The 243,793-nt window shown below is 37.6% G+C and overlaps 2 protein-coding genes and 1 pseudogene across 10 annotated transcripts; all 3 read left to right on the top strand.

Moving 5' to 3' along the window:
* Positions 1-7,267: 7,267 nt before the first annotated feature.
* DUSP12 (dual specificity phosphatase 12) lies at positions 7,268-15,190 on the top strand. 7 transcript variants are annotated; one of them, XM_079942550.1, is made up of 7 exons: positions 7,935-8,063; positions 8,198-8,308; positions 9,030-9,135; positions 9,226-9,344; positions 9,736-9,832; positions 10,144-10,330; positions 13,301-15,190. In XM_079942550.1, the coding sequence occupies exons 2-7, from the start codon at positions 8,239-8,241 to the stop codon at positions 13,460-13,462; spliced, it is 741 nt and encodes a 246-aa protein (XP_079798676.1). In that variant the 5' UTR covers positions 7,935-8,063; positions 8,198-8,238; the 3' UTR covers positions 13,463-15,190. The 7 variants fall into 7 exon arrangements, with proteins under 7 accessions (XP_079798675.1, XP_079798681.1, XP_079798676.1 ...); XM_079942552.1 differs by having other exon boundaries at positions 8,048-8,063; positions 8,198-8,325; positions 9,009-9,135; XM_079942551.1 differs by having other exon boundaries at positions 8,048-8,063; positions 8,198-8,325; positions 9,022-9,135.
* A 5,964-nt stretch (positions 15,191-21,154) lies between these two features.
* ATF6 (activating transcription factor 6) lies at positions 21,155-241,203 on the top strand. 2 transcript variants are annotated; one of them, XM_079929376.1, is made up of 16 exons: positions 21,155-21,272; positions 32,226-32,290; positions 34,947-35,034; positions 36,994-37,100; positions 43,071-43,200; positions 43,793-43,996; positions 49,458-49,678; positions 65,762-65,947; positions 66,876-66,967; positions 92,335-92,466; positions 105,402-105,515; positions 106,594-106,693; positions 112,347-112,414; positions 119,653-119,767; positions 189,193-189,277; positions 236,905-241,203. In XM_079929376.1, exons 1-16 carry the CDS (start codon positions 21,221-21,223, stop codon positions 237,111-237,113), a joined length of 1,968 nt encoding a protein of 655 aa, XP_079785502.1. In that variant the 5' UTR covers positions 21,155-21,220; the 3' UTR covers positions 237,114-241,203. The 2 variants fall into 2 exon arrangements, with proteins under 2 accessions (XP_079785502.1, XP_079785503.1); XM_079929377.1 differs by having other exon boundaries at positions 119,656-119,767.
* LOC307190291 (glycine cleavage system H protein, mitochondrial-like) lies at positions 87,698-88,201 on the top strand (annotated as a pseudogene). Its single transcript has one exon. The product of its transcript is annotated as a glycine cleavage system H protein, mitochondrial-like (transcript).
* Positions 241,204-243,793: the final 2,590 nt, after the last annotated feature.

The following is a 243,793-nucleotide window of genomic DNA, read 5'->3' on the forward strand; positions in this document are numbered from 1 at the left end:
TTAGCTTTCCAGGCTCTGCAGTTCGGGAAGACACTTGAGAAGGTAATGAAGTGGATGTTCACCCCACCTCCTCAGACAATAAAGGGCTGAGTCCTACCTAGGCTTTTACTGCTGTAAAAGACCTAGAGATTTAGTCCAACTTGTTAATTTTAGAGATCAGGTGATGGAGACGCAGAGACTAAATAACTTGTTAGTGGTGGGGGTAGAAATAGAGCTCAGGTCTTTTGACAAGGAGTTCAGTGTAACCTAAAGGATAGCCTCTCTCCCAGGAGGAAAGTGATATTGTCCAGCCTCATTAAGCTTATTGCTTGCAAACCCACCCAAGATGCTGTTTTCATCTAAGGCATACCTCTTCAACCCCCAATTTGTATTTATGTAGTTCATTTGGGGGACCAAAATACAGAATCTTACATTTATCTTTTTTTGAATTTTGTCTTTGTTAGCTTAATAAGACAATTTTGGATCCCAATGTAGTCCCTCTCAGCTGTAACACATGCAGATTAGTAAGCATGTCTTCTGCACCGTAATCCAAATCACTATAAAAAAAAAAGTTGAATCAAACAGATTAAAGAAATTTAGATGATGGCGCTGTCTCACTAGAAATTTCTCTCATGATTGCCATAGATCCATTTTTTTCTCTTTGGGTACAATTGTTTAACCAATTACCAACCTATTCAATTGCTCTAATATTCAGTCTATATATCTCACCCTTATCTACAAGGAGATCTGTCTAAAAGACTGGAGAAGTACGGATTCAGTGGGTGAGCATTTCCCCTAATCTGCCTGTCTAGTCATTGTCAGAAAAAGAACAGGCTGTCAGGGCAAGACTGTTCTTGGTAAGCTCATGCTGGCCCCTAGTGGGTGCTTCTTCTCTTCTCTTCCACCTCCTCACACCTCCTCCTTCACCCCCGCTCCTTCTTCCTCTTCTTCTTCCCTTTCCCCTCTCCTTCCTCTCCTTCTTCAGTTGTGGTAAGATAATTGACATATAACATTACACTAGTTTCAGGTCTGTAAGTAATGATTCAGTATTTGTATATGTTGCAAAATGATCATCACAATAAGTCTAGTTAAAATCCTTCGCCATACATAGTTACACAATTTATTTTTGGTGATGAGAACTTTTAAGATTTCTCTTAGCAACTTTCAAACAGTTTTATTAACTAAGTCACCATACTTTCTATAGTTGATAATATTAGAGCTAATATAGCTGCTTCTTTTTATAAGTACTTACAAGACATTCCTGCATTAACCTGCATCATTTTGGATTAGAGGCAACCAGTAATGCTTTGATAGCCTAAAGGTATAAGGTATAGAAGCAGATGGGGCTCATCCAATATCCATTTTCCATTTAGTGACCCCACTAAAGGATTCTGAGACCCTTTGTGAAAGGGGCTGTGGAAAGATGAGGCCTATGCTGGACATGTAGTAGCCCCTTCCCTCCAAAAGGGCTGCAACTCTGCATGGCCGCTATTAGGACTGGATGTGGCCAGTGGGACTGAACACATGTCCCAGGATCGCTTGTGAAGTCTCAAAACAAATCGTTCATTTTCAGACATATTGGGCATATACTTAATGAAACATTCTCAAGTGTCTTAGCCCTCATATCCCTGCGCCTTCCCCCTCAGTGCTCTCTGTCTTTCCAGCACCTTTCCATTCCTTTCTCCCTCATCTCTCTCTCCTTCACCTGTGGGAAAGACCCAACTCAAATGCCACCTTCCCAGAGAATTTTTCCCAGTTTCCTCCAGCCAAAATAAGTTACTATTTTTTTTTTTCTGTCTGAGCTCCCTAAGCGTTTTGTTTGTACTGTCAGTTTAACACATGATTTGGGTATTCACACCCCTGTCTGCATAGTGGAAACGTGAGTCTAAGGGCTTCATCTTATTCCCACTTTGGGATCATATAAAAATGCTTCTATTGAACATCCAAATCTAGTTTTTTTCCCTTTATTTGGGCAGTTTCCTCCTGCCAGCTTGAACATTTATAAATGGCCTCTCTGTTTTCAGTACTCATGGCTGGTGATGAGTAATTATTGGAAGGTGTGGGCAAAGAAATACATCTTGAAAGATATGAGTCAGTGCATATGAAACACACACTTAGAAGCAGCAGCAGAGTATATTTGGTAGTAAGGGGGGGCAAGGAACAACATTTTAAAGGATTTAGAAATATTCTGTGGACTGACCAAAAGTTTATAGGATTTCCGATTTTTATAGTTTAAAATCATTTAGGGAATGTTAGAGCAGGCATTATTAGCCTTGCCTTTTTGGGGTGGGGCCATTGAAACTCAGAGGGCTTAACTGGCTTGGCCACGTTATATAATTAATACATGATGGAACCAAAACTTAAGTCTAGGACTTGTGCATACAAGTCCAGAGCTCTTTCCATTACAACACACTTGACTACATTTAGACTGCAAGAGAGCTCCAAAGGTTGTGACGTTGGGAAGGGGCAACTGTGGCCATTCTCTGTATTTTGTTTGGGGAAGAATGAAGGGAGAGGAGTTCTGCAAAATGTAACCCAACAAACCTCTGACACGCAACAGGGAACATCTGTGATCTCCTTTGCTCTACTCATCTGACTCTTTGTTTACCACTTTCTCCTTGAGTCAAAAAAGGAACTGAGAGCACGACCCAGATATCATCAGCCAGTTCCTGCCCTAGTATTCCTCAAATGGATAGTCCTACAATGTGATGAGTTTGTAAATACTGGGGGTGAGTGGGGGACGCAGTTGGGAATAAGGCAGGAGGAGTTGTTGGATCAGCTGACCAAGTTGTCCTTACATAACGAGGGGGCTTCAACTTTATTCAGTCATCTCTGGTCCCAGGGTTTGTGGAGCTGAAATTATTCCCTCAGAATCTTGACAATAGATGCCCTTCTAGGGAAGGAGGACACATCTTTACCAAGACACAGACTCTACATTAATAAGTGGACTTCAGGGGGCTTCCCTGGTGGCACAGTGGTTGAGAGTCCGCCTGCCGATGCAGGGGACACAGGTTCGTGCCCCGGTCCGGGGAGATCACACATGCTGCGGAGCGGTTGGGCCCGTGAGCCATGGCCGCTGAGCCTGCGCGTCCAGAGCCTGTGCTCCGCAGCGGGAGAGGCCACAACAGTGAGAGGCCCGCGTACCGCAAAAAAAAAAAAAAAAATAAGTGGACTTCAGGGTGTGGTTGTAGCTGGATGGGTAGTTAGGATCCACTTTCTGTTAAATCTCATGACCATTGAATTCCTGGACTGATCACGCTCAGCAATTTATCTCTGCTCAACAGCTTCCTCAAGACAAGCCATCTGCAGCCATATCTCCCTCACCACAGCTCAGCCTCTCCTGCATGGAATCCTCTCCGAGCTGCTTCTGATGCAATGGTTCAGCTTGGGATTTCTTTCTCCCACTAATAATACATGTTGATAAGTTAATTCGTGTTAGAACTCTGTAATATGGCTATAATTACTCCTATTTTGCAGGTGAAGAAACTGAGGCTTAGAGAAATCATATAATTTTCTACAGGCATACAATTACATATTAATAGGTAATAGGGTCAGAAGCAGTTTGGGATTCAGACTCGGGTTTTCTCTGTCTTCAGACTGTGCCCCTCAAAGACAGTACCAAATCTGAACTCACCATTTTGTAAGTATACACCTTCTACTCATGAACACAGAAAAAGTAATAGAATTATGTTATTATCACCCATTTATATTTTTCGTCACCATTTTGATTTGGGGATCTTAAAGTACATTTCATGTGTATCTTCATAACTGTCCTAGATCTTAAGCCCCATTAAGAACATAACTGGCAAACATTTACTGATAATTCATTGGGTGTAGGAGGGCCTAGGCAACATGTTGGAGATAGAAAGAGGAACTTGTCTTTGGACCATGATGGGGAGGCAATGGGGCAGAAGAGGGGAAGTTTCCCTGCTCATTGCTCAGCACAGATATGCACTTACAGCAAATATTTTTAAAGATGAAAGTGATGAATCATACTTGTGACTGTGCTCTAGAAGAAAACCAAAGAACAGGAAGGCTGGGTGATGTGTATTCTCGTGTGATTAGGCCATGTTACATAGAATGCGTGGGTGTCTTCTTAAAATGCAAACCACAGCATACTAGACTATCTCTTAGAATTTTTGCCTAATTCATGCTTATCAATGATGTAGGCTTGCTCGTAATAAAATGAACAGATACATCGTGCATGTGTGTGTGCGCACACACGTGCACCTACCAGTGCTAGGACATAGAGCCTCTTCTCTTCTCCTTGACAGGAAGCAACCCAGCTGCCCCTCTAAAGACGAATTTCCTTCCCTGGGCCTAACACCCTGCTTTTTTGCATGTCGCCATATTCATTTTCCCCTGTTTCAAGGGAGGTACAGAAAATGTATCTTGCCAAAGGGCACATGGTGCCAACTAGTGGCTAGGAGGAAAAATACAGAAGCTGGTAAATACACTTCAGCCTCAGGAATTGAGGCGTTATTATTACCCCAGATACAGATATTCACTGAGCCGGGCTTTGTGGGTATTCAACAACAATTCAGAAGTGTCTCTTACTTCCATCCTTGAAGGAAACTATATTCATTTTAGGGCGTTGAGGAAGAAAAGCTCATTCCCAACAGAAAACTAATAAAGCTGAGGGAATGATTAGGATATCTTAATAAAATGTCCAGGAAATTAACCCTTAATTCTTTTTCCCCCCATTTTTCCAGAATGTCAATACCTATGATTGTTAACAGTGAATAATTTTAATAATACCTGTTGAAAAAAGATTAAAACTATATAGAAAGAAGTGTATAAAGCCTATCATGTAAGTCTCCTCATGCCAGCTCCCAGAAATAACCACTGTTAACAGTTCATATGTATATATTCCTATACATACATACACATATATATATATATATACACATATATATGCTCAGACATGCTTTCTATTTGTAAACCATCTTTAAAAATTTTATAATATAGCTAGCATCAAGCACTTCCTTTGTTATCTTTTTAAATAGTTGCCTAGTATTTTATTGAATGGATAAAACAACTTCTTTAACCACTCCATTACTTGCATTTATTTAGATGTTTGTAGTTTTCACTATACTAGACAATGGATGCTGTGTCAGGGGTCACCAGGCTCCTTCAGGCTTGCTGAGTCACTGGAAGGATTTGCAGAACTCAGAAGAGCAATTATACAAAGTTATGGCTTATTCCAGTGAAAGAATACAGATTCAGATCAGCAAAGAGAAAAGGTGCATTGGTGAAGTCCAAGAGAAGCCAGGTGAAAGCTTCCAGATACCCCCTCCTAGTGGAGTCACAGAGGCACTTGCTTCTTTCTCCCAGTGATGACGTGTAACAACACACTTGAAGTATGGCCAAACAGGAAGCTTACCCAAACTTGGTATCCGGGGTTTTTATTGGGGGCCATTCACATAGGCATGCAGCTCCTGCATGACTGAGCATAACTACTACATCTCCAGCCTCCCAGAGGTCAAACTGATACAGCATGGCCCAGGGCTTCAGGCATTCAAAAACAATTTTATCAGGCAGGCTATTCTGAGGGCTCAGAGATTGTCTCCCAGGAGCTGGTCAAGGGCAGTCCTCCTGAAGACAGACTTCTCTTTGGAATGTGCTGGGAGAATTAAGCAAGTGCCTCACCTCCCTCCTTTTTGCCCGACAAATTCCCATTTATCCTACAAGACCTAGATCAAGCATCATTTCCTCTGGGAAGCTATCCTTGATTACTCCCCTTCCATTAGGGTTAGATGCCCAGCTCCCACATGCTTCCTTAGTAATTTGCCCTTACTTCTATCAGAACAATAATTGGGCTATTTACTTATCTTTTATTCCAGCTTTTTCTCTAAGTTCCTCGAGGGCAAAGACTCTTATTCATTTTGTAGCCTCAGCATCTACTGTAGTGCCCGACACATAGTAGATGTTTCCAGGATTGTAAAGTGAGAAAGGTTGAGTTGATTCAACTGGGGGCTCAGAAGACCGCTAACATGACTGTCCAGGCAAAAACGCTAAGTGAGCCCTTGAGGTAAACCCTTTGGGATGGGGAAGGAAATGGCATTGAGAGGGAAGGAGTGTCTCTTCTGGTACTCCTTTCCCTTCCATTTCTAACATTCAAAAGATGGAGTAACCAGCACCATTAGCCTAAATTCTGTGGGGGATACAAAGATGCAAAAGCAAAGTCCTTACCCTGAAGAGGTTCACAGCCTGTGGTGGGAGTAAGGGAAGATAGCACTCTTCCTCTATCCCTGCAGGCTGCCCACTTAAGTGTTCCCAAGCAGAAGCATTTGCTGCTTCCTCCATCTGACTTGGATGGGGCTCAAGTATCCCTGCCCCGAATCTCAATCTCTCTGAAAATTATAAAGTTATATATGAGAAAGACAAAAGCAAGCCCTGGCATCCAGGAACTGGCCTGGAACTACGAGGTAGATCTTCCTTAGTGTTGCTACAGCTGGCTGGGCACTCACAGGTGTTTTTCCCCTCCTGCTGAATATAAACAATTTCACGGGACATCAACCCCAGACAAGGCAACACTGACCTCATGATGAAGAAAGACAAAAACAAGACCACCATGAAATTCCCTGCTCATGTGGGAATCCTCACTCTGGGCCCATACTCTAACAGCAATAAAAACCCCAAGCCAGTTTTCTGTCTCTGCTTTCTCAATTCATTTTTGGACCTACTTGTGAGTCACCCTGCTATCTCCAGAAAGCCTCATTATGTGAGTAATAAATCTTTTTATGCCCTTAAAACAAAAACAAGACCACCGTAATCATGTTTGAACACAGATAAAACAGGAACATTGTCCAACTTCAAAATGCCAAACATGTTTTGGTCTTTATGCCAGGACCATGACTGACTGCTACTTCTTGACCAATTACAGCTTTAGTGTTTCTCTAGCCTTTCCTCCCTTAGGTAAGATTTATTAAGATACCCAGTGATAGAATCACCCCCACTTCCTGACAGCATCCAATCCAGAGCAAAGTCCTGCTTCTTTAGATGCTTAGTCCCTTAGACCCTTAGCCCAAACTCATCTAATACAAGCTCAAATCCTGTAATAGGATCTTCCTAACACTCTCTTACCTAGATTTCCCGAAATTCTCCAGTTCATGGTTGAGTAATAAACCCAATTTACTTAACTACAGGTGGATTCTTGGTGGTCTTTGGCTGGAGGGCACTGACACGCAAAACCATAGGATTAATATCTTCAAATATATAGAACAGTATACATCAACAAGAAAAGAATTCACATACCAATAAAAAACGGGACAAAAAGGGGAAAAAAAAGGAAAAATAGTCCCAAGAGAAGAACTACAAACAAATGGCTTCATAAGCATTGAAAAATATTTTATTTCAAATGCATAAAATTATGCTGCTGATTCAGTTGGTGGGACCATCATTTCAGTTTGTGTCCATTTTCTGCTCCTGCAGAAAATCCAGAAAATCTCAACACTAAGAGCCTGAGAAGCCCTGTATTAGCGTTAGTTTATCCTATCCCACCAAGTTGGAGGAGCCGGGTAGAGACAAGGCTCCAGAAGCGGTTTTGAACGGGGTTTAGCTCCGCCCCAGCCGCAGTAACGTCACCTTCCCCCAGTAAATCCACATTCCCGCGGTAGACGTGGTCCCACGAGGGAGCGGCGGCGCAACTCAGGCCGGCTGGTCCTAGATGAAGGACGTTCTAGCCGACCCCCTTACTCGATGGTAGGGCCCTCCTCAGTCCGGCCTCCGGGCGCCGCCATGTTGGAGCCTCAGAACGGGAGCCATGGATGTGAGCGCACGGCCGGCAGCCGGAACCGGGCAAGCTCCGCTGAGCACATGCTGGAGGTGCGGCCGGGGCTGTTCCTGGGTGGAGCTGCGGCAGTCGCGGAGCCGGACCACCTGAGGGAGGCGGGCATCACGGCCGTGCTGACGGTCGACTCGGAGGAGACCGACTTCAACACGGGGGCTGGGGTCGAGGGTCTACGGAGTCTTTTCGTGCCAGCGCTGGACAAACCCGAGACCGACCTGCTTAGCCATCTGGACCGGTGCGTGGCCTTCATCGGCCAGGCCCGCGCCGAGGGCCGCGCGGTGCTGGTGCATTGGTGAGTGGCCGGGTCCGTGGGGAGAGCAAGCCCGCCACGCTTCCAGCCTGCCCCCCTCACCCTTCTCCCAGGCCCCAGAAGAGGACGAAGGGGCTGTCGGCCACTAGAACCTTCTCCTCCTCCCTCTCGCACAGGCTTGTGTCTGAGAGAGGATCGGGCAGGAGGCGGGCCCCTGATGGCGTGCAGGCTTTCGTTCATTCAGTTTGTGTTGGTTCATCCTGCAGCCGCTGAGTTTTGTTTCGGAGGTAGGAGGAATCTTCAGGTAAATGACAAAGTCCCTGCACCTACAGAGTTTAAATCTGTTCACGAGAGGCCGCACACATACCCAGATTATTGTAATGCAGACTAGGATGCGAGGTGTGTAGTAAGAGATTAACAAAGGTTAAGGTTATTCAAACTTCAGAGGAAATTATTTTCATTGCTTTTGTTTGAGGCGGGGTGGCTGATGTAGGGGAAATTTGGGGAGAGAAAAATTGGTTAGGATGTAAAGGATCCCTAAGCCATTCCTAGGGGAAAGATGGAGTAGGTGATAGCAATGGCAAAACGAGTGTAATAACGATAGTTTACATTTATTGAGCCAGCACTTTTACTGCCAGCATTTGCTCTAAATATTACATAAAGGACATAAGGTAGTGATAAAAGGGAAAGAAGTCTGGGATCAGATCTCCAGGGCTCTTAAAGCCAGCAAAGGAGTTTAGATTTTTTCTGAAGCCATTATAAAATGTTAAAAAAAATTAGTGTAATTATTTTTGAATAGGTAATACCTTCATATGGTTCAGAATTCAAAATGAATAAGGAAATAAGGGAATAATTCTTTTGTACAGCAGTAGTAATTCAGAGGCAAAGGGTTTATTTGCGTAGAAGAAGCAGACAAGAAGTGGACCTGAACTTTACCATTAGTGGGGGGCTGGGTTTTTTTAATTGTTGCTATTTGATATTTTAAAGGTTTCTTTTTCAGTCACGCAGGGGTCAGTCGAAGTGTGGCTGTAATGGCTGCTTTTATGATGAAGACTGACCAACTTACCTTTGAAAAAGCCTATGAAAACCTTAAGACTATCAAACCAGAGGCTAAGTGAGTTCTTTGTCGTAGTAATAATTCTGCTTTTGTGATGTGATTTTATTTATTTAAAGAAAAATTAACTATGTTTGTTTGTCCTTGCAGGATGAATGAGGGGTTTGAGTGGCAACTGAAATTATACCAGGCAATGGGATGTGAAGTAGATACCTCTAGTGCAATTTATAAACAGTATCGTTTACAAAAGGTTACAGAGAAGTATCCAGGTGAGTAATAATTGGTAGTATGTGTTTGGTCCTTTCTAGATGCTGTTTACTCTGACACCAAATGTTTCAGGTGCATTATCCCTTTTTCCAGCGACCCCTTGAGATAGGTATTTATTTCCTTTTGAAACCATGGTTTAGCAAGAAACAGCTTGTTCAGGGTCACAAGGTTTGTAAGTGGCTGGCTTGAATTTGAGCTCAGGCAGTCTGTACCTGAAACCCAAGGGCTTGATCACTGTGCCCTCCTACCTCATCCTGATTTCTCAACAATGGAGAATATATATATTTTTTAATTTCTGAAGTTAGCACTACTTGCCTCAATTTGACATTAGCTGAATTTTGTCTGAAAATGCAGAGTTGATTTTGACAAATGGATACATTTTGTGTCATGTAGAATTGCAGAACTTACCTCAAGAACTCTTTGCTGTTGACCCATCCGCCATTACACAAGGATTGAAAGATGGGGTTCTCTACAAATGTAGAAAGTGCAGGTAAAATATTTTGTATCTTCTGGAGATTTTATTTTGTCTCAGTAGCTGAAAAGTACTGAAAGTTTCAGTTTCTTAAAATCTAGTAGGAGGAATTTGTTTAATTGAATAATACAGAAATTTCATATTCAAATCTGGTTTCAAGAAGAATATGAATTCTTAAAAGTAATGCAGTTACTTGTAGAAGTTATTGAAAATTAAAGTAGCATAATCAATGTTATATTAATTTGCCCCCTAAGAAATAACTGCACATTTAATCTATTTTTTCATCCTTTTGCAAGTCATTAATGTTTTTGTTTGTTTGGGGGTTGCAGGCGATCTTTATTTCGAAGTTCTAGCATTTTGGATCATAATGAAGGAAGTGGTCCTATAGCCTTTGCCCATAAGAGAATGACACCATCCTTCATGCTTACTACAGGGAGTCAGGCTCAGTGTACATCTTATTTCATTGAACCTGTGCAGTGGATGGAATCCAGTTTGTTGGGAGTGATGGATGGACAGGTGAGAACACGTTTTACTTTCTATGGTTTTATTATGTCATCTATATTTTGTTCCTTTCATTTTAAACCATATTTTAACTAGCATTTTACTCCATCTTAACTGCTTTCTTTCTAAAGTTTAATATCTTTCTAATATAGATAAGACTTTATCAAAGATAAATTAGTCAAATAAAAACGAGCTGATGTAAAATAGTGAACCACTTTTGGTGGAAAGCTGTTGGTCTAAGTTAATTAATTCCTTTTAAGGGTATTGTTTGTATTTTTTCAAATTAAGACTAACAGCTAATTAGAATATATTTAACAAAACTTGAACTTTGTAAGAAGTAGGGCAAATCAAGGATTTTAAAATTAGATTTTAAATTTCTTCTTAATCTTCCTTTTTTTCTCTTTTGGCTTTGTGTATTTGTTTTCTTGGTTTTTCAGTTTTGTATGTTTGTTGTGAGATTTTTTTTCATTTCCTGTTAATTCTAAAGAATGCAGCTCATATGAGCATCCTGTGACAGCCACAATTCTCCTTTAGGTTTACATGATATTAATCTAAAGATATTCTAAATCTAAGATATAATGATGTTTAAAGTTTGTATAAGTTTGTATGGTGAGTATTTTATGAAACCTTTTCACTGTATTATTTCATTTGAAGAATACAATAACTTTATAAAATCGAGCACATATCTATTCACATTTTATATGTGAGGAAACTTAGTTTGCATTAGTTAGTGTCTTGCCTAGAAAGAGGTACCCTATATTCAAACCCATGGTTTCAGATAATGCTGCTTTATTGAGGTATAATTCACTTACCATATAATGTACCCATTGAAAGTGTACAGTTCAGTGGTTTTTAGTATATTCACGGAGGTTTTTGCAGCTATCACCATTTTTATCGCTACCAAATAAACCTTGTACAGCAGTCACTTCCCATTCTTGATGATATTATTTGTTGAAGTCCACTTTATCTGTTTTTTTCTTTTGTGGCTTGTGCTTTTGCCTTGCTGCTTTTGTTTATTGTTTTTTGGGGCGTGCCTTGCAGCTTGTGGGATCCTAGTTGCCCAACCAGGGATTGAACCTGGGCCCTCAGCAGTGGCAGTGTGGAATCTTAACCACTGGACTGCCAGGGAATTCCCTTGCTGCTTTTATTTAACCCGGAAAACACAAGATAAAGGCGTTTTTGTGAAATATTCTAGATCACATTTGTGCATACTTCTTTGTACACTTATTTGAATTTTCTTATAGAATATATACCTAAAAGTGGAAATCCTGGCTTGAGGAGTGTGTACATTTTAAATATTCCTGATAGTCTGGGCTGACATTAACAATGCCCATACAAATTTGCCTTTCACTAATGTTGAATGCATATACTCATTTCCCCATACCCTTGACATAATGGATATTGTAAAATTGGTAAGGTTTTGTCAATCTGTCAGTCTGTGAGATGAAAAATGTTAATCCTAAAATGTTTTAATTTGAATCTCCATGACTACTACTGAGACCAACATCTTTATATACTTATGAGCCATTTATATTTTCTTTTACAGTAAATTTCCTTCAGGTCCTTGGCCCATTTTTCTGTGGGTTTTGTCTTTTTCTAATGGATTTGTAGGAGTTCTTTATATAGTCTAGAGTTAATGTTTCGTGTAATATGTTGCAGATATTTTCTCCAGTCTGTTGCTTTTATCTCAGCTTTGTGATACATTTTTTTCTTCAGCTTTTTGAGATATAATTGACATACAGCAGTGTATAAGTTGAAGGTATACAGCATAAATGACATACATATATTGTGAATGTGGGTTTTTTAAATTGTGGTAAAATATTCATAACATAAATTTACCATTTTAACAGTAGCCTTGAGAACATTCACATTGTTGTGCAACCGTCACCACCATCTTCCCCAACTGAAATGCCATACCCGTTAAACACTAATTCCCCATACCACCCCCACCAGGCCCTGGCAACCACCATTCTACTTTCTGTCTTTATGAATTTGAGTACTCCAGGTGCCTCATAAAGTGGAATTACACATATGTTTGTCCTTTTGTGACTGGCTTATTGCACTTGGCATAATGTCCTCAAGGTTCATCCATGTTATAGCATGTATCAGAGTTTCCTTCCTTTTTAATGCTGAATAATATTCCATTTTATGTATAGGCTACCACATTTTTTTTTTTTTTTTGCGGTACGCGGACCTCTCACTGTTGTGGCCTCTCCCGTTGCGGAGCACAGGCTCCGGACGCACAGGCTCAGCGGCCATGGCTCACGGGCCTAGCTGCTCCGCGGCATGTGGGATCTTCCCGGACCGGGGCACGAACCCGTGTCCCCTGCATCGGCAGGCGGACTGTCAACCACTGCACCACCAGGGAAGCCCCACATTTTGTTTATCCGTTCATCTATCCATGGACATTTGGGTTGCTTCCTCCCTTTGAGTATTGTGAATAATGCTGCTATGAACATGGGTATACAAATATCTGTTTGAGTTCCTGCTTTTATCTCTTTGGGGTATATACCTAGAAGTGGAATTACTGGATCATATAGTAACTCTATGTTTAATTGTTTTGAGGAATGTGGTATATTTTGTCAAACTAAAATTTAAGATATTTATGTAATCAATTCTAATTTCTGAGTTTTATGCCCAGACTTTCTATATAGCTTGTCGATGATTTAAAAGTCAACACATGTGCCACAGTCACAAAACAGTCACAAAACCTTCTGTTTCACATCTCAACCTTCACCTTTCTCCCTTAATGCTGGAATTAATCTATTCCTCCTTTAAACTCCCAGAGTACAACATACTTCTTACACAATTATTGTAGTCTACTATCTATTACAGTAAATTGCCATTACATCTCACTGATTAGACCATCAACTCCTTGAAGGTATGAGCCATGTCTTACCTGTTTTTATATCATATATTACCAAAGATAATTATTTGTTTTGTATAAAAGTGAATGAATGAAGTAACACATTTATTTTATTTCAGCTTCTTTGCCCCAAATGCAATGCCAAGTTGGGTTCTTTCAACTGGTATGGTGAACAGTGCTCATGTGGTAGATGGATAACACCTGCTTTTCAAATACATAAGAACAGAGTGGATGAAATGAAAATGCTGCCAGTTTGGGGATCACAAACAAGAAAAATATGAACTTGTGACATTTGATAACTTGCTGATGATATGTGCTACCCTTGCTTATTGTCATTCATGGCAGATTGTTTAGTTTTAGGCCATTAACATTTCATTTGAAATATGAGAAGATAAAAATCATTTGACTTAGAAACTATACTTTGTCAGCTTCTTACACTAAGTAGAATGGAAATCAAAACCTTTTAATCATGTAAATTATACTTTATTTGATATTAAAATCTTTTATAACCCAGATACTTTCTTTATTTCATATATATTTAAAAGTTGTGATTTTTGGAATGTTAGTTATGTAATCTTCAGGTCTAGATGGACAAAATTATGTATAAAAATTAGAAACTGTCATGTTTAAGTGACATTCTTTTATTTCTAGAAATGTAAAGCAGATTTGTTTGGACATATTTTGACATTTCTCTTTCTCTCTTTTAAGGGACATTAGTAAAGCTACATTAGTCTGGGTTTTTCTTGGAAATGTAGAAGAAAAGGACATCAGTAAAACACTGACTAAAGTGTGGTTTTCCTATGATACTTTTTGAAGTAATCTACTTAAAGAAATGTATTAATGTTAGGTATATTTCTAATGATGAAGAAAATTAAACGTGGAGTAACTACATATCAATCACCTTTTTTAGCCTGATGTGTTAGTGTATTGGAAAAGGTAATATGTCCGGATTAGTTTTTTTTTTTTTTGCGGTACGCAGGCCTCTTGGGGCATGAACCCGTGTCCCCTGCATCAGCAGGCAGACTCTCAACCACTGCGCCACCAGGGAAGCCCCCAGATTAGGTTTTTAATGTGATCTCTGGAGACTGGAATTTATTTTACTCATTGATAATAGTTAGAATTATACCTAATTAGATACTTGAACATTTACATTAAATCAGAATTAGCTAATAAAGAGAAATATAGTCCATGTTCTTAGTATGTTTTTCATATTTACACATGTGAGTGTATATGTACATAAACACCAAAACGGGAGTTATTTTAAATGCAAAAAAATGTGAATCAGGATCCTCTTTAAAAGTGTGGGAGTGTTATAGGTGATTCTTGAGAATATCTCAGCATAGGACCTGAAGCCTTTGGCAGCTTTCGTATAATAAATTTTTCTTAGGAGAAAAAATTTTTCCACTTCTGTCTTAGCTTTCACAATACCTGTTTACTTCTTTACTTTGTAATGTTATACTCCAGAAAGCTTTTTAAAAACAATTAGGTTGAACCATATGAAATTGCCTCTTTGTAGGTGAAAAGTAATTGAGTAGCAGCAGTTTTGTATATGGTTCAAGCTAATACCTATGTATAACACTGTGGCATCCATCACAGAGAAAGTGACATAGATTTTATTTGAATTTATAATTGTTAATTCAGTAAATATTTACTAAGCACCTTTTATGTACGCGATTCTAGGTGATATATTGAACAAACGAGATAAAATCTCTGCCTTGTAATTTATATGCTAGCCAGGAGACATTGACAAAATAGTCTCTTTTTTTGAAAGATAATCGGTATTTGCCAATGAGGAATGATTTTGGGATACCTGACTTTTCTTTATGTAAATTTTGAACTTTTGTGAAACATCCACTAAGCAAGATTTTCAGATTTGAAGTCTTTTAATGTTTTATTTTGGGGGTGGGGTAAATCCGTTATGCCTTTGTTCTCAAAATAAAAAAGGAATCCTTTCTTTTTAATATTTAGGAATATCAATGTAAAACATTTGAATTTACACATTTGTTGAAAATAGCAATATTAACCTTACTTCAGAGGCAGTGTGGTACAGTGAAAACAGTACTGAAGTAGAGGTCAGAGAGCGGCTCTAATAATTCTGGCTCTACTGATCACCATCTTCCTGGAAGTGAGCAGGTCTTTTGAAAATTGGGAGTCATTTCTCATCTTCACAAAATGGGATTAATATATGTTCTGCTGTCCTGACAGGGTTGTTTGAAAGATCATTTGCATTAGCTTTAATTTCTTTTTACATAAAATGGAGATAACAGTAGTATCTGGGTTATTACAAGGATTTTTGTGATACACTGCAGATAAAGAACTTAGTATAGTGCCTAGCTAGTAGCAGTCAACATTTTCCCTTAAAGGGACTTCCCTGGTGGTCCAGTGGTTAAGAATCCACCTTCCAATGCAGGGGGTGTGGGTTCAGTCTCTGATTGGGGAACTAAGATCCCACGTGCTGCGGAGCAACAAAGCCCGCAGGCCCTGGAGCCCACATGCCACAACTACTGAGCTCATGCACTCTAGAGCCCGTGCGCCACAACTAGAGAGGATCCTGCGTGCTGCACCTAAGACCCAACGCAGCCAAATAAATAAATATTTTTTAAAAATTAGCATTCTTAAGAAAAAACCTTTCCCTTAAAATAGCTGCAGTTTATTGAGCACTTACCTGCCAGTCACAATCCTAAACACTTAATGTGTATTTGATTTAATCCTCAAAACAGCCATGAGATAGATCCTATTATTCCCATTTTACAGGTGAAATTGAGGCTCAGAAAGATTAAGTCACTTCCTCAAAGTTACATAGCAAATGAACCTAGATTAGAAGCAAGATTTGGCTTACTCCAAAATTTGAGCTTTTAACCTCTATATTCTAATATTTGGGCTCACTGTTCAGGGTGGTATTTGTCTTAAAGATGTCATACTAAAAATGTCAATCAGATTGTAAAATCTAATAGTACTGATGAAATGCAGTTTTTAACTAAGCTATAAATTCACTAGTCAGGCATCCCACCGACATTTGCAGGGTACAAATTGAGGCCTACATTCTATTTCTCTTCAAAGTTATAAATAAAGCTACCAAACTATTAAAATGTTTTGTTCTCTTGACAAATATATCTTCATAATGACCTGGAAGACAAGGTTTGAATTTAGAATTCTCTGACTTCATGGAGTTTCATGACAAAATATGGCAATGCACTGAGAGTTGGCCCCTGACCTACAGACTGCCCCCCTTTTCCCACCCCTGGATTTGTTCATGCGGACCCTGGTGTATATGTATATGTGGACTCCCCACCTCACATTTCTAAGCTCTGTCTACACTCCTGGCATACAGTATTGGCACAGTTCTGTCAGAGGCCTGAGCAAGGCTTGGAGCTATTTGGGCTAGTTGGTTGTCAGAAGTGTGTCTAGAAAGGGACCACGTGTCCTGGCTGAGCACATCACTTTGGCATCGTGTATTCTTAACCTGTGGGAAGAGACATTACCAGATGCCAGAGTAAAGTCCTAGGTATGGATCTAGACATAAAATTCTTTCAAATTTTATTTCTCTGCCAAGGGTTTAAGTTGAAAGCAAATGAATAAATGAAAGCAAAAGTATTTGATAACATTCAACATTTATGACAAAAAAAAAGGTAACTAGAATGGAAGGAAGCTTCCTTAATGTGCATATAAAAAAAGAAAACTACAAAGAGCACATTTCTTAATGATAATCGAAAATGTTTCCTTGTATTTAAAAAAAATCTCCAGAAAAAAATTTTGCAAAAACAAATGAGGAAACAAAAAAACAAAACCAATCAAGCCCCTAGATATTACAATCAGCAGAATCACAAAGTGAGAAATTATACAGGACAAATGAAAAATTCTTTTTTTTTGGCCGCACCGCACAGCAGGATCTTAGTTGCCTAACCAGGGATTGAACTCGGACATCAGCAGTGAGGCAGTGAAAGTGCTCAGCCCTGAAAGGGCAGAGTCCTAACCACTGGACCACCAGGGAATTCCTGCAAGTGACAGATTCTTATCTCTTGTTTGTTTGAAATTTTCCATATTAAAGGTTAAGTTTTAAAACGTTGATGTTAAATAAAATAGATTTTTAAATGCTAGTGTTTGTGTACAGTAAGTCTACACAGAAAATTCTAGAGGATTTACAGACAAAATATTAGAATGATGTAATTCAATACGGTTTTTGAATACAAAATTGCTCTATAAAAGTCAATAGTGTTACTATACCCCAGCAATAACTGAATTAAAAAAAATTTTTTTTTAAAGAAAAGGATGTGTAAAATGAAACTAAAACTATGAAAAGAAAACTTCCCTCAGTAGGGGGAAGGATTTCTTATGCAATATACAAATAACAGAGATCATTAACAAAATTTGATACACTTGACTATGTTAAAATTAAAACCTAGAGGACAAAAACCCCATAAACAAAGACAAGTGTCAACCTAAGAGAAGGTATTTGCTATATACATACGGGTTAAATGAATAGACTATTTAAAGGTGTACACATCATTGAGAGAAAGAAAATCCAATAGGAAATTTTATAAAAGGTAAGAATGGGCAATTCACAGAAGAGGAAATAAGGTTTAATGAACATGAAAAGATGCACCACCTCTTTAATTTACATTTAATTTAAATGTAAATTATAGTCACACCCTTCACAGGCAAAAAATAAAAGTCTGACTACATCTAGTGTTGGTGAGAATTCATCACTGCTAACGAGAGTGTAAATTGGTATAATTTGGCAAATAGTAGTACTCCTACTGCATGATCCAGCATATATCTTAAAGACATTCTTGCATATATGCACAAGGATACCCATAGAAGGATATATTTTATGTAACAGTAAAAAGTTGAAACAATCCAAATGTTCACCAGTAGGGAAATGAAAAAAAGTCTATATTGTATATTAATAATGTATATATTCAAGGAAATACTATAGAACAGTTAAAACAGATCATCAAAAAGTAATGTTGAATGAGAAAAGTGACTTGGAGAACATTAGTGCTATAAGTTTATGTAAATTAAAATACCCCCAAACAGCACTAAATGTATGTATCTATACACATATTTAAACATGATCAAAATAAAAAATGGCTTTGAATGATTACCATAAAATTTATAATGGAAGTTGTCTATGTGGAGGGAGGGAAATGAAGCAGAGGAAAACGCAGACCTCAACTTTATCTACGATGTTTAATTTCTTATGAAAAATCTGAAACGAAAATGGAAAAGTTAATATTTGTTAATTCTTGGCAATAAGTACACAAGTGCTTGTTTTGTAATTATCTGCACTTGAATAAAAAATTAAAATTTTGAAAATTAAAAAATCGAAAATTTATTGGAGTTCAGTCATGGTGATTTTCTTAAAAAAAAGGCTAAATTATCTGGTGGATACAGAAGACTTGCTGGTTTTATTTTAGGTTTTATGCCAATTTTTGAATTTGCAGTTGGGTAAGAATAAAAATCTTATAAATTGCACCTGAAATGAAAACTGATTAGTTAGCTGATGACAGAAGGAATCACCTTTAACGTAAGGGAATTTCGTGATTTTTTTTCGGGGTTTGGGTCCCAGGGCTATTTTGTACATTGGGGATTGTGTAATCTGTAGTAATCATCCAGCCACGAGGAGTTTGGAGGATTCTGGGAAGCATTTGTTTTGTTTAGTAACCGAGGGAAAGATTCCACTTAGTCCTAGAGGGATACGTGTTCTTTTTTTAACATCTTTATTGGAGTATAATTGCTTTACAATGTTGTGCTAGTTGCTGCCGTATAACAAAGTGAATCAGCTACATGTATACATATATCAACCATATCTCTTCCCTCTTGCGTCTCCCTCCCACCCTCCCTATCCCACCCCTCTAGCTGGACACAAAGCACTGAGCTGATCTCCCTGTGCTATGCGGCTGCTTCCCACTAGCTATCTATTTTACATTTGGTAGTGTATATATGTCCATGTCTCTCTCTCACTTCGTCCCAGATTACCCTTCCCCCTCCCTGTGTCCTCACATCCATTCTCTACCTCAGTGTCTTTATTCCTGTCCTGCCCTTAGGTTCTTCAGAACCATTTTTTTTTTTTTTTAGATTCCATATATATGCGTTAGCATACGGTATTTGTTTTTCTCTTTCTGACTTACTTCACTCTGTATGACAGACTCTAGGTCCATCCACCTCTCTACAAATAACTCAGTTTCGTTTCTTTTTATGGCTGAGTAATATTCCATTGTATATAAGTGCCACATCTTTATCTGTTCATCTGTCGATGGACACTTAGGCTGCTTCCATGTCCTGGCTATTGTAAACAGAGCTGCAATGAATATTGTGGTACATGACTCTTTGAATTATGGTTTTCTCAAGGTATATGCCCAGTAGTGGGATTGCTGTGTCATATGGTAGTTCTATTTTAGTTTGTTAAGGAACCTCCATACTGTTCTCCATAGTGGCTGTATCAATTTACATTCCCACCAACAGTGCAAGAGGGTACCCTTTTCTCCACACTCTCTCCAGCATTTATTGTTTGTAGATTTTTGATGATGGCTATTCTGAGCAGTGTGAGGTGATACCTCACTGTAGTTTTGATTTGCATTTCTCTAATGATTAGCGATGTTGGGCATCCTTTCATGTGTTTGTGGCAAATCAGTATATCCTCTTTGGAGAAATGTCTATTTAGGTCTTCTGCCCATTTTTGTATTGGGTTGTTTTTTTGATATTGAGCTGCATGAGCTGCTTGTATATTTTGGAGATTGATCCTTTGTTAAAATTTGCTTCGTTTGCAAGTATTTTCTTCCATTCTGAGGGTTGTCTTTTCATCTTGTCTATGGTTTCCTTTGCTGTGCAAAAGCTTTTAAGTTTCATTATGTTCCATTTGTTTATTTTTGTTTTTATTTCCATTTCTCTAGGAGGTGGGTCAAAAAGGATCTTGCTGTGATTTATGTCATAGAGTGTTCTGCCTATGTTTTCCTCTAAGAGTTTGATAGTGTCTGGCCTTACATTTAGGTCTTTAATCCATTTTGAGTTTATTTTTGTGTATGGTGTAAGGGAGTTTTCTAATTTCATTCTTTTACATGTAGCTGTCCAGTTTTCCCAGCACCACTTATTGAAGAGACTGTCTTTTCTCCATTGGGGATATGTGTTCTTAAGGTAGAGTATTTAAATATTCAACTGCTGAAATGCTTTAAAAAGAAATTCCATTAAGTAGCATTCTTGAAACTGCTTCGTCAAACTTAGTTAAAATTTTCAGTTAGAGTTTGTGACGTAGATGGATTTTTCTAAACAAGACCGTTTCTTAAGTTTTAGTAATAAAAAGACTGGGAATTTACCTTATTGTAGGTCTTAGGGTAGGGTCGCTTGGACTTTCACTACTAGGTACTATGCTTTAGAAATGTATGTTTAAGGAGGTGAGTTTGATTTGGGGGAGTTTATCTTTTATATTTACGTTTTAAAATTTGTTTAAATAAACATAGTCTTTCTAGAAGTACGATTCATATTATTTTTGCTTATCTCAGGTACTGTGCCAGTGGAGAGGCAGCTCAAACGAATTTGGAAAAAATAGTTGTGTGTTTTCCTTCCACACACTTGTGTATACGGAGAACTTTTACATTGATAGTGAGTTTTTCGTAAAAATTAAACCAACTTTACTTTCTTAATCTCTAGTTTTGTTCTGATATATCTACACTGTGGTATTGAGAATGATACTCAGGGGACGAGCCAGTATGTTCAGAAAGGATTTTCTTCCCCATTTTTTATGTTATCAATATATCTTATTTAACCGAAGTAGTGATTACGTCTCTTTCTTTTTTCCCTAAAACAGCGGGACAGAAAATGCCGAAACCTCCAAAAGGGAAATATTTACTCAGAGATTTACTTAAAATTAGCTTAGTCTCTGACGTCACTCGCGCAGAAGTAATTTGTCTTCATTCGGCCACCGTCGCGTCAGCGTTACGGGGTATTTTGTCCATCTGCCGCCACCGTCCCAGATATTAGTTGCCGAGTTCCAGGGCAGGCGAACGTGTGTTTCGGGGGAGCCGGCTGGCGTTGCCGGCACCATGGAGTCCCCTTTTAGTCCGGGACTCCCTCACCGGCCGGATGAAGAGTGGGGTGAGTGGGATATGAGACTGTACCAGGGGTGGCTCCAGGTTTCTTCCCCCTTACTTTTGCGCATTTGTGGTGACAGGTGTGGACGAACCCTGCCGAGGGAGCGAGGGCCACTCGTTGCTTCCGTCCGTGGTCCTAGTAGAGTCTAGCAGAACCTGTCGGTTTCTGCCCTGGGGACAGCGAGCGTAAAATGTTGCCTGATTGGAATTACTACCGTGTTTCACCGCTTCCTCTGGGAAAGTACCAGGTGATGATTTTGTGGGGCGAAAACGACGTCATTAGGAAGCTTAGGGCAGGACGGCTGTGACCATCAAAAAGGCTGCAAGCTATTTTCTCAGAGTGTGGGATGTGGGAGATGCTTGCCATGGAGTGTACGTGTACGTGTTTGGTTTGTGTGAGAGAATGTGAATCCTCATCTCGAAGCTTCCACTATTGATCGAGGCTGATGCCCATCTTGGCAGAGAAGCAAAGCACCCCAGCACCTGACCCCATGTCCCTGATTACGTAGACCTAACGCTTATAAACGGATATAATCCTGATTGCTCTCCGAATACAACTCTGAATTTTCTTGTTATGGATATTTTGTTTGGTTTTGTGGTCAGGAAGAGTGGAATGGAATGTAGTGGAAATGAGAGTGGAGAAGCTTTATCATCTAAGTGTTTAGAAGAAACTTATATTCCTCCCTTGTTTGCCAGACATAGTACTAATACTGTTCTTGGGCTTCAGTATGAATTTGGGGTTGTATACGTCCCTGAATGTGTCCTGCGGTGAACCTACACCCTTCACTAGCTTTAAAATTTGGGGGGAACCCAGACTGACCTTCATTTTTTCCCCCTTGGACCATCGTTCTCAGTAGCAAGAGTGTAATCTCAATTCTCTTTGTTGAACTGAAGTCCTCATTTGATTTTCCAAGGGCAGAACTTCTCTTAAATTATATAGTGTTAGAGATTTATTTCAGTCCTTGGATAGGTTTTCTATGAGTTGTTGGAAAAACGTTAGACTATCTCTTCCAAATGTATTTTCCCAAGCCAAATGTAGTCGTAGTAATAGGAACAGTTGCCGTTAAGCACTTTATTTGTGTCAGGTGCCCTGCTTAGCTCTTACATCCCAAGCCAAGTGTAGTCGTAGTAATAGGAACAATTGCCGGTAAGCACTTTATTTGTGTCAGGTGCCCTGCTTAGCTCTTACATCCCAAGCCAAGTGTAGTCGTAGTAATAGGAACAATTGCCGGTAAGCACTTTATTTGTGTCAGGTGCCCTGCTTAGCTCTTACATGCATTATCTTATTTAATCCTCCCAACAGTCCAGTGAGGTATTGTTATTTTACAGATGAGGAAGCTGAGGCTGAGAGAGAACGAACGCTCAGAGTCTTATAGCTAGTGAGTGTCAGAAACAGGATCAGTACCAGGTTTGTCTACCTCCAAAGCCTGTGCACTTAGTCACTATTCTATATTGCTTTTCTAAGTTATTTCTACAGATTTGATTTTTACCAAGATCCCCCCAGTTATTAACAAATCTACTTCAGTATACTCGGTTGTTATGATCTGTTTTCTCAGCTAGTCAACTATTATATTTTCATGATGTTTCTTAAACTATAACTGTGAGGCACTTCCTGATAGCATTATTATGTCTTCTGATACCCAGGCTGCATTTTCCTGACTAATCTGACCAGTTGACTCCTAGTCTTAATGTTCTTTAACAGAGCATTCAGTTCTTTGTAGTAGGTTCACTGACTCAGCTCAGGTACCTTGCCCTGCCCCTCCCTGAACATGCCCATTTCCCATGGTTTTCCAAGCTTCTCTTTTCAAACTGTTAACAATCTTTTCTTAGTGGAACACTTTAATTCTGCTTCCTCAAGTGTTCAGTAAGCAGGATAGATTTTGCAGGCACTGGAGTGAAAGGTTACTGTTTGCTAACATTTCTCAGTAGAATATGGACTCTTTTTCTGGGAGTTGCCATTTTGGGTGTTCAAGTACTTCACTGATTTATTTGACTTTTTTTTTTTCTATATTAGAAGCTAGCTAGTTAAAATTTTTAAAATCAGATTATGTAATTAGTACTTGTGACTCTTAACAACTTTGTATAATTAAAAATGACTTACTCAGAACAGCCTATGATGGGATGTGCATCCCATGTGCATTTTCCCTTTATGTGGGGTGATGAAATTTTGAACGGGCCTATAAACATTTTCTGTAAAGGTCTAGATAGTAAATATTTTAGGCTTTTGTGGTCATGTGGTCTCTGTTCTGACTCCTCAGCTCTGCCAGTTGTAGTACAAAATCAGCCATGGACAATGTAAACTGAGCATGACTATGTTCCAAAACAACTTTATTTATGGATGCTGAAATTCTATTTCATGTAATTGTTTTTAATACTTAATAGAGTTTACTTTTAGTACAGTTTTAGATTTACAGAATAATTGAGGGGATAGTACAGAGTTCCCCTGCCCCCCAAGTTTCCCCTATTGGTAACATCTTGCATTACAGGAGTACATTTGTTACAATTGATGGGCCAGTATTGATACATTAGCATTAACTAAAGTCCATAGTTTATATTAAGATTCACTCTTGTTCATTCTGTGGGTTTTGACAAATGCATAATGTCATGTGTCTACCATTACAGTATCATATGGGATAGTTACACTGCCCTAAAAAATCCGCTGTGCCCCACCTGTTTGTCTCTGCCTCCCTCCTCCAAAGCCCCAACAACCACTGTTCTTTTCACTGTCACCTAGTTTTGCCTTTTTCAAAATGTCATATTGTTGGAATGATAGAGTACGTAGCATTTTTAATTTGGCTTCTTTCATTTAGCAAAATGCATTTAAGATCCCTCTATTTTTAATGGCCTGATAGCTCATTTCTTTTCAGCACTGAATAATATTCCATGGTATGGATGTACCACAGTGTCTTTTGGGCTCCCATAACAAAATACCTGGGAAGCTTAATGAACAGAAATTTATTTTCTGACAGTTCTGGAGGCTGGAAGTCCAAGCACAGGTGCCAGCATGGTCAGGTTCTGGTGAGACTTCTCTTCCTAGCTTATAGATGGCCACTTTTTATTGCTGTGTCCTCATGAGGCAGAGGGGTGGAAAGGGAAGGAGGGAGGGAAGGAGGAAGAGGTGGGGGAGACAGAGAGGTAGGTAGGTAGGTAGACCTCTCTCTTAGTCTTATAAGGCCACAGTTCTAGTAGATTAGGGCCCCACCCTTGTAACCTCATTTAACCTTGATTACCTCGTAAAGACCACCCTACCTCTGGATGCAGTCATCTTGGGGGCTTCAATATATAAATTTTGGGGGGGATACAATTTGGTCCATAGCACACAGTTTGTTTATCCATTTACCTGTTGAAAAACGCCTTGGTTGCTTCTAGGGTCTCAAAACCAGTTAAAGACAGACTGAGGCCAGGAAAGAGGGCCAGGCATGGGGGACAAGAGTGACAGGTTCCGGCTTATAAAGGGCTTACATGCAGTGAAGGGACAGCCACAAACTGTTCTCCAGTGATGGACACTGCACAGAGAATTAAAATTGGTTGCTTTCAAATGTTGGCAGTTATATATAAAGCTGCTATAAATATTCATGTGCAGTTTTTTTTTGGCTGCACTGTGAGGCTTGCAGGATCTCAGTTCCCCGACCAGGGATTGAACCCGGGCCATGGCAGTGAAAGCGCCAAATCCTAACCACTAGACCACCAGGGAACTCCATTGCAGCTTTTTATGTGGACGTAAGTTTTCATATAAATTGGGTAAATATCAAGGAGCATTAATGCTGGATCATACAGTAAGAGTATGTCCAGTTTTGTAAGAAACTTTCAACCTGTCTTCCAGAGTAGCTGTGCCATTTTGCATTCCCACCAGCAGTGAATGAACATTCCTGTTGCTCCAGTCCTGCGAACATTTGGTGTTGCCAGTGTTTCAGATTATAGCCATCCTGATAGGTGTGTAGTGGTATCTCATTATTTTAGTTTGTAGTTCCCTGATAACATGTGATGTGGAGCATCTTTTCATATGCTTTATCTATTTGTTTTTAAAGGAAAGGTCTTTTAAAAAATATTTGTTTATTTATTTTATGTTTTGGCTGTGTTGGGTCTTAGTTGCGGCATGCGGGATATTCGTTGTGGCGTGCAGGCTTCTCTCTCTAGTTGTGGTGCTCAGGCTCTAGAGCATGTGGGCTCTCTAGTTGCGGCATGTGGGCTCTCTAGTTGTGGATCTCATGCTCAGTGGTTGCGGCACACAGGTTTAGTTGCCCTGCAGCATGTAAGATCTTAGTTCCCTGACCAGGGATCGAACCCATGTACCCTGCATTGGAAGGCGGATTCTTAACCACTGGACCACCAGGGAAGTCCCCATATGCTTTATTTGTCATTTGTATATCTTTCCTTTCCTCTTTCCTTCCTACCTTCCTCACTCCCTTTCTTTTTCTTACAATTTGCAAAAGCCACTTTTTTTTTTGCCGCACATAAGATATATGTACCAAGATCAGAAGCTTCCATCTGCCACTGTGGTTTCTTTGATAAATTCAGTGTCTTCTGTGAAAGTTCTCTGTACCCTCCTGCGTTGACCAAAACCTGACTCCCCTGATGACACGGTTTTCCCTAAAGTCCTAGTGAATGGTAGCTCTTTTCATTCTCAAAACCTTTTCTCCATTAGGGCCTCTGAAAGTGGGTTAGTTATCTTCCTTGTTCTTCATTGCTACTTTTAGATCATTCTCCTTTCATCCTCCCTAAAAACATCCAGGCTTAAATTTCACATTGTCTCACATGCTGTCCTCTCCCTCTCCCTCTTATAGTCATCTGGTGATTTCTGGTTCACTCTCCCTCACTTTTTGAAAAAATTTAGTTCCTAGCTTATTGTCACTTTCTTTAACACTCCTTCCATCATGATTCTTGGCTGATTTCAGTATTCTCAGAGAAGATCCTTCAAATACCCTGATCTCTCGTTTCCTGGGTCTCGTCTCCACCTTCCACCCTGTCTCAGGCATTTTCTTCCCCAATCATAAACCTAAACCTTGTCAGTACTAGTAACATAATCTCAGTTTCCAACATCCCACTCTGACCATCACCTTCTGTCTTACCAGCTCACTCTCTTTAGTACTCCAATTCCAGTGGTACCTTCAACACTGCTGAGATTCTGCCATCTTTTCACTGTCCCTCGTCCCCTTTATGTTATCACTTTCCCCTTATCCAGTTTAAATTCCATGGACAATCTCTGTAATCATTCCCTCACACCCTCAATATCCTTGTCTCTCTCTTGTTTTGTAGTTCTCTCTTTGATCAACTGCAACCTTGGCTAAATCCTCTGTCTACTCCATGAATGCACTCAAGTAGCTGAAAGTGGCTAAAAAAGAAAATTCAACCGTGCTGATTGGTCTCACTTTAAATTTATGATACTAACCTGAAATAGACCATTAAGTATTACCTGGCTGATCATATTTCCTTGGTCCTCTCTCTCTGATGATCGTTTTTATAAAGGTTCTTCTCTCCTCAAACCTCCAGCACCTCCTCCTGCATTCTTTGAATCAGAAGAGAACTGCCGCAATCTCCTACTACCTCATCTACGCGTGTACCAGTATATTTGCCTTCTCTTTGTTGGTGGGAATGCTAGAACCGATCACTTCTATATGTGCTTTAGACCCCTCCTTCTTTGTTTTATTTTTTTCAAATTTATTTATTTATTTTTGGCTATGTTGGGTCTTCGTTGCTACTCACGGGCTTTCTGTAGTTGCAGTGAGTGGGGGCTACTCTTCGTTGCGGTGCGTGGGCTCCAGGTGCGTGGGCTTCAGTAGTTGTGGCTCATGGGCTCTAGAGCACAGGCTCAGTAGTTGTGGCACACGGGCTTAGTTGCTCCATGGCATGTGGGATCTTCCCAGGTCAGGGCTCGAACCCATGTCCTCTGCATTGGCAGGTGGATTCTTAACCACTGCACCACCAGGGAAGTCCCTAGACACCCCGCCCCCACCCCTTTATTCAAGAATATTGCTCAAGCTCTTCTTCCTTCTGTTTCCTGAGTCTTCATTTCCATCCCTACATGTAGTTGCTTCTCCTGTCTAGAGTGAAAAAGAAAGAAAAACCCCCAAACCCTCTTTAGATGTTACTTCCCTTATAGCTTCAACTACATTTCTCTTTTTTATTTTACAGCAGAATTCTTTTTTGAAAAACGTCCATGTTCACTGACTCCACTTTCTCTTTTCTCACTGTCTCTTGAACACAATGCAGTCAGGCTCCACCACTCCACCAAAGCTGCTCTTTCTAAGGTCACCACTGTTTTCCAGTGGCCATTTCTCATCTTACAAGAAGTAAAAGAATAAATAAATGGTCAAAGCAGCAGTCAGGTGGGAAAGCTTGCTGAGCAAACAAAAACTAATATCTACCATAGTTTACTACTGTTAGGAGAAATCTATATAGTAGGTAGTGTGGGGTTGGTGAAAAAGATATAGAAGTAGGTAGTAAATTTTAGAGATACTTCATAGGTAACCACTGCCACCAATGTCACCACTTTCTCATGGATCTTTCTAAGATATTCTGTAGTATACAAATGTATTTATCAACCCACTCTCAGTTTTTTTAAGTATTCACAAACCACAGAAAAGTTAAAAAAGATCAGTACAGTGATAACCTGTTAACTTACCGTTAACATCCTGCCATACTCACTCTTTCTGTCAGTATTACCCACACTTCTCTCTTCTCTCATTATCTGAAAGCAGGCTGCAAATAATATGAAACTCCTAAACACTTCACTGTGTATCTCCTAAGAACAAGGAAATATGTATTTTTAAAAAGCATGAATTCATGCTAATACCCACAGTTCAAAGCCAGTACCACAGAGTTCTTTCTCACCTTCTTGCATTATATACTTTTATTTCTCTTTTCCTACTGTGTAAATCCTGATTCCCAATAACATCCTATGTTTTTATGGGCTCACTTTAGCTGCTCTATTGAAAATATACTGAAAGAGTGTCAAGGGCAGAAGCAGAGAGACCATTTGGAGGCTACTGCATCAATCCAAGTGATTTATGATGAGAGCAGTGGAGATAATGGAAGTGGTTGACTGTGGATATATACACATACACATATGCATATGTATATACCCATGTGTATATATATATTTCTTTAAATAAATTTATTAATTTTATTAATTTTATTTTTGGCAGTGTTCGGTCTCTTCTGCGCACGGGCTTTTCTCTAGTTGTGGTGAGCGTGGGCTTCTTATTGCGGTGGCTTCTCTTGTTGCGAAGCACAGGCTCTAGGCGCACGGGCTTCAGTAGTTGTGGCACATGGGCTCAGTAGTCGTGGCTTGTGGGCTCTAGAGCGCAGGCTCAGTAGTTGTGGCGCACGGGCTTAGTTGCTTCGCGGCATGTGAGATCTTCCCGGACCAGGGCTCGAACCCGTGTCCTCTGCATTGGCAGGCAGATTCTTAACCACTGCACCACCAGGGAAGCTCCCCATGTATATTTTTTATTCAAAATTTAAGTTTTGGAATAGTTTCAAACCTACAGAAAAGTTATAAGAACTGTGCAAAGAACTGTTGCATGCCTGTCAGACAGATTCCCTGATTGTTAAATTTTACTGTATTTGCCCCATTTCTCCTTCTTTAGAGAGAGAAAAAGAGAGTGAAATGTGTTGTTAACTCATTACCCTTAAATACTGCAATGTGTATCCCCTCCTCCCCCAAACAAGGTTACTGTCCTATATCACTGTCATACACTCCTTCCAGTCAGGAAATGAACATTGATACAGCGTTACTATCCAATTCACAGATACGGTTCATATTTTGCTATATGTCTTAATAATGGCTCTTTTTCCTTTCTAGTCTGGGACCCTACCTGCAAACACACATTACTTTTACTTTTCATGTCTCCTTAGAGTTTTTCAACCTGGGATGGTTGCTTAGTCTTTTCCTGTTTCTTGTATTCTTGACAGTCTTAAAGAGTACAGGTCTTTTGTTCTGTAAGATGACTCTAAACCTAAGTCTATATACTGTTTCCTCATGACCAGAATCAGGCCATGAGTCCGTGACAGGAATGCTAGAGAAATGATAGAGGCACACTATGTTGACCTGTTCCAAGGTGATGTTCACCTTGATCAGATTGTCAAGTTAGTATCTGCTGGATTTCTCCACTGTAAAGTCACTATTTCCCCTTTTACATTTGATTCGTATTGGGCTGGCCAAAAAGTTCCTTCGGGTGTTTTTGGTAACATCTTACGGAAAAACCTGAACAAACTTTTTGGCTAACCCAGTATTTTGGGGGAGATAATCTGAATGCCACCAATGTCCTATTCCTTACTAAACCTTCACTCACCAGCCCTGGCCTCCATTGATAACTCCAGCTTATATCAAGTACCACTCTAATGCCAAATGGTGATTCTCTCTTAACATTCTGTGTACATTTATTAATTGACATCATACTGTAAGAAAAAGCTTTCTCTGTTTCTTTGTTTATTTCATTATGAGCTCACTAATTCCTGTTTGATTCAATGGGTTGTAATCTGGCTTTATTTTGATGCTCAGATTTTCTGAGAATTGACCAGTAAGAGTCCATTCATATCAGCTCCTTTGTTCTTTTGACATGTTTCCATCATTCTCTGAGGATTTCCTTATTTTCTGGCACAACAAGATTTTCCCAAGCCTATTTTGCACTTTCTCTGCCTAAGCCCTGGAATCAGCTCTTTCTCTAAGGAGCCCTTTAGTGGACTTCCGTGTAGTAGAGGATGGTATTCAGTATCCAAGGTCTGGAAACATACGATTTTTCAGTGCTGGTGGGATGTCTTCGTTTCTAGGACCTGTTAGCAGACAGAACTAGGACATACATGTATGTATATGTGTACACACATATACAAACATCTATAATTCTTTCTGTGTATGAATATTTTAAGAAAATGTGTTCGTATTAATACTTCTAATTCCAGTGCAACATTTTAGCGTTCTTTTATTCTCTTCCCTTTTCACGTTTCTAAATCCTTTCTCAGAAAGTGAGAAACCTAGCTCTAATATACTTTATCATTTGCTCCATCAATTAACACATCTGTTTGGTACTATCACTCTCCTAACCACTCAGGCTGCTTCTTACATCTGCCACTCCGTTCCTCCTCCCACTGCTCCATTTTTTTGGCATCTGAGGCATGCTGCCACCTCCACAAGGCACCTCCCCTCCTATATCATCCTATTTCCTTGGGTACCAGGCACATTGCCACAGAGGATGACACACACAACCCCACCACCCTCCTTGCTCTGCTGACATCTCTGTTGGGAAGAGTAGGGAAGGGAAGGAAGAATGGAAAGGAAAGGTAAGATGCCACATTACCAATACATACTTTGAAGACAGAGCTGACAGGATTTACTGGTAGATTGAATACAGAGAGTGAGGAAGTAAGCAATGACTCCTAAGGTTTTTGACCTGAGCTCCTGGGATAATTGAATTGTCATTAACTGAGATGAGGACGAACCAGTAGGAGGTTTGGTGAGGGATGATTTGAAGCTCAGTTTTGGATGTGTTAAGATTGAGATGCCTTTTAGATATCCAAGAGGAGAGGTAGAGTACTCACTGTGTACATGCGTCTTGAGGTATGGACTGGAGATGTATATTTAGGAATCCTTGGCGTATAGATGCTATTTAAAGCCATGAGCTCAGCTGAGATCACAAAGGGAGTAGAATAGATAGAAAAGTTTGCACTAAACCCAGGGACAATTTCATGTTAAGAAGATGAAGAATAACCGGTAAGGTAGGGCCAACCAGTAGGGTGGGAGGAAAACCAGGTGAGTATGGTAATTTGGAAGCCGAGTGAAGAAAATGCTTCAATTAATATGAAAAGATCAACTGTTTCAAATGCTATTGAGAGTAAGATGAGGACCATGAATTTACCATTGAATTTAGCAGAGGAGAAATCATTGGTGACATAATACCTGATGTGTATGCGTGTGTATGTGTTGGGGGGGAAGCTTGATTTGAATAGGTTCAAGAAGGAAAGGGAGGAGAGAAATGAGAGGCAGCAGATAAAGAACTCTTTCAAGTTTTCGCCTGTGTATAAGGTACATAGCCACAGTCGTCTACTTATATGGGTTTTTTGTTTTGTTTTGCTCTGCAGCTGAGTTTAAGGTAGTCCTTTTCTGAGAGTTATATGAATAACCTTTCATTATCACTACACACAAAAAATGTGCTATGTACTATTTTGTTTTAGGCTGGTGAAATGTTTCTACCGTTGGCCAAGTCGGTGAGAGACTTGCAGTGTAGTTCTTATATATGTGAAGTAGGGAAATCACCGGAGCAAATTTCAGTGGCATGTTAGTAGGGAGTACAAAGGCAGACTTAGATTGGGAAACTCTTCAAAGTGCTTGAAGTTCTGAAATGTTAAAGAAAATAGACACATTACAGATTATACAGTAATCAGTCTTCTTTGGCCTTATCAGCACCTTGACCTGTGTTCATATATTTCTCAGTTTATAAGGAAATCTTATTAGGAAATTGGAACATAGTTAGATTTGTTGAAATAAATGAAATGGTTTAGATGAGTGAATTCCTTATTGTTTGGATAGAAAATTGGTTGTACCTCTAACTTAAGGCAAGGATGGCAAATACCTGGTACCTGTGTTGCCATATTCCTCTCCTGTCATCACCGCTGATCAACCATGTCACTTTTTTTTGTGCTGAACCCAGATGAAGCCTCAGAATTTGTGTTAGTAATGTTCCTGAAAGTCACTATCAATTAGTCCAACATGACAGGACATAAAACCTGTTTTTTAATCCCTGGTATAATGATTTAGTTCACAAGATAAAAATTATGTGGAAAACAATACATATGTTAGAAACCAGCTTTGAATTGGTTGTCATTCACACTCCTAGAGTTTATCAGTAACAGTAATGGCTAATGAGAAACCCTAATAGAGCTGGCATAAGGATACAGCACTTAATTCTTTCGTCAAAACATTGAATTAACAGTAAATATCTATTCTTTTTTTTGTCCAAAGATTCTGCCCTCTTTGCTGAACTTGGCTATGATGACCTGCAATTGGATGCGGCAAATGAAACTTATGTAAGTATTTATTAGAGGAGAAATGTTGAATAATGTGATATTTAATCTTTAATTATTGCAAGAAGATTTCAGGATAACACGTTTAGGCTAGTTATTTAAGTTTAAATAACTTTTAAGATTAAGTATGAAAGTTAGTAGCCATTTTGTAGTCAGTGAGTGTAGGATTGTAGAAATTGCATTGGTCTTGGTATGAGAAGACTTGTATTCTAAGTCTACCTTTGGCCCCAGGGTTTTTTTTTGGTTTTTACAGATATTTTGCTGCATAAGGGAAACAGTGTGATGTTAAGGAGTATGTGTGTCATGGATCTAGTTAAGAGAACTTACCAACTTCCTTTTTTAAAGTTATGTATACTTAGTGTTGAAAGCTCTGAAACTTAGAAATGTCCTTATTTTTTGCCTTTGGGTGGTTAGAAGTATGCGTAAAAGCTATTATTACAGCACTTTAAGTTCTCAAAAATATTTTAGATTTTTTTTTCTTTTCTGGATTAGTATATGTGAAGCTGTTTGGCCTGAACTCTTACTTTGTCTTATTCTTTAATGGATGAGGTGCTTTTTGACTTGGGAAGTAGTTCAAGTGAACAGAGTGATTTTATATGCATATCAATCAGGTTGAATATTTATCACTTATTTTTTAAGCCCTTATTAAAAATAAAGCTTGCTTAGTGAGTTTAAGACAAAGAAAAAGTTTAAAAAATATCATGTGTTTCACTCCCTTCTATTGATTCATGGTAAAACAACTGCTAAATTATTCTTGTTTTACCATGAATCAATAGAAGGGAGTGAAACACATGATATTTTTTAAAATCAATGCATGAGGTTTTAGTGGTTTCATTTACTCTGTGAGATGCTTTACAGTGTTGTCTGTTGATTAAATTGGCTTTTAATATTGGCTGGTTGCTTAAGCAACTGGTATTTTTTCATAACCTCCAGAGCCTAACATCGTCACGAAACAATATAGTAAATTTGAAAGATTCAGGGAAATATGATCCTGATTTTATAACTAACATTCTGTCACTCAATCTTTCAGTTCCTTAGTTTTTCTGATATAAAATAAGAGATTGGATTAAATGGTTTCAGACAGCCCATTCTAGCTTTAAAACTGTCATTCTTCTTTCACATGGCTGTGCAAGTTTCCCTTGAGAAGTCATTGAAGAACTAGAGTATATAAGTACCAGTATGTTTTGCTTTACATAAAATGGGTCTGTGAAATTTCCAACCAGATAAAATTCTTATGCTGTAAAATGTATTTGACTTTTTTGTCTGAAGATTGAGTATGAATCATCCTCGAAGTAGGTCATGCCACTGTTGAACATGTTAAAAAGTATTGCGAGCACTCAGGCAAATATCCTTCCTCAGTTTACTTAGATTAAGAAAGTTTGAAGATTTTTCGTTGCTGAAAGTGTGGGGCTGCTTAATTTTTTGATAGCTAGATTCCAATATGAGAAAAAAGCAAAGGAGATTGATTTAAAAGGTGGTTCTTTCATAATTTAAGTAGTTTTTTCTTTTTTTTTATGTGAACTTTCACACATTCTCTTTATATAATTTGCAATAATATTTACTCAGTTTAGGGCAGTATAAGAAAAGTTTCCCTTCTGTCCTTCTGTTACATTCTCAATAAAAATAAACCACAGAATAGACATTTGAAATGATAATATTCTAGAAATTATTACCAAATTGTTGTTATTGATAACTAGATTAACCTTTACTTTTTTCCTGAGGCTTGCTTTCTTGCTGTTTTATTATCTGTCACATTAAGTTAATATTGACTACTTTTTAACTTTGTTGTACTGTTTATATATTAAGTTTACTTCTGTTCTTATCTCTGTAACCTTAAACATTTAAAATAGTTGTGGTACTGTCTTAATCTCATATGAGGGCTCTGAAATCATGTGGCAGTTCTTCATTAATATATATGGTATAAGATGGTCATCCAGATGACCCAGAATATGATTATATTTAAATTTAAAAATTGTCATCTGAATGAAAAGAAACTAAGAGCCCCTCTAAGAAGTTTACTGACCCCTGTTTGAGAAACTTAGTTTTATCTTCTAGGATTAAAAAAAAAATTAGAAATTTTATTTTAGAAATTTGAAAAGTACAGAACAGTAAAAAAAATATAAAATTACCCATCCTCCTATGGATCTCTTCCTTCTCCCATAAGCATTTTAATAATTGGTATATTTGAAGTTTCAGTTACAGTCTCTTTATGATTCCTGCATGTCTTTTGGATACATCTATATTCTTTCCCTTGTATATAGAGATGATATTGTAAATAGGCATTTGCTGTGACTTCTTTTCCTTAATGGCAATGGGAAAACTTATTTTGCTGGATCTCCTTTATGACAAAACACATATTTTGTGACTGTTGTAAAGGTCCATTTCCACTGAAAAGAATGAGACCAACTGAATCTTTCAGATAGATGTTGACTTCAATACCTCCTTCCTAGCTGTTACTACTGTGCTTAAAATAAATAAATTGGTTTATCTCTAAGCTATCCAAGATGTATTTTCAAGATGAACTGATTAACTTAGAAAGTTATTTTTACTAAGTTGGGTAATCACAATTATATTATTTATGGCAAATTGCATCTGTTAGTTTGATTTCTGGATGTATATATTTTAATCTTATAATCTTTTGCTGATTTGAAACCTACAGGAAAATAATTTTGATAATCTTGATTTTGATTTTGATTTGATGCCTTGGGAGACAGGCATTTGGGACATCAACAATCAATTCTGTACAGGTAATGCTGTATTTCATTGATAAAAAATTTAAATGGGTCCATATTATTTTGTAGTTGGGTAATAGTCAAAATTAGGTGGGGTTACTGGGCCACTTTTGTAGGCCAAAAATTTCCAGGGACTACATTCTATTTTGGTGTAGCAAGGCATACGTAAATTTCTTGCCAAAATAGATATAAAGAATTTCATAGTTATGTGTTAGTCACATAATGAATAAAAATTTTATTATTCAGAAATATTGATTTTGAATTATATGTAATATTCTCTAAGAGATTAACCTATCTGAGAATTAGACAGAATTTAGGGAATCAAAAGGAAGAAGCTTGGGATTATTAGAACCTAGGAACTTAGTGTAGGGGTCCCGTGTATACACATCTGAGGAGGAGGCCCTACCTGGCTAATGCTAGTATCTTTAAGGGGCCCAATGAGGTGGGTTTTAGGTGTGCTGAAAAAAGCTGGAACCTGGAGCAAACTGTCCCTTCTGGGATGAAGCTGATGGGAGGATGAAGAAATCCCTTCTTCCCTTCTACCTTTTAGTATCCTTCTAGTATCCCCTATGGACAGGACCTAAAAGGAAGCCAGCTGAGACATGTATTAATAATTTGCATCACAGACTATAGAAGATAGACTTAGAGCTGAGAGACAATGTGTAAATAACCAGCACATTTCCCCATCTAAATTGCAGTCCTCCCCACTGCTGCATTTCCTTTTCCCTTTCATTTTATGTATTTGTATATCTTGCTCAATTCCTGTCTTCCCTCACAGAATAAGAGCTACACGAGGCCAGTGTTCTGGTTCCTACCATTGTGTAACAAACTATTCTAAAACTTAGTGGCTTAAAACAATAACCATTTTATTAGGCTCCCAGAATCTGTGGGTTAGGCATTTGGACAGGATGCACCAGGAATTGCTTGTCTCTGCTCCATGGTGTCCAGACCTCATCTGGGAAGATTTGAAGGCTGAGGTAGCTTGACACTGGGGGCTAGAGTTACCTTAAGTTTTCTTCACTCACATGTCTGATGCCTGGCCTGGAATGACTTGAAGACTAGGACTGCCAACTTGAGTGCTTACATGTCACCTTTCTATATGGCCTGGCTTCCTCACAGCCTGGTGGTCTCATGGTAGTCAGACTTCAAAGGCTCAAATGTGAGTGTTTCAACACACAAAATAGAAGCTGCATTGCCTAATGTAACACAGCCTTGGGATTCACCTAGCATTACTTCCATACTCTGTCAATTGAAGAAGTCATAAGCCCACCTAGATTCAAACAGAGGAGGAAATAGTGGCTACTTCTTGATGGGGAAGTGGCAAAATCACATTATAGATCATGAGATATGGTAGATATTTTGCACCTAACTTTGGAGAACACAGTCTGCCACAGAGATTCTTCTCTTCCCCATTCCTACCGTGTTATAAATTTGACACCTAGGAACACCTAGGCTATAGTTACTCAGCACATTTTTAAAAATACATAGTTCAAAAGATAGGAACATTTTTGTGTTTTAATTGTATTGTCAAAAATGCTTTCCACAATAATTCTTTCCTGTTTCTTATGTTTTAAAATTATTTTGGAGGGAGGCTATAATTTTGCATATCTCGTAATATTCAAAAGGTACAAAAAGTCTGTAGAGTAGAAAAGTGTCTCTTTTGGCTCTTGTCCCTCAGCCACCAAGTTCTGCTTCCCAGAGACAACCACTGTTATCCATTTCTTATGTTCATCCTTCAAGAGAGTTAATGCAGATGCTAGTAGTACAGTAGTATACACATGTATAATTTATTACACAAATGGAAGCATACTAGATTTACTGTTTTCTGCTCTTGAATTTTCACTTGATGATATATTTTGGTGACCTTAGCTTCTATATCATTGAATTTTAAAAGCAGATTTTACCTTCTTTCTTATTCATTTCATTCTGAGTTTATATTGTTCAGTGGGAAAATTTTTGCCCCTTGTTTTTCAGTTAAAGATATTAAGGCAGAACCTCAGCCACTTTCTCCAGCCTCCTCAAGTTGTTCAGTCTCATCTCCTCAGTCAGTGGACTCTTATTCTTCGACTCAGCATGTTCCTGTAAGTAACCAGTCTTTTACAGTGATTTTGGTTACAGTGGAATCTGGAAAATATGTATGTGTGGGAGGCAGTTAACATTTATTAAGTGCTAATATAAGTCCTATTATCTCATTTAATCCTGAGGAAGCTGAATCTTGAGGAATGGCCTTGAGGGAGCTAGAAAGCTGTTAGTCTCTTTGGTTTTGCCCTCCTTCCCTTATGTTCTTGTCTTCATAATTTCATTGTTTCATTGCACCTTACCAGTACCCAATATTTTTTTTGTTTATTGACTTATTGTCTTTTCTCCCTGCTACCCTCTTTACTCCCCGTTAGAATATACATTCTTTGAGGACATGGAAGACTGTAAGATGGTCTGTTTCTGTAACTCCTTAGCCATGTAACCTAGAATGGTCTCCTTAGTTCAGGAAAGCCTAGTACTACCTTTTGAATGCGCTAATAAGGTTTTTTACAAAAGCACCTTAAAAATGCTTCTGCTCTTCATCTAGACAAAAGCTCTGAGGCCAGGAAAACGAAGTACCAAAGGGCTTAGGTATTTTTTGGAATGGGGAAAGGAAAAAATAGAAGAAGAAAAATTCAAATTACTGTTTCAGTGAATTATATCTGCTGGAAATTGAGGTATCTTCATAATTTCCGTATAGTCAGTTACTAAATCCTGATGATTCTATCCACTTAGTATCTCGAAGATTCATCTTCTCCACACACACCAGGCCATCGTCACCTCATCTGGATTAAGGCAATAGAATTTTGACTGGTCTCTCTGCCTCCTAACTCCCCAAACCTTTCTTAGCAGAGGAATCTTCAAAGAGAAATTTTTCAAAATCACAAATTTGATTGTGCCAGTTTTTTGCTTAAAACCTTCCCAACTCTTACAAGGACAAAATTTAAATTGCCAGTGTACTAGGCCCTCCATGTTCTGGCTCCTGTTTACCTTTCCAGTCTTGTTTCTCACTATCCTTCCTGTTCCTACCTTCACACTCCCCTTGGGTTTAACCCTGAGAGCTCCTGTGTGCTCCAGTCATTCAACAACTGTGCCAGGAACTGTGCCAAACACCGTCTGTGGACAAGAGCAGCGAGATCTCTGCTCTTACCATTTTAGGTTTTTGTACATGCTCTTCCTTCTGCCTGAAATAGCCTCATTTTCTTTCTTCTTTGAAAACTCCTATTCATCCTTAAGTCCCAGTTCAAAAATTACTTTCTCTATGAAGCTTTTCTCTGATTGCCTGTCTTGGCAGTTCTCTGTGGTCCCACAGTTTCTCCAATGATTTAATTTTAAAAACTTAATTTACTTTTGAAGTCAAAAGTATTAATATATAACAAGGTATATTCACAGAAGCCTGGTTTTTGTCCTATTCTTTCCTTTCCATCCTTTCTTACACAAAAGGTAGCATACTACATACCCTGCTCTGCACCTTGCTTATTTAACTTAGAGGTAACTCCAATTTCAGGATATAGAATCTTTCTCATTCCCTTTTATGGCTGCATAGTGTTCCACTGTGTGACTATATTATACTTTATTCAGTGATTTCCTTATTGATGAACATTTGTGTTGTTTTTGGTCTTTTCTGGACTCAAACAATGCTGTAATAAATAACTATGTACATAAGTCACTTCATATTTTTGCCAGGATATCTTGGCAAAGATATCTGGTTATACCCCTAAAGAGAGATTGCTGAGATCGGGGTGAATACTTTTTTAATGTTACTGTTTATTGCCAGATTTCCCTCCACAGGTTGTACGGTTGTATATTCTGACCAGCAGTATGTAAGAGGGCCAATTTTCCCTTCATCATTACACAGCATGTTTTGTTTTCTATTTCTTTTATTATAAGTGTGATTAAACATCTTTTTGTATATTTCATATGTCTAAGGCCTATTTGCATTTCTTTTTATGAACAGTTCAAATTTTTGTCCACTTTTCTATTGGATTGTATTGGTCTTTTTCTCTTCAATTTTTAAAGTGTTTTATTACATATTAGGATTATTAGTGTTTAGTGTGTGAAATAAGTTACAAGTGTTTTTCTCCAATTTGTCATTTGTCTTTAAGCTTTATTTTTGGTGTTTATTTTCTCCATAGCTGAATTATCAATCTTTTATTGCTTTTTGTTGTTGTTGCTCAAAGGAGGGTTTTCACCACTCATAGGTTATAATATTTTTATTCTTGTTTTCTTGCTTATATTAACTTTTTGTTTTGAAAAACCTTAAACTTATAGAAATATTACAAGTACATTACAAAGAACTTTTTTTTTCCTCAACCATTTGAGAGTAAGTTGCCAACTTGATGCCTTGTCACCCCCAAATACTTCAGTGTCTACTTCCTACAAGCAAGGATATGTCTTCTAGCCACAATAAAACCATTAAAATCAGGAAATAGATGTTTATACCATACTATCATCTAATCTTCAATTCCCATTTAGATTTTACCAGTTGTCCCAAAGATGTCCTTTAGTGAGCAGAAGGATCTAGTTTAGAATCACACATTGCATTTGATTGTCTTGTCTCTTTAACCTCCTTCAGTTGAAACAGTTCATTCTTCCTTGACATTCATGACCTTGTCACTTTTGGAGATTAAAGACTAATTATTTTGTAGAATGTCCCTCAGTTGGGTTTGCCTGATGTTTCTTCAGGATGAGATTCAGGTTTTGTATTTGTGGCAGGAATATCACAGAAGTGATGCTGTGTCTGTCTCATTTACTTTTGATGTGATGGCACACAATTTTCATTTGTCCTGTTACTGATAAGGTTCACTGTTCATTTGATTAAGGTGGTGTCTGCCAGGCTATTCCACTGTGAAATTGCTCTTTCTTCCTTTGCCCAAAATAAGTGTTTTATGAGGAGGTACTTTAAAACTATGTAAAAATAACCTGTTTCTCATCAGACTTTAAATTTATTCGTTTATATCAGTATGGACTCATGGTTTCCTAGTTTATTCAACAGATTATAACCCATTCCTATAATTATTTATTCTGATTCTTATGTTATCCTGGATTTGGCCAGTGCAGGTCCCTTCACACTGACTCCTGTGTTCTGGGCATTGACACCTGCATCAAGCTGACCCAATATGAGCAGGGTAATCTGCTCTGACTCCCTGTGCTGGGCTGCCTGCCCCTACCTCCTCTCCTTAGGCTCCAATACTCCACCAGCCTGCCTCTCTGCATGGATGCTGGTCTTGCACTGCTCCATCTAGTGGCCTTAGGATCAAATTATTCAGGAAGTAATAGTTTCTAAGTGACTGTTAATACATATTTTTCATAAGGTTTTATTTTAAATATTTAGATCTCTGATCCATTTGGAGTTATCTTCGTTTATGATGTGAAATACGAATCCAAGTTTTTTGTTTTCCCAAATGACTATCAGAAGGATTGTTCCAGTACCATTTATTAAATCAATTCGTTTTTTAAAAAATGAATTTTATTTATTTATTTATCTTTGGCTGTGTTGAGTCTTAGGTGCTGCGCACAGACTTTCTCTAGTTGTGGCGAGCAGGGGCTACTCTTTGTTACGGTGCGCAGGCTTCTCATTGTGGTGGCTTCTCTTGTTGCGGAGCATGGGCTCTAGGCGCACAGTCTTCAGCAGTTGTGGCATGCAAGCTCAGTTGTGGCTTATGGACTCTAGAGCGCAGGCTCAGTAGCTGTGGCGTATGGGCTTAGTTGCTCCATGGCATGTGGGATCTTCCCGGATCAGGGCTTGAACCCGTGTCCCCGGCATTGGCAGGTGGATTCTTTTTTTTGTTTTTGTTTTTTTTTTTGCGGTACGCGGGTCTCTCAGTGTTGTGGCCTCTCCCGTTGCGGAGCACAGGCTCCAGACGTGCAGGCTCAGCGGCCATGGCTCACGGGCCCAGCCGCTCTGTGGCATGTGGGATCTTCCTGGACCGGGGCACAAACCCGTGTCCCCTGCATCGGCAGGCGGACTCTCAACCACTGCGCCACCATGGAAGCCTTCTAAGTGATTATTAATACAATATTTTCATAGTGAAAATTTTGTTAGCTGGTTCTTAAATGTGTTCCAAGTAGACAGCATATCACCTTGCAAACAAAGGCGCTTCTGTTTCTTCTATTTTAGTATTTATTCCTTTTATTTCATTTTATAGTATAATTATGTCTCCTAGAATTACAGAAAAAGCAATTATTTCTTTCTTGTCCTGACTTTAATGGCAAAGCATTTAGTATTTTACCATTAAGTATGACTTTGGCTATACAATTATGCATAGCTTTTTTTTTAATGTTAAGAAAATGTCCCTCCAGTCCTTATTTTTTAGGACTTTTATGAGGAGTCTTTGCTGAATTTTATCAGATGCCTTGTAAGCATCTAAGGCTATGAAGATAATCATTTCCTCCTGTGTTATCTCATAGTCTTTGTTTTTTTCCAAATATATTATTGTTATAATATACTCTGTAAGGTTCATACAGCCCCACTTATGGCTACATGCTGAATAGGTGTTGAGGATGAATGAATGAAACAATTCTCATTCTCACCAGCATTAGTGAGAATGACCATTTCTCCCATATGGTCTTTCAGGTCATTTTAACTTTTTCTTATCTGATGATTTTTTTAAAAAAAAATTTTCTTTTAAATTTGCCTTTGGATACTATTTGCATTTCCTTTTCAGTGAAATGGTGGTTTCTTTCCTTTATCCATTTTTGGCAAATATTTTCTCCCCATATGTATCTTTTAACTTTGTTTATGTTCTGTTTTTTCTTATAAAATATTTTAATTATTATTTGTTCAAATCTATTTCTTCTTCCTTTATGGCTTCTGGCTTTTTGAGGTAAGGGAGCCTACATCATGCTGAGAGTAAACAAGTATTCTCTTAATTCTTCTTTCAGTAATCTTATAGATTCTTTTGAAGATGGTATGATGTATGTATTTACGTACTTGTGCCCATTCCATTATTATACATAACATCTTTTTCTCTTGGAATTGAAATGCTACTTTTATCCTATGTTAAGCTTCTTTATTCTAACAAAATGAGACAGATCCACTGAATATTAAAAGACTTTTAGAAAATATTAATATATCTGTTTTTTAAAAAACATTTATTTATTATTATTTTTTTAAATATTATTTTTGTATATTGCATCAGGTCTTAGTTGTGGCACACAGGGTCTTCATTGAGGCATGCGGGATCTTTCATTGTGGCGCGAGGGCTCTTTGTTGCTGCGCGCGGGCTTCTTTCTAGTTGTGGCGCGCAGGGTCCAGGGTGTGTGGGCTCTGTAGTTGTGGCACCCAGGTTCCAGAGCGTGTGGGCTCTGTAGTTTGCGGCACACAGGCTCACTAGTTGAGGCGTGTGAGCTCAGTAGTTGTGGCGCGTGGGCTTAGTTGCCCTGCAGCGTGTGGGATCTTAGTTTCCCGACCAGGGATCGAACCCATGCCCCCTGCTTTGTAAGGCGGATTCTTTACCACCGGACCACCAGGAAAGTCCCTCTGTATTATTAGTTTACCCATTAAATAAAATAAAATAGCCCTGCTCCTTTCAGTGTTTTTCTTTCAAAACATTCGGGACAAAGGCAATGTTAAGAAATAGAAAAGGATACAAATAGTGAGAATTATTTGCTTTTGAGATTCCTGTAAGACAGAAGAAGAGATGGTGGGGGAAAGATATTAGCATTTTAACTGTAACTCTATAATGATACTAAATGTTTGTATGACTAGGAACAAGTAAAATATAAAGTTTGTGGGAGAAAATATAGAAGCAGATCAGATCAGTGATTCATATCTTTCATATAAGAGGATGAAATAGACATACTTCATTTTTAGTTATTTTTCCTTTAGTGTAGATGGATAATGTTGATTTATCCATCATCTCTTAGTACTTCATATATAGATATAGTTCTAATATATCACACCTTTGCCTTGAAATTGTCTTGAAGTGTTTCTCTGTTTATATATAGATCTTGCCTCTCTTTCTAAGCAATTTTCTGCTCAAGGATAGTATTCTTCTGCATGAATTTGTTTGTGTTTTATTTTGCTACAGGAGGAGTTGGATTTGTCTTCTACTTCCCAGATGTCTCCCTTTTCCTTATATGGTGAAAGCTTTAATAGTCCCTCCTCAGCAGAGCCACTGAAGGAAGACAAGCCCATCATTAGTCCTAAGAGCAAAACTGGTATTACTCCATCTCCTAACTTCTGTTATCTCTATTTTAGACTGAGCTTAGGCTCCATTTCTTAAAAGAAAATGTTGGATTAAGTGTATGTTTATTAAGCTGGCTTGCTGTTTTTAAATTAGTGCACCTGTTTTGTTTGTTGTGGATGATTAATGTGGAGAGGAAAGGGAAGAAATAATCTTCTTTGGTTGTTTTTGTCTTTATAGGTGAATGATACTTTAAATAGATTTAGGGCCCCACCATCTTCAGGAGAAATTTCAAAGTTTCAGTTAAAGATATTGAATGTGAGGGCCATTTGGCTGTGACATTTGTTAACCTTATTCACCTCGATGCTTTATTCAGGGGTTTTAGCTATTCTTCTTTACTGGTTCACGTGTCCCTTCGGCAAAGCTGCAGCTTGGTCAAAAGGGAAGACCTCAGATTGAGGACTTTTCTTCAGTCCATTAAGATATAGAGTGGCTATGCTTAAACTTCAGTAAGGGTAGTCAGAGGTCAAGAAAATGTTTAGGGAAAGGTGTATAATAGCATCTCCTTTCTAGGATTTGCTTAATTGCCCTGAAACTGATTTGTGGTTTGTTTGGTTTTTCTCCAGAAAATGCACTGACTCCAAAGAAAAAAATTCAGATGAGTTCAAAACCTTCAATTCAGCCCAAGCCTTTATTACTTCCAGCAGCACCCAAGACTCAAACAAACCCCAGCGTTCCAGCAAAAACCATCATTATTCAAACACTGCCAACACTTATGCCATTGGCGAAGCAGCAGCCAATTATCAGTATACATCCTGCACCCACTAAAGGTACCTGAATGGAATTTGAGGCTGTGTGTGTTTAATTGGAGGGCACTGAGGCTTGTGTCATATGACTTGTTTTAATTCAGGGTATAATTTCTGAGCACATGCTGTGTGTCAAGAATTGTCCTTGGTTCTGAGGATGTTGTAGAGATGTGGTTCCTATCGTAACAAGGGAGATAGCTATCAAGATTATTTACATCTGATAGTTCTTTTTTCTCACAGTTTTAATTATGAAAGCGCCTGTCTCTAAGGCTTGTGGTTTTATATAACCACTTGTAACGAAGAAGAAAATCTGGGAAACTTTTTCGGTGCCATTTTATTCTGAGATTTTTGTGTCCATGAACTTTTTTGTTTTTAAGGAGAAGTCAGTATTTAAAATAATATGGTCCATTTCAGGTCTAATAGGTGTGTTTTGGCAATAGAGTCAGATAATCTCTGAGGAGGCAGCGCTGTTTAGTAACATGATCTTGTATGAGGCATTAAGAAGAAACCTGAAACTGTCTTCAAGTAGCTAAGAATGTGTGTTTCTATATTTTGTCCACTAGATGGCCTCCCATAGTTGATTCTGCAAGAAGCTGAGGTCTATAGTGAAAGTTCAAGTTTGAGGATTTGGTACTATTCAGATATAGGAATCATTTGCACATAGAGATCTCTTGGGAAGATTATTCATCATTGTACTTATACTGATATGTGTACACATGACTAAATGGAAACTTGCACAGCGTTCTTTCCCTGGATTTAGCTTGTTGGCGCCAAGTAGGACTGGGGTCAATGGGGAATGGGTTGTAAATAAATACCCAGTGTTACACTTATGGCTGTATTTCCAGCTATGGATTGTTAGCTCATTTCTTTGGAGCATGGTTTTAATGAGGGCAACGTCATAAATTTGATTTCCAGGTACTCTGTTATCTTTGTTCTGTTCCATGGTCATAGACAATACGACATTGATAAAAAGAACTAGGTGAGAGACTGGATGGATCCGTGAAAATCCACCAATCCCTACCAAAAAAACTCCAACCAAACAAACCTGAAATACCTGCCCTCTTAGGACAGGGTGAAAACTACTGCCTTTTTCCTGTGAAAAATAGCAGTCCTGTAGAATGGGTATTCTTGTGGCCTGTGAATGGATGTTAAGTGTTCATAAACCCCTTGAAATAAAATGCGAGATTTAGTGTATGTTATTTGTGGATTTTTCTAGGGATAGTCTCCAAAACTTTCATCAGTATCTCAAAAGGGTCTGTGTTTTCCCAAAGGCTGAGAATCTAAACTTGTGAAGAACTTCATTATAGTTCCCATAAGCTGTTAAAACACATGTATAAAAAGTAAAAGTTTGACATTAATATGACCAGTATGTAAAGCAAGGGGTATTCGTGAGAATTTGCTCTTAGCAGACCATTGGCTATGTTTGAATGATAGAAGTTCCTACCTATAGCAAGAAGAGAAACTTCTCTGAGCAGTTTATCAGTTTTAGAAACCTGAATCATACATTATTCAGAACTTCAGTGCTTTCCCGTTATCTGAAGACAGTTTTATTTTGGGGGAGCATATGCTAATATAGGGCACTTGTCTGTTTTTATAGTACAATCTGGAGAGGTATATTGTAATAACATATAGATTTAAGTGTATATCTTCCATTTATTTGAAAATGGGGAGGGAAGAAGAGAAATATAGGAAAGGCATTTTACAGTTAATCGATATAAGTATCAGCAGTAAATATTTTGCCATTAAAAAAGAAGTAATTCTTACAGGATTAAGTTCAAATTCTCTGGCTTGGAATGTAAAACCCTTCATGGTTTGGCTCCAGTTTAGTTTTCTAACTTTACCTTATAATAACTCTCCTTTCTATAAATCTTTTAGTTCAACTTATCTGGCCATTGTCCCTTAAATTTTCTTTTTTTTCCTCATTTCTTGACATGCCATTCTATCTGCCTGAAACAGCTTCTGCCTACGTCTACATCTAAGTCCTATACATCCATTAAGACTTGCACGAGTAGTGCAGGTGAGAGATGATGAAAGCCTGGAATATCAATGAAAATGAAGAGCCAGGATAGACAGTAGAGATGTTAAAAAGTGTAGAATCACAGGGCTTGGTCATTAGGTCATGTGAAAGGGGGATGGAGGATAGAGAGTAAGGTATCCTGTCTTGGACTTTTTGGGTAGATAGTGGTAACAAATCATTGAAATGGAGGATAGAGGTAAAATAACTTGTTCTAGGTCATTCTACTAGTGAGCAGTAGAGTCAGAACTTGAGCCCAGGTGGTCTGGCTCAGTCTGTGTAATTAATCACTATAGTATATTGCCTCTAAAAGAATGCAGAGATGTGGTATTTGGTCTCAAGAATTCTAACTGGGGAGTTAACAAATTTATATCAACAGTTAAATAACAGTAACTGTGAGAACTAATGAATTGATAATACATGCAATACCCTTATAGAAGCTATTATTATACATAAAAGGAGGTTAATAGTAATTAATAATAATAAAAATAATTAATACTAGCTAACATTTAAGCTCTTATTACGTGCCAGACACTGTTCTAAGTGCTTAAGTGCGTTATCTTATTGAATCCTTACATCAACTCTGTGAGGATAGGTACTATTATTATCATCTCCATTTTATAGATGAGAAAATTAATACACAGAAAAATTTACTGTCACACAGCCATACTATTTTAGACAAAGCAGGCATTCAATAACTGTTTGATATAAAGTTTGAAGTCTTTGAAGGTAACTGAAAAGGAAGAAACTGACTATCACTATCAGTGAGCCATACATAGTCAAAAGTATCCAGCATTGAAACCAGCCGTGGTCCATTAAGGGGGATTTGTGTGTAATGCCAAAGAGGGTTTTGAGCATGCTGAAAGGGATAAACAGCCTTTTGGTATGTCCTTTTTAACTGCTTCCACACTAGGAACAGTAGTAACTATGTTCAGCTGCTAACTATTTAAGACCCGAAACAGTCCTTTGCACTGCATTTTGTGAGCTGGTGGGCATCTAGCATGTCAGGTTTAGCAAGTCACCTTGAACACATTGTCATGGAAATTTAGTTGTTTCTCCACATTTTGTCTTGAACCCAAACATGCCTAGTATTTTTATAGGATCTTTGATTTAGGTGCTCAATAATTTGAGGTTAGTTAGGCACTCTGGGATGAAAGGGCCTGATGTGCATTTTGGAAAAAAAAGGAGGCATCGGTGGCCTGGTAGGACTTGGAGCCACATTTGGTACGCAGACCTTGACTTGATATTGCTCCATCTCCCTCGCTCCGTGTTGCAGTTCTTTCAGCAACGAGATGGTGATAACCAGACACTGGATACTACAGACTTGGATTATTTTTCTCAATTAGTTTTAAGAAATATTACAAAGCTATCTTTATGTGTTAACTGCTAATACTTTAAATGGGTAACTGGAGCTAGAAGTAGGATCCTTTCTTTGAAATGACTTAATTCTTTATGTTTACCACCTTCTCTGTTCTTTGGAATAATCCCACAATTCATTGAACATTTTTTAGTTTTTCAGGGTCTTTTTATCATAATTTTTAAACTCAAGATACGGAACACTACTTCTGATAATGCTCTTCTCAAAGTATTGGTTTAAGTCAGTGGTTCTCAACCTGTAGACAGTGGGCCCTGAGATACGTGTGGTTGGAGTAGTAGTAACATTTGGCTTTTGCAGGGCATCTGCAAATCCATATTTTCTGTAGACTGAATAAATAATTTGTTTCATATATCTTTGTACTGATGTACAAAGAAGTTATACTTCTGATTACTCAACTCCAAATTCATTTAAAATCATTACTAAATTCGTAATAGCCTTTTCTCATCACATATTTTCTCAATCCACAGAAACTGAAAGGACAGCCATGATCATCTTGGGTGACCATGATATTTTTGCTATTAAAGAAGGGTCTTTATATTCAGGGTGGGAACCCTTGGTTTAAGTTTTACATTCTGATGAGTATGTCTTTTCATAGTACCAGATTGACTGTAATATCTCAATAAGTGTAATTTAAAAACTTAACATTTACTATTTAAATAAATATGCTATTTATTTTACTTATAAATTTTCTTTTTTGGCCGCGCTACATGGCTTACGGGATCTTAGTTCCCTGACCAGGGATTGAACCCGGGCCCTCAGCACTGAAAGCGCAGAGTCCTAACTACTGGACTGCCAGGGAATTCCCTGTTAATTATTTTTATTTGAATATTTGGCATAAGCAAATATATATCTGCTTATGAGCCATTTCCGTATTTTATGTTTTCATTTCATAAAATAAATTATGCCGGGGAAAATTAGAAGATAAAAATATTTAGTGATCATTTACGCTCAAGTAAATTGTATATATTACAAATCTGTGAGATTATTTTTAGGTCTTTCTTACTAATTTACCTGGGATAAAATGCTATGAATTAAATTCTAGTTTTCGTATGCTTTCTGAGGCCTTCTGAAACATAAAGACTTTGATTTTATACAAGTGATTTTTTTTTTTTAAGCTAAGACAGATGTTCTTAACAAACAGGTGTTCTGAAGCGTCATTTTGATTTTTAGATTCCTTGATCCTTTGAAATACTGAGCTGAGTTTTACATGGATCATGTTACACTGTCTGAAAGTATAGTATGTTTTTTTTCCCTTAAAGAAGAGTATAAATATACTATATGAAATTTTAGTTGCCAGTTACTTTAGTACCTTTATTTTGCTAAATGGGCTCAAGCAGCTGTGGATGTTAGGTGAGGCTTTCAACACCTTATAAAACTGGCCAGATCTGAAAGCAGATACTCAGCAGGCAAGTAAAAATTTTCATAGACCAGTGTTATGAGTTGTATGAGCCTTCTTTAGGTTAATGATACTAATTTTCCTCAGATTAGTGTAATTTTAAAATAAGGTTAAATGTAAAGATTGAGAAAAGATTTGTAGACCATTTTGGTGGGTAGGGGAGTCAATATTATCTGCAGACTATTTTAAATTACAGGTTTACATTTCCCGTGTTAGCTAAGTGGTTTTAACATTTTTGATATTTGTAGCCTCAGGTTCTTCCAGGTATTGAGTAACTGAATCTCTGTCATATATTTTTGGTGTTATATGTATTTCTAAAATATATGATTCTATGTTCAGAATAGAAGGTTTGATATTAGTAATATGATAAATACTTTTAGCACTAATAAATTTCAGAGGTTAATACTTAGAGAAACCTATGTATAACTTAGCAAATTTGATGTGTGTTAGCTGAAAAAAAGTGTGGAAATACGTTAATGATAACTTCAAAGAGAATGAATTTAGTCGGTTTCATTAAAAACACAACAAAAGTCAGTATGAATGTGTGCTGCTATTGATTGTGTTTTAATTGGTGGTTTCACATCCCTCCGTTTGGTCTTACCTATTATATCTGCAGAAGAGACCTAAATGTTGAATAGCTTCTCCTGCCACAGTAGTTATGCACCCTCTGATTCCTTTTCTTTTTTCTCTACTGCAGGTCAGACGGTGGTGCTCTCTCAGCCTACCATGGTACAACTCCAGGCACCTGGAGTTCTGTCCCCTCCTCAACCAGTCCTTGCTGTCGCTGGGGCAACCACACAGCTACCTAATCACGTGGTGAACGTGGTACCAGCCCCAGTGGCAAATAACCCAGTGAATGGAAAACTTTCTGTGACTAAACCTGTCCTACAAAGTACCATGAGAAGTGTGGGTTCAGATGTAAGTTTTGAAGCTTAGTGCTTTTTTAATGCCTGATTTAAAAAATGAAAACAAAAAAAAGAACGAAACACTTTTTTGTTTTTTAAAGTTTGTTATATTGTGTCAAATGTGCTGAAATTGCAGATCCAGTCTTTGGTGGAAAATTAGGGTAAGGCTTATTATGTTAGAATCTAAGTGAAAAGGTTTAAAAAAAGTCTGAAGTGGTTTGACGAAAAGAGAAGTAGGCATACCTCCCTCTTCTTTAATTCCTTCTTTTGAACCTTTTCATCCCATTCCTCCAGACTGTCACCCCCAACTCAATCATACACTAGTATTTTACAGGATTCTTTCATGTTTCCTGATTGAAATGTTTTTGGCAACTCCCCAGATAAGAGTCTGTAGACTGCTTTTTAGTCAGGGTTTATATTTATCTTCTCTCTTGACTTATTGAAGGGTTTTCACCACTGCTTAATGACAACTTGCTATTAGGAATTCTGTTTCTTAATGATTATTTAGTTTTTCCCCATCTTTGCAAAACTTCAAAATTTCTGTTGTAGGGACTTCTTGTAATTTATGAATCACAGAAAGTTTCCTAAGATCTGTCACAATCTAGAACTGGTTATAGTACTTGCCAGCTAACTCTTGCTTTCTTTAAAAGTGATACAAAATACCTCATGTTATGTATTAAATAGTAGTTGAACGTTATGGTCCTAAAGTTCAATGAAAGTTAAATAATCAGTCTAAAAGTGGGTTCTCTAAAATTGTGGTTGTTAATATTGCTACTCCACCTTTTCTTTAGGTATTGCAAAGTACTTTTAAAATCCTGTGAGTTATGTAAGGTTGTTTATCATACTACTGACTCATCTGTCTACCAGAATTATTAACTAGCATGTCAGTAGCCCATTTAGTTGTGAAACTGCTCTACTGTTGCATAAACACAACCAAGTAATCTCCATCAGAAATATTGTAAGGACCCATAACAAAAGAATATTATCTACTGGAAGTAGAACCTCGAAGTTCTATAGTAATTCCCACAGTTTACATAGGTATTGAAAACCGTGTGCCAAAACATGAAGGAGGAACATTAGTGTCACGTGAGAACAGACATGGATAGTACAGGATTAAGCTTGACTATTATGTTGGTTTATTTTGTGGACTAAGAAAGGTAAGCACAGTGCTTATGGCGTAATAGGCACTAATGCATAGTGTGTGTTTCAGTTGAAGGTGAAATGATATGAAGCTGGGATTTGCTTTAAAATACTCTATGGGGAGATGATGAGCGCAGGATAGAGGAAACATGATTGGCAAAATGTTGGTAATTATTTAAGTTGGGTATGTAATCTTTCTTTCCTTTTGGTGTTTGGTAAATTTTCTACAATAAGTATATGAACAACAATAACAAAGATCTAAAAATATTTCATGATATTTTCAATTAAAAAGTTGTACAACCAATAAAAAAAAGAGTATGTTTTTCACAGGAGACTGAGGAAGTTAAGAATGATGAAAGAGGATTTTTTTTTTAAAAATTCATTTATTTTATTTATTTATTTTTGGCTGAGTTGGGTTTTTGTTGCTGCGCGTGGGCTTTCTCTAGTTGCGGTGAGCGGGGGCTACTCTTCATTGCGGTCGTGCAGGCTTCTCATTGCAGTGGCTTCTCTTGTTGTGGAGCACGGGCTCTAGGCACGCGGGCTTCAGTAGTTGAGCCACGTGGGCTCTAGAGCGCAGGTTCAGTAGTTGTGGCGTATGGGCTTAGCTACTCTGCGGTATGTGGGATCTTCCTGGACCAGGGCTCGAACCCGTGTCCATTGCATTGGCAGGTGGATTCTTAACTACTGCACCACCAGGGAAGCCCTTTCATTTCTTATTTTGTTTATTTGGGTCCTCTCTCTTTTCTTCTAGGTGAGCCTGGCTAGAGGTTTGTCCGTTTAATCTTTTCAAAAAACCAGCTCTTCTTTTTATTGATGTTTTCTGTTATTTTTTGATCTCTATTTTATTTATTTCCTCTCTGATCTTTATTACTTCCTTCCTTCTGCTGGCTTTGGGTTTTGTTTGTTCTTTTTTTCCAAATCCTTTAGGTGGCAGGTTAGGTTGTTTATTTGAGATTTTTATTGTTTCTTGAGGAAGGCCTGTATCACTATGAACTTCCCTTTTAGAACTGTATTTGCTACATCCCACAGATTTTGGAAAGCTATGTTTTCATTTTCATTTGTCTTGAGGTATTTTCTGATTTCTTCTTTGATTCATTGTTGACCCATTGTTTTTTTAGTAGCATGTTGTTTAGTCTCCATGTGTTTGTTCTTTTCCCATTTTTCTTTCTGTGGTTGATTTCTAGTTTCATACCTTTGTGGTCAAATAAGATGCTTGAAATAATTTCTGTCCTGAAGGATTTTTAAAATGATCCCTTAAAATTTTCTTTTAATACTCTTTAAATTGAGAATTTGAATGTTTCTTCTATAATATTCCCAAATAGAACTTGCAATAGAAAATATTCAAAGTTGTCTTTTTTTTTAAATTAATTTATTTACGGCTGTGTTGGGTCTTCGTTTCTGTGCGAGGGCTTTCTCTAGTTGTGGCAAGCGGGGGCCACTCTTCATCGCAGTGCGTGGGCCTCTCACTATCGCAGCCTCTCTTGTTGCGGAGCACAGGCTCCAGACGCGCAGGCTCAATAATTGTGGCTCATGGGCCCAGTTGCTCCGCGGCATGTGGGATCCTCCCAGACCAGGGCGCGAACCCGCGTCCCCTGTATTGGCCTGCAGACTCCCAACCACTGCGCCACCAGGGAAGCCCCAAAGTTGTCTTTATGTAATTTGTTTAGACATTTAAAATATGTATGATGAAATACTTTAGACATGAAAAACATAATGACTAATTAGATATTTAAAAAATATAAACAGTATATCACAGTTGTTAAAAATATTAATATAGTTTTAGTCTACATTCATAGAATTATGACATTCAATCACTGGACAGTCCAGAGGAACATAGCTAGGATGGGGAGGAGGTCTAGAAACCATGTCATGGGGAGAGGAAGGGTTTAAGGGTTGGTATGATTCAGTAAGGTGAAGGAGAGAAGACTGAAAATAGAGCTATCTTCTAGGAAATGAAGGTTGTCATGTGGAAAATAGGATAATTGTTCTGGGTTATTTCAGAGGACTCATCTAGAACAGGTTCAGGTAAGTTATAGAAAAGTTTCTTCTAATTCTAAAATTCTTTGATATAGTAATTGTATTTAAAATCCAGAAGAGGTCTTTTTTTTTCTAGGCTTAATATCTGAATAGTGAGCATCTTAATGCTGGCAATCATTGTATGTCACTGACCCATTTTGTAATCTCTAAACATTTCTATTAATTATTTGTTGGTCTTTTAGCCAGACATCCTTTAGAAGTTCTTTGGTGAGAAAGACTATGTCTGTTCCGCTTTTGCACTCTTAAGAGTGCTCTGTAAATTTGGTGAATAATTTACTGATATAACTTTGGTGAATAATTCAGTCAACATTGAAGAACTGGGGGCTGTGTGAGATGAGAAAGTATAGAACCAACAAGTATTAGCTTTTTTTTAAAGCATTATTTATTGACTAGCATTCTTATTACTTTTCAAAATTTAGAGTTGACAGTAATACACAAGAAAGATTTAAGTACTGTGTGTCTGGTGCAAGAGACCAAAAGACGATTAGAATAAAGTTTCTGGTCAACCTGCATGGAGGTTTTTTTGCTTATTTTTCCTTGGCTAGCACGTCAGGAAGTGAGCCAAGCCTTTTCAGTATGAGTTTTCTGGTAGAGGTTTTGACTTAATGTTTATTTCAAGTAAAGAAACATCAGTCTGTCCTATCTGCTGGCCAAGCCATTCAGGAACCCAGAGTAAATCTGTTCCAGAAGGAGCTGCAGAAAACTTTGATCTGCTCATGTATATAGTCTTCTGTGAACTCAATAGTGCATGTGTTTGTTAGATTCAAGTCCTGTTAAATTAGGATAAATTTGAGTTAGTATAAATTTCTGTTTTAAAATGGCCAAAATGAAAAATTTTTTCAAGTGTTTTTTTTTGTTTTTAAACCAAAGGTCTGGTGAAAAAGTTGTAATTCAGCACCAAAAAAAAAAAAAAAATAGTGCATCAGTCTTTTGTGGCTTTGTATTGCTGACATGGCTTCTTTTTTTCTACCTTTTTTGTTCTTTTGTTTGGCTAGTTTCACTCTCTAGAGGCCTGCTACTGCCATAAAGTAGCGTTTTTAGCATACCATATTCTGCAGACTACATTAAGTGCCACATTTTCTGTTATGAAACAGTTTGCCTGGTTCAAATTATAATCTCAGTCTTTCTGCCTTTTGCTGGTAAATCTGTTCTGTTTAACTCTTGGAAACCTCATCTAAGTTTTCAAGAAATATGGTTGGTTTTTGGCTGTGATCCTGATGGAAAAAATGAACATGGTCTCTTATTTCAGTGTAGACATTCTCTTAAGCAGTTTCTTAGTAAATGGTAATCTTGGAACTACAAAGATGCCTTCATGGGAAAGCATGCTTATCTTTCTTTAAAGTGCTATTGAATGTAACCAAACATCAAACCAAGGGCTTGGAAACAGCAGTCTGTTTAAATCTGCATTTAGTACTTCCGCCTACCCGTTATAATTCCATAAAGTTCATGAGACATTACGGTCCTGGTTTTAAGGCTGTGGAGCTACATTGTTCTGGTGATTGGGACAACAGAGCAGGAAAAAAAAAGTGGTGAAATTCTATTCTACATGTCCCATAGTGGGTCAACGTGGAGCAAAAACCCTTAATAGAAATCAGTTGGTGGGAACAATGGAAAGAAAATGATCAGGAACTAGGTCAGAACTAGAAATAACATCAGATAGGAGGCTGATGAAGGGGTACAGGCTATACTGACAGGAGGCCCAGGTCTTCCTCTCAGCCCATTCACTCTGTTGAGCATCTTCCAAACCCTTTATTACTTTGGACCCTCTGTCTAATTCTTTACTTAGTGACCTGACCTCTTCCATCCCAGTCCCTATCCTTTGGAAGTCCCTGCCCTGGGTCACTAGAACCATCATGAGAAGGTAGTTGCTGGGGGGATCCCTTTCCACTGTCCTTCAAATATTTGAATGGTGTGAAGGGGATTCCCCTAGCATACATACCAAATTAAAACTTTGTATTTGTTTCCCATGGAGACAGTGTTACACAGTTAAGTTCAAGATTTCAGGTATTGTTAGTATTGTCACCACTGAGGTAATGTGACACTGGCCCAGATGGGTGCTGTGCACACAGTGTTCCTTTACAGCAGTGGAGGAATGCTGAACTTGGGAATTGACTACCCTTTTTTTTTTTTTAAATGTTGAGCCTTCTTTTAATTTGTTTATTTTTATTTTTGACTGTGTTGGGTCTTCGTTTCTGTGCGAGGGCTTTCTCTAGTTGTGGCAAGCGGGGGTCACTCTTCATCGCGCTGCGCGGGCCTCTCACTGTCGCGGCCTCTCTTGTTGCGGAGCACAGACTCCAGACGCACAGGCTCAGTAGTTGTGGCTCCTGGGCCTAGTCGCTCCACGGCATGTGGGATCTTCCCAGACCAGGGCTCAAACCCGTGTCCCCTGCATTAGCAGGCAGATTCTCAACCACTGTGCCACCAGGGAAGCCCAAGGGAATTGACTACCTTTACAGCAAGGAGTAAGCAAGCCTCATAATTGTCCGGAGGAAGATGTTACCTTATCTCTCAAGGTTTCAACCCTGAGAAATGGCCTAGGTAAAGAGTGGTCAGGGCCTTGTATTCTTGTTGTACCCAGGAGGACATGTAGTAGCATGACTCACAGGGGAGCCCCTAAAGGAGTATCTTCCAAGAAAAATATGAATCTAAAATAATCTGTTTACAATGCAAAGCAGTGCAGAGAAACTCTTAGAAAAATGGAGAGTGCCTATGTTCTATTTCAGAAAAAAAAAAGTGTAACTTTTACTGACACTTAAAGCTTATTTTATCTGTAACACCCAAGAAGAGATACTCTGTTGGGTCAAGGTGTGAGCTAAATATCCTTAAATTGTGTGGGTACCTCAGATCTAAGAAGGTGAATAATGAGTAGATAGTTTTTAGTAACTAAAGTCTTTAACAGAAACTTTGAGATCATGATATTTCTTCAGGCTATAAAGTAGAGGAATCCATCAGAACAAATTCAACAGGAAGATTTGGAGATCTGAAAAGCTATCCACATTCTAGTAAAAAAAAAATCACTTCTGTGTTGACTACTTTTTGGCTTTGCTGCTACCAGGGACTCTGCAAATAAAAGAAAAACATGCTTTGTTAAAATATTTGCAGTTCCTTTTTAGATGGAGATTTGGGGCTTCTAAAAATTTATCTTGAATAAAGACATTGGCAAGTAATCTCATTTGTGTTTACAGTATCTTTGGAATGGGAAGTGAACAGAAGGTTTCTTCTTTTTTTCCCTGATGTGTTGCATTAGGTTAGATTTATGTCGTGGCGACTTTAACATTCTTTATTCTGTATTTTTCAGTGTAGCATCTTGATAAGGTTAATAAATAATTATTTTTAGAGGGGTGCTGATTTATATCAATAAATAATTAAATACTTCTTTCCTTTCTCTGATTTCCCTTCTTGTAACCTGTCCCTGGAGACTCATTCTTAAGGAGACAGTCCTCCCATGCCCTAGATGCTTTCTAGCCATTTTGTTCCCCTGCTCAGAAGCAGTCACTGTTACTAGTATTTTATGCATTCTTCCTGAGACAGTTCTTTAATATATAAGTATTTGTCTTTTTCCCTATTTACCTATTTTATGGAAATGGTAACATACTATAAATATAAACACTGTCCTGTACCTTGCTTTTCTCACTTAATACATCTTAGAGATTTTTTCCACATCAGTACATAAAAAGTTTTCCTATTTTTTTAATAGATGCATGGTAGTCTTACTTCACAGGGTGCCATACTCATTTAAGAGTTTTGCAGGTTTTTTCTTTGTAAACATTCCTCCACTGAATAACTTGTTACTTATTTCATTTTGTTCATGTGCAAGTATACCTGTAGGAGAAATTCCTGTAATTGGAATTGGAGAGTCAGAAGGTCGGTAGTTTTTCACCTTAGGGGTAAACTGTTCTTCTACACAGTTGTAATTTGTTCTTCCACTTTCAGCGTATGAGAGCGACAGTTACAGGGTTTCTTAATGGAGCCCATAGATAGGTTTCAGTGTTTACATAAACATGTTCCCTTTTCTTGGCCTCACTCATTCCTTGCATAATTATTTGTAACACTTTGTGTGCCTGTACACTTGTCTGGAAAGAGAGTCCATAGCTTCCTAATGGCCTTTTGAGGTGAATGAAAGTCCTTGGTTGTTTGGTTTTCTAATAGCTTAATTGAGCTAACTTTCATACACCATAGAGTTTGCCCTTTTAAAATGTACTATTTAATGGTTGCTTAGTATATTCCCAGAGTTGTGCTACTATCACTGCTGTCTAATTCCGGAATATTTCATCACCCTAGAAAGAAACTCCATTCCCATTAGCAGTCATTCCTCATCCCCCAACCTCCACAGCCCCTGGCAACTACTTACTGATCTGCTCTCTGTGTGGAGTTGTCTATTCTGGACATTTCATGTCAATGGAATTATACATGATGTAGCTGTTGTGTATGACATCTTTCAGTTACCATAATATTTTTCAAGGGACATTCATGTTGTGACATGTATCTTACTCCTTTTTATGGCCAAATAATATTCCGTTGTTATGATATACCACATTTGGATTATCCATTCATCAGTTGATGGACATTTGGATGGTCTCCACTTTTTGGCTGTTATGAATAATGCTGCTTTGAGCATTCATGTACAAGTTTTCATAGTCTTTTAAAAACAATTTTTGGTATATAAAGCGTTTACAAAAAAGAAAAATGCAAGTTAATCCAGCAATCAAATGGACAAAATAAGTGAATAGATAATTTACAAAGGAGAATGGCAAATTATTTCAATGAAAGGATCAATAGCTGTATAGTCTTAGAAGGTGTATGTTCTCCAGAACATTACTGCTTTACAAATATGTGAAAGAATATTAATTGTTAACAGAAGAGGACTTTTGACTGGTTAAAGGTGGTTAACAAATGGTACTCAAAGATTAAACCTGTTATGGTTAAAATTTTCTGTGGCTCTTACCCCCCCGCCCCTTGATTATGAGTTCTAAAGGAAAGTTTCTTTTTTCGTTTCCTGTAACTCCTTAGTGTTATGTGTGCACTGCAGCCGTTTGTATGTGTGTGTGTGTGTGTGTACATGTGTATTAGACTTTGTATATGGTAATAACTTCAAATTTTAAAATGTTGCAAAAACAAAAGTAGTGCAGAGAACACCCATGTGCCTTTACCTGGGTTCACCTATTGTTAACATTTTACCACATTTGCTTTATTAGTTCATGTTATCTATCTGCCTGTCTATCCATCTGTCAATACATACATACTCAGAGTTTTTCCTGAACTATTTTAGAGGAACTTACATACCTCATAGTCCTTTACCCCTAGGTATTTCAGTGTGTATTTCCTCAGGATAGGGATATTCTCTTACATACCTGCAGTACAGACCCATAAATTTATGTTTGTAAAATACTTTATTCAAATGTCAATGTTACAGTTTTATCAGTTCAGTTTTTTTCTCTCCAATACAGGATCCAGTTTAGGGTCAGATATTGCATATAGATGTCATGTCTCTTTAGCTTCTTTTAATCTGGAACATTTCCACAGCCTTTGTCTTTTTATTTTATTTTATTTTATTTTGCGTTACGCGGGCCTCTCACTGTTGTGGCCTCTCCCGTTGCGGAGCACAGGGTCCAGATGTGCAGACCCAGGGGCCATGGCTCACGGGCCCAGCCGCTCCGCGGCATGTGGGATCTTCCCAGACCGGGGCATGACCCGTGTCCCCTGCATCGGCAGGTGGACTCTCAACCACTGCGCCACCAGGGAAGCCCCAGCCTTTGTCTTTTTGACACCTTTGAGAAATTCATCTCTTTTCTAATATAGTTTTTTTTTTAAATTAATTAATTAATAAGTTAATTTGGCTGCATGGGGTCTTTGTTGCTGTGTGCGGGCTTTCTCTAGTTGCGACGAACGGGGGCTACTCTTTATTGTGGTGCGCGGGCTTTTCGTTGCAGTGGCTTCTCTTGTTGTGGAGCAAGGGCTCTAGAGCACAGGCTCAGTAGTTGTGGCGCACGGGCTTAGTTGTTCTGCGGCATGTGGGATTTTCCCGGACCAGGGCTCGAACCCGTGTCTCCTGCATTGGCAGGCGGATTCTTAACCACTGCAGCACCAGGGAAGCCCCTCTAATATAGTTTTGATAAGTACTTCACATTTATTTTTGCATAGTCCTATTTGATTCTCACAGAATCCTTGTAAAGTAGGCTTTATTCCCATTTTACCATTGAATGAATCAATTGGTTAAATATTTCAGCCAAGGCCATATTACTTAGATGGCTAATATTGATAAAGTGGTATGTGTCAGACACTTTCTAAGTGCAGAAAACCTCCTGTTGGCCTTTTGAGGTGAATGAGAGTCCTGATAAATACAGAATAAGGAGCAGTCTGAGCGATCTTGGGAGGAGATTAGATTTTTATTCTTAGGCTCTGTTTTTCTGCTCTTGTAGGAATTAAGTGAGATTTCCATATTTTGTCTGTTTTTGTTTTAGTCTGATATTTAAAATTTGAAATGTGTAAAAACAGGAGATGGAATGAGGACAGATATTTTCAATATTACTTTGGTTGCGCAGTTTATCGGAGCAGCTATGAGGCACATTGTCGTTGGAATTAAGAATTTTTGCCTCCTCACCCAGTTTATTCATAGCTGCAGGATGTTTCTTTTTACTGACACTTATGTGTATGGTACATTACAGTTTGCAGAGAACCTTCATGTCCATTACTCATTTGATCCTCACCTCAAACATATGACCTGTGATAATGGAGTTAGGATTTAAGCCTAGGCCTTCTCTGAGTCCAGTGCTGTTGTCATTACTCTGTGCTGCATTAATGGGGCTTTACTTTCAAGGCAGCCCTGATGCAGTGCAAACTTCAAATTACCTACATCTTGAAACTTACTGCTCCCTCTTCTCTCCCTCTGCAAATGTATTCTCTTAATTAAAAAAAAACATTCAAGCAGATGGTTTTACCTCTTGAGAGACAAAGCATAAAGATTGACCTTATTTGAACAATCTGGTATCAAATAAAACAGCAAAGTTAATATCATCCATATTTTATGATACAGTAGTCATTATTGTGCTACATGGTAATTAAGCACACATGTTTAACATCAGTGCTAGAACCATTTTGTTTTTAGATTGGATGAGACCTTTAGAGGATTAAAGCGGTGGCTTTAAAGTTTTTGTCCACAATCCACAGTAAGAAACGTATTTTACATTTCTCTTGACATACACAGTCTAATGAAACAAGAGATAAGCTCTTACTAACTCCCTCTTTTTATTAATGTTTAAATAGACTCTGGGAGAAGAAATGATTTTTCTAAGATCTTCCAATTAATTTATTGCAGTGCTGGGACAAGAATTAAGAACTTCTGACTTCTGGGATTTCCCTGGTGGTCCAGCAGTTAAGAATCTGTGCTCCCAATGCAGGGGGCCCAGGTTCAATCCCTGGTGAGGAAACTAGATTCCACATGCCGCAAGTAAAGATTCCGTATGCCACAACTAAGACCCGGTGCAGCCAAATAAATAAATAAATAAATAAATATTTTTCAAAAAAAGGTCCACATCCGAAGTGAGAGAGGAGCATTGACATATATACACTACCAAATGTAAAATAGATAGCTAGTGGGAAGCAGCCACATAGCACAGGGAGATCAGCTCCGTGCTTTGTGACCACCTAGAGGAGTGGGATAGGGAGGATGGGAGGGAGGTGCAAGAGGGAGGGGATATGGGGATATATGTATATATATAGCTGATTCAATTTGTTATACAGCAGAAAGTAACACAACATTTTAAAGCAATTATACTCCAATAAAGATGTTTTTTTTTAAAAAAAGGTCCTCATCAAAAAAAAAAAGTCATAAAAAAACCCTCCTGACTTCCAGTGTTGTCATTTTTTAAAAAAATTTATTTATTTTGTTTTATTTATTTTTGGCTGTGTTGGGTCTTCGTTGCTGTACATGGGCTTTCTCTAGTTGTGGTGAGCGGGGGCTACTCTTCATTGCAGTGCACAGGCGTCTCATTGCAGTGGCTTCTCTTGTTGTGGAGCATGGGCTATAGGCAAGCAGGCTTCAGTAGTAGTGGCTCGTGGGCTCAGTAGTTGTGGCTCACAGGCTCTAGAGCGCAGGCTCAGTAGTTGTGGCACACGGGCTTAGTTGCTCCGAGGCATGTGGGATCTTCCCGGATCAGGGCTTGCATTGGCAGGCGGATTCTCAACCACTGGACCTCCAGGGAAGCACCCAGTGTTGTCATTTAATGACTAAATTACTATTACTCTTATATAGCTACACCAAGTACTTCTAGGGACATATGAAGCAGAGGAATCATTAACTGAAGGCACAGGAAACTGCTCTGAGGATCTTTGAAGATCCTGTGCACAGGACTAAGATTCCTGCATTCTCCAGGAGGCTCTGCCCATAGTGTGGCTTTCCTGAGGGCATCTGGTGGATACTCTTGTCTTTGCCTCTCTACCAGTTCTTTCTTTTCACTCAGAAGATGGGATTGGATAGGGCAACTTGGACCTACAATCTGGTAGGGATTTTGTCTGTTATCCTTTCTCACTCTGGAAATCTGGGTGAAAATTATCTACTTGACTCTGCCAATTTAATGGCTCCTGTTACCAGTAATGAAGAGTCTTTATTTAACTTTTAATGAGTAGGAACTAGTTACACCACACACACACACACACACACACACACACAACTTAATAGAGAGTAAAATAAAATTTTGGCTTTCTGTTATAAGATTTGAGAAGAGTAGATGTAGTATAAGTAAAAATTTTGGTTTTCTGTTTAAAATAATTTTATGAGAAAAAAAGGAGTGTACTTAAGATTCTTAAAAGAAATCAAATTAAAATGTTTAATTTATTTGAATATTTAAAATAAGGTTGCCATAAATTAAATTTGCCATTGATTTTTGCTGTACATCTTTTATAGGATGTATTTATAATAAGTATATTTACTATGATATACAATAATATAATAATTATGTAAATTAAAGGAAGTATTTAAGAAAATTTACTCCTTTGCCTTTTAAATCAATTTCAAATAAAGTTAATTTTTTTTTTTTTTTTTTTTGCGGTATGCAGGCCTCTCACTGCTGTGGCCTCGCCCGTTGCGGAGCACAGGCTCCGGACGCGCAGGCTCAGCGGCCATGGCTCACGGGCCCAGCCACTCCGTGGCATGTGGGATCTTCCCGGACTGGGGCACGACCCCGTGTCCCCTGCATTGGCAGGTGGACTCTCAACCACTGTGCCACCAGGGAAGCCCCTTTTTTTTTTATTTAATTGAAAAAATTTTTGTTTGACATGATGAAGAGGTTAATCAGTGACAGTTTCTGCTTCATACGTCAGTTGAGAGGGAAAGATTCAGCAAAATGAGAATTAGAACTGACAGATGTGCAGTAAGCCAGTGATTGATTCAGCTGTATGTTATCAGCACTTGATCTCTCTTGAGCTTGTGTGTGATGTTAGAATGTATTTCTTAGCAGTAAATATTTTATTTTAATATCTTTAATTTATAGCCATTCAGGACTTTGAAGCTCATTTCTTAGCAGCATCACAGAATCAAGGGTCTAAATAGCCTTATTTTATTTGTAAGAAGAACATAATATCTTATAGTGTTTATTAGTCAGTAACTTAAAATTTAAAAACATAATGGAAAGAGACTTAGAGTTTTGACTCTTAAGTTGATCCAGCCTTCAAAAAGTACTTGTCCATTTGTGAAAGTTCTCCTTTTATGAGTTTCTTTCTTACAGTCAAATAAATGTTTGTTTGATAGTGAAACACCATATTTTATAGTGCAGTGTCACTAAAGGGAGAATATTTTGCTGCCGTGGAGTTTTTTCTTTTTTCTTTTTCCAAGGCACAATGCTTGGTGGAAGAGTTGTCTGAAGGCAGGATGACCAGAAGCAGTGACTGGCTAGCTGTTCACTCATTTTAGTCATGTTGAATCTTCTCATACGCCCATAAGGGAGATGTGTCAATTGATTAATGGGCCAGAGTATTGATTTTATGTTTGCAGACTGCTAATAGAGGAGAATAAGCTTCTATTCAAGCAGTTCCGTAAGCCTTCAATTTCAAACAGGCACATAATTAAAGTAATCATACAGCTCACTGAGTTTAGAGTTCCATACTGTGACGCAAGACTTCCTGTTTGGTGTTTAAAAGCAGTGTGGAGCTGTTGTATCAGAAGCACTGGGCTTGGAATCAACTGTCCTAAGTTCTAGCCTTGGCTCTTCTACTCTCTAACAGTATCAAATGATAAGGCTTATTTTAAAGAATCTTGAAAACTGTAAAAATTTCAACAAGAGGAGATTAATTAAATGTATTATGGAACATCAAGATAATTGAAATACTATGCTGCCATTCTCATGGCATTTCAGAGATGATCATTATACACTGTATGTTAAAAAATTAGTTTACAAGACAGTTATTATAGTGTAATCCTTTTTTTCTTATAAAATGTCATTCCCCATCAAAAAACCAAACAGTATGTGTGTGTTTAATCTGAAAATTATGGGTTTTTTTGCCTAGAATATACAGAATAATTTAAATATTATTTATTTAGATAGCTGAAGATAGCTTGCTGAAATGTAAAGTTGGAACTCTGGTGATTCCTGTGGATCTTACATATTTTTACTGTATTTATCCTTTGTATTTATTGGTAATATTGAGTATTTACCACATTTTCAGAGCTATTGTATCTTTTTCTGTGGGAAGAAATGAATATTTGGCCACAGGTGGTTTTCATTTTTTTAGTATGAGGCATGTGCACTGACAGCCTTTGAAACTTTATGCTGTATAAAATGCAGGTGCTTTTATTGTTTACAGAAATCCCTAATCCTTGTTTGAAATTTATTAAATAGTGTGCCATCTGTAAGCCTTCCCAAATTCCATACATTAATTAGCCTTTAAAGTAAGGTTACCTTTTATCTAACTTTTAGTATAAACTCTTCCATCTGGGAACCTTCTCTTTTATGTGTTTGTTCAGCGTTCTGTGTACTTAAGCACTCTAGTATTAAGTATTAATTATGGATACTGGCATTCCAAGTAACAATGAAGATCACTGAGAGTAACAGTAGTTTGAACAAAGTGGCATTGTCCAGAGAATAGTTTGAAATTGATGAATAATCAGTCCATCGTGGCTTTGCCACCTCTGTTTGTGTGTGTGTGTGCGTGCACGTGTGTGTGTGTGTGTGTGTGTGTGTGTGTGTGTGTGTGTGTATTTAGCATTATTGAAGAGTGGGATAGTTATTCCACAGGGAAACTTTATAAGTTTGGTAGATGGTTATATAAGTCAGTATTCTTGAGAAGTTTCAGTTAAAAAAGAAAAAAAAAAGGAAAAAATACTCCTCTTGACATCTCATATAATGTTTCTTTTCCTTGTGGATTCTGATTGCTTGGCTGGCTTTGGTATACCTCTGTTTCTAGCAAATGTAGTATGGGGTGGGAATTGTGTTGTTATTTCAAAAGAAATCAGTATTATTTAATTGTATTTACCAATCTGAGTAAGCATTATTAAACACCCACAGTAAAATGTTTATTTTTTTAAAGTCCTTTACAAAACAGAGAACTCAGTAATTCAGTCATCTGTATTCTTACAATAATAAATTTAATATTATTTGGTGCTTTTTATGGACTTTTGCTACCTCACCATCTCTCCCAAATAAATTAGACTAAAATTAAAACAAATAGGTTCCACACCTTAGTTCAGAAAATATGACAAAAATAATTTTGCTCAGTAAGTTTTGATTATGGTAGCTATTGTGGGTCATATTACATAGTTTTGGTTTCCAGGGTATAAAATCTAGGTGGCGAGAGAGAGAGTCAACATTTTTGAGACAGTTGAGACCATGGGAGTGTTCAGGTGTATCTTCCAAATTATATGGGCATAAGAAATTCAGATAATATAAAAACTCCGAGTGGTTTATCATAGTTAGAGTTTGGACGGTCCTTAATATTAGCTTAGTAGAGGAGACAGCATTCCAAATTGGAACAAACAGTATGAATAAAGGAACGAGTTAGGTGTGTATGAAGATCATGGAGTAGCCTTAAATGTTAAGATTGGAGGGTGTGGTGTGAATAGTTGTGGGGATAGAGAAGTAGGGGGTGGTCACATTATGGAAGATCTTGAAAGCAAAGGTGGGTAGCTAGAATGCATGACTAGCTTGCTTTTGCAATGGAATAGCAAGATTAAAATGTTTTTAGGGGAAGGAAGTTACCTTAGAAATGGTAGACAGAAGGAGCCTGAAGCCAATTAAAGTAGTTAGGAGGCCATTGTAGTAGTCTAGAGATGAGTTAATGAGTGCCTGCATTAGGAGAATGGCAGTGGAAATAGAAAGGAATGACAGAGACACTTTCACTGGAAGAAACTTGGTCATTAGTATATCCTCAATACATATTTAGTGAGTAAGTGGGAGGTTGAGAGAGGGAGTAAATTTAGACAATGAAAGAAAAATAGGTTACTGGTCACATCTTCCATTATATCCTGAGAGATACCATTGATATAAAATGAATAGATTTTTTAAAAAATAGAGGGAGATAATGAGTTCAGTTTGCACATAGTGAATTTCAAGTGATGGTAACTCTACAAGTAGAAGTGGCCTTATAGGTAATTGGATATATGGTTCTGAAAAATAGTCAATTAATTCAGGGCCTGCGATATTGATTAAAGGTGTCTGTATATATACATACATATATACATAGTGTTTCTAAAGGGAAAATTGGAAGATCAATAAATACGCCTTAGAAAACACCAGAAGAAAACGTTTAACAGGTTTTAGAAGGCCTTATTTAATCATTTGATTTCAATTTACTTTGAGTAATATTTTTTGAAACAACCAGTAACCTGTGTTTTGAACAATTTGTTAAAAGATAATTGTAAAAATCAGTATATTCTTAACTGATCTGATCCTAAAATCCAAATATTTTGATTCACCGTAACTTTTCCTAGATTGCTGTGCTAAGGAGACAGCAACGTATGATAAAAAATCGAGAGTCAGCTTGTCAGTCCCGCAAGAAGAAGAAAGAATACATGCTAGGGTTAGAGGCAAGGTTAAAGGCTGCCCTTCTGGAGAATGAGAAGCTGAAGAAAGAGAACGGATCCCTGAAGCGGCAGCTGGATGAAGTTGTATCAGAGGTGAGTGATGGTTGTGATACAGCCAGGATAATGGGTTAAAGTGTTCTTTTTTTCTGATAAATCAATTGGAAATTTTACATTTTAAGTTAAATTGTGTAAAATAATAGTACTAGGAAAAGGCAGGCACGATAAACCCCAAAACATTTGTAGTAAGGATAAAGTATTGGAAAGAGGAGGTTTTGAATTGTACCTCACAAGCTGTATACAAAAGTTGTCTTCTTTTCCTGGGTTTCTCCTCACTTATTACCATAGCACTCTCTTGTTTTTTTTTTGACTAAATGAATCATATTGAGGCTCCTAAATAGTCCCACTAGGTCTTCCCTTTTAAAAAAGAAAACAATACAAAATAAAAACTTGTTAATGTTTTCTTGGTCTACATGACCACTATTATGTTTTCTATTTTGTTGCCATGCTGGTCCCAGCAAGGTTAATCTTCTCCTCAGTTCTGTTGATGAAATCTGCTGCTTCCAGGATTTCCTACTGCAGTGCTGTCCTGAACCAAATTGATGCCTCTGCCTACTGAGTGGGGCTTCTTATATTGCTCTTTCTATCTTTCCTTGAGCATATGGGAATATTCCATTATGTTACTGAAAACAATGATTTAATAGGGAGACAAACCACAGAAGTATCTTAGGATTCTCTGAAGATCCATAAAATTATAAAAATTGTTGAATTCTTTCCTTTTGGGTGAGGATGCCTCTGCCACAGGGTGGCTGCTATGTTTCTTCTCTCCTGCTACTCTCCTTTTCTCTCTCTCTGGAAAGTTCTGCTCTAGTCTTTTGGAAAGTACTATTTCCTCACATTTGCGTTTTGGTTTTTTGTTTAAGTGTTCACATAACTGGTGAAGAGGAGAGTTGTTGTCTCAGATGTTGCTTTTTGTGAGATTGATGTGTAGTTCAATTGTATTTCATATGGTCCTTTTCTTTAGAACCAGAGGCTTAAAGTTCCCAGTCCGAAGCGAAGAGCTATCTGTGTGATGATAGTTTTGGCATTTGTAATACTGAACTATGGACCCATGAGGTAAGTGTATAGATATTTATTTTGGATACTAATGCTAAAAATTTAAATTCTTGTTATTTATTATTCTAGCTCTAGTCATAAGCTAGGGAAAAATGGATTTGTTTTGTTCTTCACCTAGGTCTGGCAGAAAGTTCATGTTTTTTAATGAAGAAAGCCTTAAGTTATTCAACAGATCACTGATGAAGCAGAATAATGAACTGATTAGGATCATGGGCATTGAAATTAGACTGCCTGAGTTCAAATCCTATCTCCTCCACTTAGTAACTTTGTTGTCTTAGGCAAGTTACTTAATCTCTCTATGCCTCAGTTACTTACTTTTAAAATGTGTTTATAAGAATAATATTACCTACCTCAGTACTATGATACTTGAGTATCAGAGATTATAAGGCACTTGGGTGGCTTCCTCCTTAGCTATAAAATAAGTAGGTAGAGCAATAATTCTCAGTTTCTTCTTTAGTAGATTTGGAATGTGAATCAGTATAAATATTTTAAGGATCTAGCTGAACTTGGTTCAGGTTTTCAGCTAAATCACAGCTAGGAAATGCTGCTTTTGTGTTGGAGTCATAGAGTACTAGAATTCAAAGGGATCTTAGAAATCATCTTTTTCAGACTCCCACTAACCATGGCACACTCAACACATGAACAAAATCAGCATCCTAGGTGTTGGGGAGTCAAGAGTAGTTAGACAGGGGCCGTGCCTTTAAAGATGTCGTGATCCAGCTGGAGGAGAGACATGTAAAAGGATGACTACAGGATAATGTGATGAATGTCATAACATCAGTATGAACAAAGTACTAAAAGAATATAAATGAGAATATGGATTCCTTGAGGAGAAGGTTCATGTCATATTGATAGATGCTCAAAACATTTTTTTGTTGAATGACAGAATGGTAAGGGACATCCCATAGAGGAAGCTGAATCTTAAAGTGTGATGACAGTCTGCCAGGTGGAAAGTATGGGAAAGGCATGCCAAGCAGAGGGAGCAGCATGATAAAAGGCACAATTATGAAATGGCCTGACATTTTCAGAAAAAAAAATGAAAAATTCAGTGCATTTTTATATATGTGGGAGTGTGTATGAGGAAATATGGCTAGCAGTATAAGTGGGGGCCAGATAATGAAGGGCCTTGTATGCTGCTATATACAGTGCTACTATAAACCAGGCATTCCTGAGTTTTTAGGCAGAGGGTAACATAATCAGTTTTGTATCTTAGGAAGATGACTCTGAGGGTGGTATTGAGAATGGATTAGATGGAGGAGAAACTATTGGCAGAGACAGCATTAGGAGGCTGTTGGTGTATTTAAGGTAATAGATGAGAGCCTGAACTTAGACTAGGGTGATGGAAAGGATGGACTATCTCAGGGTGCATCTCTGAGATAGACTCTGTGGGATTTGATGACGAATACAGTGTGGAACATGAGGAAGAAAAGAGAGAAATTAAACATAATTCCAAAATTTCTGTCTTGAAGGACTGAATGGTGATGCTGTAATAGGAGGTAGCCAACATAGAAAGATGAATAGTTTTATGATGGAAGACAATGGTTTTTATTAGTAGTATGGGAAATTTGAGATAGTGACTAGATATTGGGAATTACCATGATAGATGGGTAGATAGACAAACAGAGATGTTAGTGGAATAGCTGAGATTATCCAGGGAGAAAAATAGAGGAAGAAGAGTAATAAGAATCTGAGGGAATCAGCATGAGCAGTAGATTGACTCAGGAAAAGAAACTTAGAGTGAATAGGGTTAGGGACAGAATGAGAAGAGAATGGTTTTCTGAAGCTAAGGATGAAAAGAGTTTTAAGAGGGGCTTGAGCAGTGACATCACATGCTGAGGGCTTGAGAGAGGCAGAAAGCTGAGACAGGAACATTGAATTTGGTAATTAGCAGGTCAGTAGTAATCTTGGAAAGCAGATTTATTAGGGAGAGGAGCGAAATCTATATTAAAATTAGTTGAGAACTGAAATAAGTTGAATTAATCTCTTTTATTAATAAAACTTTATTATAAAGATTTTCAGACAGAGAAATTAGAGGAAAATAGTATAATGAACCCCCTTTTTCACATGTTTGATGGGCAAACTAGGTCACTCCCATTTTATTCCTATGTAGTTGGTTTCTAAAAAATAAAATATAGATCTCGTATTGGACTTTTGTTATTGTTTGGTGTTAGCACAATTCCCCAGAGCATTTGATACCTCATCATGGAGCCCCAGAGACCTATCTACTTTTTAATTAGTTCACTAAGGCAACTCAGTGAAAAGAAGGCATAATTCTGAGTTGACTTATTTTTGAAAGTCCACACTATATTAGACAAGTTACATAGAATATGCTGAAGAGATACCTGGAGTAAGCCTTTGAATTATTAAAAAATTATTTTACTACTTTATTCATTATTTACTCTTGACATTTTACCCATATTTTTCATATTAAAATTATTTTGTCATTTTAATTTTTGTATTTGAGGACTGGGACTTCTTTATTCATGAAGATCTATCTCTTGATTAATAAAGGAGAAAAGAGACATACTAATCAAAACTTTGTCATCCTGACTTAGGAACTTGAAAATAATTAAATTCCTTGAATAAAGTGAATCAGATTACTGTGGAGTGAATACAGAGTCACTAACAGCTCTCAAAATGAAGCGTTTTATACTGGGACCCTCAGTACCAGAGGGGGCTTCATGGGTGTAGGCCATTTGTTAGAACTTCTCCAGCTACACTCATTTCTTCCTTCCAAAGTCTCTTTTATATAATGACTTTTCCCACTGACTTTCCTCTGTGACTTTTGCCACAGCCATTGAGGATAACAGAGCCATAGGTTTCAATTATTATCTTATATTTAAATACCAGTTTTTAAAGGTGACCATTAGTAGTTATACCCTGAAGATTCTTTTATCATTACAGAGGCTGCTACTTTTCCTTCTCCTTTTGAATGCTCTTTGGACTACCTGGAACCCCAGGGCTCTACACTTTGAGAACTGCTGCCATAATTAATTTAACCATTTTCCTATTAATGGGCATTTAAATTATTTCCATACACACACACACACACACACACGGTATTGTTTACATACATGGAGTCTGTATTGTGTGTGTGTGTGGAGAGAGAGAGAGTAGTAGACTGGAGTTAGAAGGCATGAATATCTGAAATTGTAATAGATTCTGCCAAATTGCCTTCCAAAAAGACTGTCCCAGTTTACACTCCCACCAGCAAGTGAAAGGAAGATCCATTTCTCTACACCTTTCCTAACATGGATATTGTAAGTGTTTTTTAATATTTACCTATCTTCTGGATCAAAAATGTTATCTTAACATTTTTGCAGCCACAGTGGCCTCCTTGCTCTTCCTCAAACACACTAATGATGTTCCTGCTTCAGTTTCTTCACATTTATTATCCCTACTGCCTGGAATGCTCTTCCTCCAGTGGCCTTCCTTCAAGTGTTAGCTCAAATGCCACCTCAATGAGACTGTCCTGGACTGCCTTCTCTAAATTGCCACCCCTGCTCCTGCCACCACACTTCCTATTCTCTTTTTTCTTTTCTCCATAGTACCTCTTGTCTTCTAGTATACTGTATAACTTATTTATTTATTTTCTTTATTTCCTTGCAGAGATTTTCATCTGTTTTTTGTTTTACAGTGCTTAGAACAGAGCCTGGCACATAGTGGTCTCTCAATAAATATTTTTGGTATGAATGAATATGTTCCCCCTACCCTCACCCCCCATTAGGAGTAAGTTATTTTTTGATAAGTCTTTAGCTAGTTGTATTTCTCTTTTAAAAGGATTACTTGTAATCTTGACCAAAAAATCTTTTCTTTTGGTATGAGTTGCTGTAAACCTACTTGCATGTATTAAATATGTATCTAGTGTTTGTTGACAAGTAAGCTGCTTGCCATACTCTGCATATATTTACTAATTCCTATTTTTGTACGTTTATGTACACCATTCCTAAACTGAAAGAACTTCCTTCTGTCTTTCAACTTATGTTTTAGTCTCTCCCCACTGACATTCTTGATATTGTTTTATTCAACTGCTTCTCACCAGTTATCAATTTGTTACATTTTCTTCCACTTGTTGAAGTTGTGTTTTGTGCTGTTACTGTTTCTTATGCATATTTTGTCACAGGTATAAAGTCTTAGATCATGTTGTCTAGTTCTTTAATTTTGTCCTGTAGAGACAAGACAGTGTTCATCCCAGAGGAGATACACAGTTATGTGTGTTCATTTGCTATTTCTCAAAAGCTGTGTGCTTTTAGTTCCTCGTTTCTTATCTAGGCTATATGAGGTACTCATTATTTATTCAGTCAGACATACAGCAAATATTTTTAGAGGACTATTGTTTGCCAGGTACTGAGCAAGGAGCCAGGAATGCAAACATGAATAAAAGTCTAGTAAGAGAAGCACATATGTAAACAACTGTGGTATGAAAAAGAATTATGTAGATGTTGTATAAAGATAGGGGCATATTCTTTTTTTTTAATATATATATTAAAATATTTATTTATTTATTTGGTTGCACTGGGTCTTAGTTGCAGCAGGCGGGCTCCGTAGTTGCGGCTCGCGGGCTCCTTCGTTGTGGCATGCCAACTCTTAGTTGCGGTATGCATGTGGGATCTAGTTCCCTGGCCAGGGATCGAACCCAGACCCACTGCATTGGCAACGCAGAGTCTTACCCACTGCACCACCAGGGAATTCCCAATAGGGGCATATTGTTGAAGGAACATCAGTGACTCTGATGATGGTAGTCACAGAGGCTTTATGGAGTAGCATTTGATGAACGAATAAAGAGAATGTAATTATGCTTCAGGAAATGAGGGTGGTATTGGGGACGTCTTGCTGTGAAAGCCCTCAGAAGTCAACAGAGATTTGAAAAATAAGACAGCAACAAAAAATTTTTAATGAATTAATGATCTTCACTGATGGCTGAGGTGATGGGTGTATCATGGGTTGGGTCTTATTTCCATGAGCAAGTAGATTGATCCATTATGGATGGAGGAGATAATAGTCTCAATTTATTAATAAAGGTTTGTGTTTAAAAAAATTAGATGGACAGTACAAAAAGGAGAATTAAGAATGGGAGAAAGTTTAAATACTTGAAAATACTGAGCAACAACCTAAGGAAATCTGTGTCTGTCTCTGTGTGAAGGCTTTAGGAACAGAAAGCCAAGAAGTAGTGGGAATATTAGGAACTGTTCAGACTTTGAAAACATGTTAAAAGGCTTAGATTGAAGAAAAGCAACAAAGAGAAGAGCTAGAAGGAATGAAGAAATATCAAAATGTCTTAACAAGTTGGAATATCTCCAGATACCAAGAAGGAAATAGGAAAGAAACTGGCTATGAAACTCATAAAAAGCAGGAACTATTTCTTCTGGAGAAAATTTGACACAGTGAAATATCAAAGCTCAGAGAGCAACAATGTTTGAAAGACTGAAATCTACCCCTGAACCAAATGTTGGGAATGGAGATGTTGCATCATGTATGTTATTCAGAAGCATTTCTTAATTGACCTCATTGTTTGCAGTCTTTTCACTGCAAAACCAATGATCTTCTCGGACCTGGGAATCTGCCAGAGGAGCGGGAAATCCCCAGTTGAACCTTATTAGTACCACCTGGAAGATATTTAGTGAACAACTTCCACATCCGTGGCCTTGCATATCTATAAAGCAAGCATTATGTTTTCATTGGTGCAGAAACTGCATAGGCTTCTAAATAATAGATTGTGAGTTCTAACTCAGCTCTTCTCAGGTACTACAAAACTAAGTCTGGCCAGACAAATAGACATTTTAATCAGAGATTTTGAAAGCATTTTAAATTTAGGAGCCTAAAGTCTTTCAGAAGAGATCACATTACCATAGTAGTGTTGTTAATGTTGTTTCAGATGTTCAATGTAGAATTGAACTTTTGTGCCTTACTGGTATGGGTCCAAGTGAGAAAACATATAACACACATTTGCCAAATATAGGTATGCCTTAAGAAACATTTCCTGAAGGCACTTGGTGATGAAATGTAAATACATCTTACATCTAAAGTAAGAGAGTTTTGTCAAAGTAATGTGTAGCAAAACTGACTAGTTTGGAGAGTTTGGGGTTACTGAATAATCATCACACAGAAAAAGAAAATAAACTAAGTAGACTTAAAAGGGTTAATTTTTCTGACCTTATTGATATTGTGTGGATGGTAAAGAAGGCATCTAGCTATTTTTGGCACAGGATTCAAAGAACTGGCCTACTCTGGGTGGTCTATAAAAATAGTAACTCTAGGCAGCAGGGAATGGCTAAACAGGACAAATGTGAATTGGTAGGAAACCCTCTTCTTACTTACTACTCATTGGGATTGATTCTATGATTATTAGTCATATTTTATAGTTGTAGAACCTGAAATTTAACCCAGATCTCTTTTTAAGAAATGACCATTGAAAACTCTGCCTTTTATAAAGAATTTTTTTTTTCCTACCATTCTTCAAGAAACCTTAAGGACTTCTGTTTTGGGCAGTATGGTGGGCTAGAGGTACAGAGAAACTTCGCATTTTAGTACACCGGAAAATGCTGGATTAAAAAACAAATCAAAACTCTTTGATTTCATGGCTGAACTGAGGAAAAGGAAGCACTTCTCAGAGGCCAGAATATTAAGGTAACATAAATCCATAATGGTAAGCTAACATTGGAAGTGGTGCTTGTCCTAGAGTTATTTCCTCATCCTTTTGTCCTAGCATCTGGGAAGAGGAAAGAAAGCTCTGGATCCAAACAAGGTGAGAAGTCACAACTGAAGCCCTCCTACCCCCACCCAAGTAAAGCTGGAACTTCCAAAGAATGACATTCTTGGTTGCTAAAAGAGAAAAAAGTAGATTGCCATACCACATAGGGAGAGTGTTGGTAAGTACCTATCTTGGTATTGGCTTTGAGTAGAGTAGAAATAAAGAAAGATTTTCTCTTTACCACAAGCCCTAACTCATGCAGTTTGAGCCTGAATTTACACTACTTGTGTGGCCCCAAAAAAAACCAAGACAAAAATTTAGTTTAAGTGGTCCTGTGTTGGTGGTACTGCTAGTCTCCTGGCAGAATCAAATGTAAATCCTTCTCAGAGAAAGGCACTTTAAACAGACATCTAAAAAATTGCCAAAGGTAGGGTTCCAACTGAACATGAATCCACGTCCTCTCACCTCCCCCCAATTATTAAACACACCAGGAAACAGGCCACCATGAATAAGAGTTAGAGGAAATAAACTACAGAATAAAACTCTGAGACTACAGATATTTGAATTAACAGATACTAGAGGTAAAATAAATATGTTAAATAAAAGAGGGAATTGAAGTATGATGAAAGAACAAAAGACTATAAGAATTAATCAGGACATTTTGAAAAAGAACCTGGAAATGTGATAATTAAAAAGTTGACATTAGAAAAACAATGCACAGGTTAAAACAAAAAATTAGGCACATTTGAAGAAAGAAATAGTAAATGGGAAGATGGATCTGAAGAAATTATACAGAATGTAACACAGAGAGACATAGAGATGGAAAACTTGAGAGATATTAAGAGACACTAACCATAACTATGGGGTTACACTACAGTAACTTAGTAATCAAAGTAACATCACCAGTCATGAGACATACTGACATCTTGTACCTCCTGATGTGATGCACTGAAAAGGGCACAACATCACTTCTGTGACATTCTTGCCAAAATGGCATAACCTGGGTTTTACCATGAAGAAACATCAGATAAAGCCAGATTGAGGGGGACATTAAAATATTTTTGTAATCTTCAAAAGTGTCAAGGTATTAAGGAAGAAGGAAAATAACCTCAAAGAAGATTTGAGATAACAGAAATGAAGAGCCAACAACAACAAAAATAATAAATGTGAATGAAACTTTTAAAAAAGTTGATGGTATAAAACATTAACAATGTCTAGTTTGTAAGGTTAAAACAAATCAAGATGGAAGTATAGTATTCCCCCCTTACGCTTGGGGGATATATTCCAAGACCGCATGGATGGTATCAAACCCTATATATACTATGTTTTTTCTATACGTACATACCCATGATAAAGTTTAATTTATAGATTAGTCACAGTAAGAGGTTAACAACAGTAACTAGTAATAAAAAAACAATTATAACAATATACTGTAATAAAAGTTATGTGAATGTGACCTCTTTCTCTCTCAAAATAGACAAATTTAATGTCAAAATAGTACAAATTTAATGTCTTTTCCGTCTTAACTAAGCACTTATACACTGTGGCCATAACTTCTGCAGCTAGAGATGTGATGATAAAACTAGTACGAATTTCTTTTTCCTTCTTCACAATTTCATGGATAGAAGATTTGTTCTTACCATAGATCTTAGCAACCTCAGCATATGATTTTTTTCCTTTCCATATTAAGTAGAGGACTTTACCTTTTCACTTAAAGGAAGAACTTTGCGGCTTCTCTTTGGCATATACAGATTGCCAGCATCTCTACTCTTGCACTTTGGGGCCATTATTAAGTAAAATAAGGGTTACTTGAACACAAACACTGCAATACTGATACTGTGACAGTCAACCTAGTAACTGAGATGGCTGCTAAGTGACTAAACCAGTGGGATACACTAAACAAAGGGATGATTGACATCTTTAAAGGGTGGGACTGAGCAGCACAGTGCGAGACTTCATCATGCTACTCAGAATAGTGCACAATTTAAAATTTAAGAATTGTTTATTTCTGGAATTTTTCATTTAATATTTTTAGTATGTGGTTGATCACAGGTAAATGAAACCGTGGAAAGTGATACCACAGGTAAAGGGGGACTGCTATAACTTCTGGACAATAACATCGGATAAATTGTGAGGGGTGTGACTGAGCTTAAAGCACTCAAAGTTTCTATTGTTTGGGAAGTAAGTAAAGATAATGACTATGTTTAGACTTGTTAAATTAATTGGCATTTTAAAGTTTTGAGGGGTAACATCTAACAAAATATAATTAGAATATATCATTTCAAAACCTATTAGAAGTAGTATTGTGGAATGAGGTGGACAGATTCAGTCAAAAAGATGGCATGAAGAGAGAAATAAAGAAACAGCCAGATTATGAAAGCACAGAATATTGTAGTAGAAATGAATCTAGAATATTATCTGTAATCACAATAAATGGAAATGTACTGACCCGTGCATTTAGAAGGCAAAGATTGTCAGACTGGATGCGGGAGAAAAGCAAAATTCAACTTCATGCTGTTTATAAGAGAAACACCTAAAAGCATAAAGCTACAGAAAAGTAGAAGATCAAAGGATGGAGAAGCAAACAGTAGCTAAAAGAAAGCTGGAGTTACTCTATTAATATCAGATACATATACTTTAAGGAGAAAAGTATTATTAGACCTAGTCACTCCATGCTGATTTAAAAGTATAGTTTATCAGGAAGGTATAATAATTCTAAATTAGTATGCTCCTAATAATATAGTTTGGAAACGATAACTGATGGACCTACAGGTGAAAATTGACATTCTGCTGCCATAATGGGAAATTTTAGCATACCTCTCTCAGTAATTGATAGACCACATAGACAAGAAAATCTGCAAGGATACAGAAGATTTGATTATTGTCATTAAATTTGATCTAGTGGCTGTATGTATATATACGGCATCTATCAACACATAGTTTTCCAACCATATATGAAAGTGTTAAAAATTACTCTGTACTAGGTCATAAAGGAAATATCAGCAAGTTTCAAAAACTACATATGGACTACATTCACTGTTAGTGCAATTAAGCTAGAAATCAATAACAAAAAGATGAAACTAAGAACTCCTATACTACTAAAAATTAAAAGGCACAGTTCTAAATAACCCATAGATCAAAGAAGTCATAATGAAATTTGGTTTTAAATTATGGTATTAAAATGCTATTTATCAGACCTTGTAGAAAGTACCATACTGTGCGGGAAAAGCAAATTGCAGAAAAATATGTACAGTATGATTACATTTATAGAAAGTTCAGATCAGAAAAACTGTACATTATGAATGCATGTGCATAAATGGTATAGCTATAAAGAAAAGCAGGGGAATTGTTATTACAGATTTCAAAAGTGGCGTTGAGCAAGTTCAGCTCACCCCTAGGCTGGGCTAAGTATTTCTTGGTGTTCCCAAATTATCCTGTATACATATAATAGAATGTATCATATTTTACTAATTATTTGTTGGTGTATCTGTCTTCATCACTATAGACTCCTTTTTCCTTTTTTTTTTTTTTTTAATTCTTAGTGGTGCTTACTTTATTGAGATTCCACAGTTTCCCATGGACCATTCTTTTTTTTTTGGCCTCACTGAGCAGCTTGTGGGATCTTAGTTCCCCAATGAGGGATCGAACCTGGGCCCTGGCAGTGAAAGTGCTGAGTCCTAACCACTGGACCGCCACGGAATTCCCTCCTTTTTTTTTTTTTTTTTTTTGAGAATAGAAGTTCTGCCTTATTCCTTTTTTTATATATTCTCAGCATCTAGCATAGTGTATGTAGTACATGGTAGACACATGTTGCACTGAATTGCAAAGAAGGTTTTTATCATGGTGACAGAGAGGGAAGGGCATTCCAGGCAGAGGCAATATTCTGAACAAATGCTTAGAGAGGTGAAAGAAGATAGCTTTTACCCACAGTAAGAAGCAGTCACAGATGGCTAGAGCTTACCTTGCTTTTAGATTGAGCTTGACGTGTTGTAGCTACTTGATAAATATTTGTTGGATGATGGTTGAGTGACTAAATGAATGAATGATTGAATGTTAATGAGCATAGAATGTATGGTGGGAAATGGTAAACAATTGGGCTGAAAGGGTAGGCTGTGTTCAGGTCACATAGACCATCATGTTCACTCTAAAGGAGAACAGCATGAAACAGTGACTAGTGCAAGGAAATGTCATAGTGAGCACCAAGTAATGTGGTGTATGTTGTGAGTGTTGTACTGAGAAGAGGGAGATAAATGGAGAGAGTTATTATAAGGAAAGACTTCACAGAGGAGAGTAGAATTAAAGATTTATAAGGAGAGAAGGAGAGAAGGACATTCCAAGGGAAGTTTATGGCACATGACAGTAACCAAGGTATAATACAGAAATGGAAAAAAAGTTGTCCCCCCTCTTAAAAGAATAAAAATGGCAAAAAAAATTTTTTTTCGAGGCCTGGGTCTCTTATGACTGGTTCCATTTTCTTTATGTTTTTCTGATTGTACATTTTCTAAGATACCTTAATTTTCATAGCTGTTCTCTTTATCTCGTTACTACTACTTTCTGCACTATAAATGTAGTTTCTTCTAGTCATTTTTCAGACACTAAACCTTCTAACAGACGTTGAAATTGGATAGGGTACAGTATAAATGGTTGTTACATTTAAATTTTATGAGGTTGAGAAAGATATTTTCTTTGTTAGGGAGAGGACTTAATCTTTAGAATTTCCTCCTCTGGGTTCGTACTTAACTCAGTGGTCAAAGTTCATACCTGATGTTCATACCAAAGGCATAGTTTTTCATTACTTCTCTATGCTGTGCTTCTGTTTGATTTTTAAGTTTTGTTGTTGTTTTAAGTTTGCACTTCATCACTGTTTTGACATTAGGTAAGTTTAACTTGCTCCCAGGCCCCAAGGATTGATGTAAATCTCAGACTTGTACAGATATCAAGGAAATACAGTGAGGTAGGGGAAATGAGCAGTGTTCATTTTAGACACTGGTGAAAATATTTCTTCGTGGAGGGAAGCTGAATTTATTTAAGAAATGAGGGGGAAATAAGGGAAGAAAAAGGGAAAATAGATTAATTTCGATAGAAATAAAAGAATTTCTGAAAGATTCTGTTATGAACGTAAAGTTTAACCAGCAACAAACTGTGTTAAAAATAATTCCTTCTTTATAAAACAAGGTGATTAAGAGCTAGTTGGGAAAACATCAGTCTAAATGCTACTTGCAATTTGTTGTTTATTATCAGCTTTGTTACGTTCTGAGTTTTGTTGATTGTTGAGTATAGTAGGGCTACAGTTTTTATCATAGAAGTTTGTCTGATGTTTTGCTAATTTTCCTTTTCTCCTTAACAGTTTGGATGACTTTTTGGTAAATTCTCTCATAGTGGTTTTCAACCTTTCCTGTACATAATCACTACGAAATCTTAAAAAGAGAGCTAACTGAGCGCTACCCCAAACCTATGGAATCTAGTGAGATGGGTCTAAATCATTTATTTTTATTTTTAAAATTTATTTATTCATTTATTTTATTTTTGGCTGCACTGGGTCTTCGTTGCTGTGTGTGGGCTTTCTCTAGTTGCGGCGAGTGGGGGCTACTCTTCATTGTGGTGTGCGGGCTTCTCATTGCGGTGGCTTTTCTTGTGGAGCATGGGCTCTAGGTGCACGGGCTTCAGTAGTTGTGGCACGTGGGCTTAGTAGTTGCAGCACACGGGCTCAGTAGTTGCGGCACACGGGCTTAGTAGTTGCAGCGCATGGGCTTAGTTGCTCCATGGCATGTGGGATCTTCCTGGACCAGGGATCGAACCCATGTCCCCTGCATTGGCAGGCAGATTCTTAACCACTGTGCCACCAGAAAAGTCCTTAAATCATTTATTTTTAAACAAAGTATTTTTCTTTAGGTGATCCTGAGGTATGTCCAGGGTTGAAAACTACTGTGTATAGTTTTATATTTCTTTCTATACATTGACCCCTATGGTAATTGTAAGAGCACTTATCCATTAAATTAGAAGATAATATATATAAGAGAAATTTTATTAAATCTCTAGACAGATGCTTGTATAGTCATAGGTTTGTATTATATAATTGAGGAAATTTATGGACCTGTGTTTTGGACAGAACAGGAATCATAACAGAACCCTGTGAAAGGAACTTCTTCCTGACACATAGGACTTCAGTATATAGATTCCTTTGTTACATTTTTCCCTTTCTACTATTTAAAAAGTCACTATAACCATTCTCCTTTTCTGCAAATAATAAGGCAACATCCAGAGGTGGTTTTAAATATATTAGGTGTTAAAAAAAATTAACAAGTGTTTGAAATTGATAATACTTTTCCCTTGTTTGTTCTGGTTGGGTGCTGTCCCCTCACAAGAACCAGAATCTTTACAGTTTGAGACATCAGACTTGGATGAGGAAGGGCAAATTGTACTACTTAAGGACCAGCTACTCTGTGGTTTTCTTATGAGACTATGTTATAGGGGAAAGGTAACCACAGAGAATATGGTTTTGAATTTGAGTGGCCTGGAACTGGTTAGAAATAAAATGTCTCTAATTCCAATATTCTCCAAGTTTGTCAGCTTTTCATTATTTTTATGGGAAGAATTCTAGCTTTTTATCCTGAGATGAGCCTGTCCCCAAATCTGGCTTCAATTTTTTTTCCTTATTCAATTGCTGAGCACACTTTGCTGTATGATATCACTATTGGCTGTAAGTTAAAAGTTACTGTATAACTTAAATGTCAGACTTCAAACCACCAAGTATACATGGTTTTGTTCAGCCAGGTTTTTAAATGAAATCTAATTCAAGTTTTTGGCTAAAAGTGCTTTCCACAGTTATCAAAGTGACACATAAACTGAAGAAATACATCTAAGTACCAGGTGTTATTGAATCTGGGGTTGCAGAGAGGTAGCAGAGCTAAGGGCAGTTCTTTTCCCAAATAGTCTAATTTACTCATGTTCTTCAAAAAAGTATCTGTGCAAAGTAATTGGTTCTCTTTTCTTCTATCCCCTGTGGATTTCATCCTTTAAAAAAATGGCTTAGAGTCTATCAGTAGTGAAGAGCTGAGTTTTGAGGGCATGGAAAATTCTGTTGATGATTTTCTTTAGTTTTGGCTTTCCTGAGTTATATATAGGGAGGCTTATGAGGAGTATCACAGTGGCTTTATCATGTATCACTTGGCTACTTCCCCCTCAGACTTGATTTGTTACAGTGAAGGGAAAAGCAGTTGAAATCAGAAACGTACATCCTTTGTTAACTTCCTTCTTTACCTTGAATAAGTCACTATGTCACTTTCAAAGATAAAAGGAGATAATGTGGTAACTTCTGCTGCTTCTGTCTTGTGAGAGGACATCAGTGAGAGACTAGGGCAGATGAGAAAACTGTCAGTTTAAGTTGGTTACTTTGATATTTTCTTTAGACTACAGATCTTTAACGTAAAACAAGGACTAGTGGATGGTTTGTCTGAAATAGCTTTCTGAAACACTATTTTCAGTACTGAGCTGTGCAAAACATAAATAATAGAGGAATACACAGCTTTACTTTTGTAATAAGTGAAGGTCTAGCCTAATATTAAGGTAGTATAATAACTGAAACTTTTGATTTTTCAAAATATATGTGTAATTATTTATTGCTTCTAGGCAGTTTGCCTTTAATGTCTTATTTTCTCCAGATTTGACCTGTTCTGTCATTTCAGTAAGCATTTGAAACATATTTTAAGGGTTATTCTACAGATTTTTTTTTTTTTTTTTTTTTTTTTTTTTGCGGTATGCGGGCCTCTCACTGTTGTGGCCTCTCCCGTTGCGGAGCACAGGCTCCGGACGCACAGGCTCAGTGGCCATGGCTCACGGGCCCAGCCGCCCCGCGGCATGTGGGATCTTCCCGGACCAGGGCACGAACCCGCGTCCGCTGCATCGGCAGGCGGACTCCCAACCACCGCGCCACCAGGGAAGCCCTACAGATTGTTTCTAACAGAGCTATGGCTAGTATAGCATGAACTGTGTGTGCTGTGCATCTAGACTTCATGGTGTCTGTGTTGTGAACATAAGCAAGCATTGATGTCTTATGTTCCCAGGCAGTTTGTCACAATCCATGAGCTCTGAGGAGCTAATATTGGGGAATCACAGATACTCTGTATGCCTTATATGGCTTTCTATCTCAACTCTTTTACTGGAATTCTCAATAAAACCGCATTACTTGCTTTCATTTTTCCTTCTCCCCCCCTTTTTTTTTGTGTGATGTGAATTTGAAAATGAGAGATAAATGGAAATAAGACCATTGGAAAAAAGATGATGAATAAAAAAGTGAAGACAGTTTTAGAATAATCTGAGTTTGGCTGTATGTTGATACCACCTGTGCTTGGTTGGTAAAGGTAGCAGTTTTTGTGTGTTTTGTTGTGTTAAGCTTTTATTTATCAAACATTTGCTCTGCACCAAGTACTAGTCTAAGCACTTTATATAAATTAATTCCTCCTGGAACTCTAAGGTAAGTGGTATTATCTCCATTACAGATGAGGAAACTGAAGTCACATCTAACATTTGGCAGAGCTAGGGTTCACAGTCTGCCTTTGGAGCCCTTGTGTTAATCATTAATAGAACAACAGCAATCCATGTAGAGAAAAAGTTGGTATTTACAGATAGAGGAGTTAGGACTCTATCCAATAACTTTACCCATTTTCCTAAAGCTTAAGATTGGATGTGAAAGGAGAAAATATATATTTTATGGGTTGATGGGATTGGTGGGAATATAACAGAAGAGATTGCACTCAAATTTACAGGCATCTTTTTGACATTGAGAATGAGTAGAGTGTGCCTTTCTCAAGTGAGAGGATACCAAAGAGTTGTTTGCACACAAACTTTTTGTATTAAACATTGACTCATTGACTTCAGCAATTTAATAACTATAGTGTATTGGTTATTTACTGCTGTGTAGCAAACCATCCCAAAACTTAAAGGCTTAAAACAATAACAGTCAGTTACTTTGCTGAAACATGTGCAGTTTGGGAAATTCAACGTCTCAGTAGAAACAGTGCTGCTTTGCTCCATGGAGTGTCAATGGGGTTGGCTCAGGATGGTGGACCTACTTTCGAGCTGGCTCACTCATCAGGCCAGCAGGTTGGTGCTGGCCTGAGCTGGGACCTGAGCCAGGGCCATTGGCTAGAGGGTCTCGGTTTTTTTTCATTTGGGCCTCTCCACAAGTTGCTTGGCCTTCCTCAGAGTATAGTGGCTGGGTTCCAAGACTGATCATCGCCTGTTAGAAGAGTGCTTGCTTTATAATTTTTCACTGAATGGATGAAAGAATCTCAGGTTGTTTTCTTGCTCTTGTTGGCTCACTTGGCAAACTGCCACTGTAAAAAGTACGTGTTTCTTCTCAGGGTCTGGTAATCCCTGGTTCTGAGAACTGCTATTTAGAGGATTAAAAAAAAAAAAAAAACATTTCAACTATTGATCTATTTCTTCCTTCAGTCAAATTTCTGTTTCTAGTAAATTATGCCGATTTACTACAAAGTCTGCAAAAATCATCTGTGAACCATTCAATAAACAGAGAAAAATAGCTTTTTTAAGATTTGGAGAACTCCCTGTCTTTAGCCTCAGTTGCAATGAAAATTAACATAATTTCCTGTTCCTGGATCTGGTATAATAATGAGTTTACCACCTGCTGTTCTTGAGTTGTGGGTTAGTTTCCCTAAAATAAAGATCTGGATTTTTTCTCCTGGCATGAGGCAGAATGTTAAATAAAATTCATTTATTTGTTATTTAAAAAAAAAAAGAATGCCTTCTATGGGTTAAGCATTGTCCTCGAACAAAACAGGTCTCTGTACCTACAGGGACATACAGACAATAAACATAATAAGTGAAATAATAGAACAAAGGGATAAAATATAGTAGGGTAAATGGTTTTACAAGCGTGAGAGTGGTTGTTGGAATTGTAGTTTTAAATAGTGATCACTATAAAGTAGACATTTGAACCAAGGTTTAAAGGTGATAAATAGCCATATGGATATACGGAGGAAGAGCATTCCAGACAGAGGGAACAACCAGTACAAAGGCGCCAGGGTGGAAGTGTGCTTTGCATGTTCAAGGAAAAGCAAGTGGGTCAGTGTGGTTGGACTAAAGTGAGCAAGGGGGAGAGTAGTAGGAGATGATGCCGGAGAGATACGGTGGAGGGGTTAAATTTAGTGAGGCCTTGGTCATTGTAAGGATTTGGGCTTTTACCATGATAGAAATGAAGAGCCATCTGAAGGTTTTGAGCAGAGGAGTGACACAGTAATCTGACCTAGATGTTAAAGCAATCCTTCCAGTTGCTATGTTGAGAATAGCCTGAACCTGGCAGGAAGACAAGCTGTGCCACTAACTGCTGTGTCATCTGTGGGACACATAGCACTTTCCGATTTATAAAGCATGTTCACATCCATCGTTTCATTTGAATCTTTGAAAAACCCTGTGAAATATTTATTTTTCCTATTTTACATGTGAGGAATTGGAGGTTCAGTGAAGTTAACCGACTTTCCCAGAGTGACTCAATTGGAGAGTCTCATAGCCACACGTTGAATCCATATCTCTTGACTCCAAATTTTGTGTTCTTTCCTGTATTCCACCTTAAAACCTGAGGATTTTCATGCTCTTTCCAGCTTAAAGTGATTTCACTTTTTCATGTGCAGTTCTCAGGAAGAGGAATAGCAGCATATGGATATCTTTTGGGGATGGGAACCAGTAAGATTCTTAACTGCTGAGATGGCTTGAACTTAAAATTGACCAACTTGTACCATAAGGAAACAGGTTTGCAAAGGGAAGAATAGATTTGGAGATTTGCCATTTTTTGTTCAGCTACTTGGTATGAAAATTGGGTATCTGAAATCATATCTTAAGGATTAAGTTGGCTTCATAAATAATCTAAAACAGTTGTTGGCTTTTAGAATTTCATAAATGAAAAAGTAAAGTAACAATTCTTATAATACTTTTTCCAGACTTTTGGGGAAGTTGAAATTACTTGTGTTTTATTAATCTGTGCTTTTCAGGCCCATTGACCCACAGCATGAGCAAGGTTTATTGGTGTAATGATTATTCGAAGGCTTAAAACTGTTGTGATTCTTGCAGGGTAGCATGTTTCTGGTCATAGAGACTTCTATTTTAAAAAATATTTATTAGTTTATTTAAAAATACTGAATAGAATCTGATTTAAGCTAATCATGAAAAGTGATTAGATTGCCATATTAATATGATCTATAAACAGTTAATCATTATACTAATTCTTATTGTGACTCTGAGTCATCTCCTTGTGTTCTTGGAAATTTATTTTTCCCAAAATTAACAAAAAGGGACATTGAATGATATAAAACACTCATGCCAAGAATCTAAAAGTTCATATCAACAGTAATTTTCTCATACTCTTTTGTACATTTGGCCATTATAAGGACTGTCAAATTCCTTTCTTAATATTTGTGTTGTCCAAATTGTACTAAGACAGTCTTGAATTCTGGCAGTAAAATAAAACTCCTTTATGTCTTTCAGATATTAATAAAAACAAGGGAAATGTAAATTTGCAGTTATTTAGATGGTTAAAATTAGTTTCTATAGGTCATTTCATAGGTTCAAGCATATATAGTTGTTTTGAGCTGAATTGGACAGTCAGCTTCTCTGTAATTTAGCTTGAGAAATTTCATTACACTTTATTTTTTTAGAAATTTCATTTTAAGACTTTAAAAAAAATTTGCAAGGAATTGGGACCAAATGGGAACAACAACTAAAAACAAAAAAGTGAAAAACTTTAAAAGATTCTTTCTAAAATTAATATATTGCCTTTTCAAAATACTTCCTGGCCCAATGGGTAGATAATAAAATTGAGACTTATAGACTGTTTGGATCCTTATTTTTGCCTCTTCTCTGACCCACTTCCTTGTTTAAAATGCTTTGTTGACTCTGTATAATAAAAGTGTTGTGAAGATCCTTTTTGTGGAGTCCATTGAATGAGATCTGAGTGAGTCCTCAGGCTAAAAAAAGGTAAAAGTTACTAAAGTAGCGGTAAACATATATTGTCATTACACTGTAATAATCATTACTCACGTGGGCAGTGGGAAAAAATAGCGATCACTTATGAGCCAAACCAATCAACATTAAAACTGATTCCTAGGAAGTGTAGCTACTAAGTGATTATAGCACAGTCCAGTTACAGATGGAATAACCTAAACTGATAGTTAAACTCAAGGCATTTGCTTGCAACAGTCACAAATTGTGAATCAAAATGCCAGTTTTCACAGTGGTAATAAAATCATGAAAAGAACAATGATTAGTAGAAGAGCTCTTTGAAAACTTCCAAGTACTAATGATTGTGAACTCTTGTAATTTACTCCATAAATCATCCATAAACCACATAAATAATTTTTTTAAAATATTTATTTATTTATTTTTGACTGAGTTGGGTTTTTGTTGCTGCGCGTGGGCTTTCTCTAGTTGTGGTGAGCAGGGACTGCTCTTCGTTGCGGTGCGTGGGCTTCTCACTGCAGTGGCTTCTCTTGTTGCGGACCACGGGCTCTAGGCGCGTGGGCTTCAGTAGTTGAGGCGCGTGGGCTTCAGTAGTTGTGGCTCGCGGGCTCTAGAGCACAGGCACAGTAGTTGCGGCGCACGGGCTTAGTTGCTTCGCGGCATGTGGGATCTTCTCAGACCAGGGATCAAACCCGTGTCCTCTGCATTAATAGGCAGATTCTTAACCACTGCGCCACCAGGGAAGCCCACATAAATCATTTTTGATTGTATCCTTCCACATGCCTCTCGTCTGACTTCCCCATCCTTTTCCCCAAACTGTCCACTTCTGTTGGATTTATTGTGAGCAACGTGTAACTTTTAGGGAATTGAGGTAGGAAAGATGTTATGAGAAACAAGATTAGTTTAAAACAGTGGCTCTCAAACATTGGCGTATATCAGATTGTTAGGCACCGCTCCCAGAGTTCTTGGGTGAGTAGGTCTGGAATGGGGCCGGAGAGTTTGCATTTCTAACCAGTTATCAGGTGATGCTAATGCTGCTGGTCCAGGTACCACACTCTGAGAATCACTGTGCTAGGGGAAGGTGCCTTCTGATCCAGGGGAACTAACAAAGTGTGTTAATTGCTAGTTGACAGTAGGATTCAAGAAAGGAAAAGGATAGAAACTACTCCTAGAAGCCACAGCAGCCACTTTGACTTGGCAGGTAACTATGAGAGCCTTGCAAACAGCTTTAAGATCCCTAGCCAGGAAGTAGGAAAGCAGAGGAACCGTTCTAGTAATCTGCTGTTTTTCTGGCAGTGGTAACCATCAAGTAGTCTAGATGAATAGGAGACAAATGTAATACCAGTTCTTAAAAGAAAGAAGGTAGATTTTCCCCATTAGACCAGGGAATTTAATATTGTTCATAGGGAAGATTTTGATATAGAAAGGGATATGTTAACTGGGAGCCACAATTAGAACAAGAACAGAACATAACAGTTTTGTTTATTTTATTGAATAAATTGCTAGACTTAATGATAATGTGGCAGACAGGGCCATCCGTAAATAATCTAGCCTTGCATTATGGTTAGTCTCCTTTCTTTTCCTTCTCTCTCTGAGATGATCCCTTTCTCACTGTGCTTGCACATGCACATGTCCACTTACATACCCTCTCCTGCTTTACTTGCAATTCCCCAAGCAAAACATACTCTCTTATGACTGTGTCCTTTTTCATATACTAGTCTATCTACATGAAATGCCTTCTCACTCACATCCTCCTTTCCACCTGTTTATTTACTGCTTGTATTTTAAGATAAATTCATGATCCTCTTGGTAAAGATCAAATGCCCTAGCTATATGCTTCTGTAACATTTGGCATTAACCGCTGTTATGCTGCTAATCCCTCTATTATCTTTTGTCTGTATCACTCTTCCCCCTGCCACACACACACACACACACACACACACACACACACACACACACACAGTATTTGATTTTTATCTTTGAGTCTTTAGCATCAAATATGATTCCAACATAATAGGTATCTAGTACATGTTGAATAAATGAGTGAATCAGTCATTCTGGCTGCGAACATGGCGCTGCGAGTGGCATGGAGCGTGCAGGCCGCGCGGTCGGCAGCCTGCGCGCCATCTCTGCGCCCAACGCGCCCTGCCCGCCGCGGCCCTGGGGACTGCGGGCGGTCGCCGGCCCCGTTCTGCTGTCGGGTCGTAAATTCACAGACAAACATGAATGGGTAAGAACAGAAAACGGTGTTGGAACAGTGGGAATCAGCAATTTTGCACAGGAAGCTTTGGAAGATGTTGTTTACTGTAGTCTGCCTGAAGTTGGGACAAAATTGAACAAACGAGGAATTTGGTGCATTGGACAGTGTGAAAGCTGCTAGTGAACTCTATTCTCCTCTATCAGGAGAAGTAACTGAAATTAATGAAGCTCTAGCAGAAAATCCAGAACTTGTCAACAAATCTTGTTATGAAGATGGTTGGCTGATCAAGATGACACTCAGTAACCCTTCAGAACTAGATGAACTAATGAGTGAAGAAGCCTATGAGAAATACATAAAATCTATTGAGGAGTGAAAATGGAACCACTAAATAAACTAGTTTGAAACAACTTAAAAAAAAAATCAGTCATTCTGGGAAATGTCAACATAATGCAGTGATGATGTTCTCTAATCCTGGACCCAAATCCTGGCTTTGTTAATTACTCAGAGCACTTATATTTCTGACACCAATTCCAATGTATGTTTTTCCACACCACCAAACAGTTCTCCCTAAGTGTTCTGATCACCCAGTTCCAGTGTGTGGGGAGGTTTTTCCCATACCACCAAGCAATTCTCAGACACTAGCTGGGTGTCCTACAATTAAACTTAATTCTGACACAGACAGTGTGGAGATAGTGTCAAATCCCACAGGTTAAGTGCTCAGTCCTACAAGAGTTACCCTACACCCCCTTCAGGCATCAGTCGCTAATCCAAGTTGTCACCTGTGCTTCTGGCTGACGGGCTATAGATCAGAGGTTCCCATGACCTCAGGTTCAATTAATTTGCTATAGTGGCTCACAGAAGTCAGAGAAACGCTTTACTTACTAGAGTACCTGTTTATTATAAAGAGATATAACTCAGGAACAGCCAAATGGAAAAGCTGCATAGGGCAAGGTATGGGGGAATGGACAGGGAACTTCCATGCCCTCTTCAAGCTCACCACTGTCCCTGAATCTTCACCAACCCAGATGCTCCCTGAATCCCTTCCTTTTGGGTTTTAATGGAGGCTTCATGACAGAGACAGGTTGATTAAGTCATTGGCCATTGGTGATTGAGCTCAATCTCTAGCTCCTTTCCCCTCCTTGGAGTTGGGGGGTGGTGGGTGGGACTGAAAGTTCCAACTCTCTATTCTTATGGTTCTCTCTATCCTTGGGTAACCTAGGGCCTTCCAGCTCACCTCATTGACATAGCAAAAGGCACCTTTATGGGTCTTATCACTTGGGAAATTCCAAGGGTTTTAGGAGCTCTGTGCCAGGAAAATGTTGTGACCAAATATATATTTCTTTTTATAAATCACCATATCACAGCATGACTTGGGCAAACTGTTTAAACTCTTTGAGCCTCAACTTTCTTTGAGTTTTCATTCCTTAGCACATAGTAGGTGCTCAAAAAATAGTTGCTGCTGTCATACTGTATTTGCATCTTAGAAGAACGTTTAACAGTCTTGTAATATCTCTGTGGTCAAGACAGGGAATTTTGGTCTAGGATATATTACAATTAATTCATAAGTGGTTTAACTTGTGTTTTTACAAACTTGGAAGGCGCTCCCTGGGAGCATGCTGCAGGGCTCAATTTCTTGGCTCTGTTCTTTTCGATATCTTAATGACAACTCAGTTGAGGATGTTGATGGTATGTTGTTCCTTGCTTAGAAGGAGAATTTCTTTTGCTAATTAGGATTCTAGAAGTTCTTGAATGATATTTTAAGAGGAATGTGATGTAAATTATTCAGCTGGATCAAAAAGCTCAATTATATAACTTCAGAATTGGAAGTGAGAGAGGAGAGGAAAGGAAGGGAAGGTAATAGTCCAAAATCAGTTTGTGAGAACAGTTGGAGTTTTAATTATACCAGCCTCAATATAGAGTATGATGTAACTGCCAAAAAAGCCTACCTGGTATTAGGTATATTGGTGGAAGAATAATATTTAGAACATGGGAAGGAATTACCCCGTTCCATTCTATAATGGTCATACTACCTCAGAAGTGTTGTGGCCAGTTCTGGACCCATCTCTGAGAAACATATTGAGAGGGAAGTGACCAAATATGCTGAAGGGACCTAAGACTGTACTCTAAAGAGGAACATATGGAAGAAACTAAAGCCTTGAAAAAGAAAGCCTGGAGTGAGGGGCGGGGGATGTTAGGTGTCTTTGGACATTGGAAGAAGGCTTGCTTAGACTTGTCTGAATAGCCGCAGAGTCCAGAACTAGTACCAAGACTGGTGGTACTAGTTAAAGCATTTCTAGTTAAAAAAAAAAAAAAAAAAAAAAGAGGACCCTATTAAAGTGAATCCCAGGGAGGGACAACCCAGAATTTGCTCCCCTCCCAAACACCGTTCCTTTCCAGGAGCTTTAGCTCAACACTGTCCAATGGAAATAAAGTGTGGGTGGGCCGCATACGCAATTCTTAAATAGTTAGGGTGATAGAGCTTCTTCTAGGGATTGGCGGGGTTGAGGGAGTACTTCCAGCAAACAGGAATGTTACTATGTGGATATTTCACTAATGCAATGGAGGGGTGGGCCAGTAGGGGGTGAATTAATTGAGATGCTGTAAACTGGCGGGAAAGTTCTTAACTTTGATTTTGTTTACTGCATACTTTCCTAAGTAAAATTTTTAGCATTACACTTGAAAGGATTAAAAAGTAAACATTTTTTAAAAACATAAATTTCAAAAAGAAAAAATATATTCTGCAGTTATCATCACATTCTTCATTTGGCTTCCCGACAAAATTGTTTTGTTCACTGCTTATCTCATGTTTTCTAAAATACTCACCAAACTAAGTTTTCCTGAGTTTACTTGGACATTCCATTAGACCTTTTACCTCGTTTGCAGAAGGGTTTATACTGTTTGTGACCACTCAGGTAAACACTCTGTCTGAAAAATACAATTGTAACAAAATGTAGCCTCAGTTGTAGCAAAATTAAATTTTATACAATGATCATAATTTGGTGATACACTTTTGAAGAGTTTGTAGTATGCCAGAGTGCCACAGCATACCTGTGAGAACCACTGGAAGGCAGTGATTCTGGAGGTAAAGAATTGAGGAGAATAGGGAACATAATAAGATATCAGAAAAAGAGTCTAGGGAGGTGTACCTGCTTTTTGCTTCCACCTAACATCCCTTTCCCCAAATTTGGAGGCAAATTACTAAACCCCAAAGAAATCCTTTTCTCTTAGAATCACAGGACCCTTAACTGTGACGTTCTCGTCAGCCTTATTTTCCTCCTCTACTTCATCCCTCTAAATAGAATCTGGTATCCCTTCTTTTGTGCTTTTCTAGGGAAATTCCCTTTGTGTTGAATTTCAAGAAGATTATGACTAGTGTAAGTTATATGTGTGGCATTGTAAAATTAAACACACACACAAGATATCTTATTGATGAGCCAAATTTCTAAGCCCTTGATTAATGAGCTAAAAGTGTTGGGACTTCCCTGCTGGCACAGTGGTTAGGAATCCGCCTGCCAATGCAAGGGACTCGGGTTTGAGCCCTGGTCCAGGAAGATTCCCACATGCCACGGAGCAACTAAGCCCGTGCGCCACAACTACTGAGCCTGTGCTCTAGAGCCCGCAAGCCGCAACTAGTGAGCCCACGTGCCATAACTACTGAAGCCTGTGCGCCTAGAGCCCGTGTTCCGCAACAAGAGAAGCCACGACAATGAGAAGCCTGTGCACCTTAACGAAGAGTAGCCCCCGCTCACCGCAACTAGAGAAAGCCCATGCACAGCAGCAAAGACCCAACACAGCCATAAATAAATGAATGAATGAATAAATAAAAGTGTTAAATAACTATTGCAGTATTTGATTGATATTGATATACATATGTTTGCCCCAAATACATGAAGAAGTAATTAGGGAGAGTGGGGAGAAAGAAGTAAGTAGGAAACTTTCATAGACATTTAAAAAAATTTCTGTTAGCTTTATTTGATAGCCTGCCTTCTGGGATTGTGAAAATCTAAAGAATTTGGCTGTTGATAGAAAAATTCCCATTTCATTTGAAGTATTTCCTCATTGAAAATAATCAGTTTGCAGCATCTAAGACTTCTTAGATGTTATTCCAGTTATTATCTGAGTTTAGAATTCGTTTATATGTACCTATTTCTACTTTTTATGTACGTGTTTCTACTTTTTTTAATATATATATATATATATACACACACACACACATAATTATAGTTTTTAAAGCATATAGAATACTGACTTTGTCTAAACAGGTTATAAATAAGGTACTTCTATACTTATAAAAATTATTTTCAAAATTATTTTTCATATATGTACAGGATGCCAAGCTAGGGATTTGACCATATCAGTAAGCTGTTTTGACTTGCTTCTATGCCTAGTATTCTTGCTGTGTGTATAGAGCTACAAAAGAATTTTGATTTGCTTCAGAGCTACACGTAGGATGCATATGTATGACATTTTTATTTCAATTATTTCTTAATATTTTAAAATTTTCAGTATGTTGGAACGAGATTCCAGGAGGATGAATCCTGGTGTGAACCCTACAAATCAAAGGAGGCATCTTCTAGGATTTTCTGCTAAAGAGGAGCAAGACACATCAGATGGTATCATCCAGAAAAACAGCTACAGGTTAGATTTACATCTAAATTGTTTATACACAATTTTAACTAGTAGAACAAATGAGTTACAAGGACATTCATTAAATTTACTCTTAAGATCAGTTCTAAGAATAAATATACTTTTTAAAAGCTGTCCCAGTTTCAGAATTCTTATAGAGATGTGACCTTAAAAATCTCAGTTTGTGTGCACTAATATACAAATTGAAACACATATAATATATACATATTATATTGTATATAATGTCTTTAATATAGTTATTTTATTGTCTATCATATGTTTATACATATAATGTATTTAATATTTGTTATTATATCATCTGTGATAGATATGATTTGGTGGAATGATATGGTTGAATCTGTTTGTAGTCATTAGGTAAAATCATTTATACTTGTTTATTGTGATTTTTGTTGAATCTCCTTCCCTTGTTATAATTTAATTCAGTCTTGGTAAATTTCCATATAGCTTCTCAATAGTAAAAGACTTAACTCTATGAAAATACAATTTCTCTGTTATGTCAACTAGAAGAAGGTTATAGTGGACTTTCTCAGACCTGTATACTTCTTGATAAACATTTCCCTGTGTTATTTGTAATTGTTATTACAGCCAAATGGAGCTAGGTCCTTGACTAACAAGGCAAAGGGAGGTCATAGTGTGGCAGCTGTGGCACAGAATAATGCTTGAAAATCATTAAAGATTTGTTTACTCTTAACTAAGGTTTTACAGGCCAAAGGCCATAGGGGAATCATTCTCCTGATTTTTACTTTGTTACACCCATACCATTTAATGAGATTATTACCATAGTCCTTCAGGCTTGTCTTCATTTAGTCTTCCTGGAAAAAATGCTAGTATTCATTTTTTTTTTTAGGAAGCTGCAGTGTGCAAAGTACTATGCTAAATGTGGCAGAGGATCCAAAGAATTATATGGTAGTGACTGTAATGCAACATAGAATGTGATAGATGCCATGATGTTGGAAAACCTAACATTTCCTGCCTTTTTTTTTTACATGCCCAAATTAGCCATGCTTCTGAAATACTGATCTTAGTGATCATATAAGAGTGTCCCTGAATATTGCTAGAGTTTAATAGAATTTTTAATTTACTAAATAATTTTTCCAAGTTTGCCCTACATGTCCTGTAATTTTGAGTTCTGTTGTTGTCTACGTGAGATCCAGCAAAGGTTACATTTTTAATAGCTAGTCTTTGGATGTGTGAGAGTTGAGACTGTGCCACTTAGGTTGTATAGCTTGTTGCTAAAAATGGAATGAGATTAGACACCAGAAATTACGGTTCAGGTAAGCTTGACAAGAATATTACTTATTTTGCACTAACTACAATAAATAGAAGCCTTCACTTATTATATGTCCATGTTAGAGTAAGGTAATATGGTGGTTCCCAGAAAGCACAGTACACTGATTGTACTAGTTCAAACTAGAGGTCTGGATGGCTTTTAGGCTGTAATTTATCAGCTTTCAAAGTAGTGCATGAAATGCAAGCCATCTCTCTGTCCCTGACCCCAGAGTCACCACTGCCTGTGCATAATCTGGGTTACTGGTCTTAGTAAAAAATGGATGTGATTATCGATTCTTGTAAAGGTTACGTGTAAGTCTCTTGAAATATCTAAGGTTATTATTGAGGCACTTGGGAGATTTAGGTGTTGGTCCATTATTTGATGTTCTTTCTTTTATTATTATAAATACTGAATAACAGATACGAGAAACATGTTTGTGAAACATTTGAAAGCACCGAGTATGAATTTGTTTTAAACTGAATTTTAGGTAGTTTATTTACACTCAGCCATGACATTTGTATTTATTTTTTTAATGCAGCTTATTTTATGTTATGTTTCATTTTTTAGGAGAGTTACGAGAACTGGTTCAAATAAAAAAGTAGATTCTTTTTATTTATATATATATTTTTTGCGGTACGCGGGCCTCTCTCTGTTGTGGTCTCTACCTTTGCGGAGCACAGGCTCGGGATGCGCAGGCTCTGCGGCCATGGCTCGTGGGCCCAGCCGCTTCGCGGCATGTGGGATCTTCCCGTACCGGGGCACGAACCCGTGTCCCCTGCATCGGCAGGTGGACTCTCAACCACTGCGCCACCAGGGAAGCCCAGGAGTAGATTCTTAATGTTGTAATTTATAATATTGCATTTGCCTTTTATTTAATAATTAACTGCATATATTTTTTCAGTCTTAGAAATGTGTGGTATATAAGTAATATGACCATATAGTTTGTCAACCAAACTGAGGCACTTATAAGAATGAAAGGTGGTGCTAGTAATATTTATGTCAGGACGTCAGGCATAAATCAGGACTGTTTTAGATAAAGGGAAAAGGATGGTCACGCTACACATAAGGCATCAGCCAGAACCTGTAGTCCAGGAATTCTCAGTAACTCTAGCTCCTTAATACTGTCCTTCACTTTAGTGATTTATTTGTTGAAATTTTTTCTATTGGTATGGAATGGTTTGCAGGCAGCCTAGAACCCTGACCATCTCAGGACTAGTGTGGATCTATTCGCCTCCAGATTGCATGTTGGCTTAGGTTCTCCCTTTTCTTTCCCCTTCAACTCTACCTAGTCCCTTTCCTGGTATTTTTCCTATCAGATTTTTTTTTCTTTTCCAAAGAATATTTTTGGCTGGTAGAACAAAGCCAGTCAGCACAGATGTGCGGAAATCATTACTAGAGTTTATCACATGGAAATAAAATTATAAATCAGAATTATATTTTCAATAGTAGTTTTAGACTTTGCTGATGGACTTAAGCATTTGTATTTTAGGCCTGATTTTTTTTTTTTTTTTTTTTTGCGGTACGCCTCTCACTGCTGTGGCCTCTCCCTGCTGTGGCCTCTCCCGTTGCGGAGCACAGGCTCTGGACGTGCAGGCTCAGCGACCATGGCTCATGGGCCCAGTCGCTCCACGGCATGTGGGATCTTCCCGGACCGGGGCACGAACCCGTGTCCCCTGCATCGGCATGTGGACTCTCAACCACTGCGCCACCAGGGAAGCCCAGGCCTGATTTTTAAAATAACAAATATGTGACAGATCTTTGTTCTTGACAGTTTTTTTTTTTTTTTTTTTTTTTTTTTTTAGTGTGGCAAACAGCCTTTTCTTATAAGCATTCAGAATTTACCAAGTGCAAGGCAGAGGTTTTTTTTCTTCTCCCTCAGCAGCTAGTTTAGGCTGATTTCCTTTTGTGTGTGCAGTCATTACTTATGTACCACCATCTCTGTTTTATTTCAAATAACCCTAACAGGCAGAAGAAAGGACATCAAGAATGTTTCTGGTGCAACCTGTAGGGAAGAATCATCTATATACCCTCAGCTGTTGCTTTTTTCCCCTTGTATGTGGCATACATAGAAGTCTCTGACTTTTATCTTGAAGTTAGTTTTCCACTCTACCAAAATTATTTTTGTCAAGGGGGCCAGTGAATTCAGCACTGTCAAATTCAGTGAAAACTTGTTTTCATCTCACTCGACCTTTTCTCAGCACTTGGCTGTGTAGATCACTCCTCCTTGAAGCATTCTCCTTTTGTATTGCTACATTTTTAGTTTCCTCTTTTTTCATTGGCTCTGTTTCATCTTTGTAGGCTCCTCCGCTATCCAGATCTTAAGGCTTGGAACTGTGAACTTTTTTGTCTTCTTTCTGCCATAATTTAGCACACAATCCATTTCTATATATCCTGATGACTCTTGAATTTATGTTTCCCGTCCAGACTTCTGAGTCTCCAGAGTCATATATCCAGTAGTTTCCTTGAATTCTCTTTTAACATTTCAAACTTAACACCTGCACAGTGAAACTCGAGGTCCTTCTCCATATTCTGTTTCCACCCACTTGTCTACAATAGGCTTTTTTTTTCTGTTTTTTTTAACATCTTTATTGGAGTATAATTGCTTTACAATGGTGTGTTAGTTTCTGCTTTATAGCAAAGTGAATCAGCTATACATATATCCCCATATCTCTTCCCTCTTGCGTCTTCCTCCCTCCCACCCTCCCTATCCCACCCCTCTAGGTGGTCACAGAACACCAAGCTGATCTCCCTGTGCTATGTGTCTGCTTCCCTCTAGCTATTTGTTTTACACTTGGTAGTGTACATATGTCCATGCCACTCTCACTTCATCCCAGCTTACCCTTCCCCCTCCCGGTGTCCTCAACTCGTTCTCTACATCTGCGTCTCTATTCCTGACCGGCCCCTAGGTTCTTCATGACCATTTAAAATTTTTTTTTTAGATTCCATATATATGTGTTAGCATACAGTATTTAATTTTCTCTTTCTGACTTACTTCACTCTGTATGACAGTCTCTAGGTCCATCCACCTCACTACAAATAACTCAATTTCATTTCTTTTTATGGCTGAGTGATATTCCACTGGATATATATGCCACATCTTCTTTACCCATTCATCTGTCAGTGGACACTTAGGTTGCTTCCATGTCCTGGCTTTTGTAAATAGAGCTGCAGTGAACATTGTGGTGCATGACTCTTTTTGAATTATGGTTTTCTCAGGGTATATGCCCATTAGTGGGATTGCTGGGTCGTCTGGTAGTTCTATTTAAAATTTTTTAAGGAACCTCCATACTATTCTCCATAGTGGCTGTATCAATTTACATTCCCACCAACAGTGCAAGAGGGTTCCCTTTTTTCCACACCCTTTCCAGCATTTCTTGTTTGTAGATTTTTTGATGATGGCCATTCTGACTGGTGTGAGGTGATACCTCATTGTAGCTTTGATTTGCATTTCTCTAATGATTAATGATGTTGAGCATCCTTTCATGTGTTTGTTGGCAATCCGTGTATCTTCCTTGGAGAAATGTCTATTTAGGTCTTCTGCCCATTTTTGGATTGGGTTGTTTGTTTTTTTCATATTGAGCTGCATGAGCTGCTTGTAAATTTTGGAGATTAATCCTTTGTCAGTTGCTTCATTTGCAAATGTTTTCTCCCATTCTAAGGGTTGTCTTTTTTTCTTGATTATGGCTTCCTTTGCTGTGCAAAAGCTTTGAAGTTTCATTAGGTCCCATTGGTTTATTTTTGTTTTTATTTCCATTTCTCTAGGAGGTGGGTCAAAAAGGATCTTGCTGTGATTTATGTCATAGAGTGTTCTGCCTTTTGTTTTTTAATAATTTTTATTTTTTTTACCTTTTTTTAAAAAATTTTTTTACAGCTTTATTGGAGTATAATTGCTTTACAATGGTGTGCTAGTTTCTGCTTTATAACAAAGTGAATCAGTTATACATATACATATGTTCCCATATCTCTTCCCTCTTGCGTCTCCCTCCCTCCCACCCTCCCTATCCCACCCCTCTAGGTGGTCACAAAGCACCGAGCTGATCTCCCTGTACTATGTGGCTGCTTCCCACTAGCTATCGGTTTTACATTTGGTAGTGTATATATGTCCATGCCACTCTCTCGCTTTGTCACAGCTTACCCTTCCCCCTCCCCATATCCTCAAGTCCATTCTCTAGTAGGTCTGTGTCTTTATTCCTGTCTTACCCCTAGGTTCTTCATGACATTTTTTTTTCTTAAATTCCATATATATGTGTTAGCATATGGTATTTGTCTTTCTCTTTCTGACTTACTTCACTCTGTATGACAGACTCTAGTTCCATCCACCTCATTACAAATAGCTCAATTTCGTTTCTTTTTATGGCTGAGTAATATTCCATTGTATATATGTGCCACATCTTCTTTATCCATTCATCCGATGATGGACACTTAGGTTGTTTATCTCCTGGATATGGTAAATAGAGCTGCAATGAACATTTTGGTACATGACTCTTTTTGAATTATGGTTTTCTCAAGGTATATGCCCAGTAGTGGGATTGCTGGGTCGTATGGTAGTTCTATTTGTAGATTTTTTTTTTTTAACATCTTTATTGGAGTATAATTGCTTAGCAATGGTGTGTTAGTTTCTGCTTTATAACAAAGTGAATCAGTTATACATATACATATGTTCCCATATCTCTTCCCTCTTGCATCTTCCTCCCTTCCACCCTCCCTATCCCACCCCTCCAGGCAGTCACAAAGCACTGAGCTGATCACCCTGTGCTATGTGGCTGCTTCCCACTAGGTATCTACCTTACGTTTGGTAGTGTATATATGTCCATGCCTCTCTCTCGCTTTGTCACAGCTTACCCTTCCCCCTCCCCATAGCCTCAAGTCCATTCTCCAGTAGGTCTGTGTATTTATTCCTGTCTTACTCCTAGGTTCTTCATGACATTTTTTTTCTTAAATTCCATATATATGTGTTAGCATATGGTATTTGTCTTTCTCTTTCTGACTTACTTCACTCTGTGTGACAGACTCTAGGTCTATCCACCTCATTACAAATAGCTCAATTTCGTTTCTTTTTATGGCTGAGTAATATTCCATTGTATATATGTGCCACATCTTCTTTATCCATTCATCCGATGATGGACACTTAGGTTGTTTCCATCTCCGGGCTATTGTAAATAGAGCTGCAATGAACATTTTGGTACATGACTCTTTTTGAATTATGGTTTTCTCAGGGTATATGCCTAGTAGTGGGATTGCTGGGTCATATGGTAGTTCTATTTGTAGTTTTTTAAGGACCCTCCATACTGTTCTCCATAGTGGCTGTACCAATTCACATTCCCACCAGCAGTGCAAGAGTATTCCCTTTTCTCCACACCCTCTCCAGCATTTATTGTTTCTAAATTTTTTGATGATGGCCATTCTGACTGGTGTGAGATGATATCTCATTTTAGTTTTGATTTGCATTTCTCTAATGATTAATGATGTTGAGCATTCTTTCATGTGTTTGTTGGCAGTCTGTATATCTTCTTTGGAGAAATGTCTATTTAGGTCTTCTGCCCATTTTTGGATTGGGTTGTTTGTTTTTTTGTTATTGAGCTGCATGAGCTGCTTGTAAATTTTGGAGATTAATCTTTCGTCAGTTGCTTCATTTGCAAATATTTTCTCCTATTCTAAGGGTTGTCTTTTGGTCTTGTTTATGGTTTCCTTTGCTGTGCAAAAGCTTTGAAGTTTCATTAGGTCCCATTTGTTTATTTTTGTTTTTATTTCCATTTCTCTGGGAGGTGGATCAAAAAGGATCTTGCTGTGATTTATGTCATAGAGTGTTCTGCCTATGTTTTCCTCTAAGAGTTTGATAGTTTCTGGCCTTACATTTAGGTCTTTAATCCATTTTGAGCTTATTTTTGTGTATGGTGTTAGGGAGTGTTCTTATTTCATTCTTTTGTAGCTGTCCTGTTATCCCAGCACCACTTATTGAAGACACTGTCTTTTCTCCACTGTATATTCTTGCCTCCTTTATAAAAAATAAGGTGACCATATGTGCATGGGTTTATCTCTGGGCTTTATGGCCTGTTCCATTGATATATATTTCTGTTTTTGTGCCAGTACCATACTGTCTTGATTACTGTACCTTTGTAGTATAGTCTGAAGTCTGGGAGCCTGTTTCCTCCAGCTCCATTTTTCTTTCTCAAGATTGCCTTGGCTATTCGGGGTCTTTTGTGTTTCCATACAAATTGTGAAATTTTTTGTTCTAGTTCTGTGAAAAATGCCAATGGTAGTTTGATAGGGATTACATTGAATCTGTAGATTGCTTTGGGTAGTATTGTCATTTTCACAATGTTGATTCTTCCAATCCAAGAACTTGGTATATCTCTCCATCTGTTAGTATCATCTTTAATTTCTTTCACCAGTGTCTTATAGTTGTCTGCATACAGGTGTTTTGTCTCCTTAGGTAGGTTTATTCCTAGGTATTTTATTCTTTTTGTTGCAGTGGTAAATGGGAGTGTTTCCTTAATTTCTCTTTCAGATTTTTTATCATTAGTGTATAGGAATGCCAGAGATTTCTGTGCATTAATTTTGTATCCTGGTACCTTACCAAATTCATTGATTAGCTCTAGTAGTCTTCTGGTAGCATCTTTAGGATTTTCTGTGTATAGTATCACATCATCTGCAAAGAGTTACAGCTTTACTTCTTTTTTTCTGATTTGGATTCCTTTTATTTCTTTTTCTTCTCTGATTGCTGTGGCTAAAAGTTCCAAAACTATGTTAAATAATACTGATGAGAGTGGACACTCTTGTCTTGTTCCTGATCTTAGGGGAAATGGTTTCAGTTTTTCACCATTGAGAACGATGTTGGCTGTGGGTTTGTCATATATGGCCTTTATTATGTTGAGGAAAGTTCCCTCTGTGCCTACTTTCTGGAGGGTTTTTATCATAGATGGGTTTTGAATTTTGTTGAAAGCTTTTTCTGCATCTATTGAGATGATCATATGGTTTTTCTCCTTCAGTTTGTTAATATGGTTTATCACATTGATTGATATGCATATATTAAAGAATCCTTGCATTCCTGGGATAACCCCACTTGATGTGTATGATCCTTTTATTTTATTTTTTTATTTCTTTTAACACCTTTATTGGAGTATAATTGCTTTACAATGGTGTGTTATTTTCTGCTTTATAACAAAGTGAATCAGCTATACATATACATTTATCCCCGTATCTATTCCCTCTTGTGTCTCTCTCCCTCCCACCCTACCTATCCCACTCCTCTAGGTGGTCACAAAGCACCAAGCTGATCTCCCTGTGCTATGCGGCTGCTTCCCACTAGCTATCTATTTTACATTTGGTAGTGTTTATATTTCCATGCCATTCTCCTACTTTGTCCCAGCTTACCCTTCCCACTCCCCATGTCCACAAGTCCATTCTCTTGTAGGTATGAGTCTTTATTCCCATCCTGCCCCTAGGTTCTTCATGACCATTTTTAAAAAATTTTAGATTCCATATATATGTGTTAACATATGGTATTTGTTTTTATCTTTCTTACTTACTTCACTTTGTATGACAGACTCTAGGTCCATCCACCTCAGTACAAATAACTCAATTTTGTTTCTTTTTATGGCTGAGTAATATTCCATTGTATATATATACTACATCTTCTTTATCCATTCATCTGTCGATGGACACTTAGGTGGCTTCCATGTCCTGGCTATTGTAAATAGAGCTTCAATGAACATTGTGGTACATGACTCTTTTTGAATTATGTTTTTCTCGTTTCCTTATGTATTGAGGTGTTTCTTTATTGGGTGCATAAATATTTACAATTCTTATATCTTCTTCTTGGATTGATCCCTTGATCATTATGTAGTATTCTTGTTTGTCTCTTGTAATAGTCTTTATTTTAAAGTCTATTTTGTCTGATATGATAATTGCTACTCCAGGTTTCTTTTGATTTCCATTTGCTGGAATATCTTTTTCCATCCCCCTCACTTTCAGTCTGTATGTGTCCCTAGGTCTGAAGTGGGTCTTTTGTAGACACTATATATATGGGTCTTGTTTTTGTATCCATTCAGCCAGTCTGTGTCTTTTGGTGGGAGCATTTAATCCATTTACATTTAAAGTAGTCATCAATATGTATGTTCCTATTCGCATTTTCTTAATTGTTTTGGGTTTGTTATTATAGGTCTTTTCCTTCTCTTGTGTTTCCTGCCTAGAGAAGTTCCTTTAGCATTTGTTGTAAAGCTGGTTTGGTGGTGCTGAATTCTCTTAGCTTTTGCTTGTCTGTAAAGATTTTAATTTCTCCGTTGAATCTGAATGAGGTCCTTGCTGGGTAGAGTAGGCTTTGTTGTAGGTTTTTCCCTTTCATCACTTTCAGTATGTCTTGCCACTCCCTTCTGGCTTGCAGAGTTTCTGCTGAACGATCAGCTGTTAACCTTATGGGGATTCCCTTGTATGTTATTTGTTCTTTTTCCCTGCTGCTTTTAATATGTTTTCTTTGTATTTTTGATAGTTTGATTAATGTGTGTCTTGGTGTGTTTCTCCTTGGATTTATCCTGTATGGGACTCTGTGTGCTTCCTGGACTTGATTAACTATTTCCTTTCCCATTTTAGGGAAGTTTTCACCTATAATCTCTTCAAATATTTTCTCAGTCCTTTTCTTTTTCTGTTCTTTTTCTGGGACCCCTATAATTCAAATGTTGGTGAGTTTAATATTGTCCCAGAGGTCTCTGAGACTGTCCTCAATTCTTCTCATTCTTTTTTCTTTATTCTGATCTGCAGTAGTTATTTCCACTATTTTATCTTCCAGGTCACTTATCTGTTCTTCTGCCTCAGTTATTGTGCTATTGATTCCTTCTAGAGAATTTTAAATTTCATTTATTGTGGTGTTTGTCATTGTTTGTTTGCTCTTTAGTTCTTCTAGGTCCTTGTTAAATGTTTCTTGTATTTTCTCCATTCTGTTTCCAAGATTTTGGTTCATCTTTACTATCATTACTCTGAAATCTTTTTCAGGTAGACTGCCTATTTCCTTTTCATTTGTTTGGTCTGGTGGGTTTTTACCTTGCTCCTTCATCTGCTGTTTGTTTCTCTGTCTTCTCATTTTGCTTAATTTACTGTGTTTGGGGTCTCCTTTTCGCAGCCTGCAGGTTCGTAGTTCCCATTGTTTTTGGTGTCTGCCCCCAGTGGCTAAGGTTGGTTCAGTGGGTTGTGTAGGCTTCCGGGTGGAGGGTACTGGTGCCTGTGTTCTGGTGGATGAGGCTGGATCTTGTCTTTCTGGTGGACAAGACCGTGTTTGGTGGTGTGTTTTGTGGTGTCTGTGACCTTATTATGATTTTAGGCAGCCTCTCTGATAATGCATGGGGTTGTGTTCCTGTCTTGCTAGTTGTTTGGCATAGGGTGTCCAGCACTCTAGCTTGCTGGTTGTAGAGTGGAGCTGGGTCTTAGCATTGAGATGGAGATCTCTGGGAAAGCTTTTGCCATTTGAAATTTCGTGGAGCTGGGACGTCTCTTGTGGACCAGTGTCCTGAACTCAGCTCTCCCACCTCAGAGGCACAGGCCTGACACCTGGCCGGAGCACCAAGACCCTGTCAGCCACATGGCTCCACAAGGATCCTGAGGGAGGCAGGCCCTTATCAGCTCAGGTGGAAACAGTGAAACTGGGTCAATCAAGCCTTGCGGTTTAGACACTGTACTGACAGAGGCAACCATGCACGTGGGAGCAGCGCCATGTTCCCTCATCTCTGAGAGGACCGCTTCACCACTCGCGCACCAGACAACCCAGGATAAAATGGTTACAACAGGCTTCTTTATTTCTGTTTCTCAAGTCAGAAACCCTGGTTCCTCCCTTTCAACATGTGCTGTTGATGTTCTTTCCAAATATATCTTGAATTGGTTCATTCTTCTTCATCTTCATTGCCACCACCTTAGTCCATAGTATCTTCATCTCTTGCCCAGATTGCTATAGATCTCTCCTAACTGGTCTCCCAGCTTCCCCTTTTGCCTCTATCAAAACTGTTTTTGGTAACAATGGCAAGGCATAAATGTAAATTAAAATATATCACTTCTCTACTTAATACCCTTTTGTGGCTTCTTATTAAATTTAGTAATTCCTTATCATAATCTGGTCTCTGTCTTTCCAACCTCATCTTGTGCCTCCCTCACTTGCTTACAACTCTTCAGCTGATGAGTAGTTTTCCTTAAGTTCCTTAAATCCTCCCTTGTCCCACCTGCCTCTGTCTAGAACGCTCTTACCCCAGTTTCTATAGGGCTGGCTTCCTCTCATCTTTTATGCCTTGTCTTAAATACCATCTCCTTTTCAGACCATTTTATCTAAAGTAGGCATTGTTGTTGGTTTTCTATTTCAACCATATGCTTATTTCTTTCATAGCTCTTACCACAGTTTGGATTTATTTTATGTGTTTGTTTTCTTGTATTTGGTCCATCTTCCCCACTAAGGTCTTTGAGGATGGAGACTTCATTTCCCTTGTTCCCTATTGGAATTCCAGCACCTAGCACAGTACCTGGCACACAGTTGGTATTCAGTAAATATTTGTTGATTGAATTAATGAAAAGTACAAATCTAGCTGTGTCCAATTTTGTGCTTATAGTTTTTCTTTTTAGATTTTAATATATCCAGTTTTCTAAATCCAGAATATTGTATATAAAGAAATTCAAGATAGAGCTAAGATTTCTTAGTGAGAAAGGTTAAAATAGCCGACTGAAGGGAATAAATAACAATAATGCCCTCAGCTCAGATTCTAATTTTCAACTCAGATTTTGCTCCCTACATCACATCCTGGATATGAATTTGCATGATATAGATCACTGTGATGATTAGGAAAGTATATTTTTTGAAGTTAATAGAATAACTGGTTAATGTCACTCTGTTGTTTTATTAGGGATTCTAAAATTTATATTTAGCTTTTCAAGGCTTTTACTTTTCTCCTACCAAGTATTTTATGCTTTCCCTTACCCCTACCACACACACTGTTTTAAGGAGACTATTCAGTTCTGTTATCACAGAGATGAGAATGACCACAAAACTTCAGTCCTGGTTAATAATACTTTCCTATCAATTGTAAGTCTTTCCTATCAATCGGTGGGTCTTTCCCCCAATTTCCCCTCTTACTTTGTCACCACCTCTGTTCCAGCAGCACTGTGTATGCCTTGAGCTCATTGAAGATATGAGCCATGTGTTATCATTGTATCCCTAGTTTCAGGTACGTAATAATTGAGCAATAAATGTGAACTACCATGATAATCTCTGTAGAAAATTGGAAAATGAAATTTGTGCTGTGTGGTCTATACTTCCCTCCTTTTTAAATTACATTCACTTCTTTCTTGCAGTATGTTCTATTTACAATATTAAAAACTTTTTTTGTTGAAGTATAGTTGATTTACAATGTTGAGTTAATTTCTCCCGTACAGCAGAGTGATTCCATTTTATGTGTATACACACACACACACACACACACACAGACGCATTGTTTTTCATATTCTTTTCCATTATGGTTTATCAGGATATTGACTATAGTTCTCTGTGCTATACAGTAGGACTTCGTTGTTTATACAGTATTTTTATTTCCATGAAATCTTAATACTAGCAATGACTTTCTTATAGCAATCTTCGTCTTAGGAATTTAAGACAGAAGGTAACACATTTTGTAAATCTGTTTTTCAGATATGACCATTCTGTTTCAAATGACAAAGCCCTGATGGTGCTAACTGAAAAACCACTACTCTATATTCCTCCACCTCCCTGTCAGCCCCTGATTAACACAACAGAATCTCTCAGGTGAGTGTTTTCAGTTGTTGCAGATATATCTGAGTGGGTTCCTGTGTTTAGCTTTGGAACCTAGAAAAGTATTTGTTCAAATTAACCAAGTGGTTGAGAAAACTATGAATTATTTATTGAATAACCGTAGGCGTATCAATTGTTGTCCAGTTTCCCCAGCAACCTGATAGAGATGGTGATGGGTCTATTTCATGTGATGGTATTGGGGTTGTATACTTAAATATGTCTTATTTGAAAACTGAAGAATGAAATTAATATAAAAATTCAGGGTAAGTGTTAGACTCGCAGTGGTAACATTCATAGTGGAAAGTACTTTTTTCTTCAAATTAGGAAGATAATAATTTGAAGATATGTGATTCTGGAGTCATTTTCACGTTAGTGTACTTTTCTTTATCTACTTTTCCCTTGAATTTTTTCCTGTGATTTTGGATCCTATCTTTGAACCTCAAAAACTGCTTCAGTTTTTTTGTGATACATAGTAATCAACTATATTTAAGTAAGTATAGTCTGACATCTTCACAACTGCTCTAAAGAGTAAGCAAAATAAAGGGAAGTTATATTTGAACTGGCTTTTTTTTTTTTTTAATTTCCAGTGTTGGAAAATTTGGATTATAGTACCTTGAAATTTCTCCTCCTGAGCAGTTGATTCATTCTTTTTCTACTCCCCAAAAAAGCATTATTTTCAAAGGCTTTAATGAATCCATTTGTTGTTAGGAGTCCTATGACTTGTTTTGTGCTCTCCAGTGTCTCCAGTATTTGTGTGTACATAGTCCAAGAGCAGAAACAGGAAATACTATTTTGTGGAAAAACCTTTGCATCCAATATTGATGTTTGCCAGGTATTTAGCTCTAATTTTCTTTGAATTTTGAACTCATGATTGAGGAGGCTACCATATAAAAATGCATGTCATTAAAGATAACATTAAGTGTCTCAGCTTTCTCAAATCAAAAAAGAATATTGAACCATTAGGCACTTGGAATGCTCTTTAGAACCTCAGAATATGATTAAATTCATTTCCAACCAAAGGTGAGACATCTGTTTCTATGAAATATGTTTAACTAATTAAGCTATTTTATAGGTTAAATCATGAACTTCGAGGGTGGGTTCATAGACACGAAGTGGAAAGGACCAAGTCGAGAAGAACGACAAATAATCAACAGAAAACCCGTATTCTTCAGGTTTGTTTCTGCTTGTCTTTGAACAATAGTTGGCATATTTGTTAGAAGGCTTCCTGTAGATGTGTTGCTCTCTTCTTTGGAACATTTGGGAAGCTTGAACTTTAGCCACTTCCCACTACCTCCTGCTGCTACTGAAGCAGGTGTCACTGCCATTGAAACCCTCCTCCCAGGTTTCACAGCACTCATTTAGGTTTTATAGCACTAGTATTTCCTGCTCAGACATAGTGCTGTTTCCTGCTCTCTCCCTCAAATTTGCTTTCAAGCCAGGGGTTTTATGCATGGACATCTGTATGACATGTTTTTGGCACAAATAATATAATAAATGATATTGTTTATCTCCTCTGTTCTTAGAGCTTTTCAAATGTAAGACAGCTTAGAAGTGAAGGCACATCTCCGTGGAGGGCATTTTTGTACTTAGACTTGTAGCACTACAGGTTAATGACAGCTCTTATTTAGAACCTATTAAACTGGGCTTCTATCTTAATATTGTTTACCACAAAGCACCATTTATAGTCTTTCTGTCATTCAACTATTTATTACTACTTCTGAAGCACTTAGACTGACACATTGCATTCTCCCAGCAAATGTTACCTGTGGTAGTAATAATGAGCCAGGTACTGTTCTCGACCCTGGGAATACAGTAGAGGGTATGATAAAATCCCTGCCTTCATGGAACTTACATTCTAATGGGAAAGATAAACAATAAACACGTAAAGTGAAATAAGTCATACAAAAAAAGACAAATACCGTATGATCTCATTTACATGTGGAATCTTGAAAAAATACCCAACAAACTCATGGATACAGAGAACAGATTGTGGTTGCCAGAGGTGGTGGGTGGAGGGTACAGACTTCCAGTTATGAAATAAAGAAGTCATGAGGATGTAGTTTACTGCATGATAACCATAGTTAATAATACTGTAGTGTATATTTGAAAGTTGCTAAGAGAGTAGATCTTTAAAGTTCTCATCATGAGGGAAAAAATTAAAAAATAAATAAACAAGTAAATAAATAAATATACTAAAAATTAGAAGTTCTCTAAAGAAAAAGCAGGGTTGGAAGTTAGAGTTTGAATGGAGAGGTGAGTGGCTATTTTAGATTGGGTGGTTAGAGAAGCCTTCTCTAAAGAGATACCACTTGAGTAAGGTATTGTCAAGGTAGTTATTACCAGCTGTTATAACATTTAGCCTCAAAATCTCAGTAGTTTAATGGAATAAAAATTTGTTTCTCACCCAGAGTTTGAGGTAGCTCTCTAGAATGGGTTTCCTCCAAGCAGTGACTAAGGAATCCAGGTTCTTCCACATTGTAGCCCAGCAACTTGAAATCCTTTGCTTTTAGCTTTGGGTGTTGGGGAAGAAAGTTTGGAAGATTATGCAGCATGTTTTAGGGATCAGGCCTGGACTTTAGTCAATGTTCAGTTGACTAAAACTCTGTCACTTTTCCCAGCCTCCCTTGCAGAAGGTTAGGCAGATGTAGTCTTCCTATGTGCTTGGGATGAAGAAGGGGTTTGGTGAGAACATAGCTTTTGCCATAGGCAGAAAATGAAGGACAAAATGTAAAGGTCTAGGAGAAAATCTGGAGAAACAGCTTTTAGACCAAGGGAATAGAAAGTATAGAGACCCTCAGGAGGAAACAGTTTGCATATTTGAGGAACATCAAGAAGTTGAGTAAGGCTGGATTACAATGACTAAGGGGAGAGTAGCCAAAGATGATGTCAGAAAGACAGAGGAGGCTAAATCATATCAAATCTCATATGCAATGGTGAGAACTTAGGTTTTCATCCTAGGTGCGAGAGGACAGCATTGAGAGGTTTGAGCAAGGCTGTGACTTGATCTGATTTATATTTTTAAAAGATTGCTCTAACTGCTACCCCAGGTAGAACACAGCAGGGAACATGAGTGGATGTAGGGAGACCAGTTAAGCCATTTCAGTAGTGTAGGTGGGAGATCATTGTGGGCCATACTAGAGTGGTAAATTTGAAGGTGGAGGAAAGTACTTGAATGCCAAATATATTTTGAAAGTATAGATGATGAAATTGCTATTGTAAAATAAAAAGGAAACAGTGGTAATTCCTATGCTATAGCTGCTGGATGAATGATGATGCCATTTACTGAGACTGAGAGTAGGGAAGGAGGAGTTGGAGGCAAGAAAAAAGAGTTTTAGATATATTAAGTTTGAGATGGCTATTAGACATTCAAGTGGAGAAGTCAGGTGGCTACTCAGATATCCAGGTCTGGAGTATAGGGGAGAGGTTGAGACTGGAAGTTTAATTTGGGATGATATCACCTAGAGAGAAGGTAAAAAGAAGAGAAAAGAGGTAAGGAACTGAACCCTGGAACAACGTCAACATTAGAGGTTAAAAGACAAGGAAAAATCAGCACTTGAGAAGGAAGAGGAGTGGCTGGCCAGTAGAATAGGAAAAAATGTAGGATAGTTGTATCCAAAAACCCAAGCAAAGAAAGTTTTTAAGGAAGAGGATGTGATTTACTGTTACAGAGGTTAAGAGGTGTTGATTAAGATGAGGACTGGGAAATTACCATTGGATTTGATTATTAGAACTTGTTAATGACTTTGATGAAGGTTGTCTCATTGGAGTGGTGATGACAAAAGTCTGAGCGATGTGGGTTCAGGAAGTAAAAATAAAATGAGGAAATAGAGAAAATTATTTCAGGATGATCCCCATTAATGGAAACAGAGAAATGGAGTAGCTGTAAGAATCAAGGAAGAGGTTTTATTTTGGGATGGGATATGTTTCACCAGGTTTACCTGTTTATCTACTAATGGAAACTCCTAAGCTATTTGATTATTTGGAGACTAATTGGAAGCAGCACATGATAGGTTCCTAAGTACATTAAAAGTATATTGAGAAACATGGACTTTTAACCATTAAGGGACTGTTTTCAACTATAAAATAATGAGGGTTAGTCTAAATGAGCTTAAGCTCTGACATTTGAGATTCCATGATTATCCAGTATGTGTTTCTCTGGGCCTCTCAGGCACTTTTTGTTCACCTGTTATGGCATCTTTATTGGTTGTTAGTACATCATTACTAATGTCACAGTTACCTCAGAGTCCCAAAGCTGTTTACTGACGTTGGAATACAGTGTCCAGTCTGCCAAAGCCTACACGTTAGCTGCCTCCGTGGCTGGAGGAAAAATGGACTCTGTTTCCCTTCTGCTTTCCAAATCTGGTGCAAGTATATGTTATTTGTAGAAGCTAAATTATGTCTAGACCCTGATAGCAAAAAAGTTTGGGTAATATAGTTTTCAGGCTTTCATCCCTTGTTACACAGGGGAAGAGCAAAAAGGGGGCAGGAAGAGGTAATTGCCAGTAGAGAATTCCACACAGCTGGTAAAATGGGCTTTATGAAAAATTAGATGAAAATTATTGGCCTAAATGAGTTTTTTGCCTTATCTTTTGACATATTAAATTAAGAAGTCATAAAAATTCTAAATGTATAGGCTCCAAGTAACAAAGTTTCAAAAACATAATGCAAAAAAGTGACAGAACTAAAGGGAAAAACAGATAAATCTGCAACATAATTGGAGATTTTAATATCTTTCTCATTTCTATGTAAATGTCTGTCTCACTTTTTTTTGCCGATTGTGACCTTTTGCTAAATCCACATAGCTAAAAATGCTGAAGTTCATAGCCAAGTTTTCAGAAGTCCCTTTGTTTATTGGTGTAAATCTTAGATAGGTAAATGGCATATCAATTGCTGTTTGCCTGATGTCTCTGTAACTCAGCTTTCCTTAAATCCTACCCACTCATTTCTGAGCCTAGAGAATGAAGTCTGGCTTCTTTCAGACTTCTCTGCTAATTTCATGTGTGCCAAAGTAGCAAAATCATTTAAAATTCACCAGTTATTTAATGTTTATTTTAAATTTTATATTTATCCACTAGCTGTAGTTTAATTTTGGCTTGATTTACTACTTACTTTATAAGCATATCAATAAATACAGTACTTTATTATTTAAATGTATTTGTTTTTCCTTTCATTTTATCTGTGCTTTTTATTTTTGTTTAACACATTTTTAAACTTACTATATGTAAGCCTGACATTAGATTTTCGTAAAATTAGACCCTTGACTTGTTACAGAGCCAGAAATTGGAAGCCCTCTATTCATCCCTGCATATTGGTTCCATCTACCACCAAACAAAATTGTTCCCTCTTCTCTTCCCATAACCCTTTGTATATTCTTCTATTTTAGCATCACATTATATCATTTCTACATATCTGTCTTCCCAGTTAAACTGCAAGCTTCTAGAGGGCAAAAGTCAAATGTTAAATTCTGTAGCACCAGTACATGTAGTAGGCACTCTATGAAAGTTTGATTGCTGAAGGAAGGATGGATGGATATAGTAATGAACAAATGCTAGTAATCTTAAGATTAAACAGTTATTCAAGTCACTGTTCGACAGGGTAATAATAAGGTCACTTCCTAACATAATAATTGGTAATGTGCTCTTGAACTCTGATACTCTTATAAAACTTTTTTGAAGATCAGCTTACAAAGCTGCTGGGGTATATAAGAAAGCATAGTGCAAAGCAGGTGCTATATGGAAGACAGGTTTCCAGTGTAGTCTATGTGGACCACTAATGGTTCCAGATTGGACTGTTCTCTGGCCAAGAATCATTGATGAGATATCTTTATGATGGATTAGGCCACAGGTGTATTTAGGCATGAAGATCTTTGTGTTTAATTCAGTAAACAATAAGATCTAGTTTCATTATGAACCTTTCATAATTCAGGAAATTTTCATTCGGAAAATAATTATTTTAGACAAACGTAAGTTGTTATGTGTTCAGTAATACTTGTATGACTTGGTGATAAACCTTGTGATACTTGGACTAAGTTTTTGAGCTTTTTTTTTTTTTTTTTTTTTTGCGGCATGCTGGCCTCTCACTGTTGTGGCCTCTCCCGTTGTGGAGCACAGGCTCCAGACGCACAGGCTCAGCGGCCATGGCTCGTGGGCGCAGCCGCTCCACGGCATGTGGGATCTTCCCGGACCGGGGCACAGACCTGTGTCCCCTGCATCAGCAGGCAGACTCTCAACCACTGCGCCACCAGGGAAGTCCTGAGCTATTTCTTTAATCTTTGTGGGGAGTGCCTTAAATGTCTTACTGTCCGTAAGACACACCTCTCAGCCCAGAATGTGACCAAAAGAGTTCTAATTTCTATATTGGTGTTTAGTTATGTGAACTTAATATGTCAGTATATTCATGAAAACAACTTTACGGGGACTTCCCTGATGGCGCAGTGGTTAAGAATCTGCCTGCCAATGCAGGGGACATGGGTTTGATCCCTGGTCTGGGAAGATCCCACATGCCATGGAGCAACTAAGCCTGTGCGCCACAACTAGTGAGCTTGTGCACCACAACTACTGAAGCCCGTGTGCCGAGAGCCTGTGCTCCGCAACAAGAGAAGCCACCGCAATGAGAAGCCCATGCATCACAACGAAGAGTAGACCCCGCTCGCTGCAACTAGAGAAAGCCTGTGTACAGCAACGAAGACCCAAAGCAGCCAAAAAAAAAAAACCGAACAAACTTTATGAATACTTTAATGAAGTTTAGTAAATGTAGAATGAGTCAGTATAGGAAGCTTTTCATATGATTACATTATGTGACATCTAACCATTTTTTATCTTTCAGGGTGCTCTGGAACAGGGCTCAAATTCTCAGCTCATGGCTGTCCAATACACAGAAACCACTAGTATCAGGTAAGAAAGTGTGGAAGCTCTTGGCTAAGGAATTTTATTATTTATTTATTTATTCATTCATTCATTCATTCACTCACTCACTCACTCACTCACTCACCTGCTCCGGGTCTTAGTTGTGGCATATGGGATCTTCGTTGTAGCATGTGGGATGTAGTTCCCTGACCAGGGATCAAACCCGGGCCCCCTGCATTGGGAGCTTGGAGTCTTAACCACTGGACCACCAGGGGGGTCCCAGGAATTTTAAATACCTAGGATTTCAGTAAGGTTGAAATACACACTTCTCTTCCATCTTAAACTTGTTCTCATCATTATCTTGTAGAAATAGGTAATTCAGGTATATGTAGAAACTAACAGTTCTCTGTAACCAGAATATTTCATTCATTTACTATGTGTATATTTAAAAATATATTCATATTATTTCTTCATTAGTTAAAAATGTTTTTAATCTCTGTACCTTCCTCTCAAGTTTGCTGTGAACCTGAAACTGTTATTTAAAAAATAATCTTTAAAAAATGTTTTAAAGTGAATTATAGTTGACCTTCCTTATTCATATATTCCGTATTTATGAATCCGCTTACTTGCAAAAATTTATTTCTACCCCCAAAATCAATACTGAAAGTGCTGTCATGGTCATTTGCATTCCCAAAAGTTTAACAAAGCAATACTTCGCCTTCCTGTTTCAGCTCTCATACTGTAAACAGTTGTCCTTTTTGAGGTCTATTTAGTGCCATATTTTTCACATTTTATGATTTTTGCTTGTGAATTCTTCCTGTAAAATGGCCCCCAAGCATAGTACTGAAGTGCTGCCTAGTGTTCATAAGCTTGAGAAAGCTGTATTGTGCCATGTGGAGAAAATACACACGTTAGAAAGCTTCATTCATGCATGAGATATACTGCTATTGACTGTGAGTTCAGTGTTAATGAGTGAACAGAGTTTGTTAAAGAAGGTGTCTTTAAATAGAAACACATAAAACAGGGTTATATATTGATCAGTTGATAAAAATGCTGTAACTGAGAGAGCCTCATCCACCAGAGGGCAGACAGCAGAAGCAAGAAGAACTACAGTCCTGCAGCCTGTGGAACAAAAACGATATTCATAGAAAGATAGACAAGATGAAAAGGCAGAGAGCTATGTACCAGATGAAGGAACAAGATAAAACCCCAGAAAAATAACTAAATGAAGTGGAGATAGACAACCTTCCAGAAAAAGAATTCAGAATAATGATAGTAAAGATGATCCAGGACCTCAGAAAAAGAATGGAGGCAAAGATCAAGAAGGTGCAAGAAATGTTTAACAAAGACCCAGAAGACCCAAACAAACAGAGGTGAACAATACAATAACTGAAATGAAAACTACACTAGAAGGAATCAATAGCAGGATAACTGAGGCAGAAGAATGGATAAGTGACCTGGAAGACAGAATGGTAGAATTCACTGCCATGGAAGAGAATAAAGAAAGAAGGATGAAAAGGAATGAAGACAGCCTCAGAGACCTCTGGGATAACATTAAATGCAACAACATTCGCATTATAGGGGTTCCAGAAGGAGAAGAGAGAGAGAAAGGGCCCGAGAAAATATTTGAAGAGATTATAGTCGAAAACTTCCCTAACATGGGAAAGGAAATAGCCACTAAGTCCAGGAAGCATAGCGAGTCCCATACAGGATAAACCCAAGAAGAAACAAGCTGAGACACATAGTAATCAAATTGGCAAAAATTAAAGACAAAGAAAAATTATTGAAAGCAGCAAGAGAAAAATGACAAATAACATACAAGGGAACTCCCATAAGGTTAACAACTGATTTCTCAGCAGAAACTCTACAAGCAAGAAGGGAGTGGGAAGGGAGTGGCATGATATACTTACAGTGATGAAAGAGAAGAACCTACAACCAAGATTACTCTGCCCGGCAAGGATCTCATTCAGAATTGATGGAGAAATAAAAAGCTTTACAGACAAGCAAAAGCTAAGAGAATTCAGCACCACCAAACCAGCTCTACAACAAATGCTAAAGGAACTTCTCTAAGTGGGAAACACAAGAGAAGAAAAGGAACTACAAAAGCAACCCCAAACAATTAAAAAAATGGTCATAGGAACATACATATTGATAATTACCTTAAAAGTGAATGGATTAAATGCTCCAACCAAAAGACACAGGCTTGCTGAATGGATACAAAAACAAGACCCATATATATGCTGTCTACAAGAGACCCAGTTCAGACCTAGGGATACATTCACATTGAAAGTGAGGGGATAGAAAAAGATATTCCATGCAAATGGAAATCAAAAGAAAGCTGGAGTAGCAATACTCCTATCAGATAAAATAGACTTTAAAATAAAGAATGTTAAAAGAGACAAGGAACAACACTACGTAATGATCAAGGGATCAATCCAAGAAGAAGGTATAACAATTGTAAATACACATGCACCCAACATAGGAGCACCTCAATACATAAGGCAACTGCTAACAGCTATAAAAGAGGAAATCGACAGTAATATACTAATAGTGGGGGACCTTAACACCTCACTTACACCAATGGACAGATCATCTAAACAGAAAATTAATAAGGAAACAGAAGCTTTAAATGACACAGTAGACCAGATAGATTTAATTGGCATTTATAGGACATTCCATCCAAAAACAGCAGATTACACTTTCTTCTCAAGGGCACACGGGACATACACCAGGATAGATCACATCTTGGGTCACAAATCAAGCCTCAGTAAATTTAAGAAAACTGAAATCGTATCAAGCATCTTTTCTGACCACAACGCCATAAGATGAGAAATGAATTACGGGGGAAAAAACGTAAAAAATACAAACACGTGGAGGCTAAACAATACATTACTAAATAATCAAGAGATCACTGAAGAAATCAAAGAGGAAATCAAAAAATACCTAGACACAAATGATAATGAAAACACGACGATCCAAAACCTATGGGATGCAGCAAAAGCACTTCTAAGAAGGAAGTTCATATATACAAGCCTACCTCAAGAAACAAGAAAAATCTCAAATAAACAATCTAACCTTACACCTAAAGGAACTAGAGAAAGAAGAACAAACAAAACCCAAAGTTAGCAGAAGGAAAGAAATCATAAAGATCAGAGCAGGAATAAATGAAATAGAAACAAAGAAACAAAAGCTAAGATCAATAAAACTAAAACCTGCTTCTTTGAGAAGATAAACAAAATTGATAAACCATTAGCCAGACTCATCAAGAAAAAGAGGGAGAGGACTCAAATCAATAAAATTAGAAATGAAAAAGGAAAAGTTACCACAGACACCGTAGAAATACAAAGCATCCTAAGAGACTACTACAAGCAACTCTATGCCAATAAAATGGACAACCTGGAAGAAATGGACAAATTCTTCGAAAGGTATAACCTTCCAAGACTGAACCAGGAAGAAATAGAAAATGTGAACAGACCAATCACAAGTAATGAAATTGAAACTGTGATTAAAAGTCTTCCAACAAACAAAAGTCCAGGACCAGATGGCTTCACCGGAGAATTCTATCAAACATTTAGAGAAGAGCTAACATCCATCCTTCTCAAACTCTTCCAAAAAATTGCAGAGGAAGGAACACTTCCAAACACAGTCTATGAGGTCACCATCACCCTGATACCAAAACCAGACAAAGATACTACAAAAAAAAAAAGAAAATTACAGACCAATATCACTGATGAATATAGATGTAAAAATCCTCAACAAAATTCTAGTAAACAGAATCCAACAACACATTAAAAGGATCATATACCATGATCAAGTGGGATTTATCCCAGGGATGCAGGGATTCTTCGATATATGCAAATCAATCAATGTGATACACCATATTAACAAATTGAAGAATAAAAACCATATGATCATCTCAATACATGCAGACAAAGCTTTTGACAAAATTCGACACCCATTTATCATAAAAACTCCAGAAAGTGGGCATAGAGGGAACCTACCTCAACATAACAAAGGCCATATATGACAAACCCACAGCAAACATCATTCTCAATGGTGAAAAACTGAAAGCATTTTCTCTAAGATCAGGAACAAGACAAGGATGTCCACTCTCACCACTATTATTCAACATAGTTTTGGAAGTCCTAGCCATGGCAGTCAGAGAAGAAAAAGAAATAAAAGGAATACAAATTGGAAAAGAAGAAGTAAAACTGTCACTGTTTGCAGATGACATGATACTATACATAGAGAATCCTAAAGATGCCCCCAGAAACCTACTAGAGCTAATCAATGAATTTGGTAAAGTTGCAGAATACAAAATTAATGCACAGAAATCTCTTGCATTCCTATACACTAAAGATGAAAAATCTGAAAGAGAAGTTAAGGAAACACTCTCATTTACCATTGCAGCAAAAAGAATAAAATACTTAGGAATAAACCTACCTAGGGAGACAAAAGACCTGTATGCAGAAAACTATGACACTGATAAAAGAAATTAAAGGTGATACAAAAAGATGGAGAGATATACCATGTTCTTGGATGGAAGAATCAACATTGTGAAAATGACTATACTACTCAAAGCAAGCTACAGATTCAGTGCAATCCTTATCAAATTACCAGTGGCATTTTTTACAGAACTAGAACAAAAAATCTTAAAATTTGTATGGAGACCTGAAAGACCCTGAAGAGCAAAAGCAATCTTGAGGGAAAAAAACAGAGATGGAGGAATCAGACTCCCTGACTTCAGACTATACTACAAAGCTACAGTAATCAACACAATATGGTATTGGCACAAAAAAAGAAACATAGATCAATGGAACAGCATAGAAAGCCTGGAGATAAACTCACGCACCTATGGTCAACTAATCTATGACAAAGGAGGCAAAGATATACAATGGAGAAAAGACAGTCTCTTCAATAAGTGGTGCTGGGAAAACTGGACAGCTACATGTAAAAGAATGAAATTGGAACACTCCCTAACACCATACACAAAAATAAACTCAAAATGGATTAGAGACCTAAGTGTAAGACTGGATACTATAAAATTGTTAGAGGAAAGCATAGGAAGAACACTCTTTGACAGAAATCACAGCAAGATCTTTTTTGATCCACGTCCTAGTGTAATGGAAATGAAAACAAAAATAAATGGGACCTAAGGAAACGTGAAAGCTTTTGCATAGCAAAGGAAACCATAAACAAGACAAAAAGACAACCCTCAGAATGGGAGAAAATATTTTCAAACGAATCAACAGACCCAGGATTAATCTCCAAAATATATAAACAGCTCATGCAGCTCAATATTAAAAAAACAAACAACCGAAATCAAAAATGGGCAGAAGACCTAAATAGACATTTCTCCAAAGAAGACATACAGATGGCCAAGAAGCACATGAAAAGCTGCTCGACATCAGTAATTATTAGAGGAATGCAAATTAGAACTACAATGAGGTATCACCTCACACCAGTTAGAATGGGCATCACCAGAAAATCTATAAACAACAAATGCTGGAGAGGGTGTGGAGAAAAAGGAGCCCTCTTGTACTGTTGGTGGGAATGTAAATTGATAACAGCCACTATGGAGAACAGTATGAAGGTTCCTTCAGAAACTAAAAATTGAATTACCATGTGACCCAGCAATCCCAGTACTGGGCATATACCCAGAGAAATCCATAATGCAAAAAGACACATGCACCCCAATGTTCATTGCAGCACTATTTACAATAGCCAGGTCATGGAAGCAACCTAAATGCCCATCGACAGACAAATGGATAGAGAAGTTGTGGTACATATATACAATGGAATATTACTCAGCCATAAAAAGGAATGAAACTGAGCCATTTGTTGAGACGTGGATGGCTCTAGAGACTGTCATACAGAGTGAAGTAAGTCAGAAAGAGTAAAACAAATATTGTATATTATCGCATATATGTGGAGCCAGAAAAATGGTACAGATGAACCAGTTTGCAGGGCAGAAATTGAGACACAGATGTAGAGAACAAACGTATGGACACCAAGGGGGGAAGCGGCAGGGCGGTGGTGGTGGTGGGGGGGTGAATTGGGCGATTGGGATTGACATTTATACACTGATGTGTATAAAATTGATGACTAATAAGAACCTGTTGTATAAAAAAATAAATTTTAAAAATTCAGGGAAAAAAATGCTGTAACTAAGCCTTCACAGGAACCTAACCTGTATTTCCCTTAGGAGAATGGTTCAGTGTTTGCTAATTCAGTGTTTGCACTGACTTTATAGGACTATAACTACCATAAATAATAAGAATTGACTGTATATTCAAAGTATTACAGTCAGAGATGGCCTCTTGAGCACGTGAAATTATTTCAAAGGAAGTTCTTATGACTCAGTTATAATTTCCTTTTAGGTCAATCTTGCCCTCCTCTTAAGTTAATAAAAGTTTGATTGAAGGCATAAAAGAATATGATTTTTCTTTTTGAAGAAAAATGAAGTCTTTTTTTTTTTAACTCTAACTTTTGGGTGTTGGCTTATTGTGCTAAACAATAAAAGACCCTGAAAATATTATTAAGAACTATATTAATATCATTTGAGTATATCTTTTGGGATAAGATGTGCTCTGAGGTATTATAATTTTAGTTATAATTTTACCAAGGCACTGACTTGGTACTTTTAATATCTATGGCTAGCAGTTGTTGAGTGACTCCCATGGAAGAGGACCCATGCTTGGTACTAACATCTCTGACCCCAGTAACAGTCCTGAAAGGTTTATGTGGTTACCCTCATTTTATTGATGAGGAAACTGAGGTTCCTCAGAGATTGATTTCCCCAAGAATATCCAGTTGAGAGGCGGAGCAGGAATTCAGAGCCAGGTGTATTTGTTTCCAAATCCTAAGTGCTTTTCACCTTTCACACAGCCTCATAGACAAGTGCACCTTCACACATTTGACAGAACGGTGAAAGATAACTTTTCCTCAGACTTAATTTATGTTACCAAAATTTTAAAATCATGCAAACCAATGCAGAAATCTATTTTCTGGTACTTCTATTTTTTTTTTACATGCTTTGCAATGCACTTGACTGGTACATTTTAGAGCCTTGATACAGAAATGAGAGTTTTGGCTTTAGTGAGTTGGATCTTACAAATATCCTGACCTTGAGCTTTTCAAAATGTTACTATAAAAATTGCTGCCAAAATACTACTAATATTTTGGTTGAGAGAGATTCTTACAATTCAGAATGGGAAGCGTTTTTGAGAGGATAGAAATTTATTCGTTAAAGAACACTTTGCCACTTTGCCATTTTCTTACTTCAGCAGGAACTCAGGGAGTGAGCTACAGGTGTATTATGCTTCACCCAGAAGTTATCAAGACTTTTTTGAAGCCATCCACAGAAGGGGAGACACGTTTTATGTTGTGTCGTTTCGAAGGGTAAGTTCACTTTGAAAGAATAAAAGAAATAGTTTTGAATACCTGCTATATATGAGGCACTGAGCTGAATGCTGTGGAAGATAAAAAGATATGAGAGATAGGAAGCAATATAAAATAAATTGTATGAGTGGAACAGCCTAAGTGCTATAACACAAGCTTGATTTTGAGCTGTTCAGCGTTATGAAGTGGAAACATGGAGTTGATGCCAGGCAATATTTAGAAAATATAAGCTGCTTATTGATTTTTATTCTTTGTTTGTTTATAACCAACATATTATTTGTTTGTCTATAACCAGTGGAGAGGTATAAACATAAAAATGTCTTTTTAGGCTCTATTCCTGAGACTTTCTATCCCTCTTTTCTCTGTACTTCATCAAGCATTTACTCTTGCTAGTGAAGAATGTGTAAGATAATCAGTTAGCTTATATAAAAGTAAATGTTTATACGAGCACTTTATGTTACAAATGTGAGACTAAATGGGGAAAAAATGCAAAGCTTACTTTCATTCCATCTGCTTTTCCTCTAAAATGAAAATACATTCTGCATAGAGTTGCCATATGAATATCTCGGTTACAGTGCTGTATGTTAAACCAGTAACACATGAATGAATTAGAATTCCTTGGTAGTTTGTATCCTAGGCTTTTCTTTTTCTTTGTCTTTTTTTTTTAAAGGATGTAGAGAGTGTATGATAGAAATAAGCATATGCTAACAATAAACGATTCATTCTCTGATTATTGTCACCACTCACTGTCACTGAAATTCTCAGTTAACTCAATGCTTTTCCTAAGGTATAAATATCTAGCAGCTCAGAATTTTGGACCAGAGAACTTTGACACTTGAAGATTAGGGAAACCAAACATTTCATGTGTTTTTAGTTATTAATCAAATATGTTAGGAGATTTGGAATACTATAGTGATGGTATCTCATGATTTCTGCCTTTTCTCAAAAATTTCCTGTGTTCAGCTTATTCTCTCAGACATAGCTGGTATATTTCTATACTGTGCCAGCCTCCAAGTTCATTTTCAGCAGCAAGGGGGCAGCTGAGAACAGGGTTTCAGCAAGGCTCCAACTGTATTGGCTGACCAGAGCTTAGTATTAGCTTTGGGTTGACACAATCATGTTTAAAGTTGGCAGGGGTTGGGGGGTGGGAGTAAACTTTTTTGTGTGTGTGTGGTACGTGGGCCTCTCACTGTTGTGGCCTCTCCCGTTGTGGAGCACAGGCTCCGGACACGCAGGCTCAGCGGCCATGGCTCACAGGCCCAGCCGCTCCGTGGCATGTGGGATCCTCCTGGACTGGGGCACGAACCCACGTCCCCTGCATCGGCAGGCAGACTCTCAACCACTGCGCCACCAGAGAAGCCCAGGAGTAAACTTTTTAAGATGGGATCCAGCACTACGAAGAAGAGACTTGATACATGTTAAAATGAATGTGTTGAAGTATATGTTATGGAAGTTACCACAAAAGAATATTTTTAACACTGAAATAGCTGAATACATTTTCTTAGGTTTGGGATAATTTCTCTATTATTTGATGAAAACAGAACAGTATATATTAAAAGTAGCAATTGTCAAGCCACAGATTGACCTTACGACTAGTAACATTTTTCTAGGGAAGAGAACAAGTATTTGTTATGAAGAAAATTATCCTAGCCTTAAAGGGACTGTATTTTTACAAAGGAAGATGAATGGTGTCCTTTGTTTTGTTTTGTTTTGTTTTGTTTTTTGCGGTACGCAGACCTCTCGCTGCTGTGGCCTTTCCTGCTGCGGAGCACAGGCTCCAGACGTGCAGGCCCAGCAGCCACGGCTCACGGGCCCAGCCGCTCCGCAGCATGTGGGATCCTCCTGGACCGGGGCACGAACCCGCGTCCCCTGCATCGGCAGGCGGACTCCCAACCACTGCGCCACCAGGGAAGCCTGAATGGTGTTCTTTTTTTTAAATAAATGCATTACGTTTCTTGCATTTGTAAAAGCTACTTCTCATTAGTTTGCTGTGAAAAGTGCTACTAGAAAATTATTTATCACCCTCCCTCCAATCCTTTGATGTTGTAGAAAAAACATTCTCATGTTTAAGAAAACTGTTAGGACTCTCTTTCACATTCTGTTTGAGTTTTTCATTTCCTAATTACTGATTTATCATATCTTAGTGTTTTATATCAAGGTAAAGTGAGGATAAGCATGAACTTAACTAGATAACAGTAGTTAGAGAGAGACAGCATCCTTTTTCACTTTTTCTTTCTTTATTTTGTTTTAACAGTTGGGATAAGGAAGTTAATTTTATCATCATGACTATAAATAGTGTCATTGGACAGGAATTTGATTCTTAAATCCTGGATTGTTCTTTTTGTTCTTGCTAAAGTGAAAATGAAAGACATAATGATCTCATGCTTAGTTTTTTTTTTCATTTTTCCATATAAAATATTCTAACAGTTTCATCAAAAAGGCAAGTGGCATCATTTCTTGTGTAGAAAGAGGTAGACTTTTTCTTTCATTTAGGCTCTTAATTTCATTGACAGAAATTATTGTAATTGATACTGTGCGATTACATTAGAAATTAAGAAATATAGGGATTCTCATGCCTCAAGGTTTTGCTTAGTATAAACCAGACTTAACAGAGCCAATAAGCAAATGATGTGGTTTTATTGTATAATTGGACATGTGTTTAAAAGAATATTTTAATATCTAAAAAAGTAGATGTAGCTCTTGACTGTTTAGTATACCATTATTTAATAAAGCAACTCTTATGCTTCATAGCTTGGAACATACACTTGCCCTCATGGAAAATTGAAATAGTGGCTTGTTGTCACTCCTGATTCAGCAGCAGCTCCAGTAATTCCATTTTAGTCTTTTTCACACATTGCTCATTCAGACTCCCTAAGCAGAAAGAGGATCTGATTATATATATAGTTGGGTAGAATTGCTGTGATAACCCTGGCTCATGATCCGTGGTCCATTCTTTTGTGACCAGGGAAATAGTGTTGATTTCATTAAATGTATTCTTTTGCTTTGTAAGCCAGCAACTATGCAAAAGGAACAGCCTGGGCCACTCTTCTGAGAAAATGATTGTGGTGGGCCCTTAGAGCTTCATAAACTGTTTATTATGCTACACAACACCTGCTTTAAAAAAAAAAAAGTTCTTTCTTGTATTGGTCCCTAGTTGTTTGATCTAAAAGGCTTGTCTTCTCATCTGTATCATAAGCCTCTGAAAGGCAGGAAGTGTCACGTGCTTTTTTATTACCACTCCTGACACTCAGCACAATGCTAGCCACTCAGTGCTTATTAAACAGAACAATTTTAGGTATGGTTCACTAAGAGATGTCACAGTGATGGAAGTTCATTGTTTTCCATAATCATTTAAAGGGTATATTTACATGTTTTGCTTGGAGAAATTTAAATCTGTTTCACTGATCTAAGAAGTAACATAAACAGTGAAGTCCAGCAGGAAATTCAGTTAGAGATGACCTGTCTTTTCTTTATTTATGGTTGTACTAGCCAGAGATGCATCAGCTTTGTGCTTGTTTCTGAATCTAAGCTTTAGAGCTAAAAAAAATCACCTTGGTGAAATGTTCGACTGTGAAATGTTTAATAGTCAATAGGGAGAACTTTGAGGTACTTGCATCCTCGTTTTTTTAATATTTGGCAGAGTCATTTGGGAGTGGATTGTTGTTAGACCTCACTGCTTTCTTTTGTGGAGAAGGGATGGTGTCTAGTATCTCTACAGATTCAAGCAGCATGAGCCAGAAACTTGAAACTTTGGACAAAGAATAGGAAAGATGCTAATTAATGCAGAAAGGTTGACTGGTGATGTTATTGGTTCAAAAGGTTTGCCGAAGGTTTATTCCCATGGAAGGCCATAATAGAGAGTTTCACAGAATGGCAATGATATTTTATAAATTAATGCCTAGATTAATACCTAATACATGCTTGGAAGAATGGCATATTTTCTTAATGTATATTATTTATTTCTTAGAAAGTTTTGTTTAGTATATATAACTTTATATAAAATCTTCAGAGGCAAGAGGAATTTCCTTAGAAATCAAAGGAAATTAGTTTACAAAGTCTACTTCAAAAGGATACAGCTTCTGTTGTTTTGGAACTTCACAACTTGAGTGTGCACATGGATCTTGGAGTTTGGCCATTTTCTTATCTCTGCTTTCATGGCCTTTTAGCCAGATTCTTTCTCTGGCTGGGAAAAAAAAATGTGACTAAATGAGTTTGGAAAGATACTTGCATTAAAAAGAAGTCTTATCTTAGAAGAGACTTTTTCAAAAACTTCTTTTAGAGGGCTTTTTCTAAATAATTGTTAGCTTACTTTGAGATTTACTCTTATCCAGGTCTTAGGCACATTGTAAAAAATAGAACAGAGTTGTCTGAGGATCCACTTAACCTGAATTTACTTAATGATTACATCAGTAACATTATATATCCATTTTCTCTTTCATTTATATACAAATACGGACACCTTTAATGTATACGGCCATTATAGTTTACAAACCCCTTTCACATATATCATCTTGTTAGTTCCTTACATATAATAAAGTAAGTATTCCTAGTCCTGTTTTACAGATGGAAAAATTGAGGCACAGAGAGGTTAAGTAGCTTCTCTCAGGACACAAAAATGGTAAGCAGTAGAACTAGGGCAATAATTGAAGTGTTCAAATTTAATACAATGATTTTTTTTCCTTTACATGCTGGTGCTGCATTTTATTTTTTTTTATTTTTTTATTTTTATTTTTTTTGCGGTACGCAGGCCTCTCAGTGTTGTGGCCTCTCCCGTTGCGGAGCACAGGTTCCAGACGCGCAGGCTCAGCGGCCATGGCTCACGGGCCCAGCCGCTCCGCGGCATGTGGGATCTTCCCAGACCAGAGCACAAACCCGTGTCCCCTGCATCGGCAGGCGGACTCTCAACCACTGCGCCACCAGGGAAGCCCTGGTGCTGCATTTTAGATTGCTGAATATTTAAATAGCAAAATTACTGTATTCCTCCAAAACCAACCATGTTTTGTTGCCATATCTGCTGGACACTTTTGCTGGAGTTATTGCATAACAATTAAAATTTTTTGTTTGTTAATTACCTGATTGTAGATTAAGTGCTTTATTAGGTTACACTTTGATAATAGTAAAGAATAACTTAATGGTCTGAAAGGTTATAGTATAGCTTCAGATTTCAAACCAAGAGAATAGAATAAATAGGCTTTGAGAGCTTCTGGTTTCTTTTTAAAACATTTGAGGAAAAAAAATCTTTGCTGTGTCTTAAAAAGGAAGTACTTTAGCCAAAATAGACAGTATTTTAATGATTGGTACTCTAGAACTTCTCATAGAGAAGAGTGGTTTTTGTGCATGTGTAAATGCATTTTATTATGCATTCTGTATATGGCATGCCGGATTCTTGAGATCAGAAACTTTTGATCTCAAGCTCCTTGTTAAATATGAGTTACTGTTGTGTGGTTTTAGGGGATTTAGTCATTTGTTCCTTGGCTCTGTAACAGATTCCTAGCTAACGTTAAAAAAAAAAAAAACAACCTGTTATTTGGATTTTTCAATTGCATACTGTAATATAACTTGTTTTATGTTTGAAAAATGATTGTTCAACAGTCTCTGTAACTAGACTTGTAAGTAGAATAGCCATGGGCACAAAGAATTTATAACTCATGAATAATTTGAAGTCTTCAAAATTCTCAGGATAGTGGGCAAGTCCATCTGAGTCAGGATAATTTTCCAACTGTTCGTTATTCTTGTGCTCTATTTGGTAGTCTTTATTTTATAATGTGTTTTTCATATGCATTTGTTTAGGCTCCTTTTTTAGCTGGCATGCTTTCTCTGGGCAGGGATAAAGTCTATTCCTTCTGTTTTGTCTTTCTACAAGGTCTGTTGCAATGTACTGCAGACTGTGCAGAGCACGTCCTAAATAAATGTTAGGACTCAAACTGCTGTTTATTTGTGCCTTTTTACCTTATCTTTTATGTCCTGCTGTTCAAAAGATTAGTAGAGATGGGGTTTGCAGAGACAAAGAAGGAAATTTTTCTCAATGAATGTTTAAAATTACTTTTGTATATTGAATAACCATGAAAAAGTTTAAAATATATAGTCTACTTTGATGTGGACAAACTTTTAGCTACAGAATAGAATGACTTCTAAAGAAAGACATCTAAAGTTACCCTGATTCTTCAGGTAGGATTTAATAATTGATAAAGTTTTGATAGTTTCCTTCTCATAAAATTTCAGATTTTTCATAATGAGGGAAGAAAACATTTCCTGAAAGCAAAACTGCATTCTAAGAAAAGATATTTCTTCACATTATGAATATGTGAGGAAAAATGTTTTTTAAATAATTCATAGATACAGGCCTTAGTGACTTGCATTTTAGCCCCAATTCTGTCACTTACTATTTGACTTTGGACAAATAACTTGTCTCTCCTATCTTCAGTTTCCTGATCTGTAAAATGATAAAGTTAGAGCAGATTTGCATTTTCCTTTTCGCTCTAGAAATTTATAGTATTCTTCTAACTCTGTGTGTGTGTGTGTGTGTGTGTGTGTGTGTGTGTGTGTGTGTAGGTATATGTGTGTATATGTGTTGCTGTGTGTGAACACTGTCCTCTTAGAAATCTATAGTATTGTGTTAAAACTCTTTAAAGTTACTAGAGTGACTCTCAGTCAGTTGGAGTTAGAACATTTTAAGGGTTTTGAAAAACAACCATAACAAAACCAAAATGTTGAGTTACAAGGTAGACCTATAAATTAATGAGTTTGATTTTTTAATAGATGGTGGTCTTGTAATTTATTTAATAATGATCTTTATAGCGCTTATAATATGCCAGTCTTTAATCCTGAGGTACGTACGATTATTGTCCTCATTTTACAGATGAGGAGCCTAAGGCACAGAGAGGTTAATTAATTTGTCCAATGTGACATAGTTCGGAAGTGACTGAGCCAGAATTTAACTGAGAGTCTGGCTCCAGAGTCTGTGTTTCTGGCCACTTCCCTATATTGCCTTTCTAGCACTTTTATGTCCAAATGCTGCCTTATCCTTCAGAATATTCAACTTGGAACTTAATTCCACTGATCTGTCTGTTCAAAACATCGTTTGAGTTGCTTTAGGTTCATTTTCCAAAGAGGGCAAGACCAAAGATAAAGCCCTGTGGAAAGAAACCCAAGAACCATGCTATGTAGAGTAATAGTGTAGGAGAAATAAGAGCTACCAGGGAAACACAGAGGAAATGATTAGAGATATAGAAGGAGAACTGGAATAGTACTACAGATGAAAGTGGAAAAAAATCAACTTAGTTTTATTTTAAAACATGGAGGTCAAGGAAGAAGAGTTCATAAAGGAGGTGGTCAGCAGTATTGGGTGTCACAGAGCTCACTGAGAATGAGAAATGAGAAAAGCCCATTTGGCCTATATAAACATGGAAATCATTGGTGACTTGAGATTACAGTTATGGTAGAGTACTCAGAACAGAATCCAGATTAGAGGCTAAGAGAGATTGTGAAGGAAATAAAGTGGTGGGCTTGGTAAATTTGGCATTGAAGGGAGGGGGAAATAGCCTGGAGACAGGTAAAGGGAAGAGAACTAAGGTGTTTGTGTTTGTGCGTGTATGCGTGTGTTTAAGGATAGGAGGGCTATGAAGGTAAAGTATAAAGTAAAGAGAGACTATTGTGGTTAATTTATATACATATAAATGTAAGAATGGAGTGCATATTTTATTTTTGACAGATGTTTTAAAGGAAAATAAACATGTCAATGTTTGTTCCTCATCTGTATTAATGTTTTTCTATTTAAATCAGAACATGGAGAAAGTTGAAGAAAAATTTTTGTTTATTTGCAGTAGGACTATAAAAAATAAAAGAGAATGTGGAATTAAAACCAGATTTCTAACAAATAAAATCATATTTAAAGTATTCCTTGGGACATCAAAAGTCTTCTAAATCTTAAATAAGGAGCTGACTTTTAATAATGGTAAAATGTTTTTAAAATATAAAATTTGATAGAACTATTTCTAATTTAATTAATACCTAGATGGTCTTGGAGTTTTTCCTCATATAAAGTAAGAAAACTAGCAAAATAGACTGTTAAATCATTTTATGTTTAAACAAAATTTGATGCAAGCTTTTTGATAATGTCACAAAACTTAAATATGGAGGAAGCAATTACTATAGTTAGGAAAAGTTGATGATTTATCATCTGACTCAGGTGTAAGATCTGAAATGCTTGTGTCCTCCCCTCCCCCATATGTAGTGATTTCTTATTCTGGACTCTGATTTGTTTAACTTTGACCCCATCAGCAAATCTGAACACTGACACTTAGTTGGTTTTTCTTGAAAGATCCTAAGGCTCTAATAGGTGTGTGGCATTTATTTCAAGGCATTGATGCTAATCTAGAGTCTGTTATGGATGGGCTTTGAGGAATTTTTTGATTCCTAGTATAGGAATCTCACTGGAAGCCAGCAGGATGGACGATTAGCTGAGACCAGGAGTGTGTTATATGTCTAACTAAATAATTATGCAACTGTTTGCTTAATGTCTGTTTCCCTGGCCTGGCCTTAAGCACCCTGAGGGCAAGAACCGTCTCTGTCTTAGTTATCATGCTATCCCTAGTATCCAGCATAGTACCAGGCACATAGCAGGTATTCAGTAAATATTGAATGAATGAATGAACAAACTGGATACCAAATCCATCAGTTTGACATGCCATATTCTAAATTAGTTTATACCATTACTATAATGTGATAGACAATTTGTGACAGACCAGCTTCTTAACTACTTTTTTCAGGGCCATCTACGTCTCATGGTAAATCTAGAAATCAGTCTTTGAAAATTAGTAAATTTAAGTGCATTTTGTACAGCACAAGGAATATAACCAATATTTTATAATAACTTTAAATGGAATATAATGTACACTTGAAACTAATATAACATTGTAAATCAACTATTCTTCAATTAAAAAAATAAATGCATTTTAAGAAGTTTAGGTACCATGTTGCATGAGGGAACTATATACCCAGTAAGATCTTCTCTGGGTTTCAGAGTTGAAACACTGAGCCTGGTAGTACATGGATAGAGAAGATTTTTTTCAATTAGGGTGTTAAACAGACTGTGGTGCCATTTTAAGCACTGGAATTAATAAGCCGCAGACTGAATAAACTCCGTATGTATAGAGACCCATGTATAATGTGTGTCTTTGGTGTCCTAGAAGGATGGGACGATATTAGCAGTTTTATCTCCTGCACAGTGTTTAATTTGAATATGTAAGGTGTTCAAGAAAAGCTTGTCTAACGAATCTCCCATAACCTATATTTCAAATAATTTAGAGTCATCTATGTCTGATTATAATACACCTAGAAATAAATCTTAAAACTAAAATATATCATACAGAATAAAAGGCCTCTGTTATTCAGTTTAAGTTTTATAGCTATTTTTCTTCTTGTTCCATTTGTTATTGAATAGAAATTCAATAAGTTTTATTCTGTTAAGTATGAATCTGCCTTGGGAGGGGATGTCAGATGTTTAATTTGAAGTTCTTTAAAGAGACTGGTTGCTTTCTTCCTCTTAAATGTGCTTTGAATTAGTAGCTTTCAGATATCTATTCGGGTGGAGGTACAAGCATTATAAAGAGAATGATATATAATCAAAAAATAATTTTTCCTTGGCTTTGGAATGAAAAAATATCCAACGCAGAGTTTTGCAGTCAGACATTTATCTGATCAGATATTTTTCCACTCATCTTCTATATAATTGACTCTGATCTCCAGGCTTCTATTTTGCCTGAAAAATCAGGCTTCAGACTCAACTGAGTAATAAGAAAGTGGAGGTCCTTAGACTGATGTAGAACAGTGGTTCTCAAACTTTTTGGTTTCAGAACTCCTTATATTTTCCAAAACACTTCAAAGAAATATTAGTGAGAAGAGTGGCATGGTTTTATATTTTTATGAATCTCTTTAATATCTGGCTTAGTAGAAGCCAGCTGGATTCTTATATGTACTTCTGCATTAATGATTTCCTTTTAGTTGAAATATATGAAGAAAATCTGACCTCACACAGATAATTTAGTTGGATAAGGAAGGAATATTTTTTTTTTTTTTTTTTGCGGTACGCGGCCTCTCACTGTTGTGGCCTCTCCCGTTGTGGAGCACAGGCTCCGGACGCGCAGGCTCAGCGGCCGTGGCTCACGGGCCCAGCCGCTCCACGGCATGTGGGATCTTCCCGGACCGGGGCACTAACCCGTGTCCCCTGCATCGGCAGGCGGACTCTCAACCACTGCGCCACCAGGGAAGCCCAGAAAGGAATATTTATAAAGCCTTTTCAGATAATTGTGGGTATTCTTCTTTGATGCTACACCAAAATTCAACAAGAGATAGTTTCTTAAAGGGTAGTTGCAGTGTAGAAGCCAAATCTGAGAACTTTTAGCACTCTGATGCATTAAAATCTATTGGTCATATGTATAGCTGATTCACTTCGTTATAAAGCAGAAACTAACACACCATTGTAAAGCAATTATACTCCAATAAAGATGTTAAAAAAAAATCTGTTGGTTTATCTTGCACTTTGAGTGGATCTCTTCCCCATGCATAATTTTGTAACATCACACTTTGGTCAGATGGAAAAAATTGGCTCACTGAGACATGGAGATCTTCCAAATGTTGACGTGGCTTATATACAATATTTTAAAAATCACATTGTTTAATACCACCACAAGTCTTATCTGAAAAGTCTTTAATATTAGGAAGCTGTTAAGTTCATGGTAGCAGATGCAGGTTTTTCAGAATTCTTGTTTTTGTCTGAAGACTCTAATTTTATCACTGTTGAAAAGATTGTCAGTTGTTTTCCTTCAAGTGGCAGCTTCCTTTAATTCATTTGTCTGTCAAATACCTAAGTCAAAATAACTATAATTTGTCTATCTGACATTCTTTAAAGTAAAACTGGTGTTACATTAAAAAGTAGCTAGGGAGTTCCCCGGTGGCCTAGTGGTTAGGATTCCAGGCTTTCACTGCCAGCCCAGGTTCTTTCCCTGGTTGGGGAACTGAGATCCTGCAAGCTGCACAGCACGGCCAAAAAACAAAACAAAACAAAAAACTTTGGGATCCAGCAGAAGTGTATTTCCTATTTTGTCACAGAATATTAAAAAGAAGTCTACTCAAGGGTCAAGATTTAATAAAATTAATAATTTTTTTTCCTTAAACTGACTTTGTGTGTGTGTGTGTGTGTGTGTGTGTGTGTGTGTGTGTGCATGTGTGTGTGTATCTGAACATGAGGTGATGAATAATACAGTGAACTCTAATACAGTTTGGTACTACTGTCTTGATTCAGGCTAAGGTATCAGAATTGATTTTGTACCGTCAGTGTAAATATCAACACAGTTGTTCTAGGATAAGTGATGAAATTCAAAAACATTATTCAACACTGAATATTTTAGTACTGCTTGTGTTTGTTGCCAAACATTCCCATATAAGATCTTCGTTCCTGATTACTTGGTGCTCATAATGAATATAAACAAAACATCCAGTCTGTAGGTACTTTCATTTATAAAACAAAAGCACAATTCTGTAGTGGAAATATTAATTCAGTCTTCATATTTGCAGCTAATCTTTAATTTAATGGGTTATTATATGATTAGAAAGTAGCAGTGCCATGATTTCTTTTACTGACTTTTCATCCAGCCGGCACTGAGCAAGGCCAACTATCCAAGACTTTATTAGTCTCTCATGTAAATGTACTTCTTCAGCATTTACCATGTAAGATATTTTAGCGGTCTTTAAATTCTACATGATTGGTCTCAGAATAACACTGGAACTTAACTGACACCCTAATACTATTTGAAATGTTTTGTTGCATAAGAGACAATAAGATAGATTACTGACACCTATAATGCAAGAGAAAGATAGCTTTCAGCATATGATCATTTCTTATTAACAGTTCAACCAGTTTCTTGGTAGATTCTGCCTTTCCATGAGTCACAGAATTCTCTAGTACATTAGTTTTATCTTTTTCAGCATCTGAGTTGTAGACAGTATGGCTGAGGGTTAAGGAAGCAAATCTTTTGGTTTTCTATTCAAGTATAGTTGATTCACAATATTATGTTGGTTTCAGATGTATAGCATAGTGATTCAGTATTTTTGCAGATTGTACTCCATTATAGGTTATTATGAAACAATGGCTATAATTTCCTCTGCTATATAGTATATCCTTGTTGCTTATCTATTTTATACATAGTAGTTTATCTGTGTTAATCCCATACCCCTAATTTGTCCCTCCCCTCTTCCTTTTCCCCTTTGGTAGCCACAAGTTTGTCTTCTTTATCTGTGAATCTGTTTCTGTTTTGTGTATACATTCACTAGTATTATTTTTTAGATTCCACATATTTGTGATATCATACAGTATTTGTCTTTCTCTGTCTGACTTATTTCACTAAGCATAATATTCTCTAAGTCCATCCACTTTGCTACAGATGGTAGTATTTCATTTTTTATGGCTGAGTAATATTCCACTGTTTGTATGTTTGTGTGTGTGTGTGTGTATTTATCTCATATCTTATTTATTCAGTCATCTGTTGATGGGTACTTGGGTTGCTTCCATGTCTTGGCTATTGTAAATAGTGCTGCTGTGAACATTGGGGGTGCATATATCTTTTCGAATTAGTGTTTTTGTTTTTTCCAGATATATACCCAGGAGTGGAATTGCTGGATCATATAGTAGTTCTATTTTTAGTTTTTTCAGGAACCCCCATACTGTTTTCTATAGTGGCTGCACCGATTTACATTCCCAACAGTGTACAGGGTTCCCTTGTCTTCACATCCTCTACAACAATTTGTTATTTGTAGACTTTTTTTTAAGATAGCCTTTCTGACAGGTGTGAGGTTATATCTCATTGCTGTTTTGATTTGCATTTCTCTAATAATTAATGATGTTGAGCATCTTTTCATGTGCCTCTTGGCCATCTGTATGTCTATTTTGGAAAAATGTCTATTCAGGTCTTCTGCCCATTTTTTGATTGGATTGTTTTGTTTGTGGGTTTTTTTTTTTCTGATATTGAGTTGTATGAGTTGTTTGTATATTTTGCATATTAACACCTTGTCAGTCGCATTGTTGGCAAGTATTTTCTCCCATTCTGTAGGCTGTCTTTTCATTTTGTCAGTGGTTTCCTTTGATGTGCAAAAGCTTTTAAATTTAATTAGGTACCATTTGTTTATTTTTGCTTTTATTTCTTTTGCCTTAGGAGTCTGATCCAAGAAAATATTGCTACGATTTATGTCAAAGAGTGTTTCATCTATGTTTTCTTCTAGGAGTTTTATGGTTTCTAGTCTTACATTTAGGTCTTTAAACCATTTTGAGTTTATTTTTGTGTGTGATATGAAGGAATGTTCTAATCTCATTGCTTCACATGTGGCTGACCAGTTTTCCCAGCACCACTTGTTGAAGAGATTCTCTTTTCTCCACAGTATATTCTCGCCTCCTTTGCCATAGATTCATTGACCATAGGTGTGGGTTTATTTCTGGGCTCTCTATTGTGTTCCATTGATCTATGAGTCTGTTTTTGTGATAGTATCATGCTGTTTTGATTACTGTAGCTTTGTAATATAGCCTGAAGTTTGGGACGGTTATACCTCCAGCTTTGTTCCTTTTTCCTCAAGATTGCTCTGGCAATTTGGGGTCCTCTGTGATTCCATATAAATTTTGGGATTATTTATTCTAGTTCTGTGAAGAATGTCCTGGATATTTTGATAGGAATTGCATTAAATCTGTAGATTGCTTTGGGTAGTATGGCCATTTTAACAATATAAATTAATGCAAGAACATGAACTACCTTTCTACTTCTTTGTATTATCTTCAAATTCCTTCATCAGTGTTTGTTTGGTTTTTTAGTATTTATTTATTTGGCTGTGCCAGGTCTTAGTTACGGCATGCGGGATCTTCATTGCCACGTGCAGGATCTTCAATTGTGGCATGTGGGATCTTTTAGTTGAGGCATGTGGGATCTAGTTCTCTAACCAGGGATCAAACCCGGGCCTGCTGCATTGGGAGTGTGGAGTCTTAGCCACTGGACCACCAGAGAAGTCCTCATCAGTGTTTTATAGTTTTCAGAGTATAGGGCTTTCACCTCTTTGCTTAAATTTATTCTTAGGTATTTTATTCTTTTGATGCGATTTTATTTTTACTTTCTCTTTCTGATACTTTATCATTAGTGTACAGAAACACAACAAATTTCTGTATATTAATTGTGTGTCCTGCAACCTTGCTGAACTCATTTATTAATTCTAATAAGTTTTGGAGTGGATTCTTTAGGGTTCTCTTAATAAAGTATTGTGTCGCCTGCAAATAGTTTTACCTCTTCTCTTCCAATTTGGATACCTTTTATTTCTTTTTCTTGTATGATTGCTGTGACAAGGACTTCCAACCCTATGTTAAGTAGAAGTGGTGAGAGTGGACATCCTTGTCTTGTTCCTGCCCTCCTGCAGTGGAAGAACAGAGTCCTAACCACTGAACCACCAGGGAATTCCTGGCTTTCAGCTTTTTACAATTGAGTGTGATATTGGCTGTTGGTTTGTCATAAATGCCCTTTATTATGTTGAGATGTATTCCTTCTATACCTACTTTGTGGAGAGTTTTTATCATTAATGGATGCTGAATTTTCTCAAGAAAATGCATCTGTTGAGATGATCATGTGAATTTTCTTCCTTTTGTTAATGTGGTGTAACACACTGATTGATTTGTGAATGTTGAACCATCCTTGTGACCCTGGAATGAATCCCACTTGATCTTGGTGTCTGATCTTTTAAATGTATTTTTGGATTTGTTTTGTTAATATTTTGTTGAGGATTTTTGCATCTATATTCATCAAAGAGATATTGGCCTATAATTTTCTTTTTTTATACTGTCTTTGTCTTGTTTTGGTATCAGGGTAATGGTGGCCTCATAGAATAAAGCGTTATTTGAGGTATTGTAAGAAAACCGATGTGGCAGAAGACTATTTTTTTAAGTTATTTATTTATTTACTTATTTTTTTTAACATCTTTATTGGAGTATAATTGCTTTACAATGGTGTGTTAGTTTCTACTTTATAACAAAGTGAATCAGCTATATGTATACATATATCCCCATATCTCTTCCCTCTTGCATCTCCCTCCCTCCCACCCTCCCTATTCCACCCCTCTAGGTGGTCACAAAGCACTGAGGTGATCTCCCTGTGCTATGCAGCTGCTTCCCACTAGCTATCTATTTTACATTTGGTAGTGTATATATGTCCATGCCACTCTCTCACTTTGTCCCAGCTTACCCTTCCCCCTCCCTGTGTCCTCAAGTCTATTCTCTAGTAGGTCTGCATCTTTATTCCCATCCTGCCCCTAGGTTCTTCATGACCTGTTTTGTTTGTTTTTTTTTTTAGATTCCATATATATGTGTTAGCATACGGTATTTGTTTTTCTCTTTCTGACCTACTTCACTCTGATTGACAGACTCTAGGTCCATCCACCTCACTACAAATAACTCAATTTCATTTCTTTTTATGGATGAGTAATACTCCATTGTATATGTGTGCCACATCTTCTTTATCCATTCATCTGTCGATGGACACTTAGGTTGCTTCCATGACCTGGCTTTTGTAAATAGAGCTGCAATGAACATTGTGGTACATGACTCTATTTGAATTATGGTTTTCTCAGGGTATATGCCCAGTAGTGGGATTGCTGGGTCATATGGTAATTCTATTTTTAGTTTTTTAAGGAACCTCCATACTGTTCTCCATAGTGGCTGTATCAATTTACATTCCCACCAACAGTGCAACAGGGTTCCCTTTTCTCCACACCCTCTCCAGCATTTATTGTTTGTAGATTTTTTGATGATGGCCATTATGACTGGTGTGAGATAATATCTCATTGTAGTTTTGATTTGCATTTCTCTAATGATTAATGATGTTGAGCATTCTTTCATGTGTTTGTTGGCAATCTGTATATCTTCTTTGGAGAAATGTCTGTTTAGGTCTTCTGCCCATTTTTGCATTGGGCTGTTTGTTTTTCTCATATTGACCTGCATGAGCTGCTTGTAAATTGTGGTGATTAATCCTTTGTCAGTTGCTTCATTTGCAAATATTTTCTCCCATTCTGAGGGTTGTCTTTTGGTCTTGTTTATGGTTTCCTTTGTTGTGCAAAAGCTTTGAAGTTTCATTAGGTCCCATTTGTTTATTTTTGTTTTTATTTCAATTTTCCTAGGAGGTGGGTCAAAAAGGATCTTGCTGTGATTTATGTCATAGAGTGTTCTGCCTGTGTTTTCCTCTAAGAGTTTGATAGTGTCTGGCCTTACATTTAGGTGTTTAATCCATTTTGAGTTTATTTTTGTGTATGGTGTTAGGCAGTGTTCTAATTTCATTCTTTTACATGTAGCTGTCAAGTTTTCCCAGCACCACTTATTGAAGAGACTGTCTTTTCTCCATTGTATATTCTTGCCTCCTTTATAAAAAATAAGGTGATCATATGTGCGTGGGTTTATCTATGGGCTTTCTATCCTGTTCCATTGATCTATATTTCTGTTTTTGTGCCAGTACCATACTGTCTTGATTAGTGTAGCTTTGTAGTATAGTCTGAAGTCTGGGAGCCTGATTCCTCCACTTCTGTTTATCTTTCTCAAGATTGCTTTGGCTATTCAGGGTCTTTTGTGTCTCCATACAAATTGTGAAATTTTTTGTTATAGTTCTGTGAAAAATGCCAGTGGTAGTTTGATAGGGATTGCATTGAATCTGTAGATTGCTTTGGGTAGTATAGTCATTTTTACAATGTTGATTCTTCGAATCCAAGAACATGGTCTGTCTCTCCAACTGTTTGTATCATCTTTAATTTCTTTCATCAGTGTCTTATAATTTTCTGCATACAGGTATTTTGTCTCCTTAGGTAGGTTTATTCCTAGGTATTTTATTCTTTCTGTTGCAGTGGTAAATGGAAGTGTTTCCTTAATTTTACTTTCAGATTTTTCATCATTAGTGTATAGGAATACAAGAGATTTCTGTGCATTAATTTTGTATCCTGCTGCTTTACCAAATTCATTGATTAGCTCTAGTAGTTTTCTGGTAACATCTTTAGGATTCTCTATGTATAGTATCATGTCATCTGCAAACAGTGACAGCTTTACTTATTCTTTTCCAATTTGGATTACTTTTATTTCTTTTTCTTCTCTGATTGCTATGGCTAAAACTTCCAAAGCTATGTTGAATAGTAGTGGTGAGAGTGGACAACCTTATCTTATTCCCGATCTTAGTGGAAATGGTTTCAGTTTTTCACCATTGAGGATGATGTTGGCTGTGGGTTTGTCATATATGGCCTTTATTATGTTGAGGTAAGTTCCCTCTATGCCTCCTTTCTGTACAGTTTTTATCATAAATGGGTATTGAATTTTGTTGAAAGCTTTTTTTTGCATGTATTGAGATGATCATATGGTTTTTCTCCTTCAATTTGTTAATATGGTGTATCACATTGATTGATTTGCATATATTAAAGAATCCTTGCATTCCTGGGATAAACCCTACTTGTTCATGGTGTATGATCCTTTTAATGTGCTGTTGGATTCTCTTTGCTAGTATTTTGATGAGGATTTTTGCATCTATGTTCATCAGTGATATTGGCCTGTAGTCTTCTTTTTTTGTGACATCTTTGTCTGGTTTTGGTATCAGGGTGATGGTGACCTCGTAGAATGAGTTTGGGAGTGTTCCTCCCTCTGCTATATTTTGGAAGAGTTTGAGAAGGATAGGTGTTAGCTCTTCTCTAAATGTTTGGTAGAATTCTCCTGTGAAGCCATCTGGTCCTGGACTTACGTTTGTTGGAAGATTTTTAATCCCAGTTTCAACTTAAGTGCTTGTGATTGGTCTGTTTATATTTTCTATTTCTTCCTGGTTCAGTCTCAGAAGGTGTGGTTTTCTAAAAATTTGTCCATTTCTTCCAGGTTGTCCATTTTATTGGCATAGAGTTGCTTGTAGTAATCTCTCATGATCCTTTGTATTTCTGCAGTGTCAGTTGTTACTTCTCCTTTTTCATTTCTAATTCTATTGATTTGAGTCTTCTCCCTTTTTTTCTTGATGAGTCTGGCTAATGGTTTATCAATTTTGTTTATCTTCTCAAAGAACCAGCTTTTAGTTTTATTGATCTTTGGTGTTGTTTGCTTCATTTCTTTTTCATTTATTTCTTATCTGATCTTTATGATTTCTTTCCTTCTGCTGACTTTGAGGGTTTTTTGTTCTTCTTTCTCTAATTGCTTTATGTGTAAGGTTAGGTTTTTTATTTGAGATGTTTCTTGTTTCTTCACGTAGGATTGTATTGCTATAAACTTCCATCTTAGAATTGCTTTTGCTGTATCCCATAGGTTTTGGGTCACTGTGTTTTCACTGTGATGTGTTTCTAGGTATTTTTTGTTTTCCCCTTTGATTCCTTCAGTGATCTCTTGGTTATTAAGTAGTGTATTGCTTAGCCTCCATGTGTTTGTATTTTTTACAGATTTTTTCTTGTAATTGATATCTAGTCTCATAGCATTGTGGTCGGAAAAGATAGTTGATGTGGTTTCAATTTTCTTAAATTTACCAAGGCTTGATTTGTGACCCAGAATATGATCTATCCTGGACAATGTTCCATGAGAACTTGAGAAGAACATTTATTCTGTTGTTTTTGGATGGAATGTCCTATAGACATCAGTGAAGTCCATCTTGTTTAATGTATCATTTAAAGCTTGTTTTTCCTTATTTAGTTTCATTTTGGATGATCTGTCCATTGGTGAGAGTGGGGTGTTAATGTCCCCTACTATGATTGTGTTACTGTTGAGTTCCCCTTTTATAGCTGTTAGTATTTGCCTTATGTATTGAGGTGCTCTCCTATGTTGAGTGCATAAATATTTACAATTGTTATATCTTCTTGGATCGATCCCTTGATCATTATGTAGTGTCCTTCTTTGTCTGTTGTAATAGTCTTTGTTTTAAAGTCTGTTTTGTCTGATATGAGAATTGCTACTCCAACTTTCTTTTGATTTCCTTTTGCATGAAATATCTTTTTCCATCCCCTCACTCTCAGTCTGTATGTGTCCCTAGGTCTGAAGTGGGTCTCTTGTAGACAGCATATATACGGGTCTTGTTTTTGCATCCATTCAGCCAGTAATGTCTTTTGGTTGGAACATTTAATCCATTTACATTAAGGTAATTACCAATATGTATGTTCGTATTACCATTTTCTTAATTGTTTTGGGTTTGTTATTATAGGTCTTTTCCTTCTCTTGTGTTTCCTGCCTAGAGAAGTTCCTTTAGCATTTGTTGTAAAGCTGGTTTGGTGGTGCTGAATAGTCTTAGCTTTTGCTTGTCTGTAAAGGTTTTAATTTCTCCATCAAATCTGAATGAGATTCTTGCTGGGTAGAGTAATCTTGGTTGTAAGTTTTTTCCTTTCATCACTTTAAATATGTCCTGCCACTCCCTTCTGGCTTGCAGAGTTTCTGCTGAAAGATCAGCTGTTAACCTTATGGGGATTCCCTTGTATGTTATTTGTTGTTTTTCCGTTGCTGCTTTTAATATTTTTTCTTTGTATTTAATTTTTGATAATTTGATTAATGTGTGTCTTGGTGTGTTTCTCCTTGGATTTATCCTGTATGGGACTCTGTGCGCTTCTTGGACTTGATTAACTATTTCCTTTCCCATATTAGGGAAGTTTTCAACTATAATCTCTTCAAATATTTTGTCAGTCCCTTTTTCTATTCTTCTTCTGGGACCCCTATAATTAGAATGTTGGTGCATTTAATGTTGTCCCAGAGGTCTCTGAGACTGTCCTCAGTTCTTTTCATTCTTTTTTCTTTATTCTGCTCTGCAGTAGTTATTTCCACTATTTTTTCTTCCAGGTCACTCATCCATTCTTCTGCCTCATTTATTCTGCTATCGATTCCTTCTAGAAAGTTTTTAATTTCATTTATTGTGTTGTTCGTCACTGTTTGTTTGCTCTTTAGTTCTTCTAGGTCCTTGTTAAACGTTTCTTATATTTTCTCCATTCTATTAGCAAGATTTTGGATCATCTTTACTATCATTACTCTGATTTTTTTTTTTTTTTTTTTTTGGTAGACTGCCTATTTCCTCTTCATTTGTTTGGTCTGGTGGGTTTTTACCTTGCTCCTTCATCTGCTCTGTGTTTCTCTGTCTTCCCATCTTGTTTAACTTACTGTGTTTGGGGTCTCCTTTTCGCAGGCTGCAGGTTCGTAGTTCCCGTTGTTTTTGGTGTCTGCTCCCAGTGGCTAAGGTTGGTTCATTGGGTTGTTTAGGCTTCTTGGTGGAAGGGACTAGTGCCTGTGTTCTGGTGGATGAGGCTGGATCTTGTCTTTCTGGTGGGCAAGTCTGTGTCTGGTGGTGTGTTTTGGGGTGTCTGTGACCTTATTATGATTTTAGGCAGCCTCTCTGCTAATGGGTGGGGTTGTGTTCCTGTCTTGCTAGTTGTTTGGCATAGGGTGTCCAGCACTGGAGCTTGCTGGTCGTTGAGTGGAGCTGGGTCTTGGTGTTGAGATGTAGATCTCTGGGAGATATTCGCTGTTTGGTATTACATGGAGCTGGGAGGTGTCTGGTGGACCTGTGTTCTGAACTCGGCTCTCCCAGCACAGGCCTTACACCCGGTCGGAGCACCAAGACCCTGTCATCCACATGGAAAAAGAGAAAAAGGGGGAAAAAATATAAATCGTTGCTCCCGAAGTCCACCGCCTCAATTTGGGATGATTCGTTGTCTCTTCCGGTATTCCACAGTTGCAGGGTACATCAGGTTGATTGTGGAGATTTAATCTGCTGCTCCTGAGGCTGCTGGGAGAGATTTCCCTTTCTCTTGTTTGCACAGCTCCTGGAGTTCAGTTTTGGATGGGCCCCGCCTCTGCATGTAGGCCGCCTGAGGGCATCTGTTCTCGCCCAGAGAGGCGGGGTTAAAGGAGCAGGTGAAAAAGAAAAAAAAAAAAAGGAGCAGGTGATTAGGGTGCTCTGGCCCACTCAGGCTGGGGGGTGGGAGGGGTACGGAATGCGGGACGAGCCTTCAGCTGCAGAGGTCGGCGTGACGTTGCAACAGCCTGAGGCGCGCTGTCTGTTCTCCCGGAGAAGTTGTCCCTGGATCACGGGACCCTGGCAGTGGGGGGGCTGCACAGGGTCCCGCGAGGGGAGGTGTGGATAGTGACCTGTGCTTGCACACAGGCTTCTTGGTAGCTGCAGCAGCAGCCTTAGCGTTTCACGCCCATGTCTGGGGTCCGCGCTGATAGCCTCGGCTCGCACCTGTCTCTGGAGCTCGTTTAGGCGGCGCTCTTAATCCCCTCTCCTCGCGCACCAGGAAACAAAGAGGCAAGAAAAAGTCTTTTGCCTCTTTGGCAGCTCCAGACCTTTTTCCGGACTCCCTCCTGGCTAGCCGTGGTGCACTAACCCCCCAGCAGGCTGTGTTCACGCAGCCAATCCGAGTCCTCTCCCTGGGGTCTGACCACCAAAGCCCGAACCTCAACTCCCAGCCCCCACCTGTTCTGGCATGTGAGCAGACAAGCCTCTCGGGCTGGTGAGTGCCAGTCGGCCCTGATGCTCTGTGCGGGAATTTCTCCACTTTGACCTCTGCACCCCTGTGTCTGCGCTCTCCTCCACGGCGCCAAAGCTCCCCCCCCCCCTCCGCCACCTGCAGTCTCCGCCCGCAAAGGGGCCTCTAGTGTGTGGAAACCTTTCCTCCTTCACAGCTCCCTCCCACTGGTGCAGGTCCCGCCCCTATTCTTTTGTCTCTGTTTTTTCTTTTGCCCTACCCAGGTACGTGGGGAGTTTTTTGCATTTTGGGAGGTCTGAGTTCTTTTGCCAGCGTTCAGTAGGTGTTCTGTAGGTGTTGTTCCACGCGTAGATGTATTTGTGGGGAGGAAGGTGATCTCCGCATCTTACTCTTCCGCCATCTTGAAACTCCTCTCCAGAAGACTTAATCAGTGGTTTGGGAGGTGAGGCTGAGTTATGAAAATGAGATTGGAGAGACTGGCAGGGGCCGTATCACACAAGGACTGTGAGCTATGGTAAAGAGTTTCAATTTTATTCTGAGGGCCAATTAAGGGATTTAAGCAACTGAATGACATGAATGATTTAGTTTGTAGGACGGCTTTAGTTGCTGTCTGGGCCGAGGATTAGAAGGAGACATGGTAGAAGCAAAGAGAGCAATTAGAAGGCTTTTTCAGTAGTCCAGGTGATATGATGATGGCAATGGAGTGATGAATGGGTTCTAAATACATTTTGCAGATAGATTTAGTGGGAATTGGAGATGTTCAGATTTTTGGCTTGGGTAATTCGGTAGATAGTGCTACCATTTACTGAGATGAGAACGATTTGGTGTAGGGTAGGATAATATATGAATATTGAGTTCTTTTTGGAAACATTTAATTTTGAAATATCTGTGTGAATTTCATCTACGAAGAGAGTGTAGAGGGAGAAGAGGGCCCAGGATTGAATTAGAGATTCCATTAGAGAAGGATAGCCTGCAAAGGAAACTGAAACAGAGCAACCAGCAAAGTTGGAGGGAAGCCAAGAAAGCCAAGAGAGGATGGTTTCAAGAGGGAATGAGTACTTGATTTGAATACTGCTGAAAGGTCAGGTAAGATCAAGGTAAGTATCTCCTGGATGTGTCAACATGAAAGTCATTGGTATCCTTCACAAGAGCCCTTTAGTGATGAGATGGAAGTGAAAGTGAGATTAAGGATGGATTAGGTGGTAAGGAAATGAGGAGAGCATAACTATTTTGAGAACTGCCTATACAAGGTATGAATGAAATTTGTTGTCCGCCATATCAGTAAATAAAAGATGTTGCAGCCGTCAAGTCACTATGGCCCCCCCAACCTTGAGCCTTGAGGGAACTCAGGATGGGAAAGCACAGGATACTGGCCCTGGATGGCTAGGGTGCAGTGCATATCAAAGGAGTGATTTCAGTGAGCCCAGACTCTTGAATCTTCCCTTACATAGAAAAGCGCTAAATTTCTTAACTTGAGATATCTGGTTTTCTTTAATTCGCAGTAGTCTTTTGAAGTTCCAACCACCTGATCTTTGCAGCAGAAACTCGTGTATATCCTGGCTCCTCCCTTACCTCTTTGGAGCAGTGTCTTAGAGCCATCTTAAGTCCTCAGTTTTGTCCGCCGAATAAAACGTAATTCTCAACTTTCAGGTTGGGCATTTTTTTTTTCTTTTTAGTTGACAAAGGGAACAGAGAAAAGGTAATTGTTTTTTTAATCCCAAGATAACAATTTAAAATTTTAAAGGAATGAACCAGTGGATAGGAAGAGAGCAGTGTTAAATAGGAGAAGTGATGAAGTCATTGAGGAGGGGCGGAAGGGTGGAATTCATATCAAAAGTAGGAAGACTGCCCTTTGCACTAGAAGGTGAGACCTTTCTTCTCTTGTGGTAGAGGCTAGGCCAGTTTATAGGTAGGACGTTTGGTTCCAGGAAGATAAGACATCTCTGATGGCTTCTGTTTTCCCACTGAAGTACAGTGTGATCAGCTGCAGGTGAGTCTGTTGGAGGAGGGATAGGGGATTTGAGGAGAGAGGAGCAGGTGAGTCTGTTGGAGGAGGGATAGGGGATTTGAGGAGAGAGGAGCAGGTGAGTCTGTTGGAGGAGGGATAGGGGATTTGAGGAGAGAGGAGCAGGTGAGTCTGTTGGAAGAGGGATAGGGGATTTGAGGAGAGAGGAGCAGGTGTGAAATTGTTGTCATAACTAACGGATTGTGTGCCTACCAGAGAAACAGTCGGATTGCCAGGCCATGGTGGGGTGCCAATTTGCAGTATGAGATAAGTGAAATCTCTGCAAGAAGGTGCTAGGTGTGGGGTTACAGTTGATTAATAAGACACAGCCCTTGCGCTCAAGGAGTTTATAATCTGAAGAATGAAAGACAAATAATTACAGGACAGTCCTGTAGAGGGAACTCCTCCTGCAGACTTAACAGCTGAGACCTGACTGCTCTGAGATACCTTACCTAAAACTATTACATCATAGCTCATGGTAACAAGAATATTCTAGACGGTGTGATAGTCACAACTATATTATTACATCTTGATGCAGTAGCTTGTTTCCTTTCTGCTAACATCATCAGGCACCTCATTAACACTTTGAAATGTGAGAAAAAGGGCCATCCTTCTCTTCTTTCTCCCTCTTCTTGCCCCTCACACCTTTCTTTACTTCCAGCTGTTGGAAGCTAGAAAATTACAAGAATTTGTAGATGCAACCTAATAATACTGTTTTGTTTTTATTTGGCATGTTCTTTTTATCATTTTCTAACTAATTTTATGCTGTTGTAATCAGGAATATTTGAACATTTAGCATTTAACTTGGATTTCTGCCTTACGGCCTTCTGAGGAGGTACCCTTATTAGCAATCTGGGAACCATACCACTTGGAAGACTCTAATTCTCTTAAAATAAGAATAAAACCTTGTGACTGGTTTGAATTTAATTTTCTGCTATATGAAACAAAGACATATTCTTTAACATAGTTTGTAATTAAAGTTGATAGTGAGATCTTGTATATCACGTAATGCCATTTTTTAAGGTGAAGGTTAGCGTTCTCCACCCCCCCGCGTTATTGAGATATAATTGATATATAACATTGCGTAAGTTTAAGGTATATAACATAATGATTAGATGCACATGTATATCGTAAAATGATTACCACAATAAGGTTAGTTAACACATCCATCACCTCACATAATTGTCTTTTTTTTTTTGTAGTGAGAACATTTAAGATCTACTCTCTCAGCAGCTTTCAAGTATATAATACAGTATTGTTAATCACAGTTACCATGCTGTATATTAGATCTCTAGAACTTATTCACCTTATAACTGGAAATTTGTACCCTTTGGCCAACATCTCCCCATTTCCCCCACCCCTCAGCCCCTGGCAACCACCATTCTACTCTGTTTCTATGAGTAACATTCTATTCTGTTTCAGCTTTTTTAGATTCCACATATAAGTGCGATTATACAGTATTGTCTTTCTCTGTCTGAATTCACTTAGTATGATAATCTCTGGGTCCATCCATGTTGCTGCAAATGGCATTATTTCTTTTTATGGCTGAGTAATATTCCATTGCATGTATATACCACATCTTCTTTATCCATTCACTGTCGATGGACATTTCCATGTCTTGCTGTTGTAAATAGTGCTGCTATGAACATGGGTTGCAGATACTTTTTCAAATTAGAGTTTTTGTCTTTTCTGGATATATGCCCAGGAGTGGGATTGCTGGATCACATAGTAACTATATTTTTAGTTTTTTAAGGAACCTTCATACTGTTCTCCATAGTAGGATTTCCTTTTTATTGTATAATATTCCACTTGTGTGTGTATCACATTTTCTTCTTCCATTCATTCATCAGTAGACACTTAGGTTGTTTCCATGTCTTAGCTATTGTGAATAATGCTGCAGTGAACACTGGGGTGCAGCTATCTCTTCAAGATATTGATTTCATTTTTTTCAGATATACACCCAGAAGTAGGATTGTTCCATCATATGGTAGTTCTATCTTTAATTTTTTGAGGAACCTCCATACTCTTTTCCATGGTGCATTAGTCATTGCTGTTGTTTAAAAAAAAAAAAAAAGCTTTAATGAGGTATAACTGACATTTAAGAAACTGCACATATTTAATTGCCCATTTTATAAGTTTTGACAAATGTATATCTCTGTGAAGTCATCACCATAGTCAAGATAATCAGCATGCCCATCATTCCTGAAAGTTTTAAATTTCCCCTTGCCCTTTTGTAATTTCTTCCCACCCATTCTCTCCCCTGTCATAGACAACCACTGATCTTCTTTCTGATACTATAAATTAGTTTACATTTAAAACAATTTTATATGAAGAAATCATACATTATGTGTTTTTTTCTTCCAGCATAATTATTTTGAAAATCATCTACATTGTTGCTTTATTAGTAGTTCAGTCCTCTATTGCTTAGTATTCCATTGTAGGGATATAACAATTTGTTTATCCATTCACCTTGCACTTTTGACTAATACACATAATTGTTAACTGTAGTTACCATGCTGTATCTTAGATCCCAAGAATTTATTCATCTTACAACTGGAAACTTGTACCCTTTGACCAGCATGAGTTTATAGATAAGGCTACTATGAATATTGGTGTACAAGTCTCTGTAGAGACATATGCTCTCATTTCTCTTGTGGAAATACCTAGGAGTAGAGCGGCCAGGTTATATGGTAGGTATGTGTTTAGCTTTCTAAGAAACCACCAAACTATTTTCCAAAGTGGTTGTACCATTTTCACCAGCAGTATATGAGTGTTCCAGTTCCTCTATATCCTCACTGACACTAGATATGGCCAGTCTTTTTTATTTTAGCTATTCTAATAGGTGTGTAGTGGTATCTCAGGTTTTAATTTGCATTTCCCTAATGACAAATAATTTTAACCATCGTTTCATGTGCTTATTTGCCATCCATATATCTTCTTTGGTGAAGTGTCTGTTCAGATCTTTTGCCCATTTTTAATTGGGTTGTAATTGTTTTCTTGTAATTGATTTGAGAGTTCCTAAATATTCTAGATACAGGTCCTTTGTCAGTTACATGATTTGGGTATATTTTCTCCCAGTCTGTTGCTTTCTTCTCAATTTCTTATAAGTGTTTTTAAAAGAGTAGAAATCTTAATTTTGATGAAGTCCAATCTATCATCTTTTTCTTTTATGGATCATGTTTTTAACCTAAGGTCACAAAGATTTTCTCATGTTGTCTTCTAAAAGTTTTGTAGTTTTAGGTTTTACATGTAGGTCTATAATCCATTTTAAGTTAATTTTTGTATATGGTGCAGGGATGGATCAAAGTTCATTTTTTGCATATGGATATCCAGTATTGTATAATATTCAATGCTGTGTTTTCATCCAGTAGCTTTTTTCTTCTAGTTTTATTGAGATATAATCAACATACAGCAACATATAAGGTGTACAGCATAATGATTTGACTTACACACATCATGAAATATTATCATAATAAGTTTATTGAATATCCATCATCTCATAGATACAAAACTAAATAAATAGAAAAAAATCTTCTTTCCTTGTGTCCAGTAGCTTTTAATAGAGTTAAAGCAAAGCTAAGCTTAAAAGGGTAGGCTGTCAGTTTTCTTGTGTTATCCTTAAAACTTTCATGTTGTACATTTTGCTGGAACTTCTTAAAACAGTATCCTGTGATTGAACTCCTTCAACCTCAAATTTCCCGTCTTTATACTTAACCAATGAATTGTTATTTATATATTCTTTTGGAAACATAACATATACTGTAGATAATTATAGCAAAAGAGTAATGGGTAGCAGAAGATATTGCCAAACCAAGGTTCTAGAGACCAGACGAAATAAACACATAACATGTGCCTATACAGATCACAGTGCTAAGAAATACACAGAAAAGTAAGTGAAAGAGGAACTAACTATAAAGTTTTTAAAAGAACTATCTGCTACTTTTTGTCTAATCTACTAGTGTTTTCCCCCTTTTTTTTTAGTAAAATAGAGCTACAGCATTAGACCCTAGAATTAAACTTTTAAAAATATATATGTTATGTATGTATGAATGTGTGTGTGTATATACAAATTCCTACATACACATGACATACACATAGTTTAGGCATTGGCTTAAAGAATAGAAAAATGACAGAGGGTATAGATAGTTTATCCTGTAGCATTGTGCAGCCTTATTCAGAAATGAGAAAAAGGGTTTTCCACTCAGCTATGAGTCATTACCTTTTAGTTTAGTGGAGAAAATAACTTTGGAGGTGCTGAGACAGCCTCTTTTTTTTTTTTTCTTTTTCTTTTTTTTTAGGCAATCATGTAGCATAGGCTCTGGAGTCAAATGAAGTTGGATTTCAACCAGCATTGTTCTGTTGCTTACAAACTCAAAGACTTGAGGGAAATACTTTTCAGAGCCTCGGTGTCTTATCTCTAATACAGTAATATTAATAATTATCTCTTCATAGGTTAAGAAATTTAAACAGAATAATAAAATAATAAATCAGGTACTAGAACAGTACTTAACACATAGTAGGTGTTCAATATATGTCTGTTTCTCTGTCATCAGGGAACTGACCTTTTGAAGCCTATGGCTACAGTTTGAAGAGTCCATAAATGGATAGGACAAGGGGAAAGAGTTTGTTTTTCATTAGATATAGCACAATCATCCATGATCACACCCCAGCCGGAACTCCCCATAAAGATGCATTTTAACGCCATTATCATCCATCAACAGACAGAAAATTAGCACATTTGGAAAGAGTATGAAATCTGCAAGATTTTACAAGTGACTTTTTTTTTTTTTTTTTTTTGCGGTACGCGGGCCTCTCACTGTTGTGGCCTCTCCCATTGTGGAGCACAGGCTCCGGACGCGCAGGCTCAGTGGCCGTGGCTCACGGGCCCAGCCGCTCCGCGGCATGTGGGATCTTCCCCGACCGGGGCCCGAACCCATGTCCCCTGCATCGGCAGGCGGACTCTCAACCACTGCGCCACCAGGGAAGCCCTACAAGTGACTTTTATATTACTATCCATTATCTGATTAGGTTTATGAAGGCTTTATTTATATAATTTAGACCTGCCCTTTATCCTTTTTTGGGGTAAAGGGAATCATAAATTTGAAAGGAAGAGCTCTTCCAAACAGAAAGATAGCCAGAATCTCCCTCAGTAGTCTATAACCTCTTACAGTAGCCTTTAAAAAAGTGATTTTAGAGTGATTTCCTGAATTGACTCTATTTCAGTCTTCATTTCATGTGATGTCTATAGAAACTAGATACTTAGATTACAGACAGAAAACTAAGTAACAGAAGACACCAGGTTTTCAGCTGTTTTTAGGGTTTATTCAAATTGACTATGTCACATTCATTTTGATGTATTTAGTGACATCGGCTGATAACTGAAAAGAAACTATAGTCTTTAACCTTTCCATATTGATATCAGATAGGAGCCATTTGACTGATACATTGTATATATGATAGGTCATCCAGAAGATGTAATAAACATTATATATTTGTAGCATAAAACTAGTCTTGTTTTCCTATAAGTATTAATAACATACACAAAATCACAGATTTTAAAACAGTTACATCAGCATAGTTTTAGTATTATTAATAAATGTTATTGTACAAGCTTCCAATTCTGCTGCTCCTTTTTAGATGAAGTCTGTTACCTGACATTTTTATATAGAATGGAAGTTCATAGGCTATTAAGTAGATCAAAAATTAATGGTAAAATAATTTGAATTCAGATTATAAAGTAGTTCAAGTCTATTCTGATGAAACAGCTTCACTTAAGACTGAGGCTTTGGGCTCAGCTTTTTAGCTATTTTTTTTAGTTTATCTTATTTTTTTTATTTTTTTTAGTTTATCTTATTTTTTTTAGTAAAATATGTAAGTATGTATTATACCATACAAAAAGAAGTGGTCAACCTAATTTCTGTGCATATATGATTGCTGATTTTTTTGGAAACTATTGTCCTCCTAGGATTATTTTACCAACTGTGTGTTCAGCTTAGATTCAGGAGAATACAGTATCTCCTTAAGCAAAATACTTATTAGAACCAAAACAAGTCCAGACTCAATTGTTTTCATCTGTATTTTTTTGATTTTACTGCAATTTGGTGTAGTTGGCATTAGTTGAAAATAGAAAGATAAAGAGGCATAATTTCTATCTATCAAAATGTGAATCTCAATTTCATTTTGAAACACTTATATTTTAAGAAGGTGAATGTAAGTGATAAATAGCAAAATTCAAATTGTTTTTAAACACGTAACATCTCTTATTGCTCTTTGAGAGAAAACGTAAATATGAGGTATCTTCATAATATAAAAGGTTTTTTTCTTCAAACTTTTAAGGATTGATTTTATTATTCAAAAAACTTTATTCATGCTAAGTTGTGTCTATTTGAATAATTGCTTTACTTTTATAATTAAAAAAAAGTTTTTCCAAATGCAGTTATCCTCAAAGAATTATTATTTAATCAAGAGATTTAAACAATTTTGCTGTCATTCATCCAACAAAATATTTATTGAGTAGCCGTTATGTTTCAGGCTATCCTCACTGCAAAGAATCCAATAAACAAAACAAAAAAGCCCTTGCTTTTGTGTTCTAAAGATGGACACAACAAATATACAAATAAATATGTAATAGAATATCAGTTTGTGATAAGGGCTAAGAAGGAAAATCAAAATGAGAGGACAGAGAGTAATTTTATTTTTTTAAATTTAATTTTTTTTTATACAGCAGGTTCTTATTAGTCATCCATTTTGTACACATCAGTGTATACATGTCCGTCCCAATCTCCCAATTCATCACACCCCCCACCCCCACCCCTCTGCCGCTTTCCACGCTTGGTGTCCATACGTTTCTTCTCTACATCTGTGTTTCAGTTTCTGCCCTGCAGACCGGTTCATCTGTACCATTTTTCTAGGTTCCATGTATATGCGTTAATACATGATATTTGTTTTTCTGACTTACTTCACTCTGTATGACAGTCTCTGGATTCATCCATGTCTCTACAAATGACCCAGTTTCGTTCCTTTTTATGGCTGAGTAATGTTCCATTGTATATATATACCACATCTTCTTTATCCATTTGTCTGTCAGTGGGCATTTAGGTTGCTTGCATGACCTGGCTATTGTAAATAGTGCTTCAGTGAACATTGGGGTGCATGTGTCTTTTTGCATTATGGTTTTCTCTGGTATATGCCAAATAGTGGGATTGCTGGGTCATATGGTAATTCTATCTCAATAGTGGCTGTATCAATTTACATTCCCACTAACAGTGCAAGAGGGCTCCCTTTTCTCCACACCCTCTCCAGCATTTGTTGTTTATAGATTTTCTGGTGATGGCCATTCTGACTGGTGTGAGGTGATACCTCATTGTAGTTTTGATTTGCATTTCTCTAATAGTTAGTGATGGTGAGCAGCTTTTCATGTGCTTCTTGGCCATCTGTAAGCCTTCTTTGGAGAAATGCCTATTTAGGTCTTCTGCCCATTTTTGCATTTGGTTTTATGTTTTTTTAATATTGAGCTGCATGGCTGTTTATATATTTTGGAGATTAATCCTGGGTCCGTTGATTCGTTTGAAAATATTTTCTCCCATTCTGAGGGTTGTCTTTTTGTCTTGTTTGTAGTTTCCTTTGCTGTGCAAAGCTTTTAAGTTTCATTAGGTCCCATTTGTTTGCTTTTGTTTTTATTTCCATTACTCTAGGAGGTGGATCAAAAAAGATGTTGCTGTGATTTATGTCAAAGAGTGTTCTTCCTATGTTTTCCTCTAAGAGTTTTATAGTGTCCGGTCTTACACTTAGGTCTCTAATCCATTTTGAGTTTATTTTTGTGTATGGTGTTAGGGAGTGTTCTAATTTCATTCTTTTACATGTAGCTGTCCAGTGTTCCCAGCACCACTTATTGAAGAGACTGTCTTTTCTCCATTGTATATCCTTGCCTCCTTTGTCATAGATTAGTTGGCCATAGGTGTGTGAATTTATCTCCGGGCTTTCTATCCTGTTCCATTGATCTATGTTTCTTTTTTTGTGCCAGTACCATATTGTGTTGATTACTGTAGCTTTGTAGTATAGTCTGAAGTCAGGGAGTCTGATTCCTCCAGCTCCGTTTTTCTCCCTCAAGACTGCTTTGGCTCTTTGGGGTTTTCTGTGTCTCCATACAAATTTTAAGATTTTTTGTTCCACTTCTGTAAAAAATGCCATTGGTAATTTGATAGGGATTGCATTGAATCTGTAGCTTGCTTTGGGTAGTATAGTCATTTTCACAGTGTTGATTCTTCCAATCCAAGAACATGGTATATCTCTCCATCTTTTTGTATCATCTTTAATTTCCTTTATCAGTGTCTTATAGTTTTCTGCATACAGGTCTTTTGTCTCCCTAGGTAGGTTTATTCCTAGGTATTTTATTCTTCTTGTTGCAGTGGTAAATGGGAGTATTTCCTTAATTTCTCTTTCAGATTTTTCATCATTAGTGTATAGGAATGCAAGAGATTTCTGTGCATTAATTTTGTACCCTGCTACTTTACCAAATTCATTGATTAGCTCTAGTAGTTTTCTGATGGTATCGTTAGGATTGTCTATGTATAGTATCATGTCATCTGCAGACAGTGACAGTTTTACTTCTTTCCGATTTGTATTCCTTTTATTTCTTTTTCTTCTCTGACTGCCATGGCTAGGACTTCCAAAACTATGTTGAATAATAGTGGTGAGAGTGGACATCCTTGTCTTGTTCCTGATCTTAGTGGAAATGCTTTCAGTTTTTCACCATTGAGAATGATGTTTGCTGTGGGTTTGTCGTATATGGCCTCTATTATGTTGAGGTAGGTTCCCTCTGTGCCCACTTTCTAGAGAGCTTTTATTATAAATGGGTGTTGAATTTTGTCAAAAGCTTTTTCTGCATGTATTGAAATGATCATTTGGTTTTTATTCTTCAGTTTGTTAATATGGTGTATCACATTGATTGATTTGCATATATTGAAGAATCCCTGCATCCCTGGGATAAATCCCACTTGATCTTGGTACATGATCCTTTTAATGTGTTGTTGGATTCTGTTTGCTAGTATTTTATTGAGGATTTTTGCATCTATATTCATCAGTGATATTGGTCTGTAGTTTTCTTTTTTTGTAGTATCTTTGTCTGGTTTTGGTATCAGGGTGATGGTGGCCTCATAGAATGAGTTTGGGAGTGTTCTTTCCTCTGGAATTTTTTGGAAGAGTTTGAGAAGGATGGGTGTTAGCTCTTCTCTAAATGTTTGATAGAATTCTCCTGTGAAGCCACCTAGTCCTGGACTTTTGTTTGTTGGAAGATTTTTTTTTTTTTTTTTGGCGGTATGCGGGCCTCTAACTGTCGTGGCCTCTCCCGTTGCGGAGCACTGGCTCCGGACGCTCAGGCTGAGCGGCCATGGCTCACGGGCCCAGCCACTCCGCGGCATGTGGCATCTTCCCAGACCGGGGCATGAACCCGTGTGCCTTGCATCGGCAGACGGACTCTCAACCACTGCGCCACCAGGGAAGCCCCTGTTGGAAGATTTTTAATCACAGTTTCAATTTCATTACTTGTGATTGGTCTGTTAGTATTTTGTATTTCTTCCTGGTTTAGTCTTGGAAGGTTATACCTTTCGAAGAATTTGTCCATTTCTTCCAGGCTGTCCATTTTTTTTGGCATAGAGTTGCTTGTAGTAGTCTCTTAGGATGCTTTGTATTTCTGCGGTTTCCGTTGTAACTTTTTCTTTTCTAATTTTATTGATTTGCGTTCTCTCCCTCTTTTTCTTGATGAGTCTGGCTAATGGTTTATCAATTTTGTTTATCTTCTCAAAGAACCAGCTTTTAGTTTTATTGATCATTGCTATTGTTTTCTTTGTTTCTGTTTCATGTATTCATGCTCTGATCTTTATGATTTCTTTCCTTCTGCTAACTTTGGGCTTTGTTTGTTCTTCTTTCTCTAGTTCCTTTAGGTGTAAGGTTAGATTGTTTATTTGAGATGTTTCTTGTTTCTTGAGGTAGGCTTGTATATATGAACTTCCATCTTAGAAGTGCTTTTGCTGCATCCCATAGGTTTTGGATCGTCGTGTTTTCATTATCATTTGTGTCTAGGTATTTTTTGATTTCCTCTTTGATTTCTTCAGTGATCTCTTGGTTATTTAGTAATGTATTGTTTAGCCTCCATGTGTTTGTATTTTTTACGTTTTTTTCCCTGTAATTCATTTCTAATCTCATAGTGTTGTGGTCAGAAAAGATGCTTGATACGATTTCAGTTTTCTTAAATTTACTGAGGCTTGATTTGTGACCCAAGATGTGATCTATCCTGGTGTATGTTCCGTGTGCACTTGAGAAGAAAGTGTAATCTGCTGTTTTTGGATGGAATGTCCTATAAATGCCAATTAAATCTATCTGGTCTACTGTGTCATTTAAAGCTTCTGTTTCCTTATTAATTTTCTGTTTAGATGCTCTGTCCATTGGTGTAAGTGAGGTGTTAAGGTCCCCCACTATTAGTATGTTACTGTCGATTTCCTCTTTTATAGCTGTTAGCAGTTGCCTTATGTATTGGGGTGCTCCTATGTTGGGTGCATGTATATTTACAATTGTTATACCTTCTTCTTGGATTGATCCCTTGATCATTATGTAGTGTCTTTCTTTGTCTCTTGTAACATTCTTTATTTTAAAGTCTATTTTATCTGATATGAGTATTGCTACTCCAGCTTTCTTTTGATTTCCATTTGCATGGAATATCTTTTTCCATCCCCTCACTTTCAGTCTGTATGTGTCCCTAGGTCTGAAATGTGTCTCTTGTAGACAGCATATATATGGGTCTTGTTTTTGTATCCATTCAGCAAGCATGTGTCTTTTGGAGCATTTAATCCATTCACGTTTAAGGTAATTATTGATATGTATGTTCCTATTACCATTTTCTTAATTGTTTTGGGTTTGTTTTTGTAGGTCCTTTTCTTGTGTTTCCACTTAGAGAAGTTCTTTTTGCATTTATTGTAGAGCTGGTTTGGTGGTGCTGAATTCTCTTAGCTTTTGCTTGTCTGTAAAGCTTTTTATTTCTCCATCGAATCTGAATGAGATCCTTGCTGGGTAGTGTAATCTTGGTTTTAGGTTCTTCCCTTTCATCACTTTAAGTATATCGTGACAGTCCCTTCTGTCTTGTAGAGTTTCTGCTGAGAAATCAGCTGTTAACCTTATGTGAGTTCCCTTGTATGTTATTTGTCATTTTTCTCTTGCTGCTTTCAATAATTTTTCTTTGTCTTTAATTTTTGTCAGTTTGATTACTATGCGTCTCGGCGTGTTTCTCCTTGGGTTTATCCTGTAGGGGACTCTGCACTTCCTGGACTTGGGTGGCTATTTCCTTTCCCATGTTAGGGAAGTTTTCGACTGTAATCTCTTCAAATATTTTCTCAGGTCCTTTCTCTCTCTCTTCTCCTTCTGGGACCCATATAATGCGGATGTTGTTGCATGTAATGTTATCCCAGAGGTCTCTTAGGCTGTCTTCATTTCTTTTCATTCTTTTTCCTTTATTCTGTTCCGTGGCAGTGAATTCCACCATTCTGTCTTCCAGGTCACTTATCCATTCTTCTGCCTCAGTTATTCTGCTATTGATTCCTTCTAGTGTAATTTTCAACTCAGTTATTGTATTTTTCATGTCTGTTTGTTGTTTAATTCTTCCAGATCTTTGTTAAACATTTCTTGCATCTTCTCGATCTTTGCCTCCATTCTTTTTCCGAGGTCCTGGATCATCTTCACTGTCATTATTCTGAATTTTTTTTCTGGAAGGTTTCCTATCTCTACTTCATTTAATTGTTTTTCTGGGGTTTTATCTTGTTCCTTCATCTGGTACATAGCCCTCTGCCTTTTCATCTTGTCTGTCTTTCTGTGAATGTCAGTGATTTTAAATGAATACAGAGAAAGTACATTTTTTCAGGCTGAAGCATATAAATTCTTTGGCTTGTTTTTTTTGAAATTTACTTTTGACTATTTCTGCTGGTGAAAATTATTTAGAGAAATTAGAAACTCACTGTACATATTTTGTATACTAACTTAATTTAGCCCCAACTAGTGAATTTAGCATTTATGAATGGAAGTGTCTATGGAGGAATAAAATCTTTAGTTAATCACTATTTTACTTTTAGCAGTAAAGTCTGCAGCTCATGAAATCTGTAATTCTGGAGTGGTTTCAGCTTGCACCAGCCCCTGGGGAGTCTGTTGATACAGCACTGAATTACAGATTATTATTCAGCTGTAGAACTTTTATGCTTAGGCATTTTCTTACATCTTCCTCCCTCAGTCAGTGAGATCTTGTATTTTTGCCAAATAAAACAAATCCCATACTAATAAGAAGCTATAAATAAACAGTAGGAGTGTGAGTCAGAGCCAGCACTACCCTTATTCCTTGTGTGTGTACCTCTCTGGTACTCCTCGATATGTTCATTTTGCACAAACATGTAGTAATGCATAACTAGTGTTCTGCAGACCAACACCAGTTATTTAAGTGAGGGCTCTTTTTCACAACTAAGCATTAGTTTGACTGGTAGAATTCTAGAATATTACCAGAGTCAAAAGCAGAATGTGAAACTCTGCATACTGTTGATGGGAGAGAAAAAGAAATATATTTCCTACTTTTCCTGTAAACCCCTGAAGAGTTCAGCCCAGAAGACTGCTGTTAGATCTAGCAACTTTTCAGGGGAAATAAGAAAAAGATAAGTTGCTTGAGAGTCCCATCTCTTCTGCTAGTCAGGTCCTATCTGATCAATTTTATCCTGTTTCTTTCATTAATTCATTTATTCAGTAAATATTCATTGAACATTTATTGTTACCTGGCACACTGCTACCAAAGAACATATAAAAATGAAAAAACTAAAATGCTTGTCCTCAAGGAATTTATTATGGTAAAGAAAAGTGACTTGTAAATCCAAAATTACAACACTGTGATAGGAACTGTAAAAGAGATTTATGCAGAATACTTTGAGATACAAATAAAACTACTACCATTTATGAAGAATTTAGTGTCCTAGCTGTTTTATGTAAGTTGTTTCATTTAATCCTTTCAACAGCTTTATGAGGTAGATATTATTATGCTATTTAACTTGTGCCAGGAGCACTAACTTCTAGGAAGGGAGAAGGTGGTATCAGGGAAGGTTTTTTCAGAAACAGTTCTTGAGTTGATTACAGCAGGATGAATTGGTAGGATAGAGAGCGGGAGGAAGATGATACAGTGGGCATTTTACTCAGAGAGAGGTGAATGTGTAAACCATAGGACGTGTGAGAGTACTGTTGTTGGAATGTAGAGTAGGTTCTGGGAAATAAGAGATGGCAGGATCCAAATCATGAAAGAACTTGTGGACTCTGCTTAAGGAATTTGGTCCTTACACTACAGAAGATAGAAATATGATCAAAAACGCATTTCAGGAAGATAGCTCTGGAATTGTTTGCACAAGGCATTATAAGAGGGGTTTTACTTTTAAAGGAAGAAATTCTCCACCAGCACTGACTTATGTTTATTAAGTATATATAAACACAAAACTTGAAACATCTACTTTTAGTTTGCAACTACAAAACCGAAATAATATAATTATATAATATAAATAAGTTATATAAATATATAAATTAAATATAAATAATATTACAAAGATCAAATCAACAACTTGAATTTATGTAATAGACCATGTTTTTATGTCACTACTGATAAGTGAAGGTGATACGGACTCTCATGGTGCAAGTCTTTTCAATTTTTAAATAAACATTTCCATATTATTGAGTACTCTGTGATAACTTAATTCTCCCCACAGTTTTCTCTTTTTTTTTTTTTTTGCGGTATGCGGGCCTCTCACTGTTGTGGCCTCTCCCGTTGCGGAGCACAGGCTCCGGACGCGCAGGCTCAGCGGCCATAACTCACGGGCCTAGCCGCTCCACAGCATGTAGGATCTTCCCGTACCGGGGCACGAACCCGTGTCCCCTGCATTGGCAGGCGGACTCTCAACCACTGCGCCACCAGGGAAGCCCCAGTTTTCTCTGTTTGAATCACTAAGAAAACCTTTGTTCTATCTGATTTACAGTTATTTGGGAAAAGGAGATAAAGGATAATCATACCTAATAGGCTCCTCTCTCATCAATTAAGGTAGATGTACTTGGTGCTATCATAATCATAAAAATGTAATCACTGGCCCAAATTGCATGTCAGTTATAATATGACCCAGAATATGCTTACATAAGTTAATGAATCATCAAAATGAAGACACAAATAATTACAGGGAACCGATGGAATTCAATTTGAAAAATGCTGAACTAGAAGATTCATTGTTCATCCAGTACATTATTGATCCAGGGATTTTGTAAACAAGGAAGCTATCAGTGACTTAGGTAGAGAGTCATTGGCCAAAGCATCTTAAAAAGTTGGGAATCCAGGACCTAGAGATCAGTGGGTTTTTTGTTAAAAATCAGTGATCTTAAGGACCCTTGACAGTAGACATCATTGTTTCCAAACTATCCCAATTACGTAATTTGTAAGATAAAATAATGTGAACTTGATGAAGACATGGCTTTTGCCAGAAGGGGTTCTATTCAGAAATGCACTTTTCAGCCAAGGTAGCCAGTAAAACTTTGTGCTTGCTTCACCTATGCCCTCTGTGATATGGCCTCTAAATACTGATGATCTCAGAAATTCAAGCCATTAAAAAAAGATACTTATATTCAACTGTGTAGTACAATTAGTCACTACTGCTAAGTAACAAGATAGTGAACAAGAAAATTGTATCTTGGTTTGTCTAGAATACACAGTTCTACTCCATTTCAAAGAGTGAAGGGAGATTTTGGACTGTTGATAGACTCTCCTTCAATAATAGCTAACATTTATTGAGCAATTAATATGTTTGAGGCACTGTGCTAAACTCTCTACATGTATTAACTAATTTAATCCTTAGAACAACTTTTATAAATATTATTATAATGCTCATTTTATAGATGAAGAAAATAAAGCACAGAGAGATTAGATAACTTAGCCAGGGTCACATGGGTAGTAAGTAGCAAAGCTAGGATTTGAACATGACTAACTTCGTAACTTTAACCACAATGCTATATTGCCAACTCCTCTTCATTTAGAGCCATGCTCGTGTTAGATGTGGAGGCTGATTCTGACAAAAGGGCACTGCAGTGAATACCTCCACATCGTTTATTTCTGTACCTTTACGTGCAGCAATCTAGGAGGAAGAATGAAGGAAGAGGACGTGATATATTTGTCAGCCCTAGAAATTGCTCATTTGGGGGTCTACATAACATAAGATCCACTGCAACCCAGAGATGAAAAATTTTATAAATATAAGGGGATAAATATTACCATCCACCAGAGCCTTAAGATTATCTAGATTTAGCACCATTGATAATATTTCTCCTAACTTTTATAGATAGAAAGAAATCAGTGGGAAAAACAGCTTATTTTGAATGATTAAATTTCAATCCATATCTCAAGCTTACAGGTATCTCCAATAGTTGACACAACAGTTGCTTAGAATAGTTCTGTAAATGGAACCCATACGCAGGACCACAGAATCCCTTCTTCACAGGGCATAGTTTCAGAGTTGGAGGATATTTAAAGGATAAGCCAATCCATAAATCTGTAGGCATTCCTAAAAGAAGAGTGGGGTGTCAGTTATTGGCATCAGTACATAATGAACCCTGCTGGGCTGTGGAGAAAGGAGAAACTGACCTGAACAAGACAGTACTCTACACAGCTGTCCCTGGCCTTCCTCCACCTGTTAGCACTCAGTGTTAATTTCATGGGTCAAATAAAGGCATGCAAGTTTATTAAATAATTTTTAAAAACAACCACTGATTGCTGCTGGTTGATGGGGGTAGAGAAATTAGGAACTGTTACTTTCCTACCAACTGCTATCTCATTAACAAGGACAGGAAACATTACGAAAAAATAAAACTCTTAGGTCCCACTAGAAAAAAGAGCAGCTTAATCCCCCAAAGGATTTAAATTTATCATTAGACAACTAAAGAAAATAATTTCATATAAATGGCTATTCACTGTCATAATAAGTAGAAAGAAACTTTCCTACTTCTTTAAAAGAGCAACTAGAAATGTTTTCTGTTTGAAAACAGAGTAACCATTTGTTAAACCATATATACCACTGAGGATGTTTTTAGTATAAAAGGGAATTTCCATGCTGGTGCCGCCGTAATCTTTTATAGCCAAAGTTATGAAGAAAATCAACATATGGGAAATTGTGGTCATGTTTTAAGATTTGCTTTTTCTTTTCTGTTTGATAGCCCTATCTAAATTCCTGTAAGTTGAATGTAAATATGTGTGAGTAAAAAAGTATATCTAATTCACCTCTTAGGAGAGGTTTAATATAAGTATAAATAGAAATCATTTACCTAAGCCCCCCCCCAAAAATTACATAGTATTGAATTCTGCCTTTTCTCATCTCTCCACATCTAAAACGATCACTACGTACTGTTAATTTTACCTCTAAGATATTCTTTTCTTTTTTCCTAAGATATTCTTGATGCTTCTCTTTCAACCCCATCACCACCACTTAAAATGAGGCATACTTTCTCATTTGGATTATGGCACAGTCTCTCTTCCTTTAGTTTCTTCTTCAAATTCACCTCCACCATTGAAATCATACATCTGTGTGTATTTTTTCCCTGCCTAAATGTCCTTCATTGGCTTTTATTAAATCCAGGTTCCTAAAGCATGGCAAACAGGGCCCTGCCTCCATGAGCTGGTCCTTGCTTACTTCTCCTGCCTCATTTCCTGCCACTTCCCTTATATCTTAAGATCCAACTTACCAGTAATCCCCCATTACCTCCCTCACATACACACACACCTTTATCTCCCCTGCCCCACCTCTGAACATATAATTACTGTCACCACAGCCTTCTTTGTCATTCCTGAGAGGCTTGAATTGATCTGAACACAGAAACCATCTTTGAATTTTCAACTCCTGACTGGGGCTGAACAACTTAATTGCTAGTTTGTTAGTATAGATATCTTAATATCTTACATGTGTAGTTGAAGCTATGATGAGCTTCCCAGATTCCTCCTCAGAACTAAAGTTTTTATTTCCCAATTGCTAGAAGTCTTGCTACCAAAGAGCCCTCTTCAGGAACTGCTTTGACCCCACCTCAGGACAACTCTGAAGGGCATTTCGCAGTTCCCCATGGGGTCAGTTGAGGCCTTGAGATTGCATCGAAGTCCAACTTCTCCCTGTTCTGTCTCTTTCTTTTCACAGGTGTTTATCTTAAGAGGACTCCCTAATAAACCTCCTATAAGCAACTTCTCTGCTTGCTGGGGAACCCAACCTGTAACATGTTTGTCTTGTTGATATTTTTTTCCTTTCAGTTCTACATTTTGTGAAGTTATAGTTAGCTAAAATCTTACTAAGTCAGGATCATTTCATCAGACATGTATTGAGCACCTGCTCCACGCCAGCTGCAAAAGAGAATTAAGACTTGGCCCCTGCCCTGAAGGAGTTTACAGTCTGACTGAGGTAACAATTACATTTGAAACCATACTATAGCATCGTTAGAAAAATCCTTTTTTTAACTAAACTTCAGTAATTTTAGAATAAAAGTCAAAGGCTTGGATTTTACTCTGTGGTACTGCAGAGAACAAAAGGAAAATATTTCAGGGAAAGGAAAATGAATATAAATAAATAGGGTGAAAGTTTAGAAGTTTACAGAATTTGTCTCTATGATTCCGGAAACTTTTAAGGAAAAGGTAGTTGTTTCATTTTTTATTTTGAAATAAGTTTGAACTTACAGAGAAGTTAGAAGAATAATACTGAATTCTCATACACCCTTTATACAGATTCATCAATTTTGAGCATTTCTCCACATGATTTAGCATTCTCATTCTCTACACACACACACACACACACACACACACACACACACACACACACACACACACACACTTTTTCTGAACCATCTGAGAATAGATTAAATATATCATGTCACTTTATCCCTTAATACTGTAGTGTGTACTTCCTAAAAACAAGGACATAACCTCTGTAACAACCATACACTTATCAAATTCAGGAAGTTTGACTGTGTTACTTTAATTTACAGTCCAGATTCAATTGTTAATTATTCCCCAAAAGATGAATTTTAAGAAGAGTCATATAACTTAACATATGTAATTTAAACTAAAAATTGTATGAAGTAAGCCATATACGATCTCAGAAGTCTACTAACTTGATTAAAATACAATAGTGAAGTGAACTCACTTCTGACTTTCTAAGGGGAAAGCATGGATAGGCCCAGGTTACCTGTAAAGGTGTGACTTGAGGCTCTCCAGAAGTGAGCCTTGCTCTGGAGAGCCCATTTTGTGAGATGCCTTTCAAAAGAGATCGTGTATTCTGGATCCAGGGATTGTGGATTTCCTTGAGCTCCTATGTAAAGCGCACCGACTTGTCATTGCCTGGTCTTCAGAACTTAAGTTTAACGATGTTCTTTAAAGTGGCTTCCCGCCAGCCAGGCCAGTAGGTAGGGGAGGCGCAGCTCAGATAACTAGATCCAGCTGGGTCCCCCGACACGTGGTCTTTGGTGCTCTAGCGGCTAGGCACTGAGAAGACATAACACTTCTCAGAAGACACTGAGAAGACACTTCTCAGAAGACACTGAGAAGACACAACCTCAGTGTCTTCTACTTTCCTTTTACACACAATTTAGAATTTCTTCTATGTATCCATTTATCTCTTAAGTCCCTGCCAAGTCCTTTAAGCTTTATATCACATTTTTTTCTCAACCAATTTTCATCTCCATTCCCCTTTTGTCTCTTAAGATATTTCTTATAGGCTCTCATAAGAGTTTTCCTCTCAAATTGTATGGGTCATTTAAAAAATCTAAATACTCTAAAATGTGACTGGGTTTTTTCCTCCTGACCGCTTTTGAGGCCTGGTTTAGGGGAAACCGTTGTCATCTTCTCAATAGTGATCTATACTGTTGGTATATTTCAAGTCCTGCATTTCCAGATTTCATTTGCAGGTAAGATAAATTACTGTACCCCAAGTCACCTTCTGCATCAGAGAATTTCTTGTGATGTGATATGATGAATCATTCTTCCATAGTGGTTTTTGTTCAGAATTTTATCTTTTTTGATGATGAAGATACTTCAGCCAGCTGAAGTGTATTTATTGAAACATTTTTTTTTCAGTTTTAATATTATTTGAGGATCTTCATCACTCAAAATCACCACCTATGGAACTTACTTAATACACACTTAGAAAAAGTGAGAGCGGGAGCCTTTTTGTAGATAGGAATGAGATTATCCCTGTGTACAAGTGACAGCTTCATCTCTTTTTCCTATTCAACTAACTGTGCCCTGAATCCTTATAATATTTTCAAGACTGTATACATACGTAAGTTGTGAGCTTAACCTTTTAATGTACTTTTATAATAGTACTTTCATGCAATAAATTATTTCTCAAACGAGTTATTGGTAGGGAAATTATGAGGGATTAAATTTATTTTTTGTGAGAAATGAGAATGTTATTTCCCATTGAAATTTCTTTTCCACATAATGTAAGACCCTCTGAAACTAGGTAACTATATAAGTCAGAGTCCAGAATCTATTACTGAAACTTACATAATTCTACCTTTTTTTCCCCTTTGTGCAATATCTTTGTAGGAATATATTTCTTGCTACAAATGAAACTACCTTCAGATCTTGCTTTAGATAGGGTCAAAACATGATTATTTTGTCTTCTCTTTTAATTGATCCTAATCATCCCTCCCCTCTCCCCTTTCCCCATTTAATGAGTGAAATCACTTTTGAACGAGACTATTTAGGAGTTTCTTTTCAACAGTGCGTTTTGGTTGTCAAGGGTGAAAACCAGCACAAACCTTTATTATATAGACTTGACTCTAAAAGCTGCTATGAAAGCATTTCCTATTTAACAGCAAGAATTGTTTAAGATGAAAGCAGAAATGTTTTCTTTTGCATCTTTTTTTAAAAAAAGAAATATTTCTTAGTCTCACTACACCACATTTCTAGTGGGTTGTTTTTTGTTTTTCTAGGGTGGATAGTGATGCCCATTACGTTTTTTCTGAGGTGGTGTCAGTCTACCCAGGAAGTGCCTAATGACTTTTGGCTTTTCTTTTGCTTTTTCATTTTCCTTATCTGTTTGACCTGAAGGAGTAAAACAACTGTTTCTTCATGAGTGAAGTGAATTAGAGATAAAATTCTGTTTCAGTCACCTTTTAAAAAATTTTTACTTATAGTTATATCTGTATAACTTATAACCTTATAATTGGGCCTGTCCTTACTAAAATGAATATGACTGTGTGTCTATTCTGACCTATATAGATTAGAAAAATTTGTAACTGGTTTAGTGGAAGCTTTATTTTCAAAGTAAACTTCTAAAAAGATGATGCCACGGTAAAACAAGTTCATTCTTTCATTGAACTTCTGAAAAGCGCGAATCTTTCAAACTGGACCTTATAAAACAACAAAAGATATTGCCTAATAGAAAGACTTTTGTTTGCTTTTAACATTCTTCCTCAAGAGTTCTCTTTATTTCCCTTGTAAGGTATTAAATCTGATTCAGATAAGTGCCAGGAACCCTACATCAGTTCATATCATTTGACAGGCATTTAATTGCATGCCAGTGTGTAGTGGACAATGTAAGGGAAGTCCAATTGTTGCTTGTTTTTCAACCATAGTTAATTAATCATCTAAGGTTTAAAATATCTGTTCCATACGTAATACAACCATCATCTTTTGCTTGTTCCTTATACTCTTAAGCTGTCAAACCCTATGCCAGATTGAAATAAATTGTCTCTAATACCCAAACATGTCTTTTACTAAAAAAATATGCATGTCCTTTGTAGTTAAAGAATTCTGGTATTTGCATTTTATTCCCTGTTCTAACACTATGTCAAACAAAATTGGAGCTGGATTGCTTTTATAAAGTCCCTACTTCTGCAAAAATCAAGTCCTTTATTACTTCCCCTTCTTGCAAATGGTTGCAAAAGCTTTTATAATAACAAACCTATTTTAGGAACTGGTGTCAACATGGTATCCAATATGAATCATTTGCTAATTGTTAGCACTTAAAGCCCCTTTTAATTCCTTTTTAAAAGTCAGCTGAATTGAGAAAGAGTGTGTGTAATGATGTTTTGTTATTAGGAAATGGTTTGAAAAAATCATTTTAAATAATTTTAGTTTTAAGTTCTTTCTGTGATTCATGAAAGCTACTAACGCAGATTTGATTGGAAATTCTAAAATTGGTAGCTCTGGTTTTTAGACGGAGTGAAATACCTTTCTTAAGCCATATAAATGATATAGAAGAGGTTTAATTTTAAAGTTCTTAAACTTTGGAGCTTAGAGGTTTTTTTAAATTATTGTTTATAAATTCTTTGGTTAGAGGCAACATTTTTTATAGTCTTTATGAGGTTTTCATATTTCTACAGAACTCTTACCAAATGGCCTCCGCCATTAATAGATAACTATGTGATCAGTTTAAAATGTTATTTCAATTTCAAAAGGACTATCTCAATGCTCAGAAATTTGAAAAACCGGGAGAAATCATCCATAACCCACTAGTTTAACAAAATTGTTGAAACGTATTTGTGGGTATCATTTATTTTAAAGAATACATACATGTCTTTATATTATTGCAACAAAGATTATACATACATCTGTAGAAGATAAGCATTTATATATAAACCCAGTTTTACTAATTAGAATTTCATTTGGCCGATATCTCCAGATTCAGATAGCAATAAACCCCATTTCATTTTGTCTTTCAAGGATTCTTAAGGCTCTGTTACCTAACTGTGAGAATAATATTCATCTAGGGCAGGGGTTTTGAGTAGACTGTGGAAAATAGAGATCAAGTAGCAAGGAGAACATGTGCCTAGATGACGGTGAGAATGTCTAGATATTTATATTAGGATTTTACTCTGCTTTTGAGTTGAGGTTCCATAATGGCATTAGCCATTTTATTATTTAGTGTTATTCCTCTCGCCCTTCAAAAATTTTTTTATTACCTTATAAATATGTTCAAGAAAGCAATTACATTGTCTTATACTGATTAGATGAGTTGTTCCTGCTTACATGATTTGGTATGAGTAGGAGGGAATCCTACTTCCTCTGTCAACATTTAAACATTTCTGAAAGATGCTATTGTGCACTGACATCAAGGCATTTTTTTAAAATTCCTGATCTTCTTGAAAAAACAAAGGACTCAGTCAGTTACAGAAACAGGTGCTGGACCACCCCTGTTCTCTGCATTACAACACTGTACTGCTAGCACATTAAGTATCTGCCTACCTCGAACTGAAATTATCCATGGGAAGCAGAATAGAAATATAGAAGTTTCATGACTTATCTTTTCATCAGCAATAATAGGCATTTAATATTAGATGATTATACATTTGTATATATTTTTTCTTTGCTTTCTTTATTGTGATAAGTCTTCAAGTTCCTAAAGTTCAATTAGCAGAATCTTATCAGTGAAGCTTAGTGATCCCTGTCACTCAAATTTAAAATATTTCAATACTAAACTGAATTTAATGAACTCTCTCACATAGAGAACGTCAAGTGTTATTTTTACTTATTGGTGAAAAGCTAGCAGGAGCTAATGGACAGAAATTAAACCTGCAATCAGAATTAAGTTCCTTTTACAACTTGGCCATTTATTTTTGCTTTGTTATTTAATCTCACTCTTACAAAGTTTTACAGCGTTACATTGGAAATACCATTTGCTTCAGATAATACAGCATTTTTAAATTCTTGAATAAATATATAGTTTCCAATTAAGATTTTTGAGATTGAGGGATGTACTTTTGCCCCATTGATTTTACAGATGAAGAAATTTAGATCCAGAGAATTATATAACATCACACAACTCGTGTGACAAAAGTCTAGAAGCCAAATCATCTTCCATTTCAGGCTAGTGCTTTTTTCACTGCATTGTACTACCTCCTTTTTATTAATGAGATTATGTTAAAAGGGAGTTCTAAAAACGTGCAAACCAGTAGAATTCCATAAATTAACATATCCCTATGAACTGGTGTATTATTTATTCTGCGAAATTTAAGAGAAGTTGAAATGTTTCTAAACCAGAATGGGCTGTAATATTTTTACTTAATTAGAGATTATATAAAGAAATCTAAAACAATCTCTAAATTTATATGTTACCTGTAACTTTATTTTGGTCATAAAAATGACCCTTACTAAACAAAACTCAGGAGTTTCAATACCTCCAGTTCCACTTCTCCTTCTGAGGAGGCATTATTCTATACTATCAGCCATGCCACTTGTGTTGGAAGGAGGTGCTGTTAGAGCATTTGGAGATAGATGGGGAGAAGTTTAGTACACGATTTTGTTTATTTCACTTTTGAATATATGGGTTTAAAATATCCTACTGACCCAGTACCCCAACCCTCATTCTTCACCACCAAAGAACTGCTAAGTGGAGTTGTCATGGCTCTGTCCCTAATAACCTACAGAATAAAGGGGGAAAGCATAGGAGCTGTAGTTTTTTGTTGGAGACGAAGGCTTAAAGGGCCATTTCCCAAAAGAAGTTTATCTTCTAGAGCTGCACTATGTTCACTACGATAGCCACTAGTCTTCAAATGTAACTTGTCCTAATGGAGATGTGCTGTAAGTATAAACTGCACACTAGAGTTTGAAGACTTAGAGCTTGAAGAAGAAAAAGTAAAATATCTCAGTAACTTTTACATTGATTACATACGTGTTGCATGATAATATTTTTGGATATATTGGGTTCAATAAAATAGATTATTAAAATTAATTTCACCCATTTCTTTTTACTGTGTACTAGAAAGTTTACATGTGGCTTGCATATATGGTTTGCAGTATATTTGCATTAGACAGCATGCTCTAGAGCTAAGTTTTCTAAAGTAATTGGGATGAGTCTTGAAGCTGAACCAAAACCTACAGTGATATATGATGGGGACATTAACCGTAGACATTGATTTGTCATCTTTTCATAATGTACAATTCAGTAAAAGTGAATCAAGCCTTCTCAGAATTCAACTTGATCTTGGAACTTGGAATGCCTAAAGGAGTGGTTGGCTAGCATGCCCCTTAAGCATACCTTCTAAATATCATATCTCTTATCCAGACTTATGGTGAGAGCTTAGAGTACTGATATTCTGTATTGCTGATTCAGGGTGACTCCATATGCTTTAGAAACCAAATAGATGACAAGGTTAACATCTTATTTTGATGATTCAGACACTTTCCTAACAGTTTTTACCTGGATGAAAGAAAAATGTACCTCTGGTACCTACAAATACCTACAGGCAAAATCAGGCTCTTCCTCAGGGAGCAGCATTTGAGCGCTCAATTAAATCCCGAAAATTCCACTGAATTCCTGTAATACTGTTTCTTTGTATTATTTTTGTATAATATATAATATCTATTTTCTCTAAGTTTCTTGAGAAGAGTGAGGGTCTTTCACTCTTTATCCCTCTTGGTGTTTTGCATATAGTAAATTTATAAAGTATTTTGAAGTACATTGAACTAAACCAAAACTGGATCAAACTAAAGGAAATTGTTTTCTCATAAGACATATAGTAAGTGAGCCACTTTGTTACAATTGAGCGTGTTTGTGGATGTATACCCAGGAATATGTAACGATGAGAGACATCTAAAAATTTGATTCAGAATTAAACAGAGACCAATTTTAGGCATCTAATTAAACATTTTTTCTTATCACAATAATATAAATGTTTTAAAGTACTTCTGGTAATTCTCCTTCAATATTCCCAGTGATTTCCTTAAGCCTATTCACCCTGCAACAGCTGCAAGTTATTCCAGACCTGTGTACTGAATTCCTATGCTGTGTAAGCCCATTTGAAAACAACTCTCTCACCCCCTTAACAGCATCAGTAATTCTCTTATTACTTTTCTAACCAAGAGTTATGGAGAAGTAAGTCTAGTGTATCAAAGATTGAAGAATTTTGTTCTTCAAAACTGATTCTCTGTGGTCATGAACATAATGCTTTACCCTTCCAGATTTCTGTATTTAAAAAGTTAATTTCTTGGGCTTCCCTGGTGGCGCAGTGGTTGAGAGTCCACCTGCCGATGCAGGGGACACGGGTTCGTGCCCTGGTCCAGGAAGATCCCACATGCCGCAGAGCGGCTAGGCCCATAAGCCATGGCCGCTGAGCCAGCATGTCCGGAGCCTGTGCTCCGCAACGAGAGAGGCCACGACAGTGAGAGGCCCACATAACGCAAAAAAAAAAAAAAAAAAAAAAAAAAAAAAAAAAAAAGTTAATTTCTTAAATACTTAAAAGTTACATAGTTTATTAAATACTTTAAAACGTATTCTCTTAAGTATTAGAATTTTCTTAGATTTTAAGTTTTATTTGCTAATAAATATAAAGACAAAGCATTCTGGTTAAAAATTATTTCATAAGTTTTAAACAATTTGAAAAGTATAGTGAGCTCAACCATCACTGTCTTATTCCTCTACTTTTTTAATATCAGTGAACATTTTTTTCTTTTCTGCATTTTATGCTGTGAGACAAGCTCAAAATTATTGAACCCATTATCAAAATTATTGAACCCATTATCTATATATTTCATAGCTTACTCCAGTACTTCTGGAGCTGAAGAAATTTGACAGACTAATATGCTTGCTATTCTGTAGAGGAGTAATGAAAAGGCCATTTTTATGAGTTTCATGAGCTGAGGGTTAATATTTGCAATAAGAAACCAATAAGTTGAATATAATCTTTTGTATTTAAATTCCACATTATTGCACTGTAATATAAGTCCTAAAGACCACATAGTTCATATGGTAGGAAGTATTAAATGTTACTTAAGAATCTAATTTCTGTTTATACTTTTAGAAAGAATTAAGAGTAATGGCAACAAATGAAGTCAGAATAGCTTGATAAAAGGAAGCAAATAATTGTAGTTTATTAAAAGAATATCTCCTTAATCTTTTAGTATGTGCTAATTCTTTGCTTTTCAAGTACATAAATTTATGTATTACCTGAGACATGCTCATTCTATAAAACTTTTGTGTAAAACTAATGAACTTTAGCCCCATAAGAAAATTTGAAAATTAAAAATGACATTTGAAAAATGAAAACTTTGATAATTCCCATAGCAAAGGCTATAAGAATTATTGTAGTCAGAAAGAAGTATTAAATAAATATAAAATATTTCTTTTAGCTCTTCCATTCCTACCTCAGAAATTATTTAAATTTATTCAGAAAGGTTTAATATAAAAGTTCTGCCTAGAAAATAAATTTGAGACTTTTAGTATTACTTCACAGTAGTACTATTCTAAATATATGTTTATACAAGAGGCAGATTGGTGTTCCTTTTAATGAACTAGTGGTAGGATATAGTTATTCCTTTAATTATTTAGTCTCATTGAAACTTAATTAATTTCTAAACTAATTAGATTTACTCTGAAATTAGTTCTGAAATATTTAACTACGCTGTCAGATTAATGGCTAATTTTTTTTAATTTTATTTTATTTTGGAGTATAGGTGAGATACAATGTTGTGTTAGTTTCAGGTGTACAGCAAAGTGATTCAGTTATACATATACAGATATCCACTCTTTTTCAGATTCTTTTCCCATATAGGTTATTACAGAATATTGAGTAGAGTTCCCTCTGCCATACAGTAGGTCATTGCTGATTATCTATTGTATATATAGTAGTGTGTATATGTTAATCCCAAACTTGATCTCTTCTCAATAATTTAAAGAAGCAGTATTATTTCATTAAACCATCAAATTGTACCTGCCCATTGATTAACATATCCTGAGGATTTACTGATATGTTATTTTGTTCAAGTGTATATGAAACTCTGTACATGTTCTTGGGCTCACCATTAGTATTAATGCATTCACTAACTTACATCTGGCAGTACTTTTGCTGTATAACCTTAGTAACATTGTTATGATGTTTTAGTATAAAATTACAGTAGAGAGACCACTGTGTCAATCACCCAAACATTATTCTGTCCTGTTAACCAACAAAGATTATTCTTAACTGTCATAGAACTGATTTTCCTGTTTGTCATACATATGAGGTATTTGAATGTATTTATGTGAAGTAATTTTTAAAGCCAGTTACTCTTGAATGACCAAGCATATTCTTCAGTCCCAACATTCCTCCCTACCCCCACCCCCAGTAAACTTAAGAAATCCATCAATTGGATTTCTGTTCATAGTTTTGGCAATACTAATGTGTGTAGCAGACAGCAGCTATTTTTTAGATTTTGAACTTGCTCTTGGATCATAAGTAAATAAATAAATAAATAGCTAAGGTATATGCTCACCTGAAGTTTGGTGGTTTAAAACCACTATACTATAATTTTAACCTACTATTTTATATTGGAGTGATTTTATTTTCTAGAAGAGTTTTGTATTCTGAAAGTTGTCATCCAATTGTACTTTGATCATTCTTTGACTGCCCACAATATAGCCACACATTTATTTCCTCTTTGTGAACAAAGAAAATCGTTTAACAATTCTCAATTCTTTTCATGAACAAGATATATCCTAGGAGCTGTGGAAATAATAGATTCAAAGATTTATAGGACTGTTTCCACTACTCATGACTTAAAACATACAAGAATAATGCCTAACATAAGATTGCCTATACCTGTTTTGACATTAACATTTTAATATGTGACTGTGTTAGAATTGTTCATGCAAATGCATTTTAGGATCCTATTGATAATATTGAAATAATTATACTCATCTTTATTTATGATCATCCCTAGTTCTGTCTTTCATATAATTATCCATCATTCATATAAGTTAGAGGCTATACAGATTATCTCTGATGAAAAATTTTTTTCCCAGTGTATTTAACATCCTGATATTATATGATTCAGAGTTATGTTACAGGTGGCATATGCTTCCTGATCACACACCAAAGAAAGATGAGAAGTACACAAGGGAAAGAGGGGAAATTTTATGTTATAGACAAATACGACGTGTTAGATAATTATGTTGGTTAAGTTGCTGATGGATATTGATTTCCTTTCATTTAGGGACATCCCAGAAACCTATCTAGGTAGTGGGCAGAATCCAGCACCCTTGGCAAGTTGATAAATTGCCTTTCATGAGTGAATTGTATTTTCTACTTTGGAGGTCTCACCGTCATTTTTCTTGGTGATTTCAGAAACATTTATTTTGATGTGGTGATTGTTGGTAGATTGGAATAAAATTGTTATCGACAGAGCTTGGTCTAAGTTGCAGCTAGGCCTCAATATTTTCGAATGAGGGCATGGGCTGCAATGAACTCTGAGGTCTCGTCCTGCCCTATGACTCTGTGATTTTGCTAATAAAATTTCTGTCATATTTTGCTAATAAAATTTCTGTCATATTTTGGTTGACTTCTTGAATGTAATAGCAGACTTTTAAGAAAATCTCCTACATGAGACTTGAGACATGAGATTTGTGGGTCAGGAGGGAGATGATAATAAAGCCTTCAAAGAAAAAAAAAATGTATGAGCTAAGTCATGTAAGGTGGAAAGGTTATCCCAGCACAGATTAATAAAGATCAAGGGCAGTACAGACACAAGAACCCTCACTGCTAAGTTAAGTATACCTGAAAGAATGTGGTGGGAAAGAAAGGAAAGAAAGGAAATCTTTTGAGTTTATTAGATTTCAGGGAGTACTGTACAATTGTACTTTACAATTGTACAATTGGAAATTGGGACCAGATTTGCAGTTTATTGGCTATCACCTTCTTAGTTAAATATGTATTCTATATCTATATGCTTTTTGAATGTCCCATATATAGCAGAAGTTGGGAAATAGAAAAACTTCAGGAAAAACTTAGATTGCTTTGGATTATTATTATTACTTTTTAACATTTTAGAAAGCAGCAGTTTGGTATGTTTGCTTAATAATTGTGAGTATGTTGAAACAAAGGAAAGGGTCAGATTAGTCAACTGAATGTCTTTTCCTGCCTTTATTATTTGGTATTCACTTCCTAAACACTTTCCTTGGTGGTTTTTTTAAAATAGTACCTATTTGTTTTCCTAAATGTTAGGCTTTTATTTTCCGTTTTAGTTTATTGCTCCTCTTTATAATTGCCTGATACTTCAGTCAGGCATTTCAGGTTGTCATTCAACACATCTTTTGTGTTGGTAGATGTTCTGTGTTGGTAGATGATTTTTTACAATCTTTGAATGTCAGAGCTCACAACCATTTGATAGATCTAAAGAGCATATGTATAACCATATTTCCTAATAAAATATTTACTTATTGGGAGTAAAGATTCAAAACTGAGAGAAAAAAATCCCCCTGACCCCACCCAAAAAACCCTTCTAGAATAAGGAACATTATCTTTGTGTAGTATCTTGCCTAAGGTCTCCCATCTATTCAGAGTCTGATTATGAGGAACACTCTTTTGTGTGACCTGGCATTCCAGGGCAGGGCTCAGCACATCTTATTTCCTCTAGTGCTTCACCATTAATTACTCATATCAGCACTTGTGAAGGTCTCACACTGGAGAGTGAACTCCAGCTTAGGTTCTTGTTACATTGTTTTGAGTGTTTCCATAGGTAAGTGTCGGGCAGTATCTTAGAATGATGGCTTCTGTTTCTTAGAGGCATCTGTTTAACAGCTGAACTCTGATGAGGAGAGTAAGTGATTTCCAATAAGTGTGATCTCCTCCAGCTGTATTCCTCATTTTACTGTTTCTGATGAGGAAGATATTGTCTATTTTGGTGCCCTAAACTTTCTCCTTTCTCTATTTTATGCATGTGTGTTTTGCTTTGTTTTGTTTTTGCCATCTTTAAAACTAACGAAGTTTGTAAAGAAACATTATAGCATCTCTAGACATATAAGTCTCTTAAAATAAGTATACTTCATATTCTATTGACTTGACTCCCTGTAACAATAAGAAAAAAGATTCACCCATTCACTTATTCACTTTTTTTTAAGTTTTAATGAGTTTCTATTATTTGCCCAATTTACTCTAGTGCTGTGGGGACAGAAATTCCAAACTTCTTGTCTCTTCTAAGTCATCTTTGTAGTGACCAGCCCTAAATTCCTTTTATTCCTAGTAGTGTATCTCATCATATTAAGAATACAGATCAGGAATAATATTTGTTTTGGTGGAATTTAAGATGTATTGGGAAAAGAGTGTATTTAATTGTTGGAAAGAGATTAAGATTAAAAAGATTTTCTAAGGATATGAGTGAATACTAACCATGATGATAGAATAACCACAAACTGACCAGAGCAATTTAATCTATTAAATCAGCAGTTTTCTATTAAATCATGTCTGGGATGTTAGAAAATGATAATCTGAAATGAAATGGTCATTAATTGTGAGAATACAGTTTCTTATAAAATGCTTTTACTAAAGATTTCTCACTGTTTCACTGTAAATGAAATCTGACCATTTAAGCACATTTTGTCTATAAGTGAATCTTTTTGTTTCAATGTAAATAAAGTAGTTGTTATAGCATGAAAGTCATTTGTTTACAAGATATGAAACAATTTTGAGTGAGAGAATTTTTTTCACTAAAACAACATCATTCATGTTAAAATATTTATCGAGTACCTTTAGTCTGAGATGCTGGGAATTGAGAGATGTTTTCTCTTTAAAGCAGTGATTCATCATCCTTTTTTGATCATGGACCTCTTCCCTCTCTCAAGAAAAATATATTTACATATTTAAGTAGAAAGTCTCATAACTTAAGGAAGCCTATGGAGCCCACCATTATGAATCTTACCCTGAAGGAATGCAGCCCAGTAGAAGCAGACATATGAACACAAACTATAATACGTTAAGCGATTTAGTAGGGGGAGATTGTGGAAACACAAATGAGGGGCAGTTAATTTTGCCTAGGCCTAGGTGGTAGAGAATGGAAACACAAAGAGAAGTGGGTGGGTAGGATTGGTCCCAGAAGGTTGAGAATGGAGTTGATACTTTAATTATACCGTAACAGTTGACTAAAAATCAAAACAGTGACAAAACCAAATGCTGGAAAGGATATGGAGAAATTGGATCACTCATACACTGCTGATGGGAATGTAAGATAACATAGCCACTCTGCATTAGATATGAGACCAAAAACACAAGAAAATTTTACAAAATAAATTTGACTTCTTCAAAAGTAAAAACTTTTATGCTTCAAAGGACACTATTAAGAAAGAGAAAAGAGAACTCACAGAATAAGAGAAACTATTTGCAAATAATATGTTTTATAAGGGACTTGTATCCAGAATACATAAAGAAATCTTACAACTCAACAATAAAAAGACAACTCAATTTTAAAATGGGCAAGGGATTTGAGTAGACATTTCTCCAAAGAAGATATACAAAAAGGCTAATAACACACAAAAATATTCAATATCATTTAGCCATTAGTAGAAATTAAAACTAAGAAGTGTTTAAAATATTTATTTAATGATTCACTTGAAAATAACAATAATGAAAAAATTATATTTTAAAATAGATAACATTTTTAATGAAAAATAATTATATACTAAAGAGGAAAAAATTTTTTTACTGAGAAGAGTGGCATTGTTTTACAGTTCTGCAAATGTCTAATCTGATTTAATAAAGTAGCAGGATTCTCATGTATTTCTGCATTCAATATGTTGCAGTATGTTGTTTTGGTTGAAATATATGAAGAAAATACAGTTATGTAATTGGAAAAGGGAGGAGTATTTTAATACTCTTTTTAGATAATTGTGGGTTATTTTTTTGATACAGCATCAAAGCTCAACAAGTGATCATTTCTTAAAAGATTAGTTCAAGATGGAATCTGACATCATATCAATGTAACTTGTATACTCTGTAACATTAAAAGCCATCAATCTGTCTTATACTTTGAATGGAACTTTTACCTGTGGATGATTTTGTAATATCATCCACCGGTCATTTGGAAAATATTCACTGAACTATCCATATCTTCCAGATATTAACATATTTCATTATACAATATTTTAAAAATCACATTCATTAATATCACTACTAATCACATCAAGAAAGTTATGCTCATGGTGGTGGATACTATGTTTCCAAAATTCTGAGTTTTGCTTGACAGCTCAAACTTTATCATTTGCAATACATATTGTCGACTGTTTTCTTTGAAGTGACATGCTTGCTTCTCTTACTTTCACGAAAACGTCTGATGAATACCCAAGCCTGAGTAACAGTAGTTTGTCAGTCACTATTTCAAGTTAAAGTGTGTAGTTCATGGGACTTCCCTGGTGGTCCAGTGGTTAAGACTCCGTGCTCCCAGGGCAGAGTTCGATCCCTGGTCAGGGAACTAGATCCCGTGTGCCGCAACTAAAAGAACCCGCGTGCTGCAACCAAAAAAAAAAAAAAAGATCCCGTGTGCCACAACAAAGACCTGGTGCAGCCAAATAAATAAATATTAAAAAAAAATAATAAAGTGTGTAGTTCAGCTGGCAACTTAGTCACTTAAGTTTTTTTTTCCCCATCACAGAGAGTATTAATAATTTTTACTGCTTTGACAAGGATATTCTTTTTTTTTTTTTTTTTTTTTTGCGGTACGCGGGCTCTCACTGTTGTGGCCCTCTCCCGTTGTGGAGCACAGGTTCCGGACGCGCATGCTCAGCGGCCATGGCTCACGGGCCCAGCTGCTCCGCGGCATGTGGGATCTTCCCGGACTGGGGCACGAACCCGTGTCCCCTGCATCGGCAGGCGGACTCTCAACCACTGCGCCACCAGGGAAGCCCGACAAGGATATTCTTAATTGGAATTGGCTTTTAAAGTTTTTATATTCATCTACTTATTCATTCATTGATTCATTTTTACTATGAGTATGTGGCAGTGAAGAATACATGATTACTATTATAGTTTGGTGCTACCACCTAGATTCATGCCAAGGCCAAGCAGTTTTACCTTGCGTTTTCACCATTGGTTCAGATTTCAACAGAGTGAAAAAAGGCAAATAATGTCTTATTATTATTATGAAAATAGTTTGACCTTACAGACCTGCTGAAAGGGTCTTAGGGGCCCTTGCCTCCTGGAGGCAGAGAGCTAGTTAAAAAGCTATTATTAAAACTCTCCTGTAGCTAACTTATTTATATTATAAACCATTTTTGGATATCTATCATGTGAAAGACTGTAACAGATCCTGGGGATTCACCAATGAACAAAACAGATAAGAATGCCAGCTGTTGTAGAGCTTGCTTATAAAGGATAAAGACAGTAAATGTTAGGGAGAAAAGTAAAGCAGAGAAGGGAAAGGATGTGAGTGCGTTTGGTGAGGATGTGTTGTTCAATTTAACCAGGGTAGCCAAGAAAGGCCTGACTGAGAACTTGACATTTGAGTGAAGATTTGAAGGAGGTGAAGGTACATGCCATGCACATACTTTAGGAGAGGATATTCCAGGGGGAACAGCAAGTGCAAAGGCCCTGAGGCAAGAACATTTGCATTTGTGAGGAACAAGAAAGGAGGCTGTTGCAGCTGGAGCATAATTAAGAAAAGAACCATAGAAGATGATGTCAGAGAAGTAATTAGGTGGGTCATAACATATACATCTCTAAAGGCCATTGAGGTTATTTTAATTTTACTGTGAGATTGGAAGTCATTGGAGCATTTTGATGTACATTTTAACAGGATCATTCTGGTTGCTGTGATGAGAATAGACTTTAAGGAGGGAAGAGCAGAAGTGGGCAGACCATTTAGGAGGCTATTGTAATTATACAGACAATGGATGAAGATGGTTTGGACTGATGGTTAGATTCTGGATATACTTAGAAGGTAGAATCAGTAGGTTTTGCTGATGGATTGGATGTGGAGTATGAGAAGCATACTACAATATTTTTGACCTGAGCACCCTAGAAGAATGGCCTTACCACTCAGTGGGAAACACTATGGGAGAAGTACATTTGAGAGGTCTACCAGGAGCTTAGTTTTGGATATCTTAACCATGAGATGTCCAAGGGGATGTTTTGAGTAGGCAGTTGTATATAGGAGTCAAAGCCAAGGGAGTGAGATGGACTAGAAATGTAAACTTGGGAGTCATCAGTATATTAATAATATTTAAAACCCTGTGACTAAATGAGATTACCAAGGAGTGAGTAGAGGGTATACGAGAGGAGCTAATGCAGACTTACGCTTGGGAATGAGGGTCATATTTAGTGTTGAGAGTAAGAAAAATGGAGGAGTCCAAGATGATTTTAGGTTTCTATTTGGATAACTAGATAGAAATAGATGAGTTAACTAAAATAGGAAACACAGGGGGAAGATAAATTGTAGTTTAAATACCCTGTTAACGAATATTCCAGTGGAGATGTTTAGTGAACAGTTGTAAATATGGGTCTTCAGTTAACGTTTTGAGAGGTTTGAGCCAGACATATACTTCAAGTCATGGGACTAGATGAGAATGCCAGGTGACAATATGGATTGAAAAAAGATTCATCTGGGGGGCTTCCCTGGTGGCACAGTGGTTAAGAATCTGCCTGCCGATGCAGGGGACACGGGTTCGAGCCCTGGTCCGGGAAGATCCCACAGGCCGCATAGGAGCTAAGCCCTTGCGCCACAGCTACTGAGCCTGTGCCCTAGAGCCTGCGAGCCACAACTACTGAAGCCTGCGCGCCTAGAGCCTGTGCTCCGCAACAAGAGAAGCCACTGCAATCAGAAGCCCATGCACCACAATAAAGAGTAGCCCCTGCTCGCCGCAACTAAAGAAAAGAAAGCCCGCACACAGCAATGAAGACCCAATGCAGCCAAAAATAAATAAATTTTTTTAAAAATTAAAAAAAGATTCATCTGTAAGAAACACGAGTAATTAATGTGGGATGTGGTGTAAGAGAAGGCAACAACAACAAAAACATTGGAGGGGAATGAGAACTAAGAGATTTTGACAAGGGAAAGTTGCATGTCAAATGCTGCAGAGAAAAATCTAGGGTGAGGACTGGATAAAAGCAAGTGGCTTTGTCAATTAGAATATAATATTTATGAGGCTGGTTACGGTAGAATGGTAGTGACAGAGTCAATTTTCATTACTTTGGGCATCAAATGGGAAATAAGGAGGTCCATTGATTTATGACTCATTCTATTGTATTTTATCTACCTAAAATAATGCCATGATTAATCTAATTAAAATTAATATTTAGGTCAGACATTAACTGGCAGTATCAAATATGTCAGAAATGAAATTACAGTTCTGTGCTCGTAATGTTTCTTGGTTGTAAACAACAGAAACCTACTGTAACTTAAAGCAGAAACTGCAGACATTAAGCAGAAAAGGAATTTATTGGAAGGCTATTTGTTAGTTCACAGACTCCATGGAAGGCTGGAGAATTCAGCTTGAAACGTGGTGGGAACCAAAGGAGGCCACACAGCAAAGAACGCAGCCATTGTCTCAGCTCAAGAAGTTGGGTTAGGACCACCATCCACTCAACACCCCACAGCTTGCTAGTACTACTGCCAGTGGCAGACTCTCTTCACAGCTATGAATAATCTGTATCTCTCTGAGTCTTTATTCACTAATGCCCAAGTCTTTGAACTTAAAAAGAGTATGTGATTGGCCAAGCTTAGGTCACATGTCCATGCTCTAGTTGCCGGAGAGCTGGGAGAGAGGCTGTGTCTCATTGCTTCAGGCTTCTGTAGTTGGAGATATTTCCTTCACAAAAATGCACTCAGTGGTGATACCAACAAATAGAAAAGCTATTGGAATGCTGGATAGCCAAACCAACAGCTAGTACTATAAGAACTAAGTACAAAATCTTAAAGATTAGGGAAACTAATTTGAAATTCACATGACCAAAATGAAAATTATTTAATAAGCTCAGGAATGTAATCCATGGCTTGCCTTACCAATATTAAATATCAAGAGTGACGAATTAAAAACTTGGCTTTGATCTCTCCTGCTTTGTACCTTATAGTATAGGCCCTTCAATGTCCTCTCTCCCAAGTCTCTGGGCCCCTATAACCTACACTGGGATTCACGATGGCAGCCTGGTCAAACTAAATGGAGGCAACACTACTGAACCTACTAGTAGGAGCACATTTCTGGGGATGAGATTAGTCTCAGCTAGACCTGGATGGATATTAGGGGAGGGGAAAGAGAAAAATACCACTCTGCAGAAGAGCAAATTGGGTTGAGGCTAGGGGAAAAGTGCTTTGGGCCACAGCAGAAGCTGAGTGGCTGGGCCAGGCCAGGGATTGGGTGGGGTAGGAGACATTATCGGTGGAGGGAAGAAGAGAAAGGCATGTGTTGCACAGATAGTGGCTGCCCAAATTCTTCAAGTAACTAGGCCTGTGACATTTTTTTTTTTTTTTTTTGGTACTGGGATTTAACTTGATTTTTAAAGGTGCTTCCCTGCCAGAAGACCATTATGAAGTCTCCCCACAGAGGAAAAGACCCTTTATCTGTGTAATTCAAATAAAACTAGACTTTTTTGCTTGCACTTTTAAAAGACTAATTTTGGCATAGTGACACATCCAAAAGAAATACAAATCCCAAACTTCCAAAACTTGATAAGTAATGTAGCTCTTTAATGGAGTCTACTGAAGCTACTTTAAAGGGAATATTAAACAACAGCAAAATGTCCCCATTGCCCCCCCCCCCCCACACACACACAGAGTCACTGCCCCAGTCTCTCTTCTGTCACACAAAGGCCGCAGCTCAAATTATAACAGTGCTTTCATTCCTAGGCTCAGGAGTTTGGATCAGTTTGTAAGTGCCTGTCACCCTCGGTTTCCTTTATTCAGCAGTGGAACGGTGGCTCTCCACTACGAGGTGGAAAGGAATAAACCCAAACAGCAGTGTCAGTGCCCATGCTCATGTTACCTGTTGCACTTCCTCAGGGACTTCTCTGACCTCAAACTTTTGAATGCTTTGTTTAAAAAAGAATTACCAAACACTTCTAATAGTGCTTTCTATGTGCCAAGTCACTATTCCAAGTGCTTTAAAGTATTAAGTTGTTTAATCTTTATGAACAATCCATGCAATAGGTATTGTTACTGTCCCCATTTTACTGATGAGAAAACGAAGGCACAGAGAGATTAAGGAACTTGGTTTAGATCCTACAGCTAGAGATTAAGTGGTAGAGGCAGAATTCAAACCCAGGCAGTACAGGTCCAGAGTCCATGCTCATTATCTCTATCTGTGTCATGCTGGCCAGTGCTTGTAAATCAGCGTCCTGGAATGGTTTGCATTAGAGTCACCAGGGGTACTTGTTAAAAATGCAATATTTTGGCCCACCTCAGACTTACCATGCCAGATTTTTTTATTTTTTTAGGGAGTAGAGTGCCTGGGTATTTATATTGTAAAGTCCTGCAGGTGATTCTCTGTATCCTTTGTTAAGAACTTCTGTTTCAAAAGGACTTAGTACTGTCACCATGTTCACTTCTGATCCTGGCTTCCTTTGAGCATAAGATTAAATGCTTTCAGAGGGATACCTTACTATTGCAGAACTTAAAATTTATACTATTGTACCATAGTTGTCTTTTTAAACCATTTCTACCTGAAATTTAGTTGAAATCCTTTCTTAAAACAATATTTGACCAATGAAAACAAAATTTTCACTCATTTTCCACAAATGCATTTAAATGCAAAGATTCACTTGGAAACTGAGAACATGCTGTTCCGTTTATGATGAGAATGAAGAGAACTGTAATAGGTTCTAGAAAGTATACCCTATGGGATATGAAAAGAGAACTCTGAATTATGGAATAGGTCTATATAGTATCATACCTCCATCCTTAGCAAGGATTGCAGCTGGCAATACAGCTCAGCTTCTAGTGTGAGCAGGTGTTCAGTCTGGCTATTTTGCTAACCTGAGATCTCAAGAGAAATTTTGTCCACTAAGGTAGATAAATCAGATTATTGCAGATTATGGACTAATATTTTAAGGGCATTAAAAGCAATTTAAGGGACATACTTTTTTTTTTTCCACTTTGTAGTTTGTCTTGTCAAGTCCAATCTTTCCTAAAATGTTCTTTATGGATATTTCACAGTCCTCCCTATTTCTTTGTGTGAAACCAAGATCAGAACTGCTTTGGAAAGAAAAGGATCAAGATCTGTAGTGAAGACTGGGGAAATATCCAGACACTGAGAGTCAGGCAAGGAGAGATACCTTTAGAAATATAAATTAAGTAGGACCCCTCTTCCTCCACCTCTAGGAGGTTGTAGAATCACTGATATGAAGGAATCAGCTAGAATAATATCTCCCCGTGTTCCCGTCCCCTGCTTACACACCTAGGGTATTTGAGACTACTCTTGTACAACTTTACCCCATTCCTAGAGCCTCTGCCTAGAACTTTAAAAAATCATTTTTGGGGGGCCTCAACATTTTCCCCATTTTTTCCAACAAAAAGTAAAGTAATTCTCTCTGATATCAATATCTAACTTTTTCCTTGAAGTGTTTCCTAATTAATCTCTTTTTTCAGAAAACTTGTTGACTCAGTTTGCTATAGCCTCAGACCCTCCCTCTGTCCCTTCCCCATGCTTTGCTTTGGTAGCATATCTGTAGGATGCAATTTAATTCTCAGGAAATTCACTTCCTGCCAGTAGTCCTGAGTAAAGTCAGTTTTTAAAATGAAACATCTTATAAACATTATGTCTGACAAACTCTCATATGGTTAACCTCTATGCATTTAGTGTTTGATCTTTTTCCTTAATAAGACATTTTTCGGATTGCCCCACTCTCGGCACTCAACAAATGATGATTGACAAGTTTCAGGAATCCTAATGTATTTTTCCTAAATCACACACGGTCCAGCCTTTGAAGAAGCCCTGTATTATAGCTGACAAAGTTTTGAAATTTGATGAGCTCAAATTATTGAATGAAGTAATAGGAAGTATAGAGTCAAAAACTTCCTAGCCCTCTACCTGTCCAAAGCACGTAACCAACATTTTGTCTAAGAGCTTTCTTCAGGGAAAACAATCCTACCCAGGTTTATAAACACTTTCCCTGAAACTCTCATCAAGAGATAGGAGTGATTTGGAGGCTACTGTCTTATCCTTGGGAAAGTTTACAAGGACTTGTTTTGACCATGAAACTCAAAATTAATTCTGGGTTTGAAAAAGAGACATGTATAACTGTTAGGTTGAACCTTATTAAATTACTGAGATTTTTTTTGATATATAAAAATATGCATTTATGTAAACATTATTTCTCAACTTAATGCAGTTTATAACATTTAAAAATCAGTATTTAATTGCAAATGATTTGTCCTTCATGCCAGCAATACAAAGTGTTGCATTAGTACCACCGAAACCAAAGGAATTGGCAAGTCCAGTACATCTTTTCTCAGTTTTCCACTCCTGTGTCTTGAGTGGAACATAACTGAGATCAAATTGTGGTTCTGTACAGTCTAGGTTTAAAGTAGGTGTCAGTTTTCGATAATAACAAGCCAGGGCGGTGAGAGCTGCCTCAACACCCCGGCAGCCCCCAGGAGGTGTCTGGTGGCTCCCATGGTAGAGGAAACGGCAAGAGCGTGTGCATGGTCTTTGAAAAGATGTTTGATGGCTTTGTTTTCAGCAGCGTCTCCCAATAGTGTGGAAGTAGCATGTGCGTTGATATAGGATATCTCTTCAGGTTGTACACCTGCATCTTTTACGGCAGCAGCCATACATCTGCACCTGGCCTCCTGCGGCCTGCGCAGCCGCGGTCCCCTGAAATTACTGAGATTTGACTCACAAAAATGACAGTTTTGTATGGTTCAGTCATACACTTTTTTGTGTGAATAAAAGGGGAGTTCAAAATCAGCTGGGCAGTTCTGGGGGCTTCCTATAGAGTTTGATATGAGAACCATCTCTTAAACTTGAGTTTGTACTTACTAGAATTTCAAGCTAATTTTTCCTCTGGTGACCTTGCCTGCATTATCAAATTTGAATTTAGTGTCAAAATTTTCCTCCTGTCAAAATGTGAACCTTGGCTCACTCTTGGGCCATCTGTTGTGCACCAATAGTTTTGATTTATTCTGCCTCTGGCTGACGTGTGCTAATGGTGCAGACGCAAACTTTACATTTCCTTTTATTGGTCTGTAGTTTTATTGCATACATTAGTGGCACAAATACTGCATTCATATAGCTATTTCTATTAACTGTTTCTACTTTGGGGATGAGTAATGTACTTTGCCTATGTTTTTACTATGATGTGAAGTCCTACATCATAGACATTTTAATAGGCTTTTAAATGATTACACTATACTTAATTTTACTACCTCTAATTTTTTTTTTTTTTGCAATTCTTATTTTCAGGATATGTCCCTATGTGTGTCTGTGTATTTAAATGATTTCAAATTTTCTGATTGCTTTTGCTTTTTAATTGCTTTAAATGAAGGGACACATTTGGTTTCTGATCAACAATTAGTATAACTACTAGAAATTAACATTAGTTCAGAATATTGTGAATCTGATAAATAACTGTGAAAGGCCTACTTTTAATTACTACTTTGACCTTCTTATTTTATTTTTTGTGTGTGGTACACGGGCCTCTCACTGTTGTGGCCTCTCCCTTTGTGGAGCGCAGGCTCCGGAGGCACAGGCTCCGCGGCCATGGCTCATGGGCCCAGCCGCTCCGCGGCATGTGGGATCTTCCCGGACCGGGGCACGAACCCATGTCCCCTGCATCGGCAGGCAGACTCTCAACCACTGTGCCACCAGGGAAGCCCTGAACTTCTTATTTTAAAGATTTGATGTGCTCTTCAATTTGTTTGGCGGTTTGAAAGATACTTGGTAAGATAAATGAGGTAGAGTGATAGAACACAAAAGTTCTCTAGGGTAGGAACATAGATCAGAGAAAATTTAATACAAAGCTATTTTTCAAATGAGGATAGATGCTCTTTTTATTTTTGGTCTGGTTTTAACAGTTTTCTATGTTGGAAAACCAACCCCATCTATGTAATCCAGTGTATATGGATGAAATATAAAATATTAAGAGGCTATTGTTATTAATGTGGACCTGATTTGCAAAACTTTTTTTTTTAAATAATGTGTTATATCTTCCTAAATTTTATTTATTTTTGGCTGTGTTGGGTCTTCGTTTCTGTGCGAGGGCTTTCTTTAGTTGTGGCAAGCGGAGTCCACTGTTCATTGCAGTGCGCGGGCCTCTCACTATTGCGGCCTCTCTTGTTGCGGAGCACAGGCTCCAGACGCGCAGGCTCAGTAGTTGTGGCTCACAGGCCTAGTTGCTCCGCGGCATGTGGGATCTTCCCAGACCAGGGCTCGAACCCGTGTCCCCTGCATTAGCAGGCGGATTCTCAACCACTGCGCCACCAGGGAAGCCCTGCATAACTTTTTGACATGTTGATCTAAGTGATCTAAGTGAAAGCTGCTTAGTGTCAGAAGTGCCACCTGTTGCAGATTGAGTTTCCTTCATTCCTACAGGACATCATTAGATATTAAGGACCTTCTTTCCTATCAAAAATAAAGGACTCCAGGGACTTCCCTGGTGGCGCAGTGGTTAAGAATCTGCTTGCCAATGCAGAGACACGAGTTCGAGCCCTGGTCCGGGAAGATCCCACATGACACAGGGCAACTAAGCCCATGTGCCACAACTACTGACCCTGCGTTCTAGAGCCCATGAGCACGACTACTGAGCCCACGTGCCACAACTACTGAAGCCCGCGGGCCTAGAGCCTGTGCTTCACAGCAAGAGAAGCCACCACAATGAGAAGCCGGCACACTGCAATGAAGAGTAGGCTTGCCGCAACTAGAGAAAAGCCCACACGCAGCAATGCAGACCCAACGCAGCCAAAAATAAATAAAAATTTTAAAAAAGCATAAATAAATAAATAAATAAATAACTCCAGCCTTGAGTCAGAGTTTCCTAATATAGGAAAAGCTGTTTTACCTAGTACAGCAGAGACTAGTGGGTAATCTGTTAATTAACAAAATTGGTTAAAGCAGGGGATCATTTTTTTTTTAAGATGTATATGTATCTTATTTTGTTTCAGTTAATTATATAAATGTGCATTCATTTGCCACGTTTTGAGGTAGGGCCAATTCCTTTTGGGTCCAGATCTACTAAAGTTCCATGTTGTCTTTCTTGCAATAAACTATACTCACAGTGCTCTCTTTTCACGCTGTATCTTATCAGTTACATAGTAGTTTATTAAATTATACAATTAGTAACAAATGCAATTAGCAAAAGTAGTTTTGGCAAAATACAAAAACTAGTCATGAATGTTCAGTGTGCTAGGGGCATCAGTCAGTAAGTTTTAGAGGGGAGTGGGAAGGGTCATTTAACCTAGTGAGTTAGTTTAAGTTAAGGTCAGTTTCTATTCTACACAGATATGTAGAATCAACATTTGGCATAACTTAGTAGGACCTCAGTTTTATTGTGTTTTACCATCATAACCTCCAGCTGAGCAAAATGTGGTCCTGTTCTTTTGATAAGTTAATCTCCATTGCTTTAGCTGTCTTAAAAAGAGAAGAAACAGATAACTTCGGATGCTGTATTATGCACTAATATTTTGTCTTTTTCTAACAAAGTGCTTGGAAGAGGGGATTGGGAGACCTGTATGAAAATAGTGTATTTTCTCACGCACAATATTGTGTAACATTGGAAAACTGATGCTTCATTCTCATAGTGAAATGTTTTGGTGTTTTCCCACCAGTGTTTCTCTAACTTCCTCTGGGAATAAAAATAACAAAGCTTTGATTATAATATTTGTGCACATAGTTTCCTCCCTGAAGATAACCCTTGGTATCTCAGTCCTATAAAGGCTTTTTAGGAGTCCGTTTGAAGATATCGTAAAGTTAGTAACATAGTTTTGAATGACAGTGACAAAATATATCATATTTATCTCTATGGCAACATCTTTTTTTTCTACTTTTCCTTTTTATTTTTAAGTAGCTTCACCTTTGTTGCAGTTGGATTATATTAACTGACTTAATAGGAAAGAAAGAGTTTTGTTCAGATTCATCTAATTGTACCTGTATTTTTCCAGGATTGAATTTCCTATACAGGTTCTTTAATAAATAAGTAATGGGGGGGTAATATTAAGAATAACAATATCAGATAATATCAGATAACAAATGTGGGTTTTGGAATGCTGTCAAGAAAAGAGTAAAGCTGTCTCTGATTACTTTAACCCTTATTGAGATTTCTCTTGAGTAAATACCATTAGTATTATTTCACAAATTTATAATATAACAAGTAATCAGGGTTGTGTTTAGCTACGAGTGACAGAAAATCCAAAATAATAGTGGCTTGGACAAATTAGAATTTTGCTTCTCTCTCATGTGAAGTTCTGGAGATCTTACGGTAGCTCCTTGATCGTCAGGATCACTAGCTCCTTTATGTTATTGGTCCATAAATCTCAGATTGCAGTTTCCATCTCATGGTCCAAGATGGCTACTCCAGTTCTAGCAGTCACACCTGCATTCTAGCTAGCAGGGAAGAGACAAGGGAAGGAGGAAGGTTGCCTTCCACCATCACCACCTTGACAAAGTTTCGTGCACCCTTTCTCCTTAAGTCTATTGACCAGAACTTGAATGTATGGCTTCATTTGGTTGCAAAGGAATATAGTCCTTTTTCTGAGTGGCTTTGTGCCCAACTAAATGCCATTAGAAATGGAAGGTCCTATTTCTATTCTAATGTTATAGAAGGGAAAGCAGATATTGAGCACAAATGACTGTTCCTGCCACAATTAGCATTCTTTCCCTAACAAAATAAAAGCTTGAATTTATGTTCTTTAAAAGAAACTATCGTCTGTAGCACAGTGCTGAGTACGTGGCAGGTCACTATGCTCGGTAAATTTTTTTTAATGAATGGTACGAAGTCAATAAATACTTGTTGACTGGCTCCTTTTCTCTGGAGATGTCACTGTTAGGATTAGTTCAATGCCATAAAAAGTGAAATGAACATAGTTGGAGAGAAAAAATGATTGATGATTCATTGTTATGGCAAGAAACATTTAACTTGAGGAAGAGAAAGTAAATGTTAAATGAAACAACTACGCTGTCCCAGGCATGTGTGTGTACAAATTATTTTTTAATATAAAATAAGCACAATTAGAGTTTGTAGTATACCAGCTTTGATTCCCTGCCGTTCTAACCTGTAGGCCTCTTGGTAAACAAGCACTTTAAATTATAGGTTTTCCTCCCATTTTGCAAACCTTTAATAATTAGAGGTAAGGCAGGTTAACTGTAATAGTTTTTATGCATTCAAGATGTGATTCTTCTTTTTCACAAATAATAATGTGATTTTTGGTTTTCTGCTGCAAAAGTAACTGCTTCGTTTGAAATTTAATGAAGAAAGTAGGAGGCATTATGTTTGGAAAATCGTAAGATCTTAGCAGGAAACTCAGCTTTAAGTCTGAGCCTGACCTTAACCCATGACCAATGGAATCTAAGTGTGTTTATTTTTACAGTAGCCTTAATTTGGGGCTTGTAAGTTTGTTGGTTTGTTTTCTCATTCAATTTTGGGGATCCTGAAGCAGTATTTTAATTATAGGAGTTTAGCCATTTATAATTTTCATGGCATGAAGATCAGCATGTTTTGTTTTGTCTTGGCTATCATGTTATCTTACTCTCAGAAACATGTGATCTTTGTGTCTAACAATGCACTTACAAAGAAACGTCTCATGCTGCAAGGCTGGAATTCTAAAAGAACAATTTCACTCATCTTTTCCCCTCTTTTTAAAACAACACGTATGTTCTCTTGGAGATGTTGCCTTGAATTAGACAAAGCACAAGCAGTTACTGCAAATGTTTTCTGTACAGCTCTGTTCATGTACATTAATTTCAATTTGTTTTTCACAGATTTTTTTCTTAGCTTTGTCGATACTTATATTTCATAATCACATTGACTTTGAATTAAGTTGCATTGAATTTTTATCACTCTCAGCTATGTCAAATCGTACTTTTTGATGAGTCCTTCCATATAGCAAGTTTGTTGAATGAACGAGAAACGAACAAGAAAAGAAAGCAAGAGGGGTTAGACTGTGTGTCAGCTTTATCTCAGTTTAATCATGCTCCCTTAAAGGGAAACATTTCTATATATATACTTTTTTCTTTTTTTCCTTTTTGCTGTGACAATTCCCATGTTTTTGCTAGGAAAAAGAGGAGTTATTGAAAACAGTAGTTAATATCAAAGTCATTAAGTCATTTATAATCAGCGTTGGAATACCTACAGATGTGTTTATCTTTTCCAAAACACTCATACTACCCTGTTTTTGATGCCAAACTCTTCTTGGCTCATTCTTATTGCAGTATTTGTGTGGTTGGAAACTAGAAACCTCAGATGCCCTGGGTCATTTATAGATGATCAAAGGTTGGCAATATCACATTTAGAATTATATAGTTATGCTAGACATGCACTTGTAATTTTTTTAACCCTTCCACTACGCTGTATAGTTTTTAAGGGCAAGAACTATGTATCTTCTTCAGTATATACCTGTTGCTTACCAAAAGAAAAGTCTAACACTGGCTGCTTCAAAGGAAGAAGAGGAGGCTAAGCAGGCAAGGCTCTCGGCCTTGGCCTTGCTTCAGTGAGAATCTCTTTTATGTGTCAGTAATTTGGGGTCAGAATTCTTTTTTGGGGGTGAGGGGAATGTTCCTCTTCTTTAAAAAAGAAGTTTGAAAATGACTCTATTAGATAGATAACTTCAGTGTCTTGTGACATTATCTAGTGTAGCCTCCTCATTTTACAGGACTGGAAACAGACCAAGATCATACAGCTATTCAGCGGCAGAGCTAGAATTAAAATCCCTCTGTTCTGACTGCTTGACCAATACTCTTTATAGTATACTGCAGCATATATGTTATCAGAACCTAGGAATATTCTAAGAATACTATTGATACGTAGTACCTGGTAATGATAGTCATTCAGTAATTCATAATGTTTATTGCATTATGAATGAATGAATCGTAAAATGGTTTGTAGTTAATTACCCCCAAAGCCAGGTTCAAATAAAAACTGTCATTTTTTTATGATTGCGATGAAATGTTGACATCCTGAGAACTCTGAATTTGACTTGTTATAGGACTAAGCCAATTATTATGAGTAACAACTTGTTCTTTGTTCATCTTAGGATCACCTGCTGCTACCAGCTACCACCCATAACAAGACTACAAGACCAAAGATGTCAATTGTATTACCAGCAATAAACATAAATGGTAAGTTGAAATTTTGGTTTATGAACGACATGCAGTTGCTTTGTTTAACCTAGATTCTCTGGATTAACTAAAAGACACAAAATGTTCAGTTGGTTAGTTATATGTCCATGCATTAATTCTGAAACATTTTCCCACTGTTTTCACAAAATATTATTTTTAAATTCTTGTGCTCTTTTAAAAAGTAAATGATTTAATTTAAAGTTGCTTTTTAAATTACTATATTTTTAAAAGAAAAAATCATTCTCTTTTATTTACAAAATTGGAAAAGTTAACATCTTTACTGATCTATACACTTGTTGTCTGGGGCCTTTCTGGTAATACATGATGTATAAGAAGTCCCTGCTGTGTTCTGAGAGTGAATTTGTAAGTTAGGTTGTTGGAACTCAAAGCAGTTTCCTATATCACATAAATGGTGATATGATTCCCAGACCAAACCTAAGAAGCCTATTTATATTTAATCCGTAATACTGATGAATTTGATATTGATAGTATTACTATTGCATTTTGTTCCCCCACTAGTTCTGGGTATTAGATAAAATACAAATAATACCATTAATACTTTGAGAGTATCCAAAGATGTTAAGGCATAGCGTACTTGCTTAGAGTCTAGGAGGAAAAGTAAGACGAGCACAGAAATCACTGTATCCCAAAGAGAATGTCCCATAAGGAATAAAGAAAGTACTAAAGAAATTTAGTAAAGAAGAGATTACTTCCAGCTGGGTTCTTCATGGAAAAGAGAAATCTCTCACTCCCAATACCAGCTGTGTGTCGTAAATGAGCACAGTGTATATTGCTGGCTGATTACTTCCTCTGACACGTCATATTAGGCTCTAATGAAACTAGGAGAATTGGCTATCCTTCTCAAGTCCATTTATCTGGTGTAATAGAACTACTGGTAAATTTTCTGTCTAGTAATGGGAACCTTATAGTTTAATGAGTAAGACGAAAATGAAAAGCCCTTTAACCTGCAGTTGAACCAATCCACATTCTGATTGATGATCATGATTAAGCCACCAAATACAGTTATAAAACAAAACACTGGGATTCTACATAAACTCCAATAAAATTTAGTCTTAGAGAAAAAGTATTAGATATTCATTGTACATATTAAGACCATAGAGGACTATAGAATTTCAGTTAGCTGTATATAGACAGCTTATTAGAAATGCTTAGGAGGCAACGTTATAGACACAAAATAAAACTTTTTTTTGTTAAAGCATAAAAGAATTATGACATTTTCTTAGTCTTACAAAGACAACAAATTTTTTAAAGAAACAAACTATAACATTGAGACGAACTTATCTTCCTTCAATAAAGGCGTACCTCTGAAGCTTTCATGGAGCAATCATATTACAACTTCAAGTGGAACAGTATATTTCAAAGTGTACTATATTATACTCCAAAGAATATACTTAGGGAATATTATTAATCTTATTCCATAGGTACCTAGGTTTCTCTGCTTGAACCGTAATAGATTTAACTTCTGGTCAGCTTATGCTCAGAAAGGCTATTGTCTAAGCTTCAACAAGGCCGAATTCACTTAACTTTGTTGTTCTGATCTCAGATTCTTATAAAATAAAACCAGGCATTCTCTTGCGTAACACTGAACTATCCGTTTGTATTAAGCCAAGAACAATAAGATGCTGTTTGATTCTGATTTTCTTGGCCAGGGGACTAATTTTTGAAAATGAGCCTTTTCATGGATTTGAAAAATACAATAATTAAAGGATCATTTCCTTTTTAATCTTGTTTGGGTTTCTTTGTAAATAAGTTTTGTTTTCCTTTTTAGGATATAGTATACTATTAGAAAATTTAAGGTTCAAATTCAGGAAATACTGATTGAATATATACCATGTGTTCAGTCCTGTGCTGCATCCTCAGCCTCTTTTCTGAACCATCTCTTCACCTTCTTGCTCTAACTGGGGCTACTTCTCAAATTAGAGGTTGATTTTTCCTCCCCACCTCATATACCTCTGAGCCTGCAGATGGGGTGGGTAGTATCTTTGCTCCCCACTACAACTTCCAAATGACCTCTCCTTTTTTCTTCGGTCTTCCTAACATCTTTCAAGTTTACAACACTCCTCCTACCCTTCTTTGTTGCTGTCTTCTATCCCACCTTCACTGATGACTCTCCACCACTGCTTTTGTCAGCTCTTTGTAAAACTTCAGCATCCACACAGAGGACTCATCCAGCACTCTGGCCTCTTTAGATCCAGTCACCTTTTATTTCTGCACTACCTCAGCCTCCCATCCACACAGTCATACTCTAGACCGTATCATCATCCGTAATGGCACTCCATTTGTAATCTCCTCTTCAGGCATCTCCCTCTGACTCTTACTTACTCTCCTACTGTAATACCCACACTCCAGCTGGGTATCTCTGACCTCACAGATCTCCAGTCCGCTGACCCTGCCACTTTTTCTGTGTCCATTACATCCATCATGGCCATACACCCCTCCTTACTCAGCCTACATTCCATGTCCCATACTATCACCACTCTCTTGCAAACTACCCTCCTGGCTCCTCTTTTCTTAGGTCCCACTTGCCTGTAAAAATCCCACCCTAGTTAAGCCCAGCTATCCTCTTTATGCCTGCTCTCAAGCAGCTGAAAATTGCTACAAAATATCATCCAGTCAGGACAAGTAGATTCACTTCAAATTTATGACCGTGAATTCCGAAGGGGCATTCAGTACTGCATGTCAGGAATAAAGACGCAGACATAGAGAATGGACTTGAGGACGCGGGGAGGGGGAAGGGTAAGCTGGGACGAAGTGAGAGAAGTAGCACGGACATATATACACTATCAAATGTAAAGTAGATAGCTAGTGGGACGCAGCTGCATAGCACAGGGAGATCAGCTCGGTGCTTTGTGACCACCTAGAGGGGTGGCATAGGGAGGATGGGAGGGAGATGCAAGAGGGAGGAGATATGGGAACATATGTATAACTGATTCACTTTGTTATAAAGCAGAAACTAACACACCATTGTAAAGCAATTATACTCCGATAAAGATGCTAAAAAAAAACCAACCTCTTGTCATTGCTAGTAAATTCACTTGCCTTCCATCTGAAACAAGAATTTCTCACCTTCTCTTCTCAAATATCCAACATCCCCTCTCCTCACCCCCTCAGCTGATGAACTCACCCAAATGCTACATTGAGAAAATAGATGTGATTGTATAAGAGCTACTTTATCTTTCTGGTACCAGCTGCATCTACACCCACAAACTCTGCCTTCCTTCTTATTGCACTGGGAGAAAAGTATCTTCCATGGAGTTCTAAATCCCAACTTTGCTACTTATTGGATAAGTATAGTTGGGCAAGTTAATTAACTTTTCTGTACTTGGCTTCCTGTAAAAGGAGATATTACTAATACCTTCCTCTTAGATTTGTGTGCGAATTAAATGAGCAAAAGTGCTTTAAATAGTGCCTAGCTGTTAGGTTAGTCACTGTTACCACCTTTGTCATTGTCATCATCATCACCCTTATCTAAGGTGACTCCTTCCTTTTGGATTGTGCATTCCAGTCCTTCTCACAGTTTCAAAGACTTTGCTCCCGCATTTTTAGTCTTTCTATCCTGAATGATCAGTTTCTTCGCTACTGGATCATCCCCATCAACGTACAAAATGTCTTAGTATTCCTTTTGGTGTAGGGAGACTTTCTTAATTCCACGTTCTGTTTCTCTGCTCCCCTTCATAGCAAAGCTCTTGAAAGAGTTACCTGCACTCGTTGCCTCCATTTGCTTATCTCCCATTCTCTCCTCTGCCCACTCTTACCTAGCTTTTGCCCCTACTGAAATGCTCTTGCTGCAAAAGGGCCACCAATGACCAGTATCTTGCCAAAGCCAAAGGTCATGTCTTCATTCTCATCTTACCTGACCTCTTAACAGTATTTGACATGGTTGACTATTCCCTCTTGTTTTCAGTCCTCCAATTTTTATTTTTAAAAACTTCAAATCTACAGAAAAGTTGAAAGATGAGTACAGTGAGTATATGGAGAACCTTTACCAAGATTTCACCAATTGTTGACATTTTTCCGCATTTGCTCCATTTTTATCTATTTATCTGTTTACAATCACATGTGTTTTTTTCTGAACCATTTGAGAGTTAGTTGCAGACATTTTAACACTTCACCCGTAAATACTTGAATATGCATCTCCTAAAAAAAGGATGTTCTCCTGTGTAAGCACAATAAAATGACCACACCAAAGTTTAACACTGATACAATAGAGTTTAATATAGTATCCATATTCAAATTTCCACATTTGCCCCCAAATATTCTTTATAGCTTTTGGGGGGAGGGATTCAGAATCCAGTCCAAGGTCATACATGGCATCTACTTGTCACACCTCTTTAGTCTCCTTTCATCTAGAACAGCTCTTCTGCCCTTTTTAGAATTGTTTTGCATGACATAGACATTTTTTTAGAAATCAGATTTATTGAGGTATAATGTACACACAATAAAAATCACCAATTTTATGTGTACAGTTTAATGAGTTTTGACAAATGGAAACAGTTGTGAAACCACCACTTCAATCATGATATCAACATTTTCACTACTTCAGAAAGTTCCTTTGTGCCCCTTTGCAGTCAGTCACCTCAAGTTCATTTTTGATATTCCCTCTTTTGAAACACTTTATTTTGTAGGCTTTTATGATACCACAGCTTGTCTAGATTTCCTCCTGTATCTCCTTCTCGGTCAGCTTAGCCAGCTCCTCCTCCTCTGTGAGGACAGGAATGTTGTTTCTTATGTTTGCACTTATGACCATAACCTCAGCACCTAGAGCAGTGTCTGGCACAGGAAACACTGCAGGATGTTCACCTGTGTTACTTTATGTAATGCTCAGCTGCCAGCTAAGTATTATCTTCATTTTATAGATGAAGATGTTAAAGCTTATGGAAGTAAGTCATACCATTTATTCAACTACTACATAATGGAGAGCCAGGATCTAAATACATTGTATAACATATATTTTGATCAATCATTATATTGTTAATGAAATCAATATTAAAGACGAATGTGCAAATATTAAAAATATTTGGACTCCAGAATTTCAGATAGACTTTTATACCACTTTGTGCCTGTGGTATAAAGGTTAAGCGCATTTATTGAGAGCAGTATAATTCAATGTAATATAATGTTTTGGATTTGATAGGCACATGTTTGTTGAATGACAGAATAAGTGAGGTAAATGTTATTTGGTCATTACTTTGTGGTCACTTGAAAGACTTTACTATTTTAACTCTTTGATTAAAAACAGTTGGCAAGCACAGTTTAGTCTAATCTTTTCAAATATAAAATAATTAAAATATGTACTAGGTTACCTTTCTGCCACATTATTTTAAAAATTTGGAATTCACAGTAAAGAGTGAATTGAAATTATTAACCTCCTTTTAACAATTGTTCTACAAAGGAAAACACATGTGAAAAACTCAACTGTAGAACTCTCCAAGATTCAGAGATAGATTCCTTTGACTTATTAGGTGATGAATTTGACAAGCTGTAATATAATTATATCATTTATAATCTGAAGAGTATAAGTTACACGGGCTCAAAAACGTTTGAGCATCTGTTTATTTGAGCAAAGTCATTGTGAGGACATCCCTAGTATCAAAGTTTTTCATCCTGAGTAATATGAGGACTTGAGGAAGTTGAATAAAATATATTTTCTGCCATTTCTGAATTCAAAAGTTACGTGTAACTTGGAAAGAAAGAATGAGTTGTGGGTTTGATCCCTCTCTCTGACTTAAGTGGAGCCTGCAGAATTTTGGAGAGGGTGTAGAGGACATAAAGTCAGATTTTATTGAGCAACTGGATTTTGTAGTATCCTGGATAGGGATATTTGGGAAGAGGAATTTGATTTTCCAATTTTAGCAAAGTAAATTAGATTGCCAGGTCAATGGCTGGCCTTAAACTATAATGTATAATGATACTACTTTGTGGTTCTGAGCTGTGGAAAAAAGTCTATATAAAGAAATAGCTAAAGAGAGTAGGATATGGGTGTGAAATTAATGCCATTTAGAAAATACTAGTCACATCATTCTGTGTTCTCCATGCCGTATTTAATTTTTGTAGCTTATTACTCTTCATTTTGAATTATCTTTATTATTTAATTTCCTTTGTCTCATAAGAGAGTTGAAAACAGGTTACTGAAGCTGTAAGAAAGAAAGTCTTTCTTTGAGGAAGTCTTCACACTGAAGATTATTGAAGTAAAATGAAATTCTAGGTATACTTTAAAACAGCTTTTAAACAAATGATTGCAGATGGATGGCAGAGCAGTTGGTGATGAATTAAAAGCTATTGCTATTTTTTGAAAAGGATTCTGGAAGGTCTCCTTGTATACCGTAAGTCAACATTTCCTGCTTTTAAATTATTTCCACTCATAGTAAATCTGCTCATTTCCTTTCTTTCACTCTTTTTTTCTTTTTTGATTCTCTTTATAAAAATTAATTAATTAATTAATTAATTTACGGTTACGTTGGGTCTTTGTTGCTGCGCGCGGGCTTTCTCTAGTTGCGGCGAGCGGGGGCTACTCTTCATTGAGGTGCGTGGGCTCCTCATTGTGGTGGCTTTTCTTGTTGCGGGGCACGGGCTCTAGGCACGCGGGCTTCAGTAGTTGTGGCACGTGGGCTCAGTAGTTGTGGCTTGTGGGCTCTAGAGCACAGGCTCAGTAGTGGCGCACGGGCTTAGTTGCTCCGCGGCATGTGGGATCTTCCCGGACCAGGGCTCGAACCCGTGTCCCCTGCACTGGCAGGTGGATTCTTAACCACTGTGCCACCAGGGGTATCCCCACCTTTCTTTCACTCTTGATAAGTAATTCAACAAAATAGAACATAGAAGAAAGAAGAATTTTTTTAATGGTAGCTACTTGGTAGATATCTTTTATCAGGGAATGAACACAGCTGTTAGCAGATACGTTTCACAGTTTGACCAGTGCTTTTGTTGATTTGGTTTTACTGTTCTCCTTCCCTCTGTATGCCATGTAGCTAAGTTAATGTTGTAGGTGAGTAATAAAAATAAAACTGCAACTCTACTTCTACCCTATCATTATTAAGGGTCCGAGTAGGTGAAGTTATGACTACAAGGCTAAACTGTAATTATATTTAATCTCAAAATAATTTCCACGTAAAGAAAATCTAGGAGACGTCACTAACAATGAAACATCTTTTTAGTTGGAGAGGGTATAACAGAAGGGCAGGAAGCAAACCAACCAAATAAATGGATTGGTTTTAATAATGAGACTGTTGATACAACTGCTTTTGATAATCACTTTCATAGAAGTGCTATCCCAAAGAAAGTATATTTGGAAACTGTCCTATTTTAGACTTGTTCTGCTCAAGCAGGCTGGTTGCCCAAGAGAGTTGTGCCTGAAAGTTGTGCCTTTTCTTCTTATATATTCATTTCTCCTTAAAGGCCTACAGGCTATTTATTTTTTTAGATATATTTACAATTTTGCATTTTCACTGCAGTTCATTCCATTTCAGTGTTATGTAATTGTATCTAATTGAGTAAATGGAGTCGTCTCTGGAAACCATGTTTCAATTTTTTTAAAATGCATTATCAAATTGTTCTCTCGCTTTTGACTCACTATTAAAACCACTAGTAAAATTCCCATACTGAGAATTTCTACTAAGGAAGGGAGAGAAATCACACTATTCACCTGAAAAAAAAAGAAGTTTTTTCTCTCAAAATATATACAGAGATCTGTTAATTCTGTATTATACAGTAATAACTGACCAGGAAAATGATGAGCATTAAATAACATTTACTATACTATGATAAGCAATACCTTTGTAAAGACCTAACTTTACCTTTTGAGCCACAGATTGAGTTGGCAGTTTTCTAGTGAGAAGACAGTCACCTAAGGTAGACAGAGTATGACTCCAGTTGTCTTTAGAATTTGGGTAAAATTTGGCTCAATTCCTTAGGTCCCTTTTTAGCTCATAGCATCCACTGATGCTAAGTTACCAAGTGGATCTAGACCAACAGTGATGACTTAGATCAGTTCTAAACCATAAACAATATGCTGATTGATTTTTTAAAAGAGAGATCAATTAGGTACTGGGTGGTTATAAATCTCAATGCCTATGGTATAGGATCAACAATTAGAGGCATATGATAGACGGTAAAATCTTGGTGACTAACGTAATTTGGTACCTTTTTTCTAGCAGATTTTATGTCTATAAATTTCTAGCAGACTTTATGTCTCATTGGATATAAACTGTGTCACATTCTTATGCCTAGCTTCAAGGGAGGCTCAGAAGTGTAATGTTTTAACTAGGCACATTGTGATCTGAAAAATACGTGGACTTCGCTTAGTATGGAAATAATGGATATTGTGGACAAACTAGCATCTGCTGCTTGCTGCAGCACTCCATCATGTGCTGTGTTGGGATTGAGCAAGGTGTCTAGGAGGATACAGTAAAGAGAGGATTCATGTTGAGGAGAGATGAGGAATAAGTGTTTATTACATGGGATACAGTTATATGATTTAGGTCATTAATGAGTTAAGGAAGTGACTTTAAGCTATCGAATTTTAAGAAAACACTATAAAAGCTCTATTAAGAGACTGTTGATCTGGCTGAGGTCTGTAAATAGAAAAAAAAAATAAGAGGGAAGCTGAGCTAGGAAGAAGGGGAGGGTAAATTGAAGCTTCAGAGAAGATGAGTTAGGAGACATTGCAGCAATCTTGGGGTGAGGTCATTAAAGGCCTGGAATGGAAAGAAAAGAAAATGTCCAAAGAAATGTAAAGGAAAAATCTACAGTGCTTGGCAACTGAAGGAGAGAGAAGTACAAGCTGATTCCATGATCTTGAAATAGCTGTCCTATTGCTGTTTCTTGCCACCCTCATTTCCTCTGGTTGGCTTTATTTCCCTTTTACTTCTTGAAGTCATCAGGGTATCTGTTTTTAACTCCTTCCAAACCATTAGGTTATTCCTACTTAGTATAGCCTCTTCTGAACCCTCTTCTACAAAGTAAATCTGAAAATAGATTTTTTAAATAGAAGAAAACCATGATTAATGGTATATCTGCCTTTATGTACTTGGAATACTTATCACTTTGTGAAAAATGATTATTATTTTGATGATTTATTGGCAGTTGTACAGGTAATTTTTTTCCATGAGTAGTTTGTCTTTTTTGTATGTAATTTACTAATCAACCATTTAATCTATTGGAGCTTTCACAGGACTTCAGAGGTTTAAATTAGACCAGTTTGCACTGCATCTTCCAGGATATTAGGACTTCCTTGACCCAAAGGAGCTTATTGCCAAGCCCACTGTACCTAACTGACCTTCAGAGTCCTGTTAGCTTCAGTGAGATCACTTTCACTCTTTCTCCCTTGTGACAAAAATCTGTTTCTACTCAAACAGATGGTTTTGCTTTCAACTAATAAAAACTACAGATCAGCATCTATTTAGCCAAAAAAATTGGTTTGAACCTCCTACTGACTGTCCAAAATCTGAAATATTTCTTATTTACACATATTGAACTCAGAATGGATTTATCTGGGAAATTACTGGAAAATTAAGAACCTTGTAAGTGTGTCAGAAGATTGAGCCATTTCACATAATCTCAAGTTTCTGTTTTTCAGAAGACCTGCTTAACAAGCACAGGTTCAACTCCTCTGTGTGTTCTCTTTTGCAAGGATACCAATTGGAAACACTAGGTATCATAACTTTCTATGCAGCGTTGCACTGTTCTTTTAGCATTTGCATGGTAAATTCTTTGATATTTAAGACATAAGCTGAGGACAGGGTGATAGGCCAGCATCATCTCAGGGATATACATGTCAAAGACATTGTAATTTTTGTTCACACTGGGAAATACTCCTCCTTTGGGGCTTTTGCAAATAAAGGTTAGAGAGTCTGAAGAAATCTGTATTTCATTTTTCTGAATCCAGATGTTGAAATTGAAAATACGGATACAGATATTAGAGTTAATTAGAGAGAACTTTTGCTTTGGGGATCTTGAGTATGTCAGGCAAGAGTAGCCTTTGAACTCAACCAGATATCCATAGAGATATTTTCCTCCAGATTTATTACAGATTTTATAGAAACAAATGCATGCCTTAAACATAAGATTTAGATTAAATAATGAGACAGATGAACTATAAAATAGTTCGTTGCTAGGAGCAGAGTTGTTAGGAAGGCCATATAGATAGACTCTTTGAGGATATCTAAAGCCCATCTCTTTGTTCTCATTCTGCTTACTATGTAGGACAGAACCTTGTGGGAAATGTGATCTACTTGGCATCACTACAGTATAGATTAGCACAAAGAAAGACACATTAATATTCATGTATTCAAGCCATAAAATATCAGGGTTTAAAAGGCTTTAGTACAAAGTCATACATGCTAACTCCCTTCCAGTGTTTGGATTCCCTTTTGCAGCGCTTTGCTCAGTGGCCAACAAGTTTAGAAGCAGTCACCTCCTGGGATGAAGACTACCTGCTTTAAATAGCCCTGGCAGTTTGCGAATTGTTTCTTTTCTGTCTCTTCCTTACTCTACCCATAAATCTACAGGATTAAATATAAACTATTTCTTCTACATGACAGACCTGTAGCTATTTATACACTGTGTACCCTCTGAGTCCTCACATACCAAGGCCTTCCAGTTTTCAGAAGCTATTCTTGTGACCTGGGTTCAAGGTGCTCCATTCTGGTCATTCTCCTCTGAATGGGCTCTGCTTTTCCCACCTCTTTTAAAGAGACTGTGAATGCTGAGCATAATGGAGTATCTCCAGATTCTCTACAGACGCTCCCCCATTTACAAATGTGCGACTTCACGATTTTTTGACTTCAAGATGGTACAAAAGTGATATGCGTTCAGTAGAAATCATACTTCAGATTTTGAATTTTGATTTTTCCCCCAGCCTAGTGATATTGGTGATGTAATACTCTTGTGATGCTGGGCAGCAGCAGCTCCCAGCCAACCACGTGATCATGAGGGTAAACAACTGACACACTTACAGCCATTCTGTACCCATACAGCCATTCTGTTTTTCACTTTCAGTACAGTAGTCAATAAATTACATGAGATATTCAACACTTTATTATAAAATAGGCTTTGTGTCAGATGATTTTGCCCAACTGTAGGCTAATGTAAGTGTTGTAAGCACATTTAAGGTAAACTAGGCTAAACTGTGATGTTTAGTAGATTAAGTGTATTAAATGCATTTTTGACTTATATTTTCAATTTACAATGGGTTTATTGGAATGCAGCTTCATTGTATGTTGAGTAAGATTTGTATAGTATATTTCTATTTGTGAAACCACAGTGTTTTTTTCCAGTTACATCAGGCATTGTGCTTTCTGTCAAATATAGTTCATGACTCTTTTCACATATATTACTACCAAGTCATGTCTCCATTTTGCTTGCTGATTTTGATTTTTGGACTAAAGTTTAGGACTGTGTTTTTATCCTGATTTAACATCTTTTGGATAGAGTTTTTTTCTTAAATCACCTACTCAGCAGACATTTAGGAAATGCTCTCCTAAAACCATAGAATAAGTTTGGGGCCCCTCCCCCACCTTATCTGCCCAGAAAACTCTGAACTCCCTTATTTTTGTAACATTCATATCATTTGTAATCAGTTGTTCATTGTCTAACTTCCCTGCTAAATTGTAGTCTCCCTTAAGGTTAGGGACCTTGTTTGTTTTAATATTTTTTGTTATTCCTAATGCCTTACAAAAATAAGTGCCTAACACATAGTAGGTGCTCAAATTTTTTTTGTCAAATTGAATTAAATATATAAAGCATATATACAAGCCAGGCACTTGTATAGAGTATCCGAGAAAAAAATATAATTAATTAAATAAATACACACACACAGAGTGATACTTGCTGGGTCTTGAAGGATAAGTAGGATTGGCCAAGTGGATGAGATATTCTAGGCAGAGGGAACAGTATTAATAGTGGTATCAGAAAAAGGAAAATACTTAGCCAACTTGGGGGATTGAAGTAGGATTAAAGAACACAGGAACTGAGGTGTAGAAGGAGCTAGAGGGGACGGCAGAAGCCAGTTTGTGAAGGCCTTGCATGACATGGTATGGAGTTTTGAATATCCTAACAATAATAGGGAGCTACTAAAATTTTTTGAGCAGTGGAGAGGCACAAATAGACTCATGTTTCAAATATTTCCCTTACAGCCGTGGAAAGGATGAATTAGAGGGGCTGATGCTTTTACAGGGACGACAGTTAGGAAGTTATAATCATCTAGGTAAGAAGGAAGTGATGAGTACTTCATATAAAAAAAGGATGCCAGATAGATAGATAGGTAGGTAGGTAGGTAGAACCTGCAAACCTAGCAGTCTGAAAAAACAGACATTGATTATTTCACACAGTTTCTGAAGGTCAGGAATCTGGGAGCAGGGTGGTTCTGGCTCCAGGTCTCTCCTGAGGTTGCAGTCAAGCTGCTGGTGGAGATGAAGACTTGCCTGGGGCTGAAGGATCTGCTTCCGAGCTCACTCACTGTTGGTAGGAGGCTGCAGCTTCTCTATGTGGGCCTCTCCCAGGGGCTTCCCTCCAAGTAAGTTATGCATGAGAGTGAGAAAGTGAGCAAGTGAGAGAGCTCCCAAGAGAGCAGTCAGTCTTTTAAACTTAATCATGGAGGTGACATGCCATCAGTTCTGCTGCATGCTGCTAGTTACATAGACTGACCCTGGTTCATTGTAGCAGGGAACTACGAAAGGGTGTGAATACCAGGAAGTGGGGATCATTGAGGATCATATTGAGGCTGCTTACCACACTGGCGTATGACAGTGTATAAAGAGTAAGTCTAGAACTCAGGAGTATTTTGATGGTTTACGGAGATAAGAGGACAAAATATTTCATATAGAAACTATCCTATTTAGTCATTCCTCCCAGTTTCCTACTGCCTAGGGCAGGTAAAGGAAGCATTTGCTTGCCTGAAATGTAAGATAGGACCCCACTGTAAATGTTAAATAATGGTTACTTTGCAATAATTGCTTAGTTTTACACTATAAGATATAATAGTCTTGTTCCATATTTGTTTTATAGTGTCATATAATTGCAGTTCAGATTTACAGATATTCAGTGCATAGCACTATGCTAAGCAATGTACAAATTTCAAAAGAACTCTAAGATGTGATTTATGCCTTCAGAGAGCTAATAATCTTTCTGGGAAGCAGGACATATGTAGATCATAGAGAATCTTAGAACTGAAAGAAAACTTAGTGACAGTTTAGCACAACAGCTACATGATACAGGTAAGAAAACAGTTTGAAGGAGGCAAATGGCTGATCCAACCCAGCTACTAATGGAGCTGTAACCAGAGCCCAGATCTTCAGATTCCCAGACACAGCACTTTAGTTAAATGTGAAAGGTAATTTATTTATACCACCGAGGGCATTCTTTGAGAACATAAACCATTTTTATATTCGAAGCAAAATGACTTAATATTTGACATGGAAGAGATGAGACATAAATATCTTAGAAAACATTTTTATCTTTTCTTAAAAGACCAATTCACTTTGTCACTGATTACTATATGACTTTGAGCTAAATTATAATACATTAGTAAACCTAGAGAAAATAATTAGCAGTGTCACACACCTTACCGTTTATTGAAGCAGGGACCACCCCAATTGACAGTGAGATGTTTACGTAAATTTTCCCATATTAAAATGATAATATCCAGGGTTAAATAAATAAAGTAAGAATTATGGTATAAATCATGAGTAAAAATAGTATGTAAGTATGAGCTAAACTGTTAGAATAATGAGAGGGTAAAAATAAATAAAATTAAGCATTTATAAGATTTATTCAGCATTTATCACAGATTAAAATATTTTGGAATTTTTTTTCCCAAACAAAATGCTTTTTGACATAGATTTGCGTGTGCTACTAAATAGTTTAAATTGCAAATTCAGGTTTAGTTCCTCCCTTTTTTTGAGTACCCACCATGTATATTAAGCATATTTGTAGGTTCTTTAACATATATAGTTGCATCTGGTCCTCACACAGTCTCCACGGTATAATTTTATCCCTATTTTACAGCTGAAATGGCTGAGAAGTTAAGAGAACCATAACTGAACTTTCTGAATAGTCCTTGCAGTATATTTCCTTTAGCCCAAGCACTGGCTCCTACTTCGACTAAGTGAAAACAGTAGAACTAAATGCCAGTTTATGTTACCATAATTTCAGAGTAACAGCTACTGTGTTTATGTTCCAGTCATCTATAAATATTTAGGATTAAGCACATAATTTTGTATGATGGCCAACAAAAAGATGAAGTATTTATGTTCATAATAAGATAGACATGCTCACAAACTAGTTCCCCCGAATTTCCATGATAAGCCAGAAAGACTTTTTCACCAATATACTGAAATGTGAAGAAACAAATTGAGAAACTGTAAGTTCCAGCTTTCTTGGCATCATACATTTACCTAATTAAAGCACTTTTTAAATAAATTCATTCCATCCAAATTTAGCAAACACTGATTTCAAAGTTTGCTTGTTTTTTCCATGGTGTTTAAACATACAAAAGCCTTGTTTTACATTTTCTAGTAAGTAAGTGTTAGTCATTTCCCTAACGTAGTCTGTCCCAGACCAACAGATCAGTTCTACATTCAAAATAAAACATGTCATTTAATAGTAAAAATAAACAGTCTGTCTGCTCACTAATGAATTTACTGTCTACATTTCTATAGATGTGGCCATGTATCTTCCCAGGAAAACAGGCTTATACTCAGATTAAGATAGTTAGAAAGTTCCATTAGAAGAGCTAGGCTATGAACATAAAAAAATCTCCTGCCCCCTACTCTGAGTTTGGTTAATTGAGCTGTTCTCACACATTTTAGCAAATGTACTATCCTGTTGGTGCTTTCTTTTCCCTTTTATCCCAGGGAGCCTCATTCAGCATGCAGTTAATCAGTTAAGTACTACCTTTGTAAATAGTCAGTTCAATTCCACATTTATTAAGGCTCGACATTATCTTATGAGCTGAGAAATACTGTTTAATATAAAAACTACACATAGGGACTTCCCTGGTGGTCCAGCAGTTAACACTCTGCACTCCCAATGCAGGGGGCCCGGATTCGATCCCTGGTCAGGGAAATAAATCCCGCATGCTGCAACCAAAGATCGCACACACCCGGCACAGCCAAATAGATAAATAAATATTTTTAAAAACCCAAAAAAACTACATACAGTGCCTGCCCCAGATAAACTCACAATAGAGTGTTTTTTTCCTTTTTTCCTTTTCTTTTCTTTGTTTTTTTGTTTGTTTTTTACGTTTAGTCATCATTTTTCTTAGTTTCAAGTAACAGAAATTAACTCTGGGTAACTTAAGCAGAATTTCTAGGAGAACCAGAGAATCAGACTTGGAGGTCCCTTAAACAAAAACAAAGCCCCAAATTACACCACAGAGCTGGTCATAGAGCATAGCTTGCACCATTGAGATCACTGATTTCCTAACTCTGCTTCCAGAACCAGTGCCACAGCTGGCTCTTGATGCTACTAGATACTACTGCTTCCAGGGCCACCACCCTCTCCAGAAGAGTCTTCATAGCCACAGCTTCTTTGCAGTCTGGAGCTGGTGCATCTTGTAGGCAATGTCTAGGTCACATGCCCACACCCTAGTTACAAGGAGGTCTGAGAAATAAAGTATCTGGTACCGTATTGAAAAGAACCTATGATTCTCCTTTCCTGTGGCTTTCTCCTTTAGTTCTCGCACAGAACACTAACAACACTCCTGGTCACCAAATGTATGGGATTTTCCCCAACACCAGGTTAATTCTCCACAACACCAGCTGGGTGTCCTACAATTTAACTCAATTCTGACACTGTCTACTTGGAAATAGTGTCACATCCCACAGGTTAAGGGATTGGTACCACAAGGCTGCTCCCACCCCAGTTCAGATGCCAATTGCAAGTAGTAGGCCCCCCAGGTCACCCACAACTTCTGTCCAACTGGGCTACAAATTAGAGATTCCCATGACCTCCTTCTCGGGTTCAATTAACTTGCTAGGATGGCTCACAGAAATCAGAGAAACACTTATGTTTACCAGTTTGTTAAAGGATATGATAAAGGACACAAATGAACAGCCAAATGAAGAGATCCATAGGGCGAGGTCTAGGAGGGTCCCGAGCACAGGAGCTTCTGTCCGCAAGGAATTGGGATACATCACCCTCCCATTTCATGGATGTGTTCACCAGCCTGGAAGCTTTCCAGACCCCATACTATTGGGATTTTTATGGAGGCTTCATGCATAACATAGGCATGGTGATCGATCATTAACTCCATTTTCAGTCCTTTTCCCTTCTCAAGAGAATGGGGGGCAGGGCTGAAAATTCCAAACTTCTCATCATGGCTTGGTCTTTCCGGTGACCATCCCTAATCCAGGAGCCATCCAGGAGCTAATCCAGAGTGGCCTCATTAGGACAAAAGACACTCCTGTCACCTAGTAAAAGGTTTCAGGAGTCTTGTGTCAGGAACCAAGGTCAAAGACCAAATATTAGAACAAAAGGTGCTCTAGTGCTTTTATCACTTAAGAAATTCCAAGGGTTTCAGGAGCTCTGTGCCAGGAACCGGGGGCAGAGACCAATATATATTTTCTATTATCTCACAGGAACTTAAACTTATATAGTGGGAGGTAAGCTCTGCCTCATAAGATAGGAGATTCTCTAAACCTACGATGATAGTTAGATGCTAAATGAGCAAAAACTTCTATCAGCTATGTTTTGGATAATCAGAGAAGGTTAAACACAGGAGGTGTGAAGAAGGAAACAATAACCAAAGGAGAAATATAGTGAGTTTGACCTTACTTCATATCATTAAACTAAAAAGAACCCAAAAAACTGTTTTCCTAAACCATTTGATAAAACTCATTAAATGGAACTCTAGGTGATAACTGATATTCTCAGAAGTTAATAAGGTCCTAAAGAATGTAACTCCACTTGAGGTCCATTATCTCTGTGCAGATGCAGGAGCTGTCATCTCTTTGGAAAGGGTTAGCCTCAGCATAATGCCCAGGAAAACAACCCACACTTAGAGCCAAAACTCTTAGTTCTCATCCTGCTCAGCCCTTAACCAGATGTTCAATTTAATGCCCTCATCTATAACATGAGAAGGTTGAGGTAGGTGATCTTTAAAGTTCTATAACTTCTACATAATAGGCTAGTGACAACTAATGTCTTTGCTTAAATGGATTGTGTGTCTTCGAAGGTAAATAAATCATGAGCTTATTTTTTGATGATGGTAAATTTCCATGACCTCACATAATTAAATCTTCAACTCCCATTTAGTTTTAATTTATTTATTTATTTAAAGACAATGCTATTTTCCCACACAATACAGCTTAGGCATTCAAGTTGCAGCAGGGGAAGTACTCATTGAAGTTGTCACCATTATTTTTGGCTTCTATTTTTATGAGAGCCTCTTTAGCTTCCTAGTTCCAATAATCTATTTCTCAAACAGATTTTAAGCCATAGCATACCTGATTTAACATTTGTGGATTAAGTTGCATTTATGATAATGAATTAGAATGTTATCATGTTCTTTCAAAAATAGTCTTGTCTCAATGTGAAATACAAGATTTTTCACGTTTATTATAAAATGGCTTCTTCACATTTATTATAAATAAGGTGGAGGATTTTGTAGACATTCTGTATCCACTGGTCAGCTATTTTTCTTTTTTAATTCAATTGATTCAGTGATAGAGTTGGTAGCAAATTGTGCGTTTAAAGTAAATAAAGTGAATCAGCTGAGTAAATGCCAAATTGTTTTCCACCAAAAACCGTACCTTTTATGTTCCCACCAGTTGTGTACAAGGGTTCCATTTTCTGCACATTCTTGACAGCACTTACTGTTGTCTGTCTTTTGATTATAGCCATCCTAGTGGGTGTGAAATGGTATGTTAATTGCGGTTTTGATTTGCATTTTACCAGTGGCTAATAACGTTGATCATCTTTTCATGTGTTTATTGGCCATTTGTATATCTTCTTCAGAGAACTGTCTAATCAGATCATTTGCCCATTTTTAATTTGATTATTTGTCTCTTTATTATTGGGTCGTAAGAGTTCTTTATATATTCTAGATACAAGTCTCAGTCCCTTATCAGATATATGATTTGCAGGGATTTTCACTCATTTTACGGGTTTGTCTTTTCACTTTCTTGAACAAGCCTTATTCTTAACTCTAGTTAAACTTTAGTTTCCTGAACTTTCTGCTAAATTTTTTAAATGTCTCAAGCAGAGTAACCTGAAACTCTGTGAAAGTAGAACTAGATTCTAATTTAAGACTGTAATAGAAAATAGTAATTGTTATGGGAACCAAAATTTTTTGTTTGTTTACCGTGTACCAAGCATTGTGCTGAATGCTTTACAACCCTAAAATGTAGGTTTTCTTATTATTCCTGTTACATGGATGAAGAAACAGGCATGAAGAAGTTGAACTGCACAAAATCAATAAGCACTAATGCCAGTGCTTTAAAGCTGGAATGCCAGTGCAGGTTATTGTGTCTTTATATTCCACTGTCATGCTTTTAAAAACAATATTATTTTACAACTTCATTTTTCACCCGATAACAATCCCTGAATTTTTCTCAGTTATGTTGGAACCCAGTCATTCACTTCTGCTCTTAGATTTCTGCCTCTTTGAAACTGGAATTTCTTAGTTTCTGACCAAATATTTTCATTAATATAACCTTTGGATTCTTTTGGCTGTTCCCTGCAAATTAGCCCTTTTAAACTAATTCGAATATTAGTCAAAGTTTAAAAAATATTATAAAGGTAAACTTGCTATTACAAAGCAATTAAATATGTATTTCAGACATTCTAAATGTCTTTTGGATTAGCCACTGTTAAAAAATTTAACTGATCTACATCTCCGTTAAAATGTGTAAGTAGCTCAATGTATTAGTTATGTATGGTTGTGTAACAGATTATCCCCAAACTTAGTGACTTAAAACATTTATTATTTCACACTTTCTGTGGGTCTGGAATATAGGGGTAGCTTAGTTGGGTGCCTGTAGTTTAACGTCTCTCATGAGGTTGCAGTCAAGCTGGGGCTGGGCTGCAGTCTCATTCTTAAGGCTCAGCTTAGGGAGAATCCATGTCCACATTCACTCTCATGGTTGTTGGTAGGATTCACTTCCTTGTGAGCTGTTGGATTGAGAGCTTCATTTCTTACTGTCTGTTGGCCAGAGGCCTCCTGCAGTTACTTGCTACATGAGCCTCTCTACAGAACAGCTCATAAGACAGCATCTGACTTCTCTCAGAATGAGCAAATAAGAGAATGCTCAAGGTGGAAGCCACAGTCTCTTTGTAACCTAATCTCAGAGTTGATACCCCATCACTTTTACCATATTCTACTTATTAGAAGGAAATCATTAAATACAGTCCACACTCAATAGGAAGGAGTACCAGGGGTGTGAATACCAGGATGTGGGGCTCACTGGAGGTGATCTTAGAGGCTACCTATCACACTCAGTGAATCTGTTGTCCAATCGTGGAGTACCCCAGAGTCATGGTGTTCTTAGGTAGAACATTGACATATGCGATTCTGTCATGCAAACAAGTGATTATTTTCAGAAAATATATATTATCAGCCGGTCTCTCCATCCTAAAATATGTGTATATATGTATGATGTTTTAAAGCATCTTAAATGTGCATATCCACTATTAATCCACTTTATCAAGAGATGACATTGAAGTTCTGAGACACAAGTAGAAGAGAAATTTTTATGTGTAACTTCATTTTTTCCCTTGACTTAGAAAGATTGACATTATTCAGTTTCAGTAATGGAAAACTTTGGCCAATGTAAAGATGATTTTAATTTAAACATGTTCAACATGCAAAAGGAGATTTTTCTTTCTCTTAAATCATGTATAAACTTCACTTCTAATTTAACAAAATAAGTAGTTCTGCATGGACTTTAAGCATTCATTTGTTCAACCGGCAGGGAGGGCTTATTAAGTTACTCTCATAACTCACTGTGAGTTACACCTGTAATAGAGTCCATGCTCCTAACTTTGGCCTCCATAGCTCAACTGATCTCTGTCAATCTCTCCAACTTCATTTCCTCTATCACCAGCACCCCTGTTCTTGTTCATTCTTCTCCATCACACAGTCCTTGCTCATCTTCAGCCTGACTGCTTGTTCATGCCCCAGGCCTTTCCATCTTCCTGGAAACCTCTTACCTCACATCATCACTTGGCTCACTCCTTCTCCTCATTTACTTCTCTGTTCCAGCATCATTACCATAAAGAGGCATTCGTTCACCACCCTTCACAATATCATAAGGACCGTCAAAGGCCAGGGACATGATAAAAGTGATCCTGGAGAAAGATTAATCTCCTGACAGTGTACGAGATGACTTGCATGTACACAGAGGCTGGATTAGACATGGATGAGCAGAGGCTACAGTTAGGAACTTTCACACTCATTCAGCTGTGAATTGATAATGATCTGACCTGAAAGAAAGGTTAGGATGATGTACTCGTAAGCAGAACACAAGACACTACAGAAGATGGCATGTAATCTGCCAAAACCACATTATTTTTTCTTGACCATTTAATTGACCTCACTTTTAAAGGATCCTGTTCAACTTTTTGCACAAATTTTGCCCACTATTGCCTTTGCCTTGGAGACTTGTTCATGAGGAATGCTTCCCTCATGAACACAAGTGTCATGTTGATGAAGGATACTGGGATCTCCATTCCATGGTTACTCCATGATCATATCTATTTGGCACAGGGGAAATATCTCTCTATGAATGTAAATGGAAAACATCTGCTATTAGCCTTTTGGTTTACATATTATAAGGAATAAGCAGGGTGAGTCTTCCCTGAGCTGGCAATCCAGTTATCTTTGTATGTTCAGTGAGATTACAAACCACTCTTCCTGTGTCTACACTGGAGAAGTCTCATGGATTTTTCAGAGTTCATGTCAAGTATTCAGTGCTACTGCGGCGATTTTGGCTAGCTCCCCTTCCTGTCTCTATAGGCTACCAAAAGCCTAGGTATTCTTTTAGACAATTTTTGTTGTGCTAATTTTGGTTTCATGTTTTCTGGACTATATGTGAGGTTTTTCTTTATATATATATATATTTTTTTTTTCTTACCCATCTGTGCTGAGGATGTTTTGGAGATCACTGAGATACTGTGGGTGAGTAGGTCAACCTGAAGCATCTTCCAGTCCTCTAAACAGATGAATTTGACAGTCTTATATTTAATTCAGTTGATCCTATCATGAAAATAAATGTCAAAGAATAGAAAGTTAGTGAATGCAGTTTTTAAAAAAGGAAGTTAGTGAAAACTTGATTGAGGCCAGCTTTTGTGCTAGGATTTCCCTGGCAGGTTCACAATCATCTGTGTGATTACCTGTGAGAATATGATGTCAATTATTATCATCATGTAGGGAAGTAAAGGTTTCTTTTTTAATACAGGCCACTATATTAGGGAGTAGCATAGATGCCAGTGTGAAAACAATACAATGGTAGATGAGTCACCTGAAAACTATGTGAAACAATATATAGAGTGACAGTTGGAAACTAAGCACAGATTGAGCCAGTGGGTAAGTGCTAGTGGCTAATTACTCACTGGCTAGTGTGGAGATAACACGTGTTGCTCTATGAAGAAAAATTTTAATCAGGACACAGTAGTTGAAGCCACACACATGTCCTTTTAATGCCCCCGTACAAAGCAAAAGCTCCATCCACGCAAGTATGTCTGTTTCACATGAGGACTCCTTGGAATCTGAGCCCACCCTGGTGAGCCACCCAGTAGTGAGACCACCTTTGGCCTGGGTAAAGCTACACAAATGGCCTGTGAAAACCAGATCTTCCCTCTGGTTTGTAATGTCAATAGACTGTTGCTGCCTTCCTTCATACTCCTTTAACAGAGCCACTTCACAGCCCAAAACCTGAGAAAGAAAAGTTTGATAAAAATAAGAGGCGCCAAAGAAGCGGCAGGAAATTCTTTATCAGGAATAAAACCCACTGAGGAAGGAGGGGCTCAGCTAGAGGAAGGAGTGAGTCCTTCAAAGTTCTGTTGCTCCTGAGACTCCTTTGGTTCCCAGTGGTATTGGCAGAGCTTTTGCTGGATGCACCACATACTTCCCCAAAGGCCTTTTAAGGAAAATATATGGCCAGCACCCTCTGTGTAACGGCCCAGAACTCTCAGGAGTGTGAATTTTTTTAATAGGAGTTATGATTTAGTGTTTTCTTATAAGCTCCCTTCTAATTGTTTTTCCTCTGGTTCTTAAGCTCGGTGCTTTATTTTTTCCCTGTAGTTCTCATACGCTTGTGGAAGGAACAAATATGTTTCCATGGCACTTAGCATGTTATAAATGCTTTCTTTTCCAGGGAGTAAGCACATTCTACCACTGACAGAATTAAAACTACATTCCTATGTTTCCCTGGGGGCAGGGCAAGAGTCATGACTAGTTTTCACATTCTCGGCTTTGTTCCTGGGGCATCATCACTCACTGTGATAACCACTCCCAGGAAGTTTCCTCCCAGAAGTAACAATACTTCTCTCTACCCTCCTTCCAATTGACCTTCCATTATAGCTAGTGCTGCCCAGAGTGCACTTTCCTTTATCCATCTTCCCATTTAATATGTCCACTTAGATGACTCCTCTCTAGCCATAATAACTAGAGAGAATCTGACTTTACAGAGAAATCTGATATGTACTGCACACAATTATAAAGGAAGATGCAGATGGGTTTCAGTAATTGGTATGAAGTTATCACAAAGCTCTTTAGATTAACAGGTACTTATAAACTAGGCAGGATATTTTTTTACTCCATGTTAGTTTTAGCATACACTCTTGAAAAATACTGTGCACACTTGAAAAATATCCAGAGACTTGCATATCAGCATGGGCTTTTTAATTTATTTATTTTCTTTATTTTATTTTTGGTTGTATTGGGTCCTCCTGCATACATGGGAGAGACCCAGGAAAACTGAGTAACTATCTGAAATGGCTAGAGCTATCATCTTTATTTTTTTAATTTATTTATTTAGCATGGGCTTTTGAAATAGATGGACATAGGTGTGAATCCCAGCTCTTCCTTAACTCTATGATTTTTTCACTTTGCTCTGAGTTGAAATTTTTTCATATGAGGTTGTAGTAAAGAATGATTTAATATATTGTGTAAATTGCCTAATAATATATCCAGCATATGAAAGCATTTATAATAGATTCTCAGTAATGGTGACAGTGCTCGAATATTTCTAATAAAAGGGCATTGATTATATCTAGAGACAGTTCATTCTGTTTTCAGACAGCTATAAATGTCAGAAATTACTTTCTATATGGCTCCAGCATCTGTACCTTTCAATTATTGGTTCTAATTCAGTATTCTTAGACCTCAGAGAAGAAGTCTAATCCCTTTCCCACATGGTCAGCTTTGAGATCTTTGAAAATGGCTGCTTTGTACCCCTGCATCTTCTCCCCCTCAGTTCATAGGAATCCTGTTCCTTCATCTACTCTTTCACAGCCTGGGTTCAAACCAACTCAGAATGGAGCACAATATTGTAAGTGTGCTCTGATCAACAGGGAGAGAATAGAACTCTCAATTTTGGGCTGTGTTCTCAACAAAACCTTAGTTGGCATGAGTTGGGAGCAGGGGCAGTTATATTTCACCTTTGATGTATCAAACTTATATACTTGATTAAGACCTCCAAATCTTTTTTCAAACATGTCTCTAGTCACTCTGTATCCCTCATCATGTATTTGTACAGAATTTTACATTTCGACTTAATAATTTCATCTTGTTAGAGTTTGCTCATGTTTTCCCTAGCCTATCAAGCTGTTTTGGGGTCCTGATTATGACAGTGAGTGACTTGGCTATGCACCTCCTCAATATGTATTCAGTATCTACACTTGAATGATATACCTCTAACCTCAACCTAACCCCTAAACTCCAGATTCATTTATCCAACTTCCTATTTAATATGTCCACTTAGATGACTCCTAGGCAGCTCACACTTAACCAGGCTTCCTCATTTCTACCCCCAACCTTCCCCTACCACAGTCTTCCCATCTCAGTTAACAGCCTATCCATCCTTCAGTTCGCACAGCCCAAAACCTTGGAGTCATCCTCAGCTCCTTTCTCTGTCTTCCAATGCTCCACATCTAATCCCTCAACTAATTCTGCCAGCTTGACTTAAGAACATATCCTGAATCATACCTCTTCTACATCTCACCTCCTTGCCCTGCTTCTTTGGACCAGACCTCATCATGTCATACCTGGATCCTTCAACAGAGTCCTACTATTTTCTGCTTTTACCCTTGCCCTCTTTAGCCTCTGCCCAATACTACAGCTGGAGTAATCCTCCTCTGTCCAAAACAGTCACTTTCCATTTCACTCAGCATAACAGCTGGAGCCCTGACAACTGCCTGCACACCCTACATGATTCTGACCCACCCACCCACACACACACACACACACACACACACACACACATGCTGCATTTCTGATCTCATTTTCTACTCTTCTACCCATTTTCTCCTCTCCATGCACAGTGTCCTCCTTGTTGGTCCCAAAACGTGCCAAGTGTACTCCCACATCAGGGCCTTTGTATTTACTATTCCTTCTGCCCAGAGTGCACTTTCCTCGTCTCTTTTATTGTCCGGGAATCTTCCCTGTGAAATTTCCAGCTGTCATTTCTTTGTTTAACATATTATATGAGACTCTATGTACTAACAGAAGTTATGACTAATGGCAATTGTAGATTTGGCTTCTGGACTCACCTAAATGAATATGTTGGAATTACATCTAAAGAAGTAACTGCCTCTATATAGTATTTTGTGTGAACAGTTAGATTCCTCCCCCATCTCCTTTTCTACCGAATGTTAATGATTCTCAAAGTACTTGAGATTTCCCTGTGAATCTAAGGGAATACAAGAGCATAATTTCCCATTTCAGGGAAATGGTCAGATTTCTCCAATGGAAAAAGTACCCCAAAGTTTTTAATTCATTAGTACCAAATATATAAGGTAGATTTAAAAAGTTTGTAGATGAAAGTTGTCAGACTATCAAAAAAGTTTTTTTTTAACTGTAGGCACTGAGTTACAAATAAGAAAGAGTCCCGGGCTTCCCTGGTGGCGCCGTGGTTGAGAGTCTCCCTGCCGATGCAGGGGACACGGGTTCGTGCCCCAGTCCGGGAAGATCCCACATGCCGCGGAGCAGCTGGACCCGTGAGCCATGGCCGCTGGGCCTGCGCGTCCGGAGCCTGTGCTCTGCAGCAGGAGAAGCCAGAGCAGTGAGAGGCCCACATACCGCAAAAAAAAAAAAAAAAAAAAGAAAGAGTCCCATAAATTACCCCTGTTTCCATTTGTAGTGTAGCAGTAGCATCTGTACTATTAATGTGATGTTTGTTTCTCACCTTATTTCACTAGCAGCTGCTTCTTGGTCTCATCTGTTGACTCTTTCTTTCTCTTCTCCCAAACCCTAAATGTTGAAATATTTCAGGGCTTAGAGCTTCACCCTGGTCTTTCACCTAGGTGATCTCATTTAATCCCATGGTATCTAAATTACAGTGTAGGTTAAGCTGTTGTAACAAAGAGACCCCAGAATGCAGGTGCTTAAGGTGAAAGTCTATTTTCCTTTCCTATAAAAGTGAGGGTAGATGATCCCACTGATATGATAGCTTGTTAGTGCTGGAGACCCAGACTCTTTTCTTTCCTGTTGCTCTGCCGTTTTCAACATGCTGCCTCCATTTCCTGGTCCCAGATGGCTGCTCCAACCTCTACATCATGTCTGTGTTCTAGCCAGCAGGAAGAAGAAAATAGGAAGTGAAGGACACATCCCCACCCTTGAGGACACAGGAGTTAACCATTTCTTCTGTTTTCATCCCACTGGCCAGAACTGAGTCACATGACAACAACTTGCTGAAGGTCCTCTAGGAAATGTAGTCTTTAGTCAGATAGCCGTGGACTCCAACTAAAAATTGGCAATTCTTTTACTAGAGGAAAAAGACGATAATGGATTTTGGTGGACAGGGAGCAATTTCTACCACACATGGCTTTAAGTATTATCTGTGTGCTGATGTCTCCCAGTTTGGTATCTCTAGCCTTGACCTGTGCCCTGAGTTCCAGATTCTTTACCCAACTGCCATTCCAACATCCCCAAACACCCGCATGTCCAAAACTGAACTCTTTACTTTTCTTCCCAAACCCCGTTTCTCATGTTATTTCTCCCAGCTGCTCATGCCAGAAATGTAGGACGACCTTGGTTCTTCTCTTTCTCTCTCACCCAACATCCAATCCATCTGAAGTTTTATTAACTTTACCTTCAAAGTAACACTAAATCCTACAACTTCTCATCATCTCCACTTCGTCACTCTGATCTGTCCACCATCAATCATCTCAGCAGGACAACTGTAATTCCTTCCTAACTAGTGGTGTCTCATTCTACTCTTTCACACAGCTAGAGATACATGGGATTAGAAGAATGAAGAGAAAATGCAAACAAGGAATGGAGACATTTCTAACATATAAGGCATTTTAATTAACTAAAAGTTCTTTCTGAGCCCAAATTAAGTATATGTTGATAAAATTTGAATGCTACCTCTTCTTGAAAGGTCTCATAGTCTTGCTGTCATGGAAAAAATACTCAGACTTTGGAATCAGACCTGAGTTCAAATGTGATTCTTCTACTTCACTAGCTGTGTGCTTTGAGGCAATTTATATAAATCTCTCAGACTCAGATTTCCCATGTGTCAATATTGAGGATTCAATAGGTACCTCCCAGGGCTGTCATGAGGATTAAAAGAAACAGTGTATGCCAGGTGCCTTGGTACAGTTCCCATCCTGTTTCCATATCCTTTCCTACTTCCCTGTGCTCTAAATTGCTTTGCTCCTCCCTAATAAAGCCATTTACTGCCATTGTTTGGTTCAATTGTGTTAATTCTAGAGCAACCATAGCCATAGAAGTATCTTGATATGTTTGTGTGTTCTTTAATAGTGTAACCAAAATTAGTTTAGTTAAATAGGGAACAATACAGGAATTGGAAGCAATGTAGGAAATGTAGCAAATTCTTCACTATTCCCTCGATAATTCTTATTTTTCCAAATCCGTTTTGAGTAGTCTATTTTGAATGTTTAAAAAAATAAAAATTCTGCTTAAGGGGAAACAATTTTGCAGTAGTTTTTGCCACTTTATTACAAAAAAAAAGACGGGAAGACTTTTCACTGTGGGTCTAAGAGCCATATTGGACTTTTTGAGACTCCTCTTACATTGGGCTCATGTATCTTTATTAGAGACAAAGGAGACCTAATAAGGACAGAGTGTGACTTGTGCATCAAGCGGGCTATGCTCTGGAATGTTAGGCATACATTAAAAATCTCTGTTCCATACTTTTATCTTCACTGGCAGATATAAAGCAAAACTAATGGACTTCTTCACTCCAGAGGAAAAAAGTCAATATGTATAAAATTTAAGATTGAATCATCCCTTTGTTCTTGTCTCCATCCTTCACCAGCTCTATCTTCTTCACTACCGCTAGTGACTTATTTAAATAAAATACATACCCGATCCTGTTTCTCACGTCCTTAAAACTCTTCAGTGGCTCCCCATTGCCACTGGGGTAAATTCCAAGGTCTGTGTGAACCACCCAGACTCACCTCTCCAGACTCACATCCCGACTTTCCACCTCACAGTGTAACTTCAACAACACCTTGTACAGAACGTTGCCTCATGACTTCATGTATTGACTAATGCTTATCCCTCTCTAGAATTTCCCCTACCTCTAACCAAGCTGAAGAATCTTTCAGAGTTCAACTCAAGTGGCACCTCCTTCAGAAAGCCATCCTTTGCCCCCTCCTCACCCCCCAGGCCAAGGAAGGCACCCCTTCTCTTTGTTCTCTTTACACCATATGCATACCCATATAGCATTTATGCTGTGTGATATCTGTTTACATAGCTGCCTCCCTTACTTCATGGTAAACGCCTTGATCTGGCGCCAGGTCTTACTCATCTCTCTTTCTCCAGTACACAGCACAGTGCCCAACACATAACAGCTGCTAAGTAAATATTTATGTAGTTGAATCATATTGATCATATGAACAAACTCCCACTGAGAGAACATCTGCCTTGCCTTATATATCTGAGAAGAGCCCTTGTTTATTACACTCTATTAATTGAGAGCTGCTGGGCTATATATTAAATTGGATACTTTAGTCCCTGCTTAAAAAATAAAGGTTAAATTGAGCATATTCATAGCTCTGTTAAGATTACATAGTGCCTACTAGCGCAAAAACATAGGTAGTGACTACACTTGACAGTTGTTTGGGATGTGTGATGCCCAGCTGCAGTCTAGGTAGCTTCCTGTGTTTGGTGGTATTTTGATAAGATGAGCTAATAGTGTAAAAGTAGCAAGTCACTGTTGGTCTGTGGAAGAGATTGGGTAGCAGGCCTTCTCTGCTTTAAAGTCTTGCTTTTTAAAAAATCCCAAGAAATAGAGGTTCTTTCAAGAGAGTTTATGGCCTGCATTTTCTAAGTCATAAACCATCACAGTTTTCAGCCTTCAGCCTGGCTCCCGTAGAGATTAACTGTGACCTATATAAACTATGCGGTCGTTCCAGTTGTTTTACCCAGGAAGGGCCCCAAGATTTTCATTGAAGAAACCCAGAAAGATGTCACTGATCCTGGTGAGAAGTACCAAGTTACCAAAAGCAGGTTGGGATAACTTATCTTGAAAAAGATAGGAAACTTGCCAAATTTTCTAGTGCTTTCTTAGCACTAAAAGAAGACTTAAAGAAGGTTTTAATACTTGCCAAAATTTCCCTTGTGGAACCATTTCTACTGTGTGATAGAGATCTGCGGTTGCAAACCTGTCTCCTTTTTCTTTTCTTTTTTCCTTTTTTTAAAATACTAAGTCATAGAACTTGAAAGGCTCTGGATAGTGTTCTTAAGATAAACAGATAAATCCCACATTGTTTCTAATGCAGCACCTTCCTCTGGATTCTTTCACTGTCTCCATAATGTAAGTCTTAGTCACACTTGTATTAACAATAGGTACACTCTGCAGTATCTCCTTTCATACAGCGGTGTCACAAGTATTAATTCCTCAACCCTGATACCACCACAGGAAAACGGTAGTCACTGTAATCTCCATCCATTGGAGAGATGGAGAAAATGAATTCACTATGGAGAATGCAGTTGACTTCCTCACCACAAGACCAGGAGGCAGTGGAAGGTCATGGCTAGACCCTGGGATCACTGATTCCCAGGCCTCTTCCCTGTGCTCTGATGCCTTTCCGTTCTGCTTCTTAGAGAGGTGTGCATTGCATGCTGTGTTAGGTACTTGAATTAATATGTTTAACTCTCGCAGCCACCCTATTACAGATGAAGTTCCAAAAACTTGCTAGCTACTAATTAGAAAAGCTGGCGTTCAGACCCACGTCTGTGATTCCAAAGTCTGACCTCTCTCCATTGTGCCACACTGACTCCACACAGTGACAGTAAGTCACATTTTATTATATATCACTTTATAACCTGAAAGTCCTCCACAAAGATTATCACATTTAATTCTTAAGATCTTTGAAAATATGAGTGGTTGTTATATCCTTTGCAATAAATAAGACACTAGTCAAAATGATCTTATTAAAACCTAAGTCAGCCAGTGATAGTCCTGCTCAGACTCTCCAGTTGTGCCTTATCTAATTAGAGTAAAGGCCCAAATCTGTGTGACCCGTAAGGAGTCTGGTCCCCTAGTCCCTCTCTGGCTTCATGCCTCCTTCCTTCTCTGCCCCAGTCACACTGGCCTCCTTGCTGTTCCTCAGATACTCAGGGCCTTTATATTGGCTGTTCCTCAGTCTGAAATGCCCTTTCCCCAGATACCTGCATGACTAGCTGCCTTAGCACTGTCAGGTCTTGACGAAAAAGTCACCTTTTCACCAAAAATCATCTTCCTGGTCAGGCCTTCCCAGACTACTCTTTGTAAAATTCTAGTCTAGCCCCCAGCTTCTCATATGCCCCTTCCGTGCTTTAGTTTTGTCCTTAATGTTCATCATTTTCAAACATACTATGTATTTACTTCTCTTGTTTATCGTTGACCTCCTCCTGCCCACCAGAGTGGACATGCTGTGAGAAAATGCTGTGAAGAAACGCTTTTGTCTGTTTTGTTCACTTCTCAACTCCAGCACCTAGAACAGGCTTGGCACACAGTAAGCACTCTGAAAATATTCAGTGAATGAAAAAGACATTCGAAAGTGGAAGATCAGAAAGGTAAAGTGATTTTCCCCGGAAAATGAGTTTAAGCTGACCCTGGTCTTCTGATCCACATTCCATGCGTTTTCAGTTTGGAGCTGAGCTGGGCCAAAATCCAGAAGAGGTTATAAATGATTTTATAACATAAAACCCAATTCATTAGGAATACTTTCAATGTAATTTGTACTTTTAAAACAATTGTTTCATTAATTACTATATCATAGCAGTCATAGACCAGTCCTTCCTTTGGACTGTCTCCACACAGCAGGAATAATGAGAATAGGTATAGAACTTCACATAGACCTAGTATTTTCACCTCACTGTGTTACGTTATAGGATTGGCAAGCATGCCGGTCTCTCATGCAGCCTCTGCTGCAGGGCGACTCTACCAGTGCTTCCTCAGAGTCATCAAAGGGGCAAACAAACCAGAAGGCAAGGCCACTTAAGGCTGGGGAGCTAAATCAGGAATAGTACAGTGACACACAGGCTAGGAAAGGAAGTGAGTCTACAACATGGTCCCACACTGTTGCCATTCTGAGTTAAGGACATGCACCAGGCTGTCAGACCTAAAAAAGAAATGCACTGGTAAGTCAGGTTGGTGGTTGTCCAACTCTGTACAACAGTTTTGGCAAAGAAGGTTAAATGCAGTGTTTTGCAGTGTATCTCAGCCCTGTTCATTTCTTTGGTAAAATTCTCTCTATAGAGAGTACATTTATCTGGAGGTGGTGTGCATAGCCGTATGAGCTGAAGGCAGCTTTCCAAGCTCCTTCAGAAATATTAACTATTAAATGCACAACTTGAGTAAGGTTTGCGATTCCCACTCCTACTATACTGCTTGCACAATGATTTATGACTAACCTGCCGTGAACCATGACAAGATAGAACAAATCTGAGAAAGTAAGAATGGCAAGTTAGTTACTGAATGTGGGATTTGATCAGTAATCACATCAAAACTGTTATTTGGAAATAAAACATCAGCATCCTCAGTCACCTTTCTCCTACTCAATTTCCCTTTGCTCCAGAAGGAATTAATCTCTTCTTCCTCCTTATCCCTGAGCACTTTTATAGCTGCACTTAGGTAAAGGCAACTCTATTAATTTCTTTGCTTGAACTGAAGTTTCCTTAATTTATTATAACCATTACTCTTGTCGCGGGACCAGCTAGTGTTTGGATTTCACAAATAAGTCTTGCAGCTTCCAAAACACCAACCCATCACTACTGTATTTATTCTTAAATGACTTTTCACTGGGAGAAAGTATAATTATCTGTCACAACAGAACTACAAATAGGACCCTAATAAGTTTACCATTTGTTAATTTCTGTTGCATATAGGCAAATTGTTATATTTTTCTGTAATTTTTAATATCTTCCTTCTGAACTAATTATTAGTGTTTTCTTTATGTATTTTGTCTGCCACCTTGATTGTACACTACTTACAGATAGAAACTGTGTTATGTAATCATTTGGAGCAGAACACATGCTAATTCTATGAATGATCACAGCTAATCAGGAATTCGGTCAGACATTTCAGCTGAAAGCAGTCCCTGTCCTGATACCACTCTGGGTCCACCGAACCCACAGCCAGTAGCTTTTATGAGCACGTTTTCTGTGTCTCCTACCCAAGTATTTACATAAGACAGCACAGGATTCTTGACTGCAAACCTGCAGAGTCTTGAACAGACAGGAGTGTGAGGAGGGCCCTGTATCCCTGATGTTAACACTCCTGTGGGAACAACTACAGATCCTTTAAGAAGATTATGCTTTGGCTGTTAACAGTGACACCTATTAGGAATTGTTCCATGAGAGAGCATGAGAAATTCTCTGGAGTTCAAAAAATCAAAATGACATCCTTGATAAAAAATCTCTTCATGGTTTGAGTATCATAGTTGACACCAGGAATCTCTGGGAATTTGGTCTTGAAGCTATTCTCAGAGCATGTGTTGCATACATTCCACACAGGCCTTGGGGGATAGAGCAGGCTTAGTTTTTGGTTTTCAGCAGAGTTTGTCATCTTCACAGCTGAGTAGAACACTGGAATGTGACATTTACCCAAGTATACCCATTTTTCATTCAGTATCATTTTCGATGTAGCAGGTCTTATCTTAAAAAAACAAACAACCTCTTTGATTTTGTGAGTTTAGTTTGTAAAAAAAAATGAGAGCAAGAGACTTCTCTCCATTGGACTTCATCCCTGGGTATCATCCTTCACTCCCTGTTCTCACTCTTTCCTCAGCAAGTCACATGACATTTATTGATCAGAGCATTTTATGGTTAACTCACTTTTAAATTTTCCAAAATGCCATTTGGCTTCTTGCCAAAGACCTGTATGGTACCGGGATTTACTCAGTAGTTTTGTAAATACAACTGCTTCCTTTTTCTGGAAGAAATAGAAATAGGACTGAGAGAAAATGGCTTCCTTGCCAAAAAACAGAAATAGCTTTTATGGCTCAGAGAATAACAGTACAATTATAGCAAGAGATGGTTTGTCTGTATCCCACTTTATAATAATTCAAAACTCATGATAAATTCTTAGAAAAGAGGTATTTGTTGTAGGAGTCATAAGTGGTAGTATTTGTAGACTTATGTGGTAATGTATCAGAATTCACAGAATGGAAAAATTACTCAATGCATGGAATAGTATATTCCAAGTTATTTTGTGTTATAGAAATCAAAAATATTCTATAGTCCCTAAGCCGCTTCTTTTGAGAATCTGAGAGAAGAGGAAAAGCCAGTCCATTTCTAATTTTTTTGGGGGTGGTGGGGATGGGGATAGGATATCAGTCACAGCAGAGCCTTAATTGTACTTGGCAGTGACCTCTATCAGCTGTTCAGTTATGTGTCTTCTAGTTTGTTTCCTCTAAATAAATACAGGGATGTTTCCTCAATTGTTAGACAACTTTTCCAGATTGGTTTCCAATAGTAGCAAAAGGAAAAATCTTTTCCAGTAATTTTCTGATTACTTCATCTGCAAGAGTAAAGTGAACGCTGAAAATGCCACAGTGAGCTTCAGTCATTTATGGGAATGTCTAAAAAGGCATCAGTCATCAGTTATTTCTTTTCCAGATATCTACGAGTGATATCTGCATTAGTTTCTTAACTAAGACTTTTTTTTAAAATCCTATTTGTTATCAAAGACCTCTGTGTCTAAAAGATAAACTTAAATTTTTTTAAGTTCTGAAGAAGTAAAATCTTAGATGACTCAACACTTGCTTAAATTTCAACTAAAGATGAGACTGAATTAACAATCTCAGAATCTCAACATATATTTGGCCTTACCTGTTGTTAATGAAACGGCTGCAGGCAGGGCTGCATGTTACAAAGCTTGAACAGAGCAATAGAACTATTTATAAATGCAGACACCTTTATGAAGACCTATTCCCTGGGTTTCACTTATGTAAGCCTACAAAACTATCAGTTGTAAGTAACTGAGGGGAGTAAACACATGAAAGTTCTCAAATGTCCAGGTTTTTCTGAACATTATGTGATTGAAAAGCAGCCAGGTTTACTGCAGACAGAACTGCAGACATTTCAGTGGAGAAAATGAGACACAGAATGGCAAATAATGTTGTGGACATTGACCTGTGAGCCTGGTCTCCACTTCCCTTTTACCTCCACTCCTGCCTTTTTTTCTGAGGGGGAAGGAATTCTCTAGTTAAAAACTGAATCCATAGGACAGCCTGTCTCTCCTGAGGGAGCTGCCGTACTCTAATTCTTGTTTAGCTCAGTTCTCTGAGTGTGGCGGAGGGGAATACTAACACCCTCTTTAAGTCAGCGTCCTGTGGGGCCACTTCCACACAGCCGAGGCCTCATTCATTCATTTATTAAAAAATGTTTATTGAGTGCCTTCTGTGTGCCAGACACTGGGGATTCAGCAGTGAAGAAACAGATAAAAATGCCTTGTTCTCAGGGAGCTGACATTCTAGTGTGGCTCCTCCTAGGAGGTGTCCAAGTTGAATGGAGCTTCAGGAATGGGTGTGTCTGAGAAGCCTCAGGAGTTTACAGAGCCCCTAACCTGTTTCTGTGCCCTCCAGCAGGTTTTATATCTGAGCTAATGTGGAAGGGAAGAGACACTTCCTCCTATTAAAAACAAATGCAGAACGGCTGCCTTCAGTGTTATGCAAACTGCCTTCTGGCCATATATAAATGATTCACTTTATTGGTTTTTAGTCTGCAATTGCAATACCACGTCAGGTCTCATTCATCTTGACCTGTTGACAGTTGTTTCTAGCGTGTGAGTGAGTTTTTCTGAATGTAGTTGGTATTGTGTGACTATTGTTTCCAAAATACTTTAAGTTTCCATTTTATGAATAAAAAGTATGCTAGACTTTTTAATAGGCTGAGAGTAATATGACAGTATCAGGCCTCAGGTTCCTTCATCTGATTCTGATTCTGATTCAGTGATTCCTCTTAGAAGCTGAGCCTGCCCAACACAATGGCAGAAATATTGCAGAGAAAGACGTTTTAATGCTCTGAGAAGAATGTATAATTCCCATATATTAACTTTAAATGCAATTACAGAGCCACTATTTTTCAGAAGAACGAGTGCCCTTTAACCCAATGTTAGTACTTGCGGAGGTTTGGTCCTTAATCTGCCTGCGGGCTAGTTATTCCACATGTTCTGGTTTTATAGGGAAGTGCTTCTGAACATTGGTTCTGTTCTTATGGTTCTCAAATTTCAGATTGTGACACCATTGAACAGTTTTCCAATACTTGGTGCCAGTGATTTAATTATTAGAAGCAATAAAGTTATTGGCCATCCCTATAGTTGGGCCCAGGCTCTAGGCTAAAACTCCAAACTGTGTCTTAGGGCAGCAAATCAGGTCCTAGGTCTAGTTCACTCAGCTTTCAGAATGAATTTTAACCCCAATCCAGTCTTCTTATGGGTCCCTTTGTTGCCACTCATACCTGAAATTCACTTGTTTTCAGTTTTTGAGGCACTAATTGAAATTACATAATCAGATTTCAATTTGGTAGTTTAGAATCAGTTTGAAGAAATGAGTAATAATGTTGTCATGTCCATTTTAATGATCTTTTAGGGGCTGATGGAGATCAGTGAACTGTAACTGTGTTCTATGATCTGATGAAAAAACCTCTCACATATGTGCGCAGCATTTTCAGGGAAAGAGTAGGCAAGTCCAGGGTGTAAAGCAAAACTAATACCATTAGTCTTTTTTTTTTTTAAACATGTTTATTGGGGTATAATTGCTTTACAATGGTGTGTTAGTTTCTGCTTTACAACAAAGTGAATCAGCTATACATATACATATGCTCCCATATCTCTTTCCTCTTGCGTCTTACCATTAGTCTTTGAACAATTATGGAATTAGCCAGATTTCCTGAAATCATTCTAGGAAACTATCAAAAGCCCTAGAGGAGCTGAACTTGAGAAAAAGTAGGAACTTGACCTTTTATAGCTTAGACCTCTGTAGCATAAGCCCCTAAATTTCCCAGGGGATAAATTTCATGTGGTCATCTCTAAAAGAGTCACTGTTGATGGTTACGAATTCAAAATATATACTTGGGGTTGAAGAGCAGTGACTTTGGCTGTGTTTCAGAGGTCTTAATAGGATTATTTTTTTGTTTGAGGATGTTAGAAATTCTTTGTTGCTGCCACCATTTCTGAACTATCCTAGGATGGCACGTTCTCAAGTTGGGTCAAAGAATGGTGGAACTTTCATAAAGCAAAGAATTACCTGATGACATGACTAGCAAGTATGAAGGACAGCCTTACTAACCACGTTCTGTATTTTTCATTGTCTGCTGAGAAGGGACTTTGCTAACTCTGGGTATGCAGTGTTGAATGAAACAGACATACTCTGACTTTATGGAGTTGATGGTCTAGTGGGGAGGCATATATTAGTAAACAAGCCAGTGTTTAATTATACATTGTAATAAGTGCTGTGAAGGAAAAGAACTGACATGATCTGGGGATGCTACTTGAGTTTTGGTAGTAAGAAAAGGCCTTTCTGAGGAAATGCACTTGTTTGATGTTTTACCAATATTTTAAATGTAATTCTGCTGCCTTTGCAACACTCCTGTAAGCTGCATAAGGGAAGAAACCTCATTTTCTTCTGTAATTCCTTACAGTTTAAGGCACTCGGTAAATGTTGGTTGACAGTTTTGTGACCCATCATATGGTATCCATTTTTCTTTAGAAAACTCACCCTCTGTTTAATTTGGATACAGAAAATGGGATCTAAATGCTTATAAGAGTCTGTAACCATGCCTAGCATATAGTCAGTGCGCAAACACTTGCTGAATGAATGAATGAAGGTTACAAACTGAGTTTGGTCTCTCAGTTAAAAGTAATCAGTGATCGGGCTTCCCTGGTGGCGCAGTGGTTGAGAGTCCGCCTGCCGATGCAGGGGACACGGGTTCGTGCCCCGGTCCGGGAAGATCCCACGTGCCGCGGAGCGGCTGGGCCCGTGAGCCATGGCCGCTGAACCTGCGCGTCAGGAGCCTGTGCTCCGCAACGGGAGAGGCCACAACAGTGAGAGGCCCGCGTACCGCAAAAAAATAATAATAATAATAATAATAATCAGTGATCTGATGAAACCACAGACCTACCCTTTTCCTTCATGCCCATCCTTTTTTTTTTTAACTTTTATTGGAGTATAATTGATTTACAGTGTTGTGTGAGTTTCAGGCATACAGTAAAGTGAATCAGTTATACATATACATATACCCACTCTTTTTCAGATTCTTTTCCCGTATAGGTCATTACAGAGTATTGAGTAGAGTTCCCTGTGCTATACAGTAGGTCCTTATTAGTCATCTATTTTATATATAGTAGTGTGTAGATGTCAGTCCCAATCTCCCAATTTATTCCCCCCACCTCCCCGCTTTCCCTCTTGGTACATAAGTTTGTTTTCTACATCTGTGACTTTATTTCTATTTTGTAAATAAGTCCATTTGTACCCTTTTTTTAGATTTCACATGTAAGCAATATCATATGATATTTGTCTTTCTCTGTCTGACTTACTTCACTCAGTATGACAATCTTTAGGTCCATCCATGTTGCTGCAAATGGCATTATTTCATTCTTTTTTATGACTGAGTAATGTTCCATTGTGTATATGTACCACATCTTCATTTTTATTTTATTATTTTTTACATCTTTATTGGAGTATAATTGCTTTACAATATTGTGTTGGTTTCTGCCGTATAACAAAGTGAATCAGCTATATGTATACATATATTCCCATATCCCCTCCCTCTTGAGCCTCCCTCCCACCCTCCGTATCCCATCCCTCTAGGTGGTCACAAAGCACCGAGCTGATCTCCCTGTGCTATGCAGCTGCTTCCCACTAGCTATCTATTTTACATTTGGTAGTGTATATATGTCCATGCCACTCTCTCACTTTGTCCCAGCTTCCCCTCCCCCACCCCCCGTGTCCTCAAGTCCATTCTCTACATCTGCATCTTTATTCCTGTCCTGCCCCTAGGTTCATCAGAACCATTTTTTTAAAAAATTCCATATATATGTGTTAGCATATGGTATTTGTTTTTCTCTTTCTGACTCACTTCACTCTGTATGACAGTCTCTAGGTCCATCCACTTCACTACAAATAACTCAATTTCGTTTCTTTTTATGGCTGAGTAATATTCCATTGTATATATGTGCCACATCTTCTTTATCCATTCCTCTGTCAATGGACATTTAGGTTGCTGCTATATCCTGGCTATTGTAAATAGTGGTGCAATGAACATTGGGGTGCATGTATCATTTCAAACTATGGTTTTCTCTGGATATATACCCAGGAGTGGGATTGCAGGATCAGGTAGTTCTATTTTTAGTTTTTTAAGGACCCTCCATACAGTTCTCCATGGTGGCTGTACCAATTTACATTCCCACCAACAGTGTAGGAGGGTTCCCTTTCCCCCCACTTCCAGCACTTACTGTTTATAGATTTTTTGATGATGGCCATTCTGACCAGTGAGAGCTGATACCTCACAGTAGTTTTAATTTGCATTTTGCTAATAATTAGTGATGTTGAGCATCTTTTCATGTGCTTTTTGGACATCTGTATTTCTTCTTTGGAGAAATGTCTATTTAGATCTTCCACCCATTTTTTGATTGGGTTGTTCATTTTTTGATATTGAGCTGCATCTGCTGTCTGTATATTTTGGAGATTAATCCCTTGTCGGTCGCTTTGTTTGCAGATATTTTCTCCCATTCTGTGGGTTCATGCCCATCCTTCTTAACACACATGTTCCCATTGTTCTTCCCCCAAGAGTACCATTTGGTTTCAGGACTCCATCTGTCTTGTCTGCAGATAACTCCAAAATTACAGTCCTAGCTCTGTTTTCTCCTGCCAGTCAGTCTTCTAGCCCTGTTTTTTCCTACCAATCAGTCCTTACCCCTATTTCCTACTGCTTGCCTGTCCTCTGCACTAAAATGTCCCGGAATCTCAGACATATGTGCACTCAACTCCTCCCTCGACAGCTGCATGGCTCACTCCTCACTTCTTCTGTTTTGTTCACTACTGTATCCTCAGTGCCTGGCACATGGTAGGAATTCAGTAAATATTTGTTGAATTAATAAATATATATAGTGTTCAGGCATTATATATTATTATGCTTATATTGCATTAGAAGACACAGTGAGCACATCAGGTGCTTGAACCAATATGTACTATCACTGCAAATGCAACAGCTACAAATGCAAACTTATACTAGAGTTTCCTGATAGTGACCCAGATACCAAGATTGTGTTTGCCACTGGTGATGTGATTTTCTGAAATGATGAATAATTCTTGGTTATGTTGAGAAAAAAAACAATATTGCCAGCATAGTGGAGTGGTTATAAGAATGTATTCTAAAGACACTCTGCCTAGGTTTGAACTTCCTGCTCTGCCATTTGTCAGCTGAGTGGCTAATCACATGATGTTTCTATGTTCCAGTTTTCTCATCTATAAAATGGGGAATAATAATAATAATACCTGAATTAGGTTGTTTTGAGAATTAGATGAACAGTGTCTGGCATGCAGAAGCACGAGGTGTTATTAAATAAATAAATTATTATTCAGTAGTTTATTCCTGGAAATTTAGTGTATATAAAACCCATGTAAAAGCGCTCTATGTTTAAATGTAAAACAGTGAGTTTATTACCATAGTAATAATCAGGGTTTTTTTTTTTTTAACCTATGTGAATATTGTATGAGATACAGGACAGTTTTGCATGGGACTGTTCCTGTGCATTACAGACTGTTCAGCTTCCTGGCCCCTGCCCATTAAATTTTAGTAGTTCCCTTCAATCATCATGACCACTACAAGTGCTCCTTAAGGGTTGGTGGGTTTTGTATACATTGTTCTAGGCCCATACACTTTTTTAATGAAATTATTATAGATCTTCTAACTAGATAAGCTCTTTCTCATCTGCCTCCCCATTGTTCAGGAATATAACACCCATGTAATATTTAACAAATTCTAATACCTATCCTTCTCACACTGTTCTGAAAAATTGAAGAGAGAACACATCCAAATTCATTCTATGAGGCCACCATTACCCTGATACCAAAACCAGACAAAGACCCTACAAAAAAAGAAAATTACAGGTCAACATCTCTGATGACTATAGATGCAAAAATCCACAACAAAATATTAGCAAGCCAAATTCAACAATATATAAAAAGGATCCTACATCATAGTCAAGTGGGATTTATTCTAGGGATGCAAGGATGGCTCAATATCTGCAAATCAATCAATGTGATACATCACATTAACAAAAGGAAGGATAAAAATCACATGATCATCTCAATAGACACAGAAAAAGCACTTGACAAAATCCAACATCCATTCATGATAGAAACTCTTATCAAAGTGGGTATAGTGCGAACATATCTAAACATAATAAAGGCCATTTATGACAAACCCACAGTTAATATCATACTCAACAATGAAAAGCTAAAATCTTTTCCTATAACATCAGGAATAAGATAAGGCTGCCCACTCTCACCACTTCTATTTAACATGGTATTGGAAGTCCTAGCCACAGCAATCAGACAAGAAATAAAAGGTATCCAAATTGGAAGGGAAGAAGTAAAACTGTCACTGTTTGCAGGTGACATGACTCTATATAGAAAACCCTAAAGAGTCCACCAAAAAAAACTATTAGAACTAATAAATGAATTCTTCAAGGTTGCAGGATGCAAGATTAATATACAGAAATATGTTGCTTTCCTATTACTAATAATGAACTATCAGAAGGAGAATTCAAGAAAACAGTCAATTGCATCAAAAAGAATAAAATACGTAGGAACAAATTTAACCAAGGAGTTGAAAGATCTGTACTCTGAAAACTGTTAAGTCATTGATGAAGGAAATTGAAGACAACACAAATAAATGTAAAGATATCCTGTGCTCATGGATTGGAAGACTTAATCTTGTTAAAGTTACAGTACTACCCAAAGCAGTCCACAGATTTAATGCAATCCCTATCAAAATACGCATGACATTTTTCACAGAACTAGAACAAACAATTCTAAAAATTTTATATGGAACCACAAAAGACCTTGAATAGCCAAAGCAATCTTGAGAAGAAAGAACAAAGCTGGAGGTATCACACTCCCTGACTTGAGACTACACTACAAAGCTACAGTCATCAAAATAGTATGGTACTGTATACAGACACATAGATCAGTGGAATAGAATAGACAGCCTAGAAACAAACCCACACACGGTCAATTAATCTATGACAAAGGAGGCAAGAATATACAATGGAGAAAAGACAGTCTCTTCAATAAGTGGTACTGGGAAACCTGGACAGCTACATATAAAAGAATGAAAGTAGAACATCCTCTAGCACCATATATAAAAATAAAGTCAAAATGGATTAAAGACCTAAGTGTAAGATCGGAAACCATAAAACTCCTAGAAGAAAACATAGACAAAACACTCTTTGACAAAAATTGTAGCACTATTTTTTAGGATCTGTCTCCTAAAGCAGAGGAAATAAAAATAAAAGTAAATAAATGGGACCTAATTAAACTTAAGTTTTTGTACAACAAAGGAAACCATTGACAAAATGAGAAGACAGCTGTTTTCTGAGAAAATGGGAGAAAATATTTGCAATGATATGACCAGTAAGGGGTTAATATCCAAAATATATATAAACAGCTTATACAACTCAACTTTGAAAAAACAACCCAATTAAAAAATGGGCAGAAGGGGGCTTCCCTGGTGGCGCAGTGGTTAAGAATCTGCCTGCCAATGCAGGGGACACGGGTTTGAGCCCTGGTCTGGGAAGATCCCACATGCCGCGGAGCAACTAAGCCCATGAGCCACAACTACTGAGCCTGAGCGTCTGGAGCCTGTGCTCCACAACGGGAGAGGCCGCGACAGTGAGAGGCCCACGCACCGCGATGAAGAGTGGCCCCTGCCTGCCACAACTGGAGAAGGCCCTTGCACAGAAGCAAAGACCCAACACAGCCAAAAATAAAAATAAATAAATAAAATTTTTTTCAAAATGGGCAGAAGACCTGAATAGACATTTTTCCAGAGAAGACATACAGATGGCCAACAGGCATATGAAAAGATGCCCAACATCACTCATTATTAGAGAAATGCAAATCAAAACGCAATGAGGTATCACCTCACATCCATCAGAATGGCTATCATCAAAAAGACCACAAATAACAAATGTTGGAGAGGATGTGGAGAAAAGGGAACCCTTGTACACTGTTGGTGGAAATGTAAATTGGTGCAGCCACTATGGAAAACAGTATGGAGGTTCCTCAAGGAAATAAAAATAAAACTACCATATGATCCAGCAGTTCCCCTCCTGGGTATATATCTGAAAAAAACGAAAACACTAATTCAAAAAGACACATGCACCTCAATGTTCATGACAGCGTTATTTACAATAGCCAAGATATGGAAGTAACTTAAGTGTCTGTCAACATATGAATGGATAAAGAAGATGTGGTATATATCTGCAATGGAATACTACTCAACCATAAAAAAGAAGGAAATTCCGCCATTTGCAACAACATGGATGGACCTGGAAAGTATTATGCTTAGTGAAATAAGCCAGATAGAGAAAGACAAATACTGTATGTTATCACTTATATGTGGAATCTAAAAAATAAAATGACTGAATATAGCAAAACAGAAACAGATTCACAGATACAGAGAACTAGTGGTTACCAGTGGGGAGTGGGAAGGGGGAGAGGCAAGATAAGGGTAGGGAATAAAGAAGTAGAAACTACTATGTATAAAATAAATACAGACATATATTGTACAGCACAGGGAATATAGCCAATATTTTATAATAATTTTAAATGGAGTCAAATATATAAAAATACTGAATCATTATGTTATACAACTGAAACTTATGTAATGTAGTAAATCAACTATACTTCAATAAAAAAATAAATACACATGTATTTTTTAAATATTTAACAAATCCTGATTTGTCTTGCAGTTAAACAAATAATATCCCTCCCGCCATCCCTCCCTGCCTTTGGACACTCACAGCCTGAAATCTCTCCTCTGTCCCGGAAACGGCAAAGGGCAGACATGGTGGTTGCTAGGAGCTCTTTGCTCCTGCAAGTGTTCTCCCTTATGTCTCCAGAAAGATTTTTCAAGTCGGAAGCATATTTTGTGTTTGCATCTGCAATACGACTGGTACTTACTCACTCAGTCTTCTTCCCCACTGTTGAGGGAGAGGTTCTATCTAGTTCTACCACTGATCCCCCACCCGCTACCTTCAGAAATGCCCAACGTTTCTTAAAGGAGCCAAACCGTTTTTCTATAAGCATTTTAACATATTCAGTGACATGGAACATTTATATATTGGTTATAAAGAAAAAGATCAATGCTAGAGTTTTCATGGAAGGTTTCTTAGAAGTGGGATTTGAAATGGGCCTTAAAGGGTTAATAGAAATTGACTGGATGGAGAATTTGGGTAGAGAAGAGCAGAAAGAGCTTTTTAATTTTTTTTTCCAAGCAGAGGATAAAGTACTAGCAAAGATAAAATTCATGGTGCTCTGGGATGGTCAAAACCAGGACTCCGGTTAAACATTGGAGATAAGATTGGTTAGACATGGTGAAGTCAGCTTTGGAAGTTTTTGAAAGCCACCGAAAACATGTGATGTTTCACCCCTTATTGTTCATTGTATTCCTGCCTTCCCTTCCCTTTGTCTCCTTTGTCTCCTTTGTCTCCTCTTTCTTACCCTTCTGGATTTCTTTCATGATTTTTCCACGTGTTTGTTTTGGGTGCAGGTATCTCTTGTGATCAGTGGAAGGGGGGATTTTTATTTACCTTCCATGTTCCCTCACATACACACACATACCCCACACCCTACAGGATTCAGGCACAGGTCCTGACAGCCTGTCACTGCCTGTCACCAGCCTAGCTTACACAGAGCAAACTGCCTCTTGTTAGGGTTGGTGTCTGATTCTGAACAGAAATCTTGTTTTATCATACATAGTCTTTGCAAAGCACTGGTGAAGTCTTGTCATTTTTTAAAATTAAACTTTCTGTGAAATTTGGGGGTATTTAAATTCTGTTTATGGTTAAGATCCTGGTGTGTGTGTTAGTCATCTCCCAGCTAACAGCCCCTTGGCAGGCCATTCTTAATTCAGTTATTGTGTGTTTACAGGCTGTTCAGAATTCCACATTGCCTAGAGTTTTTCCACCGCCAGTGTCCAAGCACTTTTTTTCTTGCTTTCCCAACCCCTCTGGGCATTCAGACTCACTTTCTGGCGCTCATGTTTGAAGCCAGTCATCTCTTTTCCTTTTTATTTGCCTGATCAATTTTGAATTTGAAGTATTCATATTTCATACCTTTTTCCTGACTCAGGTCAGTGTTTCTTCTCATTCTGTTCACTTCAGAAGTCCCAGAACATAAGATTATTTATATCGCTTGTGCAGCACCCAAATGTTTGCTAATAGAAGAGGGAAAGTGAACCTTTAACATTTGTGCTCCATACTGTAACTTTTGGTTCTGTTTTTCCCAGTCACTGTCTTTTTCATTAAGTACACAAAAATCCTTCAGCAGTCTTTTCACATAACTCAGCTCTAACAACTCCCTAGTTGTTGACTTTGTTCCCTCTTGTCGGCAAGCCCATGAGCTGTAATGTTTTCTCTTATTACTGGGGCACTGCCTATTCATAATGGAGGCCTGTCCCTTAATGAAAGTGTGCCGTCCGTCCTCAGCCTCTCACATCCTGCCTGGGTTTTCCTTCAGAGGCTGTTCCTCTCCTCCCTACCTGAGCCACCAGAGTCTTCAGGTTCTCATCTCTCCAGTTAGAACCTCCTCTGGTATATTTTATTCACACCGAGGCACAAATTATAGGCAACAGTTGAAAATGTCCTTTCCGAGGGTGGTCAATTATTAACTATGCTCAAAGTCTGAAAGTAAAGGATAACGGGAGCTTCATCTGCCACTTGGGGGAGGAGTTTCAGAGCCTCTCTGATGCTCCTGGAAGCAGATCGTGTGAACAGATGCCTGACAGTGCAGGGGAGGGGCCTATGAAAACCACAAGTTATCATAAGCTGTTTCCCATTCTGTCCTCCTTTAATTAAAATAATTAGAACCTCATCAGTAATAGAGACCACCTCATTCACTATCCAAGGGGGTCAATACTGAAAACCAAAGGACTTTTATAAGGTCCCACAGAGTAGACTGAAGAAAAGAAATTGCTGTAGCCCCTTTAACTATTTTCTAGAGGTGTTGGGTAACTTGGGATTCCTAATGGCGTGTCACTTTAAACCTAAATTTTCCAGCTTGTCATTCAGAAGGGGCTTCCTAAATTCGGTTTAAGGCGTTCACATCCTATCTGGTAGAATCTTCTTCTAGTAATGCTGACTGTTTCCTTGGCCTAGAAGTTCAGAAAGGAGTGAAGAACAGAATCCGTTTTAAAGCCACCCAAACTGTACCTAGCATGAGCCTCCTGGTTGGGCTTAAGATAACAGTACCATTTCAGCCATGACTAGGGACTCCCAGGTTTTGGAATCAGGTCGCAGCTTTAGTTTTCCCCCAAGCATCTGAGCTCATATCACCAGGTTTTTCATCTCTTCCCAACATTTAAGCTATTAAAGAACTCCAGTTATCAGTTTAAACCATAGCAGGCGCATGGGCTCTAATAACTTCTGCAGGTGGTATGGGCTATATGACAGAACCTAGTCTTGATCTTAAACTGTCATCTGGATTCTGAGTTAATCTAGGAAAGTAGTAAAAATTAGTCATGTATATTACATGTCTTTTATACATGTGTTCTTCATTATTTGATCATCTGTGTCTCAATGTGTCCGTGTGTGTGTGTGTATATGCACACAGTCTTTCAGTTTTTCTAAAACAGAGAGGGCCCATGGTTCCAAAAGGAAATGACTAGTGTGGCACCTTGAAATCTGAACCCTGTCACATGTTCTGAATGTAATGACTCCAAATACATTAACAGGTTGTCTTTCTTCCATTGCCTACTTTTTGGAAAAGAAATCACTTTGATAGGAAACGTTGGCTAACTTACAGCCAATCAGATTTAATCCTCTAAAGATAAGTAAATGATTTGATAGCCATTACAAAGTGGCAGGAGTTGTAATATTGGAGTTAAGTGTTCACAGCAATGGTCTTAAAGAATAGGTAGGGTTAGTTATTACACAGCAGCAACCAACTGCTCTTCATTGCTAGTAAGGCTGGGAAAGAAGGAAATTAGCTTCAACTGTAATTGAAGAGATTTATAAGACTTGTAATGGGAAATTCACCATCAATGGAGACTATTTTAGAAATTGAAACAGGCAATCAACCAATAGAAGTGGAATAATGATGTCTTCCATTGGCCTTAAAATGGGATATATGATCTGCTCAAGGCACTTAAAGTTGATAGATTATTAGATTTAATAGTTTTTAACTTTTAGGGGGTCATAGACCTCATTAAGAATTTGATGTACCCCCTCTCCAGAAAAATGCACATACAAATAAAACTTTGCATGCAATTTTAGGGAACTTATGGACTCCCTGAAGCCTGTGCATTAGGCACCCCATTAGAGAATTTAAGACACCCCAGATTAGATGATCTCCTTAAGTCATTTCCTGCCTCGTTAAGTTACAAGCTCCATAGTTCAATTTTCCCAAACATAATGGAATCTGAGGATCAAATGTCAAACTTTGGATTTTCTTCCTCTGGATTTATAATACTTGGCACGCCTGGTGTAGTAGTAAAAAAAAAAGATAATGGAATAGAAAGAATTCCACTTTTAAGTTCAATTCTTTGCCCCGGAGAAGCCAAATGTTTAATTTTGAAATCACTGGTTGGCTGTATATCACCCTCATGAAAAGGCAGTGCAGGACTAGGCCCTCGCCAGCATTCTTCCTGGTCCCACACCCAGCTCTGGATTCATGGCTGAAAATGCGAACTGAGGTGCCACGTTGACTCCCCAGCATTCTTCCAAGTTTACACATCTTCTAACTGCATTGCTATGAATGTCCAGCTGGTCTTGAAAGATGTTATCTATTTATAATTCTGCCATCAGTTTTATGCCCAAGTTTCATTGACTACAAGTTGGAAAATGACCACCTAGAATTACAAATCGGGGAATAATTTGGCCTTCTCCCGAAAATAAAGAGCTTTTGTCCTCACAGGAAGAATGGAGTGTAGTACATGTCTGTGTATATTAAACTCATGATAGTAAGTTACCCCATATGTGTTAAGCATGGCTCTATGTGGTTTTTCCCGTTCCCTTATGCCAATAGCCTCTAGTTTACCTGGAAGTCCTTATAGCATTCCTTTTAATCCCAAATTGGAAATGTATGGCTCTCTTTGTACCTGGAATCCAGAACTGAAATTAAGGACTGCCTTAATAGGGAACAGAAGTGACAGTGGTCTCTGGGAAAGAGCATGATTATCAGATGTCTACAACTTGTTGTCAGTCTTCACTGTATTTTATGTTCCTAAGCACAAATCTTTAAATTCATAGTTGGGAATGTCTTCATGAAATTAGAAGTATTACTGATGAACAGGAGCCAGGCAGTCCTGGCCAAGGTCTCCTTAACCTTTCGCATGATATGGTGGTCCCTTTGACAGTTATTCCTGCCCACTGTTGGAAGGGGAGAACTTAAGTATTCTTCCCTCTACACTCTCCCCTCCCCCAACTGAAATCTCCTGCTGTTCCAGTTGGTCCAGTCGTGGTGATACACTGCATGGAAAGCATACAAGACATATAATGTCTGTGGACAGATAATCTGTGGTATTAACTCTGACAGTGGCTCCAGCCTTTACTGAGCCAGTGAAGGTGGTTTGGGAACTAGAATTGAGGTGAGGACAGGCCATCCTGGCACTGTAGCTCTGCTTAGTGACTGATGAAGTCTCTCTGTACCCTTGAAAGCGTGCTGACAGTTCACACCCTTGAAGCGCATTGATGTCTTTCTGGGACTGAAGCTTATAGCAGAATTGCACATTCTGTTGAATATTTATTCCTTGTGTTTATTTCTGTCTGCAGAGAATGTGATCAATGGGCAGGATTATGAAGTGATGATGCAGATTGACTGTCAGGTGATGGACACCAGGATCCTCCACATCAAAAGCTCGTCAGTTCCTCCTTACCTCCGAGATCAGCAGAGGAATCAAACCAACACCTTCTTTGGTTCCCCTCCAGCAGCCACAGAGGCAGCCCACGTTGTCAGCACCATCCCTGAGTCACTACAATAGTACCCAGGGGCTACAATGGAAAACTAAGGATGGGACCCTGCCAGACCGGTGAGTGGATGAGAGAAATGCTTCTTTCTGCCTTGGTGGCAAGCAGAGAACTGCCTCATAATAGAATTCAGGAGATAGAAGAGAAAAAAAGAAGCTGCTCTATTTTTCACCATCTGCCCATCGACTCGGAAAGCACTGGAACTCAGACACAAGGGGAGCAGCATATCTCCACAGGCATGTGTAGCCCTGCATCCTCCACTGTTGTCTGGTGTAGATAATTTTTTTCTGTACCTTTCTGAATTGCTTTTCCCTCTGTATTTGTTTTGTGTTTAAATAGTCATATGCTTTCAAATAAGATCCACTTCCCCTCTCTGCCATTTCACTTATTGTTATGGTAAAGAGACTTTTATTTAACAGCACCCATATGTTTCCACTCATTAGATCTTTCATCAACTTAATGCAAACCAATTGTGGATGTGTGCTTATTGGAAAGCAAATGTCAAAGCCAGAAGAGCCAAAAGCATCCCCAAAAGAGTCAAAACAATTTGGAGTGTCAGGTAAAGGGGAAAATCCCCCGGTGGTAAAGTTTATCTTGCGATATTCGGTTCACACCTGAGACTGCATGTGAACAACTGTATTGGGGTCGGGGGTGGGTAGCAAATTTGCGAGAATGAAATGGAAGAGAAGGCGGGCTTTGAAAGAGGAGATAGCTTCATTAATACATATGTTTAAAACACTGAAAGTTTGATGTGATTGCAGTTTAAGATTAAAGCCACAGCTACCGTTTATTCTGAGGACCATGGGCCACTGAGTGTTAGCACACGTACTTATATCTTTTCTTTAGTAATCTGGTTCAGATCCTCAAGGACCACAGGACAAATCATTTTTATTGTGAATCTCCACACACTACACACCTTCTATTGATATGATACCCAGTTCAGCTAAGGAGCATGTAGGCGACTTTACATTTAAACAAACGAGAGCTTTTTCTCTTGAGAATTGATAAGTATTCACTCCTTTAAAACTTTGCAGACAGGCAAGTTAGATTCCTGCTGGTGGAGTGCATCCCATAGTATGGCAATCATTTTCAATTCTCCAGTGAAAAGGCAGTGAAGGAATTAACTCTTTTGTCCTCCCATTATTAAAAACAAAAACAAAACAGAAAAATATCTTACTTTGTTCACTTGTACTTTGACTGTCTCCTCTGTGATTTCTACCTTCAGCTTCTAAAAGTGAGTCTTCTACCCTCTCCTCCTATGAAACTTTTGAATTTCTCCATAGAATTCATTCTGCAAACACCGCTTCCTGTCCTAATTGACTTGCTCTTGTCAGATTTCTTCCCTTCCATTCCACACTGTATCAATCTCTTCCTCCTTGCAAGAAAAGGAACGAGACATTATATCAACTCCTCAAGGCCTACCTTGAGTGAGTTAGTTTTCTGCCTGTGAAATTAGGCGTGGCTCCTAGATAATTTTGAAGACTCACCAGCACTTCTTTGTGGACAGTGATGCCTCTGTGCTCAAGCCAGTTAGACGCTTTCAGAGGAAATCAGTTTAACTCTTGTGAGGGGAAGAAGGGGACTCTGCTGCTCTATTCCCTGGGAATCTGGAGTTTGAAAAGTATCCGTTAGCCACGTAGCAACCATTTTAAGTCAGGGCAGCACTCCTCTCTGATTTGGCTGCCCCAGGCGGTTTTCAGACAAGACCCATTTTCCCTGGGGACCACTCTTGCTTCTAAGGGGCGCCAAGGAATAGAAGGCAAGTGCCTAGAAGACCTTTAGGTTGCGGGGCAGTCTTCTCATGGATTGTCTTCTCCTGGCCCTGCTCCTTCCCATTCTGTCCTGTGAATTAGCCAGACAAGAGGCTGCTACCATGGCTGGTAGGCAGTGGCAACATGGTCATTCCCAAGCTGCCAGTCTTCTCCTGCAACTGTCGTAGTCATCACGGTGGATGCAAATACCGTGTGTGTGGAGTGACTGTAGATGGTGCTTCCGTCCTCTCCTTTGCGCTGAATCACACAAAAACAAACCATCACGTGGATTCCTTGTTTGGGGCACTTGCTTTTACTTTATCCCTCTATTCCCAGGTTTTCCTGTGTCCATTTTACCAACTGGTCAGACTGAAGACTTCATTATGTCACGTTAACGCCTCTCTTTCAGGTGAAAGTGTGGGTTAAGTGTACCTGTGAAGTGACCACGAAAAGCAGTCTGGGAGCCTTGCCTCCTTCGCTTTTCACTCACTGACCCTTCCACCCCTTGTCATTACCCGTTCTTGGATTGATCTTTTTGAGATGAGGGAACAGGATTCTCCTCAGGGTAAAGTTTCAGGAAATGAGTGAAAGGCAGCTGACAAGTATTCTACTTTTTAAACTGCTGTCGAGGCTACTGTTAATCTCGGGGCACAATGGTAGTTTTTATTGTCATGTCTGTACATTAGCTCAAGGTCCTTTAGGAAATGGAAAATTGCTCTGCCTGATGAATAAACTGGTCTTTTGGCTTAATTGTTTTGGTGAGAAGGCCTTTTGGGGATTGCAGCCAGGAATTATGGGGGACCTGTGTGTGTGTGTGTGTGTGTGTGTGTGTATGTGTGATTTTTTAATTTATTGAGTTTTTAAGTGGCATTTTGCAAGCTTGTGAGAATGTTAGGTAAGCTCATGGAGGAGGCAAGTCTGCCTATTATTAGGTGACTCTGTGCCCTTTGGGCCACCAGTACTACTGTCTTGAGAGGTGATGGCAGAGACTGCTGGGAATGGTTTTTCCACTTAGTTGCAAGTTCCAAGTTTTTAAGGCTTAATGGAAGTGGATGTGCCCTCATGCTGTCTACTGAGTCAGACGTCAGGAGCTTCTTCCCCGTGGGGTTAACTCACTCAGCAGAACAGGGACACAGCTCCATTAGGGCGGCAGTGTAAAATGCCTCTTTCCAAAGTTAGTTAGGGTTTGTGAAAGGATCATCTTGAAACAAATGTATTGCTTGCCGTTCTTGCAGTTTAGCTTATTGGGTGGGGGGTTGTCTTTTCACAAGTGAAAAACCCCCTGTAATTATAAAAGCTCAGAGCATCTTCTAATTTTTTTTTTTTAAATGACTACAGTCTCCAGAACAAAGCTGGCATTTCTTTGCCTTTTCTTGTTAGCAGGAAGTAGACATGGCGGTATTTGAAGGCAGCCGTGTTATATGAGTCATTCTTGAGTGTTCTGAATAAACACTACTTAGAAACAGGCAAGAAACTTGGGATTCAAACTAATTTTTCTAGCATTTTAAAAGAGGCACTGTCCTGATCAAACTTTCCTGGCTCGAATCTTCCTCCTGGGAATGAACCCCCAGTAGTCACAGCAGTGACACTCTGATAAGATGCTGCTGCTGTGGCATTTGGAGTGACTAAAACTGGAGAACTCTCGAGCTCCTTGCAATTTTTGTACTATTTTCTGATTCTTGCCATTTCACTAAGCTCAGGTTGTGAAACTTGACAGCATATCAGAAAAACTTGTCATTGTACTAGACTTTCTAACAACACTTTGAAAAGTTTCAAAGCAGCTTCCACTTTCAACTGTCTGTTAGAAGTAACCACTTTTATTGAAGAGCCAGAGTAAGAGCCCATATGCCCCCTCTTCAGTCTGACCACATGGACATTTTCCACTGCATACGGCTGGGCCAACTCAGCTTCCTGCTGCAGAGTCATAGGCCTGAACCTCACATGAGACCTTGCATACTATTGGCTGTTTTCGTGCGAATTAACCTCTCAAATAAGATTGCTTAATGCCCAAATTGATAGACATTTATTACCTGCTGTGAATCTCTCATTCTTTGCGAAAATGTGACTTCTGTCAGTCCTGAGTCATTTTAATTTACAGAAATTAGGATCTTTGCTGCTAATAGGAATACTAATAATAACTTTTACCTTAAAAACAAGAATAAAGCTTAAAGAAAGAAAATGAAATGTGAGACATTTTTATTCTTACCCCTGACAGTATTTGGGATGGAGCAATTCCTGTTTCCCTAGGGGTTGTGGTTAATTTGTAATTTTCTAGGAAACAGTATTGGACTACCCCCAAAAATGTTGCTGGAGTCCAGCTGGAACTATGCACATTAAAAAGAAAAACAGTTTTCTCTTACCTGAAAAAAAGAAATCAGAATGTATCCTGTTAACTTATATTTTTAAAGACTAAGCTTAAAACAAAGTTTATTTTGGATAAGACTAGAACTTTTAGCAGTTTATTCTAATATCTGTGCATTAATATCTATGTTGATATCTGTCAGATTATCTGTCAGAATTTATAAAAAGAAGGATGACAAAGGTATCTCGATCAGGAAACCTGATCCTACGTATGAATCATGTCACGGCTAGTCACTGTGAAATAGTGGACACCATATTCAACATATTAGTTTGCTGCCTTAGAGACTTCTGGCACATTAAAAGACTTTAAATGATATTAAGTTGGGGAACCAAGGATTAAATAAACCATAGTTTATCATTTGCCAAGGTCAGCAAACAGCACACTGTCCTGCTGCTTGCCGCCAGCGATGTCGGTGACCATTAGTTAATAAGCAAACCAGGAAGTTTGGCATATCCCCCAGTAGGATCATCCCAGATAGAGATGAGCAGGTTGACTTTCACAGTAAATGTATATTGGACCATTTTAACTCACACTCAGCCCTAATTTCTAGGTCAGTCATCTTCATAAAAGATGGTGGGAAAATAAATAGAATTTTAGATGGAAACTGCTGTGCACTACTGGCCTTAGAGATACTAGTTTCCTGTCATGTTGCCAATATGGTTAGGCTAAGACCAACAGTGCTTCTCGCCTGGAGCCATTAGAACCTGAGGAGAGAGTGTTAGAGATGCCATTTCACCAGGGTTTTCTTTCTAAGGGTTGTATCCATGCTCCGTTAAGAATGGGTTAAAGATGCAGAGGAAAGATATACCATTCTCTTCCTTAATATTTATGTTGGTTTACAACACATAAAGAAACAATGACAACAGACTATGTCATGCTTTTAAACAAGTCTTTATAATGCAATACTTGTTCCTTGTCTAAAGTTCAAATAAAGAATTTTTAAACTTGCCTTGTTCTGTTTTGTATGTAGAAAGAGAAAAAAAGACCCAAAGTGAATCATCAGTGTTAAGTGATTAGTAATGAGAAGGGAAGCCTAAAATGGTTTTGTGGCCTGTTACTGTTTAGATGAAACAATTGAACTCTTTTCCACTCTTTTTCCCAACCTGGTTAAGTAAAAGTTTCCTTTATTGTGTCCAAATATTTGAACTACAGTCTTTCTTACTAAGGGAAAAAAAAAAATTGTCTAAAAACTTATACTTTGTCCTTCTACATCAGGAAACCGAGTTCATCACACCAAAGCCTTTTCTCAGCTTAGAATGACGTGTCTCCGAGCATGAAGCTAGTCACTGCAGACTGACAGCAAAGAATCCTTCTGGGAATAATCAGTGCGGGCATTTACTGAGTACCCAGTGTATGCCTCAGACACTAAGTTCACTAGCTCTTTTATTTCAATCCTCCCTACAGCTCATTTCCTACAGTGGCCACATAACTTGTAAATAATAAACCCAGTATTTGGACCCAGGCAATTTAGCTTCAGCACATGGATTCCCAACCTCGCGAGACATAGATCGGGCATAGATTCCTGCCCTTAAAAGAGCTCCCAGTGGCCTGTGGGGTCAGATACGCAAATATACAAAATTACAGTAACGTCAGGGTTCTCTTTGAGGCAAAACTCCATTTGTTTCCTAAGATACCTTATTAGGCTTCTTTAGAAAAGTAAGACCCCAAATCCCTTCTTCTGCAGAGAAAGTCAGTACACAATGGAGGGTAGGGGGCTGGGCAGCAGAAAAGGAAAAGTGGACCCAAGCTACAGGGCTTGGTCTCTGGGTGCTGGAGCCTCTCAGGGACTCGTGAAAAGACTCCCTGGTGGCAGGAGGGCAAAAAGGCTTCACACTGTAAATCCTCTTCATTGTCTCAAGTAGTCAGTAAAAGCCTGTTGCGCACACAGCTTTGAATCAGCGTTGTTTTGGGGCGTGAAAGAAAGGGAGTAGGATTCAGTGTGCTATGACTAATGCAGAAAGAAAGCTTGCAGATACTGAAGCAAGATAACTCATAAATGGGAAAGTCAGTGAAGCAACAGAGGTGACCAGGCAAATATCACTCCCGCCACACCCTCGCCCTCCTGGGACCTTGCCACCAAATCCTTATGGGATTGTGCCTCCGGGACTTCCCACTGTATGTGGGATGCTGTTCAAGCCAATTTTGGGATCTCAGAGGATAACCACAACTGACATTCGGATTACACCATACATGGTGCCCGAAATAGAGGGTTCTTCTAGCGCATACTCTGCAATTTATCTAACTAGTTCTCTTTTGTTAGAAATTTAGACCGCTTCCAATGTTTTGCTAACCATAGGAAATCTATAGCATGTTATTCACTCCATCACATTCGGTGTAATCTGTACAGCTGCCTGAAGACAATCCTTCCCTTGGTTGACTTCATGAAAACAGCTGATACATATTGAAGACTTAACCTCTAACAGACATTGGGCTAAGCATTTGCAAGCAGTAGTTCATTAAACTTTACAGCAGCCTTATGAAATAGATATCATTATCCACGTTACAGATGAAAAAATGGGCACAAAAGAGTAAGGAACTTGCCTACGAACTCACAACTGACGCATACCGGAGCCGGGATTTG

This window comes from Stenella coeruleoalba (assembly GCF_951394435.1).
Source record: "Stenella coeruleoalba genome assembly, chromosome: 1".
Taxonomy (NCBI): Eukaryota; Metazoa; Chordata; class Mammalia; order Artiodactyla; family Delphinidae; genus Stenella; species Stenella coeruleoalba.

Bases quoted from the DNA above. Each gene is read 5' to 3' on its own strand.
- DUSP12 (XM_079942549.1), top strand. From the start codon at position 7,681: ATGGTAGGGCCCTCCTCAGTCCGGCCTCCGGGCGCCGCCATGTTGGAG. The intron at 9,345-9,735 runs GTGAGTAATAAT...TGTGTCATGTAG, and splicing joins GGTTACAGAGAAGTATCCAG to AATTGCAGAACTTACCTCAA. The intron at 9,833-10,143 runs GTAAAATATTTT...TGGGGGTTGCAG, and splicing joins TACAAATGTAGAAAGTGCAG to GCGATCTTTATTTCGAAGTT.
- ATF6 (XM_079929376.1), top strand. From the start codon at position 21,221: ATGGAGTCCCCTTTTAGTCCGGGACTCCCTCACCGGCCGGATGAAGAG. The intron at 35,035-36,993 runs GTAATGCTGTAT...CTTGTTTTTCAG, and splicing joins CAACAATCAATTCTGTACAG to TTAAAGATATTAAGGCAGAA. The intron at 112,415-119,652 runs GTAAGAAAGTGT...TTCTTACTTCAG, and splicing joins ACAGAAACCACTAGTATCAG to CAGGAACTCAGGGAGTGAGC.